The following is a 288,358-nucleotide window of genomic DNA, read 5'->3' as shown; positions in this document are numbered from 1 at the left end:
GTGCAGCATAGAAAAGAAACTTTTTAATAAAAGGATTTAAAACTAATTCAAGATATACATTATCTAAGGAATGTTATAAAAACTCAGATATGGAGAATATTTTTCATTTTCGTCCATTTTTGACCGTTTTGGAGCACTTTGAAGCACTGATGCAGCTTTGGGATGTTTATGGTTATTTTGATCAGAGATGCTCCTAATGTGTTTAAAATTCATGTGGGATGTATCCAAGACACTGCCATCACACCTATATAGTTTTTAAATGATTTTGATGTATTAAAATTTTGACCTCCATAAGGGGGGAAAGGTTGAACTTTTACCCCGCTCGGAGTTCCATGACTTTCGTGACCTTGTCCCCCTGAAATTTAAAATTGCATTTTCAAAGTAATGTGTACAACTATTCATTCTGTGTCATTCATTGTGTGTTTAGCATGCTATTGGGCCACTGTAGCACTTGTTTTTTTTCGTTTTTATGCATTTTTGACCGTTTTTGAACACTTTGATGCTCCAAATGGTCTTTGGACTTTTTGCTTCATGGAGATTTCAAAAGTGTTAGAAATTCATTTTGGAGGCACACAGAACAGTGCAAATGCAGTTACATAGCATTCAGGAGACTGCAATTACACCTATATAGTTTTTAAAAGATTTTGATGTAATAACATTTTTGACCTCCATGGGGAGGGCCCTTAAGCTGAACTTTTACCCAGCTCGGAGTTCCATGACCTTGTCCCCCTGAAATTGAAAATCGAATTTTCAAAGTGTTTAGTAAAACTGTTCATTCTGTGTCATTCATTATGTCTTTAGCCTGCTATTGGACCACTGCAGCACTATGTTTTGTTAATTTTAACCCAATGTTGACCTTTTTTGACCACTTTGATGCACCAGTGAAGTTTTTGGACTTAGTCATTTTTCACTTTATGGTGACTTCAAAAGTGTTAGAAATTCATTTTGTAAATACCTAGAACGGTGCAAATGCAGCCATATAGCATTCAGGGCACAACAATTACACCTATATAGTTTTTAAATGATTTTGATGCAATAACATTTTTGACCTCCATGGGGAGGGCACTCAAGCTAAACTTTTACCTAGCTCCGAGTTCCACGACCTCGGGTGGAAAAAGTGACTTTGCCCCCTTAAACCCAAAAACTTCAAAAAGTCACCCCTGGAGGCCAGAAATGGGTCTTAGACACTCTTGGTATGTCATCTGAGGTATACTATGGTGTTCTTGGGTCCAGAACTAGAAATGTGATGTGACTCTGATATCTAGGGCCTATAATGGAAAAAATGAATTTGACACCAAACACCTCAAAATGTCTGAAATAGGACTCAGACATGTACCTGGAGGCTGGAAATGAGCCCTAGACACTCTTGCTATATCACCTGAGATATAATATAGGGTCCTGGTGGCCACAGGGACCCAAAAACAGTCAGGTGGGTTGATACTGAAAATTAGCAAAAATCGTCCCAAAATTTTTTTTGACAAGATTTGCTAATTTTCCAAATAGCTCAGAATGGATATCAGAGACACTGTCTGAGTGCGCAAGATATGAATACACTTGTCAGAAAGGTCAGCTCTGATGCTTTCATGTGATATATATAACTTTGATATTATATAAAGTTTTTTTTCCGCTACCAACCAAGGGAAACACCTGATATCGTACCCGATTTTGAGAACATTGGGCTGGGTGGAAAAAGTCACTTTGCCCCCTTAAACCCAAAAACTTCAAAAGGTCACCCCTGGAGGCCAGAAATGGGTCTTAGACACTCTTGGTATGTCATCTGAGGTATACTATGGTCTTCTTGGGTCCAGAACTAGAAATCTGATGTGACTCTGATATCTAGGAGCTATAATGGAAAAAAATGAATTTGACACCAAACACCTCAAAATGTCACAAATAGGAGTCAGACATGTACCTGGAGGCTGGAAATGAGCCCTAGCCACTCTTGTTATATAATCTGAGATATATTATGGGGTCCTGGTGGCTACAGGGACCTGAAAACAGTCATGAGGGTTGATACCGAAAATTAGCAAAAATCGTCAAAAAAAGTTTTTTTGACAAGATTTGCTAATTTTCCAAATAGCTCAGAATGGATATCACAGTCACTTTGTGAGTACCCAGGACCTAAATATACTTGTTAGAAAGCTCAGATCTGATGCTTTCATTTGATCTATCTACCTTTGCTATTATCTGAAGTTTTTTTTTCAGCTTCCAGCCATGGGAAAAACCTGACATTGTACCCGATTTTGAGCACCTTAGGCTGGATGGAAGAAGTGACTTTGCCCCCTTAAACCCCAAAACTTCAAAAAGTCATCCCTGGAGGCCAGAAATGGGTCTTAGACACTCCTGGTATGTCATCTGAGGTATACTAAGGGGTCCTTAGGTCCAGAACTAGAAATTTGATGTGACTCTGAGCTCAATGTGATGTGACTCTGAGCTATATGGCCTATAATGGAAAAAATGAGTTTGACCCCAAACACCTCGAAATGTCACAAATAGGAGTCAGACATGTACCTGGAGGCTGGAAATGAGCCCTAGCCACTCTTGTTATATCATCTGAGATATATTATGGGGTCCTGGTGGCTACAGGGACCCGAAAACAGTCATGAGGGTTGATACCGAAAATTAGCAAAAATCGTCAAAAAAAGTTTTTGGGACAAGATTTGCTAATTTTCCAAATAGCTCAGAATGGATATCACAGTCACTTTGTGAGTACCCATGACCTAAATATACTTGTTAGAAAGCTCAGATCTGATGCTTTCATTTGATCTATCTACCTTTGCTATTATCTGAAGGTTTTTTTCAGCTTCCAGCCAAGGGAAGAACCTGACATCGTACCCGATTTTGAGCAACGTAGCCTGGATGGAAGAAGTGACTATGCCCCCTTAAACCCCAAAACTTCAAAAAGTCATCCCTGGAGGCCAGAAATGGGTCTTAGACACTCCTGGTATGTCATCTGAGGTATACTAAGGGGTCCTTAGGTCCAGAACTAGAAATTTGATGTGACTCTGAGCTCAATGTGATGTGACTCTGAGCTCTATGGCCTATATTGGGAAAAATGAGTTTGATCCCAAACACCTCGAAATGTCACAAATAGGAGTCAGACATGTACCTGGAGGCTGTAAATGAGCCCTAGCCACTCTTGTTATATCATCTGAGATATATTATGGGGTCCTGGTGGCTACAGGGACCTGAAAACAGTCATACAAAGCAATTTGAATCCATACGAGGCAATTTTTAATTTGCGGCCATCTGGTCACCCTTTGAAATGGATAGGATATACTACAGAGGATGTAGTGCACTCTATTTCTTGAAGCATATGATGTACTGACTTAATTTCAATTGCAGTATGTAGCTAAGACATTTACAATTCATAGTGGTAACTCTCATGGTTGTGGCTTATAGGGACAAGGTACAAATCAAGTGTAACCTTCAGGTAAGTTTTTATTTTTCACTTTCATGTGTGTTGTAGAACACTTTATACTTTTGGCTATAATTCATAGTCTGTACATTATAGAGACATAATTTAAACAGCACTTTGTTCCTAGTGATGTGCATCTTACCCATGTGAATTATTATGTGTGTGGCGTATTGTAAAGTTGTCAAAATTTGAGGTTGAATGTATGACGTTTTTCAATACCGTCGCATGTACGAAAAAGTATGCCTTACATTTTGTCCCATACTTCTAAAACCATACAATCTGGATCCATAATTGGAAGTGCAGCATTAAGCTAACATGATGCCACTGTCCTGTGTTCATTTTCATGCATGTGGAAAGCTTCAAAGTGGTGTGAATCTTTCAGCGATTAAACACATATTTTTAAAAAAATTCCTCCAGCTTTTGCAAAATGTGTCACGTATGTTATGTCATCAGTCAAGATCCATATTAGATAGAGCTTGATTTCCAACTGCAACACATTCTATAACATAGCCTACTACAGTGTGCCATTTTATATGCATGTGGCTCACACACAAGGTGCATACAAAGCAATTTGAATCCATACGAGGCGATTTTTAATTTGCGGCCATCTGGTCACCCATTGAAATGGATAGGATATATTACATAGTATGTGGTGCACTATAAATCTTGAACCATATGAGGTACTGACCTAATTTCAATCACAGTATGTAGCTAAGACATCTACACTTTATAGTGGTAACTCTCATATTTGTGGCTTATAGGGACAAGGTACAAATCAAGTGTAATCTTCAGGAAAAGTTTTTATTTTTCACTTTCATGTGTGTTGAAGAACACTTTATGCTTTTGGCTACAAAATGTGAAGTTGAATGTATGATGTTTTTCAATAACGTCACATGTGTGAAAAAATATGCCTTACGTTGTGGCCCATAATTCTAAAACCATACAATCTGGATCCATAATTGTAGGAAGGTGGCTACCTGACTATGGTTACCCCGGATTTTTTGCCTGTGTTTAGCTGGTTTTTGACTTAGTTGACCTGGTTCCCTGCTAATCAGGGCCCCAGGCCATCTGCTCTCTCTGTAAAATGGATTCCATGTACCCTAGGTACATACCACAAATTGGAAATGGACTCCTTGTCAGCCCCTGTATAATGCACTATAGGTGCCCAGGGCATAGGAGCCACTAAGGCCTACCAGGGGCTGCAGCATATCTTTTGCCACCCCTGGCTGGTTCTTAAATTGACACAACTGGCTGATCACTCAGCTGGGGTAAGGTGGTGTTCACACCCCTTGCTTAGATATAGTATACCTATGTCTAACCCTATATCTGGACACATGTAAACTGTGAGCCACTCCTATAGAAAGGCCTCATCAATCCTGGAGGCTGAGTGCGTGGTTTTATGTGAGATGGAGCTCTAGCATGAGCTGAGCCTGTCTGCAGCCCCCGGAACAAATCCCTAAGCTGTTTCAGGATAACGCCATACCATATACTATTAAGTGCCTTATAATCCTCGCGGTTATTTAGCAACTTTGGTTTGGCTTTATCAAAACATGTCGTGTAAGGTGTCATACGCTTTGGAATACCATCCCCTCGCCAGTTCTGGCGACGGGGATGGCATTCCACCCCTCTAGAGGGGTAAGACATGTTACTTTACTTTAATGCGGTTGATTTCTCCAAAGACCTTAAGATCCACAAAATGGATGCCTCTGCCACAGACAAATGTCTGGACCCCTGGAGCTGACCAAAACTCAGTCAAGGGGGTCCTGGACAAAGGGTTTCCTGTCACAGGAGGGTGTCACCGCCCTCCAGACAGGAGATAGTGGATTGTAGCAGGGAGGTTTGAAAGAAACCAGACATTGCCTGGGGAGCACAAGGCTTCCCCTTGCATAATCCGGTCAAACTGGTTCTGGGGCAGCCCAGCCCCAGCTCCAGTGAGACCTGGACAAAGGAAAGGGGGTGTAACCACCCCCCTTCCTGGTCCCACCCATAGGGAGGGACCTAGCAGGAGATCCACCCCTCAGATTGGAATAAGAGTGGGAGCAGTGCCCTAGCACAGCAGATCATCCTGAAATCACCTTTAAACTAAGAAGACGACTGGACTTCGACATTCTGATGAACAGAAGACTGAAGAGCATCTCCCTTGTGGCCTAGGAGAGGCCACCCTGTGAACACAGGCACTACCCAGCACCTCGACGTCTGCTTTGCCGCCGCCTCCCGCCGGAGCCCGAGTGCAGAGCCTGACAAGACCCAGCTTCTCAGACTTCTCCCAGCCCGATCCACAGTCCCTGCAAAGAAGGGACCCGTGGAGGCAACGAGAGACGTGGGAGCGGACATCTTGAAAGACCCCTGAGACGCTGACTGCGCAGCACCCGAGGCACCCTCGACTCTGTGCTTTGGGGTTTGAGAAGCCCCACAATCGAGCAGCATTTGCACCAAAGATCAGCCCTCCAGCATCTCCACGATCTGCGTGGGGCCCTTTTGCTTTGTGCCACTCGACTCGCCATCCCGGCCGCTTGTCACGTGGTCAGCGGCCATCTTGGCAACGAAACCTACAATTTACACTGTGGGTCTGGTTGCTCCAGACCTGCCCTCGCTCCTGTAGAAAGGAGTACCCGCTCTGACCTTGCTGGTCCGAGTAATAAGCCTTTTTCACTTTCCCCGTGGCTTGCATTAGCCAAGGCTTGTTTGCTTCAATCGAGTTGCCGACACCGCCATCAGCTAGAGCCTTCAAGGGACAGCTCGTGATCGACTCCTGGACGTCCTTGACCTCTTCGTGTCCACGTGGCTGCAGAGAGAAGCAACACCTCATCACCTGTTTGCACCCGACTTTGCCTGGTTCCAATCTGGTTCCACGGTGGTCACTGGCCAGTGACTTTGAACACTGTCCCCTCTGCTTTCAGGTCTTCACCACTTCAGATCCACCCTTGGATCCACCGGACACTTCTCCTTCACATCGCCTGCAGCGTCTTCAGCTTCAAGCGCCAAGAACCTGCGTGTCAAAACCCGACGCCACTTCGACCCTGTGCACCCGCTTCCTGTGGGTGAGGTAACTTTGCTCTGCCGGTGTTCCCACACTGGTACACATCCCTAGGGTCTGTGTCTTAAGTTTTGTTCCTCTAGGTTCAGCGGAAGTGTCCTTAAACTTTAACTTTACACTTTTTACGCACCATTGGTTAACATTGGTGCATGCGTGCGCTTTCCGCACATCTCCCGAATCCCGAGGGCCATTCCCGACTTCAGCATTGCTTGTCCTGACTGCTCCCAGCGATTCCCTAGGCCCTAGGCCTAACCACTGCTCGAGTGGCATCTCTTATACCACTTGTTTAGTATATGGTTTGAGTGGCCCCCTGCCCTCATCCATAATTGTGCAACTTTGTATGTTTAAACAGTGCTTTTGATTTAACGCTTGTGCCCCTTTATTCATAAAGAATACTGGGGATTGTTTTTAGTAATAAACACATATATTTTTATAATATATACTTGTGTGGTGTCCTTTCATTTGGTATTACAGGATTGTATGTGGTAAAACAGCTCGCTTAACACGACCTCTTAAGTTAAGCCTTTAGGCTGCTTAGTCCATGCTACCCCTAGGATAGCTTGTCTAATAAGGTTGACTTACAACCAGACACCATAAGGGATTGTTTGGTCAGGTAGTAGGTGGTTCCAGAATTGGAAACATCCCCTACCAGGCCAACTTCTCACAATAATTCTGAGTGCAGCATACAGTTACCATCATGCCACTGCCCTGTGGTCATTGTCATGCCTGTGCCATGCTTAGAAGTGGTGAGAATCATTCAGTGATTAAACGCATGTTTTATAAAATTTGCCTCCATTTTTTGCAAAATGAGTCACGTATATTGTGTCATCAGTCATGATCCATACTAGATAGAGCTTGATTTCCAACTGCAACACATTCTATAGCATACCCTACTACATTGTGTCATTTTAAATGCATGTGGCTTACACGTAAGGTACATACAACGCAATATGAATCCATACGACGCGATTTTCAATTTGCGGCCATCTGGTCGTCCCATTGAAATGGATAGGATATTATACATAGCAGAATGTGCCCTATAATTCTTGAAGCATATAAGTTAAAGACTTAATTTCAATTGCAGATTCTAGCTAAGATTCGTATGCATTATTGTACCAATTCTTATGCATGTGGCCCACATAGAAAGTGCACGAAATGGAAGTTGAATCCATAGGAGGCGATTTTCGATTTCCGGCCATCTGGTCACCCAAATCTCAAAGATTATTGTTAATAATTCAGTGTGTTTTTATGCTATTTAGCTAATAATGCATGAACCTGTTTATTAACATGTGCATAATGAGATACCAAAGAGAAAATAATGAAAATGTATTGGTAAACCGTATTTTGGTAGACTTTAAAAAACCCCATTGAAAAACACATGCATCACCAATGCTGCTTTTTGCTTGTGCCTAAAACGAAAATGTGTTATTAAAAAGTGAATATAACACATAGAGATGTTTTTTCTTTTGTTTATGGAGCCTAATGTGAAGGCAGGTCACACCTATGTTTTACTTTGAAAAAATCTCTTTTCTAAAATTTACGGCGTTACCTTGTTTTTTAATACAGCTAAAAAAACAATTGTTAAAGTCGCTTATAAAAAAGTGATCGTAAATGCTATTTTGTTTTTTTTTTCAGCTTGAGGTTCAGTTTAATATGAGTCTTAATTTGATGTATCACTTGCCCTAGTAAACAATCCCCAAAGTCTATTTTTTTTCAATTTTCCCAAGCTCAATGTTAAACACATGCATCACCAATGATGCAAAAAGTGAAGTCAGAAATTTCAAACAGCAATAAAAAAGTGAGAAAAACAGATATTTGAAAAATTCCTTTTGTTTATGCGGCCTTATGTCCAAAGCCATCCAACAAGAGCATTTTTTTTTTATTCGGTCGATTTAAAAAAAATCTGCGAACTATTTTATTTCTCTCAAAAAAGTGCCAAAAAGTGACTTTTTGTGCAAAAAAGTGCCCGTACAATATTTTTTCATCTAATAAACTTTTTATGACTCAGAATACACTTAGGCTTCAGGTCAATGTGTTTTCGTTTGGGGGAGGGGCCCAGGGAAAAAAACACCTTTTTTTCTCGGATTGGTCAAAGGTCTGCTTCGGCTGCACCAGTGCTGCTTCGGCTGCACTGGTGCAGCTTCTCAGACTTGAGGCGTTGCACCAGTGCAGCATAGAAAAGAAACTTTTTAATAAAAGGATTTAAAACTAATTCAAGATATACATTATCTAAGGAATGTTATAAAAACTCAGATATGGAGAATATTTTTCATTTTCGTCCATTTTTGACCGTTTTGGAGCACTTTGAAGCACTGATGCAGCTTTGGGATTTTTATGGTTATTTTGATCAGAGATGCTCCTAATGTGTTTAAAATTCATGTGGGATGTATCCAAGACACTGCCATCACACCTATATAGTTTTTAAATGATTTTGATGTATTAAAATTTTGACCTCCATAAGGGGGGAAAGGTTGAACTTTTACCCCGCTCGGAGTTCCATGACTTTCGTGACCTTGTCCCCCTGAAATTTAAAATTGCATTTTCAAAGTAATGTGTACAACTATTCATTCTGTGTCATTCATTGTGTGTTTAGCATGCTATTGGGCCACTGTAGCACTTGTTTTTTTTTCGTTTTTATGCATTTTTGACCGTTTTTGAACACTTTGATGCTCCAAATGGTCTTTGGACTTAGTCACTTTTTGCTTCATGGAGATTTCAAAAGTGTTAAAAAGTCACTTTGGAGGCACACAGGACAGTGCAAATGCACCTATATAGCAATCAGGACACTCCAATCACACCTATATGGTTTTTAAATGATTTTGATGAATTAAACATTTTGACCTCCATGAGGGGTGGAAAGTTTGAACTTTTACCCCGCTCGGAGTTCCATGACTTCTGTGACCTCGTCCCCCTGAAATTTAAAATAGCATTTTCCAAGTAATTTGTAAATATATTCATTCTGGGTCATTCATTGTGTGTTTAGCTTGCTATTGGGCCAGTGTAGCACTTTGTTTTTTTCATTTTTATGCATTTGTGACCGTTTTTAAACACTTTCATGCACCAATGATGTCTTTGTACTTCGTCATTTTTCACTTCATGGGGACTTCAAAAGTGTTAGAAATTCATTTTGGAGGCACACAGAACAGTGCAAATGCAGTTACATAGCATTCAGGAGACTGCAATTACACCTATATAGTTTTTAAAAGATTTTGATGTAATAACATTTTTGACCTCCATGGGGAGGGCCCTTAAGCTGAACTTTTACCCAGCTCGGAGTTCCATGACCTTGTCCCCCTGAAATTGAAAATCGAATTTTCAAAGTGTTTAGTAAAACTGTTCATTCTGTGTCATTCATTATGTCTTTAGCCTGCTATTGGACCACTGCAGCACTATGTTTTGTTAATTTTAACCCAATGTTGACCTTTTTTGACCACTTTGATGCACCAGTGAAGTTTTTGGACTTAGTCATTTTTCACTTCATGGAGACTTCAAAAGTGTTAGAAATTCATTTTGTAAATACCTAGAACGGTGCAAATGCAGCCATATAGCATTCAGGGCACTACAATTACACCTATATAGTTTTTAAATGATTTTGATGCAATAACATTTTTGACCTCCATGGGGAGGGCACTCAAGCTAAACTTTTACCCAGCTCCGAGTTCCACGACCTCGGGTGGAAAAAGTGACTTTGCCCCCTTAAACCCAAAAACTTCAAAAAGTCACCCCTGGAGGCCAGAAACGGGTCTTAGACACTCTTGGTATGTCATCTGAGGTATACTATGGTGTTCTTGGGTCCAGAACTAGAAATGTGATATGACTCTGATATCTAGGGCCTATAATGGAAAAAATGAATTTGACACCAAACACCTCAAAATGTCTGAAATAGGACTCAGACATGTACCTGGAGGCTGGAAATGAGCCCTAGACACTCTTGCTATATCACCTGAGATATAATATAGGGTCCTGGTGGCCACAGGGACCCAAAAACAGTCAGGTGGGTTGATACTGAAAATTAGCAAAAATCGTCCCAAAATTTTTTTTGACAAGATTTGCTAATTTTCCAAATAGCTCAGAATGGATATCAGAGACACTGTTTGAGTGCGCAAGATATGAATACACTTGTTAGAAAGGTCAGCTCTGATGCTTTCATGTGATATATATAACTTTGATATTATATAAAGTTTTTTTTCCGCTACCAACCAAGGGAAACACCTGATATCGTACCCGATTTTGAGAACATTGGGTTGGGTGGAAAAAGTCACTTTGCCCCCTTAAACCCAAAAACTTCAAAAAGTCACCCCTGGAGGCCAGAAATGGGTCTTAGACACTCTTGGTATGTCATCTGAGGTATACTATGGTCTTCTTGGGTCCAGAACTAGAAATCTGATGTGACTCTGATATCTAGGAGCTATAATGGAAAAAAATGAATTTGACACCAAACACCTCAAAATGTCACAAATAGGAGTCAGACATGTACCTGGAGGCTGGAAATGAGCCCTAGCCACTCTTGTTATATAATCTGAGATATATTATGGGGTCCTGGTGGCTACAGGGACCTGAAAACAGTCATGAGGGTTGATACCGAAAATTAGCAAAAATCGTCAAAAAAAGTTTTTTTGACAAGATTTGCTAATTTTCCAAATAGCTCAGAATGGATATCACAGTCACTTTGTGAGTACCCAGGACCTAAATATACTTGTTAGAAAGCTCAGATCTGATGCTTTCATTTGATCTATCTACCTTTGCTATTATCTGAAGTTTTTTTTTCAGCTTCCAGCCATGGGAAAAACCTGACATTGTACCCGATTTTGAGCACCTTAGGCTGGATGGAAGAAGTGACTTTGCCCCCTTAAACCCCAAAACTTCAAAAAGTCATCCCTGGAGGCCAGAAATGGGTCTTAGACACTCCTGGTATGTCATCTGAGGTATACTAAGGGGTCCTTAGGTCCAGAACTAGAAATTTGATGTGACTCTGAGCTCAATGTGATGTGACTCTGAGCTATATGGCCTATAATGGAAAAAATGAGTTTGACCCCAAACACCTCGAAATGTCACAAATAGGAGTCAGACATGTACCTGGAGGCTGGAAATGAGCCCTAGCCACTCTTGTTATATCATCTGAGATATATTATGGGGTCTTGGTGGCTACAGGGACCCGAAAACAGTCATGAGGGTTGATACCGAAAATTAGCAAAAATCGTCAAAAAAAGTTTTTTTGACAAGATTTGCTAATTTAACAAATAGCTCAGAATGGATATCACAGTCACTTCGTGAGTACCCATGACCTAAATATACTTGTTAGAAAGCTCAGATCTGATGCTTTCATTTGATCTATCTACCTTTGCTATTATCTGAAGTTGTTTTTTCAGCTTCCAGCCAAGGGAAGAACCTGACATCGTACCCGATTTTGAGCAACGTAGCCTGGATGGAAGAAGTGACTATGCCCCCTTAAACCCCAAAACTTCAAAAAGTCATCCCAGGAGGCCAGAAGTCATCCCTGGACTGCGGCCTTATGTCCAAAGCCATCCAACAAGAGCATTTTTTTTTAATTCGGTCGATTTAAAAAAAATCTGCGAACTATTTTATTTCTCTCAAAAAAGTGCCAAAAAGTGACTTTTTGTGCAAAAAAGTGCCCGTACAATATTTTTTCATCTAATAAACTTTTTATGACTCAGAATACACTTAGGCTTCAGGTCAATGTGTTTTCGTTTGGGGGAGGGGCCCAGGGAAAAAAACACCTTTTTTTTCTCGGATTGGTCAAACCTCGTTTTTACTACCTTTAAAAAATATCAAAACCATAAACCAGGAGCCCTAATTATATTCTTGATACTGAGCGGCAGGCAGGCAACTAGAGCTACATTTCAGGGGGGGGGCTAATTCTTCCAACCATAGACAGAGTGACTGAAAGAAGGGGCGAAAACACAACAAAAGCCTCATTTACAAGTAAATGGTCTTTTAAAGACCTGTTAAGTCCTCGGGTGCGGCTGCAACGAGATGGTCACCAGCCCCCGAAGCTGTCTCTGCCCGGGCTGACAGACACGACGGGGGGGCTGAAGCCCCGTGAGCCCAATGGATGTTGCATAGACCCTAAACCTTATCTGCAGATGAACAGTACCACTCAGTGAGGGGTCCCGTTCATCTGCAGATAAGGTTTAGGGTCTATGAAATACTGCTGTTGTCTTGCGTACATTCTGAGTTCCATTGCAGGGGCCTCATTTATGAGAAATGACGCAACGCTTCGTGAAAGCAGCGATGCGTCACTTTTCAGTGCGCACTCCTTGCGACATTCCTGATGCGTCATATTTAATGTATGATGCATCATGTCGCAAGGAGTTACAGATACGTCAGTATTTCTGACGTATCTGTAAGCGCAAAAGTGAAGCATTGCTAGAGTGTGTCACAAAAGTGACGCAACTCCAGCAATGCGTCCTTTCACATGGGGCAAACCCCATGTGAAAGGGCCTGCGTTAGTCTTACGCCTGCTGTGAGGCAGGCTCAAGAATTTGACGCAACGGTGTCCTAAAAGTGACGCAGTGAAATCTCATAATTTCACTGCGTCACTTTTACGACCCTTCCTTGCGTCAATACACCACCCTTGCATACATATACCTGGCGCAGGTATAATGTGGCGCAGGGGTTTACAAAAAAACGATTCTACCTAGATGCGTCTCTTTGTAAATATGACTCAACAAGGCGCATTTTTTATGCCACTGGTGCGTCACTGTAGGAAGGGGGAGTCTCTGGTTGGCGCAGTGCAACACTGGCGACAATCAGGGCCTCTCTCTTCCTCGTCAGGGCTGAGGGTTACCTTCAAGACAACCTCTGCTTACCCTCTAGGTAGTGTGGCTTAAGCAGTCTTAGGCTAATCTCTGGGGCATGTAAGGTTAAACATTTGCAATATTACACCGTCACAACCAACCCACCACACAATGACACCAAACTGTATTTGTAAAAATATATTCTCTTTATATAAATTTCAAGCAGGCTTGTAAATACAGTCTTGGTTATTTCAAATGCAGGTTCCAGTTACTCTTTAGGTTAAGTTGCCACAGTTCTTTCTCAGTAATAAGCAATCTTTGTTTAGTGTTATTCCCAAACAGTTCTTTCAGTGTTCTTTCCTTTCAAAGAGAAAGCCTCTCTCTGTTCTGGGGCTTTGGGACCCTCCCCGGCCTTCGGAGCGCCTTGCAGCGCCTCTCCTGCCTTCAAGGGTGAAACTGACTCGGCCCCTACCAACTCTCACGCATCTCGCGGTATGCTTGGAATGGAGACCAGAGAGGGCCTCGAAGAAACCCTGGGCCTTTTCCAGAGGTGGGGGCTGAGCTCGGAGCAGAGAAGCAAGCAGGCGATCAGAGGAGCCCCGGGCCTTTTCCAGAGGTGGGGGCTCCCGGCTGCAGTGAGGAGCAGGGAGGGGTGAGAGGAGCCTCTGGGGCCAAGGCACCTTCAGGAATGCTTTCTTTCAGGAATTGTCAGTGCAGAGGGGTCCCTTCTGACAGCGGAGGATCTCCGGGAGGCAAGGCACCCTTCACAGTGCGGTGCGGCCTCTCCTGGGGGGGCAGAGCAAGGCAGGGCAGCCGGTGCAATTAGATGCCCGGGCACAGGCTGCTCGAGTCCCCGGGATTCCGGCGGGAGGGGCTGAAGTCTCCTCAAGGGCTCCGTGAAGCAGGCAGGGGTAGAGGAGCGGCCGGCCTTAGCCCTGGGGCAGAGAGCGACTCCGGGTGGAGCGAGGCTCTCAAGGGCAAGAGGGCAGGCTGGCTCCCGAGTACCACGGCCCTAGGAGGGGGCGAGAGGGGGCAGACTTCACCTCCGGCGGGAGGAAATACTCGGCCTCAGGCAGGGGACGAGCCAAAGCACAGGAGAACCCACTGGTCCTGGGGTTCAGTTCAGGGGGCAAGCTCAATCAAGCCCTTGGAGATCTTTCAGCAGAGTTTGGCACAAGTTGAATAAAAGCAAAGTCTTTCCGTCTTTCTTCTCCTGCTCTCCTTCAGCAGCAAGGCACCCACCACAGGCCAGTCTCTTGGGGTCAGAGTCAGTACTTCTCCATGCAGCTTCCAGGGTCCTTCTCTTCAGGCAGAGCTTCTTCTTTGCGCAAACTGGATCTAATTTACAAGGAGCAGGGCTCCTTCTTTTATACCCAGTTTCTTTTGTTCTAGCAAGCCAGGGGGGCCTCTGCATAACTGCTCCAGTCTCTGAGTACTTGTTGTGGGTACTTCTGGCTTCTGTATTCAGTGTGAGGGCAGGCACATCAGCCGCTCCCCAGGGGGGCGGAGCCGGCATTGTGAGGACAGGAGTAGCCTGAGCACTTTGTTGACAAGCTTCGGTCCTTCCTGGGCCAGGTGCAGGCTGAGTCATCAGTCGCTCCCCAGGAGGGCGGAGCCAGCATTGTGGAGGCAGAGCACAGCCTGATGCATCATTCAGGGGAAACTCCCACCACCCACTAAGGTGTCATCTGGCTATTCACTACCTGTCAACTCCCAGCCCTGTCACTCACACACACCAGACAGTCAGATCCACATCCAAGCAGAGGCGGGCTGAAATGGTTAGGCAAGCAAATGCTAACTTTCTAAAAGTAGCATTTGCAAACACAGGATATTAAAATAAACTTTACTAAAAGAAGTATTTTATTATTCTGAGTTCAGGCATACTAAACATGAATTTCTACCATGTTCCCTGAGCCTGCTGGGATTATAGAGTGTAATAATTCCAGCAGCCCATCTGGCCTAGAAGGGAACAGGTAGCCTTACAATAGTGAAAAACGAATTTGGCAGTAATTCACTATTAGAACATGCCACACACATCAGGGCATGTTCTACCTTACACTTACAATGCACCCTGCCCTCAGGCCTACCATAGGGGTGACTAATATGAAGTTAAGGGAAGGTTTAGGGGCTGGCAAGTGTGTGCACTTGCCCAGCCAGGGTGACAGTACCAGACTGCACGCAGGTTCTGCAATGGCAGACCCTAGACACATTTTAAGGCTGCTTCTGTGGGTGGCGCAACCAGCGCTGCAGGCCCACTAGCAGTATTGGCATTCACAAGCCCTGGCACTCCTGGTGCACTTTACTAGGGACTAACAGTAAATCCAATGAACCAATCATGGACATCAATCACATGTACACTTTTCAACAGGGAGAGCATATGCACTTTAGCACTGGTCAGCAGTGGTAAAGTGCCCAGAGTCATTAAGCCAACAAAAACAGGTCAGAGAGAGTATTGGAGGAAGGCAAAAAGTTTAGGGATGACCCTGCTAAGAGGCCCAGGTCCAACACAACCCCCTTCCAGCCAAAACGCAGGGTAGACCAATCACCACTGTGATGGGCTTCCCTGCTTAGGGCGATAGAACATGGACCTGGCCCGCAACAGCAGGGGCACATTCCAGTTCTACGCCAAACTGAACCTATTTCAAATCCTCTGTCCATACTCTCAGGGTCCACCATGCTAATCCATGGGGCACCCTTCTCTTCCTCTGTGGACACCACCTGTGCAGCCTCTAACCTTAACTCGCTCCCAGGTGTGTCCCAACAGGCAGTCATCAAATCACAGTGGCCACTGACAGTAGTCAGGGCTGAGACCCAGGCCTCATGCCTCTCAGGGCTCTCAAACCTCTGTGGCATGAGAGAGTGGGGGGCAGTAGCCCCAGGTGCTTGGCACCCTTTGTCCACTCTCCCTCCTGTCAGGTCAGGTATGTCATCCTGGCACTGACCCACCAGCCCCAGGTCTGTACCAGGCGGCTGCACCAAAGACTGGGGTGGCCTTTCCCACACCCGGTCCTCCTCCTTGGGGCTCTGTACCCTCCCACCTGGAGTGGTACCCCCTTCCAGAATTGTCAGGGCACCTGTGGCAGGTGACCTGCACAATTCGCCCACCAGTTCAGGGGTGCTATCCTGCAACTGGGGCACCAGGTCAGGGGGGACACCCTGCACCTGGCCCTTAAACCTAGGGTCTAAACCCTCAAGTTGACCCGGGGTCAGAGGCGAGGACTCCCTCCCTCTGCACCCCTTTCCAGAGTACTGCCCACTCCCAACCGGAGTGGTACCCCTAGAAGCGACATGGGCCAGGACACTGATTACAGTGGTCCTGCCCTCCAGGTCAGACAACACCTGACCCTGGCTTCTCAACTCAGGGACCCAACCCTGCAGTTGAACACTTGCCTGGCGCACCCGGACTTTCCGGGGAGCACGCCTGCCCCCCCTGAGGGTGGCACATAGCTCATGTGTCGTGCGACAGTCTGCCCGGCGCAGATCTCCCAAACCCTGTCCCTCTGACAGTGTGGGAAGATCCCCCAGGACAGAAGTGGTGTCCCCCTGGTCATTCACTGGGGACGCAGCCCTGCTGGCTGGCCCCTGACCCACTGGTTCTTCCACTGGGGACTCTTTCCCCCTCTCGCCCCTCCTTCTGGACTTCTGCACCCTCCCAACTGGAGTGGTACTGCCAGTCACCAGAACTACTGGAGCTCTGTTTACAGAGCCTCCACGTTCTCTAGCCACTGGGGGATCCCCCTCAGAGGGTGACTCATCCGGACAGCCTAGGCTCCCCACCTGGTGCTCCCTTAAGGAACCATCCAGGCTCTGAGACTGAGGTTGGGCACTACCGGGACGAAACCCATTCTCACTCCTTCCCCTTAAGGACAGGACGTGAGTCCCTACACCCCTCTCACTACTACAGGACCTAGCTGGGCTACTCTGCGCCACTTCCACCACTCTGGGCTGGAAGATACCTGAGCCACTCCCCACAGGATCACACCCCAATGCCTCTCCAGACCCTCTGGAATCCACCACAAGGTCTGCCTCCAATGTGAGCTCCCTGGGGTCAGAGAACTCACTCTCAAACAGGTGTTGGCATAGCTCTGGAAAACTGGGACTTACAATATGCTCTCCCACAATTGGATTACACAGCCCCCTAGCAGGGTTAACCAAATTATCCTTCACCTCACCATCCAGCGCCTCACACACATACTCCACACCATTCTTCTGAGACTGGCCAGACAGTAGCGAACTGTCTCTGTCACACAACCCACACTCTTCTGGGCGGTCCTTACACTCACCCACCAGGACCTCAACCATGGGGGAAACCCTCCCGCCACTAGGACCATGAACTCCTACGCCAGCTACCCTATTCCCTTCAGGGACGCTGCGCACTACTGGAGCTACCTCATGCCCTTGAACCTCCTGGTGTAAGTTAACCCCCTCCAAGTCAGGTGCCATATCTCTAGGTGCGCGCGCTATGCTGTCTGCACTAGATACCTGAATGTTGCTGCCACCATCTGAGCTGGACTCCACCTCCAACTCAGCAAAGCTCAATCTCTGAGCTACACACATTTCCTGTTGCTGGGCTGAAGCCCTCCTGGCCTCAAGCGCCTCGAGCTCCAAGTCAAGTTTCCTCATTCTTAAGTCATGCGCAAGCTCCATTTTCATTACTTCCAGGGCTAACCTCCTAGATTCTAGCTCCAGTTGCCCATTTATTTCCAGCTCTGCCAACTTCAATTCATGATCTCGGGTTGCCTGTCTGTCCGCCAGCTCCTCTGGCGACAGACCTCGGCCAGAAACACTGCTACCCAATGGGGAGGTTGCACCCCTACACTCTGGAGTCAGGGGTCCCTCCAGCTGCTGTTCTGCATCCTCAAATTCAAAATCCTTTCCAGGGGCATTCCTTGCCTTGACCCAGGCCCTCAGCGCCTTTTGGAACTGCTCCCTTCTGGAGAGTCCGGTCATGGAAATGTTCAAATTTTTGCAGAAGCTCCTGAGCTGTTTCCCAGTGTAGTTTTCTAGTTTCTCCCAATCACAGTCAATAGAAGAAATGGATGCTGCCTTTTCCATTTTCACTGACACAGGCATGACTTCAAAAACACACGGAGATCTCTTCTCGCAAAACATAAAAAAAGTCTGTGGCTTAGTTACTGGACTGTCATCACTGTGCAATGGTCAATAGTTAAGGCATGAACACTGCAAATGTAAATTCGCTATCCTCACCGCTGCGACCAATGTATGAAGGGGGAGTCTCTGGTTGGCGCAGTGCAACACTGGCGACAATCAGGGCCTCTCTCTTCCTCGTCAGGGCTGAGGGTTACCTTCAAGACAACCTCTGCTTACCCTCTAGGTAGTGTGGCTTAAGCAGTCTTAGGCTAATCTCTGGGGCATGTAAGGTTAAACATTTGCAATATTACACCGTCACAACCAACCCACCACACAATGACACCAAACTGTATTTGTAAAAATATATTCTCTTTATATAAATTTCAAGCAGGCTTGTAAATACAGTCTTGGTTATTTCAAATGCAGGTTCCAGTTACTCTTTAGGTTAAGTTGCCACAGTTCTTTCTCAGTAATAAGCAATCTTTGTTTAGTGTTATTCCCAAACAGTTCTTTCAGTGTTCTTTCCTTTCAAAGAGAAAGCCTCTCTCTGTTCTGGGGCTTTGGGACCCTCCCCGGCCTTCGGAGCGCCTTGCAGCGCCTCTCCTGCCTTCAAGGGTGAAACTGACTCGGCCCCTACCAACTCTCACACATCTCGCGGTATGCTTGGAATGGAGACCAGAGAGGGCCTCGAAGAAACCCTGGGCCTTTTCCAGAGGTGGGGGCTGAGCTCGGAGCAGAGAAGCAAGCAGGCGATCAGAGGAGCCCCGGGCCTTTTCCAGAGGTGGGGGCTCCCGGCTGCAGTGAGGAGCAGGGAAGGGTGAGAGGAGCCTCTGGGGCCAAGGCACCTTCAGGAATGCTTTCTTTCAGGAATTGTCAGTGCAGAGGGGTCCCTTCTGACAGCGAAGGATCTCCGGGAGGCAAGGCACCCTTCACAGTGCGGTGCGGCCTCTCCTGGGGGGGCAGAGCAAGGCAGGGCAGCCGGGTGCAATCAGATGCACGGGGTCCAGGCTACAGGCTGCTCGAGTCCCCGGGATTCCGGCGGGAGGGGCTGAAGTCTCCTCAAGGGCTCCGTGAAGCAGGCAGGGGTAGAGGAGCGGCCGGCCTTAGCCCTGGGGCAGAGAGCGACTCCGGGTGGAGCGAGGCTCTCAAGGGCAAGAGGGCAGGCTGGCTCCCGAGTACCACGGCCCTAGGAGGGGGCGAGAGGGGGCAGACTTCACCTCCGGCGGGAGGAAATACTCGGCCTCAGGCAGGGGACGAGCCAAAGCACAGGAGAACCCACTGGTCCTGGGGTTCAGTTCAGGGGGCAAGCTCAATCAAGCCCTTGGAGATCTTTCAGCAGAGTTTGGCACAAGTTGAATAAAAGCAAAGTCTTTCCGTCTTTCTTCTCCTGCTCTCCTTCAGCAGCAAGGCACCCACCACAGGCCAGTCTCTTGGGGTCAGAGTCAGTACTTCTCCATGCAGCTTCCAGGGTCCTTCTCTTCAGGCAGAGCTTCTTCTTTGCGCAAACTGGATCTAATTTACAAGGAGCAGGGCTCCTTCTTTTATACCCAGTTTCTTTTGTTCTAGCAAGCCAGGGGGGCCTCTGCATAACTGCTCCAGTCTCTGAGTACTTGTTGTGGGTACTTCTGGCTTCTGTATTCAGTGTGAGGGCAGGCACATCAGCCGCTCCCCAGGGGGGCGGAGCCGGCATTGTGAGGACAGGAGTAGCCTGAGCACTTTGTTGACAAGCTTCGGTCCTTCCTGGGCCAGGTGCAGGCTGAGTCATCAGTCGCTCCCCAGGAGGGCGGAGCCAGCATTGTGGAGGCAGAGCACAGCCTGATGCATCATTCAGGGGAAACTCCCACCACCCACTAAGGTGTCATCTGGCTATTCACTACCTGTCAACTCCCAGCCCTGTCACTCACACACACCAGACAGTCAGATCCACATCCAAGCAGAGGCGGGCTGAAATGGTTAGGCAAGCAAATGCTAACTTTCTAAAAGTAGCATTTGCAAACACAGGATATTAAAATAAACTTTACTAAAAGAAGTATTTTATTATTCTGAGTTCAGGCATACTAAACATGAATTTCTACCATGTTCCCTGAGCCTGCTGGGATTATAGAGTGTAATAATTCCAGCAGCCCATCTGGCCTAGAAGGGAACAGGTAGCCTTACAATAGTGAAAAACGAATTTGGCAGTAATTCACTATTAGAACATGCCACACACATCAGGGCATGTTCTACCTTACACTTACAATGCACCCTGCCCTCAGGCCTACCATAGGGGTGACTAATATGAAGTTAAGGGAAGGTTTAGGGGCTGGCAAGTGTGTGCACTTGCCCAGCCAGGGTGACAGTACCAGACTGCACGCAGGTTCTGCAATGGCAGACCCTAGACACATTTTAAGGCTGCTTCTGTGGGTGGCGCAACCAGCGCTGCAGGCCCACTAGCAGTATTGGCATTCACAAGCCCTGGCACTCCTGGTGCACTTTACTAGGGACTAACAGTAAATCCAATGAACCAATCATGGACATCAATCACATGTACACTTTTCAACAGGGAGAGCATATGCACTTTAGCACTGGTCAGCAGTGGTAAAGTGCCCAGAGTCATTAAGCCAACAAAAACAGGTCAGAGAGAGTATTGGAGGAAGGCAAAAAGTTTAGGGATGACCCTGCTAAGAGGCCCAGGTCCAACAGTCACAAAAAGTGACGCATCGGTGGCGTAAAAGTGAGGCATAGCCTTATAAATGAGACCCCAAGTACTTGCCTTCTCGTGGAGTCAAGTGAGCTGAAACCTTTGGCCAGACCAATTTTAAGATCTTCGAGAACAGTACTTGCCAGGAGCATCTTTGAATAATAAAACAACTTCTTTGAAGTCAGCCTTCTCATCCAGATTACCACATACCCTTTTGAGCGAGGATCGCTAAGACTAAAACACAACACGACTGTGTGAAACATTACGCGTTCCTTATTATTTTGTATTAATATGTCTATATCACAAAAGACGGGGACTGCGTAGCTGTGCCCTCAGCTGATAAAGTGACAAACTTGAACACTGTTTTTTTCTAAGACTTCAACCACAGACATTCAAAAGCAAATTATACATACACAGTGCAAGTTTATAAAATATTACAATTGATTGCGTTAATTGACTCGTTCACAAATAATGTCTTATTCAATCAGGTGAGGAGTTCTGATGGAGGGAGTATCATGCAACCCTTTCCCTACCCCTTATCCGAAATCCCACGTGTGCAGTACTGTCCCTGTGTTTCACAGTCTCTCTGCCTGAAGAGGAAGCTTCCATCTTTCCTTATGTCATTAAAGCTTGCAGGTTTAATGACGTTAGACTTCGCAAAGTATAAACTTGTATGTTTGCTTTTGAGGAAGACTTAGACCATGCAACACAGGAACATATTTTACAAAAGTTTGGATTTAATTCCATTATATCCGTTGGCAAGATGTCTAAAATCCCAAAAAATATATTAATATATTTTTACATCCTTGACTTCCGGTGATCAGTTACATCTGCTGACCAGTTTAATCACCAATGCCCCCAAATAAAATCTTAGATATTCTCTCTGCTTTAGTCGCTTCTGGACAGGTTCATTGAACATATTATTTTGTCAAACATTCTAGCCTCTAACATGTGTTTGGCAAGACTGCTTTGCATATGTGTGGTCTCTGTCTGGAATGGCATAGTGTGTGAAAAACAATGACCTGGAATGCAGTCTAAGCAAAGGCAAGAAACTGGAATTAATAATATCATTCCCTTCATCGTATTGTCCCTTTGAAGGTTTGACCTGTGCGTGTTTTGTAAAGAAGTCTTCCCTTTAAAAACTTAGGCCCCCATTTCTGAAAGTCTGTGGTGTGCAGAACACTTCGTGCTGGAACAGTTACTGCTGGTGGTAGCAAACTCCACTTGGCTTGTGAAATACATTAGCATCGTTTTGCTTTTTGTGTAATAATGAAATGGAGCAAACATATTTTTTTGTTTCAGTCCATGCTACAGCAAGATTGTTGCACAATTGCAAAAATGAACAAGCTGGCTCCGTGGAGCCGACAGGGGGAGGGAACAGGAGATGTGCATGCGTACAGAGTGCACATCTCCTGTCCGTACACGTGCACATCTCCTGTCCGCGGAATTCAAGCTTTATTTCAGCAAGTAGGAAGAATCTTGCACAGGCCACCAGCCCCATGATTGTGGCCAGTCAGAGTGCGTCACAATGTGAAACTAATCTCATAAATATTAATGAGGTAGGCAGGATTGGGACCTACTCCAAATTAGCATTTTGTGAACTAACCTATTAGTATGTAAACAAGATGATATAAATCAACACTGGTATCAAACTGCAAGCAGTTTTTACTGCCAGTGTTACTGCATCGCTGGCCCGTAGTCACATACTCTGTAGCACCTCTTTTTCGGATGAGTCCCCCCACTTCTTTTTTTAGGACTTGAGCCCTGGTGAAGGGTCTCAAAATCCAGCAATAAAGGGAATGTGTGAAGCTAATTTAATAGTGACAAAAAGTAATCCTGCTGAAATAAACAAAACAAGCATTGGCATAGCCAATAGGTCTTGCCTTTGGGAACTAATAAGTGTTAAGGCAGAGATATTGAGTTTGTGTTTGTTTTTAAGCTGTGTTGTGCAGAAGTCTGCAGTATGCTGAAATGTTATAATAAAGAAGTGTGAGAAGCATTTTTGTTACTTATGATGTATAATGTACAACAAAATGACGATGATAAAAAACTATTAATTAGAAGTAATGATTTGTGTTTTTTTATGTTTGAATGCTGGCACCTTGTATCTGCCTGTTCTAATCGTTGCCTTTTTATGGTGTTTATTGTTAAAGGTGTGGTAAATAAATAATTAATTACCGGTTCTATTTTTCGGGATACTCATACAAACAGATAGCTCAATAAATAAGAGTCAAGATTCGAGGTAGCTAGAGTGTACAGGCTTTAATCAGGCATAAAAGGACAGGAACAGGACAGCCTGCATGGGAATGGGATGGCAGGGCCCGACAGCTGCCGGGGGCAGGATCTGGGAATGATGCCCATAACTTTTAATAACAGAACATTAGTATATATAGTTAAACAAAATACATTGCATTCAATACAGTAGGCGTAGCAGTAGGCGGAGTTTGTAGCAGTCGCGAAAGATAAGGGCAAAATGAGGTAACAAGAAGGCGTGTACAGGGCGTATACACAGACATGTGATGTAAACGTAACAGAATATGTCATAAACGGGGCGGAAACATGGAGGGGGCTACCTGAGCAGCTGGGACCTCTAACCTAGTGGTGCGCGCAAACTGACAATGACGTGTTACCAGGGAGAACTGGGGGGCTATGACTTCTGCGCTAGAAGAGGAGACTAAAGTCTGGAGTGTCAGAGCGACATGTACCCAGGCATATCTAGTATCTGGTGTTTAGAGTACATGTTGATAGAATCCAAAAGTTATCAGAGTAAAGGCTAACAGACATTAAGACTGGTGCATGCATAATTCTACATGTAGTGCGTGTGCGGGGAATATTCTATAAATATTAATACAGTATTTCTCTTACATGGAGACATAAAGGCTAGACCATGACGGAAACTATTGATGCGATTCAGTAGCTTAGGAATGCAGAGAAGGAGGGCTGGACTGATAACTAGAAACATAACATATTCTTGGCAGACTGGGAGGCAGAGCCAGGCCGAGCCGGGCACTGCGAGGCATGAAAGTAAGCTAAGAGTCAGGGATACAGGTGGGGGCTGTATCGCTCCTTGGAGAGGGTTCAGAAAACAGGAGCTGAATCTAAGTCCGGGCCCTTTTGAGGCCTAGAAACGGGGATAATTCAATGAATTAACGTGCACACTGTAAAACGTGGCAACGTAGCTTTACATAGGCCCGATATTCGTTGTATTCACGAAAACTGGAAACTGGCATACTAGAGATGGACACAACTATAATTGCGTCTTTAATCGATCATAGGGGAATACATGCATATCGATCATGCACATATAACATAACATAGGGAACACGTAGGCACATACAACATGGCAAAATTTACTTTTCCACATTCCCTCCTTGTGCCCTACGTTTCCATCAGGAAACATCTATATTCATGATACCATCTATCATTTCATACAGCATCATTTGCTCGTCTCGAATTGTCCTGGAACGGGACTTAGGACTAGGAATACAAGAGGTAGCACAAATGCCGCAAATCGCAGGGCCACATTGTATACAGAGGCAGCAACTGAATATGATCATTACTGCAATACCTAGGAATGACAATACTTTCCATCCCCAGGCAGATATGATACTCCAGAGCCAACCGGACCATGTCCAGGAGCCTGGATTCTGGTGTAACTGATGGGCACTTTTATGAAGTCTGGTTATAGCTGAATAAACAGACGGCGCGTTATTAGGAATGAAAATGCAGCAACTAGATCCGATGACTCTACATGCTCCTCCTCTATCGGCCAGTATGACGTCAAGAACGAGACGATTTTGGAGCACGACAAATCTCATAGCAGATTGCTCTTCGGTTAAGTTACCTAGAGCAGAAGTAGTCTCATTCACTACTGCTTCAAGGGTTCTGGTTAACCTACGGATTGACTTACTATTCTGGACAGGTCCTATAAAGAAAAAGAAACCTCTATTGAAATCTGTATACTGTTCTAGAGCAGTTTCAGTTTGATCGACAATTGGGGACTCAATCTCCCGTCTATTTCTGACGTGTACTAGATGTGTGTTTCTGTGATAATCAGATGGGGCTAGAAAAACTGGTGGCAGTAGGAAGGCAATATAACATGTTCCATCCCAATCGAGGGGCAGACGAACATATGCGGTCTGACCACAAACAAAATAAGAATGACGTGAAGCTTTGAAAATAGATTTCCCACTGTCACTATACTCGACAGTAGTAGTACAATCACTATGTCCTACATGTGCGGAACCATTCTTTCGGACACATAATTCGCCTTTGACTGGTAGTACTGAAATAGCAGGTAAGTCTGGAGTAGTATCAGACTGAACATTCAGGACCATAAAATTCGAAGAATAATTACCTAAATTGTAAACTTCATTTTCTAGATCTAACCCTGTTCTATGGGGGAGACCTTGCTTGTCTGGAAAACATGTTCTATTCAGAAGGGACACATCATTTGAAGATGACGTTAACATGGACCATGCTCCACACGAACCATTATGTGAAAACGGATAAGGAAAGAGTGGCAGAACTCCCTTCGGTGTCTGGAAAGGGGGGAGTCGGCCACACACCCAACAATTAGTAGCATTGCTGGTCTGGTGTGAATAGTGCAACATTCTTACAAATGTGTTATTTCTCATAGCAAGACGATAGGATAACTCGTGAGGAGGCAGATCACTAAATGTGTGCTCTACTGTAGCATTAGAAAACTTATTTACATGAGAAATTGGAAAACATAAATGCAATGCATAACTTGTGCAGGTAACCATCAAACTTAGAAACAATAGAAAACTTAGAAAAACGATACATCGGATAGAGTTTTGACTAACTCTCTCACTATGGGGGTCTATCTCATACATGTCAGATACCTGTCTAACCGTTTCACCCGAGAGGGACTTAGACAATTAAACTGGCTGACTTATTTTACTAGACCGGAGCTTTAACTTATACTCCTGTTGCGGAGTTTTCTCTAACAGAGGAACTTTCAGTTCAGGATTCAGATCAATGTCTGGTTTCAGGCAGTCTTTCAGACAGTCTTTAGAAATGTCCTTTAAAAATGTCTTTTTCCGGACTCCATGGAACTTCTTGATATGGGACAGATGGACCCAACCCTTGCGGCCCTCCAACTTCACGGCCGTACGGGTGGTCAGAAGGACAAGTCGTGGCTCCTTCCAACGAGGCTCCAGCGGACTTGAACGATCAAAATTCCTTACAAGGACGAGGTCGCCTGGAATGACCTCATGCGGTTTCACTTCAGTATTGTCTGGGAATGTAGCGGCAACCTGTGAACGACAAGAGTGTAGGGCAGACATCAAGGAAGCTAGGTAATCTGTCAACATATTACTGGAAACATCTGTAATACTGCGGGGTCTAGGTGTACCCCACATGTTTGGGGGGCGGACGAATACGACCTCATAAGGGGACAGACCTGATCTGGAGTGTGCGACCATTCGCATAAAGAATAAAGCAACTGGCAGGGCAACTAGCCAGTCTACACCTTTCTCTTTACATGTCTTGGCAATACGGATTTTCAGGGTCTGATTATGTCTCTCTACGAGACCGGCTGCTTCAGGATGGCGCACACAATGGAACTTCCACTGGTACCCTAACAAGAGGGAAACATGTTTCATTAACTCGGATGAGAATGGCTGGCCGTTATCAGAATACACGACCCTAGGGAGTCCATAACGGGGGAAGAATTCACGAACCAACTGCTTGGCAGTGGTCGCTGCTGTGTAATCTGGAACTGGATATGCTTCTGTCCACCTGGACAAAGCGCATACAACTACAAGGACATACTTGAAACCTCGACATCGCTCCATCTGAATATAATCCATCTGGAGGACTTCGAAAGGGTGGTCAGGAGGTTGGAATCCACCTTGTTCCACCGGGACACTTTTACCTGGATTGAATTGACAACATATCATACAAGTACGGACTTTCTGCTTGGCTGCAGCTCGTAAGTGCTTGTTAAACCAAAGGTTCTGAATACTGTCTAACATGGCTTTTTCTCCTAGGTGTGCTGGACTATGAGCGGTATTGATAATGACTTGAACCATAGAGTCGGGGAGAAACCATGTGGCTTTTCCCTTCGTCAACCATCCCTGATCTGTCTGGACCCCTCCTTGTTCGGACCATTTCTTGATTTCTTCAGGAGTAGCATGTAACTGTATGTCTATGACATCTTGTGTAGGGTCCTTAACTGTCATACAAGTAATCTGTTCTGGAGTGGATGTCTGTGTCTTGTTAACTGGAATGTCTGGTGTCTGAGCTGTAAGCTTGGCTGTTCGGTCTGCTAGATCATTACCTTGGGAAATGATGTCAGTAACTTTCGTATGTGCCTTGCACTTCATGATAGCGATAGCTGTCGGTAAATGTATTGCATCTAACAGAGCTTGAATGAGGAGACCATGCTGAATCTTGGTTCCATGAGAAGTCATGAAACCTCTCTCCTGCCAGAGCACTCCGAAGTCGTGTACAACTCCGAATGCGTAACGTGAATCTGTATATATGTTTACTTTCAGGTTCTTGGCACGTATGCAGGCTTGGGTCAGAGCAACTAGCTCTGCTGCTTGAGCAGACAGTGTGTCAATACGGTGTGTTTCAATAACTTCAGTGTCAGTAGTCACTGCATACGCGGCTACTAGTTCTCCTGTACTCGTTCTCATACATGAACCATCCACATAAAGTGTCAGGTCGGGATCAGGTAATGCAATGTCTGTCAGGTCTTGTCTTGGCTTAGTCATAGTGTTAATGACTTCCACACAGTCATGTGTGGCAGGATTTTAAGTAACTGACGGTAACAGAGTAGCAGGATTTAGAACGTTGCAGCGTCTGATTTCTATGTGTGGCTGGAACAGTGTCAGTTCATAACCTGTTAAACGTGCAATGGTCAAGTGCTGAGTCTGTGTTCGGTTTAAAAGAACTTCCACGGAGTGTGGAACTTGTACTGTCAGGGAGTGTCCTAATACTATGGAATCACTTTGTCTGATTGCTAGAGCTGTGGCTGCAACTGACTTGAGGCACGCAGGCAAAGTCTGGGCTACTGGATCTAATGTGCTCGAAAAAAAAGCACAAGGCTTGTACTGTCCGGCTTGATCTTGTGTGAGAACAGATAATGCAGTACCATCACGTTCTGTGACAAAAAGTGTAAAAGGCTTACTGTAGTTCGGTGTAGCTAGAACAGGTGCTTGGCATAAAGCTTTCTTTAACTCATTAAAACTAAGTGTATGTTCAGATGTCCAAGGGAGGACAGTCGATATGGCTGCCTCCTGTGTCGTTAACTGTATCAGTGGCTTTGCTAGAAATGCATACTGAGGAATCCATTGTCTGCAATAAGAAGTGAGGCCAATAAAAGCACGTACCTCCTTCTGTGTCTTGGGCTGTGGAAGACTCGCTATTAACTGGATACGGTCTGGTGTCAACTGCCTACCCCACTTGGACAGTAAGTGGCCTAAGTAGATCACTTGCTGGACACAGAATTGAAGCTTCGAAGGGGACACCTTGTGCCCCATCTCGGCTAGGAAATACAGAACTGTAAGTGACGCTCGCTCGCAGTCACGTTCAGAACGGGCTGTGATCAGTAGATCATCTACATACTGGAGCAGGGCAGTGTCAGTTGGCATGTGAATATTGTCTAGTTGTCTTTTAAGTGCTTGACTGTAAATACTAGGGCTTTCTGTGAAACCTTGAGGAGCTCGTGTGAATTTATAGCTCCTTCCATTTAAACAAAAACCGAAAAGGTACTGGCTGTCTGGATGAATCGGGACACTGAAAAATGCATTCTTGAGGTCTATAACAGTAAAAAATGTAGCTTCAGAATCAATAGCTGTCAATAGAGATGAAATATCTGGGACTACTGGATACTGGGGTATGATACATTTATTAAGTTCTCGAAGGTCAATCACTAATCGATATACTGGAGGTGCATTTGGATCAGTACGTTTCATGACTGGAATGATAGGATAATTACATACATTGGAGTCAGTTTCTACGACTACTCCTTGAGCAATGAGCTCGTCAATAATTTTGGATAAGGCTGCTACAGCCTCAGGTGGCAATCTGTACTGTCTGATCCGTGGCAAGACTATACCTTGCTTGAGGGTCACACGATGGGGTGTGATTCGCATAAAACCTACATCAGTTGGACCTTGCGCCCATAAATGCTGTGGAACATTGGACAATCTTGGATCAAAATCACGTAATACATAATGACCTTTAAAGTCTCTTAAAAACAATCATATTCCTTCTGGAGAGCAGCAAATAACTGCACCTAATTCTTTTAATGTTTTAATGCCTAACAAATTTTCTGGACATGACTTCGTAAGTAACAAATCAGTAGTTCGGGACAATGGACCAACTTCTAGAGTAACTGGCTTTGAAATCTCGTTAACAATAGGCTTTCCTGAAAATCCAAGGGAAACATTTCTAGAGCCTGAGAGCGGAGCCCCTGGAACCTCGTCATGACTGATAGTAGTCCTACTTGCCCCTGTATCAATCAAAAACTTTCTGTCTTTCCCCAATACTTGACTATGTACATAGGGACCCTCTTGATCTACAGGTATCTCGATGAGAGGCAAGCCTACCTCCCTCTCTAGGCTGTTTCATGAATACGGTTGATATTCTGGATACTCTGTCTGGGCATACTGGTACATCTGCTGTGTAACATGCTGTGTTGCAGCAATAGGCTGCGGTGCTGGAACTGTCTGTTGTGCATTCTGTGGTGTCTGGGAAGTCTGTGAAACTTGTTCTTGTCTAGGCGGACGTGGTCTTTCTTTAGTCTTACCAGTTGCTATGTTGTGTTTCAGAACTGCACACTCGTTTATAAAATGACCTGGTTGTTTACAATAATTGCATGTCCCTTTAACGGGAGCTGCAGGATGACTGGCTTGATTCGGACCCCTCTTCTGACTGTCTTGTGGAACAGATTGTGCAACTAGTACTTTCATTTTCGTGTCTTTCATACGTCTCCTTTCGTGTTCTTGCTCTTCCCTGATTCTATTCTGGTGATACTGGAGCATCTGTAACATTTGTGACGGGGTACTAGCTTGCCAGGTACTTTCGACTTTCAAAACTCGATTTTTAACTTGTGGGCTTGAATTCTCGACTAGTTTAGTAACAAAAAGATGAGGGTATGACTCGCTACCTGTCTTCAAACCACTGTTAATAATAAAACATTTTTCAAATCTAGAATAAAAATCACTAGTATCTTCATCCTGTTTCTGTTTACATGCTGAGATTGCATCCCAATCTTCCTTTTTCGTGGCTAATAACCTTGGCAAAACTTGTATCAATAACTCGGGCAATTCTTTACATTTGTCCCCAAGACCGGTACCTGGTACTCGTATTTTATCTTCAGCTTCTAGAGCTGTCCAATCAATCTTTTTCTCTCCCACCTCCCATTCCTTTTCCTTGAGTTTTTCATATACCCCTGCGGGCAACAGGACCTTTAACATTTTAATGATATCTGGATACGTGTATTCTCCCATACGGAGCATGTCTTTTAATTCTCGATGGAACCCTGCTGGATCTTTGTCGTGACAGGGAATTAATTTCTTCATCTCTAAGAGTTCCATCTATGTGATAGGGGTGTAAACAAATACTCGTTGCATTTCACCACCCGGTGTCCTAACTGGGTGTACTTCGCGTAACGGATGCTGTCTATCTATGTAAAATGGTTTACTTTCTGGAGGTGAGACGTGAACAAAATGCGGGTTCAGAAACGTTCTATATTTGTGGCGCTGTTCTAGAATGACACTACTTAAATCGGTACCTAAACCTTTCCATTTATACTGGAGTAACTCGTTCAGAATATCATGTAACGGATCTGGATCAGAATGTTGTCCTTCATATAGTGTAATGAGGTGCTGGATCATATACATACCCACCAGTCGTTGCTCGGCTGGGTGCAGTTTCAGAAACATTTGTGCCACTATTTCGTCTGGAAAAGTGGTAGAATCAGTGTGAGAAGTTGGCCTGGTAGGGGATGTTTCCAAGTCTGGAACCACCTACTACCTGACCAAACAATCCCCTTATGGTGTCTGGTTGTAAGTCAACCTTATTAGACAAGCTATCCTAGGGGTAGCATGGACTAAGCAGCCTAAAGGCTTAACTTAAGAGGTCGTGTTAAGCGAGCTGTTTTACCACATACAATCCTGTAATACCAAATGAAAGGACACCACACAAGTATATATTATAAAAATATATGTGTTTATTACTAAAAACAATCCCCAGTATTCTTTATGAATAAAGGGGCACAAGCGTTAAATCAAAAGCACTGTTTAAACATACAAAGTTGCACAATTATGGATGAGGGCAGGGGGCCACTCAAACCATATACTAAACAAGTGGTATAAGAGGGGCCACTCGAACAGTGGTTAGGCCTAGGGCCTAGGGAATCGCTGGGAGCAGTCAGGACAAGCAATGCTGAAGTCGGGAATGGCCCTCGGGATTCGGGAGATGTGCGGAAAGCGCACGCATGCACCAATGTTAACCAATGGTGCGTAAAAGTCAAATAGTTAAAGTTTAAGGACACTTCCGCTGAACCTAGAGGAGCAAAACTTAACACACAGACCCTAGAGGTGTGCACCAGTGTGGGAACACCGGCGGAGCAAAGTTACCTCACCCACAGGAAGTGGGTGCACAGGGTCGAAGTGGCGTCGGGTTTTGACACGCAGGCTCTTGGTGCTTGAAGCTGAAAGGGCTGCAGGCAGGGTGAAGACGAAGTGTCCGGTGGAGTCCAAGGGTGGACTCAAGTTGTAGAGTACCTGAAAGCAGAGGGGACAGAGTCTGGGTCACTCAGCAGTGACCAGGGTGGAACCAGGACGGAACCAGGCAATGTCGGGCGCAATCAGGTGGTCGTCGAGGCGCTTCTCTTCGCTGTCACGTGGGCTCTGGGGCATCTGCGACGTCCAGGAGCAGGTCACGATCTGTCCCACGCAGGCTCTCACCGTCGGTGCAGTCGGCTTCCGGTTTGGAGCAAACAAGCCTTGGTAAGAGCAATCCACGCGGGATTGGAAGATGGCGTCTCACTCGGACCAGGAAGGTCAGAGTCGGGGCTCCCTTTCAGGGGAGCTGGTGTGGATCTGGAGCAACCAGAATCACGAGTCTTCTTTTGCAGTTCGTCGGCACAGGGACCACAAGCCAGCTGGCAAGTGACCGGGCCAACGCGTTGAGCCAAATCGTGCCAAAGGGCCCCACGCAGCACTCGTCGAGTGTGGAGGGCTGAACTTCGGCTCAGGAGTAGCTCAGGGCGGGGGCTTCTCAAACCCCGGTGTACAGCTTCGAGGGTCACTCGTGGGCTGCACGGTCAGCGTCTCGTGGTCACTTCAAGATGGCGTGCCCCACGCTTCCGGTCGCCTCCACGGGTCTCAGCTTTGCAGGGACTGTGGATCGGGCTGTTATAAGCTGGGCAGGCTTGATCTCGTCGATCTCAGTCGCTCGAGTTCCGGCGGGAACTGCAACCAAGTAGACGTCGAGGGCTGGATGGTGCCTGCTGCTGCAGGGTGGTCACTCCTTGACCACAAGGGAGATTCTTCGGGCTTCCACGTTGAGATGGAGGGCGAAGGGTCCAGAATATCGTTTCAAATGTTTCTTCCAGGAAATCTGATGTGCATTGGCACTGCTCCCACTCTTATTCGAATCTGGTGGGCGTGATTACCTGCTAGGTCCCCTCCTATGGGTGGGACCCAGGAAGTGGGTGGATACACCCCCTTCCTTTGATCCAGGCCGCCCTGGCACGAGGGCTGGAGTGCCCCAGAACCGGTTTGGCCGGATTATGCAAGGGGCAGCCTTGTGCGCCCCAGGCAGTGTCTGGTTTCTTTCAAACCTCCCTGCTACAATACACTATCTCCTGTCTGGAGGGCGGTGACACCCTCCTGTGACAGGAAACCCTTTGTCCAGGACCCCCTTGACTGGGTTTCGGTCAACTCCAGGGGTCCAGACATTTGTCTGTGGCAGAGGCATCCATTTTGTGGATCTTAAGGCCTTTGGAGAAATCAACCGCATTAAAGTGAAGTAACATGTCTTACCCCTCTAGAGGGGTGGAATGCCATCCCCGTCGCCAGAACTGGCGAGGGGATGGTATTCCAAAGCGTATGACACCTTACACGACATGTTTTGATAAAGCCAAACCAGAGTTGCTAAATAACCGCGAGGATTATAAGGCACTTAATAGTATATGGTATGGCATTATCCTGAAACAGCTTAGGGATTTGTTCCCGACGGCTGCAGACAGGCTCAGCTCATGCTAGAGCTCCATCTCACATAAAAACCATGCACCCAGCCTCCAGGATTGGTGAGGCCTGTCTATAGGAGTGGCTCACAGGTTTACATGTGTCCAGATATAGGTTTAGACATAGGTATACTATATCTAAGCAAGGGGTGTGTACACCACCTTACCCCAGCTGAGTGATCAGCCAGTTGTGTCAATTTAAGAACCAGCCAGGGGTGGCAAAAGATATGCTGCAGCCCCTGGTAGGCCTTAGTGGCTCCTGTGCCCTGTGCACCTATAGTGCATTCTACAGGGGCTGACAAGGAGTCCATTTCCAATTGGTATGTACCTAGGGTACATGGAATCCATTTTACAGAGAGAGCAGATGGCCTGGGGCCCTGATTAGCAGGGAACCAGGTCAACTAAGTCAAAAAACCAGCTAAACACAGGCAAAAAATCTGGGGTAACCATAGTCAGGTAGCCACCTTCCTACATAACCCCCCCCCCAAACGAAAGGAGATAAGGCTATCCTTGGCCAGGTAAGCCTATATTGCCTGAGTGGCCATATAAGGAAGTACCTGCACTAGCATGGGTACCCCCTGTCTCATGGTCCACTAAGCAGTCCCTCACCCTTTGGGTATTAGAGGGTCTCCACCATAGGGAATCACTACCTTGGGTGTGTTTATGCAAAGTTAAAGGCTGGTTTGGATATGGAGTATTGAAGCGAGGCTCTACTAATTTAGGGCTTAGCTTCCTCCAATTATCTTCCACCATGTGTGCCTTTCTCTCTTTAACTGAGTTGCACTGTGCTCTCAGGGTCAACCTCTGGCTACCTAAAGCTGGAGGCTGGGTCCCTCTGTTTGGCTTGCTGGAGGGACAGTTCAGGTTTGGGCCCTTTGGGTCCCAGGTTTGGCTGTGCCCAACAGAATCCATCTGGGGGAGGTCCCTAACTGTTTTTAAGGGGGCTCCCTCAGGAGTTTTTAAAGTTTTCACCTTACTAGGGCTACTAGTTTTGGTGCACCTAATCTTTTGATGGGGGTGCTTTATTTGACAGGGGGCCCTCTGGGTCTCACTGTCCTTCTTGTCCTCTGCAGCCCTGGGCTGGCTAAGGCAAGGGAGAGAGGGGCAGGTTACCTGCTCCAGACTGGGTCCCACCTGAGAAGGGTCCACTGACATCAGAGGTTCTGTCAGGCTACGCCCAACCACCTCTGGGGCAGTTCCTTCATCAGGGGTAAGATCAGTTCCCTGAGGAGGCTGATCCTGTCCTAAAGTCTGGTGAGGGGGAGATTTCTCTTCCTCCTCCATGCTCTCAGTTTGTGTGGAGTTATCCATCATTTCAGGTTTCACAACACACGTGTCAGTTTGAGTTTGGGCTGTGGCCATCACAGCCCCACCAACCTTTTCAGGAGGAGACTCAGTTTGGGTTTCTGCTGTTATCATAACAGCTTTGCTATTCTGTTCAGGAAGAGCTTTTGCTAAAGATGGGGCAGGGAGTATCTCCGCCCTACCAACCTTTTCAGGAAGGACATCTTGAATTGGGGCTGTAGCCATTACAGCCCCACTAACCTTTCCATTGGAATTTACCATTCTAGAATGGATTTCCTGTTCAACCCCAGCCCAGGCTGAGATTTCTAAATCATTACCCAGTAGACAGTCTACAGGCAAGTTTGGGGACACTGCCACTCTCTTTGGGCCAGTGACACCTCCCCAGCTGAGACTTACTACTGCCATGGGATGATTTGTTTGGATGCCATCAATGTTTATTACCTGGTATGTGGCACCAGGTAAAAGTTGCTTAGAGGGGACTATGCCATCAGCCACCATGGTGATGCTAGCCCCTGTGTCTCTAAAAGCTTCAACTCTTAAACCATTGATGATGGGTTCTTGTCTATACTTGCTCAAAGTATTTGGGCAAGCAGAGAAGTTGGCAAACCCCATGCCAGCCTCATAAACAAGATCATTGGGTGATGGGGACCCGGATAGGCCAGGGTCCACCTGATTTCCAAAAGTAAACCCACCCAGATTCCTGGGTGTGCTTCCACTTCCTGGGGGATTACTGCTGACAGTAACAGGAGGTGTTGAAGCTGGCTTTGGAGGTATATTTTCTTTATTGTTATTCTTGGGACAACAGCTGTCTGTTTTGTAATGCCCCACCTGTTTACAGGGATAACAATAGGGTTTTTTCTCAGTCGAAGAAGTGTCTTGGGACCCACCCCCATCCTTGGAGTTTTGGGGCCCTGGGGAAGTCTTTTCTTTACTTTTATCCCCACCCTTATCTTGAGGCTTGGTAGACTCCTTCTTCTGGTTACTGTCCTGATTCTTAGGCCTAATCCTGGTTCTGACCCATTTGTCTGCCTTCTTTCCCAATTCTTGGGGAGAGGTCAGATCAGAGTCTACCAGGTGCTGGTGTAAGAGCTGGTTCTGACAATTACTTAGGATCTGCTCCCTCATAATCAAATTATACAATCCTGTAAAGTCATGTACTTTGCTGCCATGTAGCCAACCCTCCAGAGCCTTAGTAGCACAATCTACAAAATCAGTCCAGTCCTGAGTCTGTGTCTTCTGGGTGTCTCTGAACTTGAACCTGTACTGTTCAGTGGTTAAGCCAAACCCATCTATCAGAACACTCTTCAGGACTTTGTAATTGTTTGCATCCTCATGTCTGACAGTGAGGAGCTTGTCCCTCCCTTTCTCTGAAAAGGAGTACCATAAGATTGCTGCCCACTGTTCCTCAGGAACCTGCTGTACCATGCAGGCTCTCTCAAGAGCAGTCATCCATTTGTGGATGTCATCCCCTTCTTTGAAGGGGGGCACAATCTTTGTCAGGTTTCTACTATCATAGGACCTGGGTTTCTCTTTAGGAATATTGCTGCCACCAGTGGCATCTAAGCCACACAATTTCTGCTCTCTTGCCAAGGCAAGTTTAGCTTGAGCTAAGGTAAGCTTAGCTTGACTCAGGGCTACCTCCTCTCTCTCTATCTGGAGTCTGACAGCCCTCATTCTAGCCCTATGCTCAGCTTTCTGAGAAGCACTCATGCCTCTCTCTGATTCTCTGGAGGCACTAGAAAGATGAGAGTCCCCTGAGGGAGATCTCACTCTTCTGTTGCCTGGGAGAATCACATGTTGGGTTCTGGGGAGGTGCTGGCCCTCTCCATTCCCCAGTAGGTCCAAGTTGGCCTGGCTAAGCCTACCAACTGGAACCTGGCTACCCTGATCCTGTACTTCTAAGTCCTCAACCTCTGAGTCCTCATCCAAGTCATCATCATCCTCCTCTTCAGGGGGATCAACTGCAGGGGGGTTCCCTTCAGTTCCTGTATCTAGGGAAGCTGCTTTTGCCCTCTCTAAGTCATCCTGTTCTAGGAGTCCTATCAGGATTAGGCAGGTGGGGCTTCTGCCCCTTTTTAACCCTCTTGCTTTGCACAAGACAATCAAGTCTCTGCGGGTTAGTTTGTCATATCCAGAAGTTGCCTGGGTAGGGTCAACTGTCACAGGACTAGACCCTGAGGCCTTTCCTGTGTCGGACATGGTTACTAGTGAGGTGTAAGTGGTGCACTTACCTACACTAAGTGTTTTCCTACTGGACCTTGCTAGTGAGTTGTAGTCAGGGGTGTGCTACTCCCTTCAACCTACAACTACTAAGTTCAGTAGAACTTAATATGCTAAGCTTTTGATTTTATATGTACCTAGAGGTACTTGATGTGATCTTTCAATTTGATATAAAGATTGCAATGGTAAAACAACAGCAAGCTCAAATCCGCACCGCTGCTCACCAATGTGAGAAGTTGGCCTGGTAGGGGATGTTTCCAAGTCTGGAACCACCTACTACCTGACCAAACAATCCCCTTATGGTGTCTGGTTGTAAGTCAACCTTATTAGACAAGCTATCCTAGGGGTAGCATGGACTAAGCAGCCTAAAGGCTTAACTTAAGAGGTCGTGTTAAGCGAGCTGTTTTACCACATACAATCCTGTAATACCAAATGAAAGGACACCACACAAGTATATATTATAAAAATATATGTGTTTATTACTAAAAACAATCCCCAGTATTCTTTATGAATAAAGGGGCACAAGCGTTAAATCAAAAGCACTGTTTAAACATACAAAGTTGCACAATTATGGATGAGGGCAGGGGGCCACTCAAACCATATACTAAACAAGTGGTATAAGAGGGGCCACTCGAACAGTGGTTAGGCCTAGGGCCTAGGGAATCGCTGGGAGCAGTCAGGACAAGCAATGCTGAAGTCGGGAATGGCCCTCGGGATTCGGGAGATGTGCGGAAAGCGCACGCATGCACCAATGTTAACCAATGGTGCGTAAAAGTCAAATAGTTAAAGTTTAAGGACACTTCCGCTGAACCTAGAGGAGCAAAACTTAACACACAGACCCTAGAGGTGTGCACCAGTGTGGGAACACCGGCGGAGCAAAGTTACCTCACCCACAGGAAGTGGGTGCACAGGGTCGAAGTGGCGTCGGGTTTTGACACGCAGGCTCTTGGTGCTTGAAGCTGAAAGGGCTGCAGGCAGGGTGAAGACGAAGTGTCCGGTGGAGTCCAAGGGTGGACTCAAGTTGTAGAGTACCTGAAAGCAGAGGGGACAGAGTCTGGGTCACTCAGCAGTGACCAGGGTGGAACCAGGACGGAACCAGGCAATGTCGGGCGCAATCAGGTGGTCGTCGAGGCGCTTCTCTTCGCTGTCACGTGGGCTCTGGGGCATCTGCGACGTCCAGGAGCAGGTCACGATCTGTCCCACGCAGGCTCTCACCGTCGGTGCAGTCGGCTTCCGGTTTGGAGCAAACAAGCCTTGGTAAGAGCAATCCACGCGGGATTGGAAGATGGCGTCTCACTCGGACCAGGAAGGTCAGAGTCGGGGCTCCCTTTCAGGGGAGCTGGTGTGGATCTGGAGCAACCAGAATCACGAGTCTTCTTTTGCAGTTCGTCGGCACAGGGACCACAAGCCAGCTGGCAAGTGACCGGGCCAACGCGTTGAGCCAAATCGTGCCAAAGGGCCCCACGCAGCACTCGTCGAGTGTGGAGGGCTGAACTTCGGCTCAGGAGTAGCTCAGGGCGGGGGCTTCTCAAACCCCGGTGTACAGCTTCGAGGGTCACTCGTGGGCTGCACGGTCAGCGTCTCGTGGTCACTTCAAGATGGCGTGCCCCACGCTTCCGGTCGCCTCCACGGGTCTCAGCTTTGCAGGGACTGTGGATCGGGCTGTTAGAAGCTGGGCAGGCTTGATCTCGTCGATCTCAGTCGCTCGAGTTCCGGCGGGAACTGCAACCAAGTAGACGTCGAGGGCTGGATGGTGCCTGCTGCTGCAGGGTGGTCACTCCTTGACCACAAGGGAGATTCTTCGGGCTTCCACGTTGAGATGGAGGGCGAAGGGTCCAGAATATCGTTTCAAATGTTTCTTCCAGGAAATCTGATGTGCATTGGCACTGCTCCCACTCTTATTCGAATCTGGTGGGCGTGATTACCTGCTAGGTCCCCTCCTATGGGTGGGACCCAGGAAGTGGGTGGATACACCCCCTTCCTTTGATCCAGGCCGCCCTGGCACGAGGGCTGGAGTGCCCCAGAACCGGTTTGGCCGGATTATGCAAGGGGCAGCCTTGTGCGCCCCAGGCAGTGTCTGGTTTCTTTCAAACCTCCCTGCTACAATACACTATCTCCTGTCTGGAGGGCGGTGACACCCTCCTGTGACAGGAAACCCTTTGTCCAGGACCCCCTTGACTGGGTTTCGGTCAACTCCAGGGGTCCAGACATTTGTCTGTGGCAGAGGCATCCATTTTGTGGATCTTAAGGCCTTTGGAGAAATCAACCGCATTAAAGTGAAGTAACATGTCTTACCCCTCTAGAGGGGTGGAATGCCATCCCCGTCGCCAGAACTGGCGAGGGGATGGTATTCCAAAGCGTATGACACCTTACACGACATGTTTTGATAAAGCCAAACCAGAGTTGCTAAATAACCGCGAGGATTATAAGGCACTTAATAGTATATGGTATGGCATTATCCTGAAACAGCTTAGGGATTTGTTCCCGACGGCTGCAGACAGGCTCAGCTCATGCTAGAGCTCCATCTCACATAAAAACCATGCACCCAGCCTCCAGGATTGGTGAGGCCTGTCTATAGGAGTGGCTCACAGGTTTACATGTGTCCAGATATAGGTTTAGACATAGGTATACTATATCTAAGCAAGGGGTGTGTACACCACCTTACCCCAGCTGAGTGATCAGCCAGTTGTGTCAATTTAAGAACCAGCCAGGGGTGGCAAAAGATATGCTGCAGCCCCTGGTAGGCCTTAGTGGCTCCTGTGCCCTGTGCACCTATAGTGCATTCTACAGGGGCTGACAAGGAGTCCATTTCCAATTGGTATGTACCTAGGGTACATGGAATCCATTTTACAGAGAGAGCAGATGGCCTGGGGCCCTGATTAGCAGGGAACCAGGTCAACTAAGTCAAAAAACCAGCTAAACACAGGCAAAAAATCTGGGGTAACCATAGTCAGGTAGCCACCTTCCTACAATCAGTAATCCATCGGACTGCTGATCGGGCTAGTTCTTGTTCATGCATGGTACTAAGTTCACTATAACCGATTCGTGATTTCAGAATGTGATCGGTAGCTTGAAATACTTGTTCTAGAGAATATTGTTCTGGTGCTGGAAGATGAAAGACTTTCTTGTGTTCTAGGCGTGAATGTCGGTCTGGAAATCTAGATTTACCTACATACGCTATTCTGGCGGTATTCTCGTCTTCTACTTCTTCAGTATCAGAGTTATCTTCTTTCTCGCTTACTTGTGCTGTTTTGCGTTTCTCGTGTAACCTTATTATTTCCTTACGAATTTTCTTGTACATACTGTCTATACTACTGAGTGTCTTGTGTCTTCCCTCGGCTATATGATCACTCCACTTTGTCAGGACTTTCATTTCGATTGGATCTTTGTCTGGATAATCTTGTTCCCTTATTAAACAATTGATTAGAAACTTTAATAGCATGAGCTGAGTCTCAGCTTTCCTTAGAGACATGATTTCGCCAATACTTTCTGGATCTTCTCCTGTACGGATGAAACGATATATTCTGTCTAGATCTTCTTTCATATTCGGTAGGGTGTCCAAATACTCGGTCACCCGTCTTGCGCGCAATGAATATATAACCATATTATCATCGCCTGGGACTGGATCATAACGGCATTCGGTGAGAGCTCGCCTGATATCTGCAACGGACTGATGTTTGGGCGTATGCTGTAACGCACGTTCATGTAACTCGACTAACGTTATACGTTTGTGTGGCGGCGGGGTACCCGGAGGACCTCCTCCCGTGGCCCCTAAACTGGAATCGTCGACTGATACTCTTCGTGCTGGCAGAGTGACCGATGTAGCGGGAACTTGTACTATGGACTGGACCGGGGGTACCGTAACAGGTGCTGTAACAGGTGCCCCGGTGGCTGGAGGAACAGGAATTACATTATTTACCGGAGCTGGCGGAGCAGGATTCGCATATTCTGGGACTGTGTCGTCCAAATAGGACGAGAGAAAAATATCAGCTGCGGTCGGTTTGTGACGTAGCTTAATCGGAACTAATGGCGGCGGAAAATTACATGGTGCTTCCGGGGTTGCTTTTGGCAAACCCTCGGCAAGAAGAGGATACATACCCTTAATGAGGGCATTTCTCTGTCTGTCTGACTGTTCGGCTTTAACTCGTTCACCTACTTCAATTAATTCCCTTTCTTGGGCTCTTTCTGAGGATTCTCTACTTAATTCAGACTTTATGATTTCTTTTTCTGTTCTTTTATGAGATTCTTTGCGCCATAACTCGATGGCGTCTCTCTGGGACTGTCTGGCTTTCTTTTTCCATAATGCTTCTTCTACTCGCATGATGCACTCGGCATCCCACGTACCTGATACGGGCCATCTATACTTTTCCTCTAATTCCTTGGTGTACTCCACCCATAAATCTAGATATAATATGGCACTTATGCCATGCTTTTGATACATAAAATGACCTGGACTGTCCCTAGGCGGGACAGGAACTGCTTCCTCGAGCAGACCTTTTCTAGTTTTTAACTGACGTAACTTTGAGAACAGAGGCATAACTAGGCTGGAGTCTGGACACAATACAATACACGATAAACACAATAATAACTGAAAAACGAATCATTCATACCACGACATTGAAAACACATGAAATAACATTTTGGACAGAATATTACCTGAAATACTGAAAACAGAATACATGAATTTCTCAAAAACAGAACTTACTGGAACAGAAACTTACTAGAATGACTAGATGCACTGCTAAAACAGTACGAAACTTACCGGTCCCATAAAGAGACACGTCAGGACCCGCATCCACCTAAGTGGACACTTCGTGTTGGATCTGTGTACCCAAACCCACGGACCAGAGGCAAATCAATTGACCCTGTCTAGATACTACCCCAGCAATGGTACTCACCGGGCAGCAAGAACGGAAGGCCTCGGACTGGACTGGACTGCTACGACGACGGACGGACGAACCTCGGACTTTAGTTACAGGTGGGCCTCCGGATACCTCGGACCTTGGACTCTCGGCTTGGGCTCTGGTCGGGACTCGCCGCGTTCCTCCACCACCTCGTCTGGACGCTGGACCGCAACCTCCGTCTCCTCCGTGGGCCTGAGGGATACTTGAAGCAGAAATATCTGCACGTGCACGGTATGGTTCCGTCACGGCTGCAGAGGATCAGGGGGCCTGCGTGGCTTCTCCGGCGCGTGGGGAAAGGGCAAGTCCCTATTCGGGCGCCATTATGTGGTAAATAAATAATTAATTACCGGTTCTATTTTTCGGGATACTCATACAAACAGATAGCTCAATAAATAAGAGTCAAGATTCGAGGTAGCTAGAGTGTACAGGCTTTAATCAGGCATAAAAGGACAGGAACAGGACAGCCTGCATGGGAATGGGATGGCAGGGCCCGACAGCTGCCGGGGGCAGGATCTGGGAATGATGCGCATAACTTTTAATAACAGAACATTAGTATATATAGTTAAACAAAATACATTGCATTCAATACAGTAGGCGTAGCAGTAGGCGGAGTTTGTAGCAGTCGCGAAAGATAAGGGCAAAATGAGGTAACAAGAAGGCGTGTACAGGGCGTATACACAGACATGTGATGTAAACGTAACAGAATATGTCATAAACGGGGCGGAAACATGGAGGGGGCTATGTGAGAAGTTGGCCTGGTAGGGGATGTTTCCAATTCTGGAACCACCTACTACCTAACCAAACAATCCCTTATGGTGTCTGGTTGTAAGTCAACCTTATTAGACAAGCTATCCTAGGGGTAGCATGGACTAAGCAGCCTAAAGGCTTAACTTAAGAGGTCGTGTTAAGCGAGCTGTTTTACCACATACAATCCTGTAATACCAAATGAAAGGACACCACACAAGTATATATTATAAAAATATATGTGTTTATTACTAAAAACAATCCCCAGTATTCTTTATGAATAAAGGGGCACAAGCGTTAAATCAAAAGCACTGTTTAAACATACAAGTTGCACAATTATGGATGAGGGCGGGTGGCCACTCAAACCATATACTAAACAAGTGGTATAAGAGAGGCCACTCGAACAGTGGTTAGGCCTAGGGCCTAGGGAATCGCTGGGAGCAGTCAGGACAAGCAATGCTGAAGTCGGGAATGGCCCTCGGGATTCGGGAGATGTGCGGAAAGCGCACGCATGCACCAATGTTAACCAATGGTGCGTAAAAGTCAAATAGTTAAAGTTTAAGGACACTTCCGCTGAACCTAGAGATACAAAACTTAACACACAGACCCTAGAGGTGTGCACCAGTGTGGGAACACCGGCGGAGCAAAGTTACCTCACCCACAGGAAGTGGGTGCACAGGGTCGAAGTGACGTCGGGTTTTGACTCGCAGGCTCTTGGTGCTTGAAGCTGAAAGGGCTGCAGGCGGGTTGAAGATGAAGTGTCCGGTGGAGTCCAAGGGTGGACTCAAGTTGTAGAGTACCTGAAAGCAGAGGGGACAGAGTCTGGGTCACTCAGCAGTGACCAGGGTGGAACCAGGACGGAACCAGGCAATGTCGGGCGCAATCAGGTGGTCATCGAGGAGCTTCTCTCCGCTGTCACGTGGGCTCTGGGGCAACTGCGACGTCCAGGAGCAGGTCACGATCTGTCCCACGCAGGCTCTCACCGTCGGTGCAGTCGGCTTCCGGTTTGGAGCAAACAAGCCTTGGTAAGAGCAATCCACACGGGATCGGAAGATTGCTTCTCACTCAGACCAGGAAGGTCAGAGTCGGGGCTCCTTTTCAGGGGAGCTTGTGTGGATCTGGAGCAACCAGAATCACAAGTCTTCTTTGGTAGTTCGTCGGCACAGGGACCACGAGCCAGCTGGCAAGTGACCGGGCCAACGCGTTGAGCCAACTCGTGCCAAAGGGCCCCACGCAGCACTCGTCGAGTGTGGAGGGCTGAACTTCGGCTCAGGAGTAGCTCAGGGTGGGGGCTTCTCAAACCCCGGTGCACAGCTTCGAGGGTCACTCGTGGGCTGCACGGTCAGCGTCTCGTGGTCAATTCAAGATGGCGTGCCCCACGCTTCCGGTCGCCTCCACGGGTCTCAGCTTTGCAGGGACTGTGGATCGGGCTGTTAGAAGCTGGGCAGGCTTGATCTCGTCGATCTCAGTCGCTCGAGTTCCGGCGGGAACTGCAACTAAGTAGACGTCGAGGGCTGGATGGTGCCTGCTGCTGCAGGGTGGTCACTCCTTGGCCACAAGGGAGATTCTTCGGGCTTCCAAGTTGAAATGGGAGTCCAAGGGTCCAGAGTTTCGTTTCTAATGTTTCTTCCAGGAAATCTGATGTGCATTGGCACTGCTCCCACTCTTATTCGAATCTGGTGGGCGTGATTACCTGCTAGGTCCCCTCCTATGGGTGGGACCCAGGAAGTGGGTGGATACACCCCCTTCCTTTGATCCAGGCCGCCCTGGCATGAGGGCTGGAGTGCCCCAGAACCGGTTTGGCCGGATTATGCAAGGGGCAGCCTTGTGCGCCCCAAGCAGTGTCTGGTTTCTTTCAAACCTCCCTGCTACAATACACTATCTCCTGTCTGGAGGGCGGTGACACCCTCCTGTGACAGGAAACCCTTTGTCCAGGACCCCCTTGACTGAGTTTCGGTCAGCTCCAGGGGTCCAGACATTTGTCTGTGGCAGAGGCATCCATTTTGTGGATCTTAAGGTCTTTGGAGAAATCAACCGCATTAAAGCAAAGTAACATGTCTTACCCCTCTAGAGGGGTGGAATGCCATCCCCGTCGCCAGAACTGGCGAGGGGATGGTATTCCAAAGCGTATGACACCTTACACGACATGTTTTGATAAAGCCAAACCAAAGTTGCTAAATAACCGCGAGGATTATAAGGCACTTAATAGTATATGGTATGGCATTATCCTGAAACAGCTTAGGGATTTGTTCCCGACGGCTGCAGACAGGCTCAGCTCATGCTAGAGCTCCATCTCACATAAAACCACGCACTCAGCCTCCAGGATTGATGAGGCCTTTCTATAGGAGTGGCTCACAGGTTTACATGTGTCCAGATATAGGTTTAGACATAGGTATACTATATCTAAGCAAGGGGTGTGTACACCACCTTACCCCAGCTGAGTGATCAGCCAGTTGTGTCAATTTAAGAACCAGCCAGGGGTGGCAAAAGATATGCTGCAGCCCCTGGTAGGCCTTAGTGGCTCCTGTGCCCTGTGCACCTATAGTGCATTCTACAGGGGCTGACAAGGAGTCCATTTCCAATTGGTATGTACCTAGGGTACATGGAATCCATTTTACAGAGAGAGCAGATGGCCTGGGGCCCTGATTAGCAGGGAACCAGGTCAACTAAGTCAAAAAACCAGCTAAACACAGGCAAAAAATCTGGGGTAACCATAGTCAGGTAGCCACCTTCCTACATAACCCCCCCCCAAACGAAAGGAGATAAGGCTATCCTTGGCCAGGTAAGCCTATATTGCCTGAGTGGCCATATAAGGAAGTACCTGCACTAGCATGGGTACCCCCTGTCTCATGGTCCACTAAGCAGTCCCTCACCCTTTGGGTATTAGAGGGTCTCCACCATAGGGAATCACTACCTTGGGTGTGTTTATGCAAAGTTAAAGGCTGGTTTGGATATGGAGTATTGAAGCGAGGCTCTACTAATTTAGGGCTTAGCTTCCTCCAATTATCTTCCACCATGTGTGCCTTTCTCTCTTTAACTGAGTTGCACTGTGCTCTCAGGGTCAACCTCTGGCTACCTAAAGCTGGAGGCTGGGTCCCTCTGTTTGGCTGGCTGGAGGGACAGTTCAGGTTTGGGCCCCTTGGGTCCCAGGTTTGGCTGTGCCCAACAGAATCCATCTGTGGGAGGTCCCTAACTGTTTTTAAGGGGGCTCCCTCAGGAGTTTTTAAAGTTTTCACCTCACTAGGGCTACTAGTTTTGGTGCACCTAATCTTTTGATGGGGGTGCTTTACTTGACAGGGGGCCCTCTGGGTCTCACTGTCCTTCTTGTCCTCTGCAGCCCTGGGCTGGCTAAGGCAAGGTAGAGAGGGGCAGGTTACCTGCTCCAGACTGGGTCCCACCTGAGAAGGGTCCACTGACATCAGAGGTTCTGTCAGGCTAGGCCCAACCACCTCTGGGGCAGCTCCTTCATCAGGGGTAAGATCAGTTCCCTGAGGAGGCTGATCCTGTCCTAAAGTCTGGTGAGGGGGAGATTTCTCTTCCTCCTCCATGCTCTCAGTTTGTGTGGAGTTATCCATCATTTCAGGTTTCACAACACACATGTCAGTTTGAGTTTGGGCTGTGGCCATCACAGCCCCACCAACCTTTTCAGGAGGAGACTCAGTTTGGGTTTCTGCTGTTATCATAACAGCTTTGCTATTCTGTTCAGGAAGAGCTTTTACTAAAGATGGGGCAGAGAGTTTCTCAGCCCTACCAACCTTTTCAGGAAGGACACCTTGAATTGGGGCTGTAGCCATTACAGCCCCACTAACCTTTCCATTGGAATTCACCATTCTAGAATGGGTTTCCTGTTCAACCTCAGCCCAGGCTGAGATCTCCAAATCATTACCAAGTAGGCAGTCTACAGGCAAGTTTGGTGACACTGCCACTCTCTTTGGGCCAATGACACCTCCCCAGCTGAGACTTACTACTGCCATGGGATGATTGGTTTGGATTCCATCAATGTTTGTAACCTGGTATGTGGCACCAGGTAAAAGTTGCTTAGAGGGGACTATGCCATCAGCCACCATGGTGATGCTAGCCCCTGTGTCTCTAAAAGCCTCAACTTTCAAACCATTGATGATGGGTTCCTGTCTATACTTGCTCAAAGTATTTGGGCAAGCAGAGAAGTTGGCAAACCCCATGCCAGTCTCATAAACAAGATCATTGGGTGATGGGGACCTGGATAGGCCAGGGTCCACCTGAGCTCCAACAGTAAACCCACCCAGATTCCTGGGTGTGCTTCCACTTCCTGGGGGATTACTGCTGACAGTAACAGGAGGTGTGGAAGCTGGCTTGGGAGGTATATTTTCTTTATTGTTATTCTTGGGACAACAGCTGTCTGTTTTGTAATGCCCCACCTGTTTACAGGGATAACAATAAGGCTTTTTCTCAGTTGAAGAAGTGTCTTGGGACCCACCCCCATTCTTGGAGTTTTGGGGCCCTGGGGAAGTCTTTTCTTTATTTTTATCCCCACCCTTATCTTGAGGCTTGGTAGACTCCTTCTTCTGGTTACTGTCCTGATTCTTAGGCCTAATCCTGGTTCTGACCCATTTGTCTGCCTTCTTTCCCAATTCTTGGGGAGAGGTCAGATCAGAGTCCACCAGGTGCTGGTGTAAGAGCTGGTTTTGACAATTACTTAGGATCTGCTCCCTCATAATCAAATTATACAATCCTGTAAAGTCATGTACTTTGCTGCCATGTAGCCAACCCTCCAGAGCCTTAGTAGCACAATCTACAAAATCAGTCCAGTCCTGAGTCTGTGTCTTCTGGGTATCTCTGAACTTCAACCTGTACTGTTCAGTGGTTAAGCCAAACCCATCTATCAGAACACTCTTCAGGACTTTGTATTTGTTTGCATCCTCATGTCTAACAGTGAGGAGCTTATCTCTCCCTTTCTCAGAAAAGGAGTACCATAAGATTGCTGCCCACTGTTCCTCAGGAACCTGCTGTACCATGCAGGCTCTCTCAAGAGCAGTCATCCATTTGTGGATGTCATCCCCTTCTGTGAAGGGGTGCACAATCTTTGTCAGGTTTCTACTATCATAGGACCTGGGTTTCTCTTTTGGAATATTGCTGCCAACAGTGGCATCTAAGCCACACAATTTCTGCTCTCTTGCCAAGGCAAGTTTAGCTTGAGCTAAGGTGAGTCTAGCTTGACTCAGGGCTACCTCCTCTCTCTCTATCTGGAGTTTGACAGCCCTCATTCTAGCCCTATGCTCAGCTTTCTGAGAAGCAGTCATGCCTCTCTCTGATTCTCTGGAGGCACTAGAAATATGAGAGTCCCCTGAGGGGGATCTCATTCTTCTGTTGCCTGGGAGAATACCATGTGGGGTTCTGGGGAGGTGCTGGCCCTCTCCATTCCCCAGTAGGTCCAAGTTGGCCTGGCTAAGCCTACCAACTGGAACCTGGCTACCCTGATCCTGTACTTCTAAGTCCTCAACATCTGAGTCCTCATCTTCATCATCATCCTCCTCTTCAGGGGGATCAACTGCAGGGGGGTTCCCTCCAGTTCCTGTGTCTAGGGAAGCTGCTTTTGCCTTCTCTAAGTCATCCTGTTCTAGGATTTCTACCAGGATTAGGCAGGTGGGGCTTCTGCCCCTTTTTAACCCTCTTGCTTTGCACAAGGCAATCAAGTCTCTGCGGGTTAACTTGTCATATCCAAAAGTTGCCTGGGTAGGGTCAACTGTCACAGGACTAGACCCTGAGGCCTTTCCTGTGTCAGACATGGTTACTAGTGAGGTGTAAGTGGTGCACTTACCTACACTAAGTGTTTTCCTACTGGACCTTGCTAGTGAGTTGTAGTCAGGGGTGTGCTACTCCCTTCAACCTACAACTACTAAGTTCAGTAGAACTTAATATGCTAAGCTTTTGATTTTATATGTACCTAGAGGTACTTGATGTGATCTTTCAATTTGATATAAAGATTGCAATGGTAAAACAACAGCAAGCTCAAATCCGCACCGCTGCTCACCAATGTGAGAAGTTGGCCTGGTAGGGGATGTTTCCAATTCTGGAACCACCTACTACCTAACCAAACAATCCCTTATGGTGTCTGGTTGTAAGTCAACCTTATTAGACAAGCTATCCTAGGGGTAGCATGGACTAAGCAGCCTAAAGGCTTAACTTAAGAGGTCGTGTTAAGCGAGCTGTTTTACCACATACAGGGCCAGATGTAGGTAGGGTTTTACCGGTCGGTAACGGCCGAATTCGGCCGTTACCGACCGGTAAAAGGAATTTGAGATGTAGGGGGCAGAATCGGTAATTTTACCGTTCTGTAATTTACCGATCTGTAATTTTACAGAATCTGTAAATATACCGGTCGGTAAATTTACAGAACGGTAAAATTACAGATTCTGTAAAATCGATATGTAGGTGGGACTCTGATGAGTCCCACAAGGCCTAAGAAATCGGTATTTTACCATCAAATTCAATTTGATGGTGAAATACCGATTCAGGTGAGAATGCAAATGTGTGCATGCACACCTGTGCCATATGACAGGCAGACCTGCCCTTAGGGCAGGTATGCCTGCCATATGGCCCCCGAACCTTTTTTGGGGGTGCTAGAGGGTGTCATAGTGACACCCCCTGCACCCTTGCCAAAAATCTGTATTTACCGATCGGTAAATACCGACCTGTAATGCCCCATTCATTCCTATGGGCTTCAAAGCCCATAGGAATGAATGGAGCATTACAGGTCGGTATTTACCGAATCGGTAAATACCGACTTTTAAAGAATCGGTAAATCCACATCTGGATTTACCTACATCTCGGTACATCTATTTTACCGACTCTTAAATACCGAATCGGTAAAATTCGGTATTTAAGTGTCGGTAAAATAGATTTACCTACATCTGGCCCACAATCCTGTAATACCAAATGAAAGGACACCACACAAGTATATATTATAAAAATATATGTGTTTATTACTAAAAACAATCCCCAGTATTCTTTATGAATAAAGGGGCACAAGCGTTAAATCAAAAGCACTGTTTAAACATACAAGTTGCACAATTATGGATGAGGGCGGGTGGCCACTCAAACCATATACTAAACAAGTGGTATAAGAGAGGCCACTCGAACAGTGGTTAGGCCTAGGGCCTAGGGAATCGCTGGGAGCAGTCAGGACAAGCAATGCTGAAGTCGGGAATGGCCCTCGGGATTCGGGAGATGTGCGGAAAGCGCACGCATGCACCAATGTTAACCAATGGTGCGTAAAAGTCAAATAGTTAAAGTTTAAGGACACTTCCGCTGAACCTAGAGATACAAAACTTAACACACAGACCCTAGAGGTGTGCACCAGTGTGGGAACACCGGCGGAGCAAAGTTACCTCACCCACAGGAAGTGGGTGCACAGGGTCGAAGTGACGTCGGGTTTTGACTCGCAGGCTCTTGGTGCTTGAAGCTGAAAGGGCTGCAGGCGGGTTGAAGATGAAGTGTCCGGTGGAGTCCAAGGGTGGACTCAAGTTGTAGAGTACCTGAAAGCAGAGGGGACAGAGTCTGGGTCACTCAGCAGTGACCAGGGTGGAACCAGGACGGAACCAGGCAATGTCGGGCGCAATCAGGTGGTCGTCGAGGAGCTTCTCTCCGCTGTCACGTGGGCTCTGGGGCAACTGCGACGTCCAGGAGCAGGTCACGATCTGTCCCACGCAGGCTCTCACCGTCGGTGCAGTCGGCTTCCGGTTTGGAGCAAACAAGCCTTGGTAAGAGCAATCCACACGGGATCGGAAGATTGCTTCTCACTCAGACCAGGAAGGTCAGAGTCGGGGCTCCTTTTCAGGGGAGCTTGTGTGGATCTGGAGCAACCAGAATCACAAGTCTTCTTTGGTAGTTCGTCGGCACAGGGACCACGAGCCAGCTGGCAAGTGACCGGGCCAACGCGTTGAGCCAACTCGTGCCAAAGGGCCCCACGCAGCACTCAACGAGTGTGGAGGGCTGAACTTCGGCTCAGGAGTAGCTCAGGGTGGGGGCTTCTCAAACCCCGGTGCACAGCTTCGAGGGTCACTCGTGGGCTGCACGGTCAGCGTCTCGTGGTCAATTCAAGATGGCGTGCCCCACGCTTCCGGTCGCCTCCACGGGTCTCAGCTTTGCAGGGACTGTGGATCGGGCTGTTAGAAGCTGGGCAGGCTTGATCTCGTCGATCTCAGTCGCTCGAGTTCCGGCGGGAACTGCAACTAAGTAGACGTCGAGGGCTGGATGGTGCCTGCTGCTGCAGGGTGGTCACTCCTTGGCCACAAGGGAGATTCTTCGGGCTTCCAAGTTGAAATGGGAGTCCAAGGGTCCAGAGTTTCGTTTCTAATGTTTCTTCCAGGAAATCTGATGTGCATTGGCACTGCTCCCACTCTTATTCGAATCTGGTGGGCGTGATTACCTGCTAGGTCCCCTCCTATGGGTGGGACCCAGGAAGTGGGTGGATACACCCCCTTCCTTTGATCCAGGCCGCCCTGGCATGAGGGCTGGAGTGCCCCAGAACCGGTTTGGCCGGATTATGCAAGGGGCAGCCTTGTGCGCCCCAAGCAGTGTCTGGTTTCTTTCAAACCTCCCTGCTACAATACACTATCTCCTGTCTGGAGGGCGGTGACACCCTCCTGTGACAGGAAACCCTTTGTCCAGGACCCCCTTGACTGAGTTTCGGTCAGCTCCAGGGGTCCAGACATTTGTCTGTGGCAGAGGCATCCATTTTGTGGATCTTAAGGTCTTTGGAGAAATCAACCGCATTAAAGCAAAGTAACATGTCTTACCCCTCTAGAGGGGTGGAATGCCATCCCCGTCGCCAGAACTGGCGAGGGGATGGTATTCCAAAGCGTATGACACCTTACACGACATGTTTTGATAAAGCCAAACCAAAGTTGCTAAATAACCGCGAGGATTATAAGGCACTTAATAGTATATGGTATGGCATTATCCTGAAACAGCTTAGGGATTTGTTCCCGACGGCTGCAGACAGGCTCAGCTCATGCTAGAGCTCCATCTCACATAAAACCACGCACTCAGCCTCCAGGATTGATGAGGCCTTTCTATAGGAGTGGCTCACAGGTTTACATGTGTCCAGATATAGGTTTAGACATAGGTATACTATATCTAAGCAAGGGGTGTGTACACCACCTTACCCCAGCTGAGTGATCAGCCAGTTGTGTCAATTTAAGAACCAGCCAGGGGTGGCAAAAGATATGCTGCAGCCCCTGGTAGGCCTTAGTGGCTCCTGTGCCCTGTGCACCTATAGTGCATTCTACAGGGGCTGACAAGGAGTCCATTTCCAATTGGTATGTACCTAGGGTACATGGAATCCATTTTACAGAGAGAGCAGATGGCCTGGGGCCCTGATTAGCAGGGAACCAGGTCAACTAAGTCAAAAAACCAGCTAAACACAGGCAAAAAATCTGGGGTAACCATAGTCAGGTAGCCACCTTCCTACAGGCTACCTGAGCAGCTGGGACCTCTAACCTAGTGGTGCGCGCAAACTGACAATGACGTGTTACCAGGGAGAACTGGGGGGCTATGACTTCTGCGCTAGAAGAGGAGACTAAAGTCTGGAGTGTCAGAGCGACATGTACCCAGGCATATCTAGTATCTGGTGTTTAGAGTACATGTTGATAGAATCCAAAAGTTATCAGAGTAAAGGCTAACAGACATTAAGACTGGTGCATGCATAATTCTACATGTAGTGCGTGTGCGGGGAATATTCTATAAATATTAATACAGTATTTCTCTTACATGGAGACATAAAGGCTAGACCATGACGGAAACTATTGATGCGATTCAGTAGCTTAGGAATGCAGAGAAGGAGGGCTGGACTGATAACTAGAAACATAACATATTCTTGGCAGACTGGGAGGCAGAGCCAGGCCGAGCCGGGCACTGCGAGGCATGAAAGTAAGCTAAGAGTCAGGGATACAGGTGGGGGCTGTATCGCTCCTTGGAGAGGGTTCAGAAAACAGGCGCTGAATCTAAGTCCGGGCCCTTTTGAGGCCTAGAAACGGGGATAATTCAATGAATTAACGTGCACACTGTAAAACGTGGCAACGTAGCTTTACATAGGCCCGATATTCGTTGTATTCACGAAAACTGGAAACTGGCATACTAGAGATGGACACAACTATAATTGCGTCTTTAATCGATCATAGGGGAATACATGCATATCGATCATGCACATATAACATAACATAGGGAACACGTAGGCACATACAACATGGCAAAATTTACTTTTCCACAAAGGGGTGGGTATAAATAACAGGAGAGTGAAGGTTACTTACTTTGTTATTGAGAGTGATAGATTTAGTGAGTTAATTAGTGGGAGATAGTTAGTGAGAGATTGAGAGAGTTAGTAAGAGTGATGAAATTAGTGAGAGAGTTAGTGAGAGTGAGAGAGTTAGCGAGTGAGTTAGTTAGTGAGAGAGAGTTATTGAGTTAGTGAGAGTGAGTGAGATTTAGTTAGTGAGAGTGAGAGAGTTAGCGAGTGAGTTATTGAGAGTGAGTTAGTTATGATCACCAATTATAAGTGAAATGGGAATGTCAGAATTTCATTGCTCCGGTTTACTCCACCCAGGAGTAAAGAAAAAACAACAACTCCACTAACCCATGTCATACACTAACTACAGACAGCCAGTAAAGCTGTACCGGGGCCACACCGGCGTGACGGTGAAGCACCCTCTACAGGGACAGGCTACAGACGGTAAATTCTCTACTCTGTCCACCCAACGGCAAGGACAGGATACAGCATCCAAGGCCGAGTCTACTCAGGACAGAGGTGAGGGACCCGAAGGCATGCACAAAATACAGCAATTTGTTAACATGCTTTGTAAGGTCCACCCCGGAGCAACAGGAGCTCCCCTAGCAGGGGTGGATAGCAGACCCTGCTCTGGGAGGAGTAAAGTTTAATAGATGACTGACTTGGAAGAGGGGTGCAGAGAAGGATCTGCTTTATTCCAAGCCCCATCCAGCGAAGATGTAATGGCAAGAAGAGGAATTTGCCTTTCTGCCATTCAACAGACACCAGAGCTCAACGCCCTGGCAGTGGCGGGCAGGTAGGGGCAGTGCAAGGATTTCAGTGGTGCAGGCGCGTAGTGCAAACAGTATGCATGGGAGGGGGTGGGCCAGGTGGATAGAAGGGACACCAGCAGGTAGCTACAAGGCCTTCAACACCCACTCCACTCAAAAACAGCCGGTGTGGAAGGAAAAAGCAGGATGCACCGCACAGCACACACGGACTACAACTCCCACTCCACTCAAAAGCAGCCGGTGTGAAGGAAAAAGCAGGATGCACCGCACAGCACACACGGACTACAACTCCCACTCCACTCAAAAGCAGCCGGTGTGGAAGGAAAAAGCAGGATGCACTGCACAGTACACACGGACTACAACTCCCCCTCTACTCAAAAGCAGCCGGTGTGGAAGGAAAAAGCAGGATGCACTGCACAGCACACACGGACTACAACTCCCACTCCACTCAAAAACAGCCGGTGTGGAAGGAAAAAGCAGGATGCACTGCACAGCACACACGGACTACAACTCCCACTCCACTGAAAAGCAGCGGGTGTGGAAGGACAAAGCAGGATGCACCGTACAATACACACAGACTACAACTCCCAATCCACTCAAAAAGAGCCGGTGTGGAAGGAAAAAGCAGGATGCACTGCACAGCACACACGGCCTACAACTCCCACTCCACTCAAAACAGCCAGTGGGGAAGGAAAAAGCAGGATGCACCGCACAGCACACACGGCCTACAACTCCCACTCCACTCAAAAACAGCCGGTGGGGAAGGAAAAAGCAGGATGCACCGTACAGCACGCACGGCCTACAACTCCCACTCCTTTCAAAAACAGCCAGTGTGAAAGGAAAAAGCAGGATGCACCGCACAGCACACATGGACTACAACTCCCACTCCACTCAAAAACAGCCGGTGTGGAAGGAAAAAGCAGGATGCACCGCACAGCAAACACGGACTACAACTCCAACTCCACTCAAAAACAGCCGGTGTGGAAGGAAAAAGCAGGATGCACCGCACAGCACACACGGACTACAACTCCACTGTACATGTCGAAGTGACCGGTCACCTGTGGACTGCGGCAGCGCAAGCAAGCAGCATCTCGCCAACCTCTTAAGACACAGCAGAAGCCTTTCATGATCGTGGCCTCCACATAGCATGCACCTCACCCGATGAACAGCGCCTAGACGCCGGCGTAGCACTTCATAAAGGTTATTATTGTAGCAGACGAGACAGCTCTCGTGGTCTCACTTCACCAGATGGTGAATAGTGAGACTAGTACAATATAAGGCAAGGGAGACACTTCTAGGCATGGCTGGTCCCAAACAGATACTCTTGATGTTGAGGTTCAGTCTGCTGCCGGTGCTCGCCAGGTAGAGAGCGAGAGGTGCAGGACGAGACATTCGTGTCACAGGTTCATGCAATCGTGGTCAAGTGGGGAAGCCAAGGTTACGATCACACCCTTCAGACATCATCTCATCAACATCGCCTTTTACTGATCACCTTGAATGATGTACATTTAGGGGTCACCTGGGGTGGGGATTACCATCCACAGTGCCCCCTGAGAGCCCCCCCATGCAGGCCGAAGCAACAAACTCTGAGTTCCAGAAACAAAGTGGGGACTATAGGAAAAGCGCCACCTCGAGTCTGCATAAACATGCCACAGGCTGGCCAGCACAGACTTCATTGCACGTCTACAAATAACAAATCCCTCGATTCATGCCGCCCTTCGACGCTCTAGCTTGCTGCAGGAGTTCTTACCAACAGTAGCTAATAACAAGATCAAGCAAGCATTTGCAAAACCAATGGTGCTAGTGTAGAAACTAAGGTCGGGGACAATCGGTATTTGCCCGGCGGTATCGCCTCTTTAACCCACGAAACATTAATCAATGAAGAGGCAGGCGCTGGAGACTGGAAGGCAGGAAACAAGGTTTATTCTCTCCGGAGGAGAACACGACAAATCAGACAGCAGGTATCGTCATGAGGTGCTCTAACTTATTTCTGAGGCCTGGCCCCTTATATACAGGTTTTTGTGGCTTTATTACAGTTTACATATTCATGGCAATGCTTTGATGTACGGAAAGACATTCCCGGAATCTCCCCTTCGGGCCCGTTCCCACACACATTTACAGTAGAAGTCCCCACCCCGGTCACAACAGGTGATGGTTATCGCGCAGCTGGATATTCCGCCGATTCATGGAGTGTGGGGGGTTCGATCGGATCTCGTGGGGTGGGGGCTCTGATCAACTCGGGGGTCCTTTGATGAGGGAAGCTTTCAACTGTACGGGGAGGGGCAAGGAATAGTATCGGCAGAGCTAGGTGTCGGCCTGGAAACAAGGAAGACAAACGGGCACAGGAAAAGGGGTTTTTTTTGTATCAAAGGGCCGGGGACTATGAAAAGAATGAAGGGAGGGGTCGCGCTGGGAACAGGATGGGGCTTTGAGGCAGAACTGCGCTGAAGAGGGGTTTATGACTCAAAGCATGTGCGAGCGAGGGGGGGTTGGTCAGCGTGCAGGCTTGGTGAGGGCGAAGGGCTATGTTGGGGGCCAGTGGCGTGCAAAAGGGATGGTCCTGATCGAGGCACCTAAAAAAATGGCGGGCGCGCACGACAAAAGTGTGGCATCAGGGGAAAAGGCAAGATGGCGCAGATAATGTTTACCAAACCGTACTAATTTTCCACAGTCCTCCCTTTAACATATTCAAGACATCTTGCTGATCTATTTCCTATTCAAGTCTATTATGGTGGGCATAAGAAAAAGCAGTAGGACCCCAGGTGAAGGAGTCGTAAACACTACATTTAAGATCTCTAGTTTTAGGAGGCGGGCCTATTGATAAACTTTGATAAACTTGTTAGCAGGAAAGTCATAGTAAGGTAATACAAAAAATGATTCTGTAGCGAGCAGTCAGTACATTGCATACAGGTTATTATATACAGGCTCCGTATATATTTGGTTGGAGCATAATCAATACAATGGTGGCTGGGAGAGAAACGAGACGTAGCAGAAACGATGATTGAGGGTGTCAATGTTCGAAGTTACTGAGTTCTCAGTCCTTTGTTGGCGCTGTGGAGCACCGGCGGTGGAGCTAAGGGTCCAGCTCTATTCTAGGTCCCGTGTTGCAGGGCACGACCTTTTCCTCGCGTTTCTGGTCGAAAAGTTCTTTTTCGCCCTGTGTCTTTCGGAGTCGATAGTCAAAAAGTTCAGGTGGAAGAAGAGTGTACAAATAGTCCATAGGGTAGGTCGGAGAAAAAGGGGGGTGGAGCAATGGCCAGGTCGGGAACAAACTAGGGGAACGAGAGATTTCAGGTAGGCGGGCTTATGACCGAGTTTAGGGAGCGGGGACCTTTCGGCACACATTTGAACATTGGACAGGGGCATCAGGTCAGCCCTCTCCTCTTGTTTTGTCGGAAATAGTGCCTCGTCCTGCAGCTCCGTTCTGTCGCGGTCTCGCCTTGGCCCATGCCGCAGACGTTCCATAGTCTGTAGTCAGGCCACGTGCTCCCACATCCGGTCCTTCTTTCCTCCGACAGCTGTACCCTTGAAGGAGTTTGAAAAGACAGTCTTTAGAGAATGGGCAGAGGAAGGTAATCACACAAGTCTATTTCTCTCCCAGCTCCAGGTAAATGACAATAGAAACGTCCGTTATATTAGGGTTCACAACTGACATATAAATGATCGATGGTGGGCCTGCTGGATTTACTATGACTTTCCTTCACAACTGTTTACTATAGTCACGACAGTTCATCTGATGGAGACCCACCTTCGTAATACAAGCCTGACAAAGCTATACCGTTCTCTAGGGGTTTATATTTACAAAAGGGTGTTGTGAGCTATCAACATGGTACTAATAGGTATCTCGCTGAGGGACGAACATAGGCTAAACATCTTTCATTTTATCAATGCATCCTGCCTTTTAACTAAACATTTTCGCTTTCGACAAGGTTCATTGTAATGGTTTTCTTCGCTTCGGTCTAATCTTTAACTTTGTAAAACATCATTCTGGTTCCTATGCAGCCTCTCGCGGCCTGATTACTAAATTAGAAAAGACAGGGGTCTCATGGGAAAATAACTAGGGACATAGAAAACTGTGATGGGGGGGCATCATCTTACTTTGGGTTATAAGGGTACTATCGGCAGAAGGCCACAGTTCAGTTGGTGAGCGTTCAGTGGCATTTCTCGAATTCCAAACTGAAATTTGCCTATCGAAAAAATCATTTCTAGGGACCACAGCTGGCCTGCGTTAGTCGCAAGTCGACCCATCTCTTACGATCGGGGGGTGAAGGATAGTTAAAAACTCTTATCGGGGGCAACTGAACGCAATACTGGGTGCGTCCTGGGAAGATGGGGAGGTTTCGATTACCTTTACGGTTTGGGTATTGCGACAATTCGGAACGGGGAAGGTCGCGTCATCTGAGGCATTTTATCTCATAATAGGAGCCGCTGACATGTAGTTCCCTCATTACGGGTCAGATTAGGGAACCTCAGTCGTCTTACCTGTCCTTTCCCTTATGGCCAATTCTCGGTTTCGTCAATTTAGCAGAAAGGAGAGGTAGTGACACGGTCTCATGGTGATTTTATTAAAGACAAGTTTTGTGCAAATACTGGCGGTATTTGGAGCCAATTGGGTGGTGCGCTAGGGGTGGCAGTCTGCCAATTTCGGAGCTAATCGCTCGGAAGAGTGGGAGTGTGAAGGAGAGAGAGAGAGAGAGAGAGAGAGAGAGAGAGAGAGAGAGAGAGAGAGAGTGCAACAGCAGGCTAAATAGTACACGTGCGACATGGAGAGTGGCAGTGTATTTAAGAAAGGCTATTTAGTGCATTACACAGCAAAGGACATTTACGGGTCTGTGTTAGAATCTTGAAAGCATGCAGTTTGAGGTGGACGAGCATTAGACAGGGTAGAGGGGACATGCTTTGAGAAAAAGGAAAACGGGTACCACTGTGTCGCACTTTCTTGCATTCTTGGTCCTTCGACCAGTTGAGTCAACGCTTCAGTCACACACACACATTCTCTCATAGTTTCGAATCATACGTGACATGGGTTCATTCGTGCAGCATGGGTTAAGGGTGATCATTTTTCATCAGATCATACTAAATTTATGGGCTCGTTTGCTACGTGAGTAGTTTGTGGGCGTGCTTAGGCGCCACCTTGCAGCGTTGGTCCGCTTCGCGTATCAGACGGGGCAAGGCTTCAGATCTTCGCCATACCTCGGTTGCGGCCCCTGATGTAACCTGTAGAGGGAGGGAAAAGAGGGGAAGGGAGGGGGACAACATTCGCGCATATCAAATACATGGATTCGAGAGTCCTTTACTTACCTCATACTCGTCTTTCCTCCTCGGGGTAGAATCCCTGGGGTATGGTTTCTGGAGTCGGGGGGGGGCAGTGTGTCCTTATAGGTCGTGTGCAGGGAAACGTAAAAAGGAAACCAGAGGTACCTAGTGCGAGGTATCTAGTTAGTAGATGTATCTCACTATCGGGATCCTTAAATCTCCTTCAATGCTGTGACGTTCTAAGGTTCTTCAGTTCTTTGGTCAGCTCTGTTCCCTAATACCTTTGAGCGTCGTACTTTATAACATTTACATCGTTTTATTTTACCCTTCTTTTACATTCCATTATTTATACCGTTTCGTTTTACCCATCCTCAGAAGTCGAGGTCTTTTCTCCACGCGAGAGTTCATGAGTCAGTCGCGTACCTTGAAGGCAGAGTATCGTGTCGTAGATCCGATCCTTCCTCCGGGGCTGGGCAACCATCTTCTAATAACCTTAAAGAGAGAGCAGGGTAGGGTGCACAGAGAAGAACTCTCCCGCCGATCCCATATTTCAAATAAAGCATGCAATACCCGTTCATAATTTCGAAAACCTTTATTTTTGCAAAATCATAGTACGTGGATTTATGAGGGTGCAGTCGTATTTGGCCGGACACGGCAATGGCTAAAGTGCGTACAGTGGGGGGTGTTGTTTTGCAGCAATAAAAAACATTAGAAAGTTTTATCAATTCATTTGTAGCAAACTAAAACGTCTATCAACTGGCTGGGGGGGTTCGGGGGCATTTATTTCATAATTTAGAAGCATAGTCAGACTAGTTGCAATCAGATTTCCTATATGCATACCGTGTGCGTGCGTCATAAGCGAGGTTATACATCAGCTATATATATATAAAAAATATAATACATTGTACATTTGTAATCATCATTTTTAACGGGATCCTTTTTACATGTTCATCGAGTGAGCTCTCCTTTCTTCTTGTCAAGTGTACAAAGGATCATATACATGTCTCAGAACATCAAGTTTTTTTTTATTTAGCAAAAAGAAACACCACGAGGTGTTCGTAAGTTCCTATTGATACCGGCGCCATTTTGGGCGGGGCCGGGTCAGTCCGGAAGTAGCATCAGGAAAAAGTTTCCTACAACCGGCAGTTGGACCAGAGTCCTTTTCGGCAGTTCAAGAATTCATGCTAACAGAAGGAGTGGCAATGTCATGTTTATTTTGTTGGCGATCAAGGCAGTTGTCCCTTACCGGAAGCCTGCAGGGGCCGAGGGCTCCGCCGGGTACCTTTGCAGACTCTTCAAGGCTGTGGAGATGTTGTCGGAGGTGGGGGCTCGTGTCCCGGTGGGCAGGCGACCGAGTTACATTGCTGTTCAAAGTTACTCTAGCGGCCGAGACCCGCCTTCCAGCGGACCCAGACGCCATTTTGAGGCCCTGCAGCAGTCCCCTCTCATCGAGTCTGCAAGAGTGGAAGAGACCTTTCTGAGGACAAAATAGGGAGTGGAACTCTGTGTTGTGGAAGCGGGACATTCGGCTGGGGTGCGGCTGTGATGCCCCCGCCTGGGGGGGGCAAGGGAGACTCGTTCGCGCCGTCTCCTTCTCCCGGTGCACTCTAGGCCAATCTCTTTCATGGGCATGCACGATGGTCTCTCCACACCCTGTGCTCCACAAGGCCCATGCCCAGTGCTACGGAGGTATGGCCACCTGCGGCGCACGTTCGGTGCTGCGCAAGTATCGGTGCAGTCATTGCATATTCGGTGCTCCGAAAATATGGGCACCGTTGCACGTTCGGTGCTGCGCAAGTACTGGGGCACCACCATGGTATGTTCGATTTAAAAAAAATCTGCAAACTATTTTATTTCTCTCAAAAAAGTGCCAAAAAGTGACTTTTTGTGCAAAAAAGTGCCCGTACAATATTTTTTCATCTAATAAACTTTTTATGACTCAGAATACACTTAGGCTTCAGGTCAATGTGTTTTCGTTTGGGGGAGGGGCCCAGGGAAAAAAACACCTTTTTTTTTCTCGGATTGGTCAAAGGTCAGGCTACCAGCTTGACTCTTGTTGCACCAGTGCTCCTTCGGCTGCACCAGTGCTGCTTCGGCTGCACTGGTGCAGCTTCTCAGACTTGAGGCGTTGCACCAGTGCAGCATAGAAAAGAAACTTTTTAATAAAAGGATTTAAAACTAATTCAAGATATACATTATCTAAGGAATGTTATAAAAACTCAGATATGGAGAATATTTTTCATTTTCGTCCATTTTTGACCGTTTTGGAGCACTTTGAAGCACTGATGCAGCTTTGGGATTTTTATGGTTATTTTGATCAGAGATGCTCCTAATGTGTTTAAAATTCATGTGGGATGTATCCAAGACACTGCCATCACACCTATATAGTTTTTAAATGATTTTGATGTATTAAAATTTTGACCTCCATAAGGGGGGAAAGGTTGAACTTTTACCCCGCTCGGAGTTCCATGACTTTCGTGACCTTGTCCCCCTGAAATTTAAAATTGCATTTTCAAAGTAATGTGTACAACTATTCATTCTGTGTCATTCATTGTGTGTTTAGCATGCTATTGGGCCACTGTAGCACTTGTTTTTTTCGTTTTTATGCATTTTTGACCGTTTTTGAACACTTTGATGCTCCAAATGGTCTTTGGACTTAGTCACTTTTTGCTTCATGGAGATTTCAAAAGTGTTAGAAAGTCACTTTGGAGGCACACAGGACAGTGCAAATGCACCTATATAGCAATCAGGACACTCCAATCACACCTATATAGTTTTTAAATGATTTTGATGAATTAAACATTTTGACCTCCATGAGGGGTGGAAAGTTTGAACTTTTACCCCGCTCGGAGTTCCATGACTTCTGTGACCTCGTCCCCCTGAAATTTAAAATAGCATTTTCCAAGTAATTTGTAAATATATTCATTCTGGGTCATTCATTGTGTGTTTAGCTTGCTATTGGGCCAGTGTAGCACTTTGTTTTTTTCATTTTTATGCATTTGTGACCGTTTTTAAACACTTTCATGCACCAATGATGTCTTTGTACTTCGTCATTTTTCACTTCATGGGGACTTCAAAAGTGTTAGAAATTCATTTTGGAGGCACACAGAACAGTGCAAATGCAGTTACATAGCATTCAGGACACTGCAATTACACCTATATAGTTTTTAAAAGATTTTGATGTAATAACATTTTTGACCTCCATGGGGAGGGCCCTTAAGCTGAACTTTTACCCAGCTCGGAGTTCCATGACCTTGTCCCCCTGAAATTGAAAATCGAATTTTCAAAGTGTTTAGTAAAACTGTTCATTCTGTGTCATTCATTATGTCTTTAGCCTGCTATTGGACCACTGCAGCACTATGTTTTGTTAATTTTAACCCAATGTTGACCTTTTTTGACCACTTTGATGCACCAGTGAAGTTTTTGGACTTAGTCATTTTTCACTTTATGGTGACTTCAAAAGTGTTAGAAATTCATTTTGTAAATACCTAGAACGGTGCAAATGCAGCCATATAGCATTCAGGGCACAACAATTACACCTATATAGTTTTTAAATGATTTTGATGCAATAACATTTTTGACCTCCATGGGGAGGGCACTCAAGCTAAACTTTTACCTAGCTCCGAGTTCCACGACCTCGGGTGGAAAAAGTGACTTTGCCCCCTTAAACCCAAAAACTTCAAAAAGTCACCCCTGGAGGCCAGAAATGGGTCTTAGACACTCTTGGTATGTCATCTGAGGTATACTATGGTGTTCTTGGGTCCAGAACTAGAAATGTGATGTGACTCTGATATCTAGGGCCTATAATGGAAAAAATGAATTTGACACCAAACACCTCAAAATGTCTGAAATAGGACTCAGACATGTACCTGGAGGCTGGAAATGAGCCCTAGACACTCTTGCTATATCACCTGAGATATAATATAGGGTCCTGGTGGCCACAGGGACCCAAAAACAGTCAGGTGGGTTGATACTGAAAATTAGCAAAAATCGTCCCAAAATTTTTTTTGACAAGATTTGCTAATTTTCCAAATAGCTCAGAATGGATATCAGAGACACTGTCTGAGTGCGCAAGATATGAATACACTTGTCAGAAAGGTCAGCTCTGATGCTTTCATGTGATATATATAACTTTGATATTATATAAAGTTTTTTTTCCGCTACCAACCAAGGGAAACACCTGATATCGTACCCGATTTTGAGAACATTGGGCTGGGTGGAAAAAGTCACTTTGCCCCCTTAAACCCAAAAACTTCAAAAGGTCACCCCTGGAGGCCAGAAATGGGTCTTAGACACTCTTGGTATGTCATCTGAGGTATACTATGGTCTTCTTGGGTCCAGAACTAGAAATCTGATGTGACTCTGATATCTAGGAGCTATAATGGAAAAAAATGAATTTGACACCAAACACCTCAAAATGTCACAAATAGGAGTCAGACATGTACCTGGAGGCTGGAAATGAGCCCTAGCCACTCTTGTTATATAATCTGAGATATATTATGGGGTCCTGGTGGCTACAGGGACCTGAAAACAGTCATGAGGGTTGATACCGAAAATTAGCAAAAATCGTCAAAAAAAGTTTTTTTGACAAGATTTGCTAATTTTCCAAATAGCTCAGAATGGATATCACAGTCACTTTGTGAGTACCCAGGACCTAAATATACTTGTTAGAAAGCTCAGATCTGATGCTTTCATTTGATCTATCTACCTTTGCTATTATCTGAAGTTTTTTTTTCAGCTTCCAGCCATGGGAAAAACCTGACATTGTACCCGATTTTGAGCACCTTAGGCTGGATGGAAGAAGTGACTTTGCCCCCTTAAACCCCAAAACTTCAAAAAGTCATCCCTGGATGCCAGAAATGGGTCTTAGACACTCCTGGTATGTCATCTGAGGTATACTAAGGGGTCCTTAGGTCCAGAACTAGAAATTTGATGTGACTCTGAGCTCAATGTGATGTGACTCTGAGCTATATGGCCTATAATGGAAAAAATGAGTTTGACCCCAAACACCTCGAAATGTCACAAATAGGAGTCAGACATGTACCTGGAGGCTGGAAATGAGCCCTAGCCACTCTTGTTATATCATCTGAGATATATTATGGGGTCCTGGTGGCTACAGGGACCCGAAAACAGTCATGAGGGTTGATACCGAAAATTAGCAAAAATCGTCAAAAAAAGTTTTTTTGACAAGATTTGCTAATTTTCCAAATAGCTCAGAATGGATATCACAGTCACTTTGTGAGTACCCATGACCTAAATATACTTGTTAGAAAGCTCAGATCTGATGCTTTCATTTGATCTATCTACCTTTGCTATTATCTGAAGGTTTTTTTCCAGCTTCCAGCCAAGGGAAGAACCTGACATCGTACCCGATTTTGAGCAACGTAGCCTGGATGGAAGAAGTGACTATGCCCCCTTAAACCCCAAAACTTCAAAAAGTCATCCCTGGAGGCCAGAAATGGGTCTTAGACACTCCTGGTATGTCATCTGAGGTATACTAAGGGGTCCTTAGGTCCAGAACTAGAAATTTGATGTGACTCTGAGCTCAATGTGATGTGACTCTGAGCTCTATGGCCTATATTGGGAAAAATGAGTTTGATCCCAAACACCTCGAAATGTCACAAATAGGAGTCAGACATGTACCTGGAGGCTGGAAATGAGCCCTAGCCACTCTTGTTATATCATCTGAGATATATTATGGGGTCCTGGTGGCTACAGGGACCTGAAAACAGTCATACAAAGCAATTTGAATCCATACGAGGCAATTTTTAATTTGCGGCCATCTGGTCACCCTTTGAAATGGATAGGATATACTACAGAGGATGTAGTGCACTCTATTTCTTGAAGCATATGATGTACTGACTTAATTTCAATTGCAGTATGTAGCTAAGACATTTACAATTCATAGTGGTAACTCTCATGGTTGTGGCTTATAGGGACAAGGTACAAATCAAGTGTAACCTTCAGGTAAGTTTTTATTTTTCACTTTCATGTGTGTTGTAGAACACTTTATACTTTTGGCTATAATTCATAGTCTGTACATTATAGAGACATAATTTAAACAGCACTTTGTTCCTAGTGATGTGCATCTTACCCATGTGAATTATTATGTGTGTGGCGTATTGTAAAGTTGTCAAAATTTGAGGTTGAATGTATGACGTTTTTCAATACCGTCGCATGTACGAAAAAGTATGCCTTACATTTTGTCCCAAAAACCATACAATCTGGATCCATAATTGGAAGTGCAGCATTAAGCTAACATGATGCCACTGTCCTGTGTTCATTTTCATGCATGTGGAAAGCTTCAAAGTGGTGTGAATCTTTCAGCGATTAAACACATATTTTTTTAAAAATTCCTCCAGCTTTTGCAAAATGTGTCACGTATGTTATGTCATCAGTCAAGATCCATATTAGATAGAGCTTGATTTCCAACTGCAACACATTCTATAACATAGCCTACTACAGTGTGCCATTTTATATGCATGTGGCTCACACACAAGGTGCATACAAAGCAATTTGAATCCATACGAGGCGATTTTTAATTTGCGGCCATCTGGTCACCCATTGAAATGGATAGGATATATTACATAGTATGTGGTGCACTATAAATCTTGAACCATATGAGGTACTGACCTAATTTCAATCACAGTATGTAGCTAAGACATCTACACTTTATAGTGGTAACTCTCATATTTGTGGCTTATAGGGACAAGGTACAAATCAAGTGTAATCTTCAGGAAAAGTTTTTATTTTTCACTTTCATGTGTGTTGAAGAACACTTTATGCTTTTGGCTACAAAATGTGAAGTTGAATGTATGATGTTTTTCAATAACGTCACATGTGTGAAAAAATATGCCTTACGTTGTGGCCCATAATTCTAAAACCATACAATCTGGATCCATAATTCTGAGTGCAGCATACAGTTACCATCATGCCACTGCCCTGTGGTCATTGTCATGCCTGTGCCATGCTTAGAAGTGGTGAGAATCATTCAGTGATTAAACGCATGTTTTATAAAATTTGCCTCCATTTTTTGCAAAATGAGTCACGTATATTGTGTCATCAGTCATGATCCATACTAGATAGAGCTTGATTTCCAACTGCAACACATTCTATAGCATACCCTACTACATTGTGTCATTTTAAATGCATGTGGCTTACACGTAAGGTACATACAACGCAATATGAATCCATACGACGCGATTTTCAATTTGCGGCCATCTGGTCGTCCCATTGAAATGGATAGGATATTATACATAGCAGAATGTGCCCTATAATTCTTGAAGCATATAAGTTAAAGACTTAATTTCAATTGCAGATTCTAGCTAAGATTCGTATGCATTATTGTACCAATTCATATGCATGTGGCCCACATAGAAAGTGCACGAAATGGAAGTTGAATCCATACGAGGCGATTTTCGATTTCCGGCCATCTGGTCACCCAAATCTCAAAGATTATTGTTAATAATTCAGTGTGTTTTTATGCTATTTAGCTAATAATGCATGAACCTGTTTATTAACATGTGCATAATGAGATACCAAAGAGAAAATAATGAAAATGTATTGGTAAACCGTATTTTGGTAGACTTTAAAAAACCCCATTGAAAAACACATGCATCACCAATGCTGCTTTTTGCTTGTGCCTAAAACGAAAATGTGTTATTAAAAAGTGAATATAACACATAGAGATGTTTTTTCTTTTGTTTATGAAGCCTAATGTGAAGGCAGGTCACACCTATGTTTTACTTTGAAAAAATCTCTTTTCTAAAATTTACGGCGTTACCTTGTTTTTTAATACAGCTAAAAAAACAATTGTTAAAGTCGCTTATAAAAAAGTGATCGTAAATGCTATTTTGTTTTTTTTTTCAGCTTGAGGTTCAGTTTAATTTGAGTCTTAATTTGATGTATCACTTGCCCTAGTAAACAATCCCCAAAGTCTATTTTTTTTCAATTTTCCCAAGCTCAATGTTAAACACATGCATCACCAATGATGCAAAAAGTGAAGTCAGAAATTTCAAACAGCAATAAAAAAGTGAGAAAAACAGATATTTGAAAAATTCCTTTTGTTTATGCGGCCTTATGTCCAAAGCCATCCAACAAGAGCATTTTTTTTTTATTCGGTCGATTTAAAAAAAATCTGCGAACTATTTTATTTCTCTCAAAAAAGTGCCAAAAAGTGACTTTTTGTGCAAAAAAGTGCCCGTACAATATTTTTTCATCTAATAAACTTTTTATGACTCAGAATACACTTAGGCTTCAGGTCAATGTGTTTTCGTTTGGGGGAGGGGCCCAGGGAAAAAAACACCTTTTTTTCTCGGATTGGTCAAAGGTCTGCTTCGGCTTCACCAGTGCTGCTTCGGCTGCACTGGTGCAGCTTCTCAGACTTGAGGCGTTGCACCAGTGCAGCATAGAAAAGAAACTTTTTAATAAAAGGATTTAAAACTAATTCAAGATATACATTATCTAAGGAATGTTATAAAAACTCAGATATGGAGAATATTTTTCATTTTCGTCCATTTTTGACCGTTTTGGAGCACTTTGAAGCACTGATGCAGCTTTGGGATTTTTATGGTTATTTTAATCAGAGATGCTCCTAATGTGTTTAAAATTCATGTGGGATGTATCCAAGACACTGCCATCACACCTATATAGTTTTTAAATGATTTTGATGTATTAAAATTTTGACCTCCATAAGGGGGGAAAGGTTGAACTTTTACCCCGCTCGGAGTTCCATGACTTTCGTGACCTTGTCCCCCTGAAATTTAAAATTGCATTTTCAAAGTAATGTGTACAACTATTCATTCTGTGTCATTCATTGTGTGTTTAGCATGCTATTGGGCCACTGTAGCACTTGTTTTTTTTTTCGTTTTTATGCATTTTTGACCGTTTTTGAACACTTTGATGCTCCAAATGGTCTTTGGACTTAGTCACTTTTTGCTTCATGGAGATTTCAAAAGTGTTAAAAAGTCACTTTGGAGGCACACAGGACAGTGCAAATGCACCTATATAGCAATCAGGACACTCCAATCACACCTATATAGTTTTTAAATGATTTTGATGAATTAAACATTTTGAACTCCATGAGGGGTGGAAAGTTTGAACTTTTACCCCGCTCGGAGTTCCATGTCTTCTGTGACCTCGTCCCCCTGAAATTTAAAATAGCATTTTCCAAGTAATTTGTAAATATATTCATTCTGGGTCATTCATTGTGTGTTTAGCTTGCTAATGGGCCAGTGTAGCACTTTGTTTTTTTCATTTTTATGCATTTGTGACCGTTTTTAAACACTTTCATGCACCAATGATGTCTTTGTACTTCGTCATTTTTCACTTCATGGGGACTTCAAAAGTGTTAGAAATTCATTTTGGAGGCACACAGAACAGTGCAAATGCAGTTACATAGCATTCAGGAGACTGCAATTACACCTATATAGTTTTTAAAAGATTTTGATGTAATAACATTTTTGACCTCCATGGGGAGGGCCCTTAAGCTGAACTTTTACCCAGCTCGGAGTTCCATGACCTTGTCCCCCTGAAATTGAAAATCGAATTTTCAAAGTGTTTAGTAAAACTGTTCATTCTGTGTCATTCATTATGTCTTTAGCCTGCTATTGGACCACTGCAGCACTATGTTTTGTTAATTTTAACCCAATGTTGACCTTTTTTGACCACTTTGATGCACCAGTGAAGTTTTTGGACTTAGTCATTTTTCACTTCATGGAGACTTCAAAAGTGTTAGAAATTCATTTTGTAAATACCTAGAACGGTGCAAATGCAGCCATATAGCATTCAGGGCACTACAATTACACCTATATAGTTTTTAAATGATTTTGATGCAATAACATTTTTGACCTCCATGGGGAGGGCACTCAAGCTAAACTTTTACCCAGCTCCGAGTTCCACGACCTCGGGTGGAAAAAGTGACTTTGCCCCCTTAAACCCAAAAACTTCAAAAAGTCACCCCTGGAGGCCAGAAACGGGTCTTAGACACTCTTGGTATGTCATCTGAGGTATACTATGGTGTTCTTGGGTCCAGAACTAGAAATGTGATGTGACTCTGATATCTAGGGCCTATAATGGAAAAAATGAATTTGACACCAAACACCTCAAAATGTCTGAAATAGGACTCAGAAATGTACCTGGAGGCTGGAAATGAGCCCTAGACACTCTTGCTATATCACCTGAGATATAATATAGGGTCCTGGTGGCCACAGGGACCCAAAAACAGTCAGGTGGGTTGATACTGAAAATTAGCAAAAATCGTCCCAAAATTTTTTTTGACAAGATTTGCTAATTTTCCAAATAGCTCAGAATGGATATCAGAGACAATGTTTGAGTGCGCAAGATATGAATACACTTGTTAGAAAGGTCAGCTCTGATGCTTTCATGTGATATATATAACTTTGATATTATATAAAGTTTTTTTTCCGCTACCAACCAAGGGAAACACCTGATATCGAACCCGATTTTGAGAACATTGGGCTGGGTGGAAAAAGTCACTTTGCCCCCTTAAACCCAAAAACTTCAAAAAGTCACCCCTGGAGGCCAGAAATGGGTCTTAGACACTCTTGGTATGTCATCTGAGGTATACTATGGTCTTCTTGGGTCCAGAACTAGAAATCTGATGTGACTCTGATATCTAGGAGCTATAATGGAAAAAAATGAATTTGACACCAAACACCTCAAAATGTCACAAATAGGAGTCAGACATGTACCTGGAGGCTGGAAATGAGCCCTAGCCACTCTTGTTATATAATCTGAGATATATTATGGGGTCCTGGTGGCTACAGGGACCTGAAAACAGTCATGAGGGTTGATACCGAAAATTAGCAAAAATCGTCAAAAAAAGTTTTTTTGACAAGATTTGCTAATTTTCCAAATAGCTCAGAATGGATATCACAGTCACTTTGTGAGTACCCAGGACCTAAATATACTTGTTAGAAAGCTCAGATCTGATGCTTTCATTTGATCTATCTACCTTTGCTATTATCTGAAGTTTTTTTTTCAGCTTCCAGCCATGGGAAAAACCTGACATTGTACCCGATTTTGAGCACCTTAGGCTGGATGGAAGAAGTGACTTTGCCCCCTTAAACCCCAAAACTTCAAAAAGTCATCCCTGGATGCCAGAAATGGGTCTTAGACACTCCTGGTATGTCATCTGAGGTATACTAAGGGGTCCTTAGGTCCAGAACTAGAAATTTGATGTGACTCTGAGCTCAATGTGATGTGACTCTGAGCTATATGGCCTATAATGGAAAAAATGAGTTTGACCCCAAACACCTCGAAATGTCACAAATAGGAGTCAGACATGTACCTGGAGGCTGGAAATGAGCCCTAGCCACTCTTGTTATATCATCTGAGATATATTATGGGGTCCTGGTGGCTATAGGGACCCGAAAACAGCCATGAGGGTTGATACCGAAAATTAGCAAAAATCGTCAAAAAAAGTTTTTTTGACAAGATTTGCTAATTTAACAAATAGCTCAGAATGGATATCACAGTCACTTCGTGAGTACCCATGACCTAAATATACTTGTTAGAAAGCTCAGATCTGATGCTTTCATTTGATCTATCTACCTTTGCTATTATCTGAAGTTTTTTTTTCAGCTTCCAGCCAAGGGAAGAACCTGACATCGTACCCGATTTTGAGCAACGTAGCCTGGATGGAAGAAGTGACTATGCCCCCTTAAACCCCAAAACTTCAAAAAGTCATCCCAGGAGGCCAGAAGTCATCCCTGGACTGCGGCCTTATGTCCAAAGCCATCCAACAAGAGCATTTTTTTTTTAATTCGGTCGATTTAAAAAAAATCTGCGAACTATTTTATTTCTCTCAAAAAAGTGCCAAAAAGTGACTTTTTGTGCAAAAAAGTGCCCGTACAATATTTTTTCATCTAATAAACTTTTTATGACTCAGAATACACTTAGGCTTCAGGTCAATGTGTTTTCGTTTGGGGGAGGGGCCCAGGGAAAAAAACACCTTTTTTTTCTCGGATTGGTCAAACCTCGTTTTTACTACCTTTAAAAAATATCAAAACCATAAACCAGGAGCCCTAATTATATTCTTGATACTGAGCGGCAGGCAGGCAACTAGAGCTACATTTCAGGGGGGGGGCTAATTCTTCCAACCATAGACAGAGTGACTGAAAGAAGGGGCGAAAACACAACAAAAGCCTCATTTACAAGTAAATGGTCTTTTAAAGACCTGTTAAGTCCTCGGGTGCGGCTGCAACGAGATGGTCACCAGCCCCCGAAGCTGTCTCTGCCCGGGCTGACAGACACGACGGGGGGGGCTGAAGCCCCGTGAGCCCAATGGATGTTGCATAGACCCTAAACCTTATCTGCAGATGAACAGTACCACTCAGTGAGGGGTCCCGTTCATCTGCAGATAAGGTTTAGGGTCTATGAAATACTGCTGTTGTCTTGCGTACATTCTGAGTTCCATTGCAGGGGCCTCATTTATGAGAAATGACGCAACGCTGCGTGAAAGCAGCGATGCGTCACTTTTCAGTGCGCACTCCTTGCGACATTCCTGATGCGTCATATTTAATGTATGATGCATCATGTCGCAAGGAGTTACAGATACGTCAGTATTTCTGACGTATCTGTAAGCGCAAAAGTGAAGCATTGCTAGAGTGTGTCACAAAAGTGACGCAACTCCAGCAATGCGTCCTTTCACATGGGGCAAACCCCATGTGAAAGGGCCTGCGTCAGTCTTACGCCTGCTGTGAGGCAGGCTCAAGAATTTGACGCAACGGTGTCCTAAAAGTGACGCAGTGAAATCTCATAATTTCACTGCGTCACTTTTACGACCCTTCCTTGCGTCAATACACCACCCTTGCATACATATACCTGGCGCAGGTATAATGTGGCGCAGGGGTTTACAAAGAGACGATTCTACCTAGATGCGTCTCTTTGTAAATATGACTCAACAAGGCGCATTTTTTATGCCACTGGTGCGTCACAAAAAGTGACGCATCGGTGGCGTAAAAGTGAGGCATAGCCTTATAAATGAGACCCCAAGTACTTGCCTTCTCGTGGAGTCAAGTGAGCTGAAACCTTTGGCCAGACCAATTTTAAGATCTTCGAGAACAGTACTTGCCAGGAGCATCTTTGAATAATAAAACAACTTCTTTGAAGTCAGCCTTCTCATCCAGATTACCACATACCCTTTTGAGCGAGGATCGCTAAGACTAAAACACAACACGACTGTGTGAAACATTACGCGTTCCTTATTATTTTGTATTAATATGTCTATATCACAAAAGACGGGGACTGCGTAGCTGTGCCCTCAGCTGATAAAGTGACAAACTTGAACACTGTTTTTTTCTAAGACTTCAACCACAGACATTCAAAAGCAAATTATACATACACAGTGCAAGTTTATAAAATATTACAATTGATTGCGTTAATTGACTCGTTCACAAATAATGTCTTATTCAATCAGGTGAGGAGTTCTGATGGAGGGAGTATCATGCAACCCTTTCCCTACCCCTTATCCGAAATCCCACGTGTGCAGTACTGTCCCTGTGTTTCACAGTCTCTCTGCCTGAAGAGGAAGCTTCCATCTTTCCTTATGTCATTAAAGCTTGCAGGTTTAATGACGTTAGACTTCGCAAAGTATAAACTTGTATGTTTGCTTTTGAGGAAGACTTAGACCATGCAACACAGGAACATATTTTACAAAAGTTTGGATTGAATTCCATTATATCCGTTGGCAAGATGTCTAAAATCCCAAAAAATATATTAATATATTTTTACATCCTTGACTTCCGGTGATCAGTTACATCTGCTGACCAGTTTAATCACCAATGCCCCCAAATAAAATCTTAGATATTCTCTCTGCTTTAGTCGCTTCTGGACAGGTTCATTGAACATATTATTTTGTCAAACATTCTAGCCTCTAACATGTGTTTGGCAAGACTGATTTGCATATGTGTGGTCTCTGTCTGGAATGGCATAGTGTGTGAAAAACAATGACCTGGAATGCAGTCTAAGCAAAGGCAAGAAACTGGAATTAATAATATCATTCCCTTCATCGTATTGTCCCTTTGAAGGTTTGACCTGTGCGTGTTTTGTAAAGAAGTCTTCCCTTTAAAAACGTAGGCCCCCATTTCTGAAAGTCTGTGGTGTGCAGAACACTTCGTGCTGGAACAGTTACTGCTGGTGGTAGCAAACTCCACTTGGCTTGTGAAATACATTAGCATCGTTTTGCTTTTTGTGTAATAATGAAATGGAGCAAACATATTTTTTTGTTTCAGTCCATGCTACAGCAAGATTGTTGCACAATTGCAAAAATGAACAAGCTGGCTCCGTGGAGCCGACAGGGGGAGGGAACAGGAGATGTGCATGCGTACAGAGTGCACATCTCCTGTCCGTACATGTGCACATCTCCTGTCCGCGGAATTCAAGCTTTATTTCAGCAAGTAGGAAGAATCTTGCACAGGCCACCAGCCCCATGATTGTGGCCAGTCAGAGTGCGTCACAATGTGAAACTAATCTCATAAATATTAATGAGGTAGGCAGGATTGGGACCTACTCCAAATTAGCATTTTGTGAACTAACCTATTAGTATGTAAACAAGATGATATAAATCAACACTGGTATCAAACTGCAAGCAGTTTTTACTGCCAGTGTTACTGCATCGCTGGCCCGTAGTCACATACTCTGTAGCACCTCTTTTTCGGATGAGTCCCCCCACTTCTTTTTTTAGGACTTGAGCCCTGGTGAAGGGTCTCAAAATCCAGCAATAAAGGGAATTTGTGAAGCTAATTTAATAGTGACAAAAAGTAATCCTGGTGAAATAAACAAAACAAGCATTGGCATAGCCAATAGGTCTTGCCTTTGGGAACTAATAAGTGTTAAGGCAGAGATATTGAGTTTGTGTTTGTTTTTAAGCTGTGTTGTGCAGAAGTCTGCAGTATGCTGAAATGTTATAATAAAGAAGTGTGAGAAGCATTTTTGTTACTTATGATGTATAATGTACAACAAAATGACGATGATAAAAAACTATTAATTAGAAGTAATGATTTGTGTTTTTTTATGTTTGAATGCTGGCACCTTGTATCTGCCTGTTCTAATCGTTGCCTTTTTATGGTGTTTATTGTTAAAGGTGTGGTAAATAAATAATTAATTACCGGTTCTATTTTTCGGGATACTCATACAAACAGATAGCTCAATAAATAAGAGTCAAGATTCGAGGTAGCTAGAGTGTACAGGCTTTAATCAGGCATAAAAGGACAGGAACAGGACAGCCTGCATGGGAATGGGATGGCAGGGCCCGACAGCTGCCGGGGGCAGGATCTGGGAATGATGCGCATAACTTTTAATAACAGAACATTAGTATATATAGTTAAACAAAATACATTGCATTCAATACAGTAGGCGTAGCAGTAGGCGGAGTTTGTAGCAGTCGCGAAAGATAAGGGCAAAATGAGGTAACAAGAAGGCGTGTACAGGGCGTATACACAGACATGTGATGTAAACGTAACAGAATATGTCATAAACGGGGCGGAAACATGGAGGGGGCTACCTGAGCAGCTGGGACCTCTAACCTAGTGGTGCGCGCAAACTGACAATGACGTGTTACCAGGGAGAACTGGGGGGCTATGACTTCTGCGCTAGAAGAGGAGACTAAAGTCTGGAGTGTCAGAGCGACATGTACCCAGGCATATCTAGTATCTGGTGTTTAGAGTACATGTTGATAGAATCCAAAAGTTATCAGAGTAAAGGCTAACAGACATTAAGACTGGTGCATGCATAATTCTACATGTAGAGCGTGTGCGGGGAATATTCTATAAATATTAATACAGTATTTCTCTTACATGGAGACATAAAGGCTAGACCATGACGGAAACTATTGATGCGATTCAGTAGCTTAGGAATGCAGAGAAGGAGGGCTGGACTGATAACTAGAAACATAACATATTCTTGGCAGACTGGGAGGCAGAGCCAGGCCGAGCCGGGCACTGCGAGGCATGAAAGTAAGCTAAGAGTCAGGGATACAGGTGGGGGCTGTATCGCTCCTTGGAGAGGGTTCAGAAAACAGGAGCTGAATCTAAGTCCGGGCCCTTTTGAGGCCTAGAAACGGGGATAATTCAATGAATTAACGTGCACACTGTAAAACGTGGCAACGTAGCTTTACATAGGCCCGATATTCGTTGTATTCACGAAAACTGGAAACTGGCATACTAGAGATGGACACAACTATAATTGCGTCTTTAATCGATCATAGGGGAATACATGCATATCGATCATGCACATATAACATAACATAGGGAACACGTAGGCACATACAACATGGCAAAATTTACTTTTCCACATTCCCTCCTTGTGCCCTACGTTTCCATCAGGAAACATCTATATTCATGATACCATCTATCATTTCATACAGCATCATTTGCTCGTCTCGAATTGTCCTGGAACGGGACTTAGGACTAGGAATACAAGAGGTAGCACAAATGCCGCAAATCGCAGGGCCACATTGTATACAGAGGCAGCAACTGAATATGATCATTACTGCAATACCTAGGAATGACAATACTTTCCATCCCCAGGCAGATATGATACTCCAGAGCCAACCGGACCATGTCCAGGAGCCTGGATTCTGGTGTAACTGATGGGCACTTTTATGAAGTCTGGTTATAGCTGAATAAACAGACGGCGCGTTATTAGGAATGAAAATGCAGCAACTAGATCCGATGACTCTACATGCTCCTCCTCTATCGGCCAGTATGACGTCAAGAACGAGACGATTTTGGAGCACGACAAATCTCATAGCAGATTGCTCTTCGGTTAAGTTACCTAGAGCAGAAGTAGTCTCATTCACTACTGCTTCAAGGGTTCTGGTTAACCTACGGATTGACTTACTATTCTGGACAGGTCCTATAAAGAAAAAGAAACCTCTATTGAAATCTGTATACTGTTCTAGAGCAGTTTCAGTTTGATCGACAATTGGGGACTCAATCTCCCGTCTATTTCTGACGTGTACTAGATGTGTGTTTCTGTGATAATCAGATGGGGCTAGAAAAACTGGTGGCAGTAGGAAGGCAATATAACATGTTCCATCCCAATCGAGGGGCAGACGAACATATGCGGTCTGACCACAAACAAAATAAGAATGACGTGAAGCTTTGAAAATAGATTTCCCACTGTCACTATACTCGACAGTAGTAGTACAATCACTATGTCCTACATGTGCGGAACCATTCTTTCGGACACATAATTCGCCTTTGACTGGTAGTACTGAAATAGCAGGTAAGTCTGGAGTAGTATCAGACTGAACATTCAGGACCATAAAATTCGAAGAATAATTACCTAAATTGTAAACTTCATTTTCTAGATCTAACCCTGTTCTATGGGGGAGACCTTGCTTGTCTGGAAAACATGTTCTATTCAGAAGGGACACATCATTTGAAGATGACGTTAACATGGACCATGCTCCACACGAACCATTATGTGAAAACGGATAAGGAAAGAGTGGCAGAACTCCCTTCGGTGTCTGGAAAGGGGGGAGTCGGCCACACACCCAACAATTAGTAGCATTGCTGGTCTGGTGTGAATAGTGCAACATTCTTACAAATGTGTTATTTCTCATAGCAAGACGATAGGATAACTCGTGAGGAGGCAGATCACTAAATGTGTGCTCTACTGTAGCATTAGAAAACTTATTTACATGAGAAATTGGAAAACATAAATGCAATGCATAACTTGTGCAGGTAACCATCAAACTTAGAAACAATAGAAAACTTAGAAAAACGATACATCGGATAGAGTTTTGACTAACTCTCTCACTATGGGGGTCTATCTCATACATGTCAGATACCTGTCTAACCGTTTCACCCGAGAGGGACTTAGACAATTAAACTGGCTGACTTATTTTACTAGACCGGAGCTTTAACTTATACTCCTGTTGCGGAGTTTTCTCTAACAGAGGAACTTTCAGTTCAGGATTCAGATCAATGTCTGGTTTCAGGCAGTCTTTCAGACAGTCTTTAGAAATGTCCTTTAAAAATGTCTTTTTCCGGACTCCATGGAACTTCTTGATATGGGACAGATGGACCCAACCCTTGCGGCCCTCCAACTTCACGGCCGTACGGGTGGTCAGAAGGACAAGTCGTGGCTCCTTCCAACGAGGCTCCAGCGGACTTGAACGATCGAAATTCCTTACAAGGACGAGGTCGCCTGGAATGACCTCATGCGGTTTCACTTCAGTATTGTCTGGGAATGTAGCGGCAACCTGTGAACGACAAGAGTGTAGGGCAGACATCAAGGAAGCTAGGTAATCTGTCAACATATTACTGGAAACATCTGTAATACTGCGGGGTCTAGGTGTACCCCACATGTTTGGGGGGCGGCCGAATACGACCTCATAAGGGGACAGACCTGATCTGGAGTGTGCGACCATTCGCATAAAGAATAAAGCAACTGGCAGGGCAACTAGCCAGTCTACACCTTTCTCTTTACATGTCTTGGCAATACGGATTTTCAGGGTCTGATTATGTCTCTCTACGAGACCGGCTGCTTCAGGATGGCGCACACAATGGAACTTCCACTGGTACCCTAACAAGAGGGAAACATGTTTCATTAACTCGGATGAGAATGGCTGGCCGTTATCAGAATACACGACCCTAGGGAGTCCATAACGGGGGAAGAATTCACGAACCAACTGCTTGGCAGTGGTCGCTGCTGTGTAATCTGGAACTGGATATGCTTCTGTCCACCTGGACAAAGCGCATACAACTACAAGGACATACTTGAAACCTCGACATCGCTCCATCTGAATATAATCCATCTGGAGGACTTCGAAAGGGTGGTCAGGAGGTTGGAATCCACCTTGTTCCACCGGGACACTTTTACCTGGATTGAATTGACAACATATCATACAAGTACGGACTTTCTGCTTGGCTGCAGCTCGTAAGTGCTTGTTAAACCAAAGGTTCTGAATACTGTCTAACATGGCTTTTTCTCCTAGGTGTGCTGGACTATGTGCGGTATTGATAATGACTTGAACCATAGAGTCGGGGAGAAACCATGTGGCTTTTCCCTTCGTCAACCATCCCTGATCTGTCTGGACCCCTCCTTGTTCGGACCATTTCTTGATTTCTTCAGGAGTAGCATGTAACTGTATGTCTATGACATCTTGTGTAGGGTCCTTAACTGTCATACAAGTAATCTGTTCTGGAGTGGATGTCTGTGTCTTGTTAACTGGAATGTCTGGTGTCTGAGCTGTAAGCTTGGCTGTTCGGTCTGCTAGATCATTACCTTGGGAAATGATGTCAGTAACTTTCGTATGTGCCTTGCACTTCATGATAGCGATAGCTGTCGGTAAATGTATTGCATCTAACAGAGCTTGAATGAGGAGACCATGCTGAATCTTGGTTCCATGAGAAGTCATGAAACCTCTCTCCTGCCAGAGCACTCCGAAGTCGTGTACAACTCCGAATGCGTAACGTGAATCTGTATATATGTTTACTTTCAGGTTCTTGGCACGTATGCAGGCTTGGGTCAGAGCAACTAGCTCTGCTGCTTGAGCAGACAGTGTGTCAATACGGTGTGTTTCAATAACTTCAGTGTCAGTAGTCACTGCATACGCGGCTACTAGTTCTCCTGTACTCGTTCTCATACATGAACCATCCACATAAAGTGTCAGGTCGGGATCAGGTAATGCAATGTCTGTCAGGTCTTGTCTTGGCTTAGTCATAGTGTTAATGACTTCCACACAGTCATGTGTGGCAGGATTTTAAGTAACTGACGGTAACAGAGTAGCAGGATTTAGAACGTTGCAGCGTCTGATTTCTATGTGTGGCTGGAACAGTGTCAGTTCATAACCTGTTAAACGTGCAATGGTCAAGTGCTGAGTCTGTGTTCGGTTTAAAAGAACTTCCACGGAGTGTGGAACTTGTACTGTCAGGGAGTGTCCTAATACTATGGAATCACTTTGTCTGATTGCTAGAGCTGTGGCTGCAACTGACTTGAGGCACGCAGGCAAAGTCTGGGCTACTGGATCTAATGTGCTCGAAAAAAAAGCACAAGGCTTGTACTGTCCGGCTTGATCTTGTGTGAGAACAGATAATGCAGTACCATCACGTTCTGTGACAAAAAGTGTAAAAGGCTTACTGTAGTTCGGTGTAGCTAGAACAGGTGCTTGGCATAAAGCTTTCTTTAACTCATTAAAACTAAGTGTATGTTCAGATGTCCAAGGGAGGACAGTCGATATGGCTGCCTCCTGTGTCGTTAACTGTATCAGTGGCTTTGCTAGAAATGCATACTGAGGAATCCATTGTCTGCAATAAGAAGTGAGGCCAATAAAAGCACGTACCTCCTTCTGTGTCTTGGGCTGTGGAAGACTCGCTATTAACTGGATACGGTCTGGTGTCAACTGCCTACCCCACTTGGACAGTAAGTGGCCTAAGTAGATCACTTGCTGGACACAGAATTGAAGCTTCGAAGGGGACACCTTGTGCCCCATCTCGGCTAGGAAATACAGAACTGTAAGTGACGCTCGCTCGCAGTCACGTTCAGAACGGGCTGTGATCAGTAGATCATCTACATACTGGAGCAGGGCAGTGTCAGTTGGCATGTGAATATTGTCTAGTTGTCTTTTAAGTGCTTGACTGTAAATACTAGGGCTTTCTGTGAAACCTTGAGGAGCTCGTGTGAATTTATAGCTCCTTCCATTTAAACAAAAACCGAAAAGGTACTGGCTGTCTGGATGAATCGGGACACTGAAAAATGCATTCTTGAGGTCTATAACAGTAAAAAATGTAGCTTCAGAATCAATAGCTGTCAATAGAGATGAAATATCTGGGACTACTGGATACTGGGGTATGATACATTTATTAAGTTCTCGAAGGTCAATCACTAATCGATATACTGGAGGTGCATTTGGATCAGTACGTTTCATGACTGGAATGATAGGATAATTACATACATTGGAGTCAGTTTCTACGACTACTCCTTGAGCAATGAGCTCGTCAATAATTTTGGATAAGGCTGCTACAGCCTCAGGTGGCAATCTGTACTGTCTGATCCGTGGCAAGACTATACCTTGCTTGAGGGTCACACGATGGGGTGTGATTCGCATAAAACCTACATCAGTTGGACCTTGCGCCCATAAATGCTGTGGAACATTGGACAATCTTGGATCAAAATCACGTAATACATAATGACCTTTAAAGTCTCTTAAAAACAATCGTATTCCTTCTGGAGAGCAGCAAATAACTGCACCTAATTCTTTTAATGTTTTAATGCCTAACAAATTTTCTGGACATGACTTCGTAAGTAACAAATCAGTAGTTCGGGACAATGGACCAACTTCTAGAGTAACTGGCTTTGAAATCTCGTTAACAATAGGCTTTCCTGAAAATCCAAGGGAAACATTTCTAGAGCCTGAGAGCGGAGCCCCTGGAACCTCGTCATGACTGATAGTAGTCCTACTTGCCCCTGTATCAATCAAAAACTTTCTGTCTTTCCCCAATACTTGACTATGTACATAGGGACCCTCTTGATCTACAGGTATCTCGATGAGAGGCAAGCCTACCTCCCTCTCTAGGCTGTTTCATGAATACGGTTGATACTCTGGATACTCTGTCTGGGCATACTGGTACATCTGCTGTGTAACATGCTGTGTTGCAGCAATAGGCTGCGGTGCTGGAACTGTCTGTTGTGCATTCTGTGGTGTCTGGGAAGTCTGTGAAACTTGTTCTTGTCTAGGCGGACGTGGTCTTTCTTTAGTCTTACCAGTTGCTATGTTGTGTTTCAGAACTGCACACTCGTTTATAAAATGACCTGGTTGTTTACAATAATTGCATGTCCCTTTAACGGGAGCTGCAGGATGACTGGCTTGATTCGGACCCCTCTTCTGACTGTCTTGTGGAACAGATTGTGCAACTAGTACTTTCATTTTCGTGTCTTTCATACGTCTCCTTTCGTGTTCTTGCTCTTCCCTGATTCTATTCTGGTGATACTGGAGCATCTGTAACATTTGTGACGGGGTACTAGCTTGCCAGGTACTTTCGACTTTCAAAACTCGATTTTTAACTTGTGGGCTTGAATTCTCGACTAGTTTAGTAACAAAAAGATGAGGGTATGACTCGCTACCTGTCTTCAAACCACTGTTAATAATAAAACATTTTTCAAATCTAGAATAAAAATCACTAGTATCTTCATCCTGTTTCTGTTTACATGCTGAGATTGCATCCCAATCTTCCTTTTTCGTGGCTAATAACCTTGGCAAAACTTGTATCAATAACTCGGGCAATTCTTTACATTTGTCCCCAAGACCGGTACCTGGTACTCGTATTTTATCTTCAGCTTCTAGAGCTGTCCAATCAATCTTTTTCTCTCCCACCTCCCATTCCTTTTCCTTGAGTTTTTCATATACCCCTGCGGGCAACAGGACCTTTAACATTTTAATGATATCTGGATACGTGTATTCTCCCATACGGAGCATGTCTTTTAATTCTCGATGGAACCCTGCTGGATCTTTGTCGTGACAGGGAATTAATTTCTTCATCTCTAAGAGTTCCATCTATGTGATAGGGGTGTAAACAAATACTCGTTGCATTTCACCACCCGGTGTCCTAACTGGGTGTACTTCTCGTAACGGATGCTGTCTATCTATGTAAAATGGTTTACTTTCTGGAGGTGAGACGTGAACAAAATGCGGGTTCAGAAACGTTCTATATTTGTGGCGCTGTTCTAGAATGACACTACTTAAATCGGTACCTAAACCTTTCCATTTATACTGGAGTAACTCGTTCAGAATATCATGTAACGGATCTGGATCAGAATGTTGTCCTTCATATAGTGTAATGAGGTGCTGGATCATATACATACCCACCAGTCGTTGCTCGGCTGGGGGCAGTTTCAGAAACATTTGTGCCACTATTTCGTCTGGAAAAGTGGTAGAATCAGTAATCCATCGGACTGCTGATCGGGCTAGTTCTTGTTCATGCATGGTACTAAGTTCACTATAACCGATTCGTGATTTCAGAATGTGATCGGTAGCTTGAAATACTTGTTCTAGAGAATATTGTTCTGGTGCTGGAAGATGAAAGACTTTCTTGTGTTCTAGGCGTGAATGTCGGTCTGGAAATCTAGATTTACCTACATACGCTATTCTGGCGGTATTCTCGTCTTCTACTTCTTCAGTATCAGAGTTATCTTCTTTCTCGCTTACTTGTGCTGTTTTGCGTTTCTCGTGTAACCTTATTATTTCCTTACGAATTTTCTTGTACATACTGTCTATACTACTGAGTGTCTTGTGTCTTCCCTCGGCTATATGATCACTCCACTTTGTCAGGACTTTCATTTCGATTGGATCTTTGTCTGGATAATCTTGTTCCCTTATTAAACAATTGATTAGAAACTTTAATAGCATGAGCTGAGTCTCAGCTTTCCTTAGAGACATGATTTCGCCAATACTTTCTGGATCTTCTCCTGTACGGATGAAACGATATATTCTGTCTAGATCTTCTTTCATATTCGGTAGGGTGTCCAAATACTCGGTCACCCGTCTTGCGCGCAATGAATATATAACCATATTATCATCGCCTGGGACTGGATCATAACGGCATTCGGTGAGAGCTCGCCTGATATCTGCAACGGACTGATGTTTGGGCGTACGCTGTAACGCACGTTCATGTAACTCGACTAACGTTATACGTTTGTGTGGCGGCGGGGTACCCGGAGGACCTCCTCCCGCGGCCCCTAAACTGGAATCGTCGACTGATACTCTTCGTGCTGGCAGAGTGACCGATGTAGCGGGAACTTGTACTATGGACTGGACCGGGGGTACCGTAACAGGTGCTGTAACAGGTGCCCCGGTGGCTGGAGGAACAGGAATTACATTATTTACCGGAGCTGGCGGAGCAGGATTCGCATATTCTGGGACTGTGTCGTCCAAATAGGACGAGAGAAAAATATCAGCTGCGGTCGGTTTGTGACGTAGCTTAATCGGAACTAATGGCGGCGGAAAATTACATGGTGCTTCCGGGGTTGCTTTTGGCAAACCCTCGGCAAGAAGAGGATACATACCCTTAATGAGGGCATTTCTCTGTCTGTCTGACTGTTCGGCTTTAACTCGTTCACCTACTTCAATTAATTCCCTTTCTTGGGCTCTTTCTGAGGATTCTCTACTTAATTCAGACTTTATGATTTCTTTTTCTGTTCTTTTATGAGATTCTTTGCGCCATAACTCGATGGCGTCTCTCTGGGACTGTCTGGCTTTCTTTTTCCATAATGCTTCTTCTACTCGCATGATGCACTCGGCATCCCACGTACCTGATACGGGCCATCTATACTTTTCCTCTAATTCCTTGGTGTACTCCACCCATAAATCTAGATATAATATGGCACTTATGCCATGCTTTTGATACATAAAATGACCTGGACTGTCCCTAGGCGGGACAGGAACTGCTTCCTCGAGCAGACCTTTTCTAGTTTTTAACTGACGTAACTTTGAGAACAGAGGCATAACTAGGCTGGAGTCTGGACACAATACAATACACGATAAACACAATAATAACTGAAAAACGAATCATTCATACCACGACATTGAAAACACATGAAATAACATTTTGGACAGAATATTACCTGAAATACTGAAAACAGAATACATGAATTTCTCAAAAACAGAACTTACTGGAACAGAAACTTACTAGAATGACTAGATGCACTGCTAAAACAGTACAAAACTTACCGGTCCCATAAAGAGACACGTCAGGACCCGCATCCACCTAAGTGGACACTTCGTGGTGGATCTGTGTACCCAAACCCACGGACCAGAGACAAATCAATTGACCCTGTCTAGATACTACCCCAGCAATGGTACTCACCGGGCAGCAAGAACGGAAGGCCTCGGACTGGACTGGACTGCTACGACGACGGACGGACGAACCTCGGACTTTAGTTACAGGTGGGCCTCCGGATACCTCGGACCTTGGACTCTCGGCTTGGGCTCTGGTCGGGACTCGCCGCGTTCCTCCACCACCTCGTCTGGACGCTGGACCGCAACCTCCGTCTCCTCCGTGGGCCTGAGGGATACTTGAAGCAGAAATATCTGCACGTGCACGGTATGGTTCCGTCACGGCTGCAGAGGATCAGGGGGCCTGCGTGGCTTCTCCGGCGCGTGGGGAAAGGGCAAGTCCCTATTCGGGCGCCATTATGTGGTAAATAAATAATTAATTACCGGTTCTATTTTTCGGGATACTCATACAAACAGATAGCTCAATAAATAAGAGTCAAGATTCGAGGTAGCTAGAGTGTACAGGCTTTAATCAGGCATAAAAGGACAGGAACAGGACAGCCTGCATGGGAATGGGATGGCAGGGCCCGACAGCTGCCGGGGGCAGGATCTGGGAATGATGCGCATAACTTTTAATAACAGAACATTAGTATATATAGTTAAACAAAATACATTGCATTCAATACAGTAGGCGTAGCAGTAGGCGGAGTTTGTAGCAGTCGCGAAAGATAAGGGCAAAATGAGGTAACAAGAAGGCGTGTACAGGGCGTATACACAGACATGTGATGTAAACGTAACAGAATATGTCATAAACGGGGCGGAAACATGGAGGGGGCTACCTGAGCAGCTGGGACCTCTAACCTAGTGGTGCGCGCAAACTGACAATGACGTGTTACCAGGGAGAACTGGGGGGCTATGACTTCTGCGCTAGAAGAGGAGACTAAAGTCTGGAGTGTCAGAGCGACATGTACCCAGGCATATCTAGTATCTGGTGTTTAGAGTACATGTTGATAGAATCCAAAAGTTATCAGAGTAAAGGCTAACAGACATTAAGACTGGTGCATGCATAATTCTACATGTAGTGCGTGTGCGGGGAATATTCTATAAATATTAATACAGTATTTCTCTTACATGGAGACATAAAGGCTAGACCATGACGGAAACTATTGATGCGATTCAGTAGCTTAGGAATGCAGAGAAGGAGGGCTGGACTGATAACTAGAAACATAACATATTCTTGGCAGACTGGGAGGCAGAGCCAGGCCGAGCCGGGCACTGCGAGGCATGAAAGTAAGCTAAGAGTCAGGGATACAGGTGGGGGCTGTATCGCTCCTTGGAGAGGGTTCAGAAAACAGGCGCTGAATCTAAGTCCGGGCCCTTTTGAGGCCTAGAAACGGGGATAATTCAATGAATTAACGTGCACACTGTAAAACGTGGCAACGTAGCTTTACATAGGCCCGATATTCGTTGTATTCACGAAAACTGGAAACTGGCATACTAGAGATGGACACAACTATAATTGCGTCTTCAATCGATCATAGGGGAATACATGCATATCGATCATGCACATATAACATAACATAGGGAACACGTAGGCACATACAACATGGCAAAATTTACTTTTCCACAAAGGGGTGGGTATAAATAACAGGAGAGTGAAGGTTACTTACTTTGTTATTGAGAGTGATAGATTTAGTGAGTTAATTAGTGGGAGATAGTTAGTGAGAGATTGAGAGAGTTAGTAAGAGTGATGAAATTAGTGAGAGAGTTAGTGAGAGTGAGAGAGTTAGCGAGTGAGTTAGTTAGTGAGAGAGAGTTATTGAGTTAGTGAGAGTGAGTGAGATTTAGTTAGTGAGAGTGAGAGAGTTAGCGAGTGAGTTATTGAGAGTGAGTTAGTTATGATCACCAATTATAAGTGAAATGGGAATGTCAGAATTTCATTGCTCCGGTTTACTCCACCCAGGAGTAAAGAAAAAACAACAACTCCACTAACCCATGTCATACACTAACTACAGACAGCCAGTAAAGCTGTACCGGGGCCACACCGGCGTGACGGTGAAGCACCCTCTACAGGGACAGGCTACAGACGGTAAATTCTCTACTCTGTCCACCCAACGGCAAGGACAGGATACAGCATCCAAGGCCGAGTCTACTCAGGACAGAGGTGAGGGACCCGAAGGCATGCACAAAATACAGCAATTTGTTAACATGCTTTGTAAGGTCCACCCCGGAGCAACAGGAGCTCCCCTAGCAGGGGTGGATAGCAGACCCTGCTCTGGGAGGAGTAAAGTTTAATAGATGACTGACTTGGAAGAGGGGTGCAGAGAAGGATCTGCTTTATTCCAAGCCCCATCCAGCGAAGATGTAATGGCAAGAAGAGGAATTTGCCTTTCTGCCATTCAACAGACACCAGAGCTCAACGCCCTGGCAGTGGCGGGCAGGTAGGGGCAGTGCAAGGATTTCAGTGGTGCAGGCGCGTAGTGCAAACAGTATGCATGGGAGGGGGTGGGCCAGGTGGATAGAAGGGACACCAGCAGGTAGCTACAAGGCCTTCAACACCCACTCCACTCAAAAACAGCCGGTGTGGAAGGAAAAAGCAGGATGCACCGCACAGCACACACGGACTACAACTCCCACTCCACTCAAAAGCAGCCGGTGTGAAGGAAAAAGCAGGATGCACCGCACAGCACACACGGACTACAATGGAGTTCTGGACTTTTTAGTTCCGTCCAGAGGTGTCAGGGACAACACCCGAAGACCCCGGAGTTCAACCTGTCTTGGTACACAAACAAACAGAAACACGGGCTTCTCGATGGTGGCGTCAAAGACCAAAGGTTTATTACTGCAGGGACACAGAAGTCACAGAAACTACACATGGGCAGTATCTAGGAGCCTGTTCGATTTGTACAAAGAGGATTGCTCCTTATATACTAAATATTGGGCTTCAGGCAAATTCTTTACATGTTACCACAGTTCTAAACATTCGTGTCTTAAACAATAAATATTTGGCGTTGCACAGGAATCGTCAACAGTATCTGATGTCAAAACATTACGAATGAGGGGTTCCCACTAGTCCATCATAATCCCATGTCAATTCTTCATTCAAGACCCGGACCGCCTCATCGTAAATTTCGTTACCTCCCCCTAATAAAGGCCCAGAAGGAAAGGAGCAGAGCCAGGTGTAGAAGATAGAAAGACAGGATAAGAAATGTTTGTGGGTCGTAAATGGGCACGGTTACCAGTTTCGGCCGCCTAATCATGATCAGGCCAACGAACACAAGAACCAGTATAGCAGGACTGGCCTCAGGCTGGGGAGGCAGTTCTTGCCGAGTCATGCTGCTACAGCGTTGCTGGCCTAAGGTGCACGTGTCACTAGCAAGGTGAATTGCCGGTTAAAGCCTACGTGTCCTTTAATGGAAAGAGATCATTGCGTGTCCATTGACTATGTGAGGGCAAGGAATACAAAATGGCTTCCGTGTTCTAAAATGGATGCCACGGGTAGAACAGAAATGTGTTTGTAACTGGAGTGCTCTTGCTCGTAGCATAGCGAAAACACCAGGATATACTAAATGGATCATTTGCGGTTCACTGATACCAAAATTATGTATTTACGACAATGTTATAAACACGAGTAAAATCGTCACGGAACCTCAGACCCTCCTTTTGCCCTTACATAGGCAATTACTCAGTCTATATCAGAGTCAGAGTCTAATTCTATGCTCATTAGGTCAGTGACATGTTGTTGTATCATCATCCTGTCTCGTGTCTTTTCTCCTAATGTAGGTGGTTTTCTGAAACAGGTAGCAGCACAGAGGCTACACAGAGCGGGACCACATTGGATAATAAGACAGCACGAGAACAGACATACTAGGATGACACCAATGACCATCAGAACCTTCCATCCCCACTCTGATACCAGAGTCCAAAACCACTCCATGAAGGACCAGTTTCCCTTATCTACGTGTATAGAGTCGGAAATCTTATGTAGCTTAGAGATCGCTTCATAGACTGTTGGAGCATTATTTGGAATAAAGACACAGCAGCTCGATTGGATCATTCTGCATACCCCACCTCGATCTGCAAGTATTACGTCTAGAACCATACGGTTCTGCAACGTCATGAGACGATCCGCTTGAAGCTCAGCTGTTAAGTTACTAAGGGCACCAGCAGTTTCTGTAATAGTAGATTCAACTACTCGTGTTAGTTGACGTATACTTCTACTATTAGCCATAGGCCCCCAAAACGGAAGGAAACCTTTGAAAAAGTCTCCAGCTTCTTGACCAGCGGTATCTTCCTTGCTGAAGACACCTCTTGCTACTCTGGTTTTGTGATAATCTGAAGAAGCAGTGTATGTCGGAGGTAACAATCGAGCAATATAACATGAACCTGAAAAGTCAGCAGGCAGCCATGTATATGCTCTGTCCTGACAAATGAAGTAGGTACCCCTAGCAGTCAGAAAGGCAGGGGAGGAGTCAGACGGAAATACGTAAGTCTCAACGCACTCACTGCTCCCTAGCTGAGCTCTCGGATTTCTCCCATTTCCTTGCAAACAGACCTGACCTCGGTGAGGCACGACCCAAACTGAAGTGGAGCTTTTACGCTTGCTTTCTCCCAAACCAAGGCGATACTCTGTAGAGTTCCAACTCAAATACACCAGTAATTCATCTCTAGGATAAGATGGAGTATTATTGACGTCTTTGATCATATCAATAATTCCCTGGACTAAAGCTTTGTTGGCTGAGTTGTATTTAGTGGACCGTGGTGGACGCGGAGGATAGGTCTCAAGGGCATATGAAAAAATGGTCTGAAAAGCCTGAAATGATCCATTATAGCTGAAAGGCAAGACTAAATAGGGAATGCCTTTATCCATAGTGTGAGGTATCAAGCCACACACCCAGCAGTCTGTAGTATTAACTATCAGTTGGTGTTGATGCAAGAGCTGTACAAATGTATTGTTAATAAATTCTGAGCGTCGAGCTTGTTCGTGTTCAGGAAATGAGTGGAAAGAATGCATAGAAGAAACCGTAGAAGTAGTAGGATCAAGGGAAGGTACTGTAGTTACTGGCATAAAAATCAAATGTACACCAAAGACGATTCCACCCACCAACGTTATTAAAACGATTAAAAATGTAACTGCACATTGCATTAGAAAGCATTTGCTGTGTAGTATTCTGTTCAGTCTATTTCTGCGAACATAAATTACATTTTCTCGTTGTAGCTCAGGAAGCTCCATCTTCTACGACCGTTCGCGACCACTGATGATGTGTACGTAGATGAAAATGCCTCTATCAGCCCTGGGAGTTCCCAGAACTAACAGAAAGATCGACCTTGTGTCGGACCCCCGCAGATTCAACTAGGCACACAGCCACGACCCTACGGCTACCCAGACGGCAAGGCAATTTTAAAACAAAAAGAAACAATACATAGTATTAGCAAACTTCCTGGCTGGAGGCAATGTATAGCAAATTCAAATCTGAAAATAGGCAGTTTCCTGCTTTATTTGTCCATATTGCAAGAACGTAAGTTGTATCTCAGTTTTGCAGGAGCTGTCTGATCTGGGAACAATGTATTTTCAGCTGACGTTGCAATGTTCACGTTCGCAGATGACAAATGTTCTTTTGGTACAGATGACAAATGTTCAGGGTTCAAAAGAGCAGTTTCAGGAGGAGAGTCAGAATTTGGTGAATCCGTGATCAGTTCTGCATCGCTGAAAGGTATGAACCTGGGGATTTGTTCCGTTTCTGAGGCACCGATTCCTTTCTTTACCCAGTTGTCGTAAGGAAGTGGCAGAGGCACACGTTTAGCATGAGTCGTATGGATCCAATTTCTTCTTCCGGCCACACGAATAGCAGTTCTCGTTGCTAGCAGGACTTGGAACGGGCCAATAAATCTGGGCTGAAGATTTTTCGTTCTTGCAAAATTTCGGATGACCACCTGATCACCCGGTTTCAGCTGATGGCCTGGACTCTCCGATGGCTTTGGCAATGCGTCGAAAACCTGTTGGTGAATAAGACTCAATTTAGCAGTCAAGTCGAAAAGGTAATCAATTAACATTGGGTATTCCAGCTGCTTAAATTCTTTCGGTCTAGGTACCCCCCAAACATTTGCAGGACGACCGAAAACTATTTCGTAGGGACTAAGCCCTACTCTAGAATGTACAGTTGCTCTTGTTGATAGCAAAGCCAAAGGCAATGCGTCTGGCCAGGACAAACCCGTGGATGCTTGTATCTTAGCGAGTTTCAGTTTAAGGGTGCCATTGTAACCCTCGACTAAACCCGCGGACTGGGGATGATTCGCACTATGAAATTTCTGTCTAATCCCTAGGCCGGCACACACACTCTGCATAACTTTCCCTATGAACTCACTTCCGTTGTCTGACCATACAATCCGTGGCATTCCGTATCTGGGGAAGTATTCTTTAAGAAGAATTTTGGCAGTGGATAAGGCAGTATTGTCCTTCAGTGGGTATGCTTCGATCCATCTGGAGAAAGCACAAACTACCACTAGGACGTATTTCAGGTTATTACAACGATCCATGTGAATGAAGTCTAGCTGGATCACTTCAAAGGGGCAGGAAGGAGGGGCGAAGTGACCTGCAGGTGTGGGGATTCCCTTGCCAGGATTATGCATCAAGCATACCATACAATTCCTCACCACTCTCTCTGCACATCTACTAATCCCGTCATTCTTCCAGACCGGAGCCAACATCTTACAAATCCCTTTTGAACTGATGTGCGCTGTTCCATGTGCCATCGTCACTACTGCAAGCACATACGCATCAGGCAACATCCAACGCTGTTGTTCCGACAAGTCAATCCAACACCCACTCGAGTCCAATTTACCCGTGCTCTCTTTCCATGCAAGTTTTTCCTCCTCAGTCGCCTCTTTCTGAATTTCTTTCACGCTTTCCACTGTGTCTTCACACATTCCAGACTCAGAAATCCATCTTGCAGACGTTGCAACATACATTCTACTCATCATATTTCTGGCTGTCTGTTTTGCAGTCTCATCAGCAAAAGCATTCCCACGACCAACATCATCCGTGATTGCTTTATGAGCACTGCATTTCACAATCGCAACTTCAGTCGGTAAGGTTAGAGATTCCAACAAGTCATTAACTAGCTGACCATGTTGAATCTTAGTCCCATGGGACGTAATGAAACCTCTCTCTTTCCACAAACGGCCAAAACTATGGGCCACGCCGAACGCGTACTGACTATCTGTGAACACATTCACTCTCTTTCCCTTAGCTAAAACGCACGCTCTTGTTAGCGCGATCAATTCTGCAGCCTGGGCAGAATTCTGACTCACTCTTGCAGTCTCCACAATCGTACTCAAAGTCGTTACTGCATAAGCAGCAGTCACATCACCATTCTCCAATTTGAAGCAAGACCCGTCAACATACAACGTGCCATCTGGTTCTGACAACGGAGTGTCTTTTAAGTCGATTCGTCCTTTTGTTTCTTCCTCAGTTCTGAAACAACAGTCGTGTGGTTCGGAATCACTCGACTCTTCGCTAGTCGGCAATAATGTTGCTGGATTCAATACATTGCATCTTTTGATCTGAATATGACTAGCTAACAGTGTCAGTTCATAACCTGATAATCTAGCACTGGTAAGGTGTTGCGTCTTGGTTCGGTTCATGAGTGTATCCACAGCATGAGGAACCATGACTACTAGCATGTTGTTCATTACTAAACCAGCAGATTGTCGAATGGAAGCTGCAGCTGCGGCTGTAGCTCTCAAGCAACTAGGCAATGCTCTAGCTACTGGATCTAATGTTGATGAAAAATACGCACAAGGGCGTTGTTTATCACCAAATTTCTGCGTCAAAACACTCAATGCACAACCTTCTCTCTCGTGGACATAGAGCGTGAATGGCTTACTGTAGTCGGGTGTACCCAATACAGGTGCTGAACACAGTGCATTTCGTAACTCAGAAAAACTCTGCTGACATTCAGCAGACCATGGTACCGGACTCGGGACACCTTTCCCAGTCAAGGCTACCAATGGTTTTGCTAGAAGAGAAAAATTTGGGATCCATTGCCTACAATATGAGGTAATACCCAAGAAGGCACGTACTTCTCTCTGCGTGCTAGGAACGTTCATCTGTGTAATTGCTTTTATTCTCTCTGGGGTCAACTTCCTTCCCTCCTTTGACAAGAGATGACCTAGGTAGGTCACTTCTTGGCAGCAGTATTGCATTTTTGAAGGTGACACCTTGTGATTCAAATCTGACAAGTGATGCAATAAAGAAATCGTAGCTGTTTTGCAAGTTTCCTTGTCATCGGCAGCCACTAGAAGATCATCGACATACTGTACTAAAGCAGAACCACGAGGAAGTACGAAGGAATCTAACTGGCTTTTTAATGCTTGACTGTAAATGGATGGGCTTTCACAATAACCTTGTGGAGCGCGTTTAAATCTAAAACTTCGTCCTCCTAGAGAGAAACCGAAGATATCTCTGCTTTCCTCGGCTATCGGAATGCTGAAAAAGGCATTTTTCAAGTCGACAACCGAAAACCATGCTGCTGTAGCAGGAATCAACGTTAACAATGCAGTAATGTCTGGAACCACAGGAAACTGTGGGATCACAATTTTATTAACCTCTCTAAGATCAATTACGAACCTATATACTGGAGGCTTTGTAGGGTCAGTTCGTTTCAAAATAGGAAGTACAGGACTATTACAGACATTACTTCTAGTCTCTTCTACAACATCTTTCTTTATCATGTCTTGTACTATCAGTAGGAGCGCACGCTCACCTTCACTAGACATTCTGTATTGTGGAATTCGTGGAAGTTTGACATTTGCTTTCAAAGTTACTACATAGGGTGGAATTTCCAATAGACCTACATCATTAGGACCAGTCGCCCAAAGAGTATCAGGGAGTGAACGCAGCTCTGGTGGGAGCGCATCCATCGACAAGTACATCGGGGAGATTATTCTTTTACCCAACGTAAGCTGTACACCTGCTGGAGAACAGTACAATGTCGCGTACAGGCGTTTTAACAAGTCTAAACCAAGCAGATTTTCGTTACAACCTGTCGTCAAAATCAGGGGTGCCTTCAATTGACGGGGTCCAACAGAAATAGACAAAGGACCAGAAACAGGGTTGTGAACAGGGGCGCCCGAAAAACCTACTGAAACGTTTGTTGAGCCAGACAAAGGTGAGCCAGGGAGTTTCGCATGTATGATAGAACTTTTTGCTGCACCAGTATCCAACAGAAACGGTTCGACTATACCTGATGTTGCTACCGCGACATAAGGCCCACTCTGATCTACTGGTACTGATACTACTCCCTCTCTTTGTCCATGGCTGTCCTAGTATTCACTCTGCTGACCTTCCTCACTAGCTTCATAATAGTCTTCAACATGATACTGTGGAGACCTATTCTGTTGGGCAGATTGTCCATTACGCTGGTCGAAATAATTAGAGGGGCGATCACTTGTCTGTGGAGGCATAGCACCTCGTCCTCGACCTCTAGAGTTTTGCATAGAACTACCACGACCTCTCTGAGCGGCCGCATCATTATTTTGCGCCCGAACTGGACAATCACTTTTGTAATGACCTTCCTTTTTGCAATAAGCACATTGATTCCATTGGTATTGTGGCCTTTGAAAATTATAATCCGTTCTTTGATATGACCCTTGCTGCATATTAGTTTGATTCATGCGAGGCGGATAAGCTTGCTGTAAAAGTACTTTAGTTTTTAAATCTTTCGTCTTTTTATCTGATTTTTCCTTCTCTTCTTTATCCCTATTTTCGTAGTACTGAGCAGTCGCAAGTATTTGCGCAGTCGTAGAGACAGCCCACGCACTTTCAGAATTCTTTAATTTACCACTAAGTTCTGGCAACAGATTGTGCACAAATTTATCAACAAATAATCTCTGGCCCCCTTCTGTGCTCATATCCTGACCACTATGATCTACGAAAGTCTCTTCGAATCTTGTGAAAAAGTCGGAGACGCTTTCGTCTTTCTTTTGTTTGCATGCGGACAATTTATCCCAGTTAACGCGTAATGCAGGCATTAAGGTTTTCATTAAATCGATTATTCTACCAGGCAAGTTAGCAATTAAAGGTTCAGGTTTGGAACCACCTATTTGTTGACCATCCGCTGCAGTTATAGCTGCCCAGTCACCACCTAGGGCAACTGGATGATTCTCTTTACGAATTTTAGCCCAAATTGGTTGCGGTACTACGTTACCAAATAGCAGATCTATGTCAGCAAGATTCAATACACAAGCGTCAACTGTTTGAGCCAACTCTTTGTAGTACCCTGCAGGATTTTTACGCGGATCTGGCAAGGCCTGTTTTACTGCTAACACTTCAGCTCGTTTCCATGGAATATGTATCCAGACTCTCTGGAATTGGGCCGGAGCGGCTGCAATACCAAGCGGTGCATTAGCTTGCACAGCTTCGCGCCAAATTGGTGGAACCTCTCTCATTGGATATTGACGATTTCGTTTCGTACTACGTTTCTCTAACTCTCTCGGTGAAAGAAGGGATGAGTCGGATCTATAACTTAAAATTAGTTCCATCGCTTCTTTTATATTTTGACCAACTATCATACCTGTAGCAAACTCTTTCTGAACATTAATTAATTCTCCTAAATTTGATTCAGGGTCATCCTCTTCCAATTCCTCACGTAGAAGGAAACACATTTCATCGAACACATATCGTTGTGTCGGTTCGTTCCATTGCATAAATGTATCTAATACATTTTGTACATTATATCTTCCAACTTTCGAAACCCATCTAAGGGCAGTGGAATCTAGTATTCCTCTTTCTTCAGTACTGGGAAGCTGACTACGTCTCTGCACAGAGTCAGAGGTAGGAGTCTTAATCAGAGTTTTATAGAAGGGAGATAGAATATTAGAGACAGAATCAGTGATTCTTCGTCGAACAGAAAGCGGAGTCATAATACTTGCAGAGGCAGTGAATAGAGTAGTAGTTGGAATAGATAGATCAGGAATAGTAGGAGTAGCAGGCAAAATAGCTTGTGAAGTGGCAGGTGTGAGTGACACAGGCATAGGAAAAGAAGCCGGCAACCCTAGAAGAGGGGTTGTCGAAGGAACATTAATATTGACCACAGGAGGTACAGGAACTAGATTCAGGGGAGCGGGAACAGGGACACCAGGTTGTCCAGCAACCGGTAATTGAACATTCGGTATAGGTGGAGCCGTAGCACCCTGTGCATACGGTGGGGGTGATCGTAACAAGTAAGACAACAGGGGATCCTTTTCAGGGTCCTCTACTATCTTAGCCGTACTCGATGGCAAAGCAGGATAGCACTTGTCTATCGCTAAATTACGCTCTCTATCGGCCACCTCCATCGCTTTCTCAGACTCGTTGAGTTGCAGCTGCCTAGCAGACTGTTCTAAAGTCAACTCTTGCTCTTTCTGTTCTTTCTTCAACTTTTTAATTTCTCTCTGTTTAGATTCTTTTCGCCAATAACGGAAAGAATCAAACATTGCCGGCCGGGCTTTCTTCTTAAACAACCTTCTTTCTAAATTATCAAGAACTTCAGGTTCAAAACTACCATGTAGTGGCCAACTAAGGACACCGTCTTTCTCTGTGAAGCGGATCCATACCTCATTATAAGAGATAGGGCCCACACCAAATTTGCAATATAGATCATAAAGGGGAGTTCCAATCGGAGGAACCAAACACGAGTCCTCCAACCGGGAATCACTGTTGCAACTAAAACAAGACAACATACAATTTTTCCGACTTACCATTTTATAATCCGGAACACAAGACAAACAAGACACAAACAGAAAAGATGCGCACTCGAACCACGAACTTAGGCCTACCAGAACTGACAAATGTATCGATACCTGAACTGAACAGAATGATTATCGTAACCAGAATAACCAGTGATAATCTTACAGAACTGAACTGAACTGAGAACTAAAAGGATTATCCAAACAGGAGCAATCCTCACAAAATATTTAACTAGCAACCACTGAATACTTAACTGAGGCACTGAAGACGTCACCAAGGAGAAACCCGTCACGTTTCGCCGTACTGAGGACTGCACCTCGGGTCCAAGACAGGGCGACGGTCAAGGCAACGGAGCACTGCAGCCGTCTGAACGGGAACCCTCGTGGAAGAGGACGTCGGGGCCACTTTTGCGATATGCCGGGATCGATGAAGTGGGGCGCCTCCCTCTGAAATCTTCACACGAAGCTCCTCGAACTCTTCAGGCTTTTGGACCGGTACCGAATGACGTCGCCCCACGTTGGGCGCCAAATGGAGTTCTGGACTTTTTAGTTCCGTCCAGAGGTGTCAGGGACAACACCCGAAGACCCCGGAGTTCAACCTGTCTTGGTACACAAACAAACAGAAACACGGGCTTCTCGATGGTGGCGTCAAAGACCAAAGGTTTATTACTGCAGGGACACAGAAGTCACAGAAACTACACATGGGCAGTATCTAGGAGCCTGTTCGATTTGTACAAAGAGGATTGCTCCTTATATACTAAATATTGGGCTTCAGGCAAATTCTTTACATGTTACCACAGTTCTAAACATTCGTGTCTTAAACAATAAATATTTGGCGTTGCACAGGAATCGTCAACAGTATCTGATGTCAAAACATTACGAATGAGGGGTTCCCACTAGTCCATCATAATCCCATGTCAATTCTTCATTCAAGACCCGGACCGCCTCATCGTAAATTTCGTTACCTCCCCCTAATAAAGGCCCAGAAGGAAAGGAGCAGAGCCAGGTGTAGAAGATAGAAAGACAGGATAAGAAATGTTTGTGGGTCGTAAATGGGCACGGTTACCAGTTTCGGCCGCCTAATCATGATCAGGCCAACGAACACAAGAACCAGTATAGCAGGACTGGCCTCAGGCTGGGGAGGCAGTTCTTGCCGAGTCATGCTGCTACAGCGTTGCTGGCCTAAGGTGCACGTGTCACTAGCAAGGTGAATTGCCGGTTAAAGCCTACGTGTCCTTTAATGGAAAGAGATCATTGCGTGTCCATTGACTATGTGAGGGCAAGGAATACAAAATGGCTTCCGTGTTCTAAAATGGATGCCACGGGTAGAACAGAAATGTGTTTGTAACTGGAGTGCTCTTGCTCGTAGCATAGCGAAAACACCAGGATATACTAAATGGATCATTTGCGGTTCACTGATACCAAAATTATGTATTTACGACAATGTTATAAACACGAGTAAAATCGTCACGGAACCTCAACAACTCCCACTCCACTCAAAAGCAGCCGGTGTGGAAGGAAAAAGCAGGATGCACTGCACAGTACACACGGACTACAACTCCCCCTCTACTCAAAAGCAGCCGGTGTGGAAGGAAAAAGCAGGATGCACTGCACAGCACACACGGACTACAACTCCCACTCCACTCAAAAACAGCCGGTGTGGAAGGAAAAAGCAGGATGCACTGCACAGCACACACGGACTACAACTCCCACTCCACTGAAAAGCAGCGGGTGTGGAAGGACAAAGCAGGATGCACCGTACAATACACACAGACTACAACTCCCAATCCACTCAAAAAGAGCCGGTGTGGAAGGAAAAAGCAGGATGCACTGCACAGCACACACGGCCTACAACTCCCACTCCACTCAAAACAGCCAGTGGGGAAGGAAAAAGCAGGATGCACCGCATAGCACACACGGCCTACAACTCCCACTCCACTCAAAAACAGCCGGTGGGGAAGGAAAAAGCAGGATGCACCGTACAGCACGCACGGCCTACAACTCCCACTCCTTTCAAAAACAGCCAGTGTGAAAGGAAAAAGCAGGATGCACCGCACAGCACACATGGACTACAACTCCCACTCCACTCAAAAACAGCCGGTGTGGAAGGAAAAAGCAGGATGCACCGCACAGCAAACACGGACTACAACTCCAACTCCACTCAAAAACAGCCGGTGTGGAAGGAAAAAGCAGGATGCACCGCACAGCACACACGGACTACAACTCCACTGTACATGTCGAAGTGACCGGTCACCTGTGGACTGCGGCAGCGCAAGCAAGCAGCATCTCGCCAACCTCTTAAGACACAGCAGAAGCCTTTCATGATCGTGGCCTCCACATAGCATGCACCTCACCCGATGAACAGCGCCTAGACGCCGGCGTAGCACTTCATAAAGGTTATTATTGTAGCAGACGAGACAGCTCTCGTGGTCTCACTTCACCAGATGGTGAATAGTGAGACTAGTACAATATAAGGCAAGGGAGACACTTCTAGGCATGGCTGGTCCCAAACAGATACTCTTGATGTTGAGGTTCAGTCTGCTGCCGGTGCTCGCCAGGTAGAGAGCGAGAGGTGCAGGACGAGACATTCGTGTCACAGGTTCATGCAATCGTGGTCAAGTGGGGAAGCCAAGGTTACGATCACACCCTTCAGACATCATCTCATCAACATCGCCTTTTACTGATCACCTTGAATGATGTACATTTAGGGGTCACCTGGGGTGGGGATTACCATCCACAGTGCCCCCTGAGAGCCCCCCCATGCAGGCCGAAGCAACAAACTCTGAGTTCCAGAAACAAAGTGGGGACTATAGGAAAAGCGCCACCTCGAGTCTGCATAAACATGCCACAGGCTGGCCAGCACAGACTTCATTGCACGTCTACAAATAACAAATCCCTCGATTCATGCCGCCCTTCGAGGCTCTAGCTTGCTGCAGGAGTTCTTACCAACAGTAGCTAATAACAAGATCAAGCAAGCATTTGCAAAACCAATGGTGCTAGTGTAGAAACTAAGGTCGGGGACAATCGGTATTTGCCCGGCGGTATCGCCTCTTTAACCCACGAAACATTAATCAATGAAGAGGCAGGCGCTGGAGACTGGAAGGCAGGAAACAAGGTTTATTCTCTCCGGAGGAGAACACGACAAATCAGACAGCAGGTATCGTCATGAGGTGCTCTAACTTATTTCTGAGGCCTGGCCCCTTATATACAGGTTTTTGTGGCTTTATTACAGTTTACATATTCATGGCAATGCTTTGATGTACGGAAAGACATTCCCGGAATCTCCCCTTCGGGCCCGTTCCCACACACATTTACAGTAGAAGTCCCCACCCCGGTCACAACAGGTGATGGTTATCGCGCAGCTGGATATTCCGCCGATTCATGGAGTGTGGGGGGTTCGATCGGATCTCGTGGGGTGGGGGCTCTGATCAACTCGGGGGTCCTTTGATGAGGGAAGCTTTCAACTGTACGGGGAGGGGCAAGGAATAGTATCGGCAGAGCTAGGTGTCGGCCTGGGAACAAGGAAGACAAACGGGCACAGGAAAAGGGGTTTTTTTTGTATCAAAGGGCCGGGGACTATGAAAAGAATGAAGGGAGGGGTCGCGCTGGGAACAGGATGGGGCTTTGAAGCAGAACTGCGCTGAAGAGGGGTTTATGACTCAAAGCATGTGCGAGCGAGGGGGGGTTGGTCAGCGTGCAGGCTTGGCGAGGGCGAAGGGCTATGTTGGGGGCCAGTGGCGTGCAAAAGGGATGGTCCTGATCGAGGCACCTAAAAAAATGGCGGGCGCGCACGACAAAAGTGTGGCATCAGGGGAAAAGGCAAGATGGCGCAGATAATGTTTACCAAACCGTACTAATTTTCCACAGTCCTCCCTTTAACATATTCAAGACATCTTGCTGATCTATTTCCTATTCAAGTCTATTATGGTGGGCATAAGAAAAAGCAGTAGGACCCCAGGTGAAGGAGTCGTAAACACTACATTTAAGATCTCTAGTTTTAGGAGGCGGGCCTATTGAAAAACTTTGATAAACTTGTTAGCAGGAAAGTCATAGTAAGGTAATACAAAAAATGATTCTGTAGCGAGCAGTCAGTACATTGCATACAGGTTATTATATACAGGCTCCGTATATATTTGGTTGGAGCATAATCAATACAATGGTGGCTGGGAGAGAAACGAGACGTAGCAGAAACGATGATTGAGGGTGTCAATGTTCGAAGTTACTGAGTTCTCAGTCCTTTGTTGGCGCTGTGGAGCACCGGCGGTGGAGCTAAGGGTCCAGCTCTATTCTAGGTCCCGTGTTGCAGGGCACGACCTTTTCCTCGCGTTTCTGGTCGAAAAGGTCTTTTTCGCCCTGTGTCTTTCAGAGTCGATAGTCAAAAAGTTCAGGTGGAAGAAGAGTGTACAAATAGTCCATAGGGTAGGTCGGAGAAAAAGGGGGGTGGAGCAATGGCCAGGTCGGGAACAAACTAGGGGAACGAGAGATTTCAGGTAGGCGGGCTTATGACCGAGTTTAGGGAGCGGGGACCTTTCGGCACACATTTGAACATTGGACAGGGGCATCAGGTCAGCCCTCTCCTCTTGTTTTGTCGGAAATAGTGCCTCGTCCTGCAGCTCCGTTCTGTCGCGGTCTCGCCTTGGCCCATGCCGCAGACGTTCCATAGTCTGTAGTCAGGCCACGTGCTCCCACATCCGGTCCTTCTTTCCTCCGACAGCTGTACCCTTGAAGGAGTTTGAAAAGACAGTCTTTAGAGAATGGGCAGAGGAAGGTAATCACACAAGTCTATTTCTCTCCCAGCTCCAGGTAAATGACAATAGAAACGTCCGTTATATTAGGGTTCACAACTGACATATAAATGATCGATGGTGGGCCTGCTGGATTTACTATGACTTTCCTTCACAACTGTTTACTATAGTCACGACAGTTCATCTGATGGAGACCCACCTTCGTAATACAAGCCTGACAAAGCTATACCGTTCTCTAGGGGTTTATATTTACAAAAGGGTGTTGTGAGCTATCAACATGGTACTAATAGGTATCTCGCTGAGGGACGAACATAGGCTAAACATCTTTCATTTTATCAATGCATCCTGCCTTTTAACTAAACATTTTCGCTTTCGACAAGGTTCATTGTAATGGTTTTCTTCGCTTCGGTCTAATCTTTAACTTTGTAAAACATCATTCTGGTTCCTATGCAGCCTCTCGCGGCCTGATTACTAAATTAGAAAAGACAGGGGTCTCATGGGAAAATAACTAGGGACATAGAAAACTGTGATGGGGGGGCATCATCTTACTTTGGGTTATAAGGGTACTATCGGCAGAAGGCCACAGTTCAGTTGGTGAGCGTTCAGTGGCATTTCTCGAATTCCAAACTCTGAAATTTGCCTATCGAAAAAATCATTTCTAGGGACCACAGCTGGCCTGCGTTAGTCGCAAGTCGACCCATCTCTTACGATCGGGGGGTGAAGGATAGTTAAAAACTCTTATCGGGGGCAACTGAACGCAATACTGGGTGCGTCCTGGGAAGATGGGGAGGTTTCGATTACCTTTACGGTTTGGGTATTGCGACAATTCGGAACGGGGAAGGTCGCGTCATCTGAGGCATTTTATCTCATAATAGGAGCCGCTGACATGTAGTTCCCTCATTACGGGTCAGATTAGGGAACCTCAGTCGTCTTACCTGTCCTTTCCCTTATGGCCAATTCTCGGTTTCGTCAATTTAGCAGAAAGGAGAGGTAGTGACACGGTCTCATGGTGATTTTATTAAAGACAAGTTTTGTGCAAATACTGGCGGTATTTGGAGCCAATTGGGTGGTGCGCTAGGGGTGGCAGTCTGCCAATTTCGGAGCTAATCGCTCGGAAGAGTGGGAGTGTGAAGGAGAGAGAGAGAGAGAGAGAGAGTGCAACAGCAGGCTAAATAGTACACGTGCGACATGGAGAGTGGCAGTGTATTTAAGAAAGGCTATTTAGTGCATTACACAGCAAAGGACATTTACGGGTCTGCGTTAGAATCTTGAAAGCATGCAGTTTGAGGTAGACGAGCATTAGACAGGGTAGAGGGGACATGCTTTGAGAAAAAGGAAAACGGGTACCACTGTGTCGCACTTTCTTGCATTCTTGGTCCTTCGACCAGTTGAGTCAACGCTTCAGTCACACACACACATTCTCTCATAGTTTCGAATCATACGTGACATGGGTTCATTCGTGCAGCATGGGTTAAGGGTGATCATTTTTCATCAGATCATACTAAATTTATGGGCTCGTTTGCTACGTGAGTAGTTTGTGGGCGTGCTTAGGCGCCACCTTGCAGCGTTGGTCCGCTTCGCGTATCAGACGGGGCAAGGCTTCAGATCTTCGCCATACCTCGGTTGCGGCCCCTGATGTAACCTGTAGAGGGAGGGAAAAGAGGGGAAGGGAGGGGGACAACATTCGCGCATATCAAATACATGGATTCGAGAGTCCTTTACTTACCTCATACTCGTCTTTCCTCCTCGGGGTAGAATCCCTGGGGTATGGTTTCTGGAGTCGGGGGGGGGGGGCAGTGTGTCCTTATAGGTCGTGTGCAGGGAAACGTAAAAAGGAAACCAGAGGTACCTAGTGCGAGGTATCTAGTTAGTAGATGTATCTCACTATCGGGATCCTTAAATCTCCTTCAATGCTGTGACGTTCTAAGGTTCTTCAGTTCTTTGGTCAGCTCTGTTCCCTAATACCTTTGAGCGTCGTACTTTATAACATTTACATCGTTTTATTTTACCCTTCTTTTACATTCCATTATTTATACCGTTTCGTTTTACCCATCCTCAGAAGTCGAGGTCTTTTCTCCACGCGAGAGTTCATGAGTCAGTCGCGTACCTTGAAGGCAGAGTATCGTGTCGTAGATCCGATCCTTCCTCCGGGGCTGGGCAACCATCTTCTAATAACCTTAAAGAGAGAGCAGGGTAGGGTGCACAGAAAAGAACTCTCCCGCCGATCCCATATTTCAAATAAAGCATGCAATACCCGTTCATAATTTCGAAAACCTTTATTTTTGCAAAATCATAGTACGTGGATTTATGAGGGTGCAGTCGTATTTGGCCGGACACGGCAATGGCTAAAGTGCGTACAGTGGGGGGTGTTGTTTTGCAGCAATAAAAAACTGTGAGAAGTTGGCCTGGTAGGGGATGTTTCCAATTCTGGAACCACCTACTACCTGACCAAACAATCCCCTTATGGTGTCTGGTTGTAAGTCAACCTTATTAGACAAGCTATCCTAGTGGTAGCATGGACTAAGCAGCCTAAAGGCTTAACTTAAGAGGTCGTGTTAAGCGAGCTGTTTTACCACATACAATCCTGTAATACCAAATGAAAGGACACCACACAAGTATATATTATAAAAATATATGTGTTTATTACTAAAAACAATCCCCAGTATTCTTTATGAATAAAGGGGCACAAGCGTTAAATCAAAAGCACTGTTTAAACATACAAAGTTGCACAATTATGGATGAGGGCAGGGGGCCACTCAAACCATATACTAAACAAGTGGTATAAGAAAGGCCACTCGAGCAGTGGTTAGGCCTAGGGCCTAGGGAATCGCTGGGAGCAGTCAGGACAAGCAATGCTGAAGTCGGGAATGGCCCTCGGGATTCGGGAGATGTGCGGAAAGCGCACGCATGCACCAATGTTAACCAATGGTGCGTAAAAGTCAAATAGTTAAAGTTTAAGGACACTTCCGCTGAACCTAGAGGAACAAAACTTAACACACAGACCCTAGAGGTGTGCACCAGTGTGGGAACACCGGCGGAGCAAAGTTACCTCACCCACAGGAAGTGGGTGCACAGGGTCGAAGTGGCGTCGGGTTTTGACACGCAGGCTCTTGGTGCTTGAAGCTGAAAGGGCTGCAGGCAGGGTGAAGACGAAGTGTCCGGTGGAGTCCAAGGGTGGACTCAAGTTGTAGAGTACCTGAAAGCAGAGGGGACAGAGTCTGGGTCACTCAGCAGTGACCAGGGTGGAACCAGGACGGAACCAGGCAATGTCGGGCGCAATCAGGTGGTCGTCGAGGCGCTTCTCTTCGCTGTCACGTGGGCTCTGGGGCATCTGCGACGTCCAGGAGCAGGTCACGATCTGTCCCACGCAGGCTCTCACCGTCGGTGCAGTCGGCTTCCGGTTTGGAGCAAACAAGCCTTGGTAAGAGCAATCCACGCGGGATTGGAAGATGGCGTCTCACTCGGACCAGGAAGGTCAGAGTCGGGGCTCCCTTTCAGGGGAGCTGGTGTGGATCTGGAGCAACCAGAATCACGAGTCTTCTTTTGTAGTTCGTCGGCACAGGGACCACAAGCCAGCTGGCAAGTGACCGGGCCAACGCGTTGAGCCAAATCGTGCCAAAGGGCCCCACGCAGCACTCGTCGAGTGTGGAGGGCTGAACTTCGGCTCAGGAGTAGCTCAGGGTGGGGGCTTCTCAAACCCCGGTGTACAGCTTCGAGGGTCACTCGTGGGCTGCACGGTCAGCGTCTCGTGGTCACTTCAAGATGGCGTGCCCCACGCTTCCGGTCGCCTCCACGGGTCTCAGCTTTGCAGGGACTGTGGATCGGGCTGTTAGAAGCTGGGCAGGCTTGATCTCGTCGATCTCAGTCGCTCGAGTTCCGGCGGGAACTGCAACCAAGTAGACGTCGAGGGCTGGATGGTGCCTGCTGCTGCAGGGTGGTCACTCCTTGACCACAAGGGAGATTCTTCGGGCTTCCACGTTGAGATGGAGGGCGAAGGGTCCAGAATATCGTTTCAAATGTTTCTTCCAGGAAATCTGATGTGCATTGGCACTGCTCCCACTCTTATTCGAATCTGGTGGGCGTGATTACCTGCTAGGTCCCCTCCTATGGGTGGGACCCAGGAAGTGGGTGGGTACACCCCCTTCCTTTGATCCAGGCCGCCCTGGCACGAGGGCTGGAGTGCCCCAGAACCGGTTTGGCCGGATTATGCAAGGGGCAGCCTTGTGCGCCCCAGGCAGTGTCTGGTTTCTTTCAAACCTCCCTGCTACAATACACTATCTCCTGTCTGGAGGGCGGTGACACCCTCCTGTGACAGGAAACCCTTTGTCCAGGACCCCCTTGACTGGGTTTCGGTCAGCTCCAGGGGTCCAGACATTTGTCTGTGGCAGAGGCATCCATTTTGTGGATCTTAAGGCCTTTGGAGAAATCAACCGCATTAAAGTGAAGTAACATGTCTTACCCCTCTAGAGGGGTGGAATGCCATCCCCGTCGCCAGAACTGGCGAGGGGATGGTATTCCAAAGCGTATGACACCTTACACGACATGTTTTGATAAAGCCAAACCAGAGTTGCTGAATAACCGCGAGGATTATAAGGCACTTAATAGTATATGGTATGGCATTATCCTGAAACAGCTTAGGGATTTGTTCCCGACGGCTGCAGACAGGCTCAGCTCATGCTAGAGCTCCATCTCACATAAAAACCAAGCACCCAGCCTCCAGGATTGGTGAGGCCTGTCTATAGGAGTGGCTCACAGGTTTACATGTGTCCAGATATAGGTTTAGACATAGGTATACTATATCTAAGCAAGGGGTGTGTACACCACCTTACCCCAGCTGAGTGATCAGCCAGTTGTGTCAATTTAAGAACCAGCCAGGGGTGGCAAAAGATATGCTGCAGCCCCTGGTAGGCCTTAGTGGCTCCTGTGCCCTGTGCACCTATAGTGCATTCTACAGGGGCTGACAAGGAGTCCATTTCCAATTGGTATGTGCCTATAGCACATGTGTCATTAATTTAGTGAGAGAACAGCAGGCTGGGGGTCTGATCAGCAGGCCCACAGCCTCCGTAGTCGAAAACCAGTGAAGCAAAAAGCAAAAATTTGGGGTGACCATAGGATAGCAGACCCTACTCTCCTACACAACCCCCCCCCAAACGCAGGGACATTAAACTAACCTTGACCAGATAAGTCTTCATGTTCTAAGTGGAAGTACCTGGAGAGACCATCTGCATTACCATGGTCAGTCCCTGGGCGGTGCTCCACTGTAAAGTCCATCCCCTGTAGGGAAATGGACCACCTGAGCAGTTTGGGATTTTCACCCTTCATCTGATTAAGCCATAAGAGGGGCTTATGGTCTGTTTGCACCAGGAAGTGAGTTCCAAACAAGTAGGACCTCAACTTCTTTAATGCCCAAACCACAGCAAAGGCCTCCCTCTCAATGGCTGACCAACGTTTTTCTCTTGGGGTTAGCCTCCTGCTAATGAAAGCAATTGGCTGGTCTTGACCATCTTGATTAAGTTGTGAGAGTACAGCTCCCACCCCCAACTCAGAAGCATCTGTCTGAACAATGAACTGTTTGGAGTAGTCAGGACTCTTTAGGATAGGTGCAGAGCACATGGCCTTCTTCAGGTCTTCAAATGCCTTCTGACAGCTAACTGTCCACTGAACCTTTTTTGGCATCTTCTTGGATGTCAAGTCATTTAATGGTGTCACTATAGACCCATAGTTTTTCACAAACTTTCTGTAATACCCAGTCAGGCCCAAGAAGGCTCTGACTTGTGTCTGGGTAACTGGAGGAGCCCAGTCCTGTATGGCCTGGATTTTGCTTTCCAGTGGCTGAACCTGGCCTCCACCTACTAGGTGGCCCAGGTATACAACCTTACTCTGCCCTATCTGGCACTTTGTGGCCTTGATAGTTAGGCCTGCCTTTTGCAGGGCCTCCAAAACTTTCTTCAGGTGGATCAGGTGATCCTCCCAGGTGGAGCTAAAGACAGCAATATCATCCAGATAAGCTGCACAAAAGTCATCCAACCCAGTAAGGACTTGGTTCACCAACCTTTGAAAAGTGGCAGGTGCATTCTTCAAACCAAAGGGCATTACCACAAACTGATAATGTCCACTAGGGGTAGAGAATGCTGTTTTGGCTTTTGACTCCTCAGCTAGTCTGATTTGCCAGTAGCCAGCTGTCAGATCAAATGTGCTCAGAAACTTGGCAGAAGCCAATCTGTCAATGAGCTCATCTGCTCTTGGAATGGGGTGAGCATCTGTCCTAGTGACAGCATTGAGACCCCTGTAATCCACGCAAAACCTCATTTCTCTCTTACCATCTTGGGTATGAGGTTTTGGCACCAGGACTACTGGGCTGGCCCATGGGCTCTCTGATGGCTCAATCACTCCAAGCTCCAACATCTTTTGCACCTCAGCCTTGATGCAATCCCTGACATGATCAGGTTGCCTGTAGATCTTATTCTTGACAGGCAGACTGTCACCAGTGTCCACAACATGGGTACACCAGTCAGTTTGGCTGGGTGTGAGTGAAAACATTTGCCTGTGAGCCTGCAAAACTTGTCTGCAGTCCCTCTGTTGCTGGTCAGTGAGGCTGCCTGCCAAGGCTACTCCATCAACTGAACCATCATCAGGGTTCTGGGAAAGCAGGTCTGGGAGAGGGTCACTCTCTTCCTCCTGTTCCCCATCTGTGGCCATGAGCAAGCTCATGTCCTCCCTGTCTACAAATGCTTTCAAGCGATTCACATGGATTACCCTGTGAGGGCTCCTGGGTGTTCCAAAGTCTACCAAGTAGGTGACTTCCCCTTTCTTCTCAATAATAGGATAGGGTCCACTCCATTTGTCTTGGAGTGCTGCTGGAGCCACTGGCTCCAGTACCCATACCTTCTGTCCTGGTTGGAACTCTACCAGTACAGCCTTTTGGTCATGCCAAGCTTTCTGCAATTCTTGGCTGGCCTCCAGGTTTTTGGATGCTCTTTCCATGTACTCAGCCATCCTGGAGCGGAGACCAAGTACATAGTCCACTATGTCTAGTTTGGGCTTTTTGAGAGGTAACTCCCATCCTTCCTTCACCAAACACAATGGACCTCTCACAGGGTGGCCAAACAAAAGTTCAAAAGGGCTGTAGCCAACCCCCTTCTGTGGGACCTCTCTGTAAGCAAAGAGCAGGCAGGGTAAAAGAATGTCCCATTTCCGCCTGAGCTTCTCTGGTAATCCTTTTATCATGCCTTTAAGGGTCTTGTTAAATCTCTCCACAAGCCCATTGCATTGTGGATGATATGGGGTGGTAAACTTGTAGTTTACTCCACATTCCTTCCACATTGCTTTTAGATAGCTGGACATAAAATTTGTCCCTCTATCTGATAGTACCTCCTTAGGAAAGCCCACTCTTGAGAAAACTGCAATGAGGGCTTTTGCCACCACAGGTGCTGTGGTGGTCCTTAGGGGAATAGCCTCTGGGTACCTGGTGGCATGATCCACTACCACCAGTATGAATCTGTTCCCAGATGCTGTTTGGGGGTCCATTGGACCCACAATATCAATTCCAACTCTCTCAAAGGGGACCCCCACCACAGGTAGTGGTATTAGGGGGGCCTTTGTTGTGCCACCTGACTTACCACTGGCTTGGCAAGTGACACAGGAGCGACAAAACTCCTTGACATCCTCTGACATGTGAGGCCAGTGAAAGTGTGGAACAAGCCTGTCCCACGTCTTGTTCTGGCCTAAGTGTCCTGCAAGGGGAATATCATGGGCCAAGGTAAGGAGGAATCCCCTAAACTGCAGAGGTATCACCAACCTCCTGGTCATGCCAGGCTTGGGGGTTCTAGCCTCTGAGTAAAGGAGTCCCTCATCCCAATACACAGTATGGGTACCTTGGGCATCCCCAGCAGCCTCAGCAGCAGCCTGCTGTCTGAGGGGTTCAAGGGAAGGGCAATCTAATTGAGCCTGCCTCAGGTCTGCCCTTGAGGGTCCCCCTGTCCCCAGAAACTCAACCTGGTCAGGTTCAAGCTCCTCAGAGACAGTCTCCTCTTGGACTGCAGAATCAGTTTCCTCTGAAACCTGATCCTCAACCTGGGGCAAGGTGGAAGGCGAGGCCTTTCCTCTCTTGCTCCTTCTCTTGGGTTGTGGCTGGTCTATTGTCTCAAGATCCACCACTGGTTCAGGAAGGCACTTCTTAGCCTGAGCCCTTGTCATGGCAAGGACATGCTCTGAAATCCCTAGCATTTCTGCATGAGTCCTGTACTCCACTTCTGACCATGCTGAGCTTTCAAGGTCATTGCCTAACAGACAGTCTACTGGTAGGTCTGCACTCACCACAACTTTCTTTAGGCCATCAACCCCTCCCCAGGAGAAGTTCACAACTGCCACACTATGGGAGGTAGTGGAGTTGCTTGCATTGGTTACTAGGTAGCTCTCTCCTAGTACAATCTGTCCAGGGTCCACAAAGCCAGGGGTCACCATGGTGACACTAGCACATGTGTCCCTGTAAGCTTGAGCCAGTTTCTCATTTATTAAGGGAGTCTGCCTGTATTTGCCCAGGTTAGTGGGGCTTACTGCAGTGGGCAACTCAATGTCCACATCATACAGGAGAACTGCCTGTGTAGGGACTCTGACTAGGCCAGATCCTACTTCAATACCCAGGGTCAACCCAGCTACACCCTTGGACTGTGTTCCACCACTGCTTACTGTACTTGGGGTTGCAGTTGCTTTAGGAGCTGTAGTGGTGGGAACTGGATTTGCCTTGGTGCACTCACTGCCCCAGTGTGAAACTGATTTGCAGGTATTACACCAAGGTGTCTTTGGACCTTTGTTCTTCTTCTTCTTGTTACCATTTTGGGAACCACCCTCCTTACTATTAGTTTGGGGGCCTGAAGACTTCTGGTCTTTTTCTTTATCTTTCTGATTCTGATTACCACCCTTCTGGTCTGTTTTCTTCTGGTCACCACCTTGGTTCTGGGGTTTCTGCTTAATCCTTGTTCTGACCCATTTGTCTGCCTTCTTTCCCAATTCTTGGGGAGAGGTCAGATCAGAGTCAATAAGGTATTGATGCAACAGCTGGTTTGTACAGTTATTAAGGATCTGTTCTTTCATCATAAGATTGTACAATCCTGTATAGTCTGAAACTTTACTTCCCTGTAACCAACCCTCCAAAGCCTTAGTGGCACACTCCACAAAATCAGTCCAGTCTTGAGTCTGTGCTTTCTGGGTGTCTCTGAACAACAACCTGTATTGCTCAGTGGTTAGGCCATACCCTTCAATGAGAGCACTCTTCAAAACAGAGTAGTTTTTGGCATCCTCAGGTCTAACTGTGAGGAGCCTGTCTCTCCCTTTCTCAGAAAAGGAGTACCACAAAATTGCAGCCCACTGGTTCTCAGGAACCTGCTGTACCATGCAGGCTCTCTCAAGAGCAGTCATCCATTTGTGGATGTCATCCCCTTCTTTGAAGGGGGGCACAATCTTGGTCAGGTTTCTATTGTCATAGGCCCTGTCTTTTTCTCTTGGAAAATTGCTGCCACCAGTGACATCTAAGCCACTTAATTTCTGCTCTCTTGCCAAGGCAAGTCTAGCTTGAGCCAAGGCTACCTCCTCCCTCTCTATCTGGAGTTTGACAGCCCTCATTCTGGCCCTATGCTCTAACTTTTGAGAAGCATTCATGCCTCTCTGTGATTCCCTGGAGGCACTAGAAAGATGAGAGTCTCCTGAGGGAGATCTCACTCTTCTGTTGCCTGGGAGAATCACATGTTGGGTTCTGGGGAGGTGCTGGCCCTCTCCATTCCCCAGTAGGTCCAAGTTGGCCTGGCTAAGCCTACCAACTGGAACCTGGCTACCCTGATCCTGTACTTCTAAGTCCTCAACCTCTGAGTCCTCATCCAAGTCATCATCATCCTCCTCTTCAGGGGGATCAACTGCAGGGGGGTTCCCTCCAGTTCCTGTATCTAGGGAAGCTGCTTTTGCCCTCTCTAAGTCATCCTGTTCTAGGAGTCCTATCAGGATTAGGCAGGTGGGGCTTCTGCCCCTTTTTAACCCTCTTGCTTTGCACAAGACAATCAAGTCTCTGCGGGTTAGTTTGTCATATCCAGAAGTTGCCTGGGTAGGGTCAACTGTCACAGGACTAGACCCTGAGGCCTTTCCTGTGTCGGACATGGTTACTAGTGAGGTGTAAGTGGTGCACTTACCTACACTAAGTGTTTTCCTACTGGACCTTGCTAGTGAGTTGTAGTCAGGGGTGTGCTACTCCCTTCAACCTACAACTACTAAGTTCAGTAGAACTTAATATGCTAAGCTTTTGATTTTATATGTACCTAGAGGTACTTGATGTGATCTTTCAATTTGATATAAAGATTGCAATGGTAAAACAACAGCAAGCTCAAATCCGCACCGCTGCTCACCAATGTGAGAAGTTGGCCTGGTAGGGGATGTTTCCAATTCTGGAACCACCTACTACCTGACCAAACAATCCCCTTATGGTGTCTGGTTGTAAGTCAACCTTATTAGACAAGCTATCCTAGTGGTAGCATGGACTAAGCAGCCTAAAGGCTTAACTTAAGAGGTCGTGTTAAGCGAGCTGTTTTACCACATACAATCCTGTAATACCAAATGAAAGGACACCACACAAGTATATATTATAAAAATATATGTGTTTATTACTAAAAACAATCCCCAGTATTCTTTATGAATAAAGGGGCACAAGCGTTAAATCAAAAGCACTGTTTAAACATACAAAGTTGCACAATTATGGATGAGGGCAGGGGGCCACTCAAACCATATACTAAACAAGTGGTATAAGAAAGGCCACTCGAGCAGTGGTTAGGCCTAGGGCCTAGGGAATCGCTGGGAGCAGTCAGGACAAGCAATGCTGAAGTCGGGAATGGCCCTCGGGATTCGGGAGATGTGCGGAAAGCGCACGCATGCACCAATGTTAACCAATGGTGCGTAAAAGTCAAATAGTTAAAGTTTAAGGACACTTCCGCTGAACCTAGAGGAACAAAACTTAACACACAGACCCTAGAGGTGTGCACCAGTGTGGGAACACCGGCGGAGCAAAGTTACCTCACCCACAGGAAGTGGGTGCACAGGGTCGAAGTGGCGTCGGGTTTTGACACGCAGGCTCTTGGTGCTTGAAGCTGAAAGGGCTGCAGGCAGGGTGAAGACGAAGTGTCCGGTGGAGTCCAAGGGTGGACTCAAGTTGTAGAGTACCTGAAAGCAGAGGGGACAGAGTCTGGGTCACTCAGCAGTGACCAGGGTGGAACCAGGACGGAACCAGGCAATGTCGGGCGCAATCAGGTGGTCGTCGAGGCGCTTCTCTTCGCTGTCACGTGGGCTCTGGGGCATCTGCGACGTCCAGGAGCAGGTCACGATCTGTCCCACGCAGGCTCTCACCGTCGGTGCAGTCGGCTTCCGGTTTGGAGCAAACAAGCCTTGGTAAGAGCAATCCACGCGGGATTGGAAGATGGCGTCTCACTCGGACCAGGAAGGTCAGAGTCGGGGCTCCCTTTCAGGGGAGCTGGTGTGGATCTGGAGCAACCAGAATCACGAGTCTTCTTTTGTAGTTCGTCGGCACAGGGACCACAAGCCAGCTGGCAAGTGACCGGGCCAACGCGTTGAGCCAAATCGTGCCAAAGGGCCCCACGCAGCACTCGTCGAGTGTGGAGGGCTGAACTTCGGCTCAGGAGTAGCTCAGGGTGGGGGCTTCTCAAACCCCGGTGTACAGCTTCGAGGGTCACTCGTGGGCTGCACGGTCAGCGTCTCGTGGTCACTTCAAGATGGCGTGCCCCACGCTTCCGGTCGCCTCCACGGGTCTCAGCTTTGCAGGGACTGTGGATCGGGCTGTTAGAAGCTGGGCAGGCTTGATCTCGTCGATCTCAGTCGCTCGAGTTCCGGCGGGAACTGCAACCAAGTAGACGTCGAGGGCTGGATGGTGCCTGCTGCTGCAGGGTGGTCACTCCTTGACCACAAGGGAGATTCTTCGGGCTTCCACGTTGAGATGGAGGGCGAAGGGTCCAGAATATCGTTTCAAATGTTTCTTCCAGGAAATCTGATGTGCATTGGCACTGCTCCCACTCTTATTCGAATCTGGTGGGCGTGATTACCTGCTAGGTCCCCTCCTATGGGTGGGACCCAGGAAGTGGGTGGGTACACCCCCTTCCTTTGATCCAGGCCGCCCTGGCACGAGGGCTGGAGTGCCCCAGAACCGGTTTGGCCGGATTATGCAAGGGGCAGCCTTGTGCGCCCCAGGCAGTGTCTGGTTTCTTTCAAACCTCCCTGCTACAATACACTATCTCCTGTCTGGAGGGCGGTGACACCCTCCTGTGACAGGAAACCCTTTGTCCAGGACCCCCTTGACTGGGTTTCGGTCAGCTCCAGGGGTCCAGACATTTGTCTGTGGCAGAGGCATCCATTTTGTGGATCTTAAGGCCTTTGGAGAAATCAACCGCATTAAAGTGAAGTAACATGTCTTACCCCTCTAGAGGGGTGGAATGCCATCCCCGTCGCCAGAACTGGCGAGGGGATGGTATTCCAAAGCGTATGACACCTTACACGACATGTTTTGATAAAGCCAAACCAGAGTTGCTGAATAACCGCGAGGATTATAAGGCACTTAATAGTATATGGTATGGCATTATCCTGAAACAGCTTAGGGATTTGTTCCCGACGGCTGCAGACAGGCTCAGCTCATGCTAGAGCTCCATCTCACATAAAAACCAAGCACCCAGCCTCCAGGATTGGTGAGGCCTGTCTATAGGAGTGGCTCACAGGTTTACATGTGTCCAGATATAGGTTTAGACATAGGTATACTATATCTAAGCAAGGGGTGTGTACACCACCTTACCCCAGCTGAGTGATCAGCCAGTTGTGTCAATTTAAGAACCAGCCAGGGGTGGCAAAAGATATGCTGCAGCCCCTGGTAGGCCTTAGTGGCTCCTGTGCCCTGTGCACCTATAGTGCATTCTACAGGGGCTGACAAGGAGTCCATTTCCAATTGGTATGTGCCTATAGCACATGTGTCATTAATTTAGTGAGAGAACAGCAGGCTGGGGGTCTGATCAGCAGGCCCACAGCCTCAGTAGTCGAAAACCAGTGAAGCAAAAAGCAAAAATTTGGGGTGACCATAGGATAGCAGACCCTACTCTCCTACAAAAACATTAGAAAGTTTTATCAATTCATTTGTAGCAAACTAAAACGTCTATCAACTGGCTGGGGGGGTTCGGGGGCATTTATTTCATAATTTAGAAGCATAGTCAGACTAGTTGCAATCAGATTTCCTATATGCATACCGTGTGCGTGCGTCATAAGCGAGGTTATACATCAGCTATATATATATAAAAAATATAATACATTGTACATTTGTAATCATCATTTTTAACGGGATCCTTTTTACATGTTCGTCGAGTGAGCTCTCCTTTCTTCTTGTCAAGTGTACAAAGGATCATATACATGTCTCAGAACATCAAGTTTTTTTTTATTTAGCAAAAAGAAACACCACGAGGTGTTCGTAAGTTCCTATTGATACCGGCGCCATTTTGGGCGGGGCCGGGTCAGTCCGGAAGTAGCATCAGGAAAAAGTTTCCTACAACCGGCAGTTGGACCAGAGTCCTTTTCGGCAGTTCAAGAATTCATGCTAACAGAAGGAGTGGCAATGTCATGTTTATTTTGTTGGCGATCAAGGCAGTTGTCCCTTACCGGAAGCCTGCAGGGGCCGAGGGCTCCGCCGGGTACCTTTGCAGACTCTTCAAGGCTGTGGAGATGTTGTCGGAGGTGGGGGCTCGTGTCCCGGTGGGCAAGCGACCGAGTTACATTGCTGTTCAAAGTTACTCTAGCGGCCGAGACCCGCCTTCCAGCGGACCCAGACGCCATTTTGAGGCCCTGCAGCAGTCCCCTCTCATCGAGTCTGCAAGAGTGGAAGAGACCTTTCTGAGGACAAAATAGGGAGTGGAACTCTGTGTTGTGGAAGCGGGACATTCGGCTGGGGTGCGGCTGTGATGCCCCCGCCTGGGGGGGGCAAGGGAGACTCGTTCGCGCCGTCTCCTTCTCCCGGTGCACTCTAGGCCGTTCTCTTTCATGGGCATGCACGATAGTCTCTCCACACCCTGTGCTCCACAAGGCCCATGCCCAGTGCTACGGAGGTATGGCCACCTGCGGCGCACGTTCGGTGCTGCGCAAGTATCGGTGCAGTCATTGCATATTCGGTGCTCCGAAAATATGGGCACCGTTGCACGTTCGGTGCTGCGCAAGTACTGGGGCACCACCATGGTATGTTCGGTGCTACGAAAATATGGCACCACCGCCTGGCTGGGGGAGTTCGGCGTTGGGCCGGGGGCTGGGAGACCTCCTATCCGTGGAGGTGGGAGAGGCTCGTCCGCGTCGCCTCTCCCTCCCAGCCCAACTTGGACAAATTTCTGCAGAGGTATGGACAGGACATCCCGCCGCCCAGAGCTGCTGCGGCTGTCACGGAGGGGAAAAGGAAGAGGTGTCTCGTTCTTCTCTGGACCGGGCTTCCTTAGGTTATCGGCTGCAGCCGGCCTCAGTTGGCCCCCCGTCGGTCCCTGGCCATGGGTGGTCGGACCGGGTGGACATGTGGCGGGACTACCTGCAACTACCCAGGGCCGCTGCGGCTGGACTCCGCTGGCCCCTGCCTCTCCTCCGGCTCCCCCATATGTTAAGATTTCCTGACCAAGTGTTGGCAGCAGGGCCCGCCTTATATGGGTTGCCGCCAGTTGGGCGTAGCCGTAACCCTGCCCTACTTTGGAAGGTTCCAGAATGTGGGGGGGGGGGTGGGGGGGGGAGGAATGTTCTGTTGACTTTCATTTTCTACAGTTTACCGTTCTTGTTTCTAGCGTTATTGTTCCTTGCTTGTTATGTTAATTAAAAGTTTGTGTTCATCAGTGGCTTACTGATTTCGTTTCCCATTCCTTTCTTTCCAGGTTGTTTCAAGCTAAATTTTCTTTCCATACGACGCGATTTTCAATTTGCGGCCATCTGGTCGTCCCATTGAAATGGATAGGATATTATACATAGCAGAATGTGCCCTATAATTCTTGAAGCATATAAGTTAAAGACTTAATTTCAATTGCAGATTCTAGCTAAGATTCGTATGCATTATTGTACCAATTCTTATGCATGTGGCCCACATAGAAAGTGCACGAAATGGAAGTTGAATCCATACGAGGCGATTTTCGATTTCCGGCCATCTGGTCACCCGAATCTCAAAGATTATTGTTAATAATTCAGTGTGTTTTATGCTATTTAGCTAATAATGCATGAACCTGTTTATTAACATGTGCATAATGAGATACCAAAGAGAAAATAATGAAAATGTATTGGTAAACCGTATTTTGGTAGACTTTAAAAAACCCCATTGAAAAACACATGCATCACCAATGCTGCTTTTTGCTTGTGCCTAAAACGAAAATGTGTTATTAAAAAGTGAATATAACACATAGAGATGTTTTTTCTTTTGTTTATGAAGCCTAATGTGAAGGCAGGTCACACCTATGTTTTACTTTGAAAAAATCTCTTTTCTAAAATTTACGGCGTTACCTTGTTTTTTAATATAGCTAAAAAACAATTGTTAAAGTCGCTTATAAAAAAGTGATCGTAAATGCTATTTTGTTTTTTTTTTCAGCTTGAGGTTCAGTTTAATATGAGTCTTAATTTGATGTATCACTTGCCCTAGTAAACAATCCCCAAAGTCTATTTTTTTTTCAATTTTCCCAAGCTCAATGTTAAACACATGCATCACCAATGATGCAAAAAGTCAAGTCAGAAATTTCAAACAGCAATAAAAAAGTGAGAAAAACAGATATTTGAAAAATTCCTTTTGTTTATGCGGCCTTATGTCCAAAGCCATCCAACAAGAGCATTTTTTTTTAATTCGGTCGATTTAAAAAAAATCTGCGAACTATTTTATTTCTCTCAAAAAAGTGCCAAAAAGTGACTTTTTGTGCAAAAAAGTGCCTGTACAATATTTTTTCATCTAATAAACTTTTTATGACTCAGAATACACTTAGGCTTCAGGTCAATGTGTTTTCGTTTGGGGGAGGGGCCCAGGGAAAAAAACACCTTTTTTTTTCTCGGATTGGTCAAAGGTCAGGCTACCAGCTTGACTCTTGTTGCACCAGTGCTGCTTCGGCTGCACCAGTGCTGCTTCGGCTGCACTGGTGCAGCTTCTCAGACTTGAGGCGTTGCACCAGTGCAGCATAGAAAAGAAACTTTTTAATAAAAGGATTTAAAACTAATTCAAGATATACATTATCTAAGGAATGTTATAAAAACTCAGATATGGAGAATATTTTTCATTTTCGTCCATTTTTGACCGTTTTGGAGCACTTTGAAGCACTGATGCAGCTTTGGGATTTTTATGGTTATTTTGATCAGAGATGCTCCTAATGTGTTTAAAATTCATGTGGGATGTATCCAAGACACTGCAATCACACCTATATAGTTTTTAAATGATTTTGATGTATTAAAATTTTGACCTCCTTAAGGGGGGAAAGGTTGAACTTTTACCCCGCTCGGAGTTCCATGACTTTCGTGACCTTGTCCCCCTGAAATTTAAAATTGCATTTTCAAAGTAATGTGTACAACTATTCATTCTGTGTCATTCATTGTGTGTTTAGCATGCTATTGGGCCACTGTAGCACTTGTTTTTTTTCGTTTTTATGCATTTTTGACCGTTTTTGAACACTTTGATGCTCCAAATGGTCTTTGGACTTAGTCACTTTTTGCTTCATGGAGACTTCAAAAGTGTTAGAAAGTCACTTTGGAGGCACACAGGACAGTGCAAATGCACCTATATAGCAATCAGGACACTCCAATCACACCTATATAGTTTTTAAATGATTTTGATGGATTAAAAATTTTGACCTCCATGAGGGGTGGAAAGTTTGAACTTTTACCCCGCTCGGAGTTCCATGACTTCTGTGACCTCGTCCCCCTGAAATTTAAAATAGCATTTTCCAAGTAATTTGTAAATATATTCATTCTGGGTCATTCATTGTGTGTTTAGCTTGCTATTGGGCCAGTGTAGCACTTTGTTTTTTTCATTTTTATGCATTTGTGACCGTTTTTAAACACTTTCATGCACCAATGATGTCTTTGTACTTCATCATTTTTCACTTCATGGAGACTTCAAAAGTGTTAGAAATTCATTTTGGAGGCACACAGAACAGTGCAAATGCAGTTACATAGCATTCAGGACACTGCAATTACACCTATATAGTTTTTAAAAGATTTTGATGTAATAACATTTTTGACCTCCATGGGGAGGGCCCTTAAGCTGAACTTTTACCCAGCTCGGAGTTCCATGACTTCCATGACCTTGTCCCCCTGAAATTGAAAATCGAATTTTCAAAGTGTTTAGTAAAACTGTTCATTCTGTGTCATTCGTTATGTCTTTAGCCTGCTATTGGACCACTGCAGCACTATGTTTTGTTAATTTTAACCCAATGTTGACCTTTTTTGACCACTTTGATGCACCAGTGAAGTTTTAGGACTTGGTCATTTTTCACTTCATGGAGACTTCAAAAGTGTTAGAAATTCATTTTGTAAATACCTAGAACGGTGCAAATGCAGCCATATAGAATTCAGGGCACTACAATTACACCTATATAGTTTTTAAATGATTTTGATGCAATAACATTTTTGACCTCCATGGGGAGGGCACTCAAGCTAAACTTTTACCCAGCTCCGAGTTCCACGACCTCGGGTGGAAAAAGTGACTTTTCCCCCTTAAACCCAAAAACTTCAAAAAGTCACCCCTGGAGGCCAGAAATGGGTCTTAGACACTCTTGGTATGTCATCTGAGGTATACTATGGTGTTCTTGGGTCCAGAACTAGAAATGTGATGTGACTCTTATATCTAAGGCCTATAATGGAAAAAATGAATTTGACACCAAACACCTCAAAATGTCTGAAATAGGACTCAGACATGTACCTGGAGGCTGGAAATGAGCCCTAGACACTCTTGCTATATCACCTGAGATATAATATAGGGTCCTGGTGGCCACAGGGACCCAAAAACAGTCAGGTGGGTTGATACTGAAAATTAGCAAAAATCGTCCAAAACATTTTTTTGACAAGATTTGCTAATTTTCCAAATAGCTCAGAATGGATATCAGAGACACTGTTTGAGTGCGCAAGATTCGAATACACTTGTTAGAAAGGTCAGCTCTGATGCTTTCATGTGATATATATAACTTTGATATTATATCCCCATCCCAAAACAGACCGTGAAAAACCTGGGAGTATTATTTGATCAAACTCTGACATTTAAAGACCATGTCAACCAGGTTGCCGGCACGTGCTTTAGGGCCATTGGCCTGCTGCGAAGAGTGTTTCCCTACCTTACTGACAACCACAGGAAAACTCTAGTTCAGGCGGTAGTTATTAGTAGATTGGACTACTGCAATGGCCTTCTCTTATCCACCAATGAAGGCCAGCTAAAGAAATTGCAAGTAGTCCAAAACACGGCAGCAAGGCTAGTCCTCAATATGCCATCTAGGACCCCTTCCCGCCCACTTCTGGTGGAACTCCACTGGCTGCCCGTGCGGCAACGCACCCAGTTCAAAACGCTTTGCATAATTCACAAATGTCTGTCAGGAAATGGCCCAAAATACCTTACAAAAGCCTTCCTACCCTATGCCCCAGGCCGCTCATTGCGATCTAGTAGCTTGCAACTACTACAGGTTCCCAAAATAAAGAAATGCCGACAAGGAGGACGTGCTCTGGAGTATGCTGGGCCAGCTCTGTGGAACTCCCTCCCCCTCGCATTAAAACAAATAACTAATCACCTGTCCTTCCGTAAATCCCTCAAAACATACCTCTTTAACAGTACTTAAATCCCCCTCCATCTCCCAGCAATTTTTTTTCGTAACTGATTTGGCACATTACTTGCTTCCCTCTGTAAGGCAAAGCGCGGAGATACCCCTTTGGGGGTTTATTCATGCGCTATAGAAGCATATAAAATAAATAAAAATAAATAAATAAAGTTTTTTTTCCGCTACCAGCCAAGGGAAACACCTGATATCGTACCCGATTTTGAGAACATTGGGCTGGGTGGAAAAAGTCACTTTGCCCCCTTAAACCCAAAAACTTCAAAAAGTCACCCCTGGAGGCCAGAAATGGGTTTTAGACACTCTTGGTATGTCATCTGAGGTATACTATGGTCTTCTTGGGTCCAGAACTAGAAATCTGATGTGACTCTGATATCTAGAAGCTATAATGGAAAAAAAAGAATTTGACACCAAACACCTCAAAATGTCACAAATAGGAGTCAGACATGTACCTGGAGGCTGGAAATGAGCCCTAGCCACTCTTCTTATATAATCTGAGATATATTATGGGGTCCATTATTGAGCATGGAGGCTGTCAAGGTTAAATATGATGTTGGAGCTCATGCCTGGCTCTAGACCAGTCTTGCCCAGACAGCACGCAGGAAGGCCCAGCTCATCAGAAATGTCATAACTTCAATCGACGATACTGTAGTGTTTAAACATTCAACGTTGCAGAATATTGCACTGCTAGGCAATTACCTCTCAGCACGGGAGAATTATAGCTGATGTCCACCTTTCTGCCCAGATTTTGTTGGGTTTTTCCCAAGCACAGAGCTGTTTTCCATGGACAAGTTTCATAAGGTTTTACCTGACCAAATGTGTCCATGAGAAACCCACAAAGTGCAGTACTGTTACTCTTTTTGCAACACCCCTTAGATCAGAAACTCCAGTTTCTGCGCAAAATCGAATTTACAAACTTGTAATGAAGGTGTTTTTGGTGTCACAATGAAGGCATGATGTAATGTCAAGGCTTTCTGCTCAAATAACATTTGAGTTCTAAGATTGACAGTTCTATTTTGTAAAGGATGTTCTAAGTTTGGAATGAGAGTTCTAATTTAGAATTGAAAGAATTCCTTTAGAATGTAGATTGGAACACCGCTTCTAATTTGGAACGTTCGAACTATGTATGGAATGCAAATTCTACATTTGGAATGCCTCTTGCACAAAACCTACATGTTTTTTTAAGGTTGAAGCAGCCAGCAGCTATGTGTGATATCTTAATTTTGGGAGTAGGAAACAGTACATCCCAAGACTACATATTCCTTGGGCACCATGACCCCCCAGGGTACCCAGAACTACCTTCTATTGAATGGATGTGTGTGTGCAATGCTCTTGAAGCCGTGTGTAGTTACACAAGAAGGAGTCTATGGGAGGCCAGGCCAGCAGAAAGGCTAACACAGACGAAGACTCAGAGCCCAGCCATAAGACCGTTGCCAGGCTCTGCTAGTCTGTGCAGAAGACTGATGTAAGGTGTCTTCTAACCCTTAAATCCCACCCTGCCATTTGAATACCTGAATCACACCTGTGAAATGGGCAGAGCAGATAGGAAGAAACAGAATGACAAGCTGTGCATTCCTGTGCAGTACACTAGGCCCATCTCACCATCGCCTTTACAGATTCTGTTAACATGTATGCAATAAAGAGAAAACAGGAAACCTTAATAATACGATTATTGTAACTGACTTCCTTCGCTCAATCTTCTGCTTCCGTGATGTTATGCGACAGATGGACCTATATCTACCAACATAATGTATCACTGGTCCCCAAAGGCAGCCTTGAGTGTTATCAGCATTTCCCATCAATCGGTTGTGATGTCATCTCCTACACCACACCCCTGACCCTGGCAGGTTTGTGACATCATGTACTACATCACACCCCTGGGTCTGGCAGGCTTTATGACATCATTCACCTCTTTGGTATATATAGAGTTAATGAAGGTGTTTTTGGTGTCACAATGAAGGCATGATGTAATGTCCAGGCTTTTTGCTCAAATAACATTTGAGTTCTAAGATTGACAGTTCTATTTTGTAAAGGATGTTCTAAGTTTGGAATGAGAGTTCTAATTTGGAATTGAAAGAATTCCTTTAGAATGTAGATTGGAACAGCGCTTCTAATTTGGAACGTTCGAACTATGTATGGAATGCCTCTTGCACAAAACATTCATTTTTTTAAGGTTGAAGCAACCAGCAGCTTTGTGTGGTATCTTGATTTTGGGAGTAGAAAACAGTACATCCCAAGACTACATATTCCTTGTGCACCTTGACCCCCCAGGGTATCCAGAACTACCTTCTATTGAATGCATGTGTGTGTGCAATGCTCTTGAAGCCGTGCATAGTTACACAAGAAGGAGTCTATGGGAGGCCAGGCCAGCAGACAGGCTAACACAGACGAAGACTCAGAGCCCAGCCATAAGACCGCTGCCAGGCTCTGCTAGTCAGTGCAGAAGACTGATGTAAGGTGTCTTCTAACCCTTAGATGCCACCCTGCCATTTGAATACCTGAATCACACCTGTGAAATGGGCAGAGCAGATAGGAAGAAACAGAATGACAAGCTGTGCATTCCTATGCAGTACACTAGGCCCATCTCACCATCGATTTTACAGATTCTGTTAACATGTATGCAATAAAGAGAAAACAGGAAACCTTAATAATACGATTATTGTAACTGACTTCCTTCGCTCAATCTTCTGCTTCCGTGATGTTATGCGAAAGATGGACCTATATCTACCAACATAATGTATCACTGGTCCCCAAAGGCAGCCTTGAGTGTTATCAGCATTTCCCATCAATCGGTTGTGATGTCATCTCCTACACCACACCCCTGACCCTGGCAGGTTTGTGACATCATGTACTACATCACACCCCTGGGTCTCGCAGGCTTTATGACATCAATTACCTCTTTGCTATATATAGAGGCATAGTCGGGGATGCCTGCAGTGTGTGTGCAGTCTGTGGACTGGGCTATGAATGGTGTGAAAGAGGGGTGAATGGGGGACTTGGGGGCACCGAGCTAACATCAGACTCACAGGATGGCCGCGGCAGTTTTGCTTCTCGTGGCCTCTGCCATGTGTTGTTTGGTCGTTCAGTGGGAGAAAACAGGCAGCACCTCGCAGACCGCCAGAGAGATGCACTTTGAGGTGGGGGCGGAGCCTTCCATAAGGTGTGGTAAGGGCTTATGAGGTTCCTTGTCGTTGCAGTAAACAGCTTTTAATAGCAATTCCTGGGGTTCTCTTTGCAGGTGAATTGAATTTTGCCTTGAGCGCCAGGAACTTTGGCACCGCCCCTATCTGGAGCTGGGTGCGGAATGTCTGTGGGTCTAATGGGAAGCACGGTAGTATGAATGAAGGTGTGAATGGGGGACTTGGGGGCACTGAGCTAACATCAGACTCACAGAATGGCCGCGGCAGTTCTGCCTCTCAAGGCCTCTGCCATGTGTTGTTTGGTTGTTCAGTGGGAGAAAACAGGCAGCACCTCGCAGACCACCAGAGAGATGCACTTTGAGGTGGGGGGGGACGGAGCTTTCCATAAGGTGTGGGAAGGCCTTATGAGGTTCCGTGTAGTTGCAGTAAACAACTTTTAATAGCAATTCCTGGGGTTCTCTTTGCAGGCAAATTGAATTTTGCCTTTCGCTCCAAGAACTCTGGCACCGCCCCTATCTGGAGCGGGGTGCGGAATGTCTGTGAGTCTAATGGGAAGCACGGTAGTATGAATGAAGGTGTGAATGGGGGACTTGACCAGATCAGATGCAATTTGTTTCCCTGACATAATTTTAGATTGAGTACAAAGAAATCAAATATTTCCCAAAAAACAATCATCCATGTTGTGTTTCATTATTTCATGATCACCAGGACCTCCCAGGGGCAAGGCGACGGCGACAGAGACTCCGGTGGCAGAAGGTGAACAGGAGCAGTCCCTTGCAGGCTCTTCTGCTGGCCCCAGTAAGTTGTTCTATTGTTATATTAATACTTATACTTCCCTAACTTTTACAGCTCCTATTCATTACAAACTGGTTCCTAATAATTCTATGTTTTACAAAATAGTCTTTGATCTTCTTCTAATGTGGACTACTTTCTACATTCTTATCCTGCCTCTACCATCACTCTCTGTGCTACTACTATTTACAATTATGAGTCGGTCTGTGTAGGTAGCTAAGCTTGTCCATTCGGCAAACGGTGTGAAACAAAACTCTGATACAGCAATAGCTCTAGGCACTGAGTGCAGTCCTCTGGGTTGCCCTTGCTGTCTATTCCAGTCTTCTTAATGTAAGTGCTTTGACAATTTCCAACAACAAAATGTCATTGTTTACACCAAGTAAAAGGTAGCAGTTGCCTTTTTGATTTGAGAGGAGCACATCCCATACCGCTACTGTTTCAGGGACTATTCTTCACACAAAGAAGTATGAACAAGATAAATAGGACATTGTTGATGATAGGTGCAGTTCGACTTTCGACATACCTCAGTCCGAACAGAAGTTGAACCCCCATTCCCCTGACCGACTATCTAGAATGTCTGACCAATGATTTTACGACCCAGAAGAACAGAAGAAGAGAGACTACCTCCGAGTCCTGGCCTATCTGAGTTACTGAAACATGACTGCCAAGTGCAGTAGTTCAAACCATTCCGCTCACTCACTCGTGAACAAAAACCACACAGTGTTTGTTAGTTTTTAATTTTTATTTTCAATTGAGAAATGAAAACATTATTTCTTTTTTTTTAATAGCGTAGTATTCTTATGGATGAAGATGACGTTAAAGTTTACTTTAAACAACATTCCCATGAATGAAATTAGTATGACTCAAACTTAAAAATAGTTAACACTAACAGACACAGGAAATTTGTAGAATAACTGTGTGTGAGCCCCCACCTTCTTTAAAGTACTTAAGTACTGCTGGTGGTGACTCAGTAGTAGTTGGTGAATCGTCTGGCTGAAGGGCAATGGAATCTTCTTTCTGTAATGAGAAAAATGGTGCACGTTAAGCAAGCATTAATCAGTTGTCAAAAGAAGAAGTGTAGCATTTAATGGAATAAGCATCTAAAAGGTTAACACCCTCCCCAAAACCGTAACATTTTTTCAATCCCAGTAATACAAAATGTGTTATGTAACATTTCCTTCCATTACGAGACAAAATAGGGGGTTGTGTATGGCATCTGAAAATATGACATGTTTTTCCTAGACGTCACAACATCTGATGCGGCACAGATGACCATCCGTGCTGGGGCGAGCAGTGCGGAGGGGTCCACTCTGGATGCGGCGGTGCCAACAGGAGGAGCTGGGGGGGAAGGCTCAGCGGCGGCGGATGGTGGTAAGTTATTATACTACTTACTTATTATATTTTTTTTGAGTAGGCTCGTAAAGGAGTGTATGATGTACTGTACAGTAGTACACAGTACACTAGTATAAGTACACTGTACTGTCAAGAACATTTACTAATTTATAACTACTTTTTGGGCTATCACGGAGAAGACAGTCAACCTTGACTTGTAATAGCATTAGTGGCTGTACTTCTCTGGTAACCAATGGTCCCCTCTATTTCACTTGAACTCAGCTGGCCAATTTTTATTTTAAAGCCAAGTCATATCAGATCAGATGTAGTTTAGGGATGTGAAGAACGAAAAGCTAAAGAAGAGTGAAACGAAGGACGAGCGAGTCTTAATATTTATTTATGACTGTAAAAAATGGTTTTGTTGAATGCAATTCAACATAAGAAAGAATACAGCGGTTTCCAAAATATAATGAAAAGGGTGTAAGTTGGTTGTTAACAAAAAGAAATTTTGGTACATTTGAGACATTAAGAAGAATCATAGACGTACTTTGTAAGCCTGGATGTTATCTTCTTTATCCTCCTCGTCGATAGCAGAGGTGTATGATGTAGTAGCGCAGATGCTGAGTGGATGAAGTATGGCCAGTGGCAGTGCCACCCCTATAGAAAAGTAAGACATTCCTATTCCCACCTGCATGTACTGCTTAAAGTACTGCGAGTCTGCATCATCATGGCCTGTGTCTGTATTTCTTGGGTTAAAGCTGAGTGAGCTGCCATTATGGCGGCTACCACAAGTTCACGTACCAGTAATTTCTTTTGCAAAACAAGAGAAAAAAGTAAAAAGGCATTTTTTAGTACTATCTGACTATGTATGTACTAGTAGTGAGTCCACCTATAGTGCTGCTTGTGGAATTCCTGAAACTCACAGTGTCACAGGCTTACAAAGACGGCGGAAAGATACAGGCCAAAATGTTTTACTGTGTTTGCTACTTGCTGGTGTTACTGAGTGTCACAGGCTCTGTAGAAATGACTGTCCCCTTTTTGGAGCCTCGCTGGGCTCTGAATAAACAAATGGCCCCTGAGAATCTCTGGGCTCTCAAAGATAGTTGTGGCGCCTGAGCCCCTCGTGGGCTCTCAGTAAATCAAAATGCCCCCTTGAGCCTTTCAGGCTCATACACAAAATACGGCCGTTGGAGTCCCTCCGGGACTCAAGAGAACAAATGGCTCTGGGCGTTGGAGTCCCTCTTCGGGGGACTCGAAAGGAAATGATGCCACCCAGAGCCTCTCGCGGCCCTGAAGAAATGCCCCAGTAACGTAGGAGCCCGCCCAGGGCTCAAATCTGCAGGGAGGCCCCCCCGGGGCCTCTCAGGCTCTTTGACAACAAAGCCCTGGTACTGGAGGGGAGGGCGGGCGCCGGCAATGTGCCCCGACGCCCTCCTCCCTAGACGGGAACACCGAGCCCCACTTACCCGGTTTCTGGTGGGCGCTCCCAGGGTCTCCAGGCTCCTTCTCTTCCTCGGCAGCTGCGGGGCTCTCCCCACACCACGGTTGCCCCGCTGCTGGACAGAAGGCTTCTCTCTCTCCTGGGTGAGTGCACCGGATCCCAGGGTCGGCTCCCGGTAGCTTCCGGCTCCCTCCTTCCTGTCCCGGGCTGGCAGCCAATCAGAGCGCGGCCTGGGGAATGAGGTCACGGCCTGCCTGACTTCCTGTACGGCCGGGCGGCGACGGGGAAAACTTCACAGGGCAATGCCGGGTGGGCACCGGCCTTAAGCTCAATAAAGCGCTCCCAAAGCGCTCGTGACAGGGTAAAGCACAAGGTCCTTGGCAGGGTGGGCACCTGCCAGGGGACTGTCAAATCGGCAAAAAGTGGCGTGGGCAGCCACGAAAAGGGAAAGTAAAGCGCTCCCAGCGCTCAAAGACGATTCGCAGCGCTCTCAGCGCTAGGGGTGCAGGCACAGCGCTCCCAAGCGCTAGGGGCACAGCAAAGTTCCTTAAAGCAGGCAGGGGGCAAGGCTGGGCCCAGAGCCAGCTCACTGGGTCTCCAGGCAGGGAGATAATCCAAGTGGCGGTCTTCCTGGCCCCAGCAACAGCAGCAGCCCCCTCAGGCAGGATCCTGGCAGAGAACAGTTTGTGTGGCGACACAGCCCCATTTTTATGCACCACATTCCTTTGTCTGTAGGTGCAGAGTGGGGGAGAAAACAGTCACAGCTGGTTTTGGAGCACCCTTGATGTGCTCATCACCTCACTCTATTCACTGGCAGGGCTAGGGTCGTTAGACGCACCACAGGGGGCGGGGCCAGCATTGTGTGGGGAAAGCCCAGCCCCATCAGGAACCAGGTGCAGCCCTCCCCTCACATCAGCATGCTGATCTGAGCACTCACCACTGGGCAGACCCATCCAGACATCCTGGATCCTGGTATCCCAGCCAACTCCAGCCAATCACACACCAGCACCCTCACAGCCATCTACCACTTCGCCGCGCTGGCGCTGCTACTAGCGCTGCTACTAACGCCGAGTACTTTTTAAAACTTCCTGTTTTGCATTTGGGTTCGTTTTTCTGTTTCATTCTTCCCTGATTTTAGCCTGCCTGCTTGCTGCCAGCGCCCCCTTCTCCCCTTACCTGCACCTTAAAAACGGCATTTTCTGCCTGCCAAGCACCACCACTTTGGTGGGTCCGGGTCCTGGGGGTCATTTTGGGCGCCATCTTTGTTTGGGCTACTTCAGCCAGCGGCGGCCGCCATCTTGGAGCGGACTCGCACGCTCAGGCTTGATTGGAGCGCCTACTGAAGGCGGGCTCTAGCGTGGTGCTGGTTAGACCATCTACCACTTCGCCGCGCTCGCGCTGCTACTAGCGCCGAGTACTTTTTAAAACTTCCTGTTTTGCATTTGGGTTCGTTTTTCTGTTTCATTCTTCCCTGATTTTAGCCTGCCTGCTTGCTGCCAGCGCCCCCATCTCCCCTTACCTGCACCTTAAAAACGGCATTTTCTGCCTGCCAAGCACCACCACTTTGGTGGGTCCGGGTCCTGGGGGTCATTTTGGGCGCCATATTTGTTTGGGCTACTTCAGCCAGCGGCGGCCGCCATCTTGGAGCGGACTCGCACGCTCAGGCTTGATTGGAGCGCCTACTTAAGGCGGGCTCTAGCGTGGTGCTGGTTAGACCATCTACCACTTCGCCGCGCTCGCGCTGCTACTAGCGCCGAGTACTTTTTAAAACTTCCTGTTTTGCATTTGGGTTCGTTTTTCTGTTTCATTCTTCCCTGATTTTAGCCTGCCTGCTTGCTGCCAGCGCCCCCTTCTCCCCTTACCTGCACCTTAAAAACGGCATTTTCTGCCTGCCAAGCACCACCACTTTGGTGGGTCCGGGTCCTGGGGGTCATTTTGGGCGCCATCTTTGTTTGGGCTACTTCAGCCAGCGGCGGCCGCCATCTTGGAGCGGACTCGCACGCTCAGGCTTGATTGGAGCGCCTACTTAAGGCAGGCTCTAGCATGGTGCTGGTTAGACCATCTACCACTTCGCCGCGCTCGCGCTGCTACTAGCGCCGAGTACTTTTTAAAACATCCTGTTTTGCATTTGGGTTCGTTTTTCTGTTTCATTCTTCCCTGATTTTAGCCTGCCTGCTTGCTGCCAGCGCCCCCTTCTCCCCTTACCTGCACCTTAAAAACGGCATTTTCTGCCTGCCAAGCACCACCACTTTGGTGGGTCCGGGTCCTGGGGGTCATTTTGGGCGCCATCTTTGTTTGGGCTACTTCAGCCAGCGGCGGCCGCCATCTTGGAGCGGACTCGCACGCTCAGGCTTGATTGGAGCGCCTACTTAAAGTCGCTCCCTCACGCGCAGCGTGACGCGCAGGTGGACGCCCTCGCTTAGCCTGAGTCGTGCCGGAGTCCTGCCCGTCTGCGCCCGTCAGCGTCCCGGAGGCGTCGGGGCGGCGGGGGACCCCGGTCCGGCAATACTCTGGCTGAGATGATTTGCTATTCCTCTGCGTCATTGCGGGACATGCGGGGCCATTCTAGCTCTTGCCGCTCCATTTTCCCGGGGCGGTTTAGGGGCAAACGACGCTGTCCGGGCTGTGGTTGGACGCCTTCCTGGATTTGTGCTACGGTTCCTCACCCGGCAACAGCTGGCGTGAAGCATCTTTGCCTGCTGCTGAACACGAGGTCGGTAGGGCGCCACGCCCTGCACATTTACGATCTTCTGGTCAGGGAAAATCCCCTGTGCTTGCTACTGACCGAAACTTGGCTGGGAGAGGCTTCCAATCCGGACGTCTTCTCAGCCATTCCTCCTGCGTACAATATCTTCCGGCAGGACAGAGTTAAGGGCAGGGGAGGGGGAGTGGCGGTTGTGGTGAAAAAGAGCGTCTCCTGCTCGGTGCTTCCCCTGAACTCCATTGGGAATGCCGAGTCGCTCGCCTTCACGCTCAGACTGTCCCCAGGTCAGGCCTTGAAGGGGTTGTTGGTTTATAGACCACCAGGCCCGGTGGGTTCCTTTTTGGAGGATCTGCAGACAGCCGTCTCTGAGCTGGCGCTGACCACACAGCATTGTGTTGTGGCCGGTGATTTCAACTTCCACCTTGACACGGCGGACGACCCTGTTGCGGCCAAATTGCTGGATGTAGCCGTACGCTATATAAAAGCTACTTAACATAACAACATAACATAACATAACAGCACACGTACAGCCATGTCTAGAAGTGGTACTTCCCCACTAGACACTGTAGGAAGGTGGCTACCTGACTATGGTTACCCCAGATTTGTTGCCTGTGTTTAGCTGGTTTTTTGACTTAGTTGACCTGGTTCCCTGCTAATCAGGGCCCCGGGCCATCTGCTCTCTCTGTAAAATGGATTCCATGTACCCTAGGTACATACCACAATTGAAAATGGACTCCTTGTCAGCCCCTGTATAATGCACTATAGGTGCCCAGGGCATAGGAGCCACCAAGGGCTTCCAGGGGCTGCAGCATATCTTTTGCCACCCCTGGCTGGTTCTTAAATTTACACAACTGGCTGATCACTCAGCTGGGGTAAGGTGGTGTAATCACCCCTTACTTAGATATAGTATACCTATATCTAAACCTATATCTGGACACATATAAACCTGTGAGCCACTCCTATGGAAGGCCTCATCAATCCTGGAGGCAGAGTGCGTGGTTTAATGTGAGATGGAGCTCTAGCATGAGCTGAGCCTGTCTGCAGCTGTCGGGAACAACTCCCTAAGCTGTTTCAGGATAATGCCATACCATATACTCTTAAGTGCCTTATAATCCTCGCGGTTATATAGCAACTCTGGTTTGGCTTTATCAAAACATGTTGTGTAAGGTGTTCTGGCGACGGGGATAGCATTCCACCCCTCTAGAGGGGTAAGACATGTTACTTTACTTAAATGCGGTTAATTTCTAAAAGGACCTTAGATCCACAAAATGGATGCCTCTGCCACAGACAAGAGTCTGACCCCCTGCAGCTGACCGAAACTCAGCCAAATGGGGCCTGGACAAAGGGTTTCCTGTCGCAGGGGGGTGTTACCACCCTCCAGACAGGAGATAGTGGATTGTAGCAGGGAGGTTTGAAAGAAACCAGACACTGCTTGGGGCGCACAAGGCTGCCCCTTGCATAATCCGGTCAAACCAGTTCTGGGGCACTCCAGCCCTCGTGCCAGGGCGGCCTGGATCAAAGGAAGGGGGTGTATCCACCCACTTCCTGGGTCCCACCCATAGGAGGGGACCTAGCAGGTAATCCAGCCCCCCAAATTAGTATAAGACTGGGAGCAGTGCCAATGCACTTTAGATTTCCTGATGAAACATAAGAAACGAAACTCTGGACCCTTCGACATCCTACTCAACGTAGAAGACTGAAGAATCTCCCTTGTGGTCAAGGAGTGACCACCCTGTGCAAACAGGCACCATCCAGCCATCGACATCTGCTTTGTCGCAGTTCCCGCCGGAACCCGAGCAACAGAGATCGACGAGATTAATCTTGCCTGCCTTCCAACAGCCCGATCCACAGTCCCTGCAGAGCAGAGACCCGTGGAGGCGACCGGAAGCGTGGGGCACGCCATCTTTAATTGACCACGAGACGCTGACCGTGCAGCCCGTGAGTGACCCTCGAAGCTGTACACCGGGGTTTGAGAAGCCCCAACCCTGAGCCACTCTTGCACTGAAGTTCAGCCCTCCACACTCGACGAGTGCTGCGTGGGGCCCTTCTGCTCCATTTGGCTCAACGCGTTGGCCCGGTCACTTGCCAGCCGGCTAGTGGCCCCTGTACTGACGAACTTTGAAATTCGACCTGCAACTCTGGTTGCTCCAGATCTGCACCAGCTCCCCTGAAAAGGAGCCCCCACTCTGACCCTCCTGGTTCGAGTGAGAAGCAATCTCCCGGTTCCGCATGGATTGCTCTTGCCAAGTGTTGTTTGCTCCAAACTTGAAGCCGACTGCGCCGACGGTGAGAGCCCTTGTGGGACAGATCGTGACCCGCTCCTGGACGTCGCAGATGCCCCAGAGCCCACGTGACAGCGGAGAGAAGCTCCTCGACGACCACCTGATTGCGCCCGACATTGCCTGGTTCCGTCCTGGTTCCACCCTGGTCACTGCTGAGTGACCCAGACTCTGTCCCCTCTGCTTTCAGGTACTTTTTGACTCGAGTCCACCCTTGGACTCCACCGGACACTTCTCTTTCACCCCGCCTGCAGCCCTTTCAGCTCCAAGCACCAAGAGCCTGCGTGACGAAACCCGACTCAACTTCGAACCTGTGCACCCGCTTCCTGTGGGTGAGGTAACTTTGCTCCGCCGGTGTTCCCACACTGGTACACATCTCTAGGGTCTGTGTCTTAAGTTTTGTTCCTCTAGGTTCAGCGGAAGTGTCCTTAAACTTTAACTTTACAACTTTTACGCACCATTGGTTAACATTGGTGCACGCGTGCGCTTTCCGCACTGCTCCCGAATCCCGTGGGCCTCTCCCGACTTCAGCATTGCTTGTCTCGACTGCTCCCAGCGATTCCCTAGGCCCTAGGCCTAACCACTGTTCGATTGGTATCTCTTATACCACTTGTTTAGTATATGGTTAGAGTGGCCCCCCGCCCTCATCCATAATTGTGCAACTTTGTATGTTTAAACTGTGCTTTTGATTTAACGCTTGTGCCCCTTTATTCATAAAGAATACTGGGGATTGTTTTTAGTAATAAATACATATATTTTTATAATATATACTTGTGTGGTGTCCTTTCATTTGATATTACAGGATTGTATGTGGTAAAACAGCTCGCTTAACACGACCTCTTAAGTTAAGCCTTTAGGCTGCTTAGTCCATGCTACCCCTAGGATAGCTTGTCTAACAAGGTTGACTTACAACCAGACACCATAAGGGATTGTTTGGTCTGATAACCGGTGGTTCCAGAATTGGAAACATCACCTATCAGGCCAACTTCTCACATTGGTGGCAGCGGTGGGATTTGAGCTTGCTGTTGTTTTACCATTGCAATCTTTTATCAAATTGAAAGATCACATCAAGTACCTCAAGGTACATATAAATCAAAAGCTTAGCATATTTAAGTTCTACTGAACTTAGTAGTTGTAGATTAAAGGGATTAGCACACCCTGACTACAACTCACTAGCAAGGTACAGTAGGAAAACACTTAGTGTAGGTAAGTGCACCACTTACACCTCACTAGTAGTCATGTCTGACACAGGAAAAGCCTCAGGGTCTGCTCCTGTGACAGTTGACCTTACCAAGGCAACTTCCAGCTATGACAAATTAACCCGAAAGGACTTGATTGCCTTGTGCATATCAAGAGGGTTAAAAAGGGGCAGAAGTCCCACATGTCCTATCCTGATAGCCATTCTAGAACAGGATGACTTAGAGAAGGCGAATGAAGTTCCCTTAGAGTCAGGAGATGGAGTGAACCCCCCTGTAACTGATACCCCTCCAGAGGAAGGAGAAGAGGAGGAAGAAGAGGAGGAGGAGGACTCAGATGTAGAGGACCCAGAAGATCAGGATCAGAGGGGTAGCCAGGTCCTAGTTGCCAGGCTTAACCGGGCCAACTTAGACCTACTGGGAAATGGAGAGGGCCAGCACCTCCCCAGATCCCACCATATCATTCTCCCAGGCAACAGAAGAGTGAGATCTCCCTCAGGGGACTCTCATATTTCTAGTGCCTCAAGAGAATCTCAGAGAGGTATGACTGCCTCTCAGAAGATAGAGCATAGGTCCAGAATGAGGGCTGTCAAACTCCAAATAGAGAGGGAGGAGGTAGCCTTGGCTCAAGCTAGACTTGCCTTGGCAAGAGAGCAAAAATTGTGTGGCTTAGATGCCACTGGTGGCAGCAATATTCCTAAAGAGAAACCCAGGTCCTATGATAGTAGAAACCTGACAAAGATTGTGCCCCCCTACAAGGAAGGGGATGACATCCACAAGTGGATAACTGCTCTTGAGAGAGCCTGCATGGTACAGCAGGTTCCTGAGGAACAGTGGGCAGCAATCTTATGGTACTCCTTTTCAGAGAAAGGGAGAGATAAGCTCCTCACTGTTAGACATGAGGATGCAAACAATTACAAAGTCCTTGTAGGAAGGTGGCTACCTGACTATGGTTACCCCAGATTTTTTGCCTGTGTTTAGCTGGTTTTTTGACTTAGTTGACCTGGTTCCCTGCTAATCAGGGCCCCAGGCCATCTGCTCTCTCTGTAAAATGGATTCCATGTACCCTAGGTACATACCACAATTGGAAATGGACTCCTTGTCAGCCCCTGTATAATGCACTATAGGTGCCCAGGGCATAGGGGCCACCAAGGCCTACCAGGGGCTGCAGCATATATTTTGCCACCCCTGGCTGGTTCTTAAATTGACACAACTGGCTGATCACTCAGCTGGGGTAAGGTGGTGTAATCACCCCTTACTTAGATATAGTATACCTATATCTAAACCTATATCTGGACACATATAAACCTGTGAGCCACTCCTATGGAAGGCCTCATCAATCCTGGAGGCAGAGTGCGTGGTTTAATGTGAGATGGAGCTCTAGCATGAGCTGAGCCTGTCTGCAGCTGTCGGGAACAACTCCCTAAGCTGTTTCAGGATAATGCCATACCATATACTCTTAAGTGCATTATAATCCTTGCGGTTATATAGCAACTCTGGTTTGGCTTTATCAAAACATGTCGTGTAAGGTGTAATACGATTTGGAATACTATCCCCTCGCCAGTTCTGGCGATGGGGATAGCATTCCACCCCTCTAGAGGGGTAAGACATGTTACTTTACTTAAATGCGGTTAATTTCTAAAAGGACCTTAGATCCACAAAATGGATGCCTCTGCCACAGACAAGAGTCTGACCCCCTGAAGCTGACCGAAACTCAGCCAAATGGGGCCTGGACAAAGGGTTTCCTGTCGCAGGGGGGTGTTACCACCCTCCAGACAGGAGATAGTGGATTGTAGCAGGGAGGTCTGAAAGAAACCAGACACTGCCTGGGGCGCACAAGGCTGCCCCTTGTATAATCAGGCCAAACCGGTTCTGGGGCACTCCAGCCCTCATGCCAGGGCGGCCTGGATCAAAGGAAGGGGGTGTATCCACCCACTTCCTGGGTCCCACCCATAGGAGGGGACCTAGCAGGTAATCCAGCCCCCAAAATTAGTATAAGACTGGGAGCAGTGCCAATGCACTTCAGATTTCCTGATGAAACATAAGAAACGAAACTCTGGACCCTTCGACATCCTACTCAACGTAGAAGACTGAAGAATCTCCCTTGTGGTCAAGGAGTGACCACCCTGTGCAAACAGGCACCATCCAGCCATCGACGTCTGCTTTGTCGCAGTTCCTGCCGGAACTCAAGCGACAGAGATCGACGAGATCAAGCTTGCCTGCCTTCCAACAGCCCGATCCACAGTCCCTGCAGAGCTGAGACCCGTGGAGGCGACCAGAAGCGTGGGGCATGCCATCTTGAATTGACCACAAGACGCTGACCGTGCAGCCCACGAGTGACCCTCGAAGCTGTACACCGGAGTTTGAGAAGCCCAAACCCTGAGCCACTCTTGCACCGAAGTTCAGCCCTCCACACTTGACGAGTGCTGCGTGGGGCCCTTCTGCTCCATTTGGCTCAACACGTTGGCCCGGTCACTTGCCAGCCGGCTAGTGGCCCCTGTACCGACGAACTTTGAAATTCGACCTGCAACTCTGGTTGCTCCAGATCTGCACCAGCTCCCCTGAAAAGGAGCCCCCACTCTGACCCTCCTGGTTCGAGTGAGAAGCAATCTCCCGGTTCCGCGTGGATTGCTCTTGCCAAGTGTTGTTTGCTCCAAACTTGAAGCCGACTGCGCCGTCGGTGAGAGCCCTCGTGGGACAGATCATGACCCACTCCTGGACATCGCAGATGCCCCAGAGCCCACGTGACAGCGGAGAGAAGCTCCTCGACGACCACCTGATTGCGCCCGACATTGCCTGGTTCCGTCCTGGTTCCACCCTGGTCACTGCTGAGTGACCCAGACTCTGTCCCCTCTGCTTTCAGGTACTTTTCGACTCGAGTCCACCCTTGGACTCCACCGGACACTTCTCTTTCACCCCGCCTGCAGCCCTTTCAGCTTCAAGCACCAAGAGCCTGCGTGACGAAACCCGACTCAACTTCGACCCTGTGCACCCGCTTCCTGTGGGTGAGGTAACTTTGCTCCGCCGGTGTTCCCACACTGGTACACATCTCTAGGGTCTGTGTCTTAAGTTTTGTTCCTCTAGGTTCAGCGGAAGTGTCCTTAAACTTTAACTCTACAACTTTTACGCACCATTGGTTAACATTGGTGCATGCGTGCGCTTTCCGCACTGCACCCGAATCCCGCGGGCTTTTCCCGACTTCAGCACTGCTTGTCCCGACTGCTCCCAGCGATTCCCTAGGCCCTAGGCCTAACCACTGTTCGATTGGTATCTCTTATACCACTTGTTTAGTATATGGTTTGAGTGGCCCCCCGCCCTCATCCATAATTGTCAACTTTGTATGTTTAAACTGTGCTTTTGATTTAACGCTTGTGCCCCTTTATTCATAAAGAATACTGGGGATTGTTTTTAGTAATAAATACATATATTTTTATAATATATACTTGTGTGGTGTCCTTTCATTTGATATTACAGGATTGTATGTGGTAAAACAGCTCGCTTAACACGACCTCTTAAGTTAAGCCTTTAGGCTGCTTAGTCCATGCTACCCCTAGGATAGCTTGTCTAATAAGGTTGACTTGCAACCAGACACCATAAGGGATTGTTTGGTCTGATAACCGGTGGTTCCAGAATTGGAAACATCACCTATCAGGCCAACTTCTCACAGTCCTGAAGAGTGTCCTAATAGATGGGTTTGGCTTAACCACTGAACAGTACAGGTTGAAGTTCAGAGACACCCAGAAGACACAGACTCAGGACTGGACTGATTTTGTTGATTGTGCAACTAAGGCTCTGGAGGGTTGGCTACATGGCAGCAAAGAACATGACTTTACAGGATTGTATAATTTGATTATGAGGGAGCAGATCCTAAGTAATTGTCAGAACCAGCTCTTACACCAGCACCTGGTGGACTCTGATCTGACCTCTCCCCAAGAATTGGGAAAGAAGGCAGACAAGTGGGTCAGAACCAGGATTAGGCATAAGAATCAGGACAGTAACCAGAAGAAGGAGTCTACCAAGCCTCAAGATAAGGGTGGGGATAAAAATAAAGAAAAGACTTCCACAGGGCCCCAAAACTCCAAGAATGGGGGTGGGTCCCAAGACACTTCTTCAACAGAGAAAAAGCCTTATTGTCATGTCTGTAAACAGGTTCAACAAGTTCAAAAGGGCTGTAGCCAACCCCCTTCTGTGGGACCTCTCTGTAAGCAAAGACCAGGCAGGGTAAAAGAATGTCCCATTTCCGCCTGAGCTTCTCTGGTAATCCTTTTATCATGCCTTTTAGGGTCTTGTTAAATCTCTCCACAAGCCCATTGCATTGTGGATGATATGGGGTGGTAAACTTATAGTTTACTCCACATTCCTTCCACATTGCTTTCAGATAGCTAGACATAAAATTCGTGCCTCTATCTGATAGTACCTCCTTAGGAAAGCCCACTCTTGAGAAAACTGCAATGAGGGCCTTTGCCACCACAGGGGCTGTGGTGGTCCTTAGGGGAATAGCCTCTGGATACCTGGTGGCATGATCCACTACCACCAGTATGAATCTGTTCCCAGATGCTGTTTGGGGGTCCATTGGACCCACAATATCAATTCCAACTCTTTCAAAGGGAACTCCCACCACAGGTAGTGGTATTAGGGGGGCCTTTGTTGTGCCACCTGACTTACCACTGGCTTGGCAAGTGACACAGGAGCGATGTGAGAAGTTGGCCTGGTAGGGGATGTTTCCAATTCTGGAACCACCTACTACCTGACCAAACAATCCCTTATGGTGTCTGGTTGTAAGTCAACCTTATTAGACAAGCTATCCTAGGGGTAGCATGGACTAAGCAGCCTAAAGGCTTAACTTAAGAGGTCGTGTTAAGCGAGCTGTTTTACCACATACAATCCTGTAATACCAAATGAAAGGACACCACACAAGTATATATTATAAAAATATATGTGTTTATTACTAAAAACAATCCCCAGTATTCTTTATGAATAAAGGGGCACAAGCGTTAAATCAAAAGCACTGTTTAAACATACAAAGTTGCACAATTATGGATGAGGGCAGGGGGCCACTCAAACCATATACTAAACAAGTGGTATAAGAGAGGCCACTCGAACAGTGGTTAGGCCTAGGGCCTAGGGAATCGCTGGGAGCAGTCAGGACAAGCAATGCTGAAGTCGGGAATGGCCCTCGGGATTCGGGAGATGTGCGGAAAGCGCACGCATGCACCAATGTTAACCAATGGTGCGTAAAAGTCAAATAGTTAAAGTTTAAGGACACTTCCGCTGAACCTAGAGGAACAAAACTTAACACACAGACCCTAGAGGTGTGCACCAGTGTGGGAACACCGGCGGAGCAAAGTTACCTCACCCACAGGAAGTGGGTGCACAGGGTCGAAGTGGCGTCGGGTTTTGACACGCAGGCTCTTGGTGCTTGAAGCTGAAAGGGCTGCAGGCAGGGTGAAGACGAAGTGTCCGGTGGAGTCCAAGGGTGGACTCAAGTTGTAGAGTACCTGAAAGCAGAGGGGACAGAGTCTGGGTCACTCAGCAGTGACCAGGGTGGAACCAGGACGGAACCAGGCGATGTCGGGCGCAATCAGGTGGTCGTCGAGGCGCTTCTCTTCGCTGTCACGTGGGCTCTGGGGCATCTGCGACGTCCAGGAGCAGGTCACGATCTGTCCCACGCAGGCTCTCACCGTCGGTGCAGTCGGCTTCCGGTTTGGAGCAAACAAGCCTTGGTAAGAGCAATCCACGCGGGATTGGAAGATGGCGTCTCACTCGGACCAGGAAGGTCAGAGTCGGGGCTCCCTTTCAGGGGAGCTGGTGTGGATCTGGAGCAACCAGAATCACGAGTCTTCTTTTGTAGTTCGTCGGCACAGGGACCACAAGCCAGCTGGCAAGTGACCGGGCCAACGCGTTGAGCCAAATCGTGCCAAAGGGCCCCACGCAGCACTCGTCGAGTGTGGAGGGCTGAACTTCGGCTCAGGAGTAGCTCAGGGTGGGGGCTTCTCAAACCCCGGTGTACAGCTTCGAGGGTCACTCGTGGGCTGCACGGTCAGCGTCTCGTGGTCACTTCAAGATGGCGTGCCCCACGCTTCCGGTCGCCTCCACGGGTCTCAGCTTTGCAGGGACTGTGGATCGGGCTGTTAGAAGCTGGGCAGGCTTGATCTCGTCGATCTCAGTCGCTCGAGTTCCGGCGGGAACTGCAACCAAGTAGACGTCGAGGGCTGGATGGTGCCTGCTGCTGCAGGGTGGTCACTCCTTGACCACAAGGGAGATTCTTCGGGCTTCCACGTTGAGATGGAGGGCGAAGGGTCCAGAATATCGTTTCAAATGTTTCTTCCAGGAAATCTGATGTGCATTGGCACTGCTCCCACTCTTATTCGAATCTGGTGGGCGTGATTACCTGCTAGGTCCCCTCCTATGGGTGGGACCCAGGAAGTGGGTGGATACACCCCCTTCCTTTGATCCAGGCCGCCCTGGCACGAGGGCTGGAGTGCCCCAGAACCGGTTTGGCCGGATTATGCAAGGGGCAGCCTTGTGCGCCCCAGGCAGTGTCTGGTTTCTTTCAAACCTCCCTGCTACAATACACTATCTCCTGTCTGGAGGGCGGTGACACCCTCCTGTGACAGGAAACCCTTTGTCCAGGACCCCCTTGACTGGGTTTCGGTCAGCTCCAGGGGTCCAGACATTTGTCTGTGGCAGAGGCATCCATTTTGTGGATCTTAAGGCCTTTGGAGAAATCAACCGCATTAAAGTGAAGTAACATGTCTTACCCCTCTAGAGGGGTGGAATGCCATCCCCGTCGCCAGAACTGGCGAGGGGATGGTATTCCAAAGCGTATGACACCTTACACGACATGTTTTGATAAAGCCAAACCAGAGTTGCTAAATAACCGCGAGGATTATAAGGCACTTAATAGTATATGGTATGGCATTATCCTGAAACAGCTTAGGGATTTGTTCCCGACGGCTGCAGACAGGCTCAGCTCATGCTAGAGCTCCATCTCACATAAAAACCAAGCACCCAGCCTCCAGGATTGGTGAGGCCTGTCTATAGGAGTGGCTCACAGGTTTACATGTGTCCAGATATAGGTTTAGACATAGGTATACTATATCTAAGCAAGGGGTGTGTACACCACCTTACCCCAGCTGAGTGATCAGCCAGTTGTGTCAATTTAAGAACCAGCCAGGGGTGGCAAAAGATATGCTGCAGCCCCTGGTAGGCCTTAGTGGCTCCTGTGCCCTGTGCACCTATAGTGCATTCTACAGGGGCTGACAAGGAGTCCATTTCCAATTGGTATGTGCCTATAGCACATGTGTCATTAATTTAGTGAGAGAACAGCAGGCTGGGGGTCTGATCAGCAGGCCCACAGCCTCAGTAGTCGAAAACCAGTGAAGCAAAAAGCAAAAATTTGGGGTGACCATAGGATAGCAGACCCTACTCTCCTACACTTGTTTGCTCCAAACTTGAAGCCGACTGCACCGACGGTGAGAGCCTGCGTGGGACAGATCGTGACCTGCTCCTGGACGTCGCAGATGCCCCAGAGCCCACGTGACAGCGGAGAGAAGCTCCTCGACGACCACCTGATTGCGCCCGACATTGCCTGGTTCCGTCCTGGTTCCACCCTGGTCACTGCTGAGTGACCCAGACTCTGTCCCCTCTGCTTTCAGGTACTCTACAACTTGAGTCCACCCTTGGACTCCACCGGACACTTCATCTTTAACCCGCCTGCAGCCCTTTCAGCTTCAAGCACCAAGAGCCTGCGAGTCAAAACCCGACGCCACTTCGACCCTGTGCACCCACTTCTTGTGGGTGAGGTAACTTTGCTCCGCCGGTGTTCCCACACTGGTGCACACCTCTAGGGTCTGTGTGTTAAGTTTTGTTCCTCTAGGTTCAGCGGAAGTGTCCTTTAACTTTAACTTTACAACTTTTACGCACCATTGGTTAACATTGGTGGTATACACCCGTTTCAACGCATCTTTTACTCCGCACTACCATTACAACGCGACTTTTACTCCGCATACCATTACAACGCATTGCGCTGGGGGGCGCTCTAGGATAGGGAATAAGTATAATTTACTATCCAACACCTTCCCTAGGGTCCACGGGGACTGGAGTTAGAATAGTAAATTATACTTACCACTATCCAGCGCCCCAAAGCGCTATGCGTTGTAACGGTATGCGGAGTAAAAGTCGCGTTGTAATGGTCTGCGGAGTAAAAGTATGCGTTGTAACGTCATACATCCACATTGGTGCATGCGTGCGCTTTCCGCACATCTCCCGAATCCCGAGGGCCATTCCCGACTTCAGCATTGCTTGTCCTGACTGCTCCCAGCGATTCCCTAGGCCCTAGGCCTAACCACTGTTCGAGTGGCCTCTCTTATACCACTTGTTTAGTATATGGTTCGAGTGGCCCCCTGCCCTCATCCATAATTGTGCAACTTTGTATGTTTAAACAGTGCTTTTGATTTAACGCTTGTGCCCCTTTATTCATAAAGAATACTGGGGATTGTTTTTAGAAATAAACACATATATTTTTATAATATATACTTGTGTGGTGTCCTTTCATTTGGTATTACAGGATTGTATGTGGTAAAACAGCTCGCTTAACACGACCTCTTAAGTTAAGCCTTTAGGCTGCTTAGTCCATGCTACCCCTAGGATAGCTTGTCTAATAAGGTTGACTTACAACCAGACACCATAAGGGATTGTTTGGTCAGGTAGTAGGTGGTTCCAGAATTGGAAACATCCCCTACCAGGCCAACTTCTCACATTGGTGAGCAGCGGTGCGGATTTGAGCTTGCTGTTGTTTTACCATTGCAATCTTTATATCAAATTGAAAGATCACATAAAGTACCTCTAGGTACATATAAAATCAAAAGCTTAGCATATTAAGTTCTACTGAACTTAGTAGTTGTAGGTTGAAGGGAGTAGCACACCCCTGACTACAACTCACTAGCAAGGTCCAGTAGGAAAACACTTAGTGTAGGTAAGTGCACCACTTACACCTCACTAGTAACCATGTCTGACACAGGAAAGGCCTCAGGGTCTAGTCCTGCGACAGTTGACCTTACCCAGGCAACTTTTGGATATGACAAGTTAACCCGCAGAGACTTGATTGCCTTGTGCAAAGCAAGAGGGTTAAAAAGGGGCAGAAGCCCCACCTGCCTAATCCTGGTAGAAATCCTAGAACAGGATGACTTAGAGAAGGCAAAAGCAGCTTCCCTAGACACAGGAACTGGAGGGAACCCCCCAGTAACTGATCCCCCTGAAGAGGAGGATGATGATGACTTAGATGAGGACTCAGATGTTGAGGACTTAGAAGTACAGGATCAGGGTAGCCAGGTTCCAGTTGGTAGGCTTAGCCAGGCCAACTTGGACCTACTGGGGAATGGAGAGGGCCAGCACCTCCCCAGAACCCAACATGTGATTCTCCCAGGCAACAGAAGAGTGAGATCTCCCTCAGGGGACTCTCATATTTCTAGTGCCTCCAGAGAATCAGAGAGAGGCATGAGTGCTTCTCAGAAAGCTGAGCATAGGGCCAGAATGAGGGCTGTCAGACTCCAAATAGAGAGAGAGGAGGTAGCCCTGAGTCAAGCTAAGCTTACCTTAGCTCAAGCTAAACGTGCCTTGGCAAGAGAGCAAAAATTGTGTGGCTTAGATGCCACTGGTGGCAGCAATATTCCTAAAGAGAAACCCAGGTCCTATGATAGTAGAAACCTGACAAAGATTGTGCCCCCCTACAAGGAAGGGGATGACATCCACAAATGGATGACTGCTCTTGAGAGAGCCTGCATGGTACAGCAGGTTCCTGAGGAACAGTGGGCAGCAATCTTATGGTACTCCTTTTCAGAGAAAGGGAGAGATAAGCTCCTCACTGTCAGACATGAGGATGCAAACAATTACAAAGTCCTGAAGAGTGTTCTGATAGATGGGTTTGGCTTAACCACTGAACAGTACAGGTTGAAGTTCAGAGATACCCAGAAGACACAGACTCAGGACTGGACTGATTTTGTAGATTGTGCTACTAAGGCTCTGGAGGGTTGGCTACATGGCAGCAAAGTACATGACTTTACAGGATTGTATAATTTGATTATGAGGGAGCAGATCCTAAGTAATTGTCAGAACCAGCTCTTACACCAGCACCTGGTAGACTCTGATCTGACCTCTCCCCAAGAATAGGGAAAGAAGGCGGACAAATGGGTCAGAACCAGGATTAGGCCTAAGAATCAGGACAGTAACCAGAAGAAGGAGTCTACCAAGCCTCAAGATAAGGGTGGGGATAAAAATAAAGAAAAGACTTCCCCAGGGCCCCAAAACTCCAAGGATGGGGGTGGGTCCCAAGACACTTCTTCAACTGAGAAAAAGCCTTATTGTTATGCCTGTAAACAGGTGGGGCATTACAAAACAGACAACTGTTGTCCCAAGAATAACAATAAAGAAAATATACCTCCAAAGCCAGCTTCAACACCTCCTGTTACTGTCAGCAGTAATCCCCCAGGAAGTGGAAGCACACCCAGGAATCTGGGTGGGTTTACTGTGGGAGCTCAGGTGGACCCTGGCCTATCCAGGTCCCCATCACCCAATGATCTTGTTTATGAAACTGGCATGGGGTTTGCCAACTACTCTGCTTGCCCAAATACTTTGAGCAAGTATAGACAAGAACCCATCATCAATGGTTTGAAAGTTGAGGCTTTTAGAGACACAGGGGCTAGCATCACCATGGTGGCTGATGGCATAGTCCCCTCTAAGCAACTTTTACCTGGTGCCACATACCAGGTTACAAACATTGATGGAATCCAAACCAATCATCCCATGGCAGTAGTAAGTCTCAGCTGGGGAGGTGTCATTGGCCCAAAGAGAGTGGCAGTGTCACCAAACTTGCCTGTAGACTGCCTACTTGGTAATGATTTGGAGATCTCAGCCTGGGCTGAGGTTGAACAGGAAACCCATTCTAGAATGGTGAATTCCAATGGAAAGGTTAGTGGGGCTGTAATGGCTACAGCCCCAATTCAAGATGTCCTTCCTGAAAAGGTTGGTAGGGCTGAGAAACTCTCTGCCCCATCTTTAGCAAAAGCTCTTCCTGAACAGAATAGCAAAGCTGTTATGATAACAGCAGAAACCCAAACTGAGTCCCCTCCTGAAAAGGTTGGTGGGGCTGTGATGGCCACAGCCCAAACTCAAACTGACACGTGTGTTGTGAAACCTGAAATGATGGATAACTCCACACAAACTGAGAGCATGGAGGAGGAAGAGAAATCTCCCCCTCACCAGACTTTAGGACAGGATCAGCCTCCTCAGGGAACTGATCTTACCCCTGATGAAGGAACTGCCCCAGAGGTGGTTGGGCCTAGCCTGACAGAACCTCTGATGTCAGTGGACCCTTCTCAAGTGGGACCCAGTCTGGAGCAGGTAACCTGCCCCTCTCTACCTTGCCTTAGCCAGCCCAGGGCTGCAGAGGACAAGAAGGACAGTGAGACCCAGAGGGCCCCCTGTCAAATAAAGCACCCCCATCAAAAGATTAGGTGCACCAAAACTAGTAGCCCTAGTAAGGTGAAAACTTTAAAAACTCCTGAGGGAGCCCCCTTAAAAACAGTTAGGGACCTCCCACAGATGGATTCTGTTGGGCACAGCCAAACCTGGGACCCAAGGGGCCCAAACCTGAACTGTCCCTCCAGCAAGCCAAACAGAGGGACCCAGCCTCCAGCTTTAGGTAGCCAGAGGTTGACCCTGAGAGCACAGTGCAACTCAGTTAAAGAGAGAAAGGCACACATGGTGGAAGATAATTGGAGGAAGCTAAGCCCTAAATTAGTAGAGCCTCGCTTCAATACTCCATATCCAAACCAGCCTTTAACTTTGCATAAACACACCCAAGGTAGTGATTCCCTATGGTGGAGACCCTCTAATACCCAAAGGGTGAGGGACTGCTTAGTGGACCATGAGACAGGGGGTACCCATGCTAGTGCAGGTACTTCCTTATATGGCCACTCAGGCAATATAGGCTTACCTGGCCAAGGATAGCCTTATCTCCTTTCGTTTGGGGGGGGGTTATGTAGGAAGGTGGCTACCTGACTATGATTACCCCAGATTTTTTGCCTGTGTTTAGCTGGTTTTTTGACTTAGTTGACCTGGTTCCCTGCTAATCAGGGCCCCAGGCCATCTGCTCTCTCTGTAACATGGATTCCATGTACCCTAGGTACATACCAATTGGAAATGGACTCCTTGTCAGCCCCTGTAGAATGCACTATAGGTGCACAGGGCACAGGAGCCACTAAGGCCTACCAGGGGCTGCAGCATATCTTTTGCCACCCCTGGCTGGTTCTTAAATTGACACAACTGGCTGATCACTCAGCTGGGGTAAGGTGGTGTACACACCCCTTGCTTAGATATAGTATACCTATGTCTAAACCTATATCTGGACACATGTAAACCTGTGAGCCACTCCTATAGTCAGGCCTCATCAATCCTGGAGGCTGAGTGTGTGGTTTTATGTGAGATGGAGCTCTAGCATGAGCTGAGCCTGTCTGCAGCCGTCGGGAACAAATCCCTAAGCTGTTTCAGGATAATGCCATACCATATACTATTAAGTGCCTTATAATCCTCGCGGTTATTTAGCAACTCTGGTTTGGCTTTATCAAAACATGTCGTGTAAGGTGTCATACGCTTTGGAATACCATCCCCTCGCCAGTTCTGGCGACGGGGATGGCATTCCACCCCTCTAGAGGGGTAAGACATGTTACTTTACTTTAATGCGGTTGATTTCTCCAAAGGCCTTAAGATCCACAAAATGGATGCCTCTGCCACAGACAAATGTCTGGACCCCTGCAGTCGACCGAAACTCGACCAAATGGGTCCTGGACAAAGGGTTTCCTGTCACAGGAGGGTGTCACCGCCCTCCAGACAGGAGATAGTGTATTGTAGCAGGGAGGTTTGAAAGAAACCAGACACTGCTTGGGTAGCACAAGGCTGCCCCTTGCATAATCCGGCCAAACCGGTTCTGGGGCACTCCAGCCCTCGTGCCAGGGCGGCCTGGATCAAAGGAAAGGGGTGTATCCACCCACTTCCTGGGTCCCACCCATAGGAGGGGACCTAGCAGGTAATCACGCCCACCAGATTCGAATAAGAGTGGGAGCAGTGCCAATGCACATCAGATTTCCTGGAAGAAACATTTGAAATGATATTCTGGACCCTTCGCCTCCATTTCAACGTGGAAGCCCGAAGAATCTCCCTTGTGGTCAAGGAGTGACCACCCTGCAGCAGCAGGCACCATCCAGCCCTCGACGTCTACTTAGTTGCAGTTCCCGCCGGAACTCGAGCGACTGAGATCGACGAGATCAAGCCTGCCCAGCTTCTAACAGCCCGATCCACAGTCCCTGCAAAGCTGAGACCCGTGGAGGCGACCGGAAGCGTGGGGCACGCCATCTTGAATTGACCACGAGACGCTGACCGTGCAGCCCAAGAGTGACACTCGAAGCTGTGCACCGGGGTTTGAGAAGCCCCCACCCTGAGCTACTCCTGAGCCGAAGTTCAGCCCTCCACACTCGACGAGTGCTGCGTGGGGCCCTGTGGCACAATTTGGCTCAACGCGTTGGCCCGGTCACTTGCCAGCTGGCTTGTGGTCCCTGTGCCGACGAACTACCTAAGAAGACTCGTGAATCTGGTTGCTCCAGATCCACACCAGCTCCCCTGAAAAGGAGCCCCGACTCTGACCTTCCTGGTCCGAGTGAGAAGCAATCTTCCGATCCCGCGTGGATTGCTCTTGCCAAGGCTTGTTTGCTCCAAACTTGAAGCCGACTGCACCGACCGTGAGAGCCTGCGTGGGACAGATCGTGACCTGCTCCTGGACGTCGCAGATGCCCCAGAGCCCACGTGACAGCGGAGAGAAGCTCCTCGACGACCACCTGATTGCGCCCGACATTGCCTGGTTCCGTCCTGGTTCCACCCTGGTCACTGCTGAGTGACCCAGACTCTGTCCCCTATGCTTTCAGGTACTCTACAACTTGAGTCCACCCTTGGACTCCACCGGACACTTCATCTTTAACCCGCCTGCAGCCCTTTCAGCTTCAAGCACCAAGAGCCTGCGAGTCAAAACCCGACGCCACTTCGACCCTGTGCACCCACTTCCTGTGGGTGAGGTAACTTTGCTCCGCCGGTGTTCCCACACTGGTGCACACCTCTAGGGTCTGTGTGTTAAGTTTTGTTCCTCTAGGTTCAGCGGAAGTGTCCTTTAACTTTAACTTTACAACTTTTACGCACCATTGGTTAACATTGGTGCATGCGTGCGCTTTCCGCACATCTCCCGAATCCCGAGGGCCATTCCCGACTTCAGCATTGCTTGTCCTGACTGCTCCCAGCGATTCCCTAGGCCCTAGGCCTAACCACTGTTCGAGTGGCCTCTCTTATACCACTTGTTTAGTATATGGTTCGAGTGGCCCCCTGCCCTCATCCATAATTGTGCAACTTTGTATGTTTAAACAGTGCTTTTGATTTAACGCTTGTGCCCCTTTATTCATAAAGAATACTGGGGATTGTTTTTAGAAATAAACACATATATTTTTATAATATATACTTGTGTGGTGTCCTTTCATTTGGTATTACAGGATTGTATGTGGTAAAACAGCTCGCTTAACACGACCTCTTAAGTTAAGCCTTTAGGCTGCTTAGTCCATGCTACCCCTAGGATAGCTTGTCTAATAAGGTTGACTTACAACCAGACACCATAAGGGATTGTTTGGTCAGGTAGTAGGTGGTTCCAGAATTGGAAACATCCCCTACCAGGCCAACTTCTCACACAGGGACTGTGGATCGGGCTGTTAGAAGGCAGGCAGGCTTGATCTCGTCAATCTCAGTCGCTCGAGTTCCGGCGGGAACTGCAACTAAGTAGACGTCGAGGGCTGGATGGTGCCTGCTGCTGCAGGGTGGTCACTCCTTGACCACAAGGGAGATTCTTCGGGCTTCCACTTTGAGATGGAGGGCGAAGGGTCCAGAATTTCGTTTCAAATGTTTCTTCCAGGAAATCTGATGTGCATTGGCACTGCTCCCACTCTTATTCGAATCTGGGGGGTGTGATTACCTGCTAGGTCCCCTCCTATGGGTGGGACCCAGGAAGTGGGTGGATACACCCCCTTCCTTTGATCCAGGCCGCCCTGGCACGAGGGCTGGAGTGCCCCAGAACCGGTTTGGCCGGATTATGCAAGGGGCAGCCTTGTGCGCCCCAAGCAGTGTCTGGTTTCTTTCAAACCTCCCTGCTACAATCCACTATCTCCTGTCTGGAGGGCGGTGACACCCTCCTGTGACAGGAAACCCTTTGTCCAGGACCCATTTGGTTGAGTTTCGGTCAACTGCAGGGGTCCAGACATTTGTCTGTGGCAGAGGCATCCATTTTATGGATCTTAAGGTCTTTGGAGAAATTAACCGCATTTAAGTGAAGTAACATGTCTTACCCCTCTAGAGGGGTGGAATGCCATCCCCGTCGCCAGAACTGGCGAGGGGATGGTATTCCAAATCGTATGACACCTTACACGACATGTTTTGATAAAGCCAAACCAAAGTTGCTATTTAACCGCGAGGATTATAAGGCACTTAAGAGTATATGGTATGGCATTATCCTGAAACAGCTTAGGGAGTTGTTCCCGACAGCTGCAGACAGGCTCAGCTCATGCTAGAGCTCCATCTCACATAAAACCACGCACTCTGCCTCCAGGATTGATGAGGCCTTCCATAGGAGTGGCTCACAGGTTTACATGTGTCCAGATATAGGTTTAGACATAGGTATACTATATCTAAGCAAGGGGTGTGTACACCACCTTACCCCAGCTGAGTGATCAGCCAGTTGTGTCAATTTAAGAACCAGCCAGGGGTGGCAAAAGATAGGCTGCAGCCCCTGGTAGGCCTTGGTGGCCCCTATGCCCTGGGCACCTATAGTGCATTATACAGGGGCTGACAAGGAGTCCATTTCCAATTGGTATGTGCCTATAGCACATGTGTCAGTAATTTAGTGAGAGAACAGCAGGCTGGGGGTCTGATCAGCAGGCCCACAGCCTCAGTAGTCGAAAACCAGTGAAGCAAAAAGCAAAAATTTGGGGTGACCATAGGATAGCAGACCCTACTCTCCTACACCTGCCTTCTGCAGGGCCTCCAAAACTTTCTTCAGGTGGATCAGGTGATCCTCCCAGGTGGAGCTAAAGACAGCAATATCATCTAGATAAGCTGCACAAAAGTCATCCAACCCAGTAAGGACTTGGTTCACCAACCTTTGGAAAGTGGCAGGTGCATTCTTCAAACCAAAGGGCATTACCACAAACTGATAATGACCACTAGGGGTAGAGAATGCTGTTTTGGCTTTTGACTCCTCAGCTAGTCTGATTTGCCAGTAGCCAGCTGTCAGATCGAATGTGCTCAGAAACTTGGCAGAAGCCAATCTGTCAATGAGCTCATCTGCTCTTGGAATGGGGTGAGCATCTGTCCTAGTGACAGCATTGAGACCCCTGTAATCCACGCAAAACCTCATTTCTCTCTTTCCATCTTGGGTATGAGGTTTTGGCACCAGGACTACTGGGCTGGCCCATGGGCTCTCTGATGGCTCAATCACTCCAAGCTCCAACATCTTTTGCACCTCAGCCTTGATGCAATCCCTGACATGGTCAGGTTGCCTGTAGATCTTATTCTTGACAGGCAGACTGTCACCAGTGTCCACTACATGGGTACACCAGTCAGTCTGGCTGGGTGTGAGTGAAAACAAATGCCTGTGGGCCTGCAAAACTTGTCTGCAGTCCATCTGTTGCTGGTCAGTGAGGCTGCCTGCCAAGGCTACTCCATCCACTGAACCATCATCAGGGATCTGAGAAAGCAGGTCTGGGAGAGGGTCACTCTCTTCCTCCTGTTCCCCATCTGTGGCCATGAGCAAGCTCATGTCCTCCCTGTCCACAAATGCTTTCAAGCGATTCACATGGATTACCCTGTGAGGGCTCCTGGGTGTTGCAAAGTCCACCAAGTAGGTGACTTCCCCCTTCTTCTCAATAATAGGATAGGGTCCACTCCATTTGTCTTGGAGTGCTGCTGGAGCCACTGGCTCCAGTACCCACACCTTCTGTCCTGGTTGGAACTCTACCAGCACAGCCTTTTGGTCATGCCAAGCTTTCTGTAATTCTTGGCTGGCCTCCAGGTTTTTGGATGCTCTTTCCATGTACTCAGCCATCCTGGAGCGGAGACCAAGTACATAGTCCACTATGTCTAGTTTGGGCTTGTAGGAAGGTGGCTACCTGACTATGGTTACCCCAGATTTTTTGCCTGTGTTTAGCTGGTTTTTTGACTTAGTTGACCTGGTTCCCTGCTAATCAGGGCCCCAGGCCATCTGCTCTCTCTGTAAAATGGATTCCATGTACCCTAGGTACATACCACAATTGGAAATGGACTCCTTGTCAGCCCCTGTATAATGCACTATAGGTGCCCAGGGCATAGGAGCCACCAAGGCCTACCAGGGGCTGCAGCATATCTTTTGCCACCCCTGGCTGGTTCTTAAATTGACACAACTGGCTGTTCACTCAGCTGGGGTAAGGTGGTGTAAACACCCCTTGCTTAGGTATAGTATATCTATATCTAAACCTATATCTGGACACATGTAAACCTGTGAGCCACTCCTATAGTAGGCCTCATCAATCCTGGAGGCTGAGTGCGTGGTTTTATGTGAGATGGAGCTCTAGCATGAGCTGAGCCTGTCTGCAGCCGTCGGGAACAAGTCCCTAAGCTGTTTCAGGATAATGCCATACCATATACTATTAAGTGCCTTATAATCCTCACGGTTATTTAGCAACTTTGGTTTGGCTTTATCAAAACATGTCGTGTAAGGTGTCATACGATTTGGAATACCATCCCCTCGCCAGTTCTGGCGACGGGGATGGCATTCCACCCCTCTAGAGGGGTAAGACATGTTACTTTGCTTTAATGCGGTTGATTTCTCCAAAGACCTTAAGATCCACAAAATGGATGCCTCTGCCACAGACAAATGTCTGGACCCCTGGAGCTGACCGAAACTCAGCCAAAGGGGTCCTGGACAAAGGGTTTCCTGTCACAGGAGGGTGTCACCGCCCTCCAGACAGGAGATAGTGTATTGTAGCAGGGAGGTTTGAAAGAAACCAGACAGTGCCTGGGGAGCACAAGGCTTCCCCTTGCATAATCCGGTCAAACCGGTTCTGGGGCAGCCCAGCCCCAGCTCCAGTGAGACCTGGACAAAGGAAAGGGGGTGTAACCACCCCCCTTCCTGGTCCCACCCATAGGGAGGGACCTAGCAGGAGATCCACCCCTCAGATTGGAATAAGAGTGGGAGCAGTGCCCTAGCACAGCAGATCATCCTGAAATCACCTTTAAACTAAGAAGACGACTGGACTTCGACATTCTGATGAACAGAAGACTGAAGAGCATCTCCCTTGTGGCCTAGGAGGGGCCACCCGGTGAACACAGGCACCACCCAGCACCTCGACGTCTGCTTTGCCGCCGCCTCCCGCCGGAGCCCGAGTGCAGAGCCTGACAAGACCCAGCTTCCCAGACTTCTCCCAGCCCGATCCACAGTCCCTGCAAAGAAGGGACCCGTGGAGGCACCGAGAGACGTGGGAGCGGACATCTTGAAAGACCCCCGAGACGCTGACTGCGCAGCACCCGAGGCACCCTCGACTCTGTGCTTTGGGGTTTGAGAAGCCCCACAATCGAGCAGCATTTGCACCAAAGATCAGCCCTCCAGCATCTCCACGATCTGCGTGGGGCCCTTTTGCTTTGTGCCACTCGACTCGCCATCCCGGCCATTTGTCACGTGGTTAGCGGCCATCTTGGCGACGAAACCTACAATTTACACTGTGCGTCTGGTTGCTCCGGACCTGCCCTCGCTCCTGTAGAAAGGAGTACCCGCTCTGACCTTGCTGGTCCGAGTAATAAGCCTTTTTCACTTTCCCCGTGGCTTGCATTAACCAAGGCTTGTTTGCTTCAATCGAGTTGCCGACACCGCCATCAGCTAGAGCTTTCGAGGGACAGCTCGTGATCGACTCCTGGACGTCCTTGACCTCTTCGTGTCCACGTGGCTGCAGAGAGAAGCAACCCCTCATCACCTGTTTGCACCCGACTTTGCCTGGTTCCAATCTGGTTCCACGGTGGCCACTGGCCAGTGACTTTGAACACTGTCCCCTCTGCTTTCAGGTCTTCACCACTTCAGATCCACCCTTGGATCCACCGGACACTTCTCCTTCACATCGCCTGCAGCGTCTTCAGCTTCAAGCGCCAAGAACCTGCGTGTCAAAACCTGACGCCACTTCGACCCTGTGCACCCACTTCCTGTGGGTGAGGTAACTTTGCTCCGCCGGTGTTCCCACACTGGTGCACACCTCTAGGGTCTGTGTGTTAAGTTTTGTTCCTCTAGGTTCAGCGGAAGTGTCCTTAAACTTTAACTCTTTGACTTTTACGCACCATTGGTTAACATTGGTACATGCGTGCGCTTTCCGCACATCTCCCGAATCCCGAGGGCCATTCCCGACTTCAGCATTGCTTGTCCTGACTGCTCCCAGCGATTCCCTAGGCCCTAGGCCTAACCACTGCTCGAGTGGCATCTCTTATACCACTTGTTTAGTATATGGTTTGAGTGGCCACCCGCCCTCATCCATAATTGTGCAACTTGTATGTTTAAACAGTGCTTTTGATTTAACGCTTGTGCCCCTTTATTCATAAAGAATACTGGGGATTGTTTTTAGTAATAAACACATATATTTTTATAATATATACTTGTGTGGTGTCCTTTCATTTGGTATTACAGGATTGTATGTGGTAAAACAGCTCGCTTAACACGACCTCTTAAGTTAAGCCTTTAGGCTGCTTAGTCCATGCTACCCCTAGGATAGCTTGTCTAATAAGGTTGACTTACAACCAGACACCATAAGGGGATTGTTTGGTCAGGTAGTAGGTGGTTCCAGAATTGGAAACATCCCCTACCAGGCCAACTTCTCACATTGGTGGCAGCGGTGGGATTTGAGCTTGCTGTTGTTTTACCATTGCAATCTTTATATCAAATTGAAAGATCACATCAAGTACCTCTAGGTACATATAAAATCAAAAGCTTAGCATATTAAGTTCTACTGAACTTAGTAGTTGTAGGTTGAAGGGAGTAGCACACCCCTGACTACAACTCACTAGCAAGGTCCAGTAGGAAAACACTTAGTGTAGGTAAGTGCACCACTTACACCTCACTAGTAACCATGTCTGACACAGGAAAGGCCTCAGGGTCTAGTCCTGTGACAGTTGACCCTACCCAGGCAACTTTTGGATATGACAAACTAACCCGCAGAGACTTGATTGCCTTGTGCAAAGCAAGAGGGTTAAAAAGGGGCAGAAGCCCCACCTGCCTAATCCTAGTAGAAATCCTAGAACAGGATGACTTAGAGAAGGCAAAAGCAGCTTCCCTAGATACAGGAACTGGAGGGAACCCCCCTGCAGTTGATCCCCTTGAAGAGGAGGATGATGATGACTTGGATGAGGACTCAGATGTTGAGGACTTAGGAGTACAGGATCAGGGTAGCCAGGTTCCAGTTGGTAGGCTTAGCCAGGCCAACTTGGACCTACTGGGGAATGGAGAGGGCCAGCACCTCCCCAGAACCCAACATATGATTCTCCCAGGCAACAGAAGAGTGAGATCTCCCTCAGGGGACTCTCATCTTTCTAGTGCCTCCAGAGAATCACAGAGAGGCATGAATGCTTCTCAAAAGTTAGAGCATAGGGCCAGAATGAGGGCTGTCAAACTCCAGATAGAGAGGGAGGAGGTAGCCTTGGCTCAAGCTAAACTTGCCTTGGCAAGAGAGCAAAAATTGTGTGGCTTAGATGCCACTGGTGGCAGCAATATTCCTAAAGAGAAACCCAGGTCCTATGATAGTAGAAACCTGACAAAGATTGTGCCCCCCTACAAGGAAGGGGATGACATCCACAAGTGGATAACTGCTCTTGAGAGAGCCTGCATGGTACAGCAGGTTCCTGAGGAACAGTGGGCAGCAATCTTATGGTACTCCTTTTCAGAGAAAGGGAGAGATAAGCTCCTCACTGTTAGACATGAGGATGCAAACAATTACAAAGTCCTGAAGAGTGTTCTGATAGATGGGTTTGGCTTAACCACTGAACAGTACAGGTTGAAGTTCAGAGACACCCAGAAGACACAGACTCAGGACTGGACTGATTTTGTTGATTGTGCAACTAAGGCTCTGGAGGGTTGGCTACATGGCAGCAACGTACATGACTTTACAGGATTGTATAATTTGATTATGAGGGAGCAGATCCTAAGTAATTGTCAGAACCAGCTCTTACACCAGCACCTGGTGGACTCTGATCTGACCTCTCCCCAAGAATTGGGAAAGAAGGCAGACAAGTGGGTCAGAACCAGGATTAGGCCTAAGAATCAGGACAGTAACCAGAAGAAGGAGTCTACCAAGCCTCAAGATAAGGGTGGGGATAAAAATAAAGAAAAGACTTCCCCAGGGCCCCAAAACTCCAAGGATGGGGGTGGGTCCCAAGACACTTCTTCAACTGAGAAAAAGCCTTATTGTTATGCCTGTAAACAGGTGGGGCATTACAAAACAGACAACTGTTGTCCCAAGAATAACAATAAAGAAAATATACCTCCCAAGCCAGCTTCCACACCTCCTGTTACTGTCAGCAGTAATCCCCCAGGAAGTGGAAGCACACCCAGGAATCTGGGTGGGTTTACTGTTGGAGCTCAGGTGGACCCTGGCCTATCCAGGTCCCCATCACCCAATGATCTTGTTTATGAGACTGGCATGGGGTTTGCCAACTTCTCTGCTTGCCCAAATACTTTGAGCAAGTATAGACAAGAACCCATCATCAATGGTTTAAGAGTTGAAGCTTTTAGAGACACAGGGGCTAGCATCACCATGGTGGCTGATGGCATAGTCCCCTCTAAGCAACTTTTACCTGGTGCCACATACCAGGTAATAAACATTGATGGCATCCAAACAAATCATCCCATGGCAGTAGTGAGTCTCAGCTGGGGAGGTGTCACTGGCCCTGTGAGAAGTTGGCCTGGTAGGGGATGTTTCCAATTCTGGAACCACCTACTACCTGACCAAACAATCCCTTATGGTGTCTGGTTGTAAGTCAACCTTATTAGACAAGCTATCCTAGGGGTAGCATGGACTAAGCAGCCTAAAGGCTTAACTTAAGAGGTCGTGTTAAGCGAGCTGTTTTACCACATACAATCCTGTAATACCAAATGAAAGGACACCACACAAGTATATATTATAAAAATATATGTGTTTATTACTAAAAACAATCCCCAGTATTCTTTATGAATAAAGGGGCACAAGCGTTAAATCAAAAGCACTGTTTAAACATACAAAGTTGCACAATTATGGATGAGGGCAGGGGGCCACTCAAACCATATACTAAACAAGTGGTATAAGAGAGGCCACTCGAACAGTGGTTAGGCCTAGGGCCTAGGGAATCGCTGGGAGCAGTCAGGACAAGCAATGCTGAAGTCGGGAATGGCCCTCGGGATTCGGGAGATGTGCGGAAAGCGCACGCATGCACCAATGTTAACCAATGGTGCGTAAAAGTCAAATAGTTAAAGTTTAAGGACACTTCCGCTGAACCTAGAGGAACAAAACTTAACACACAGACCCTAGAGGTGTGCACCAGTGTGGGAACACCGGCGGAGCAAAGTTACCTCACCCACAGGAAGTGGGTGCACAGGGTCGAAGTGGCGTCGGGTTTTGACACGCAGGCTCTTGGTGCTTGAAGCTGAAAGGGCTGCAGGCAGGGTGAAGACGAAGTGTCCGGTGGAGTCCAAGGGTGGACTCAAGTTGTAGAGTACCTGAAAGCAGAGGGGACAGAGTCTGGGTCACTCAGCAGTGACCAGGGTGGAACCAGGACGGAACCAGGCAATGTCGGGCGCAATCAGGTGGTCGTCGAGGCGCTTCTCTTCGCTGTCACGTGGGCTCTGGGGCATCTGCGACGTCCAGGAGCAGGTCACGATCTGTCCCACGCAGGCTCTCACCGTCGGTGCAGTCGGCTTCCGGTTTGGAGCAAACAAGCCTTGGTAAGAGCAATCCACGCGGGATTGGAAGATGGCGTCTCACTCGGACCAGGAAGGTCAGAGTCGGGGCTCCCTTTCAGGGGAGCTGGTGTGGATCTGGAGCAACCAGAATCACGAGTCTTCTTTTGTAGTTCGTCGGCACAGGGACCACAAGCCAGCTGGCAAGTGACCGGGCCAACGCGTTGAGCCAAATCGGGCCAAAGGGCCCCACGCAGCACTCGTCGAGTGTGGAGGGCTGAACTTCGGCTCAGGAGTAGCTCAGGGTGGGGGCTTCTCAAACCCCGGTGTACAGCTTCGAGGGTCACTCGTGGGCTGCACGGTCAGCGTCTCGTGGTCACTTCAAGATGGCGTGCCCCACGCTTCCGGTCGCCTCCACGGGTCTCAGCTTTGCATGGACTGTGGATCGGGCTGTTAGAAGCTGGGCAGGCTTGATCTCGTCGATCTCAGTCGCTCGAGTTCCGGCGGGAACTGCAACTAAGTAGACGTCGAGGGCTGGATGGTGCCTGCTGCTGCAGGGTGGTCACTCCTTGACCACAAGGGAGATTCTTCGGGCTTCCACGTTGAGATGGAGGGCGAAGGGTCCAGAATATCGTTTCAAATGTTTCTTCCAGGAAAATCTGATGTGCATTGGCACTGCTCCCACTCTTATTCGAATCTGGTGGGCGTGATTACCTGCTAGGTCCCCTCCTATGGGTGGGACCCAGGAAGTGGGTGGATACACCCCCTTCCTTTGATCCAGGCCGCCCTGGCACGAGGGCTGGAGTGCCCCAGAACCGGTTTGGCCGGATTATGCAAGGGGCAGCCTTGTGCGCCCCAGGCAGTGTCTGGTTTCTTTCAAACCTCCCTGCTACAATACACTATCTCCTGTCTGGAGGGCGGTGACACCCTCCTGTGACAGGAAACCCTTTGTCCAGGACCCCCTTGACTGGGTTTCGGTCAGCTCCAGGGGTCCAGACATTTGTCTGTGGCAGAGGCATCCATTTTGTGGATCTTAAGGCCTTTGGAGAAATCAACCGCATTAAAGTGAAGTAACATGTCTTACCCCTCTAGAGGGGTGGAATGCCATCCCCGTCGCCAGAACTGGCGAGGGGATGGTATTCCAAAGCGTATGACACCTTACCCGACATGTTTTGATAAAGCCAAACCAGAGTTGCTAAATAACCGCGAGGATTATAAGGCACTTAATAGTATATGGTATGGCATTATCCTGAAACAGCTTAGGGATTTGTTCCCGACGGCTGCAGACAGGCTCAGCTCATGCTAGAGCTCCATCTCACATAAAAACCAAGCACCCAGCCTCCAGGATTGGTGAGGCCTGTCTATAGGAGTGGCTCACAGGTTTACATGTGTCCAGATATAGGTTTAGACATAGGTATACTATATCTAAGCAAGGGGTGTGTACACCACCTTACCCCAGCTGAGTGATCAGCCAGTTGTGTCAATTTAAGAACCAGCCAGGGGTGGCAAAAGATATGCTGCAGCCCCTGGTAGGCCTTAGTGGCTCCTGTGCCCTGTGCACCTATAGTGCATTCTACAGGGGCTGACAAGGAGTCCATTTCCAATTGGTATGTGCCTATAGCACATGGAATCCATTTTACAGAGAGAGCAGATGGCCTGGGGCCCTGATTAGCAGGGAACCAGGTCAACTAAGTCAAAAAACCAGCTAAACACAGGCAAAAAATCTGGGGTAACCATAGTCAGGTAGCCACCTTCCTACATAACCCCCCCCCAAACGAAAGGAGATAAGGCTATCCTTGGCCAGGTAAGCCTATATTGCCTGAGTGGCCATATAAGGAAGTACCTGCACTAGCATGGGTACCCCCTGTCTCATGGTCCACTAAGCAGTCCCTCACCCTTTGGGTATTAGAGGGTCTCCACCATAGGGAATCACTACCTTGGGTGTGTTTATGCAAAGTTAAAGGCTGGTTTGGATATGGAGTATTGAAGTGAGGCTCTACTAATTTAGGGCTTAGCTTCCTCCAATTATCTTCCACCATGTGTGCCTTTCTTTCTTTAACTGAGTTGCACTGTGCTCTCAGGGTCAACCTCTGGCTACCTAAAGCTGGAGGCTGGGTCCCTCTGTTTGGCTTGCTGGAGGGACAGTTCAGGTTTGGGCCCTTTGGGTCCCAGGTTTGGCTGTGCCCAACAGAATCCATCTGGGGGAGGTCCCTAACTGTTTTTAAGGGGGCTCCCTCAGGAGTTTTTAAAGTTTTCACCTTACTAGGGCTACTAGTTTTGGTGCACCTAATCTTTTGATGGGGGTGCTTTATTTGACAGGGGGCCCTCTGGGTCTCACTGTCCTTCTTGTCCTCTGCAGCCCTGGGCTGGCTAAGGCAAGGTAGAGAGGGGCAGGTTACCTGCTCCAGACTGGGTTCCACCTGAGAAGGGTCCCCCGCCATCAGAGGCTCTGTCAGGCCAGGCCTAACAACCTCTGGGGCAGTTCCTTCATCAGGGGTAAGATCAGTTCCCTGAGGAGGCTGATCCTGTCCTAAAGTCTGGTGAGGGGGAGATTTCTCTTCCTCCTCCATGCTCTCAGTTTGTGTGGAGTTATCCATCATTTCAGGTTTCACAACACACATATCAGTTTGAGTTTGGGCTGTGGCCATCACAGCCCCACCAACCTTTTCAGGAGGAGACTCAGTTTGGGTTTCTGCTGTTACCATAACAGCTTTGCTATTCTGTTCAGGAAGAGCTTTTGCTAAAGATGGGGCAGAGAGTTTCTCAGCCCTACCAACCTTTTCAGGAAGGACATCTTGAATTGGGGCTGTAGCCAGTACAGCCTCACTAACCTTTCCATGGGAATTCACCATTCTAGAATGGGTTTCCTGTTCAACCTCAGCCCAGGCTGAGATTTCTAAATCATTCCCCAGTAGACAGTCTACAGGCAAGTTTGGGGACACTGCCACTCTCTTTGGGCCAGTGACACCTCCCCAGCTGAGACTTACTACTGCCATGGGATGATTTGTTTGGATGCCATCAATGTTTATTACCTGGTATGTGGCACCAGGTAAAAGTTGCTTAGAGGGGACTATGCCATCAGCCACCATGGTGATGCTAGCCCCTGTGTCTCTAAAAGCTTCAACTCTTAAACCATTGATGATGGGTTCTTGTCTATACTTGCTCAAAGTATTTGGGCAAGCAGAGAAGTTGGCAAACCCCATGCCAGCCTCATAAACAAGATCATTGGGTGATGGGGACCTGGATAGGCCAGGGTCCACCTGATTTCCAAAAGTAAACCCACCCAGATTCCTGGGTGTGCTTCCACTTCCTGGGGGATTACTGCTGACAGTAACAGGAGGTGTTGAAGCTGGCTTTGGAGGTATATTTTCTTTATTGTTATTCTTGGGACAACAGCTGTCTGTTTTGTAATGCCCCACCTGTTTACAGGGATAACAATAGGGTTTTTTCTCAGTTGAAGAAGTGTCTTGGGACCCACCCCCATCCTTGGAGTTTTGGGGCCCTGGGGAAGTCTTTTCTTTACTTTTATCCCCACCCTTATCTTGAGGCTTGGTAGACTCCTTCTTCTGGTTATTGTCCTGATTCTTAGGCCTAATCCTGGTTCTGACCCATTTGTCTGCCTTCTTTCCCAATTCTTGGGGAGAGGTCAGATCAGAGTCTACCAGGTGCTGGTGTAAGAGCTGGTTCTGACAATTACTTAGGATCTGCTCCCTCATAATCAAATTATACAATCCTGTAAAGTCATGTACTTTGCTGCCATGTAGCCAACCCTCCAGAGCCTTAGTAGCACAATCTACAAAATCAGTCCAGTCCTGAGTCTGTGTCTTCTGGGTGTCTCTGAACTTCAACCTGTACTGTTCAGTGGTTAAGCCAAACCCATCTATCAGAACACTCTTCAGGACTTTGTAATTGTTTGCATCCTCATGTCTAACAGTGAGGAGCTTATCTCTCCCTTTCTCTGAAAAGGAGTACCATAAGATTGCTGCCCACTGTTCCTCAGGAACCTGCTGTACCATGCAGGCTCTCTCAAGAGCAGTCATCCATTTGTGGATGTCATCCCCTTCCTTGTAGGGGGGCACAATCTTTGTCAGGTTTCTACTATCATAGGACCTGGGTTTCTCTTTAGGAATATTGCTGCCACCAGTGGCATCTAAGCCACACAATTTCTGCTCTCTTGCCAAGGCAAGTTTAGCTTGAGCTAAGGTAAGCTTAGCTTGACTCAGGGCTACCTCCTCTCTCTCTATCTGGAGTCTGACAGCCCTCATTCTAGCCCTATGCTCAGCTTTCTGAGAAGCACTCATGCCTCTCTCTGATTCTCTGGAGGCACTAGAAAGATGAGAGTCCCCTGAGGGAGATCTCACTCTTCTGTTGCCTGGGAGAATCATCTGTTGGGTTCTGGGGAGGTGCTGGCCCTCTCCATTCCCCAGTAGGTCCAAGTTGGCCTGGCTAAGCCTACCAACTGGAACCTGGCTACCCTGATCCTGTACTTCTAAGTCCTCAACCTCTGAGTCCTCATCCAAGTCACCATCATCCTCCTCTTCAGGGGGATCAACTGCAGGGGGGTTCCCTCCAGTTCCTGTATCTAGGGAAGCTGCTTTTGCCTTCTCTAAGTCATCCTGTTCTAGGAGTTCTACCAGGATTAGGCAGGTGGGGCTTCTGCCCCTTTTTAACCCTCTTGCTTTGCACAAGACAATCAAGTCTCTGCGGGTTAGTTTGTCATATCCAGAAGTTGCCTGGGTAGGGTCAACTGTCACAGGACTAGACCCTGAGGCCTTTCCTGTGTCAGACATGGTTACTAGTGAGGTGTAAGTGGTGCACTTACCTACACTAAGTGTTTTCCTACTGGACCTTGCTAGTGAGTTGTAGTCAGGGGTGTGCTACTCCCTTCAACCTACAACTACTAAGTTCAGTAGAACTTAATATGCTAAGCTTTTGATTTTATATGTACCTAGAGGTACTTGATGTGATCTTTCAATTTGATATAAAGATTGCAATGGTAAAACAACAGCAAGCTCAAATCCGCACCGCTGCTCACCAATGTGAGAAGTTGGCCTGGTAGGGGATGTTTCCAATTCTGGAACCACCTACTACCTGACCAAACAATCCCTTATGGTGTCTGGTTGTAAGTCAACCTTATTAGACAAGCTATCCTAGGGGTAGCATGGACTAAGCAGCCTAAAGGCTTAACTTAAGAGGTCGTGTTAAGCGAGCTGTTTTACCACATACAATCCTGTAATACCAAATGAAAGGACACCACACAAGTATATATTATAAAAATATATGTGTTTATTACTAAAAACAATCCCCAGTATTCTTTATGAATAAAGGGGCACAAGCGTTAAATCAAAAGCACTGTTTAAACATACAAAGTTGCACAATTATGGATGAGGGCAGGGGGCCACTCAAACCATATACTAAACAAGTGGTATAAGAGAGGCCACTCGAACAGTGGTTAGGCCTAGGGCCTAGGGAATCGCTGGGAGCAGTCAGGACAAGCAATGCTGAAGTCGGGAATGGCCCTCGGGATTCGGGAGATGTGCGGAAAGCGCACGCATGCACCAATGTTAACCAATGGTGCGTAAAAGTCAAATAGTTAAAGTTTAAGGACACTTCCGCTGAACCTAGAGGAACAAAACTTAACACACAGACCCTAGAGGTGTGCACCAGTGTGGGAACACCGGCGGAGCAAAGTTACCTCACCCACAGGAAGTGGGTGCACAGGGTCGAAGTGGCGTCGGGTTTTGACACGCAGGCTCTTGGTGCTTGAAGCTGAAAGGGCTGCAGGCAGGGTGAAGACGAAGTGTCCGGTGGAGTCCAAGGGTGGACTCAAGTTGTAGAGTACCTGAAAGCAGAGGGGACAGAGTCTGGGTCACTCAGCAGTGACCAGGGTGGAACCAGGACGGAACCAGGCAATGTCGGGCGCAATCAGGTGGTCGTCGAGGCGCTTCTCTTCGCTGTCACGTGGGCTCTGGGGCATCTGCGACGTCCAGGAGCAGGTCACGATCTGTCCCACGCAGGCTCTCACCGTCGGTGCAGTCGGCTTCCGGTTTGGAGCAAACAAGCCTTGGTAAGAGCAATCCACGCGGGATTGGAAGATGGCGTCTCACTCGGACCAGGAAGGTCAGAGTCGGGGCTCCCTTTCAGGGGAGCTGGTGTGGATCTGGAGCAACCAGAATCACGAGTCTTCTTTTGTAGTTCGTCGGCACAGGGACCACAAGCCAGCTGGCAAGTGACCGGGCCAACGCGTTGAGCCAAATCGGGCCAAAGGGCCCCACGCAGCACTCGTCGAGTGTGGAGGGCTGAACTTCGGCTCAGGAGTAGCTCAGGGTGGGGGCTTCTCAAACCCCGGTGTACAGCTTCGAGGGTCACTCGTGGGCTGCACGGTCAGCGTCTCGTGGTCACTTCAAGATGGCGTGCCCCACGCTTCCGGTCGCCTCCACGGGTCTCAGCTTTGCATGGACTGTGGATCGGGCTGTTAGAAGCTGGGCAGGCTTGATCTCGTCGATCTCAGTCGCTCGAGTTCCGGCGGGAACTGCAACTAAGTAGACGTCGAGGGCTGGATGGTGCCTGCTGCTGCAGGGTGGTCACTCCTTGACCACAAGGGAGATTCTTCGGGCTTCCACGTTGAGATGGAGGGCGAAGGGTCCAGAATATCGTTTCAAATGTTTCTTCCAGGAAAATCTGATGTGCATTGGCACTGCTCCCACTCTTATTCGAATCTGGTGGGCGTGATTACCTGCTAGGTCCCCTCCTATGGGTGGGACCCAGGAAGTGGGTGGATACACCCCCTTCCTTTGATCCAGGCCGCCCTGGCACGAGGGCTGGAGTGCCCCAGAACCGGTTTGGCCGGATTATGCAAGGGGCAGCCTTGTGCGCCCCAGGCAGTGTCTGGTTTCTTTCAAACCTCCCTGCTACAATACACTATCTCCTGTCTGGAGGGCGGTGACACCCTCCTGTGACAGGAAACCCTTTGTCCAGGACCCCCTTGACTGGGTTTCGGTCAGCTCCAGGGGTCCAGACATTTGTCTGTGGCAGAGGCATCCATTTTGTGGATCTTAAGGCCTTTGGAGAAATCAACCGCATTAAAGTGAAGTAACATGTCTTACCCCTCTAGAGGGGTGGAATGCCATCCCCGTCGCCAGAACTGGCGAGGGGATGGTATTCCAAAGCGTATGACACCTTACCCGACATGTTTTGATAAAGCCAAACCAGAGTTGCTAAATAACCGCGAGGATTATAAGGCACTTAATAGTATATGGTATGGCATTATCCTGAAACAGCTTAGGGATTTGTTCCCGACGGCTGCAGACAGGCTCAGCTCATGCTAGAGCTCCATCTCACATAAAAACCAAGCACCCAGCCTCCAGGATTGGTGAGGCCTGTCTATAGGAGTGGCTCACAGGTTTACATGTGTCCAGATATAGGTTTAGACATAGGTATACTATATCTAAGCAAGGGGTGTGTACACCACCTTACCCCAGCTGAGTGATCAGCCAGTTGTGTCAATTTAAGAACCAGCCAGGGGTGGCAAAAGATATGCTGCAGCCCCTGGTAGGCCTTAGTGGCTCCTGTGCCCTGTGCACCTATAGTGCATTCTACAGGGGCTGACAAGGAGTCCATTTCCAATTGGTATGTGCCTATAGCACATGGAATCCATTTTACAGAGAGAGCAGATGGCCTGGGGCCCTGATTAGCAGGGAACCAGGTCAACTAAGTCAAAAAACCAGCTAAACACAGGCAAAAAATCTGGGGTAACCATAGTCAGGTAGCCACCTTCCTACAGGCCCAAAGAGAGTGGCAGTGTCACCAAACTTGCCTGTGGACTGTCTATTGGGTAATGATTTAGAAATCTCAGCCTGGGCTGAGGTTGAACAGGAAACCCATTCTAGAATGGTGAATTCCCATGGAAAGGTTAGTGAGGCTGTGCTGGCTACAGCCCCAATCCAAGATGTCCTTCCTGAAAAGGTTGGTAGGGCTGGGAAACTCTCTGCCCCATCTTTAGTAAAAGCTCTTCCTGAACAGAATAGCAAAGCTGTTATGATAACAGCAGAAACCCAAACTGAGTCTCCTCCTGAAAAGGTTGGTGGGGCTGTGATGGCCACAGCCCAAACTCAAACTGACATGTGTGTTGTGAAACCTGAAATGATGGATAACTCCACACAAACTGAGAGCATGGAGGAGGAAGAGAAATCTCCCCCTCACCAGACTTTAGGACAGGATCAGCCTCCTCAGGGAACTGATCTTACCCCTGATGAAGGAGCTGCCCCAGAGGTGGTTGGGCCTAGCCTGACAGAACCTCTGATGTCAGTGGACCCTTCTCAGGTGGGACCCAGTCTGGTGCAGGTAACCTGCCCCTCTCTACCTTGCCTTAGCCAGCCCAGGGCTGCAGAGGACAAGAAGGACAGTGAGACCCAGAGGGCCCCCTGTCAAATAAAGCACCCCCATCAAAAGATTAGGTGCACCAAAACTAGTAGCCCTAGTAAGGTGAAAACTTTAAAAACTCCTGAGGGAGCCCCCTTAAAAACAGTTAGGGACCTCCCACAGATGGATTCTGTTGGGCACAGCCAAACCTGGGACCCAAGGGGCCCAAACCTGAACTGTCCCTCCAGCAAGCCAAACAGAGGGACCCAGCCTCCAGCTTTAGGTAGCCAGAGGTTGACCCTGAGAGCACAGTGCAACTCAGTTAAAGAGAGAAAGGCACACATGGTGGAAGATAATTGGAGGAAGCTAAGCCCTAAATTAGTAGAGCCTCGCTTCAATACTCCATATCCAAACCAGCCTTTAACTTTGCATAAACACACCCAAGGTAGTGATTCCCTATGGTGGAGACCCTCTAATACCCAAAGGGTGAGGGACTGCTTAGTGGACCATGAGACAGGGGGTACCCATGCTAGTGCAGGTACTTCCTTATATGGCCACTCAGGCAATATAGGCTTACCTGGCCAAGGATAGCCTTATCTCCTTTCGTTTGGGGGGGGTGTGAGAAGTTGGCCTGGTAGGGGATGTTTCCAATTCTGGAACCACCTACTACCTGACCAAACAATCCCCTTATGGTGTCTGGTTGTAAGTCAACCTTATTAGACAAGCTATCCTAGGGGTAGCATGGACTAAGCAGCCTAAAGGCTTAACTTAAGAGGTCGTGTTAAGCGAGCTGTTTTACCACATACAATCCTGTAATACCAAATGAAAGGACACCACACAAGTATATATTATAAAAATATATGTGTTTATTACTAAAAACAATCCCCAGTATTCTTTATGAATAAAGGGGCACAAGCGTTAAATCAAAAGCACTGTTTAAACATACAAAGTTGCACAATTATGGATGAGGGCAGGGGGCCACTCAAACCATATACTAAACAAGTGGTATAAGAGAGGCCACTCGAACAGTGGTTAGGCCTAGGGCCTAGGGAATCGCTGGGAGCAGTCAGGACAAGCAATGCTGAAGTCGGGAATGGCCCTCGGGATTCGGGAGATGTGCGGAAAGCGCACGCATGCACCAATGTTAACCAATGGTGCGTAAAAGTCAAATAGTTAAAGTTTAAGGACACTTCCGCTGAACCTAGAGGAACAAAACTTAACACACAGACCCTAGAGGTGTGCACCAGTGTGGGAACACCGGCGGAGCAAAGTTACCTCACCCACAGGAAGTGGGTGCACAGGGTCGAAGTGGCGTCGGGTTTTGACACGCAGGCTCTTGGTGCTTGGAGCTGAAAGGGCTGCAGGCAGGGTGAAGACGAAGTGTCCGGTGGAGTCCAAGGGTGGACTCAAGTTGTAGAGTACCTGAAAGCAGAGGGGACAGAGTCTGGGTCACTCAGCAGTGACCAGGGTGGAACCAGGACGGAACCAGGCAATGTCGGGCGCAATCAGGTGGTCGTCGAGGCGCTTCTCTTCGCTGTCACGTGGGCTCTGGGGCATCTGCGACGTCCAGGAGCAGGTCACGATCTGTCCCACGCAGGCTCTCACCGTCGGTGCAGTCGGCTTCCGGTTTGGAGCAAACAAGCCTTGGTAAGAGCAATCCACGCGGGATTGGAAGATGGCGTCTTACTCGGACCAGGAAGGTCAGAGTCGGGGCTCCCTTTCAGGGGAGCTGGTGTGGATCTGGAGCAACCAGAATCACGAGTCTTCTTTTGTAGTTCGTCGGCACAGGGACCACAAGCCAGCTGGCAAGTGACCGGGCCAACGCGTTGAGCCAAATCGTGCCAAAGGGCCCCACGCAGCACTCGTCGAGTGTGGAGGGCTGAACTTCGGCTCAGGAGTAGCTCAGGGTGGGGGCTTCTCAAACCCCGGTGTACAGCTTCGAGGGTCACTCGTGGGCTGCACGGTCAGCGTCTCGTGGTCACTTCAAGATGGCGTGCCCCACGCTTCCGGTCGCCTCCACGGGTCTCAGCTTTGCAGGGACTGTGGATCGGGCTGTTAGAAGCTGGGCAGGCTTGATCTCGTCGATCTCAGTTGCTCGAGTTCCGGCGGGAACTGCAACCAAGTAGACGTCGAGGGCTGGATGGTGCCTGCTGCTGCAGGGTGGTCACTCCTTGACCACAAGGGAGATTCTTCGGGCTTCCACGTTGAGATGGAGGGCGAAGGGTCCAGAATATCGTTTCAAATGTTTCTTCCAGGAAATCTGATGTGCATTGGCACTGCTCCCACTCTTATTCGAATCTGGTGGGCGTGATTACCTGCTAGGTCCCCTCCTATGGGTGGGACCCAGGAAGTGGGTGGATACACCCCCTTCCTTTGATCCAGGCCGCCCTGGCACGAGGGCTGGAGTGCCCCAGAACCGGTTTGGCCGGATTATGCAAGGGGCAGCCTTGTGCGCCCCAGGCAGTGTCTGGTTTCTTTCAAACCTCCCTGCTACAATACACTATCTCCTGTCTGGAGGGCGGTGACACCCTCCTGTGACAGGAAACCCTTTGTCCAGGACCCCCTTGACTGGGTTTCGGTCAGCTCCAGGGGTCCAGACATTTGTCTGTGGCAGAGGCATCCATTTTGTGGATCTTAAGGCCTTTGGAGAAATCAACCGCATTAAAGTGAAGTAACATGTCTTACCCCTCTAGAGGGGTGGAATGCCATCCCCGTCGCCAGAACTGGCGAGGGGATGGTATTCCAAAGCGTATGACACCTTACACGACATGTTTTGATAAAGCCAAACCAAAGTTGCTAAATAACCGCGAGGCTTATAAGGCACTTAATAGTATATGGTATGGCATTATCCTGAAACAGCTTAGGGATTTGTTCCCGACGGCTGCAGACAGGCTCAGCTCATGCTAGAGCTCCATCTCACATAAAAACCCTGCACCCAGCCTCCAGGATTGGTGAGGCCTGTCTATAGGAGTGGCTCACAGGTTTACATGTGTCCAGATATAGGTTTAGACATAGGTATACTATATCTAAGCAAGGGGTGTGTACACCACCTTACCCCAGCTGAGTGATCAGCCAGTTGTGTCAATTTAAGAACCAGCCAGGGGTGGCAAAAGATATGCTGCAGCCCCTGGTAGGCCTTAGTGGCTCCTGTGCCCTGTGCACCTATAGTGCATTCTACAGGGGCTGACAAGGAGTCCATTTCCAATTGGTATGTACCTAGGGTACATGGAATCCATTTTACAGAGAGAGCAGATGGCCTGGGGCCCTGATTAGCAGGGAACCAGGTCAACTAAGTCAAAAAACCAGCTAAACACAGGCAAAAAATCTGGGGTAACCATAGTCAGGTAGCCACCTTCCTACAGGGGGGTTATGTAGGAAGGTGGCTACCTGACTATGGTTACCCCAGATTTGTTGCCTGTGTTTAGCTGGTTTTTTGACTTAGTTGACCTGGTTCCCTGCTAATCAGGGCCCCAGGCCATCTGCTCTCTCTGTAAAATGGATTCCATGTACCCTAGGTACATACCACAATTGGAAATGGACTCCTTGTCAGCCCCTGTATAATGCACTATAGGTGCCCAGGGCATAGGAGCCACCAAGGCCTACCAGGGGCTGCAGCATATCTTTTGCCACCCCTGGCTGGTTCTTAAATTGACACAACTGGCTGTTCACTCAGCTGGGGTAAGGTGGTGTAAACACCCCTTGCTTAGGTATAGTATATCTATATCTAAACCTATATCTGGACACATGTAAACCTGTGAGCCACTCCTATAGTAGGCCTCATCAATCCTGGAGGCTGAGTGCGTGGTTGTGAGAAGTTGGCCTGGTAGGGGATGTTTCCAATTCTGGAACCACCTACTACCTGACCAAACAATCCCCTTATGGTGTCTGGTTGTAAGTCAACCTTATTAGACAAGCTATCCTAGGGGTAGCATGGACTAAGCAGCCTAAAGGCTTAACTTAAGAGGTCGTGTTAAGCGAGCTGTTTTACCACATACAATCCTGTAATACCAAATGAAAGGACACCACACAAGTATATATTATAAAAATATATGTGTTTATTACTAAAAACAATCCCCAGTATTCTTTATGAATAAAGGGGCACAAGCGTTAAATCAAAAGCACTGTTTAAACATACAATTATGGATGAGGGCGGGGGGCCACTCAAACCATATACTAAACAAGTGGTATAAGAGAGGCCACTCGAACAGTGGTTAGGCCTAGGGCCTAGGGAATCGCTGGGAGCAGTCAGGACAAGCAATGCTGAAGTCGGGAATGGCCCTCGGGATTCGGGAGATGTGCGGAAAGCGCACGCATGCACCAATGTTAACCAATGGTGCGTAAAAGTCAAATAGTTAGAGTTTAAGGACACTTCCGCTGAACCTAGAGGAACAAAACTTAACACACAGACCCTAGAGGTGTGCACCAGTGTGGGAACACCGGCGGAGCAAAGTTACCTCACCCACAGGAAGTGGGTGCACAGGGTCGAAGTGGCGTCGGGTTTTGACACGCAGGCTCTTGGTGCTTGAAGCTGAAAGGGCTGCAGGCAGGGTGAAGACGAAGTGTCCGGTGGAGTCCAAGGGTGGACTCAAGTTGTAGAGTACCTGAAAGCAGAGGGGACAGAGTCTGGGTCACTCAGCAGTGACCAGGGTGGAACCAGGACGGAACCAGGCAATGTCGGGCGCAATCAGGTGGTCGTCGAGGAGCTTCTCTCCGCTGTCACGTGGGCTCTGGGGCATCTGCGACGTCCAGGAGCAGGTCACGATCTGTCCCACGCAGGCTCTCACCGTCGGTGCAGTCGGCTTCAGGTTTGGAGCAAACAAGCCTTGGTAAGAGCAATCCACGCAGGATCGGAAGATTGCTTCTCACTCGGACCAGGAAGGTCAGAGTCGGGGCTCCTTTTCAGGGGAGCTGGTGTGGATCTGGAGCAACCAGATTCACGAGTCTTCTTCGGTAGTTCGTCGGCACAGGGACCACAAGCCAGCTGGCAAGTGACCGGGCCAACGCGTTGAGCCAAATCGTGCCAAAGGGCCCCACGCAGCACTCGTCGAGTGTGGAGGGCTGAACTTCGGCTCAGGAGTAGCTCAGGGTGGGGGCTTCTCAAACCCCGGTGTACAGCTTCGAGGGTCACTCGTGGGCTGCACGGTCAGCGTCTCGTGGTCACTTCAAGATGGCGTGCCCCACGCTTCCGGTCGCCTCCACGGGTCTCAGCTTTGCAGGGACTGTGGATCGGGCTGTTAGAAGCTGGGCAGGCTTGATCTCGTCGATCTCAGTCGCTCGAGTTCCGGCGGGAACTGCAACTAAGTAGACGTCGAGGGCTGGATGGTGCCTGCTGCTGCAGGGTGGTCACTCCTTGACCACAAGGGAGATTCTTCGGGCTTCCACGTTGAGATGGAGGGCGAAGGGTCCAGAATATCGTTTCAAATGTTTCTTCCAGGAAATCTGATGTGCATTGGCACTGCTCCCACTCTTATTCCAATCTGGGGGGCGTGATTACCTGCTAGGTCCCCTCCTATGGGTGGGACCCAGGAAGTGGGTGGATACACCCCCTTCCTTTGATCCAGGCCGCCCTGGCACGAGGGCTGGAGTGCCCCAGAACCGGTTTGGCCGGATTATGCAAGGGGCAGCCTTGTGCGCCCCAGGCAGTGTCTGGTTTCTTTCAAACCTCCCTGCTACAATACACTATCTCCTGTCTGGAGGGCGGTGACACCCTCCTGTGACAGGAAACCCTTTGTCCAGGACCCCCTTGACTGGGTTTCGGTCAGCTCCAGGGGTCCAGACATTTGTCTGTGGCAGAGGCATCCATTTTGTGGATCTTAAGGCCTTTGGAGAAATCAACCGCATTAAAGTGAAGTAACATGTCTTACCCCTCTAGAGGGGTGGAATGCCATCCCCGTCGCCAGAACTGGCGAGGGGATGGTATTCCAAAGCGTATGACACCTTACACGACATGTTTTGATAAAGCCAAACCAGAGTTGCTAAATAACCGCGAGGATTATAAGGCACTTAATAGTATATGGTATGGCATTATCCTGAAACAGCTTAGGGATTTGTTCCCGACGGCTGCAGACAGGCTCAGCTCATGCTAGAGCTCCATCTCACATAAAAACCATGCACCCAGCCTCCAGGATTGGTGAGGCCTGTCTATAGGAGTGGCTCACAGGTTTACATGTGTCCAGATATAGGTTTAGACATAGGTATACTATATCTAAGCAAGGGGTGTGTACACCACCTTACCCCAGCTGAGTGATCAGCCAGTTGTGTCAATTTAAGAACCAGCCAGGGGTGGCAAAAGGTATGCTGCAGCCCCTGGTAGGCCTTAGTGGCTCCTGTGCCCTGTGCACCTATAGTGCATTCTACAGGGGCTGACAAGGAGTCCATTTCCAATTGGTATGTGCCTATAGCACATGTGTCATTAATTTAGTGAGAGAACAGCAGGCTGGGGGTCTGATCAGCAGGCCCACAGCCTCAGTAGTCGAAAACCAGTGAAGCAAAAAGCAAAAATTTGGGGTGACCATAGGATAGCAGACCCTACTCTCCTACACAACCCCCCCCCAAACGCAGGGACATTAAACTAACCTTGACCAGATAAGTCTTCATGTTCTAAGTGGAAGTACCTGGAGAGACCATCTGCATTACCATGGTCAGTCCCTGGGCGGTGCTCCACTGTAAAGTCCATCCCCTGTAGGGAAATGGACCACCTGAGCAGTTTGGGATTTTCACCCTTCATCTGATTAAGCCATAAGAGGGGCTTATGGTCGGTTTGCACCAGGAAGTGAGTTCCAAACAAGTAGGACCTCAACTTCTTTAATGCCCAAACCACAGCAAAGGCCTCCCTCTCAATGGCTGACCAACGTTTTTTTCTTGGGGTTAGCCTCCTGCTAATGAAAGCAATTGGCTGGTCTTGACCATCTTGATTAAGTTGTGAGAGTACAGCTCCCACCCCCAACTCAGAAGCATCTGTCTGAACAATGAACTGTTTGGAGTAGTCAGGACTCTTTAGGATAGGTGCAGAGCACATGGCCTTCTTCAGGTCTTCAAATGCCTTCTGACAGCTAACTGTCCACTGAACCTTTTTTGGCATCTTCTTGGATGTCAAGTCATTTAATGGTGTCACTATAGACCCATAGTTTTTCACAAACTTTCTGTAATACCCAGTCAGGCCCAAGAAGGCTCTGACTTGTGTCTGGGTAACTGGAGGAGCCCAGTCCTGTATGGCCTGGATTTTGCTTTCCAGTGGCTGAACCTGGCCTCCACCTACTAGGTGGCCCAGGTATACAACCTTACTCTGCCCTATCTGGCACTTTGTGGCCTTGATAGTTAGGCCTGCCTTTTGCAGGGCCTCCAAAACTTTCTTCAGGTGGATCAGGTGATCCTCCCAGGTGGAGCTAAAGACAGCAATATCATCCAGATAAGCTGCACAAAAGTCATCCAACCCAGTAAGGACTTGGTTCACCAACCTTTGGAAAGTGGCAGGTGCATTCTTCAAACCAAAGGGCATTACCACAAACTGATAATGCCCACTAGGGGTAGAGAATGCTGTCTTGGCCTTTGACTCCTCAGCTAGTCTGATTTGCCAGTAGCCAGCTGTCAGATCAAATGTGCTCAGAAACTTGGCAGAAGCCAATCTGTCAATGAGCTCATCTGCTCTTGGAATGGGGTGAGCATCTGTCCTAGTGACAGCATTGAGACCCCTGTAATCCACGCAAAACCTCATTTCTCTCTTACCATCTTGGGTATGAGGTTTTGGCACCAGGACTACTGGGCTGGCCCATGGGCTCTCTGATGGCTCAATCACTCCAAGCTCCAACATCTTTTGCACCTCAGCCTTGATGCAATCCCTGACATGATCAGGTTGCCTGTAGATCTTATTCTTGACAGGCAGACTGTCACCAGTGTCCACAACATGGGTACACCAGTCAGTTTGGCTGGGTGTGAGTGAAAACATTTGCCTGTGAGCCTGCAAAACTTGTCTGCAGTCCCTCTGTTGCTGGTCAGTGAGGCTGCCTGCCAAGGCTACTCCATCAACTGAACCATCATCAGGGTTCTGGGAAAGCAGGTCTGGGAGAGGGTCACTCTCTTCCTCCTGTTCCCCATCTGTGGCCATGAGCAAGCTCATGTCCTCCCTGTCTACAAATGCTTTCAAGCGATTCACATGGATTACCCTGTGAGGGCTCCTGGGTGTTCCAAAGTCTACCAAGTAGGTGACTTCCCCTTTCTTCTCAATAATAGGATAGGGTCCACTCCATTTGTCTTGGAGTGCTGCTGGAGCCACTGGCTCCAGTACCCATACCTTCTGTCCTGGTTGGAACTCTACCAGTACAGCCTTTTGGTCATGCCAAGCTTTCTGCAATTCTTGGCTGGCCTCCAGGTTTTTGGATGCTCTTTCCATGTACTCAGCCATCCTGGAGCGGAGACCAAGTACATAGTCCACTATGTCTAGTTTGGGCTTTTTGAGAGGTAACTCCCATCCTTCCTTCACCAAACACAATGGACCTCTCACAGGGTGGCCAAACAAAAGTTCAAAAGGGCTGTAGCCAACCCCCTTCTGTGGGACCTCTCTGTAAGCAAAGAGCAGGCAGGGTAAAAGAATGTCCCATTTCCGCCTGAGCTTCTCTGGTAATCCTTTTATCATGCCTTTAAGGGTCTTGTTAAATCTCTCCACAAGCCCATTGCATTGTGGATGATATGGGGTGGTAAACTTATAGTTTACTCCACATTCCTTCCACATTGCTTTTAGATAGCTGGACATAAAATTTGTCCCTCTATCTGATAGTACCTCCTTAGGAAAGCCCACTCTTGAGAAAACTGCAATGAGGGCTTTTGCCACCACAGGTGCTGTGGTGGTCCTTAGGGGAATAGCCTCTGGGTACCTGGTGGCATGATCCACTACCACCAGTATGAATCTGTTCCCAGATGATGTTTGGGGGTCCATTGGACCCACAATATCAATTCCAACTCTCTCAAAGGGGACCCCCACCACAGGTAGTGGTATTAGGGGGGCCTTTTTTGTGCCACCTGACTTACCACTGGCTTGGCAAGTGACACAGGAGCGACAAAACTCCTTGACATCCTCTGACATGTGAGGCCAGTGAAAGTGTGGAACAAGCCTGTCCCACGTCTTGTTCTGGCCTAAGTGTCCTGCAAGGGGAATATCATGGGCCAAGGTAAGGAGGAATCCCCTAAACTGCAGAGGTATCACCAACCTCCTGGTCATGCCAGGCTTGGGGGCTCTAGCCTCTGAGTAAAGGAGTCCCTCATCCCAATACACAGTATGGGTACCTTGGGCATCCCCAGCAGCCTCAGCAGCAGCCTGCTGTCTGAGGGGTTCAAGGGAAGGGCAATCTAATTGAGCCTGCCTCAGGTCTGCCCTTGAGGGTCCCCCTGTCCCCAGAAACTCAACCTGGTCAGGTTCAAGCTCCTCAGAGACAGTCTCCTCTTGGGCTGCAGAATCAGTTTCCTCTGAAAGCTGATCCTCAACCTGGGGCAAGGTGGAAGGCGAGGCCTTTCCTCTCTTGCTCCTTCTCTTGGGTTGTGGCTGGTCTATTGTCTCAAGATCCACCACTGGTTCAGGAAGGCACTTCTTAGCCTGAGCCCTTGTCATGGCAAGGACATGCTCTGAAATCCCTAGCATTTCTGCATGAGTCCTGTACTCCACTTCTGACCATGCTGAGCTTTCAAGGTCATTGCCTAACAGACAGTCTACTGGTAGGTCTGCACTCACCACAACTTTCTTTAGGCCATCAACCCCTCCCCAGGAGAAGTTCACAACTGCCACACTATGGGAGGTAGTGGAGTTGCTTGCATTGGTTACTAGGTAGCTCTCTCCTAGTACAATCTGTCCAGGGTCCACAAAGCCAGGGGTCACCATGGTGACACTAGCACATGTGTCCCTGTAAGCTTGAGCCAGTTTCTGATTTATTAAGGGAGTCTGCCTGTATTTGCCCAGGTTAGTGGGGCTTACTGCAGTGGGCAACTCAATGTCCACATCATACAGGAGAACTGCCTGTGTAGGGACTCTGACTAGGCCAGATCCTACTTCAATACCCAGGGTCAACCCAGCTACACCCTTGGACTGTGTTCCACCACTGCTTACTGTACTTGGGGTTGCAGTTGCTTTAGGAGCTGTAGTGGTGGGAACTGGATTTGCCTTGGTGCACTCACTGCCCCAGTGTGAAACTGATTTGCAGGTATTGCACCAAGGTGTCTTTGGACCTTTGTTCTTCTTCTTCTTGTTACCAGTTTGGGAACCAACCTCCTTACTATTAGTTTGGGGGCCTGAAGACTTCTGGTCTTTTTCTTTATCTTTCTGATTCTGATTACCACCCTTCTGGTCTGTTTTCTTCTGGTCACCACCTTGGTTCTGGGGTTTCTGCTTAATCCTTGTTCTGACCCATTTGTCTGCCTTCTTTCCCAATTCTTGGGGAGAGGTCAGATCAGAGTCAATAAGGTATTGATGCAACAGCTGGTTTGTACAGTTATTAAGGATCTGTTCTCTCATCATAAGATTGTACAATCCTGTATAGTCTGAAACTTTACTTCCCTGTAACCAACCCTCCAAAGCCTTAGTGGCACACTCCACAAAATCAGTCCAGTCTTGAGTCTGTGCTTTCTGGGTGTCTCTGAACAACAACCTGTATTGCTCAGTGGTTAGGCCATACCCTTCAATGAGAGCACTCTTCAAAACAGAGTAGTTTTTGGCATCCTCAGGTCTAACTGTGAGGAGCCTGTCCCTCCCTTTCTCAGAAAAGGAGTACCACAAAATTGCAGCCCACTGATTCTCAGGAACCTGCTGTACCATGCAGGCTCTCTCAAGAGCAGTCATCCATTTGTGGATGTCATCCCCTTCTTTAAAGGGGGGCACAATCTTGGTCAGGTTTCTATTGTCATAGGCCCTGTCTTTTTCTCTTGGAAAATTGCTGCCACCAGTGACATCTAAGCCACTTAATTTCTGCTCTCTTGCCAAGGCAAGTTTAGCTTGAGCTAAGGTAAGCTTAGCTTGACTCAGGGCTACCTCCTCTCTCTCTATCTGGAGTCTGACAGCCCTCATTCTAGCCCTATGCTCAGCTTTCTGAGAAGCACTCATGCCTCTCTCTGATTCTCTGGAGGCACTAGAAAGATGAGAGTCCCCTGAGGGAGATCTCACTCTTCTGTTGCCTGGGAGAATCATATGTTGGGTTCCGGGGAGGTGCTGGCCCTCTCCATTCCCCAGTAGGTCCAAGTTGGCCTGGCTAAGCCTACCAACTGGAACCTGGCTACCCTGATCTTGTACTCCTAAGTCCTCAACATCTGAGTCCTCATCCAAGTCATCATCATCCTCCTCTTCAAGGGGATCAACTGCAGGGGGGTTCCCTCCAGTTCCTGTATCTAGGGAAGCTGCTTTTGCCTTCTCTAAGTCATCCTGTTCTAGGATTTCTACCAGGATTAGGCAGGTGGGGCTTCTGCCCCTTTTTAACCCTCTTGCTTTGCACAAGGCAATCAAGTCTCTGCGGGTTAGTTTGTCATATCCAAAAGTTGCCTGGGTAGGGTCAACTGTCACAGGACTAGACCCTGAGGCCTTTCCTGTGTCAGACATGGTTACTAGTGAGGTGTAAGTGGTGCACTTACCTACACTAAGTGTTTTCCTACTGGACCTTGCTAGTGAGTTGTAGTCAGGGGTGTGCTACTCCCTTCAACCTACAACTACTAAGTTCAGTAGAACTTAATATGCTAAGCTTTTGATTTTATATGTACCTAGAGGTACTTGATGTGATCTTTCAATTTGATATAAAGATTGCAATGGTAAAACAACAGCAAGCTCAAATCCGCACCGCTGCTCACCAATGTGAGAAGTTGGCCTGGTAGGGGATGTTTCCAATTCTGGAACCACCTACTACCTGACCAAACAATCCCCTTATGGTGTCTGGTTGTAAGTCAACCTTATTAGACAAGCTATCCTAGGGGTAGCATGGACTAAGCAGCCTAAAGGCTTAACTTAAGAGGTCGTGTTAAGCGAGCTGTTTTACCACATACAATCCTGTAATACCAAATGAAAGGACACCACACAAGTATATATTATAAAAATATATGTGTTTATTACTAAAAACAATCCCCAGTATTCTTTATGAATAAAGGGGCACAAGCGTTAAATCAAAAGCACTGTTTAAACATACAAGTTGCACAATTATGGATGAGGGCGGGGGGCCACTCAAACCATATACTAAACAAGTGGTATAAGAGAGGCCACTCGAACAGTGGTTAGGCCTAGGGCCTAGGGAATCGCTGGGAGCAGTCAGGACAAGCAATGCTGAAGTCGGGAATGGCCCTCGGGATTCGGGAGATGTGCGGAAAGCGCACGCATGCACCAATGTTAACCAATGGTGCGTAAAAGTCAAATAGTTAGAGTTTAAGGACACTTCCGCTGAACCTAGAGGAACAAAACTTAACACACAGACCCTAGAGGTGTGCACCAGTGTGGGAACACCGGCGGAGCAAAGTTACCTCACCCACAGGAAGTGGGTGCACAGGGTCGAAGTGGCGTCGGGTTTTGACACGCAGGCTCTTGGTGCTTGAAGCTGAAAGGGCTGCAGGCAGGGTGAAGACGAAGTGTCCGGTGGAGTCCAAGGGTGGACTCAAGTTGTAGAGTACCTGAAAGCAGAGGGGACAGAGTCTGGGTCACTCAGCAGTGACCAGGGTGGAACCAGGACGGAACCAGGCAATGTCGGGCGCAATAAGGTGGTCGTCGAGGAGCTTCTCTCCGCTGTCACGTGGGCTCTGGGGCATCTGCGACGTCCAGGAGCAGGTCACGATCTGTCCCACGCAGGCTCTCACTGTCGGTGCAGTCGGCTTCAGGTTTGGAGCAAACAAGCCTTGGTAAGAGCAATCCACGCAGGATCGGAAGATTGCTTCTCACTCGGACCAGGAAGGTCAGAGTCGGGGCTCCTTTTCAGGGGAGCTGGTGTGGATCTGGAGCAACCAGATTCACGAGTCTTCTTCGGTAGTTCGTCGGCACAGGGACCACAAGCCAGCTGGCAAGTGACCGGGCCAACCCGTTGAGCCAAATCGTGCCAAAGGGCCCCACGCAGCACTCGTCGAGTGTGGAGGGCTGAACTTCGGCTCAGGAGTAGCTCAGGGTGGGGGCTTCTCAAACCCCGGTGTACAGCTTCGAGGGTCACTCGTGGGCTGCACGGTCAGCGTCTCGTGGTCACTTCAAGATGGCGTGCCCCACGCTTCCGGTCGCCTCCACGGGTCTCAGCTTTGCAGGGACTGTGGATCGGGCTGTTAGAAGCTGGGCAGGCTTGATCTCGTTGATCTCAGTCGCTCGAGTTCCGGCGGGAACTGCAACTAAGTAGACGTCGAGGGCTGGATGGTGCCTGCTGCTGCAGGGTGGTCACTCCTTGACCACAAGGGAGATTCTTCGGGCTTCCACGTTGAGATGGAGGGCGAAGGGTCCAGAATATCGTTTCAAATGTTTCTTCCAGGAAATCTGATGTGCATTGGCACTGCTCCCACTCTTATTCCAATCTGGGGGGCGTGATTACCTGCTAGGTCCCCTCCTATGGGTGGGACCCAGGAAGTGGGTGGATACACCCCCTTCCTTTGATCCAGGCCGCCCTGGCACGAGGGCTGGAGTGCCCCAGAACCGGTTTGGCCGGATTATGCAAGGGGCAGCCTTGTGCGCCCCAGGCAGTGTCTGGTTTCTTTCAAACCTCCCTGCTACAATACACTATCTCCTGTCTGGAGGGCGGTGACACCCTCCTGTGACAGGAAACCCTTTGTCCAGGACCCCCTTGACTGGGTTTCGGTCAGCTCCAGGGGTCCAGACATTTGTCTGTGGCAGAGGCATCCATTTTGTGGATCTTAAGGCCTTTGGAGAAATCAACCGCATTAAAGTGAAGTAACATGTCTTACCCCTCTAGAGGGGTGGAATGCCATCCCCGTCGCCAGAACTGGCGAGGGGATGGTATTCCAAAGCGTATGACACCTTACACGACATGTTTTGATAAAGCCAAACCAGAGTTGCTAAATAACCGCGAGGATTATAAGGCACTTAATAGTATATGGTATGGCATTATCCTGAAACAGCTTAGGGATTTGTTCCCGACGGCTGCAGACAGGCTCAGCTCATGCTAGAGCTCCATCTCACATAAAAACCATGCACCCAGCCTCCAGGATTGGTGAGGCCTGTCTATAGGAGTGGCTCACAGGTTTACATGTGTCCAGATATAGGTTTAGACATAGGTATACTATATCTAAGCAAGGGGTGTGTACACCACCTTACCCCAGCTGAGTGATCAGCCAGTTGTGTCAATTTAAGAACCAGCCAGGGGTGGCAAAAGGTATGCTGCAGCCCCTGGTAGGCCTTAGTGGCTCCTGTGCCCTGTGCACCTATAGTGCATTCTACAGGGGCTGACAAGGAGTCCATTTCCAATTGGTATGTGCCTATAGCACATGTGTCATTAATTTAGTGAGAGAACAGCAGGCTGGGGGTCTGATCAGCAGGCCCACAGCCTCAGTAGTCGAAAACCAGTGAAGCAAAAAGCAAAAATTTGGGGTGACCATAGGATAGCAGACCCTACTCTCCTACAGTGGTTTTATGTGAGATGGAGCTCTAGCATGAGCTGAGCCTGTCTGCAGCCGTCGGGAACAAGTCCCTAAGCTGTTTCAGGATAATGCCATACCATATACTATTAAGTGCCTTATAATCCTCGCGGTTATTTAGCAACTTTGGTTTGGCTTTATCAAAACATGTCGTGTAAGGTGTCATACGATTTGGAATACCATCCCCTCGCCAGTTCTGGCGACGGGGATGGCATTCCACCCCTCTAGAGGGGTAAGACATGTTACTTTGCTTTAATGCGGTTGATTTCTCCAAAGACCTTACGATCCACAAAATGGATGCCTCTGCCACAGACAAATGTCTGGACCCCTGGAGCTGACCGAAACTCAGCCAAAGGGGTCCTGGACAAAGGGTTTCCTGTCACAGGAGGGTGTCACCGCCCTCCAGACAGGAGATAGTGTATTGTAGCAGGGAGGTTTGAAAGAAACCAGACAGTGCCTGGGGAGCACAAGGCTTCCCCTTGCATAATCCGGTCAAACCGGTTCTGGGGCAGCCCAGCCCCAGCTCCAGTGAGACCTGGACAAAGGAAAGGGGGTGTAACCACCCCCCTTCCTGGTCCCACCCATAGGGAGGGACCTAGCAGGAGATCCACCCCTCAGATTGGAATAAGAGTGGGAGCAGTGCCCTAGCACAGCAGATCATCCTGAAATCACCTTTAAACTAAGAAGACGACTGGACTTCGACATTCTGATGAACAGAAGACTGAAGAGCATCTCCCTTGTGGCCTAGGAGGGGCCACCCTGTGAACACAGGCACCACCCAGCACCTCGACGTCTGCTTTGCCGCCGCCTCCCGCCGGAGCCCGAGTGCAGAGCCTGACAAGACGCAGCTTCTCAGACTTTCCCAGCCCGATCCACAGTCCCTGCAAAGAAGGGACCCGTGGAGGCACCGAGAGACGTGGGAGCGGACATCTTGAAAGACCCCCGAGACGCTGACTGCGCAGCACCCGAGGCACCCTCGACTCTGTGCTTTGGGGTTTGAGAAGCCCCACAATCGAGCAGCATTTGCACCAAAGATCAGCCCTCCAGCAACTCCACGATCTGCGTGGGGCCCTTTTGCTTTGTGCCACTCGACTCGCCATCCCGGCCGCTTGTCACGTGGTCAGCGGCCATCTTGGCGACGAAACCTACAATTTACACTGTGGGTCTGGTTGCTCCGGACCTGCCCTCGCTCCTGTAGAAAGGAGTACCCGCTCTGACCTTGCTGGTCCGAGTAATAAGCCTTTTTCACTTTCCCCGTGGCTTGCATTAACCAAGGCTTGTTTGCTTCAATCGAGTTGCCGACACTGCCATCAGCTAGAGCCTTTGAGGATCAGCTGGTGATCGACTCCTGGACGTCCTTGACCTCTTCGTGTCCACGTGGCTGCAGAGAGAAGCAACCCCTCATCACCTGTTTGCACCCGACTTTGCCTGGTTCCAATCTGGTTCCACGGTGGTCACTGGCCAGTGACTTTGAACACTGTCCCCTCTGCTTTCAGGTCTTCACCACTTCAGATCCACCCTTGGATCCACCGGACACTTCTCCTTCACATCGCCTGCAGCGTCTTCAGCTTCAAGCGCCAAGAACCTGCGTGTCAAAACCCGACGCCACTTCGACCCTGTGCACCCACTTCCTGTGGGTGAGGTAACTTTGCTCCGCCGGTGTTCCCACACTGGTGCACACCTCTAGGGTCTGTGTGTTAAGTTTTGTTCCTCTAGGTTCAGCGGAAGTGTCCTTAAACTTTAACTCTTTGACTTTTACGCACCATTGGTTAACATTGGTACATGCGTGCGCTTTCCGCACATCTCCCGAATCCCGAGGGCCATTCCCGACTTCAGCATTGCTTGTCCTGACTGCTCCCAGCGATTCCCTAGGCCCTAGGCCTAACCACTGCTCGAGTGGCATCTCTTATACCACTTGTTTAGTATATGGTTTGAGTGGCCACCCGCCCTCATCCATAATTGTGCAACTTGTATGTTTAAACAGTGCTTTTGATTTAACGCTTGTGCCCCTTTATTCATAAAGAATACTGGGGATTGTTTTTAGTAATAAACACATATATTTTTATAATATATACTTGTGTGGTGTCCTTTCATTTGGTATTACAGGATTGTATGTGGTAAAACAGCTCGCTTAACACGACCTCTTAAGTTAAGCCTTTAGGCTGCTTAGTCCATGCTACCCCTAGGATAGCTTGTCTAATAAGGTTGACTTACAACCAGACACCATAAGGGGATTGTTTGGTCAGGTAGTAGGTGGTTCCAGAATTGGAAACATCCCCTACCAGGCCAACTTCTCACAGGGCTTTTTGAGAGGTAACTCCCATCCTTCCTTCACCAAACACAATGGACCCCTCACAGGGTGGCCAAACAAAAGTTCAAAAGGGCTGTAGCCAACCCCCTTCTGTGGGACCTCTCTGTAAGCAAAGAGCAGGCAGGGAAAAAGAATGTCCCATTTCCGCCTGAGCTTCTCTGGTAATCCTTTTATCATGCCTTTTAGGGTCTTGTTAAATCTCTCCACAAGCCCATTGCATTGGGGATGATATGGGGTGGTAAACTTATAGTTTACTCCACATTCCTTCCACATTGCTTTCAGATAGCTAGACATAAAATTCGTGCCTCTATCTGATAGTACCTCCTTAGGAAAGCCCACTCTTGAGAAAACTGCAATGAGGGCCTTTGCCACCACAGGGGCTGTGGTGGTCCTTAGGGGAATAGCCTCTGGATACCTGGTGGCATGATCCACTACCACCAGTATGAATCTGTTCCCAGATGCTGTTTGGGGGTCCATTGGACCCACAATATCAATTCCAACTCTTTCAAAGGGAACTCCCACCACAGGTAGTGGTATTAGGGGGGCCTTTGTTGTGCCACCTGACTTACCACTGGCTTGGCAAGTGACACAGGAGCGACAAAACTCCTTGACATCCTCTGACATGTGAGGCCAGTGAAAGTGTGAAACAAGCCTGTCCCACGTCTTGTTCTGGCCTAAGTGTCCTGCAAGGGGAATATCATGGGCCAAGGTAAGGAGGAACCCCCTAAACTGCAGAGGTATAACCAACCTCCTGGTCATTCCAGGCTTGGGGGCTCTAGCCTCTGAGTAAAGGAGTCCATCATCCCAATACACAGTATGGGTACCTTGGGCATCCCCAGCAGCCTCAGCAGCAGCCTGCTGTCTGAGGGGTTCAAGGGAAGGGCAATCTAATTGAGCCTGCCTCAGGTCTGCCCTTGAGGGTCCCTCTGTCCCCAGAAACTCAACCTGGTCAGGTTCAAGCTCCTCAGAGACAGTCTCCTCTTGGACTGCAGAATCAGTTTCCTCTGAAACCTGATCCTCAACCTGGGGCAAGGTGGAAGGCTGAGCCTTTCCTCTCTTGCTCCTTCTCTTGGGTTGTGGCTGGTCTATTGTTTCAAGATCCACCACTGGTTCAGGAAGGCACTTCTTAGCCTGAGCCCTTGTCATGGCAAGGACATGCTCTGAAATCCCTAGCATTTCTGCATGAGTCCTGTACTCCACTTCTGACCATGCTGAGCTTTCAAGGTCATTGCCTAACAGACAGTCTACTGGTAGGTCTGCACTCACCATAACCTTCTTTAGGCCATCAACCCCTCCCCAGGAGAAGTTCACAACTGCCACACTATGGGAAGTAGTGGAGTTGCTTGCATTGGTTACTAGGTAGCTCTCACCTAGTACAATCTGTCCAGGGTCCACAAAGTCAGGTGTCACCATTGTGACACTGGCACATGTGTCCCTGTAAGCTTGAGCCAGTTTCTCATTAATTAAGGGAGTCTGTCTGTATTTGCCCAGGTTACTGGGGCTTACTGCAGTGGGCAACTCAATGTCCACATCATACAGGAGAACTGCCTGTGTAGCATTGCTTGTCCTGACTGCTCCCAGCGATTCCCTAGGCCCTAGGCCTAACCACTGCTCGAGTGGCATCTCTTATACCACTTGTTTAGTATATGGTTTGAGTGGCCACCCGCCCTCATCCATAATTGTGCAACTTGTATGTTTAAACAGTGCTTTTGATTTAACGCTTGTGCCCCTTTATTCATAAAGAATACTGGGGATTGTTTTTAGTAATAAACACATATATTTTTATAATATATACTTGTGTGGTGTCCTTTCATTTGATATTACAGGATTGTATGTGGTAAAACAGCTCGCTTAACACGACCTCTTAAGTTAAGCCTTTAGGCTGCTTAGTCCATGCTACCCCTAGGATAGCTTGTCTAATAAGGTTGACTTACAACCAGACACCATAAGGGATTGTTTGGTCTGATAATAGGTGGTTCCAGAATTGGAAACATCACCTATCAGGCCAACTTCTCACACACAGCCTGGGGGACCAAGAGCAACCAGGGGGACCAAGCACAGCCTGGGGGACCAAGCACAGCCTGGTGGACCAAGAGCAACCAGGGGGACCAAGCACAGCCAGGGGTACCATGCACAGCCAGGGGGACCAAGAGCAACCAGGGGGACCAAGCACAGCCTGGGGGACCAAGCACAGCCCGGGGGACCAAGCACAGCCTGGGGGACCAAGCACAGCCTGAGGGACCAAGAGCAACCAGGGGGACCAAGCAGAGCCTGGGGGACCAAGCAGAGCCTGGGGGACCAAGCACAGCCTGGGGTACCAAGCACAGCCTGGGGGACCAAGAGCAACCAGGGGGACCAAGCACAGCCTGGGGGACCAAGCACAGCCGGGGGTACCAAGAGCAACCAGGGGGACCAAGCACAGCCAGGGGTACCAAGCACAGCCAGGGGGACCAAGAGCAACCAGGGGGACCAAGCACAGCCTGGGGGACCAAGAGCAACCAGGGGGACCAAGCACAGCCTGGGGGACCAAGCACAGCCTGGGGGACCAAGCACAGCCTGGGGGACCAAGCACAGCCTGGGGGACCAAGAGCAACTGGAGGGACCAAGCACAGCCTGGGGGACCAAGCACAGCCTGGGGGACCAAGCACAGCCTGGGGGACCAAGAACAGCCTGGGGGACCAAGCACAGCCTGGGGGACCAAGAGCAACCAGGAGGACCAAGCACAGCCTGGGGTACCAAGCACAGCCTGGGGGACCAATGTAGGAAGGTGGCTACCTGACTATGGTTACCCCAGATTTTTTGCCTGTGTTTAGCTGGTTTTTTGACTTAGTTGACCTGGTTCCCTGCTAATCAGGGCCCCAGGCCATCTGCTCTCTCTGTAAAATGGATTCCATGTACCCTAGGTACATACCACAATTGGAAATGGACTCCTTGTCAGCCCCTGTAGAATGCACTATAGGTGCACAGGGCATAGGAGCCACTAAGGCCTACCAGGGGCTGCAGCATATCTTTTGCCAACCCTGGCTAGTTCTTAAATTGACACAACTGGCTGCTCACTCAGCTGGGGTAAGGTGGTGTACACACCCCTTGCTTAGATATAGTATACCTATGTCTAAACCTATATCTGGACACATGTAAACCTGTGAGCCACTCCTATAGTCAGGCCTCATCAATCCTGGAGGCTGAGTGCGTGGTTTTATGTGAGATGGAGCTTTAGCATGAGCTGAGCCTGTCTGCAGCCATCGGGAACAAATCCCTAAGCTGTTTCAGGATAATGCCATACCATATACTATTAAGTGCCTTATAATCCTCGCGGTTATTTAGCAACTTTGGTTTGGCTTTATCAAAACATGTCGTGTAAGGTGTCATACGCTTTGGAATACCATCCCCTCGCCAGTTCTGGCGACGGGGATGGCATTCCACCCCTCTAGAGGGGTAAGACATGTTACTTTGCTTTAATGCGGTTGATTTCTCCAAAGACATTAAGATCCACAAAATGGATGCCTCTGCCACAGACAAATGTCTGGACCCCTGCAGTTGACTGAAACTCGACCAAATGGGTCCTGGACAAAGGGTTTCCTGTCACAGGAGGGTGTCACCGCCCTCCAGACAGGAGATAGTGTATTGTAGCAGGGAGGTTTGAAAGAAACCAGACAGTGCCTGGGGAGCACAAGGCTTCCCCTTGCATAATCCGGTCAAACCGGTTCTGGGGCAGCCCAGCCCCAGCTCCAGTGAGACCTGGACAAAGGAAAGGGGGTTTAACCACCCCCCTTCCTGGTCCCACCCATAGGGAGGGACCTAGCAGGAGATCCACCCCTCAGATTGGAATAAGAGTGGGAGCAGTGCCCTAGCACAGCAGATCATCCTGAAATCACCTTTAAACTAAGAAGACGACTGGACTTCGACATTCTGATGATAGAAGACTGAAGAGAATCTCCCTTGTGGCCTAGGAGGGGCCACCCTGTGAACACAGGCACCACCCAGCACCTCGACGTCTGCTTTGCTGCCGCCTCCCGCCGGAGCCCGAGTGCAGAGCCTGACGAGACCCAGCTTCCCAGACTTTTCCCAGCCCGATCCACAGTCCCTACAAAGAAGGGACCCGTGGAGGCCCCGAGAGACGTGGGAGCGGACATCTTGAAAGACCCCCGAGACGCTGACTGCGCAGCACCCGAGGCACCCTCGACTCTGTGCTTTAGGGTTTGAAAAGCCCCACAATCGAGCAGCATTTGCACCAAAGATCAGCCCTCCAGCATCTCCACGATCTGCGTGGGGCCCTTTTGCTTTGTGCCACTCGACTTGCCATCCCGGCCGCTTGTCACGTGGTCAGCGGCCATCTTGGCGACGAAACCTACAATTTACACTGTGAATCTGGTTGCTCCAGACCTGCCCTCGCTCCTGTAGAAAGGAGTACCCGCTCTGACCTTGCTGGTCCGAGTAATAAGCCTTTTTCACTTTCCCCGTGGCTTGCATTAGCCAAGGCTTGTTTGCTTCAATCGAGTTGCCGATACCGCCATCAGCTAGAGCCTTTGAGTAACAGCTCGTGATCGACTCCTGGACGTCCTTGACCTCTTCGTGTCCACGTGGCTGCAGAGAGAAGCAACACCTCATCACCTGTTTGCACCCGACTTTGCCTGGTTCCAATCTGGTTCCACGGTGGTCACTGGCCAGTGACTTTGAACACTGTCCCCTCTGCTTTCAGGTCTTCACCACTTCAGATCCACCCTTGGATCCACCGGACACTTCTCCTTCACATCGCCTGCAGCGTCTTCAGCTTCAAGCGCCAAGAACCTGCGTGTCAAAACCCGACGCCACTTCGACCCTGTGCACCCGCTTCCTGTGGGTGAGGTAACTTTGCTCCGCCGGTGTTCCCACACTGGTGCACATCTCTAGGGTCTGTGTGTTAAGTTTTGTTCCTCTAGGTTCAGCGGAAGTGTCCTTTAACTTTAACTTTACAACTTTTACGCACCATTGGTTAACATTGGTGCGTGCGTGCGCTTTCCGCACATCTCCCGAATCCCGAGGGCCATTCCCGACTTCAGCATTGCTTGTCCTGACTGCTCCCAGCGATTCCCTAGGCCCTAGGCCTAACCACTGCTCGAGTGGCCTTTCTTATACCACTTGTTTAGTATATGGTTTGAGTGGCCCCCTGCCCTCATCCATAATTGTGCAACTTTGTATGTTTAAACAGTGCTTTTGATTTAACGCTTGTGCCCCTTTATTCATAAAGAATACTGGGGATTGTTTTTAGTAATAAACACATATATTTTTATAATATATACTTGTGTGGTGTCCTTTCATTTGGTATTACAGGATTGTATGTGGTAAAACAGCTCGCTTAACACGACCTCTTAAGTTAAGCCTTTAGGCTGCTTAGTCCATGCTACCCCTAGGATAGCTTGTCTAATAAGGTTGACTTACAACCAGACACCATAAGGGATTGTTTGGTCAGGTAGTAGGTGGTTCCAGAATTGGAAACATCCCCTACCAGGCCAACTTCTCACAACCAAGCACAGCCTGGGGGGCCAAGAGCAACCAGGGGGACCAAGCACAGCCTGGGGGACCAAGCACAGCATGGGGGACCAAGCACAGCCTGGGGGACCAAAAGCAACCAGGGGGACCAAGCACAGCCTGGGGGACCAAGCACAGCCAGGGGGACCAAGCACAGCCTGGGGGACCAAGAGCAACCAGGGGGACCAAGCACAGCCTGGGGGACCAAGCACAGCCTGGGGGACCAAGAGCAACCAGGGGGACCAAGCACAGCCTGGGGGACCAAGCACAGCCTGAAGGACCAAGAGCAACCAGGGGGACCAAGCAGAGCCTGGGGGACCAAGCAGAGCCTGGGGGTCCAAGCACAGCCTGGGGGACCTAGCACAGCCTGGGGGACCAAGAGCAACCAGGGGGACCAAGCACAGCCTGGGGGACCAAGCACAGCCTGGGGGACCAAGAGCAACCAGGGGGACCAAGCACAGCCAGGGGGACCAAGAGCAACCAGGGGGACCAAGCACAGCCTGGGGGACCAAGCACAGGCTGGGGGACCAAGAGCAACCAGGGGGACCAAGCACTGCCGGGGTACCAAGCACAGCCTGGGGGACCAAGAGCAACCAGTGGGACCAAGCACAGCCTGGGGGACCAAGCACAGCCTGGGGGACCAAGCACAGCCTGGGGGACCAAGAGCAACCAGGGGGACCAAGCACAGCCTGGGGGACCAAGCACAGCCTGGGGGACCAAGAGCAACCAGGGGGACCAAGCACAGCCAGGGGTATCACGCACAGCCAGGGGGACCAAGAGCGACCAGGGGGACCAAGCACAGCCTGGGGGACCAAGCACAGCCTGGGGGACCAAGAGCAACAAGGGGGACCAAGCACAGCCTGGGGGACCAAGCACAGTCTGGGGGACCAAGCACAGCCTGGGGGACCAAGAGCAACCAGGGGGACCAAGCAGCGCCTGGGGGACCAAGCACAGCCTGGGGTACCAAGCACAGCCTGGGGGACTAAGAGCAACTAGGGGGACCAAGCACAGCCTGGGGGACCAAGCACAGCCTGGGGGACCAAGAGCAACCAGGGGGACCAAGCACAGCCAGGGGTACCAAGCACAGCCAGGGGGACCAAGAGCAACCAGGGGGACCAAGCACAGCCTGGGGACCAAGCACAGCCTGGGGGACCAAGCACAGCCTGGGGGACAAAGCACAGCCTGGGGGACCAAGAGCAACCAGGGGGACCAAGCACAGCCTGGGGGACCAAGCACAGCCTGGGGGACCAAGAGCAACCGGAGGGACCAAGCACAGCCTGGGGGACCAAGCACAGCCTGGGGGACCAAGCACAGCCTGGGGGACCAAGAACAGCCTGGGGGACCAAGCACAGCCTGGGGGACCAAGAGCAACCAGGAGGACCAAGCACAGCCTGGGGTACCAAGCACAGCCTGGGGGACCAAGCACAGCCTGGGGGACCAAGAGCAACCAGGGGGACCAAGCACAGCCTGGGGGACCAAGCACAGCCTGGGGGACCAAGCACAGCATGGGGGACCAAGCACAGCCTGGGGGACCAAGAGCAACCAGGGGGACCAAGCACAGCCTGGGTGACCAAGCACAGCCTGGGGGACCAAGCACAGCCTGGGGGACCAAGATCAACCAGGGGGACCAAGCACAGCCTGGGGGACAAAGCACAGCCTGGGGGACCAAGAGCAACCAGGGGGACCAAGCAGAGCCTGGGGGACCAAGCACAGCCTGAAGGACCAAGAGCAACCAGGGGGACCAAGCAGAGCCTGGGGGACCAAGCAGAGCCTGGGGGACCAAGCACAGCCTGGGGGACCAAGCACAGCCTGGGGGACCAAGCACAGCCTGGGGGACCAAGAGCAACCAGGGGGACCAAGCACAGCCAGGGGGACCAAGAGCAACCAGGGGGACCAAGCACAGCCTGGGGGACCAAGCACAGCCTGGGGGACCAAGAGCAACCAGGGGGACCAAGCACAGCCTGGGGGACCAAGCACAGCCTGGGGGACCAAGAGCAACCAGGGGGACCAAGCACAGCCAGGGGTATCACGCACAGCCAGGGGGACCAAGAGCAACCAGGGGGACCAAGCACAGCCTGGGGGACCAAGCACAGCCTGGGGGACCAAGAGCAACCAGGGGGACCAAGCACAGCCTGGGGGACCAAGTACAGTCTGGGGGACCAAGCACAGTCTGGGGGACCAAGAGCAACCAGGGGGACCAAGCAGAGCCTGGGGGACCAAGCACAGCCTGGGGTACCAAGCACAGCCTGGGGGACTAAGAGCAACTAGGGGGACCAAGCACAGCCTGGGGGACCAAGCACAGCCTTGGGGACCAAAAGCAACCAGGGGGGCCAAGCACAGCCAGGGGTACCAAGCACAGCCAGGGGGACCAAGAGCAACCAGGGGGACCAAGCACAGCCTGGGGACCAAGCACAGCCTGGGGGACCAAGCACAGCCTTGGGGACCAAGAGCAACCAGGGGGACCAAGCACAGCCTGGGGGACCAAGCACAGCCTGGGGGACCAAGAGCAACCAGGGGGACCAAGCACAGCCTGGGGGACCAAGCACAGCCTGGGGGACCAAGCACAGCCTGGGGGACCAAGAGCAACCAGGGGGACCAAGCACAGCCTGGGGGACCAAGCACAGCCTGGGGGACCAAGAGCAACCAGGGGGACCAAGCACAGCCTGGGGGACCAAGCACAGCCTGGGGGACCAAGAGCAACCAGGGGGACCAAGCACAGCCAGGGGGACCAAGCACAGCCAGGGGGACCAGGAGCAACCAGGGGGACCAAGCACATCCTGGGGGACCAAGCACAGCCTGGGGGACCAAGCACAGCCTGGGGGGACCAAGAGCAACCAGGGAGTCCAAGCACAGCCTGGGGGACCAAGCACAGCCTGGGGGACCAAGAGCAACCAGGGGGACCAAGCACAGCCTGGGGGACCAAGCACAGCCTGGGGGACCAAGCACAGCCTGGGGGACCAAGAGCAACCAGGGGGGCCAAGCACAGCCTGGGGGACTGTGGAAAAGTAAATTTTGCCATGTTCTGTGTCCCTACGCCTCATCCATCATATGTTATGTGTGCATGACCAATATGCATATGTTATTCCCCATGTCCGATTAATGACGCAATTACAGTTGTGTCCACCTCTGGTATGTCATTTTCCAGTCCTCGTGAATACTACGAATATCAGGCCTATGTAAAGTTATGTTGCCACGTTTCTCAGTGTGCACGTTATTCCATTATAAAGTCCCCGTTTCCAGGCCTCAAAAGGGCCCGGACCCTAGATTCAGCTCCTGTCTCCTGAAAGCCTCGCTGAGGAGCGATACAGCCCCCACCTGTATCCTCGACCCTTCACTTACTTCCTGCCTCGCAGTGCCCGGTGTAGCTTGGCTCTGCCTCTGAGTCTGCCAAAAGTATGTTATAGTTCCAGTTATCAGTTCAGTCCTCCTTCTGCATTCCTAAGCTACTGAACTGCATCAATAGTTTCCGTCATTGTCTAGCCTTCTCGTCTCCATGTTAGAGAAATACTGTATTAATGGTCATTTAATATTCTTCATCACGCATTTCATGTAGAATAATGCATGGTCCAGTCTTAGAATCAAGTTAGCTTTTCCCCTCATGACTTCTAGTTTATATCAACATGTTCCCTAAACATTAGATACCAGATAGGGTTTAGGTACATGTCGCTCCGACCCTCCAGACTTTAGTCTCTGCTCCTAACACAGAGTTCGTAGCCCCCAGCTTCTCCTAGTAATACGTCATTGCTAGTTTTCGCGCACCATTAGGTTAGAGGTCCCGGCTCCTTAGGTAGCCCCCTCCTATGTTTCCGCCCATTCATGACATATTCTGTTACGTTTGTATCACATGTCTATGTATACTCCCAGTTACACCTCTTTTTACTCTTATCTTTCGCGACTGCTACGCGTCACGCCTTCTGCTCCACCCACTGCTACGCCTACTGCAATGTAATGCTATGTGTTTGCGCTATGTATATAAGTCAATGTTTTGTTATTGAATGTTAGCGCGCTCATCCCAGACCTAGCCCCAGCAGCTGCTGGGCCTCTTTTCCCCTGTTGGGCCCCAGTTGTCCTGCTGGGCCCTGTCGCTCTGTTCCTATGCAGGTTGTCCTGATCCTGTCCTTATGCTGTAATAAACCTGCAGAAACTCCTACTACCTCGAATCTTGACTCTTATTTATTGAGCTATCTGTTATGCTATAAGCCTAGTCAAAAATAGGGTATTATTTATTTATTTACCACATAATGGCGCCCGAACAGGGACTTGCCCTTTCCCCACGCGTCGGTGAAGCCACGCCGACCCCCTGACCCTCTGCAGTCGTGACGGAACTCTTCTGCGCAGTGGCAGATATTTCTGCTCAAGTATCCCTCAGGCCCACGGAGGAGACGGAGGAGGCGGTCCAGCATCCGAACGAGACGGTGGAGGAACGCGGCGAGTCCCGACCAGAGCCCAAGCCGAGAGTCCAAGGTCCGAGGTATCCGGAGGCCCACCTGTAATTAAAGTTCGAAGTCCGAAGTTCGTCGTCCGTCGTCCAGTCCAGTCCGAGGCCTTCCGTTCCGTGCTGCCCGGTGAGTACCATTGCTGGGGTAGTATCTAGACAGGACCAATTTAAATTGACTCCTGGTCCGTGGGTTGGTGGTGCCCAGACTCACAAACGAAGTGTTCACCTAGGTGGATACGGGTCCTGATGCGTCCCTTTATGGGACCGGTATGTTCCGTACTGTTACAGCAGTGCATCCAGTAACTCTAGTCTGTTCCGTTCTCGAGAAAATCTGTTCTATTTCTGTTCTCAGTATTCCAGGTAATATTCTGTTCGAACTGTTATTTATAAATGTTCTTCATGTATTTTACTATCGTGGTATGAGTGCGATGTGATTTCGTGTTTTTATTGTGTATTGTATTGTGTCCAGATTACAGTTCAGTCATGCCTATATTTTCCAAGTTACGTCAGTTAAAAACTAGAAAAGGTTTATTAGAGGAAGCAGTTCCTGTCCCGCCTAGGGACAGTCCAGGTCACTTTATGTATCAGAAACATGGCATAAGCGCCATATTGTATCTAGATTTATGGGTAGAGTATACCAAACAGTTAGAAGAGAAGTATAGATGGCCCGTATCGGGTACATGGGATGCCGAATGTATCATGCGAGTAGAAGAAGCATTATGGAAAAAGAAAGCCAGACAGTCACAGAAAGATGCCATCGAGTTATGGCGTAAAGAAGCGCATAGAAGAACGGAAAAGGAAGTCAGAAAGTCAGAGTTGAATAGAGAATCCCAAGAACGAGCCCAAGAAAGAGAATTAATCGAGATAGGTGAACAAGTCAAAACCGAACAGTCAGACAGACAGAGGCATGCCCTCATTAAGGGTATGTATCCTCTCCTTGCCGAAGGTTTGCCAAAAGCGACCCCAGAGGCATCCAGTAATTTCCCGCCACCATTAGTTCCGACCAAGCTACGTCACAAACCGACCGCAGCTGATATTTTTATTTCGTCCTATCTGGACGACACAGTCCCAGAATATGCAAATCCTGTTCGCGCTCCGCCAGTCCCTGTAAATCAGGCACTTCCCGCTCCTCCAGACACCGGAGTACCTGTTACGGTACCCCCGGTCCAGCTTACAGTTCCATTTCCCACTCTGCCAGGACGTAGAGCCTCAGTAGACGACTCCAGTTTAGGGGCCGCAGGAGGAGCTACTCCTCAAACCCCGCCGCCACACAAGCGTTTATCAGCACTCGAATTACATGCTCAAGCATCACAGCGTACTCCTAAAAGTAATAAGTCTGTTACAGAAATCAGGCAAGCCCTTAACGAATGTGTCTATGATCCAGTTCCAGGCGAATATACTATGGTTTTATATTCCTTACGTGTAAGGAGAGTGACCGAGTATCTAGTCACCTTGCCGAATATGAAAGAAGATCTAGACAGAATATATCGTTTTATCCGTACAGGGGATGATCCAGAAAGTATTGGCGAGATTATGTCTCAAAGGAAAGCCGAAATTCAGCTCATGATATTAAAGTTCCTGATCAATTGTCTAATAAGAGAACAAGATTACCCGTCTAAAGATCCCGCCGAAATGAGAATCCTGACAAGGTGGAGTGATAATATAGCCGAGGGTAAGCACAAGACCGTCAGTGCCATGGAGAGTATGTACAAGAAAATTCGTAAAGAAATAATAAGGTTACACGACCAGCGTAAAGCAGCACAAGTAAGCGAGAAAGAAAGTATCTCTGATCCTGAAGAGGAAGACGAGAATTCCGCCAGAATAGCGTATGTAGGAAAATCTAGATTTCCAGATCGCCATTTACGTCTAGAACCCAAGTCTATTTTTCATCTAGCACCAGAACAAGGTTCTCTAGAACAAGTATTTCAAGCTACCGATCACATTCTGAAATCACGAGTCGGTTATAGTGAGTTAAGTACTATGCATGAACAAGAACTAGCCCGATCAGCAGTCCGATGGATTACTGATTCTACCACTTTTCCAGACGAAATAGTGGCACAAATGTTTCTGAAACTGCCCCCAGCCGAGCAACGACTGGTGGGTATGTATATGATCCAGTACCTCATTACTCTGTATGAGGGTCAACACTCTGATCCAGGTCCGTTACATGATATCCTGAACGAGTTACTCCAGTATAGGTGGAGAGGTCTAGGTACCGATTTAATTAGTGTCATTCTAGAACAGCGCCACAAATATAGAACGTTTTTGAACCCGCATTTTGTTCATGTCTCACCCCCAGAAAGTAAATCGTTTTACATAGACAGACAGAATCCGTTACGAGAAGTCCACCCAGTCCAAGGGGCGGGTGGCGTAATGCAACGAGTGTTTGTATACACTCCGATTTCAAAGATGGAACTTCTTGAAATGAAGAAATTAATTCCCTGTCATGACAAAGATCCAGCAGGGTTCCATAGAGAATTAAAAGACATGCTCCGTATGGGAGAATACACTTACCCAGATATTATTAAAATGTTAAAGGTCCTGTTACCCGCAGGGGTGTATGAAAAGTTAAAGGAAAAAGAATGGGAGGTGGGAGAGAAAAAGATCGATTGGACAGCTCTAGAAGCTGAAGACAAGGCACGAGTACCAGGTACCGGTCTTGGAGATAAATGTAAAGAATTACCAGAATTATTGATTCAAGTTTTACCCAGATTATTGACAACTAGGAAAGAAGACTGGGATGCAATCTCAGCCTGTAAACAGAAACAAGATGAAGATATTAGTGATTTTTATTCTAGATTTGAGAAATGTTTCAGTATCAACAGTGGTCTCAAGACAAGTAGTGAGTCATACCCTCTTCTTTTTGTTACTAAATTAGTCGAGAATTCAAGCCCACAAATTAAAAATCGAGTTTTGAAAGTCGAAAGCACCTGGCAAGCAAATACTCCGTCCCAGATGCTCCAGATGCTCCAGTACCACCAGAATAGAATCAGAGAAGAGCAAGAACACGAGAGAAAACGTATGAAAGACACGAAAATGAAAGTGCTAGTTGCACAATCTGTTCCTCAAGACAGTCAGAAGAGGGGTCCAAATCAAGCCAATCAAGCCAGTCATCCTGCAGCTCCCGTAAGAGGGAACTGCAATTATTGTAAACAGCCAGGTCATTTTATAAACGAGTGTGCAGTTCTGAAACATAACATAGCTACTGGTAAGACTAAAGAAAGACCACGTCCGCCTAGACAAGAACAGGTTTCACAGATTCCTCAGCTACAGAATGCACAACAGACAGTTTCCGCACCGCAGCCTATAGCTGCAACACAGCATGTCACATCACAGATGTACCAGTATGCACAGTCTGAGTATCCAGAGTATCAGCCATATTCATGAAACAGCCTAGAGAGGGAGGTAGGCTTGCCTCTCATCGAGATACCTGTAGATCAAGAAGGTCCTTATGTTCACAGTCAAGTATTAGGGAAAGACAGAAAATTTTTGATCGATACAGGGGCAAGTAGGACCACAATTAGTCATGCCGAAGTTCCAGGGGCTCCGCTCTCAGGCTCAAGAAATGTTTCCCTTGGATTTTCAGGAAAACCCATCGTTAACGAGATATCAAAGCCAGTCACTCTAGAAGTAGGTCCATTGTCCCGTACTACTGATCTGTTACTTACTAAGTCATGTCCAGAAAACCTATTAGGTATCAAGACACTGAAAGAATTAGGTGCAGTTATTTGCTGTTCCCCAGAGGGAATACGTCTGTTCCTACGTGACTTTAAGGGTCACTATTGTAGGAGAGTAGGGTCTGCTATCCTATGGTCACCCCAAATTTTTGCTTTTTGCTTCACTGGTTTTCGACTACTGAGGCTGTGGGCCTGCTGATCAGACCCCCAGCCTGCTGTTCTCTCACTAAATTAATGACACATGTGCTATAGGCACATACCAATTGGAAATGGACTCCTTGTCAGCCCCTGTAGAATGCACTATAGGTGCACAGGGCACAGGAGCCACTAAGGCCTACCAGGGGCTGCAGCATATCTTTTGCCACCCCTGGCTGGTTCTTAAATTGACACAACTGGCTGATCACTCAGCTGGGGTAAGGTGGTGTACACACCCCTTGCTTAGATATAGTATACCTATGTCTAAACCTATATCTGGACACATGCAAACCTGTGAGCCACTCCTATAGACAGGCCTCACCAATCCTGGAGGCTGGGTGCATGGTTTTTATGTGAGATGGAGCTCTAGCATGAGCTGAGCCTGTCTGCAGCCGTCGGGAACAAATCCCTAAGCTGTTTCAGGATAATGCCATACCATATACTATTAAGTGCCTTATAATCCTCGCGGTTATTTAGCAACTCTGGTTTGGCTTTATCAAAACATGTCGTGTAAGGTGTCATACGCTTTGGAATACCATCCCCTCGCCAGTTCTGGCGACGGGGATGGCATTCCACCCCTCTAGAGGGGTAAGACATGTTACTTCACTTTAATGCGGTTGATTTCTCCAAAGACCTTAAGATCCACAAAATGGATGCCTCTGCCACAGACAAATGTCTGGACCCCTGGAGCTGACCGAAACCCAGTCAAGGGGGTCCTGGACAAAGGGTTTCCTGTCACAGGAGGGTGTCACCGCCCTCCAGACAGGAGATAGTGTATTGTAGCAGGGAGGTTTGAAAGAAACCAGACACTGCCTGGGGCGCACAAGGCTGCCCCTTGCATAATCCGGCCAAACCGGTTCTGGGGCACTCCAGCCCTCGTGCCAGGGCGGCCTGGATCAAAGGAAGGGGGTGTATCCACCCACTTCCTGGGTCCCACCCATAGGAGGGGACCTAGCAGGTAATCACGCCCACCAGATTCGAATAAGAGTGGGAGCAGTGCCAATGCACATCAGATTTCCTGGAAGAAACATTTGAAACGATATTCTGGACCCTTCGCCCTCCATCTCAACGTGGAAGCCCGAAGAATCTCCCTTGTGGTCAAGGAGTGACCACCCTGCAGCAGCAGGCACCATCCAGCCCTCGACGTCTACTTAGTTGCAGTTCCCGCCGGAACTCGAGCGACTGAGATCGACGAGATCAAGCCTGCCCAGCTTCTAACAGCCCGATCCACAGTCCCTGCAAAGCTGAGACCCGTGGAGGCGACCGGAAGCGTGGGGCACGCCATCTTGAAGTGACCACGAGACGCTGACCGTGCAGCCCACGAGTGACCCTCGAAGCTGCACACCGGGGTTTGAGAAGCCCCCACCCTGAGCTACTCCTGAGCCGAAGTTCAGCCCTCCACACTCGACGAGTGCTGCGTGGGGCCCTTTGGCACGATTTGGCTCAACGCGTTGGCCCGGTCACTTGCCAGCTGGCTTGTGGTCCCTGTGCCGACGAACTACAAAAGAAGACTCGTGATTCTGGTTGCTCCAGATCCACACCAGCTCCCCTGAAAGGGAGCCCCGACTCTGACCTTCCTGGTCCGAGTGAGACGCCATCTTCCAATCCCGCGTGGATTGCTCTTACCAAGGCTTGTTTGCTCCAAACCGGAAGCCGACTGCACCGACGGTGAGAGCCTGCGTGGGACAGACCGTGACCTGCTCCTGGACGTCGCAGATGCCCCAGAGCCCACGTGACAGCGAAGAGAAGCGCCTTGACGACCACCTGATTGCGCCCGACATTGCCTGGTTCCGTCCTGGTTCCACCCTGGTCACTGCTGAGTGACCCAGACTCTGTCCCCTCTGCTTTCAGGTACTCTACAACTTGAGTCCACCCTTGGACTCCACCGGACACTTCGTCTTCACCCTGCCTGCAGCCCTTTCAGCTTCAAGCACCAAGAGCCTGCGTGTCAAAACCCGACGCCACTTCGACCCTGTGCACCCACTTCCTGTGGGTGAGGTAACTTTGCTCCGCCGGTGTTCCCACACTGGTGCACACCTCTAGGGTCTGTGTGTTAAGTTTTGTTCCTCTAGGTTCAGCGGAAGTGTCCTTAAACTTTAACTATTTGACTTTTACGCACCATTGGTTAACATTGGTGCATGCGTGCGCTTTCCGCACATCTCCCGAATCCCGAGGGCCATTCCCGACTTCAGCATTGCTTGTCCTGACTGCTCCCAGCGATTCCCTAGGCCCTAGGCCTAACCACTGTTCGAGTGGCCTCTCTTATACCACTTGTTTAGTATATGGTTTGAGTGGCCCCCTGCCCTCATCCATAATTGTGCAACTTGTATGTTTAAACAGTGCTTTTGATTTAACGCTTGTGCCCCTTTATTCATAAAGAATACTGGGGATTGTTTTTAGTAATAAACACATATATTTTTATAATATATACTTGTGTGGTGTCCTTTCATTTGGTATTACAGGATTGTATGTGGTAAAACAGCTCGCTTAACACGACCTCTTAAGTTAAGCCTTTAGGCTGCTTAGTCCATGCTACCCCTAGGATAGCTTGTCTAATAAGGTTGACTTACAACCAGACACCATAAGGGGATTGTTTGGTCAGGTAGTAGGTGGTTCCAGAATTGGAAACATCCCCTACCAGGCCAACTTCTCACATTGGTGAGCAGCGGTGCGGATTTGAGCTTGCTGTTGTTTTACCATTGCAATCTTTATATCAAATTGAAAGATCACATCAAGTACCTCTAGGTACATATAAAATCAAAAGCTTAGCATATTAAGTTCTACTGAACTTAGTAGTTGTAGGTTGAAGGGAGTAGCACACCCCTGACTACAACTCACTAGCAAGGTCCAGTAGGAAAACACTTAGTGTAGGTAAGTGCACCACTTACACCTCACTAGTAACCATGTCTGACACAGGAAAGGCCTCAGGGTCTAGTCCTGTGACAGTTGACCCTACCCAGGCAACTTTTGGATATGACAAACTAACCCGCAGAGACTTGATTGCCTTGTGCAAAGCAAGAGGGTTAAAAAGGGGCAGAAGCCCCACCTGCCTAATCCTGGTAGAAATCCTAGAACAGGATGACTTAGAGAAGGCAAAAGCAGCTTCCCTAGATACAGGAACTGGAGGGAACCCCCCTGTAGTTGATCCCCCTGAAGAGGAGGATGATGATGACTTGGATGAGGACTCAGATGGTGGGGACTCACAAGTACAGGATCAGGGTAGCCAGGTTCCAGTTGGTAGGCTTAGCCAGGCCAACTTGGACCTACTGGGGAATGGAGAGGGCCAGCACCTCCCCAGAACCCAACATGTGATTCTCCCAGGCAACAGAAGAGTGAGATCTCCCTCAGGGGACTCTCATCTTTCTAGTGCCTCCAGAGAATCAGAGAGAGGCATGAGTGCTTCTCAGAAAGCTGAGCATAGGGCTAGAATGAGGGCTGTCAGACTCCAGATAGAGAGAGAGGAGGTAGCCCTGAGTCAAGCTAAGCTTACCTTAGCTCAAGCTAAACTTGCCTTGGCAAGAGAGCAGAAATTAAGTGGCTTAGATGTCACTGGTGGCAGCAATTTTCCAAGAGAAAAAGACAGGGCCTATGATAATAGAAACCTGACCAAAATTGTGCCCCCCTTTAAAGAAGGGGATGACATCCACAAATGGATGACTGCTCTTGAGAGAGCCTGCATGGTACAGCAGGTTCCTGAGAATCAGTGGGCTGCAATTTTGTGGTACTCCTTTTCTGAGAAAGGGAGGGACAGGCTCCTCACAGTTAGACCTGAGGATGCCAAAAACTACTCTGTTTTGAAGAGTGCTCTCATTGAAGGGTATGGCCTAACCACTGAGCAATACAGGTTGTTGTTCAGAGACACCCAGAAAGCACAGACTCAAGACTGGACTGATTTTGTGGAGTGTGCCACTAAGGCTTTGGAGGGTTGGTTACAGGGAAGTAAAGTTTCAGACTATACAGGATTGTACAATCTTATGATGAGAGAACAGATCCTTAATAACTGTACAAACCAGCTGTTGCATCAATACCTTATTGACTCTGATCTGACCTCTCCCCAAGAATTGGGAAAGAAGGCAGACAAATGGGTCAGAACAAGGATTAAGCAGAAACCCCAGAACCAAGGTGGTGACCAGAAGAAAACAGACCAGAAGGGTGGTAATCAGAATCAGAAAGATAAAGAAAAAGACCAGAAGTCTTCAGGCCCCCAAACTAATAGTAAGGAGGGTGGTTCCCAAAATGGTAACAAGAAGAAGAAGAACAAAGGTCCAAAGACACCTTGGTGTAATACCTGCAAATCAGTTTCACACTGGGGCAGTGAGTGCACCAAGGCAAATCCAGTTCCCACCACTACAGCTCCTAAAGCAACTGCAACCCCAAGTACAGTAAGCAGTGGTGGAACACAGTCCAAGGGTGTAGCTGGGTTGACCCTGGGTATTGAAGTAGGATCTGGCCTAGTCAGAGTCCCTACACAGGCAGTTCTCCTGTATGATGTGGACCTTGAGTTGCCCACTGCAGTAAGCCCCACTAACCTGGGCAAATACAGGCAGACTCCCTTAATAAATGAGAAACTGGCTCAAGCTTACAGGGACACATGTGCTAGTGTCACCATGGTGACCCCTGGCTTTGTGGACCCTGGACAGATTGTACTAGGAGAGAGCTACCTAGTAACCAATGCAAGCAACTCCACTACCTCCCATAGTGTGGCAGTTGTGAACTTCTCCTGGGGAGGGGTTGATGGCCTAAAGAAAGTTGTGGTGAGTGCAGACCTACCAGTAGACTGTCTGTTAGGCAATGACCTTGAAAGCTCAGCATGGTCAGAAGTGGAGTACAGGACTCATGCAGAAATGCTAGGGATTTCAGAGCATGTCCTTGCCATGACAAGGGCTCAGGCTAAGAAGTGCCTTCCTGAACCAGTGGTGGATCTTGAGACAATAGACCAGCCACAACCCAAGAGAAGGAGCAAGAGAGGAAAGGCCTCGCCTTCCACCTTGCCCCAGGTTGAGGATCAGGTTTCAGAGGAAACTGATTCTGCAGTCCAAGAGGAGACTGTCTCTGAGGAGCTTGAACCTGACCAGGTTGAGTTTCTGGGGACAGGGGGACCCTCAAGGGCAGACCTGAGGCAGGCTCAATTAGATTGCCCTTCCCTTGAACCCCTCAGACAGCAGGCTGCTGCTGAGGCTGCTGGGGATGCCCAAGGTACCCATACTGTGTATTGGGAAGAGGGACTCCTTTACTCAGAGGCTAGAGCCCCCAAGCCTGGCATGACCAGGAGGTTGGTGATACCTCTGCAGTTTAGGGGATTCCTCCTTACCTTGGCCCATGATATTCCCCTTGCAGGACACTTAGGCCAGAACAAGACGTGGGACAGGCTTGTTCCACACTTTCACTGGCCTCACATGTCAGAGGATGTCAAGGAGTTTTGTCGCTCCTGTGTCACTTGCCAAGCCAGTGGTAAGTCAGGTGGCACAACAAAGGCCCCCCTAATACCACTACCTGTGGTGGGGGTCCCCTTTGAGAGAGTTGGAATTGATATTGTGGGTCCAATGGACCCCCAAACAGCATCTGGGAACAGATTCATACTGGTGGTAGTGGATCATGCCACCAGGTACCCAGAGGCTATTCCCCTAAGGACCACCACAGCACCTGTGGTGGCAAAAGCCCTCATTGCAGTTTTCTCAAGAGTGGGCTTTCCTAAGGAGGTACTATCAGATAGAGGGACAAATTTTATGTCCAGCTATCTAAAAGCAATGTGGAAGGAATGTGGAGTAAACTATAAGTTTACCACCCCATATCATCCACAATGCAATGGGCTTGTGGAGAGATTTAACAAGACCCTTAAAGGCATGATAAAAGGATTACCAGAGAAGCTCAGGCGGAAATGGGACATTCTTTTACCCTGCCTGCTCTTTGCTTACAGAGAGGTCCCACAGAAGGGGGTTGGCTACAGCCCTTTTGAACTTTTGTTTGGCCACCCTGTGAGAGGTCCATTGTGTTTGGTGAAGGAAGGATGGGAGTTACCTCTCAAAAAGCCCAAACTAGACATAGTGGACTATGTACTTGGTCTCCGCTCCAGGATGGCTGAGTACATGGAAAGAGCATCCAAAAACCTGGAGGCCAGCCAAGAATTGCAGAAAGCTTGGCATGACCAAAAGGCTGTGCTGGTAGAGTTCCAACCAGGACAGAAGGTATGGGTACTGGAGCCAGTGGCTCCAGCAGCACTCCAAGACAAATGGAGTGGACCCTATCCTATTATTGAGAAGAAAGGGGAAGTCACCTACTTGGTAGACTTTGGAACACCCAGGAGCCCTCACAGGGTAATCCATGTGAATCGCTTGAAAGCATTTGTAGACAGGGAGGACATGAGCTTGCTCATGGCCACAGATGGGGAACAGGAGGAAGAGAGTGACCCTCTCCCAGACCTGCTTTCCCAGAACCCTGATGATGGTTCAGTTGATGGAGTAGCTTTGGCAGGCAGCCTCACTGACCAGCAACAGAGGGACTGCAGACAAGTTTTGCAGGCTCACAGGCAAATGTTTTCACTCACACCCAGCCAAACTGACTGGTGTACCCATGTTGTGGACACTGGTGACAGTCTGCCTGTCAAGAATAAGATCTACAGGCAACCTGATCATGTCAGGGATTGCATCAAGGCTGAGGTGCAAAAGATGTTGGAGCTTGGAGTGATTGAGCCATCAGAGAGCCCATGGGCCAGCCCAGTAGTCCTGGTGCCAAAACCTCATACCCAAGATGGTAAGAGAGAAATGAGGTTTTGCGTGGATTACAGGGGCCTCAATGCTGTCACTAGGACAGATGTTCACCCCATTCCAAGAGCAGATGAGCTCATTGACAGATTGGCTTCTGCCAAGTTTCTGAGCACATTTGATCTGACAGCTGGCTACTGGCAAATCAGACTAGCTGAGGAGTCAAAAGCCAAAACAGCATTCTCTACCCCTAGTGGACATTATCAGTTTGTGGTAATGCCCTTTGGTTTGAAGAATGCACCTGCCACTTTCCAAAGGTTGGTGAACCAAGTCCTTACTGGGTTGGATGACTTTTGTGCAGCTTATCTGGATGATATTGCTGTCTTTAGCTCCACCTGGGAGGATCACCTGATCCACCTGAAGAAAGTTTTGGAAGCCCTGCAAAAGGCAGGCCTAACTATCAAGGCCACAAAGTGCCAGATAGGGCAGAGTAAGGTTGTATACCTGGGCCACCTAGTAGGTGGAGGCCAGGTTCAGCCACTGGAAAGCAAAATCCAGGCCATACAGGACTGGGCTCCTCCAGTTACCCAGACACAAGTCAGAGCCTTCTTGGGCCTGACTGGGTATTACAGAAAGTTTGTGAAAAACTATGGGTCTATAGTGACACCATTAAATGACTTGACATCCAAGAAGATGCCAAAAAAGGTTCAGTGGACAGTTAGCTGTCAGAAGGCATTTGAAGACCTGAAGAAGGCCATGTGCTCTGCACCTATCCTAAAGAGTCCTGACTACTCCAAACAGTTCATTGTTCAGACAGATGCTTCTGAGTTGGGGGTGGGAGCTGTACTCTCACAACTTAATCAAGATGGTCAAGACCAGCCAATTGCTTTCATTAGCAGGAGGCTAACCCCAAGAGAAAAACGTTGGTCAGCCATTGAGAGGGAGGCCTTTGCTGTGGTTTGGGCATTAAAGAAGTTGAGGTCCTACTTGTTTGGAACTCACTTCCTGGTGCAAACAGACCATAAGCCCCTCTTATGGCTTAATCAGATGAAGGGTGAAAATCCCAAACTGCTCAGGTGGTCCATTTCCCTACAGGGGATGGACTTTACAGTGGAGCACCGCCCAGGGACTGACCATGGTAATGCAGATGGTCTCTCCAGGTACTTCCACTTAGAACATGAAGACTTATCTGGTCAAGGTTAGTTTAATGTCCCTGCGTTTGGGGGGGGGGTTGTGTAGGAGAGTAGGGTCTGCTATCCTATGGTCACCCCAAATTTTTGCTTTTTGCTTCACTGGTTTTCGACTACTGAGGCTGTGGGCCTGCTGATCAGACCCCCAGCCTGCTGTTCTCTCACTAAATTAATGACACATGTGCTATAGGCACATACCAATTGGAAATGGACTCCTTGTCAGCCCCTGTAGAATGCACTATAGGTGCACAGGGCACAGGAGCCACTAAGGCCTACCAGGGGCTGCAGCATATCTTTTGCCACCCCTGGCTGGTTCTTAAATTGACACAACTGGCTGATCACTCAGCTGGGGTAAGGTGGTGTACACACCCCTTGCTTAGATATAGTATACCTATGTCTAAACCTATATCTGGACACATGCAAACCTGTGAGCCACTCCTATAGACAGGCCTCACCAATCCTGGAGGCTGGGTGCATGGTTTTTATGTGAGATGGAGCTCTAGCATGAGCTGAGCCTGTCTGCAGCCGTCGGGAACAAATCCCTAAGCTGTTTCAGGATAATGCCATACCATATACTATTAAGTGCCTTATAATCCTCGCGGTTATTTAGCAACTCTGGTTTGGCTTTATCAAAACATGTCGTGTAAGGTGTCATACGCTTTGGAATACCATCCCCTCGCCAGTTCTGGCGACGGGGATGGCATTCCACCCCTCTAGAGGGGTAAGACATGTTACTTCACTTTAATGCGGTTGATTTCTCCAAAGACCTTAAGATCCACAAAATGGATGCCTCTGCCACAGACAAATGTCTGGACCCCTGGAGCTGACCGAAACCCAGTCAAGGGGGTCCTGGACAAAGGGTTTCCTGTCACAGGAGGGTGTCACCGCCCTCCAGACAGGAGATAGTGTATTGTAGCAGGGAGGTTTGAAAGAAACCAGACACTGCCTGGGGCGCACAAGGCTGCCCCTTGCATAATCCGGCCAAACCGGTTCTGGGGCACTCCAGCCCTCGTGCCAGGGCGGCCTGGATCAAAGGAAGGGGGTGTATCCACCCACTTCCTGGGTCCCACCCATAGGAGGGGACCTAGCAGGTAATCACGCCCACCAGATTCGAATAAGAGTGGGAGCAGTGCCAATGCACATCAGATTTCCTGGAAGAAACATTTGAAACGATATTCTGGACCCTTCGCCCTCCATCTCAACGTGGAAGCCCGAAGAATCTCCCTTGTGGTCAAGGAGTGACCACCCTGCAGCAGCAGGCACCATCCAGCCCTCGACGTCTACTTAGTTGCAGTTCCCGCCGGAACTCGAGCGACTGAGATCGACGAGATCAAGCCTGCCCAGCTTCTAACAGCCCGATCCACAGTCCCTGCAAAGCTGAGACCCGTGGAGGCGACCGGAAGCGTGGGGCACGCCATCTTGAAGTGACCACGAGACGCTGACCGTGCAGCCCACGAGTGACCCTCGAAGCTGCACACCGGGGTTTGAGAAGCCCCCACCCTGAGCTACTCCTGAGCCGAAGTTCAGCCCTCCACACTCGACGAGTGCTGCGTGGGGCCCTTTGGCACGATTTGGCTCAACGCGTTGGCCCGGTCACTTGCCAGCTGGCTTGTGGTCCCTGTGCCGACGAACTACAAAAGAAGACTCGTGATTCTGGTTGCTCCAGATCCACACCAGCTCCCCTGAAAGGGAGCCCCGACTCTGACCTTCCTGGTCCGAGTGAGACGCCATCTTCCAATCCCGCGTGGATTGCTCTTACCAAGGCTTGTTTGCTCCAAACCGGAAGCCGACTGCACCGACGGTGAGAGCCTGCGTGGGACAGACCGTGACCTGCTCCTGGACGTCGCAGATGCCCCAGAGCCCACGTGACAGCGAAGAGAAGCGCCTCGACGACCACCTGATTGCGCCCGACATTGCCTGGTTCCGTCCTGGTTCCACCCTGGTCACTGCTGAGTGACCCAGACTCTGTCCCCTCTGCTTTCAGGTACTCTACAACTTGAGTCCACCCTTGGACTCCACCGGACACTTCGTCTTCACCCTGCCTGCAGCCCTTTCAGCTTCAAGCACCAAGAGCCTGCGTGTCAAAACCCGACGCCACTTCGACCCTGTGCACCCACTTCCTGTGGGTGAGGTAACTTTGCTCCGCCGGTGTTCCCACACTGGTGCACACCTCTAGGGTCTGTGTGTTAAGTTTTGTTCCTCTAGGTTCAGCGGAAGTGTCCTTAAACTTTAACTATTTGACTTTTACGCACCATTGGTTAACATTGGTGCATGCGTGCGCTTTCCGCACATCTCCCGAATCCCGAGGGCCATTCCCGACTTCAGCATTGCTTGTCCTGACTGCTCCCAGCGATTCCCTAGGCCCTAGGCCTAACCACTGTTCGAGTGGCCTCTCTTATACCACTTGTTTAGTATATGGTTTGAGTGGCCCCCTGCCCTCATCCATAATTGTGCAACTTGTATGTTTAAACAGTGCTTTTGATTTAACGCTTGTGCCCCTTTATTCATAAAGAATACTGGGGATTGTTTTTAGTAATAAACACATATATTTTTATAATATATACTTGTGTGGTGTCCTTTCATTTGGTATTACAGGATTGTATGTGGTAAAACAGCTCGCTTAACACGACCTCTTAAGTTAAGCCTTTAGGCTGCTTAGTCCATGCTACCCCTAGGATAGCTTGTCTAATAAGGTTGACTTACAACCAGACACCATAAGGGGATTGTTTGGTCAGGTAGTAGGTGGTTCCAGAATTGGAAACATCCCCTACCAGGCCAACTTCTCACAACTATGTATTACAAGATTTTGATTCCAGATTGTCTAATGTTCCGCAGCATTTATGGGCGCAAGGTCCAACTGATGTAGGTTACATGCAAATCACACCCCATCGTGTGACTCTCAAACCAGGTGTAGTGTTACCCCGAATCAGACAGTACAGATTGCCACCTGAGGCTGTAGCAGCCTTATCCAAAATTATTGACGAGCTCATGGCTCAAGGAGTAGTTGTAGAAACTGACTCCAATGTATGCAATTCCCCGATCATTCCAGTCATGAAACGTACTGATCCGAATGCACCCCCAGTATATCGATTAGTGATTGATTTACGAGAGCTTAACAAATGTATTATTCCTCAGTACCCAGTTGTTCCAGACATCTCTTCCCTGTTAACAGCCATTGATTCCGAAGCCATGTTTTTCACTGTCATAGACCTCAAGAATGCATTTTTTAGTGTTCCAATTCATCCAGACAGCCAGTTTCTTTTCGGATTTTGTTTAAATGGAAGGAGCTATATGTTTACACGCGCTCCTCAAGGTTTCACAGAAAGCCCTAGTGTAGGAAGGTGGCTACCTGACTATGGTTACCCCAGATTTTTTGCCTGTGTTTAGCTGGTTTTTTGACTTAGTTGACCTGGTTCCCTGCTAATCAGGGCCCCAGGCCATCTGCTCTCTCTGTAAAATGGATTCCATGTACCCTAGGTACATACCAATTGGAAATGGACTCCTTGTCAGCCCCTGTAGAATGCACTATAGGTGCACAGGGCACAGGAGCCACTAAGGCCTACCAGGGGCTGCAGCATATCTTTTGCCACCCCTGGCTGGTTCTTAAATTGACACAACTGGCTGATCACTCAGCTGGGGTAAGGTGGTGTACACACCCCTTGCTTAGATATAGTATACCTATGTCTAAAACCTATATCTGGACACATGTAAACCTGTGAGCCACTCCTATAGACAGGCCTCACCAATCCTGGAGGCTGGGTGCTTGGTTTTTATGTGAGATGGAGCTCTAGCATGAGCTGAGCCTGTCTGCAGCCGTCGGGAACAAATCCCTAAGCTGTTTCAGGATAATGCCATACCATATACTATTAAGTGCCTTATAATCCTCGCGGTTATTTAGCAACTCTGGTTTGGCTTTATCAAAACATGTCGTGTAAGGTGTCATACGCTTTGGAATACCATCCCCTCGCCAGTTCTGGCGACGGGGATGGCATTCCACCCCTCTAGAGGGGTAAGACATGTTACTTCACTTTAATGCGGTTGATTTCTCCAAAGGCCTTAAGATCCCCAAAATGGATGCCTCTGCCACAGACAAATGTCTGGACCCCTGGAGCTGACCGAAACCCAGTCAAGGGGGTCCTGGACAAAGGGTTTCCTGTCACAGGAGGGTGTCACCGCCCTCCAGACAGGAGATAGTGTATTGTAGCAGGGAGGTTTGAAAGAAACCAGACACTGCCTGGGGCGCACAAGGCTGCCCCTTGCATAATCCGGCCAAACCGGTTCTGGGGCACTCCAGCCCTCGTGCCAGGGCGGCCTGGATCAAAGGAAGGGGGTGTATCCACCCACTTCCTGGGTCCCACCCATAGGAGGGGACCTAGCAGGTAATCACGCCCACCAGATTCGAATAAGAGTGGGAGCAGTGCCAATGCACATCAGATTTCCTGGAAGAAACATTTTGAAACGATATTCTGGACCCTTCGCCCTCCATCTCAACGTGGAAGCCCGAAGAATCTCCCTTGTGGTCAAGGAGTGACCACCCTGCAGCAGCAGGCACCATCCAGCCCTCGACGTCTACTTAGTTGCAGTTCCCGCCGGAACTCGAGCGACTGAGATCGACGAGATCAAGCCTGCCCAGCTTCTAACAGCCCGATCCACAGTCCCTGCAAAGCTGAGACCCGTGGAGGCGACCGGAAGCGTGGGGCACGCCATCTTGAAGTGACCACGAGACGCTGACCGTGCAGCCCACGAGTGACCCTCGAAGCTGTACACCGGGGTTTGAGAAGCCCCCACCCTGAGCTACTCCTGAGCCGAAGTTCAGCCCTCCACACTCGACGAGTGCTGCGTGGGGCCCTTTGGCACGATTTGGCTCAACGCGTTGGCCCGGTCACTTGCCAGCTGGCTTGTGGTCCCTGTGCCGACGAACTACAAAGAAAGACTCGTGATTCTGGTTGCTCCAGATCCACACCCGCTCCCCTGAAAGGGAGCCCCGACTCTGACCTTCCTGGTCCGAGTGAGACGCCATCTTCCAATCCCGCGTGGATTGCTCTTACCAAGGCTTGTTTGCTCCAAACCGGAAGCCGACTGCACCGACGGTGAGAGCCTGCGTGGGACAGATCGTGACCTGCTCCTGGACGTCGCAGATGCCCCAGAGCCCACGTGACAGCGAAGAGAAGCGCCTCGACGACCACCTGATTGCGCCCGACATTGCCTGGTTCCGTCCTGGTTCCACCCTGGTCACTGCTGAGTGACCCAAACTCTGTCCCCTCTGCTTTCAGGTACTCTACAACTTGAGTCCACCCTTGGACTCCACCGGACACTTCGTCTTCACCCTGCCTGCAGCCCTTTCAGCTTCAAGCACCAAGAGCCTGCGTGTCAAAACCCGACGCCACTTCGACCCTGTGCACCCACTTCCTGTGGGTGAGGTAACTTTGCTCCGCCGGTGTTCCCACACTGGTGCACACCTCTAGGGTCTGTGTGTTAAGTTTTGTTCCTCTAGGTTCAGCGGAAGTGTCCTTAAACTTTAACTATTTGACTTTTACGCACCATTGGTTAACATTGGTGCATGCGTGCGCTTTCCGCACATCTCCCGAATCCCGAGGGCCATTCCCGACTTCAGCATTGCTTGTCCTGACTGCTCCCAGCGATTCCCTAGGCCCTAGGCCTAACCACTGCTCGAGTGGCCTTTCTTATACCACTTGTTTAGTATATGGTTTGAGTGGCCCCCTGCCCTCATCCATAATTGTGCAACTTTGTATGTTTAAACAGTGCTTTTGATTTAACGCTTGTGCCCCTTTATTCATAAAGAATACTGGGGATTGTTTTTAGTAATAAACACATATATTTTTATAATATATACTTGTGTGGTGTCCTTTCATTTGGTATTACAGGATTGTATGTGGTAAAACAGCTCGCTTAACACGACCTCTTAAGTTAAGCCTTTAGGCTGCTTAGTCCATGCTACCACTAGGATAGCTTGTCTAATAAGGTTGACTTACAACCAGACACCATAAGGGGATTGTTTGGTCAGGTAGTAGGTGGTTCCAGAATTGGAAACATCCCCTACCAGGCCAACTTCTCACATTGGTGAGCAGCGGTGCGGATTTGAGCTTGCTGTTGTTTTACCATTGCAATCTTTATATCAAATTGAAAGATCACATCAAGTACCTCTAGGTACATATAAAATCAAAAGCTTAGCATATTAAGTTCTACTGAACTTAGTAGTTGTAGGTTGAAGGGAGTAGCACACCCCTGACTACAACTCACTAGCAAGGTCCAGTAGGAAAACACTTAGTGTAGGTAAGTGCACCACTTACACCTCACTAGTAACCATGTCCGACACAGGAAAGGCCTCAGGGTCTAGTCCTGTGACAGTTGACCCTACCCAGGCAACTTCTGGATATGACAAACTAACCCGCAGAGACTTGATTGTCTTGTGCAAAGCAAGAGGGTTAAAAAGGGGCAGAAGCCCCACCTGCCTAATTCTGGTAGAACTCCTAGAACAGGATGACTTAGAGAAGGCAAAAGCAGCTTCCCTAGATACAGGAACTGGAGGGAACCCCCCTGCAGTTGATCCCCCTGAAGAGGAGGATGATGATGACTTGGATGAGGACTCAGATGCTGGGGACTTAGAAGTACAGGATCAGGGTAGCCAGGTTCCAGTTGGTAGGCTTAGCCAGGCCAACTTGGACCTACTGGGAAATGGAGAGGGCCAGCACCTCCCCAGATCCCAACAAATGATTCTCCCAGGCAACAGAAGAGTGAGATCTCCCTCAGGGGACTCTCATCTTTCTAGTGCCTCCAGAGAATCAGAGAGAGGCATGAGTGCTTCTCAGAAAGCTGAGCATAGGGCTAGAATGAGGGCTGTCAGACTCCAGATAGAGAGAGAGGAGGTAGCCCTGAGTCAAGCTAAGCTTACCTTAGCTCAAGCTAAACTTGCCTTGGCAAGAGAGCAGAAATTGTGTGGCTTAGATGCCACTGGTGGCAGCAATATTCCTAAAGAGAAACCCAGGTCCTATGATAGTAGAAACCTGACAAAGATTGTGCCCCCCTTCAAAGAAGGGGATGACATCCACAAATGGATGACTGCTCTTGAGAGAGCCTGCATGGTACAGCAGGTTCCTGAGGAACAGTGGGCAGCAATCTTATGGTACTCCTTTTCAGAGAAAGGGAGGGACAAGCTCCTCACTGTCAGACATGAGGATGCAAACAATTACAAAGTCCTGAAGAGTGTTCTGATAGATGGGTTTGGCTTAACCACTGAACAGTACAGGTTCAAGTTCAGAGACACCCAGAAGACACAGACTCAGGACTGGACTGATTTTGTAGATTGTGCTACTAAGGCTCTGGAGGGTTGGCTACATGGCAGCAAAGTACATGACTTTACAGGGTTGTATAATTTGATTATGAGGGAGCAGATCCTAAGTAATTGTCAGAACCAGCTCTTACACCAGCACCTGGTCGACTCTGATCTGACCTCTCCCCAAGAATTGGGAAAGAAGGCAGACAAATGGGTCAGAACCAGGATTAGGCCTAAGAATCAGGACAGTAACCAGAAGAAGGAGTCTACCAAGCCTCAAGATAAGGGTGGGGATAAAAGTAAAGAAAAGACTTCCCCAGGGCCCCAAAACTCCAAGGATGGGGGTGGGTCCCAAGACACTTCTTCAACTGAGAAAAAACCCTATTGTTATCCCTGTAAACAGGTGGGGCATTACAAAACAGACAGCTGTTGTCCCAAGAATAACAATAAAGAAAATATACCTCCAAAGCCAGCTTCAACACCTCCTGTTACTGTCAGCAGTAATCCCCCAGGAAGTGGAAGCACACCCAGGAATCTGGGTGGGTTTACTTTTGGAAATCAGGTGGACCCTGGCCTATCCAGGTCCCCATCACCCAATGATCTTGTTTATGAGGCTGGCATGGGGTTTGCCAACTTCTCTGCTTGCCCAAATACTTTGAGCAAGTATAGACAAGAACCCGTCATCAATGGTTTAAGAGTTGAAGCTTTTAGAGACACAGGGGCTAGCATCACCATGGTGGCTGATGGCATAGTCCCCTCTAAGCAACTTTTACCTGGTGCCACATACCAGGTAATAAACATTGATGGCATCCAAACGAATCATCCCATGGCAGTAGTAAGTCTCAGCTGGGGAGGTGTCACTGGCCCAAAGAGAGTGGCAGTGTCCCCAAACTTGCCTGTAGACTGTCTACTGGGTAATGATTTAGAAATCTCAGCCTGGGCTGGGGTTGAACAGGAAATCCATTCTAGAATGGTAAATTCCAATGGAAAGGTTAGTGGGGCTGTAATGGCTACAGCCCCAATTCAAGATGTCCTTCCTGAAAAGGTTGGTAGGGCGGAGATACTCCCTGCCCCATCTTTAGCAAAAGCTCTTCCTGAACAGAATAGCAAAGCTGTTATGATAACAGCAGAAACCCAAACTGAGTCTCCTCCTGAAAAGGTTGGTGGGGCTGTGATGGCCACAGCCCAAACTCAAACTGACACGTGTGTTGTGAAACCTGAAATGATGGATAACTCCACACAAACTGAGAGCATGGAGGAGGAAGAGAAATCTCCCCCTCACCAGACTTTAGGACAGGATCAGCCTCCTCAGGGAACTGATCTTACCCCTGATGAAGGAACTGCCCCAGAGGTGGTTGGGCCTAGCCTGACAGAACCTCTGATGTCAGTGGACCCTTCTCAGGTGGGACCCAGTCTGGAGCAGGTAACCTGCCCCTCTCTCCCTTGCCTTAGCCAGCCCAGGGCTGCAGAGGTCAAGAAGGACAGTGAGACCCAGAGGGCCCCCTGTCAAATAAAGCACCCCCATCAAAAGATTAGGTGCACCAAAACTAGTAGCCCTAGTAAGGTGAAAACTTTAAAAACTCCTGAGGGAGCCCCCTTAAAAACAGTTAGGGACCTCCCACAGATGGATTCTGTTGGGCACAGCCAAACCTGGGACCCAAGGGGCCCAAACCTGAACTGTCCCTCCAGCAAGCCAAACAGAGGGACCCAGCCTCCAGCTTTAGGTAGCCAGAGGTTGACCCTGAGAGCACAGTGCAACTCAGTTAAAGAAAGAAAGGCACACCTGGTGGAAGATAATTGGAGGAAGCCAAGCCCTAACTTAGTGGAGCCTAACTTCAATACTCCATATCCAAACCAGCCTTTAACTTTGCATAAACACACCCAAGGTAGTGATTCCCTATGGTGGAGACCCTCTAATACCCAAAGGGTGAGGGACTGCTTAGTGGACCATGAGACAGGGGGTACCCATGCTAGTGCAGGTACTTCCTTATATGGCCACTCAGGCAATATAGGCTTACCTGGCCAAGGATAGCCTTATCTCCTTTCGTTTGGGGGGGGGTTATGTAGGAAGGTGGCTACCTGACTATGGTTACCCCAGATTTTTTGCCTGTGTTTAGCTGGTTTTTTGACTTAGTTGACCTGGTTCCCTGCTAATCAGGGCCCCAGGCCATCTGCTCTCTCTGTAAAATGGATTCCATGTACCCTAGGTACATACCAATTGGAAATGGACTCCTTGTCAGCCCCTGTAGAATGCACTATAGGTGCACAGGGCACAGGAGCCACTAAGGCCTACCAGGGGCTGCAGCATATCTTTTGCCACCCCTGGCTGGTTCTTAAATTGACACAACTGGCTGATCACTCAGCTGGGGTAAGGTGGTGTACACACCCCTTGCTTAGATATAGTATACCTATGTCTAAAACCTATATCTGGACACATGTAAACCTGTGAGCCACTCCTATAGACAGGCCTCACCAATCCTGGAGGCTGGGTGCTTGGTTTTTATGTGAGATGGAGCTCTAGCATGAGCTGAGCCTGTCTGCAGCCGTCGGGAACAAATCCCTAAGCTGTTTCAGGATAATGCCATACCATATACTATTAAGTGCCTTATAATCCTCGCGGTTATTTAGCAACTCTGGTTTGGCTTTATCAAAACATGTCGTGTAAGGTGTCATACGCTTTGGAATACCATCCCCTCGCCAGTTCTGGCGACGGGGATGGCATTCCACCCCTCTAGAGGGGTAAGACATGTTACTTCACTTTAATGCGGTTGATTTCTCCAAAGGCCTTAAGATCCCCAAAATGGATGCCTCTGCCACAGACAAATGTCTGGACCCCTGGAGCTGACCGAAACCCAGTCAAGGGGGTCCTGGACAAAGGGTTTCCTGTCACAGGAGGGTGTCACCGCCCTCCAGACAGGAGATAGTGTATTGTAGCAGGGAGGTTTGAAAGAAACCAGACACTGCCTGGGGCGCACAAGGCTGCCCCTTGCATAATCCGGCCAAACCGGTTCTGGGGCACTCCAGCCCTCGTGCCAGGGCGGCCTGGATCAAAGGAAGGGGGTGTATCCACCCACTTCCTGGGTCCCACCCATAGGAGGGGACCTAGCAGGTAATCACGCCCACCAGATTCGAATAAGAGTGGGAGCAGTGCCAATGCACATCAGATTTCCTGGAAGAAACATTTTGAAACGATATTCTGGACCCTTCGCCCTCCATCTCAACGTGGAAGCCCGAAGAATCTCCCTTGTGGTCAAGGAGTGACCACCCTGCAGCAGCAGGCACCATCCAGCCCTCGACGTCTACTTAGTTGCAGTTCCCGCCGGAACTCGAGCGACTGAGATCGACGAGATCAAGCCTGCCCAGCTTCTAACAGCCCGATCCACAGTCCCTGCAAAGCTGAGACCCGTGGAGGCGACCGGAAGCGTGGGGCACGCCATCTTGAAGTGACCACGAGACGCTGACCGTGCAGCCCACGAGTGACCCTCGAAGCTGTACACCGGGGTTTGAGAAGCCCCCACCCTGAGCTACTCCTGAGCCGAAGTTCAGCCCTCCACACTCGACGAGTGCTGCGTGGGGCCCTTTGGCACGATTTGGCTCAACGCGTTGGCCCGGTCACTTGCCAGCTGGCTTGTGGTCCCTGTGCCGACGAACTACAAAGAAAGACTCGTGATTCTGGTTGCTCCAGATCCACACCCGCTCCCCTGAAAGGGAGCCCCGACTCTGACCTTCCTGGTCCGAGTGAGACGCCATCTTCCAATCCCGCGTGGATTGCTCTTACCAAGGCTTGTTTGCTCCAAACCGGAAGCCGACTGCACCGACGGTGAGAGCCTGCGTGGGACAGATCGTGACCTGCTCCTGGACGTCGCAGATGCCCCAGAGCCCACGTGACAGCGAAGAGAAGCGCCTCGACGACCACCTGATTGCGCCCGACATTGCCTGGTTCCGTCCTGGTTCCACCCTGGTCACTGCTGAGTGACCCAAACTCTGTCCCCTCTGCTTTCAGGTACTCTACAACTTGAGTCCACCCTTGGACTCCACCGGACACTTCGTCTTCACCCTGCCTGCAGCCCTTTCAGCTTCAAGCACCAAGAGCCTGCGTGTCAAAACCCGACGCCACTTCGACCCTGTGCACCCACTTCCTGTGGGTGAGGTAACTTTGCTCCGCCGGTGTTCCCACACTGGTGCACACCTCTAGGGTCTGTGTGTTAAGTTTTGTTCCTCTAGGTTCAGCGGAAGTGTCCTTAAACTTTAACTATTTGACTTTTACGCACCATTGGTTAACATTGGTGCATGCGTGCGCTTTCCGCACATCTCCCGAATCCCGAGGGCCATTCCCGACTTCAGCATTGCTTGTCCTGACTGCTCCCAGCGATTCCCTAGGCCCTAGGCCTAACCACTGCTCGAGTGGCCTTTCTTATACCACTTGTTTAGTATATGGTTTGAGTGGCCCCCTGCCCTCATCCATAATTGTGCAACTTTGTATGTTTAAACAGTGCTTTTGATTTAACGCTTGTGCCCCTTTATTCATAAAGAATACTGGGGATTGTTTTTAGTAATAAACACATATATTTTTATAATATATACTTGTGTGGTGTCCTTTCATTTGGTATTACAGGATTGTATGTGGTAAAACAGCTCGCTTAACACGACCTCTTAAGTTAAGCCTTTAGGCTGCTTAGTCCATGCTACCACTAGGATAGCTTGTCTAATAAGGTTGACTTACAACCAGACACCATAAGGGGATTGTTTGGTCAGGTAGTAGGTGGTTCCAGAATTGGAAACATCCCCTACCAGGCCAACTTCTCACACCTAGTATTTATAGTCAAGCACTTAAGAGACAACTAGACAATATTCACATGCCAACTGACACTGCCCTGCTCCAGTATGTCGATGATCTACTGATCACTGCCCGTTCTGAACGTGCTTGCGAGCGAGCATCCCTTACAGTTCTGTATTTTCTTGCCGAGATGGGGCACAAGGTGTCACCTTCGAAGCTTCAATTCTGTGTCCAGCAAGTGGTATACTTAGGACACTTGCTGTCCAAGAGGGGTAGGCAGTTGACACCCGACCGTATCCAGTTAATAGCGAGTCTTCCCCAGCCCAGAACCCAGAAGGAGGTACGTGCTTTTATCGGCCTTACTTCTTATTGTAGACAATGGATTCCCCAGTATGCATTTCTAGCCAAGCCACTGATACAGTTAACGACACAGGAGGCAGCCGTATCGACTGTCCTCCCTTGGACATCTGAACATACACTTAGTTTTAACGAGTTAAAGAAAGCCCTATGTCAAGCTCCAGTTCTAGCTACACCGAACTACAGTAAGCCTTTTACGCTTTTTGTTACTGAACGCGAAGGTACAGCATTATCTGTTCTCACACAAGATCAAGCAGGACAATACAAGCCCTGTGCTTATTTTTCGAGCACATTAGATCCAGTCGCCCAGGCGTTGCCTGCGTGCCTCAAGTCAGTTGCAGCCACAGCACTAGCTATCAGACAAAGTGATTCCATAGTTTTAGGACATTCTCTGACAGTACAAGTTCCACATTCCGTGGAAGTTCTTTTAAACCGAACACAAACTCAGCACTTGACAATTGCACGTTTAACAGGTTATGAATTGACACTGTTCCAGCCACACATAGAAATCAGACGCTGCAACGTTCTGAATCCTGCTACACTGTTACCATCAGTTAATTCAAATCCAGACCCACATGATTGTGTGGAAGTAGTTAACATTACGACAAAGCCAAGACAAGACCTGACAGACATTCCGTTATCAGATCCCGACCTGACACTTTATGTAGATGGTTCATGTATGAGAACTAGTACAGGAGAACTAGTCGCCGCGTATGCAGTGACTACTGACACTGAAGTTATTGAAACACACCGTATTGACACCCTGTCCGCTCAAGCAGCAGAGCTAGTCGCTCTGACACAAGCCTGTATACATGCCAAGAACCTGAAAGTTAATGTTTACACAGATTCACGTTACGCATTCGGAGTTGTACACGACTTCGGAGTGCTCTGGCAGGAGAGAGGTTTCATGACTTCTCATGGAACCAAGATTCAGCATGGTCTCCTTATTCAAGCCCTGTTAGATGCCATACATTTACCGACATCCATTGCTATCATGAAATGCAAAGCACATACGAAAGTTACTGACATTATTTCCCAAGGTAATGATCTAGCAGACCGTACAGCCAAGCTTACAGCACAGACTCCAGACATTCCAGTAAACATGACACATACTCCAGATCCGATTACATGCATGACAGTTAAGGACCCTACACAAGACGTCATAGATATTCAGTTACATGCTACTCCCGATGAAATCAAGAAATGGTCTGAACAAGGAGGGGTCCAGACAGATCAAGGATGGTTAACGAAGGGTAGAGCCACATGGTTTCTCCCCGACTCTATGGTTCAAGTCATTATCAACACCGCACATAGTCCAGCCCATTTAGGAGAAAAAGCTATGTTAGACAGTATCCAGAACATTTGGTTCAATAAGCATTTACGAGCTGCAGCCAAGCAGAAAGTCCGTACCTGTATGATATGTTGTCAGTTTAACCCAGGTAAAAGTGTCCCGGTGGAACAAGGTGGTTTCCAGCCCCCTGACCACCCTTTTGAGGTCCTCCAGATGGATTATATTCAGATGGAGCGATGTCGAGGTTTCAAGTATGTCCTTGTAGTTGTATGCGCTTTGTCCAGGTGGACAGAAGCATATCCAGTCCCAGATTACACAGCCGCGACCACTGCCAAGCAGTTGGTTCGTGAATTTTTCCCTAGATATGGACTCCCTAGAGTCGTATATTCTGATAACGGTCAGCCATTCTCATCCGAACTCATGAAGCACGTTTCCCTTTTGTTAGGGTACCAGTGGAAGTTTCATTGTGTACGCCATCCTGAAGCAGCCGGTCTCGTAGAGAGACATAATCAGACTCTGAAAATCCGCATTGCAAAAGTCTGTAAGGACAAAGGTGTGGACTGGTTAATCGCTCTGCCAGTCGCTTTATTTTATATGCGCATGGTCGCACATTCCAGATCAGGTCTGTCCCCGTATGAGGTCGTATTCGGCCGCCCCCCTAACATGTGGGGTACTCCTAGACCCCGAAGTATTACCGATGTTTCATGTAATATGCTGACAGATTACCTAGCTTCCTTGATGTCTGCCCTCAACTCATGTCGTTCACAGGTTGCCGCCGCATTTCCAGACAATACCGAGGTGGCACCGCACGAGATCGTTCCAGGCTCCCTTGTGATGGTCCGGAATTTCGACAGATCAAGTCCGCTGGAACCACGTTGGAAGGAGCCACGTCAGGTCCTCTTGGCCACCCGCACTGCCGTCAAGTTGGAAGGCAGAAAGGGGTGGATCCACCTTTCTCATGTAAAACTTTTCAAAGGATTGAAACCAGTTTCTAAAAACATTTCCAAGGATTTCCAGGATTCGAAGGACTGCCAAAACATTGTCTTAAAGGACTGTCCCGCACAAGACATTATTACAACCCCTCCCTTGTTAGAGAAAACTCCGCAACAGGAGTATAAGTTAAAGCTCAGGTCTAGTAAAATAAGTCAGTCAGTTTGATTGTATAAGTCCTCCCCTAGGTGAAACGGTTAGATTGTTTCTGACATGTATAAAATAGACCCCCATAGTGAGAGAGTCAGTCGAAGTTCACTTCAATGTATCGTTTTTCTGAGTTTCATATTATTTCTCAGCATAATGATTTCCTGCACTAGTTACGCACTTTTCCTGTATTTTCCAGTTCCTCATGTAAATATGTCTGCTAATGCTACAGTAGAGCACACGTTTAGTGATCTGCCTCCTCACGAATATTCATACCGCCTCGCTATGCGCAACAACACATTTATCCGTATGTTACATTATTCACACCAGACCAGCAATGCCACTGATTGTTGGGTGTGTGGTATACTCCCCCCTTTCCAGACACCGAAGGGAGTTCTGCCACTTTTCCCTTATCCATTCTCACATAATGGTTCGTGTGGAGCATGGTCCACGTTAACGTCATCCTCAACAGATATGTCTTTTCTTAACAGTACATGTTTTCCAGACAAGCAAGGTTTTCCCCACAGAACAGGTTTAGATCTAGAAAATGAAGTATATAATTTAGGTAATTATTCGTCGAATTTCATGGTCCTGAATGTTCAGTCTGATACTACTCCAGACTTACCTGCTATTTCAGTACTACCAGTCAAAGGCGAATTATGTGTCCGTAATTATGGTTCTGTGCATGTAGGTCATAGTGAATGTACTACTGTTATCCAGTATAGTGACAGTGGGAAATCTGTTTTCAAAGCTTCACGTCATTCTTGTTTTATTTGTGGTCAAACTGCATATGTCCGTCTGCCCCTCGATTGGGAGGGAACCTGTTACATTGCCTTCCTACTGCCACCTGTTTTCCTAGCCCCATCTGATTATCACAGAAACACACATCTAGTACACATTAGACATAGAAGGGAGTCCCCAATTGTCGATTATACTGAAACTACTCTAGAACAGTATACAGATTTCAATAAAGGTTTCTTCTTCTTCGTAGGACCTGTCCAGAATAGTAAACTGATCCGTAGGTTAACAAGAACCCTTGAAGCTGTAGTAAATGAGACTGCCTCTGCTCTAGGTAACCTAACCGAAGAACAATCTGCTATGAGATTTGTCGTTTTGCAAAATCGTCTCGTCCTTGACGTCATACTGGCCGATAGGGGCGGGGCCTGTAGAGTCATCGGATCTAGTTGCTGCATTTTCATTCCAAATAACGCGCCGTCTGTCTATTCAGCTATAACCAGACTCCATAAAATTGCCCATCTGTTACATCAAGATCCAGGCACCTGGACATGGTCCGGTTGGTTCTGGAATATAATTTCCGCCTGGGGATGGAAAGTTCTGTCCTTTCTAGGTATTGCAGTAGCGATCATATTTAGCTGCTGCCTCTGTATACAATGTGGCCCTGCGATTTGCAGCATGTGTGCTACCTCTTGTATTCCTAGTCCCAAGCCCCGTTCTAAATCCCGTTCCCAGACAATTCGAGACGAGCAAATGGTACTGTATGAAATGATAGATGGTATCATGAATATTGATGTTTCCTGATGGAAACGTAGTGACAAGGAGGGAATGTGGAAAAGTAAATTTTGCCATGTTCTGTGTCCCTACGCCTCATCCATCATATGTTATGTGTGCATGACCAATATGCATATGTTATTCCCCATGTCCGATTAATGACGCAATTACAGTTGTGTCCACCTCTGGTATGTCATTTTCCAGTCCTCGTGAATACTACGAATATCAGGCCTATGTAAAGTTATGTTGCCACGTTTCTCAGTGTGCACGTTATTCCATTATAAAGTCCCCGTTTCCAGGCCTCAAAAGGGCCCGGACCCTAGATTCAGCTCCTGTCTCCTGAAAGCCTCGCTGAGGAGCGATACAGCCCCCACCTGTATCCTCGACCCTTCACTTACTTCCTGCCTCGCAGTGCCCGGTGTAGCTTGGCTCTGCCTCTGAGTCTGCCAAAAGTATGTTATAGTTCCAGTTATCAGTTCAGTCCTCCTTCTGCATTCCTAAGCTACTGAACTGCATCAATAGTTTCCGTCATTGTCTAGCCTTCTCGTCTCCATGTTAGAGAAATACTGTATTAATGGTCATTTAATATTCTTCATCACGCATTTCATGTAGAATAATGCATGGTCCAGTCTTAGAATCAAGTTAGCTTTTCCCCTCATGACTTCTAGTTTATATCAACATGTTCCCTAAACATTAGATACCAGATAGGGTTTAGGTACATGTCGCTCCGACCCTCCAGACTTTAGTCTCTGCTCCTAACACAGAGTTCGTAGCCCCCAGCTTCTCCTAGTAATACGTCATTGCTAGTTTTCGCGCACCATTAGGTTAGAGGTCCCGGCTCCTTAGGTAGCCCCCTCCTATGTTTCCGCCCATTCATGACATATTCTGTTACGTTTGTATCACATGTCTATGTATACTCCCAGTTACACCTCTTTTTACTCTTATCTTTCGCGACTGCTACGCGTCACGCCTTCTGCTCCACCCACTGCTACGCCTACTGCAATGTAATGCTATGTGTTTGCGCTATGTATATAAGTCAATGTTTTGTTATTGAATGTTAGCGCGCTCATCCCAGACCTAGCCCCAGCAGCTGCTGGGCCTCTTTTCCCCTGTTGGGCCCCAGTTGTCCTGCTGGGCCCTGTCGCTCTGTTCCTATGCAGGTTGTCCTGATCCTGTCCTTATGCTGTAATAAACCTGCAGAAACTCCTACTACCTCGAATCTTGACTCTTATTTATTGAGCTATCTGTTATGCTATAAGCCTAGTCAAAAATAGGGTATTATTTATTTATTTACCACAGGACCAAGCACAGCCTGGGGGACCAAGAGCAACCAGGGGGAACAAGCACAGCCTGGGGGACCAAGCACAGCCTGGGGGACCAAGAGCAACCAGAGGGACCAAGCACAGCCTGGGGGACCAAGAGCAACCAGGGGGACCAAGCACAGCCAGGGGTACCAAGCACAGCCAGGGGGACCAAGAGCAACCAGGGGGACCAAGCACAGCCTGGGGGACCAAGCACAGCCTGGAGGACCAAGAGCAACCAGGGGGTCCAAGCACAGCCTGGGGGACCAAGCACAGCCTGGGGGACCAAGAGCAACCAGGGGGACCAAGCACAGCCTGGGGGACCAAGCACAGCCTGGGGGACCAAGAGCAACCAGGGGGACCAAGCACAGCCTGGGGGACCAAGCACAGCCTGGGGGACCAAGAGCAACCAGGGGGACCAAGCACAGCCAGGGGGACCAAGAGCAACCAGGGGGACCAAGCACAGCCAGGGGGACCAAGAGCACCAGGGGGACCAAGCACAGCCTGGGGGACCAAGAGCAACCAGGGGGACCAAGCACAGCCTGGGGGACCAAGCACAGCCTGGGGACCAAGCACAGCCAGGTGTACCAAGCACAGCCAGGGGGACCAAGAGCAACCAGGGAGACCAAGCACAGCCTGGGGGACCAAGCACAGCCAGGGGGACCAAGAGGAACCAGGGAGACCAAGCATAGCCAGGGGGACCAAGAGCATCCAGGGGGACCAAGCACAGCCTGGGGGACCAAGCACAGCCTGGGGGACCAAGAGCAACCAGGGGGACCAAGCACAGCCAGGGGTACCAAGCACAGCCTGGGGGACCAAGAGCAACCAGGTGGACCAAGCACAGCCTGGGGGACCAAGCACAGCCTGGGGGACCAAGAGCAACCAGGGGGACCAAGCACAGCCTGGGGGACCAAGCACAGCCTGGGGGACCAAACACAGCCTGGGGGACCAAGAGCAACCAGGGGGAGCAAGCACAGCCTGGGGGACCAAGCACAGCTTGGGGACCAAGAGCAACCAGGGGGACCAAGCACAGCCTGGGGGACCAAGCAGCCTGGGGGACCAAGCACAGCCAGGGGTACCAAGCACAGCCAGGGGGACCAAGAGCAACCAGGGGGACCAAGCACAGCCTGGGGGACCAAGCACAGCCTGGGGGACCAAGAGCAACCAGGGGGACCAAGCACAGCCTGGGGGACCAAGCACAGCCTGGGGGACTGTAGGAAGGTGGCTACCTGACTATGGTTACCCCAGATTGTTTGCCTGTGTTTAGCTGGTTTTTTGACTTAGTTGACCTGGTTCCCTGCTAATCAGGGCCCCAGGCCATCTGCTCTCTCTGTAAAATGGATTCCATGTACCCTAGGTACATACCACAATTGGAAATGGACTCCTTGTCAGCCCCTGTATAATGCACTATAGGTGCCAAGGGCATAGGAGCCACCAAGGCCTACCAGGGGCTGCAGCATATCTTTTGCCACCCCTGGCTGGTTCTTAAATTGACACAACTGGCTGATCACTCAGCTGGGGTGTGAGAAGTTGGCCTGGTAGGGGATGTTTCCAATTCTGGAACCACCTACTACCTGACCAAACAATCCCCTTATGGTGTCTGGTTGTAAGTCAACCTTATTAGACAAGCTATCCTAGGGGTAGCATGGACTAAGCAGCCTAAAGGCTTAACTTAAGAGGTCGTGTTAAGCGAGCTGTTTTACCACATACAATCCTGTAATACCAAATGAAAGGACACCACACAAGTATATATTATAAAAATATATGTGTTTATTACTAAAAACAATCCCCAGTATTCTTTATGAATAAAGGGGCACAAGCGTTAAATCAAAAGCACTGTTTAAACATACAAGTTGCACAATTATGGATGAGGGCGGGGGGCCACTCAAACCATATACTAAACAAGTGGTATAAGAGAGGCCACTCGAACAGTGGTTAGGCCTAGGGCCTAGGGAATCGCTGGGAGCAGTCAGGACAAGCAATGCTGAAGTCGGGAATGGCCCTCGGGATTCGGGAGATGTGCGGAAAGCGCACGCATGCACCAATGTTAACCAATGGTGCGTAAAAGTCAAATAGTTAAAGTTTAAGGACACTTCCGCTGAACCTAGAGGAACAAAACTTAACACACAGACCCTAGAGGTGTGCACCAGTGTGGGAACACCGGCGGAGCAAAGTTACCTCACCCACAGGAAGTGGGTGCACAGGGTCGAAGTGGCGTCGGGTTTTGACACGCAGGCTCTTGGTGCTTGAAGCTGAAAGGGCTGCAGGCAGGGTGAAGACGAAGTGTCCGGTGGAGTCCAAGGGTGGACTCAAGTTGTAGAGTACCTGAAAGCAGAGGGGACAGAGTCTGGGTCACTCAGCAGTGACCAGGGTGGAACCAGGACGGAACCAGGCAATGTCGGGCGCAATCAGGTGGTCGTCGAGGCGCTTCTCTTCGCTGTCACGTGGGCTCTGGGGCATCTGCGACGTCCAGGAGCAGGTCACGATCTGTCCCACGCAGGCTCTCACCGTCGGTGCAGTCGGCTTCCGGTTTGGAGCAAACAAGCCTTGGTAAGAGCAATCCACGCGGGATTGGAAGATGGCGTCTCACTCGGACCAGGAAGGTCAGAGTCGGGGCTCCCTTTCAGGGGAGCTGGTGTGGATCTGGAGCAACCAGAATCACGAGTCTTCTTTTGTAGTTCGTCGGCACAGGGACCACAAGCCAGCTGGCAAGTGACCGGGCCAACGCGTTGAGCCAAATCGTGCCAAAGGGCCCCACGCAGCACTCGTCGAGTGTGGAGGGCTGAACTTCGGCTCAGGAGTAGCTCAGGGTGGGGGCTTCTCAAACCCCGGTGTGCAGCTTCGAGGGTCACTCGTGGGCTGCACGGTCAGCGTCTCGTGGTCACTTCAAGATGGCGTGCCCCACGCTTCCGGTCGCCTCCACGGGTCTCAGCTTTGCAGGGACTGTGGATCGGGCTGTTAGAAGCTGGGCAGGCTTGATCTCGTCGATCTCAGTCGCTCGAGTTCCGGCGGGAACTGCAACTAAGTAGACGTCGAGGGCTGGATGGTGCCTGCTGCTGCAGGGTGGTCACTCCTTGACCACAAGGGAGATTCTTCGGGCTTCCACGTTGAGATGGAGGGCGAAGGGTCCAGAATATCGTTTCAAATGTTTCTTCCAGGAAATCTGATGTGCATTGGCACTGCTCCCACTCTTATTCGAATCTGGTGGGCGTGATTACCTGCTAGGTCCCCTCCTATGGGTGGGACCCAGGAAGTGGGTGGATACACCCCCTTCCTTTGATCCAGGCCGCCCTGGCACGAGGGCTGGAGTGCCCCAGAACCGGTTTGGCCGGATTATGCAAGGGGCAGCCTTGTGCGCCCCAGGCAGTGTCTGGTTTCTTTCAAACCTCCCTGCTACAATACACTATCTCCTGTCTGGAGGGCGGTGACACCCTCCTGTGACAGGAAACCCTTTGTCCAGGACCCCCTTGACTGGGTTTCGGTCAGCTCCAGTGTGGAAAAGTAAATTTTGCCATGTTCTGTGTCCCTACGCCCCATCCATCATATGTTATGTGTGCATGATCAATATGCATATGTTATTCCCCATGTCTGATTAATGACGCAATTACAGTTGTGTCCACCTCTAATATGTTAGTTTTCAGTCCTCGTGAATACTACGAATATCAGGCCTATGTAAGTAATGTTGCCACGTTTCCCAGTGTGCACGTTATTCAATTATAAAGTCTCCGTTTCCAGGCCTCAAAAGGGCCCGGACCACAGATTCAGCTCCTGTCTCCTGAAAGCCTCGCTGAGGAGCGATACAGCCCCCACCTGTATCCTCGACCCTTCACTTACTTCCTGCCTTGCAGTGCCCGGTGCACCCCGGCTCTGCCTCTGAGTCTGCCAAAAGTATGTTATAGTTCCTGCTATCAGTTCAGTCCTCCTCCTCTGCATTCCTAAGCTACTGAACTGCATCAATAGTTTCCGTCATTGTCTAGCCTTCTCGTCTCCATGTTAGAGAAATACTGTATTTAATGGTCATTTAATATTCTTCACGCACTACATGTAGAATAATGCATGGTCCAGTCTTAGAATCAAGTTAGCTTTTCCCCTCATGACTTCTAGTTTATATCAGCATGTTCCCTAAACATTAGATACCAGATAGGGTTTAGGTACATGTCGCTCCGACCCTCCAGACTCTAGTCTCTGCTCCTAGCACAGAGTTCGTAGCCCCCAGCTTCTCCTAGTAACACGTCATTGCTAGTTTTCGCGCACCATTAGGTTAGAGGTCCCGGCTCCTTAGGTAGCCCCCTCCAATGTTTCCGCCCATTCATGACATATTCTGTTACGTTTTGCATCACATGTCTAAGTAAACTCCCAGTTACACCTCTTTTTACTGTTATCTCTCGCGACTGCTACGCGTCACGCCTTCTACTCCACCCACTGTTACGCCTACTGCAATGTAATGCTATGTGTTTGCGCTATGTATATAAGTCGATGTTATGTTATTAAATGTTAGCGCGCTCATCCCAGACCCAGCCCCAGCAGCTGCTGGGATCCTTTTGTTCTGCTGGGATCCTTTTCCCCTGCTGGGATCCTTTTGTTCTGCTGGGATCCTTTTCCCCTGCTGGGATCCTTTTGTTCTGCTGGGCCCTCTTTTTCCCTGCTGGGCCTCGTTGTCCTGCTGGGCCCTGTCATTCTGTTCCTATGCAGGTTGTCCTGATCCTGTCCTTATGCTGTAATAAACCTGCAGAAACTCCTACTACCTCGAATCTTGACTCTTATTTATTGAGCTATCTGTTATGCTATAAGTCTAGTCAAAAATAGGGTATTATTTATTTATTTACCACACCAGGGGTCCAGACATTTGTCTGTGGCAGAGGCATCCATTTTGTGGATCTTAAGGCCTTTGGAGAAATCAACCGCATTAAAGTGAAGTAACATGTCTTACCCCTCTAGAGGGGTGGAATGCCATCCCCGTCGCCAGAACTGGCGAGGGGATGGTATTCCAAAGCGTATGACACCTTACACGACATGTTTTGATAAAGCCAAACCAGAGTTGCTAAATAACCGCGAGGATTATAAGGCACTTAATAGTATATGGTATGGCATTATCCTGAAACAGCTTAGGGATTTGTTCCCGACGGCTGCAGACAGGCTCAGCTCATGCTAGAGCTCCATCTCACATAAAAACCATGCACCCAGCCTCCAGGATTGGTGAGGCCTGTCTATAGGAGTGGCTCACAGGTTTACATGTGTCCAGATATAGGTTTAGACATAGGTATACTATATCTAAGCAAGGGGTGTGTACACCACCTTACCCCAGCTGAGTGATCAGCCAGTTGTGTCAATTTAAGAACTAGCCAGGGGTGGCAAAAGATATGCTGCAGCCCCTGGTAGGCCTTAGTGGCTCCTGTGCCCTGTGCACCTATAGTGCATTCTACAGGGGCTGACAAGGAGTCCATTTCCAATTGGTATGTGCCTATAGCACATGTGTCATTAATTTAGTGAGAGAACAGCAGGCTGGGGGTCTGATCAGCAGGCCCACAGCCTCAGTAGTCGAAAACCAGTGAAGCAAAAAGCAAAAATTTGGGGTGACCATAGGATAGCAGACCCTACTCTCCTACACAACCCCCCCCCAAACGCAGGGACATTAAACTAACCTTGACCAGATAAGTCTTCATGTTCTAAGTGGAAGTACCTGGAGAGACCATCTGCATTACCATGGTCAGTCCCTGGGCGGTGCTCCACTGTAAAGTCCATCCCCTGTAGGGAAATGGACCACCTGAGCAGTTTGGGATTTTCACCCTTCATCTGATTAAGCCATAGGAGGGGCTTATGGTCTGTTTGCACCAGGAAGTGAGTTCCAAACAAGTAGGACCTCAACTTCTTTAATGCCCAAACCACAGCAAAGGCCTCCCTCTCAATGGCTGACCAACGTTTTTCTCTTGGGGTTAGCCTCCTGCTAATGAAAGCAATTGGCTGGTCTTGACCATCTTGATTAAGTTGTGAGAGTACAGCTCCCACCCCCAACTCAGAAGCATCTGTCTGAACAATGAACTGTTTGGAGTAGTCAGGACTCTTTAGGATAGGTGCAGAGCACATGGCCTTCTTCAGGTCTTCAAATGCCTTCTGACAGCTAACTGTCCACTGAACCTTTTTTGGCATCTTCTTGGATGTCAAGTCATTTAATGGTGTCACTATAGACCCATAGTTTTTCACAAACTTTCTGTAATACCCAGTCAGGCCCAAGAAGGCTCTGACTTGTGTCTGGGTAACTGGAGGAGCCCAGTCCTGTATGGCCTGGATTTTGCTTTCCAGTGGCTGAACCTGGCCTCCACCTACTAGGTGGCCCAGGTATACAACCTTACTCTGCCCTATCTGGCACTTTGTGGCCTTGATAGTTAGGCCTGCCTTTTGCAGGGCCTCCAAAACTTTCTTCAGGTGGATCAGGTGATCCTCCCAGGTGGAGCTAAAGACAGCAATATCATCCAGATAAGCTGCACAAAAGTCATCCAACCCAGTAAGGACTTGGTTCACCAACCTTTGAAAAGTGGCAGGTGCATTCTTCAAACCAAAGGGCATTACCACAAACTGATAATGCCCACTAGGGGTAGAGAATGCTGTCTTGGCCTTTGACTCCTCAGCTAGTCTGATTTGCCAGTAGCCAGCTGTCAGATCAAATGTGCTCAGAAACTTGGCAGAAGCCAATCTGTCAATGAGCTCATCTGCTCTTGGAATGGGGTGAGCATCTGTCCTAGTGACAGCATTGAGACCCCTGTAATCCACGCAAAACCTCATTTCTCTCTTACCATCTTGGGTATGAGGTTTTGGCACCAGGACTACTGGGCTGGCCCATGGGCTCTCTGATGGCTCAATCACTCCAAGCTCCAACATCTTTTGCACCTCAGCCTTGATGCAATCCCTGACATGATCAGGTTGCCTGTAGATCTTATTCTTGACAGGCAGACTGTCACCAGTGTCCACAACATGGGTACACCAGTCAGTTTGGCTGGGTGTGAGTGAAAACATTTGCCTGTGAGCCTGCAAAACTTGTCTGCAGTCCCTCTGTTGCTGGTCAGTGAGGCTGCCTGCCAAGGCTACTCCATCAACTGAACCATCATCAGGGTTCTGGGAAAGCAGGTCTGGGAGAGGGTCACTCTCTTCCTCCTGTTCCCCATCTGTGGCCATGAGCAAGCTCATGTCCTCCCTGTCTACAAATGCTTTCAAGCGATTCACATGGATTACCCTGTGAGGGCTCCTGGGTGTTCCAAAGTCTACCAGGTAGGTGACTTCCCCTTTCTTCTCAATAATAGGATAGGGTCCACTCCATTTGTCTTGGAGTGCTGCTGGAGCCACTGGCTCCAGTACCCATACCTTCTGTCCTGGTTGGAACTCTACCAGTACAGCCTTTTGGTCATGCCAAGCTTTCTGCAATTCTTGGCTGGCCTCCAGGTTTTTGGATGCTCTTTCCATGTACTCAGCCATCCTGGAGCGGAGACCAAGTACATAGTCCACTATGTCTAGTTTGGGCTTTTTGAGAGGTAACTCCCATCCTTCCTTCACCAAACACAATGGACCTCTCACAGGGTGGCCAAACAAAAGTTCAAAAGGGCTGTAGCCAACCCCCTTCTGTGGGACCTCTCTGTAAGCAAAGAGCAGGCAGGGTAAAAGAATGTCCCATTTCCGCCTGAGCTTCTCTGGTAATCCTTTTATCATGCCTTTAAGGGTCTTGTTAAATCTCTCCACAAGCCCATTGCATTGTGGATGATATGGGGTGGTAAACTTATAGTTTACTCCACATTCCTTCCACATTGCTTTTAGATAGCTGGACATAAAATTTGTCCCTCTATCTGATAGTACCTCCTTAGGAAAGCCCACTCTTGAGAAAACTGCAATGAGGGCTTTTGCCACCACAGGTGCTGTGGTGGTCCTTAGGGGAATAGCCTCTGGGTACCTGGTGGCATGATCCACTACCACCAGTATGAATCTGTTCCCAGATGCTGTTTGGGGGTCCATTGGACCCACAATATCAATTCCAACTCTCTCAAAGGGGACCCCCACCACAGGTAGTGGTATTAGGGGGGCCTTTGTTGTGCCACCTGACTTACCACTGGCTTGGCAAGTGACACAGGAGCGACAAAACTCCTTGACATCCTCTGACATGTGAGGCCAGTGAAAGTGTGGAACAAGCCTGTCCCACGTCTTGTTCTGGCCTAAGTGTCCTGCAAGGGGAATATCATGGGCCAAGGTAAGGAGGAATCCCCTAAACTGCAGAGGTATCACCAACCTCCTGGTCATGCCAGGCTTGGGGGCTCTAGCCTCTGAGTAAAGGAGTCCCTCTTCCCAATACACAGTATGGGTACCTTGGGCATCCCCAGCAGCCTCAGCAGCAGCCTGCTGTCTGAGGGGTTCAAGGGAAGGGCAATCTAATTGAGCCTGCCTCAGGTCTGCCCTTGAGGGTCCCCCTGTCCCCAGAAACTCAACCTGGTCAGGTTCAAGCTCCTCAGAGACAGTCTCCTCTTGGACTGCAGAATCAGTTTCCTCTGAAACCTGATCCTCAACCTGGGGCAAGGTGGAAGGCGAGGCCTTTCCTCTCTTGCTCCTTCTCTTGGGTTGTGGCTGGTCTATTGTCTCAAGATCCACCACTGGTTCAGGAAGGCACTTCTTAGCCTGAGCCCTTGTCATGGCAAGGACATGTTCTGAAATCCCTAGCATTTCTGCATGAGTCCTGTACTCCACTTCTGACCATGCTGAGCTTTCAAGGTCATTGCCTAACAGACAGTCTACTGGTAGGTCTGCACTCACCACAACCTTCTTTAGGCCATCAACCCCTCCCCAGGAGAAGTTCACAACTGCCACACTATGGGAGGTAGTGGAGTTGCTTGCATTGGTTACTAGGTAGCTCTCTCCTAGTACAATCTGTCCAGGGTCCACAAAGCCAGGGGTCACCATGGTGACACTAGCACATGTGTCCCTGTAAGCTTGAGCCAGTTTCTCATTTATTAAGGGAGTCTGCCTGTATTTGCCCAGGTTAGTGGGGCTTACTGCAGTGGGCAACTCAATGTCCACATCATACAGGAGAACTGCCTGTGTAGGGACTCTGACTAGGCCAGATCCTACTTCAATACCCAGGGTCAACCCAGCTACACCCTTGGACTGTGTTCCACCACTGCTTACTGTACTTGGGGTTGCAGTTGCTTTAGGAGCTGTAGTGGTGGGAACTGGATTTGCCTTGGTGCACTCACTGCCCCAGTGTGAAACTGATTTGCAGGTATTACACCAAGGTGTCTTTGGACCTTTGTTCTTCTTCTTCTTGTTACCATTTTGGGAACCACCCTCCTTACTATTAGTTTGGGGGCCTGAAGACTTCTGGTCTTTTTCTTTATCTTTCTGATTCTGATTACCACCCTTCTGGTCTGTTTTCTTCTGGTCACCACCTTGGTTCTGGGGTTTCTGCTTAATCCTTGTTCTGACCCATTTGTCTGCCTTCTTTCCCAATTCTTGGGGAGAGGTCAGATCAGAGTCAATAAGGTATTGATGCAACAGCTGGTTTGTACAGTTATTAAGGATCTGTTCTCTCATCATAAGATTGTACAATCCTGTATAGTCTGAAACTTTACTTCCCTGTAACCAACCCTCCAAAGCCTTAGTGGCACACTCCACAAAATCAGTCCAGTCTTGAGTCTGTGCTTTCTGGGTGTCTCTGAACAACAACCTGTATTGCTCAGTGGTTAGGCCATACCCTTCAATGAGAGCACTCTTCAAAACAGAGTAGTTTTTGGCATCCTCAGGTCTAACTGTGAGGAGCCTGTCCCTCCCTTTCTCAGAAAAGGAGTACCACAAAATTGCAGCCCACTGATTCTCAGGAACCTGCTGTACCATGCAGGCTCTCTCAAGAGCAGTCATCCATTTGTGGATGTCATCCCCTTCTTTAAAGGGGGGCACAATTTTGGTCAGGTTTCTATTATCATAGGCCCTGTCTTTTTCTCTTGGAAAATTGCTGCCACCAGTGACATCTAAGCCACTTAATTTCTGCTCTCTTGCCAAGGCAAGTTTAGCTTGAGCTAAGGTAAGCTTAGCTTGACTCAGGGCTACCTCCTCTCTCTCTATCTGGAGTCTGACAGCCCTCATTCTAGCCCTATGCTCAGCTTTCTGAGAAGCACTCATGCCTCTCTCTGATTCTCTGGAGGCACTAGAAAGATGAGAGTCCCCTGAGGGAGATCTCACTCTTCTGTTGCCTGGGAGAATCACATGTTGGGTTCTGGGGAGGTGCTGGCCCTCTCCATTCCCCAGTAGGTCCAAGTTGGCCTGGCTAAGCCTACCAACTGGAACCTGGCTACCCTGATCCTGTACTTCTAAGTCCCCAGCATCTGAGTCCTCATCCAAGTCATCATCATCCTCCTCTTCAGGGGGATCAACTACAGGGGGGTTCTCTCCATTTCCTGTGTCTAGGGAAGCTGTTTTAGCCTTCTCTAAGTCATCCTGTTCTAGGATTTCTACCAGGGTTAGGCAGGTGGGGCTTCTGCCCCTTTTTAACCCTCTTGCTTTGCACAAGGCAATCAAGTCTCTGCGGGTTAACTTGTCATATCCAAAAGTTGCCTGGGTAGGGTCAACTGTCACAGGACTAGACCCTGAGGCCTTTCCTGTGTCAGACATGGTTACTAGTGAGGTGTAAGTGGTGCACTTACCTACACTAAGTGTTTTCCTACTGGACCTTGCTAGTGAGTTGTAGTCAGGGGTGTGCTACTCCCTTCAACCTACAACTACTAAGTTCAGTAGAACTTAATATGCTAAGCTTTTGATTTTATATGTACCTAGAGGTACTTGATGTGATCTTTCAATTTGATATAAAGATTGCAATGGTAAACCAACAGCAAGCTCAAATCCGCACCGCTGCTCACCAATGTGAGAAGTTGGCCTGGTAGGGGATGTTTCCAATTCTGGAACCACCTACTACCTGACCAAACAATCCCCTTATGGTGTCTGGTTGTAAGTCAACCTTATTAGACAAGCTATCCTAGGGGTAGCATGGACTAAGCAGCCTAAAGGCTTAACTTAAGAGGTCGTGTTAAGCGAGCTGTTTTACCACATACAATCCTGTAATACCAAATGAAAGGACACCACACAAGTATATATTATAAAAATATATGTGTTTATTACTAAAAACAATCCCCAGTATTCTTTATGAATAAAGGGGCACAAGCGTTAAATCAAAAGCACTGTTTAAACATACAAGTTGCACAATTATGGATGAGGGCGGGGGGCCACTCAAACCATATACTAAACAAGTGGTATAAGAGAGGCCACTCGAACAGTGGTTAGGCCTAGGGCCTAGGGAATCGCTGGGAGCAGTCAGGACAAGCAATGCTGAAGTCGGGAATGGCCCTCGGGATTCGGGAGATGTGCGGAAAGCGCACGCATGCACCAATGTTAACCAATGGTGCGTAAAAGTCAAATAGTTAAAGTTTAAGGACACTTCCACTGAACCTAGAGGAACAAAACTTAACACACAGACCCTAGAGGTGTGCACCAGTGTGGGAACACCGGCGGAGCAAAGTTACCTCACCCACAGGAAGTGGGTGCACAGGGTCGAAGTGGCGTCGGGTTTTGACACGCAGGCTCTTGGTGCTTGAAGCTGAAAGGGCTGCAGGCAGGGTGAAGACGAAGTGTCCGGTGGAGTCCAAGGGTGGACTCAAGTTGTAGAGTACCTGAAAGCAGAGGGGACAGAGTCTGGGTCACTCAGCAGTGACCAGGGTGGAACCAGGACGGAACCAGGCAATGTCGGGCGCAATCAGGTGGTCGTCGAGGCGCTTCTCTTCGCTGTCACGTGGGCTCTGGGGCATCTGCGACGTCCAGGAGCAGGTCACGATCTGTCCCACGCAGGCTCTCACCGTCGGTGCAGTCGGCTTCCGGTTTGGAGCAAACAAGCCTTGGTAAGAGCAATCCACGCGGGATTGGAAGATGGCGTCTCACTCGGACCAGGAAGGTCAGAGTCGGGGCTCCCTTTCAGGGGAGCTGGTGTGGATCTGGAGCAACCAGAATCACGAGTCTTCTTTTGTAGTTCGTCGGCACAGGGACCACAAGCCAGCTGGCAAGTGACCGGGCCAACGCGTTGAGCCAAATCGTGCCAAAGGGCCCCACGCAGCACTCGTCGAGTGTGGAGGGCTGAACTTCGGCTCAGGAGTAGCTCAGGGTGGGGGCTTCTCAAACCCCGGTGTACAGCTTCGAGGGTCACTCGTGGGCTGCACGGTCAGCGTCTCGTGGTCACTTCAAGATGGCGTGCCCCACGCTTCCGGTCGCCTCCACGGGTCTCAGCTTTGCAGGGACTGTGGATCGGGCTGTTAGAAGCTGGGCAGGCTTGATCTCGTCGATCTCAGTCGCTCGAGTTCCGGCGGGAACTGCAACTAAGTAGACGTCGAGGGCTGGATGGTGCCTGCTGCTGCAGGGTGGTCACTCCTTGACCACAAGGGAGATTCTTCGGGCTTCCACGTTGAGACGGAGGGCGAAGGGTCCAGAATATCGTTTCAAATGTTTCTTCCAGGAAATCTGATGTGCATTGGCACTGCTCCCACTCTTATTCGAATCTGGTGGGCGTGATTACCTGCTAGGTCCCCTCCTATGGGTGGGACCCAGGAAGTGGGTGGATACACCCCCTTCCTTTGATCCAGGCCGCCCTGGCACGAGGGCTGGAGTGCCCCAGAACCGGTTTGGCCGGATTATGCAAGGGGCAGCCTTGTGCGCCCCAGGCAGTGTCTGGTTTCTTTCAAACCTCCCTGCTACAATACACTATCTCCTGTCTGGAGGGCGGTGACACCCTCCTGTGACAGGAAACCCTTTGTCCAGGACCCCCTTGACTGGGTTTCGGTCAGCTCCAGGGGTCCAGACATTTGTCTGTGGCAGAGGCATCCATTTTGTGGATCTTAAGGCCTTTGGAGAAATCAACCGCATTAAAGTGAAGTAACATGTCTTACCCCTCTAGAGGGGTGGAATGCCATCCCCGTCGCCAGAACTGGCGAGGGGATGGTATTCCAAAGCGTATGACACCTTACACGACATGTTTTGATAAAGCCAAACCAGAGTTGCTAAATAACCGCGAGGATTATAAGGCACTTAATAGTATATGGTATGGCATTATCCTGAAACAGCTTAGGGATTTGTTCCCGACGGCTGCAGACAGGCTCAGCTCATGCTAGAGCTCCATCTCACATAAAAACCATGCACCCAGCCTCCAGGATTGGTGAGGCCTGTCTATAGGAGTGGCTCACAGGTTTACATGTGTCCAGATATAGGTTTAGACATAGGTATACTATATCTAAGCAAGGGGTGTGTACACCACCTTACCCCAGCTGAGTGATCAGCCAGTTGTGTCAATTTAAGAACTAGCCAGGGGTGGCAAAAGATATGCTGCAGCCCCTGGTAGGCCTTAGTGGCTCCTGTGCCCTGTGCACCTATAGTGCATTCTACAGGGGCTGACAAGGAGTCCATTTCCAATTGGTATGTGCCTATAGCACATGTGTCATTAATTTAGTGAGAGAACAGCAGGCTGGGGGTCTGATCAGCAGGCCCACAGCCTCAGTAGTCGAAAACCAGTGAAGCAAAAAGCAAAAATTTGGGGTGACCATAGGATAGCAGACCCTACTCTCCTACATGGGGTAAGGTGGTGTAACCACCCCTTACTTAGATATAGTATACCTATATCTAAACCTATATCTGGACACATATCAACCTGTGAGCCACTCCTATGGAAGGCCTAATGTGAGAAGTTGGCCTGATAGGTGATGTTTCCAATTCTGGAACCACCTATTATCAGACCAAACAATCCCTTATGGTGTCTGGTTGTAAGTCAACCTTATTAGACAAGCTATCCTAGGGGTAGCATGGACTAAGCAGCCTAAAGGCTTAACTTAAGAGGTCGTGTTAAGCGAGCTGTTTTACCACATACAATCCTGTAATATCAAATGAAAGGACACCACACAAGTATATATTATAAAAATATATGTGTTTATTACTAAAGACAATCCCCAGTATTCTTTATGAATAAAGGGGCACAAACGTTAAATCAAAAGCACTGTTTAAACATACAAGTTGCACAATTATGGATGAGGGCGGGTGGCCACTCAAACCATATACTAAACAAGTGGTATAAGAGATGCCACTCGAGCAGTGGTTAGGCCTAGGGCCTAGGGAATCGCTGGGAGCAGTCAGGACAAGCAATGCTGAAGTCGGGAATGGCCCTCGGGCTTCGGCTGCACCAGTGCTGCTTCGGCTGCACTGGTGCAGCTTCTCAGACTTGAGGCGTTGCACCAGTGCAGCATAGAAAAGAAACTTTTTAATAAAAGGATTTAAAACTAATTCAAGATATACATTATCTAAGGAATGTTATAAAAACTCAGATATGGAGAATATTTTTCATTTTCGTCCATTTTTGACCGTTTTGGAGCACTTTGAAGCACTGATGCAGCTTTGGGATTTTTATGGTTATTTTGATCAGAGATGCTCCTAATGTGTTTAAAATTCATGTGGGATGTATCCAAGACACTGCCATCACACCTATATAGTTTTTAAATGATTTTGATGTATTACAATTTTGACCTCCATAAGGGGGGAAAGGTTGAACTTTTACCCCGCTCGGAGTTCCATGACTTTCGTGACCTTGTCCCCCTGAAATTTAAAATTGCATTTTCAAAGTAATGTGTACAACTATTCATTCTGTGTCATTCATTGTGTGTTTAGCATGCTATTGGGCCACTGTAGCACTTGTTTTTTTTCGTTTTTATGCATTTTTGACCGTTTTTGAACACTTTGATGCTCCAAATGGTCTTTGGAGTTAGTCACTTTTTGCTTCATGGAGATTTCAAAAGTGTTAGAAAGTCACTTTGGAGGCACACAGGACAGTGTAAATGCACCTATATAGCAATCAGGACACTCCAATCACACCTATATAGTTTTTAAATGATTTTGATGAATTAAACATTTTGACCTCCATGAGGGGTGGAAAGTTTGAACTTTTACCCCGCTCGGAGTTCCATGACTTCTGTGACCTCGTCCCCCTGAAATTTAAAATAGCATTTTCCAAGTAATTTGTAAATATATTCATTCTGGGTCATTCATTGTGTGTTTAGCATGCTATTGGGCCAGTGTAGCACTTTGTTTTTTTCATTTTTATGCATTTGTGACCGTTTTTAAACACTTTCATGCACCAATGATGTCTTTGTACTTCGTCATTTTTCACTTCATGGGGACTTCAAAAGTGTTAGAAATTCATTTTGGAGGCACACAGAACAGTGCAAATGCAGTTACATAGCATTCAGGAGACTGCAATTACACCTATATAGTTTTTAAAAGATTTTGATGTAATAACATTTTTGACCTCCATGGGGAGGGCCCTTAAGCTGAACTTTTACCCAGCTCGGAGTTCCATGACCTTGTCCCCTTGAAATTGAAAATCGAATTTTCAAAGTGTTTAGTAAAACTGTTCATTCTGTGTCATTCATTATGTCTTTAGCCTGCTATCGGACCACTGCAGCACTATGTTTTGTTAATTTTAACCCAACGTTGACCTTTTTTGACCACTTTGATGCACCAGTGAAGTTTTTGGACTTAGTCATTTTTCACTTCATGGAGACTTCAAAAGTGTTAGAAATTCATTTTGTAAATACCTAGAACGGTGCAAATGCAGCCATATAGCATTCAGGGCACATCAATTACACCTATATAGTTTTTAAATGATTTTGATGCAATAACATTTTTGACCTCCATGGGGAGGGCACTCAAGCTAAACTTTTACCTAGCTCCGAGTTCCACGACCTCGGGTGGAAAAAGTGACTTTGCCCCCTTAAACCCAAAAACTTCAAAAAGTCACCCCTGGAGGCCAGAAATGGGTCTTAGACACTCTTGGTATGTCATCTGAGGTATACTATGGTGTTCTTGGGTCCAGAACTAGAAATGTGATGTGACTCTGATATCTAGGGCCTATAATGGAAAAAATGAATTTGACACCAAACACCTCAAAATGTCTGAAATAGGACTCAGACATGTACCTGGAGGCTGGAAATGAGCCCTAGACACTCTTGCTATATCACCTGAGATATAATATAGGGTCCTGGTGGCCACAGGGACCCAAAAACAGTCAGGTGGGTTGATACTGAAAATTAGCAAAAATCGTCCCAAAAATTTTTTGGACAAGATTTGCTAATTTTCCAAATAGCTCAGAATGGATATCAGAGACACTGTCTGAGTGCGCAAGATATGAATACACTTGTCAGAAAGGTCAGCTCTGATGCTTTCATGTGATATATATAACTTTGATATTATATAAAGTTTTTTTTCCGCTACCAACCAAGGGAAACACCTGATATCGTACCCGATTTTGAGAACATTGGGCTGGGTGGAAAAAGTCACTTTACCCCCTTAAACCCAAAAACTTCAAAAGGTCACCCCTGGAGGCCAGAAATGGGTCTTAGACACTCTTGGTATGTCATCTGAGGTATACTATGGTCTTCTTGGGTCCAGAACTAGAAATCTGATGTGACTCTGATATCTAGGAGCTATAATGGAAAAAAATGAATTTGACACCAAACACCTCAAAATGTCACAAATAGGAGTCAGACATGTACCTGGAGGCTGGAAATGAGCCCTAGCCACTCTTGTTATATAATCTGAGATATATTATGGGGTCCTGGTGGCTACAGGGACCTGAAAACAGTCATGAGGGTTGATACCGAAAATTAGCAAAAATCGTCAAAAAAAGTTTTTTTGACAAGATTTGCTAATTTTCCAAATAGCTCAGAATGGATATCACAGTCACTTTGTGAGTACCCAGGACCTAAATATACTTGTTAGAAAGCTCAGATCTGATGCTTTCATTTGATCTATCTACCTTTGCTATTATCTGAAGTTTTTTTTTCAGCTTCCAGCCATGGGAAAAACCTGACATTGTACCCGATTTTGAGCACCTTAGGCTGGATGGAAGAAGTGACTTTGCCCCCTTAAACCCCAAAACTTCAAAAAGTCATCCCTGGAGGCCAGAAATGGGTCTTAGACACTCCTGGTATGTCATCTGAGGTATACTAAGGGGTCCTTAGGTCCAGAACTAGAAATTTGATGTGACTCTGAGCTCAATGTGATGTGACTCTGAGCTATATGGCCTATAATGGAAAAAATGAGTTTGACCCCAAACACCTCGAAATGTCACAAATAGGAGTCAGACATGTACCTGGAGGCTGGAAATGAGCCCTAGTGTAGGAGAGTAGGGTCTGCTATCCTATGGTCACCCCAAATTTTTGCTTTTTGCTTCACTGGTTTTCGACTACTGAGGCTGTGGGCCTGCTGATCAGACCCCCAGCCTGCTGTTCTCTCACTAAATTAATGACACATGTGCTATAGGCACATACCAATTGGAAATGGACTCCTTGTCAGCCCCTGTAGAATGCACTATAGGTGCACAGGGCACAGGAGCCACTAAGGCCTACCAGGGGCTGCAGCATATCTTTTGCCACCCCTGGCTGGTTCTTAAATTGACACAACTGGCTGATCACTCAGCTGGGGTAAGGTGGTGTACACACCCCTTGCTTAGATATAGTATACCTATGTCTAAACCTATATCTGGACACATGTAAACCTGTGAGCCACTCCTATAGGCAGGCCTCCCCAATCCTGGAGGCTGGGTGCATGGTTTTTATGTGAGATGGAGCTCTAGCATGAGCTGAGCCTGTCTGCAGCCGTCGGGAACAAATCCCTAAGCTGTTTCAGGATAAGGCCATACCATATACTATTAAGTGCCTTATAATCCTCGCGGTTATTTAGCAACTTTGGTTTGGCTTTATCAAAACATGTCGTGTAAGGTGTCATACGCTTTGGAATACCATCCCCTCGCCAGTTCTGGCGACGGGGATGGCATTCCACCCCTCTAGAGGGGTAAGACATGTTACTTTACTTTAATGCGGTTGATTTCTCCAAAGACCTTAAGATCCACAAAATGGATGCCTCTGCCACAGACAAATGTCTGGACCCCTGGAGCTGACCGAAACTCAGTCAAGGGGGTCCTGGACAAAGGGTTTCCTGTCACAGGAGGGTGTCACCGCCCTCCAGACAGGAGATAGTGTATTGTAGCAGGGAGGTTTGAAAGAAACCAGACACTGCTTGGGGCGCACAAGGCTGCCCCTTGCATAATCCGGCCAAACCGGTTCTGGGGCACTCCAGCCCTCGTGCCAGGGCGGCCTGGATCAAAGGAAGGGGGTGTATCCACCCACTTCCTGGGTCCCACCCATAGGAGGGGACCTAGCAGGTAATCACGCCCACCAGATTCGAATAAGAGTGGGAGCAGTGCCAATGCACATCAGATTTCCTGGAAGAAACATTTGAAACGATATTCTGGACCCTTCGCCCTCCATCTCAACGTGGAAGCCCGAAGAATCTCCCTTGTGGTCAAGGAGTGACCACCCTGCAGCAGCTGGCACCATCCAGCCCTCGACGTCTACTTAGTTGCAGTTCCCGCCGGAACTCGAGCGACTGAGATCGACGAGATCAAGCCTGCCCAGCTTCTAACAGCCCGATCCACAGTCCCTGCAAAGCTGAGACCCGTGGAGGCGACCGGAAGCGTGGGGCACGCCATCTTGAAGTGACCACGAGACGCTGACCGTGCAGCCCACGAGTGACCCTCGAAGCTGTGCACCGGGGTTTGAGAAGCCCCCACCCTGAGCTACTCCTGAGCCGAAGTTCAGCCCTCCACACTCGACGAGTGCTGCGTGGGGCCCTTTGGCACGATTTGGCTCAACGCGTTGGCCCGGTCACTTGCCAGCTGGCTTGTGGTCCCTGTGCCGACGAACTACCTAAGAAGACTCGTGAATCTGGTTGCTCCAGATCCACACCAGCTCCCCTGAAAAGGAGCCCCGATTCTGACCTTCCTGGTCCGAGTGAGAAGCAATCTTCCGATCCTGCGTGGATTGCTCTTACCAAGGCTTGTTTGCTCCAAACTTGAAGCCGACTGCACCGACGGTGAGAGCCTGCGTGGGACAGATCGTGACCTGCTCCTGGACGTCGCAGATGCCCCAGAGCCCACGTGACAGCGGAGAGAAGCTCCTCGACGACCACCTGATTGCGCCCGACATTGCCTGGTTCCGTCCTGGTTCCACCCTGGTCACTGCTGAGTGACCCAGACTCTGTCCCCTCTGCTTTCAGGTACTCTACAACTTGAGTCCACCCTTGGACTCCACCGGACACTTCGTCTTCACCCTGCCTGCAGCCCTTTCAGCTTCAAGCACCAAGAGCCTGCGTGTCAAAACCCGACGCCACTTCGACCCTGTGCACCCACTTCCTGTGGGTGAGGTAACTTTGCTCCGCCGGTGTTCCCACCCTGGTGCACACCTCTAGGGTCTGTGTGTTAAGTTTTGTTCCTCTAGGTTCAGCGGAAGTGTCCTTAAACTTTAACTCTTTGACTTTTACGCACCATTGGTTAACATTGGTGCATGCGTGCGCTTTCCGCACATCTCCCGAATCCCGAGGGCCATTCCCGACTTCAGCATTGCTTGTCCTGACTGCTCCCAGCGATTCCCTAGGCCCTAGGCCTAACCACTGCTCGAGTGGCCTTTCTTATACCACTTGTTTAGTATATGGTTTGAGTGGCCACCCGCCCTCATCCATAATTGTGCAACTTGTATGTTTAAACAGTGCTTTTTGATTTAACGCTTGTGCCCCTTTATTCATAAAGAATACTGGGGATTGTTTTTAGTAATAAACACATATATTTTTATAATATATACTTGTGTGGTGTCCTTTCATTTGGTATTACAGGATTGTATGTGGTAAAACAGCTCGCTTAACACGACCTCTTAAGTTAAGCCTTTAGGCTGCTTAGTCCATGCTACCCCTAGGATAGCTTGTCTAATAAGGTTGACTTACAACCAGACACCATAAGGGATTGTTTGGTCAGGAAGTAGGTGGTTCCAGAATTGGAAACATCCCCTACCAGGCCAACTTCTCACATTGGTGAGCAGCGGTGCGGATTTGAGCTTGCTGTTGTTTTACCATTGCAATCTTTATATCAAATTGAAAGATCACATCAAGTACCTCTAGGTACATATAAAATCAAAAGCTTAGCATATTAAGTTCTACTGAACTTAGTAGTTGTAGGTTGAAGGGAGTAGCACACCCCTGACTACAACTCACTAGCAAGGTCCAGTAGGAAAACACTTAGTGTAGGTAAGTGCACCACTTACACCTCACTAGTAACCATGTCTGACACAGAAAAAGCCTCAGGGTCTGCTCCTGTGACAGTTGACCCTACCCAGGCAACTTTTGGATATGACAAACTAACCCGCAGAGACTTGATTGCCTTGTGCAAAGCAAGAGGGTTAAAAAGGGGCAGAAGCCCCACCTGCCAAATCCTGGTAGAAATCCTAGAACAGGATGACTTAGAGAAGGCAAAGGAAGCTTCCCTAGAAACAGGAAATGGAGAGAACCCCCCTGTAGTTGATCCCCTTGAAGAGGAGGATGATGATGACTTGGATGAGGACTCAGAGGTTGAGGACTTAGGAGTACAGGATCAGGGTAGCCAGGTTCCAGTTGGTAGGCTTAGCCAGGCCAACTTGGACCTACTGGGGAATGGAGAGGGCCAGCACCTCCCCAGAACCCAACATGTGATTCTCCCAGGCAACAGAAGAGTGAGATCTCCCTCAGGGGACTCTCATCTTTCTAGTGCCTCCAGAGAATCAGAGAGAGGCATGAGTGCTTCTCAGAAAGCTGAGCATAGGGCTAGAATGAGGGCTGTCAGACTCCAGATAGAGAGAGAGGAGGTAGCCCTGAGTCAAGCTAAGCTTACCTTAGCTCAAGCTAAACTTGCCTTGGCAAGAGAGCAGAAATTAAGTGGCTTAGATGTCACTGGTGGCAGCAATTTTCCAAGAGAAAAAGACAGGGCCTATGATAATAGAAACCTGACCAAGATTGTGCCCCCCTTTAAAGACGGGGATGACATCCACAAATGGATGACTGCTCTTGAGAGAGCCTGCATGGTACAGCAGGTTCCTGAGAATCAGTGGGCTGCAATTTTGTGGTACTCCTTTTCTGAGAAAGGGAGGGACAGGCTCCTCACAGTTAGACCTGAGGATGCCAAAAACTACTCTGTTTTGAAGAGTGCTCTCATTGAAGGGTATGGCCTAACCACTGAGCAATACAGGTTGTTGTTCAGAGACACCCAGAAAGCACAGACTCAAGACTGGACTGATTTTGTGGAGTGTGCCACTAAGGCTTTGGAGGGTTGGTTACAGGGAAGTAAAGTTTCAGACTATACAGGATTGTACAATCTTATGATGAGAGAACAGATCCTTAATAACTGTACAAACCAGCTGTTGCATCAATACCTTATTGACTCTGATCTGACCTCTCCCCAAGAATTGGGAAAGAAGGCAGACAAATGGGTCAGAACAAGGATTAAGCAGAAACCCCAGAACCAAGGTGGTGACCAGAAGAAAACAGACCAGAAGGGTGGTAATCAGAATCAGAAAGATAAAGAAAAAGACCAGAAGTCTTCAGGCCCCCAAACTAATAGTAAGGAGGGTGGTTCCCAAACTGGTAACAAGAAGAAGAAGAACAAAGGTCCAAAGACACCTTGGTGTAATACCTGCAAATCAGTTTCACACTGGGGCAGTGAGTGCACCAAGGCAAATCCAGTTCCCACCACTACAGCTCCTAAAGCAACTGCAACCCCAAGTACAGTAAGCAGTGGTGGAACACAGTCCAAGGGTGTAGCTGGGTTGACCCTGGGTATTGAAGTAGGATCTGGCCTAGTCAGAGTCCCTACACAGGCAGTTCTCCTGTATGATGTGGACATTGAGTTGCCCACTGCAGTAAGCCCCACTAACCTGGGCAAATACAGGCAGACTCCCTTAATAAATGAGAAACTGGCTCAAGCTTACAGGGACACATGTGCTAGTGTCACCATGGTGACCCCTGGCTTTGTGGACCCTGGACAGATTGTACTAGGAGAGAGCTACCTAGTAACCAATGCAAGCAACTCCACTACCTCCCATAGTGTGGCAGTTGTGAACTTCTCCTGGGGAGGGGTTGATGGCCTAAAGAAAGTTGTGGTGAGTGCAGACCTACCAGTAGACTGTCTGTTAGGCAATGACCTTGAAAGCTCAGCATGGTCAGAAGTGGAGTACAGGACTCATGCAGAAATGCTAGGGATTTCAGAGCATGTCCTTGCCATGACAAGGGCTCAGGCTAAGAAGTGCCTTCCTGAACCAGTGGTGGATCTTGAGACAATAGACCAGCCACAACCCAAGAGAAGGAGCAAGAGAGGAAAGGCCTCGCCTTCCACCTTGCCCCAGGTTGAGGATCAGCTTTCAGAGGAAACTGATTCTGCAGTCCAAGAGGAGACTGTCTCTGAGGAGCTTGAACCTGACCAGGTTGAGTTCCTAGGGACAGGGGGACCCTCAAGGGCAGACCTGAGGCAGGCTCAATTAGATTGCCCTTCCCTTGAACCCCTCAGACAGCAGGCTGCTGCTGAGGCTGCTGGGGATGCTAAAGGTACCCATACTGTGTATTGGGATGAGGGACTCCTTTACTCAGAGGCTAGAGACCCCAAGCCTGGCATGACCAGGAGGTTGGTCATACCTCTGCAGTTTAGGGGGTTCCTTCTTACCTTGGCCCATGATATTCCCCTTGCAGGACACTTAGGCCAGAACAAGACGTGGGACAGGCTTGTTCCACACTTTCACTGGCCTCACATGTCAGAGGATGTCAAGGAGTTTTGTCGCTCCTGTGTCACTTGCCAAGCCAGTGGTAAGTCAGGTGGCACAACAAAGGCCCCCCTAATACCACTACCTGTGGTGGGGGTCCCCTTTGAGAGAGTTGGAATTGATATTGTGGGTCCAATGGACCCCCAAACAGCATCTGGGAACAGATTCATACTGGTGGTAGTGGATCATGCCACCAGGTACCCAGAGGCTATTCCCCTAAGGACCACCACAGCACCTGTGGTGGCAAAAGCCCTCATTGCAGTTTTCTCAAGAGTGGGCTTTCCTAAGGAGGTACTATCAGATAGAGGGACAAATTTTATGTCCAGCTATCTAAAAGCAATGTGGAAGGAATGTGGAGTAAACTATAAGTTTACCACCCCATATCATCCACAATGCAATGGGCTTGTGGAGAGATTTAACAAGACCCTTAAAGGCATGATAAAAGGATTACCAGAGAAGCTCAGGCGGAAATGGGACATTCTTTTACCCTGCCTGCTCTTTGCTTACAGAGAGGTCCCACAGAAGGGGGTTGGCTACAGCCCTTTTGAACTTTTGTTTGGCCACCCTGTGAGAGGTCCATTGTGTTTGGTGAAGGAAGGATGGGAGTTACCTCTCAAAAAGCCCAAACTAGACATAGTGGACTATGTACTTGGTCTCCGCTCCAGGATGGCTGAGTACATGGAAAGAGCATCCAAAAACCTGGAGGCCAGCCAAGAATTGCAGAAAGCTTGGCATGACCAAAAGGCTGTACTGGTAGAGTTCCAACCAGGACAGAAGGTATGGGTACTGGAGCCAGTGGCTCCAGCAGCACTCCAAGACAAATGGAGTGGACCCTATCCTATTATTGAGAAGAAAGGGGAAGTCACCTACTTGGTAGACTTTGGAACACCCAGGAGCCCTCACAGGGTAATCCATGTGAATCGCTTGAAAGCGTTTGTAGACAGGGAGGACATGAGCTTGCTCATGGCCACAGATGGGGAACAGGAGGAAGAGAGTGACTCTCTCCCAGACCTGCTTTCTCAGAACCCTGATGATGGTTCAGTTGATGGAGTAGCCTTGGCAGGCAGCCTCACTGACCAGCAACAGAGGGACTGCAGACAAGTTTTGCAGGCTCACAGGCAAATGTTTTCACTCACACCCAGCCAAACTGACTGGTGTACCCATGTTGTGGACACTGGTGACAGTCTGCCTGTCAAGAATAAGATCTACAGGCAACCTGATCATGTCAGGGATTGCATCAAGGCTGAGGTGCAAAAGATGTTGGAGCTTGGAGTGATTGAGCCATCAGAGAGCCCATGGGCCAGCCCAGTAGTCCTGGTGCCAAAACCTCATACCCAAGATGGTAAGAGAGAAATGAGGTTTTGCGTGGATTACAGGGGTCTCAATGCTGTCACTAGGACAGATGCTCACCCCATTCCAAGAGCAGATGAGCTCATTGACAGATTGGCTTCTGCCAAGTTTCTGAGCACATTTGATCTGACAGCTGGCTACTGGCAAATCAGACTAGCTGAGGAGTCAAAAGCCAAAACAGCATTCTCTACCCCTAGTGGACATTATCAGTTTGTGGTAATGCCCTTTGGGTTGAAGAATGCACCTGCCACTTTCCAAAGGTTGGTGAACCAAGTCCTTACTGGGTTGGATGACTTTTGTGCAGCTTATCTAGATGATATTGCTGTCTTTAGCTCCACCTGGGAGGATCACCTGATCCACCTGAAGAAAGTTTTGGAGGCCCTGCAAAAGGCAGGCCTAACTATCAAGGCCACAAAGTGCCAGATAGGGCAGAGTAAGGTTGTATACCTGGGCCACCTAGTAGGTGGAGGCCAGGTTCAGCCACTGGAAAGCAAAATCCAGGCCATACAGGACTGGGCTCCTCCAGTTACCCAGACACAAGTCAGAGCCTTCTTGGGCCTGACTGGGTATTACAGAAAGTTTGTGAAAAACTATGGGTCTATAGTGACACCATTAAATGACTTGACATCCAAGAAGATGCCAAAAAAGGTTCAGTGGACAGTTAGCTGTCAGAAGGCATTTGAAGACCTGAAGAAGGCCATGTGCTCTGCACCTATCCTAAAGAGTCCTGACTACTCCAAACAGTTCATTGTTCAGACAGATGCTTCTGAGTTGGGGGTGGGAGCTGTACTCTCACAACTTAATCAAGATGGTCAAGACCAGCCAATTGCTTTCATTAGCAGGAGGCTAACCCCAAGAGAAAAACGTTGGTCAGCCATTGAGAGGGAGGCCTTTGCTGTGGTTTGGGCATTAAAGAAGTTGAGGTCCTACTTGTTTGGAACTCACTTCCTGGTGCAAACAGACCATAAGCCCCTCTTATGGCTTAATCAGATGAAGGGTGAAAATCCCAAACTGCTCAGGTGGTCCATTTCCCTACAGGGGATGGACTTTACAGTGGAGCACCGCCCAGGGACTGACCATGGTAATGCAGATGGTCTCTCCAGGTACTTCCACTTAGAACATGAAGACTTATCTGGTCAAGGTTAGTTTAATGTCCCTGCGTTTGGGGGGGGGTTGTGTAGGAGAGTAGGGTCTGCTATCCTATGGTCACCCCAAATTTTTGCTTTTTGCTTCACTGGTTTTCGACTACTGAGGCTGTGGGCCTGCTGATCAGACCCCCAGCCTGCTGTTCTCTCACTAAATTAATGACACATGTGCTATAGGCACATACCAATTGGAAATGGACTCCTTGTCAGCCCCTGTAGAATGCACTATAGGTGCACAGGGCACAGGAGCCACTAAGGCCTACCAGGGGCTGCAGCATATCTTTTGCCACCCCTGGCTGGTTCTTAAATTGACACAACTGGCTGATCACTCAGCTGGGGTAAGGTGGTGTACACACCCCTTGCTTAGATATAGTATACCTATGTCTAAACCTATATCTGGACACATGTAAACCTGTGAGCCACTCCTATAGGCAGGCCTCCCCAATCCTGGAGGCTGGGTGCATGGTTTTTATGTGAGATGGAGCTCTAGCATGAGCTGAGCCTGTCTGCAGCCGTCGGGAACAAATCCCTAAGCTGTTTCAGGATAAGGCCATACCATATACTATTAAGTGCCTTATAATCCTCGCGGTTATTTAGCAACTTTGGTTTGGCTTTATCAAAACATGTCGTGTAAGGTGTCATACGCTTTGGAATACCATCCCCTCGCCAGTTCTGGCGACGGGGATGGCATTCCACCCCTCTAGAGGGGTAAGACATGTTACTTTACTTTAATGCGGTTGATTTCTCCAAGGACCTTAAGATCCACAAAATGGATGCCTCTGCCACAGACAAATGTCTGGACCCCTGGAGCTGACCGAAACTCAGTCAAGGGGGTCCTGGACAAAGGGTTTCCTGTCACAGGAGGGTGTCACCGCCCTCCAGACAGGAGATAGTGTATTGTAGCAGGGAGGTTTGAAAGAAACCAGACACTGCTTGGGGCGCACAAGGCTGCCCCTTGCATAATCCGGCCAAACCGGTTCTGGGGCACTCCAGCCCTCGTGCCAGGGTGGCCTGGATCAAAGGAAGGGGGTGTATCCACCCACTTCCTGGGTCCCACCCATAGGAGGGGACCTAGCAGGTAATCACGCCCACCAGATTCGAATAAGAGTGGGAGCAGTGCCAATGCACATCAGATTTCCTGGAAGAAACATTTGAAATGATATTCTGGACCCTTCGCCCTCCATCTCAACGTGGAAGCCCGAAGAATCTCCCTTGTGGTCAAGGAGTGACCACCCTGCAGCAGCAGGCACCATCCAGCCCTCGACGTCTACTTAGTTGCAGTTCCCGCCGGAACTCGAGCGACTGAGATCGACGAGATCAAGCCTGCCCAGCTTCTAACAGCCCGATCCACAGTCCCTGCAAAGCTGAGACCCGTGGAGGCGACCGGAAGCGTGGGGCACGCCATCTTGAAGTGACCACGAGACGCTGACCGTGCAGCCCACGAGTGACCCTCGAAGCTGTGCACCGGGGTTTGAGAAGCCCCCACCCTGAGCTACTCCTGAGCCGAAGTTCAGCCCTCCACACTCGACGAGTGCTGCGTGGGGCCCTTTGGCACGATTTGGCTCAACACGTTGGCCCGGTCACTTGCCAGCTGGCTTGTGGTCCCTGTGTCGACGAACTACCTAAGAAGACTCGTGAATCTGGTTGCTCCAGATCCACACCAGCTCCCCTGAAAAGGAGCCCCGACTCTGACCTTCCTGGTCCGAGTGAGAAGCAATCTTCCGATCCTGCGTGGATTGCTCTTACCAAGGCTTGTTTGCTCCAAACTTGAAGCCGACTGCACCGACGGTGAGAGCCTGCGTGGGACAGATCGTGACCTGCTCCTGGACGTCGCAGATGCCCCAGAGCCCACGTGACAGCGGAGAGAAGCTCCTCGACGACCACCTGATTGCGCCCGACATTGCCTGGTTCCGTCCTGGTTCCACCCTGGTCACTGCTGAGTGACCCAGACTCTGTCCCCTCTGCTTTCAGGTACTCTACAACTTGAGTCCACCCTTGGACTCCACCGGACACTTCGTCTTCACCCTGCCTGCAGCCCTTTCAGCTTCAAGCACCAAGAGCCTGCGTGTCAAAACCCGACGCCACTTCGACCCTGTGCACCCACTTCCTGTGGGTGAGGTAACTTTGCTCCGCCGGTGTTCCCACCCTGGTGCACACCTCTAGGGTCTGTGTGTTAAGTTTTGTTCCTCTAGGTTCAGCGGAAGTGTCCTTAAACTTTAACTCTTTGACTTTTACGCACCATTGGTTAACATTGGTGCATGCGTGCGCTTTCCGCACATCTCCCGAATCCCGAGGGCCATTCCCGACTTCAGCATTGCTTGTCCTGACTGCTCCCAGCGATTCCCTAGGCCCTAGCCCTAACCACTGCTCGAGTGGCCTTTCTTATACCACTTGTTTAGTATATGGTTTGAGTGGCCACCCGCCCTCATCCATAATTGTGCAACTTGTATGTTTAAACAGTGCTTTTTGATTTAACGCTTGTGCCCCTTTATTCATAAAGAATACTGGGGATTGTTTTTAGTAATAAACACATATATTTTTATAATATATACTTGTGTGGTGTCCTTTCATTTGGTATTACAGGATTGTATGTGGTAAAACAGCTCGCTTAACACGACCTCTTAAGTTAAGCCTTTAGGCTGCTTAGTCCATGCTACCCCTAGGATAGCTTGTCTAATAAGGTTGACTTACAACCAGACACCATAAGGGATTGTTTGGTCAGGAAGTAGGTGGTTCCAGAATTGGAAACATCCCCTACCAGGCCAACTTCTCACACCTAGCCACTCTTGTTATATCATCTGAGATATATTATGGGGTCCTGGTGGCTACAGGGACCCGAAAACAGTCATGAGGGTTGATACCGAAAATTAGCAAAAATCGTCAAAAAAAGTTTTTTTGACAAGATTTGCTAATTTTCCAAATAGCTCAGAATGGATATCACAGTCACTTTGTGAGTACCCATGACCTAAATATACTTGTTAGAAAGCTCAGATCTGATGCTTTCATTTGATCTATCTACCTTTGCTATTATCTGAAGGTTTTTTTTCAGCTTCCAGCCAAGGGAAGAACCTGACATCGTACCCGATTTTGAGCAACGTAGCCTGGATGGAAGAAGTGACTATGCCCCCTTAAACCCCAAAACTTCAAAAAGTCATCCCTGGAGGCCAGAAATGGGTCTTAGACACTCCTGGTATGTCATCTGAGGTATACTAAGGGGTCCTTAGGTCCAGAACTAGAAATTTGATGTGACTCTGAGCTCAATGTGATGTGACTCTGAGCTCTATGGCCTATATTGGGAAAAATGAGTTTGATCCCAACCACCTCGAAATGTCACAAATAGGAGTCAGACATGTACCTGGAGGCTGGAAATGAGCCCTAGCCACTCTTGTTATATCATCTGAGATATATTATGGGGTCCTGGTGGCTACAGGGACCTGAAAACAGTCATACAAAGCAATTTGAATCCATACGAGGCAATTTTTAATTTGCGGCCATCTGGTCACCCTTTGAAATGGATAGGATATACTACAGAGGATGTAGTGCACTCTATTTCTTGAAGCATATGATGTACTGACTTAATTTCAATTGCAGTATGTAGCTAAGACATTTACAATTCATAGTGGTAACTCTCATGGTTGTGGCTTATAGGGACAAGGTACAAATCAAGTGTAACCTTCAGGTAAGTTTTTATTTTTCACTTTCATGTGTGTTGTAGAACACTTTATACTTTTGGCTATAATTCATAGTCTGTACATTATAGAGACATAATTTAAACAGCACTTTGTTCCTAGTGATGTGCATCTTACCCATGTGAATTATTATGTGTGTGGCGTATTGTAAAGTTGTCAAAATTTGAGGTTGAATGTATGACGTTTTTCAATACCGTCGCATGTACGAAAAAGTATGCCTTACATTTTGTCCCATACTTCTAAAACCATACAATCTGGATCCATAATTGGAAGTGCAGCATTAAGCTAACATGATGCCACTGTCCTGTGTTCATTTTCATGCATGTGGAAAGCTTCAAAGTGGTGTGAATCTTTCAGCGATTAAACACATATTTTTTAAAAAATTCCTCCAGCTTTTGCAAAATGTGTCACGTATGTTATGTCATCAGTCAAGATCCATATTAGATAGAGCTTGATTTCCAACTGCAACACATTCTATAACATAGCCTACTACAGTGTGCCATTTTATATGCATGTGGCTCACACACAAGGTGCATACAAAGCAATTTGAATCCATACGAGGCGATTTTTAATTTGCGGCCATCTGGTCACCCATTGAAATGGATAGGATATATTACATAGTATGTGGTGCACTATAAATCTTGAACCATATGAGGTACTGACCTAATTTCAATCACAGTATGTAGCTAAGACATCTACACTTTATAGTGGTAACTCTCATATTTGTGGCTTATAGGGACAAGGTACAAATCAAGTGTAATCTTCAGGAAAAGTTTTTATTTTTCACTTTCATGTGTGTTGAAGAACACTTTATGCTTTTGGCTACAAAATGTGAAGTTGAATGTATGATGTTTTTCAATAACGTCACATGTGTGAAAAAATATGCCTTACGTTGTGGCCCATAATTCTAAAACCATACAATCTGGATCCATAATTCTGAGTGCAGCATACAGTTACCATCATGCCACTGCCCTGTGGTCATTGTCATGCCTGTGCCATGCTTAGAAGTGGTGAGAATCATTCAGTGATTAAACGCATGTTTTATAAAATTTGCCTCCATTTTTTGCAAAATGAGTCACGTATATTGTGTCATCAGTCATGATCCATACTAGATAGAGCTTGATTTCCAACTGCAACACATTCTATAGCATACCCTACTACATTGTGTCATTTTAAATGCATGTGGCTTACACGTAAGGTACATACAACGCAATATGAATCCATACGACGCGATTTTCAATTTGCGGCCATCTGGTCGTCCCATTGAAATGGATAGGATATTATACATAGCAGAATGTGCCCTATAATTCTTGAAGCATATAAGTTAAAGACTTAATTTCAATTGCAGATTCTAGCTAAGATTCGTATGCATTATTGTACCAATTCTTATGCATGTGGCCCACATAGAAAGTGCACGAAATGGAAGTTGAATCCATACGAGGCGATTTTCGATTTCCGGCCATCTGGTCACCCAAATCTCAAAGATTATTGTTAATAATTCAGTGTGTTTTTATGCTATTTAGCTAATAATGCATGAACCTGTTTATTAACATGTGCATAATGAGATACCAAAGAGAAAATAATGAAAATGTATTGGTAAACCGTATTTTGGTAGACTTTAAAAAACCCAATTGAAAAACACATGCATCACCAATGCTGCTTTTTGCTTGTGCCTAAAACGAAAATGTGTTATTAAAAAGTGAATATAACACATAGAGATGTTTTTTCTTTTGTTTATGAAGCCTAATGTGAAGGCAGGTCACACCTATGTTTTACTTTGAAAAAATCTCTTTTCTAAAATTTACGGCGTTACCTTGTTTTTTAATACAGCTAAAAAAACAATTGTTAAAGTCGCTTATAAAAAAGTGATCGTAAATGCTATTTTGTTTTTTTTTTCAGCTTGAGGTTCAGTTTAATATGAGTCTTAATTTGATGTATCACTTGCCCTAGTAAACAATCCCCAAAGTCTATTTTTTTTCAATTTTCCCAAGCTCAATGTTAAACACATGCATCACCAATGATGCAAAAAGTGAAGTCAGAAATTTCAAACAGCAATAAAAAAGTGAGAAAAACAGATATTTGAAAAATTCCTTTTGTTTATGCGGCCTTATGTCCAAACCCATCCAACAAGAGCATTTTTTTTTTATTCGGTCGATTTAAAAAAAATCTGCGAACTATTTTATTTCTCTCAAAAAAGTGCCAAAAAGTGACTTTTTGTGCAAATAAGTGCCCGTACAATATTTTTTCATCTAATAAACTTGTTATGACTCAGAATACACTTAGGCTTCAGGTCAATGTGTTTTCGTTTGGGGGAGGGGCCCAGGGAAAAAAACACCTTTTTTTCTCGGATTGGTCAAAGGTCTGCTTCGGCTGCACCAGTGCTGCTTCGGCTGCACTGGTGCAGCTTCTCAGACTTGAGGCGTTGCACCAGTGCAGCATAGAAAAGAAACTTTTTAATAAAAGGATTTAAAACTAATTCAAGATATACATTATCTAAGGAATGTTATAAAAACTCAGATATGGAGAATATTTTTCATTTTCGTCCATTTTTGACCGTTTTGGAGCACTTTGAAGCACTGATGCAGCTTTGGGATTTTTATGGTTATTTTGATCAGAGATGCTCCTAATGTGTTTAAAATTCATGTGGGATGTATCCAAGACACTGCCATCACACCTATATAGTTTTTAAATGATTTTGATGTATTAAAATTTTGACCTCCATAAGGGGGGAAAGGTTGAACTTTTACCCCGCTCGGAGTTCCATGACTTTCGTGACCTTGTCCCCCTGAAATTTAAAATTGCATTTTCAAAGTAATGTGTACAACTAATCATTCTGTGTCATTCATTGTGTGTTTAGCATGCTATTGGGCCACTGTAGCACTTGTTTTTTTTTCGTTTTTATGCATTTTTGACCGTTTTTGAACACTTTGATGCTCCAAATGGTCTTTGGACTTAGTCACTTTTTGCTTCATGGAGATTTCAAAAGTGTTAAAAAGTCACTTTGGAGGCACACAGGACAGTGCAAATGCACCTATATAGCAATCAGGACACTCCAATCACACCTATATAATTTTTAAATGATTTTGATGAATTAAACATTTTGACCTCCATGACGGGTGGAAAGTTTGAACTTTTACCCCGCTCGGAGTTCCATGACTTCTGTGACCTCGTCCCCCTGAAATTTAAAATAGCATTTTCCAAGTAATTTGTAAATATATTCATTCTGGGTCATTCATTGTGTGTTTAGCTTGCTATTGGGCCAGTGTAGCACTTTGTTTTTTTCATTTTTATGCATTTGTGACCGTTTTTAAACACTTTCATGCACCAATGATGTCTTTGTACTTCGTCATTTTTCACTTCATGGGGACTTCAAAAGTGTTAGAAATTCATTTTGGAGGCACACAGAACAGTGCAAATGCAGTTACATAGCATTCAGGAGACTGCAATTACACCTATATAGTTTTTAAAAGATTTTGATGTAATAACATTTTTGACCTCCATGGGGAGGGCCCTTAAGCTGAACTTTTACCCAGCTCGGAGTTCCATGACCTTGTCCCCCTGAAATTGAAAATCGAATTTTCAAAGTGTTTAGTAAAACTGTTCATTCTGTGTCATTCATTATGTCTTTAGCCTGCTATTGGACCACTGCAGCACTATGTTTTGTTAATTTTAACCCAATGTTGACCTTTTTTGACCACTTTGATGCACCAGTGAAGTTTTTGGACGTAGTCATTTTTCACTTCATGGAGACTTCAAAAGTGTTAGAAATTCATTTTGTAAATACCTAGAACGGTGCAAATGCAGCCATATAGCATTCAGGGCACTACAATTACACCTATATAGTTTTTAAATGATTTTGATGCAATAACATTTTTGACCTCCATGGGGAGGGCACTCAAGCTAAACTTTTACCCAGCTCCGAGTTCCACGACCTCGGGTGGAAAAAGTGACTTTGCCCCCTTAAACCCAAAAACTTCAAAAAGTCACCCCTGGAGGCCAGAAACGGGTCTTAGACACTCTTGGTATGTCATCTGAGGTATACTATGGTGTTCTTGGGTCCAGAACTAGAAATGTGATGTGACTCTGATATCTAGGGCCTATAATGGAAAAAATGAATTTGACACCAAACACCTCAAAATGTCTGAAATAGGACTCAGACATGTACCTGGAGGCTGGAAATGAGCCCTAGACACTCTTGCTATATCACCTGAGATATAATATAGGGTCCTGGTGGCCACAGGGACCCAAAAACAGTCAGGTGGGTTGATACTGAAAATTAGCAAAAATCGTCCCAAAAATTTTTTTGACAAGATTTGCTAATTTTCCAAATAGCTCAGAATGGATATCAGAGACACTGTTTGAGTGCGCAAGATATGAATACACTTGTTAGAAAGGTCAGCTCTGATGCTTTCATGTGATATATATAACTTTGATATTATATAAAGTGTTTTTTCCGCTACCAACCAAGGGAAACACCTGATATCGTACCCGATTTTGAGAACATTGGGCTGGGTGGAAAAAGTCACTTTGCCCCCTTAAACCCAAAAACTTCAAAAAGTCACCCCTGGAGGCCAGAAATGGGTCTTAGACACTCTTGGTATGTCATCTGAGGTATACTATGGTCTTCTTGGGTCCAGAACTAGAAATCTGATGTGACTCTGATATCTAGGAGCTATAATGGAAAAAAATGAATTTGACACCAAACACCTCAAAATGTCACAAATAGGAGTCAGACATGTACCTGGAGGCTGGAAATGAGCCCTAGCCACTCTTGTTATATCATCTGAGATATATTATGGGGTCCTGGTGGCTACAGGGACCCGAAAACAGTCATGAGGGTTGATACCGAAAATTAGCAAAAATCGTCAAAAAAAGTTTTTTTGACAAGATTTGCTAATTTAACAAATAGCTCAGAATGGATATCACAGTCACTTCGTGAGTACCCATGACCTAAATATACTTGTTAGAAAGCTCAGATCTGATGCTTTCATTTGATCTATCTACCTTTGCTATTATCTGAAGTTTTTTTTTCAGCTTCCAGCCAAGGGAAGAACCTGACATCGTACCCGATTTTGAGCAACGTAGCCTGGATGGAAGAAGTGACTATGCCCCCTTAAACCCCAAAACTTCAAAAAGTCATCCCAGGAGGCCAGAAGTCATCCCTGGACTGCGGCCTTATGTCCAAAGCCATCCAACAAGAGCATTTTTTTTTTTATTCGGTCGATTTAAAAACAATCTGCGAACTATTTTATTTCTCTCAAAAAAGTGCCAAAAAGTGACTTTTTGTGCAAAAAAGTGCCCGTACAATATTTTTTCATCTAATAAACTTTTTATGACTCAGAATACACTTAGGCTTCAGGTCAATGTGTTTTCGTTTGGGGGAGGGGCCCAGGGAAAAAAACACCTTTTTTTTCTCGGATTGGTCAAACCTCGTTTTTACTACCTTTAAAAAATATCAAAACCATAAACCAGGAGCCCTGTGAGAAGTTGGCCTGGTAGGGGATGTTTCCAATTCTGGAACCACCTACTACCTGACCAAACAATCCCCTTATGGTGTCTGGTTGTAAGTCAACCTTATTAGACAAGCTATCCTAGGGGTAGCATGGACTAAGCAGCCTAAAGGCTTAACTTAAGAGGTCGTGTTAAGCGAGCTGTTTTACCACATACAATCCTGTAATACCAAATGAAAGGACACCACACAAGTATATATTATAAAAATATATGTGTTTATTACTAAAAACAATCCCCAGTATTCTTTATGAATAAAGGGGCACAAGCGTTAAATCAAAAGCACTGTTTAAACATACAAGTTGCACAATTATGGATGAGGGCGGGTGGCCACTCAAACCATATACTAAACAAGTGGTATAAGAAAGGCCACTCGAGCAGTGGTTAGGCCTAGGGCCTAGGGAATCGCTGGGAGCAGTCAGGACAAGCAATGCTGAAGTCGGGAATGGCCCTCGGGATTCGGGAGATGTGCGGAAAGCGCACGCATGCACCAATGTTAACCAATGGTGCGTAAAAGTCAAAGAGTTAAAGTTTAAGGACACTTCCGCTGAACCTAGAGGAACAAAACTTAACACACAGACCCTAGAGGTGTGCACCAGTGTGGGAACACCGGCGGAGCAAAGTTACCTCACCCACAGGAAGTGGGTGCACAGGGTCGAAGTGGCGTCGGGTTTTGACACGCAGGCTCTTGGTGCTTGGAGCTGAAAGGGCTGCAGGCAGGGTGAAGACGAAGTGTCCGGTGGAGTCCAAGGGTGGACTCAAGTTGTAGAGTACCTGAAAGCAGAGGGGACAGAGTCTGGGTCACTCAGCAGTGACCAGGATGGAACCAGGACGGAACCAGGCAATGTCGGGCGCAATCAGGTGGTCGTCGAGGAGCTTCTCTCCGCTGTCACGTGGGCTCTGGGGCATCTGCGACGTCCAGGAGCAGGTCACGATCTGTCCCACGCAGGCTCTCACCGTCGGTGCAGTCGGCTTCAAGTTTGGAGCAAACAAGCCTTGGTAAGAGCAATCCACGCAGGATCGGAAGCTTGCTTCTCACTCGGACCAGGAAGGTCAGAGTCGGGGCTCCTTTTCAGGGGAGCTGGTGTGAATCTGGAGCAACCAGATTCACGAGTCTTCTTAGGTAGTTCGTCGGCACAGGGACCACAAGCCAGCTGGCAAGTGACCGGGCCAACGCGTTGAGCCAAATCGTGCCAAAGGGCCCCACGCAGCACTCGTCGAGTGTGGAGGGCTGAACTTCGGCTCAGGAGTAGCTCAGGGTGGGGGCTTCTCAAACCCCGGTGTACAGCCTCGAGGGTCACTCGTGGGCTGCACGGTCAGCGTCTCATGGTCACTTCAAGATGGCGTGCCCCACGCTTCCGGTCGCTTCCACGGGTCTCAGCTTTGCAGGGACTGTGGATCGGGCTGTTAGAAGCTGGGCAGGCTTGATCTCGTTGATCTCAGTCGCTCGAGTTCCGGCGGGAACTGCAACTAAGTAGACGTCGAGGGCTGGATGGTGCCTGCTGCTGCAGGGTGGTCACTCCTTGACCACAAGGGAGATTCTTCGGGCTTCCACGTTGAGATGGAGGGCGAAGGGTCCAGAATATCGTTTCAAATGTTTCTTCCAGGAAATCTGATGTGCATTGGCACTGCTCCCACTCTTATTCGAATCTGGTGGGCGTGATTACCTGCTAGGTCCCCTCCTATGGGTGGGACCCAGGAAGTGGGTGGATACACCCCCTTCCTTTGATCCAGGCCGCCCTGGCACGAGGGCTGGAGTGCCCCAGAACCGGTTTGGCCGGATTATGCAAGGGGCAGCCTTGTGCGCCCCAGGCAGTGTCTGGTTTCTTTCAAACCTCCCTGCTACAATACACTATCTCCTGTCTGGGGGGCGGTGACACCCTCCTGTGACAGGAAACCCTTTGTCCAGGACCCCCTTGACTGGGTTTCGGTCAGCTCCAGGGGTCCAGACATTTGTCTGTGGCAGAGGCATCCATTTTGTGGATCCTAAGGTCTTTGGAGAAATCAACCGCATTAAAGCAAAGTAACATGTCTTACCCCTCTAGAGGGGTGGAATGCCATCCCCGTCGCCAGAACTGGCGAGGGGATGGTATTCCAAAGCGTATGACACCTTACACGACATGTTTTGATAAAGCCAAACCAAAGTTGCTAAATAACCGCGAGGATTATAAGGCACTTAATAGTATATGGTATGGCATTATCCTGAAACAGCTTAGGGATTTGTTCCCGACAGCTGCAGACAGGCTCAGCTCATGCTAGAGCTCCATCTCACATGAAACCACGCACTCTGCCTCCAGGATTGATGAGGCCTTCCATAGGAGTGGCTCACAGGCTAATATGTGTCCAGATATAGGTTTAGATATAGGTATACTATATCTAAGCAAGGGGTGTTTACACCACCTTACCCCAGCTGAGTGATCAGCCAGTTGTGTCAATTTAAGAACCAGCCAGGGGTGGCAAAAGATATGCTGCAGCCCCTGGTAGGCCTTGGTGGCTCCTATGCCCTGGGCACCTATAGTGCATTATACAGGGGCTGACAAGGAGTCCATTTCCAATTTGTGGTATGTACCTAGGGTACATGGAATCCATTTTACAGAGAGAGCAGATGGCCTGGGGCCCTGATTAGCAGGGAACCAGGTCAACTAAGTCAAAAACCAGCTAAACACAGGCAAAAAATCCGGGGTAACCATAGTCAGGTAGCCACCTTCCTACAAGCCCTAATTATATTCTTGATACTGAGCGGCAGGCAGGCAACTAGAGCTACATTTCAGGGGGGGGGCTAATTCTTCCAACCATAGACAGAGTGACTGAAAGAAGGGGCGAAAACACAACAAAAGCCTCATTTACAAGTAAATGGTCTTTTAAAGACCTGTTAAGTCCTCGGGTGCGGCTGCAACGAGATGGTCACCAGCCCCCGAAGCTGTCTCTGCCCGGGCTGACAGACACGACGGGGGGGGCTGAAGCCCCGTGAGCCCAATGGATGTTGCATAGACCCTAAACCTTATCTGCAGATGAACAGTACCACTCAGTGAGGGGTCCCGTTCATCTGCAGATAAGGTTTAGGGTCTATGAAATACTGCTGTTGTCTTGCGTACATTCTGAGTTCCATTGCAGGGGCCTCATTTATGAGAAATGACGCAACGCTGCGTGAAAGCAGCGATGCGTCACTTTTCAGTGCGCACTCCTTGCGACATTCCTGATGCGTCATATTTAATGTATGATGCATCATGTCGCAAGGAGTTACAGATACGTCAGTATTTCTGACGTATCTGTAAGCGCAAAAGTGAAGCATTGCTAGAGTGTGTCACAAAAGTGACGCAACTCCAGCAATGCGTCCTTTCACATGGGGCAAACCCCATGTGAAAGGGCCTGCGTCAGTCTTACGCCTGCTGTGAGGCAGGCTCAAGAATTTGACGCAACGGTGTCCTAAAAGTGACGCAGTGAAATCTCATAATTTCACTGCGTCACTTTTACGACCCTTCCTTGCGTCAATACACCACCCTTGCATACATATACCTGGCGCAGGTATAATGTGGCGCAGGGGTTTACAAAGAGACGATTCTACCTAGATGCGTCTCTTTGTAAATATGACTCAACAAGGCGCATTTTTTATGCCACTGGTGCGTCACAAAAAGTGACGCATCGGTGGCGTAAAAGTGAGGCATAGCCTTATAAATGAGACCCCAAGTACTTGCCTTCTCGTGGAGTCAAGTGAGCTGAAACCTTTGGCCAGACCAATTTTAAGATCTTCGAGAACAGTACTTGCCAGGAGCATCTTTGAATAATAAAACAACTTCTTTGAAGTCAGCCTTCTCATCCAGATTACCACATACCCTTTTGAGCGAGGATCGCTAAGACTAAAACACAACACGACTGTGTGAAACATTACGCGTTCCTTATTATTTTGTATTAATATGTCTATATCACAAAAGACGGGGACTGCGTAGCTGTGCCCTCAGCTGATAAAGTGACAAACTTGAACACTGTTTTTTTCTAAGACTTCAACCACAGACATTCAAAAGCAAATTATACATACACAGTGCAAGTTTATAAAATATTACAATTGATTGCGTTAATTGACTCGTTCACAAATAATGTCTTATTCAATCAGGTGAGGAGTTCTGATGGAGGGAGTATCATGCAACCCTTTCCCTACCCCTTATCCGAAATCCCACGTGTGCAGTACTGTCCCTGTGTTTCACAGTCTCTCTGCCTGAAGAGGAAGCTTCCATCTTTCCTTATGTCATTAAAGCTTGCAGGTTTAATGACGTTAGACTTCGCAAAGTATAAACTTGTATGTTTGCTTTTGAGGAAGACTTAGACCATGCAACACAGGAACATATTTTACAAAAGTTTGGATTGAATTCCATTATATCCGTTGGCAAGATGTCTAAAATCCCAAAAAATATATTAATATATTTTTACATCCTTGACTTCCGGTGATCAGTTACATCTGCTGACCAGTTTAATCACCAATGCCCCCAAATAAAATCTTAGATATTCTCTCTGCTTTAGTCGCTTCTGGACAGGTTCATTGAACATATTATTTTGTCAAACATTCTAGCCTCTAACATGTGTTTGGCAAGACTGCTTTGCATATGTGTGGTCTCTGTCTGGAATGGCATAGTGTGTGAAAAACAATGACCTGGAATGCAGTCTAAGCAAAGGCAAGAAACTGGAATTAATAATATCATTCCCTTCATCGTATTGTCCCTTTGAAGGTTTGACCTGTGCGTGTTTTGTAAAGAAGTCTTCCCTTTAAAAACTTAGGCCCCCATTTCTGAAAGTCTGTGGTGTGCAGAACACTTCGTGCTGGAACAGTTACTGCTGGTGGTAGCAAACTCCACTTGGCTTGTGAAATACATTAGCATCGTTTTGCTTTTTGTGTAATAATGAAATGGAGCAAACATATTTTTTTGTTTCAGTCCATGCTACAGCAAGATTGTTGCACAATTGCAAAAATGAACAAGCTGGCTCCGTGGAGCCGACAGGGGGAGGGAACAGGAGATGTGCATGCGTACAGAGTGCACATCTCCTGTCCGTACACGTGCACATCTCCTGTCCGCGGAATTCAAGCTTTATTTCAGCAAGTAGGAAGAATCTTGCACAGGCCACCAGCCCCATGATTGTGGCCAGTCAGAGTGCGTCACAATGTGAAACTAATCTCATAAATATTAATGAGGTAGGCAGGATTGGGACCTACTCCAAATTAGCATTTTGTGAACTAACCTATTAGTATGTAAACAAGATGATATAAATCAACACTGGTATCAAACTGCAAGCAGTTTTTACTGCCAGTGTTACTGCATCGCTGGCCCGTAGTCACATACTCTGTAGCACCTCTTTTTCGGATGAGTCCCCCCACTTCTTTTTTTAGGACTTGAGCCCTGGTGAAGGGTCTCAAAATCCAGCAATAAAGGGAATGTGTGAAGCTAATTTAATAGTGACAAAAAGTAATCCTGCTGAAATAAACAAAACAAGCATTGGCATAGCCAATAGGTCTTGCCTTTGGGAACTAATAAGTGTTAAGGCAGAGATATTGAGTTTGTGTTTGTTTTTAAGCTGTGTTGTGCAGAAGTCTGCAGTATGCTGAAATGTTATAATAAAGAAGTGTGAGAAGCATTTTTGTTACTTATGATGTATAATGTACAACAAAATGACGATGATAAAAAACTATTAATTAGAAGTAATGATTTGTGTTTTTTTATGTTTGAATGCTGGCACCTTGTATCTGCCTGTTCTAATCGTTGCCTTTTTATGGTGTTTATTGTTAAAGGTGTGGTAAATAAATAATTAATTACCGGTTCTATTTTTCGGGATACTCATACAAACAGATAGCTCAATAAATAAGAGTCAAGATTCGAGGTAGCTAGAGTGTACAGGCTTTAATCAGGCATAAAAGGACAGGAACAGGACAGCCTGCATGGGAATGGGATGGCAGGGCCCGACAGCTGCCGGGGGCAGGATCTGGGAATGATGCGCATAACTTTTAATAACAGAACATTAGTATATATAGTTAAACAAAATACATTGCATTCAATACAGTAGGCGTAGCAGTAGGCGGAGTTTGTAGCAGTCGCGAAAGATAAGGGCAAAATGAGGTAACAAGAAGGCGTGTACAGGGCGTATACACAGACATGTGATGTAAACGTAACAGAATATGTCATAAACGGGGCGGAAACATGGAGGGGGCTACCTGAGCAGCTGGGACCTCTAACCTAGTGGTGCGCGCAAACTGACAATGACGTGTTACCAGGGAGAACTGGGGGGCTATGACTTCTGCGCTAGAAGAGGAGACTAAAGTCTGGAGTGTCAGAGCGACATGTACCCAGGCATATCTAGTATCTGGTGTTTAGAGTACATGTTGATAGAATCCAAAAGTTATCAGAGTAAAGGCTAACAGACATTAAGACTGGTGCATGCATAATTCTACATGTAGTGCGTGTGCGGGGAATATTCTATAAATATTAATACAGTATTTCTCTTACATGGAGACATAAAGGCTAGACCATGACGGAAACTATTGATGCGATTCAGTAGCTTAGGAATGCAGAGAAGGAGGGCTGGACTGATAACTAGAAACATAACATATTCTTGGCAGACTGGGAGGCAGAGCCAGGCCGAGCCGGGCACTGCGAGGCATGAAAGTAAGCTAAGAGTCAGGGATACAGGTGGGGGCTGTATCGCTCCTTGGAGAGGGTTCAGAAAACAGGAGCTGAATCTAAGTCCGGGCCCTTTTGAGGCCTAGAAACGGGGATAATTCAATGAATTAACGTGCACACTGTAAAACGTGGCAACGTAGCTTTACATAGGCCCGATATTCGTTGTATTCACGAAAACTGGAAACTGGCATACTAGAGATGGACACAACTATAATTGCGTCTTTAATCGATCATAGGGGAATACATGCATATCGATCATGCACATATAACATAACATAGGGAACACGTAGGCACATACAACATGGCAAAATTTACTTTTCCACATTCCCTCCTTGTGCCCTACGTTTCCATCAGGAAACATCTATATTCATGATACCATCTATCATTTCATACAGCATCATTTGCTCGTCTCGAATTGTCCTGGAACGGGACTTAGGACTAGGAATACAAGAGGTAGCACAAATGCCGCAAATCGCAGGGCCACATTGTATACAGAGGCAGCAACTGAATATGATCATTACTGCAATACCTAGGAATGACAATACTTTCCATCCCCAGGCAGATATGATACTCCAGAGCCAACCGGACCATGTCCAGGAGCCTGGATTCTGGTGTAACTGATGGGCACTTTTATGAAGTCTGGTTATAGCTGAATAAACAGACGGCGCGTTATTAGGAATGAAAATGCAGCAACTAGATCCGATGACTCTACATGCTCCTCCTCTATCGGCCAGTATGACGTCAAGAACGAGACGATTTTGGAGCACGACAAATCTCATAGCAGATTGCTCTTCGGTTAAGTTACCTAGAGCAGAAGTAGTCTCATTCACTACTGCTTCAAGGGTTCTGGTTAACCTACGGATTGACTTACTATTCTGGACAGGTCCTATAAAGAAAAAGAAACCTCTATTGAAATCTGTATACTGTTCTAGAGCAGTTTCAGTTTGATCGACAATTGGGGACTCAATCTCCCGTCTATTTCTGACGTGTACTAGATGTGTGTTTCTGTGATAATCAGATGGGGCTAGAAAAACTGGTGGCAGTAGGAAGGCAATATAACATGTTCCATCCCAATCGAGGGGCAGACGAACATATGCGGTCTGACCACAAACAAAATAAGAATGACGTGAAGCTTTGAAAATAGATTTCCCACTGTCACTATACTCGACAGTAGTAGTACAATCACTATGTCCTACATGTGCGGAACCATTCTTTCGGACACATAATTCGCCTTTGACTGGTAGTACTGAAATAGCAGGTAAGTCTGGAGTAGTATCAGACTGAACATTCAGGACCATAAAATTCGAAGAATAATTACCTAAATTGTAAACTTCATTTTCTAGATCTAACCCTGTTCTATGGGGGAGACCTTGCTTGTCTGGAAAACATGTTCTATTCAGAAGGGACACATCATTTGAAGATGACGTTAACATGGACCATGCTCCACACGAACCATTATGTGAAAACGGATAAGGAAAGAGTGGCAGAACTCCCTTCGGTGTCTGGAAAGGGGGGAGTCGACCACACACCCAACAATTAGTAGCATTGCTGGTCTGGTGTGAATAGTGCAACATTCTTACAAATGTGTTATTTCTCATAGCAAGACGATAGGATAACTCGTGAGGAGGCAGATCACTAAATGTGTGCTCTACTGTAGCATTAGAAAACTTATTTACATGAGAAATTGGAAAACATAAATGCAATGCATAACTTGTGCAGGTAACCATCAAACTTAGAAACAATAGAAAACTTAGAAAAACGATACATCGGATAGAGTTTTGACTAACTCTCTCACTATGGGGGTCTATCTCATACATGTCAGATACCTGTCTAACCGTTTCACCCGAGAGGGACTTAGACAATTAAACTGGCTGACTTATTTTACTAGACCGGAGCTTTAACTTATACTCCTGTTGTGGAGTTTTCTCTAACAGAGGAACTTTCAGTTCAGGATTCAGATCAATGTCTGGTTTCAGGCAGTCTTTCAGACAGTCTTTAGAAATGTCCTTTAAAAATGTCTTTTTCCGGACTCCATGGAACTTCTTGATATGGGACAGATGGACCCAACCCTTGCGGCCCTCCAACTTCACGGCCGTACGGGTGGTCAGAAGGACAAGTCGTGGCTCCTTCCAACGAGGCTCCAGCGGACTTGAACGATCAAAATTCCTTACAAGGACGAGGTCGCCTGGAATGACCTCATGCGGTTTCACTTCAGTATTGTCTGGGAATGTAGCGGCAACCTGTGAACGACAAGAGTGTAGGGCAGACATCAAGGAAGCTAGGTAATCTGTCAACATATTACTGGAAACATCTGTAATACTGCGGGGTCTAGGTGTACCCCACATGTTTGGGGGGCGGCCGAATACGACCTCATAAGGGGACAGACCTGATCTGGAGTGTGCGACCATTCGCATAAAGAATAAAGCAACTGGCAGGGCAACTAGCCAGTCTACACCTTTCTCTTTACATGTCTTGGCAATACGGATTTTCAGGGTCTGATTATGTCTCTCTACGAGACCGGCTGCTTCAGGATGGCGCACACAATGGAACTTCCACTGGTACCCTAACAAGAGGGAAACATGTTTCATTAACTCGGATGAGAATGGCTGGCCGTTATCAGAATACACGACCCTAGGGAGTCCATAACGGGGGAAGAATTCACGAACCAACTGCTTGGCAGTGGTCGCTGCTGTGTAATCTGGAACTGGATATGCTTCTGTCCACCTGGACAAAGCGCATACAACTACAAGGACATACTTGAAACCTCGACATCGCTCCATCTGAATATAATCCATCTGGAGGACTTCGAAAGGGTGGTCAGGAGGTTGGAATCCACCTTGTTCCACCGGGACACTTTTACCTGGATTGAATTGACAACATATCATACAAGTACGGACTTTCTGCTTGGCTGCAGCTCGTAAGTGCTTGTTAAACCAAAGGTTCTGAATACTGTCTAACATGGCTTTTTCTCCTAGGTGTGCTGGACTATGTGCGGTATTGATAATGACTTGAACCATAGAGTCGGGGAGAAACCATGTGGCTTTTCCCTTCGTCAACCATCCCTGATCTGTCTGGACCCCTCCTTGTTCGGACCATTTCTTGATTTCTTCAGGAGTAGCATGTAACTGTATGTCTATGACATCTTGTGTAGGGTCCTTAACTGTCATACAAGTAATCTGTTCTGGAGTGGATGTCTGTGTCTTGTTAACTGGAATGTCTGGTGTCTGAGCTGTAAGCTTGGCTGTTCGGTCTGCTAGATCATTACCTTGGGAAATGATGTCAGTAACTTTCGTATGTGCCTTGCACTTCATGATAGCGATAGCTGTCGGTAAATGTATTGCATCTAACAGAGCTTGAATGAGGAGACCATGCTGAATCTTGGTTCCATGAGAAGTCATGAAACCTCTCTCCTGCCAGAGCACTCCGAAGTCGTGTACAACTCCGAATGCGTAACGTGAATCTGTATATATGTTTACTTTCAGGTTCTTGGCACGTATGCAGGCTTGGGTCAGAGCAACTAGCTCTGCTGCTTGAGCAGACAGTGTGTCAATACGGTGTGTTTCAATAACTTCAGTGTCAGTAGTCACTGCATACGCGGCTACTAGTTCTCCTGTACTCGTTCGCATACATGAACCATCCACATAAAGTGTCAGGTCGGGATCAGGTAATGCAATGTCTGTCAGGTCTTGTCTTGGCTTAGTCATAGTGTTAATGACTTCCACACAGTCATGTGTGGCAGGATTTTAAGTAACTGACGGTAACAGAGTAGCAGGATTTAGAATGTTGCAGCGTCTGATTTCTATGTGTGGCTGGAACAGTGTCAGTTCATAACCTGTTAAACGTGCAATGGTCAAGTGCTGAGTCTGTGTTCGGTTTAAAAGAACTTCCACGGAGTGTGGAACTTGTACTGTCAGGGAGTGTCCTAATACTATGGAATCACTTTGTCTGATTGCTAGAGCTGTGGCTGCAACTGACTTGAGGCACGCAGGCAAAGTCTGGGCTACTGGATCTAATGTGCTCGAAAAAAAAGCACAAGGCTTGTACTGTCCGGCTTGATCTTGTGTGAGAACAGATAATGCAGTACCATCACGTTCTGTGACAAAAAGTGTAAAAGGCTTACTGTAGTTCGGTGTAGCTAGAACAGGTGCTTGGCATAAAGCTTTCTTTAACTCATTAAAACTAAGTGTATGTTCAGATGTCCAAGGGAGGACAGTCGATATGGCTGCCTCCTGTGTCGTTAACTGTATCAGTGGCTTTGCTAGAAATGCATACTGAGGAATCCATTGTCTGCAATAAGAAGTGAGGCCAATAAAAGCACGTACCTCCTTCTGTGTCTTGGGCTGTGGAAGACTCGCTATTAACTGGATACGGTCTGGTGTCAACTGCCTACCCCACTTGGACAGTAAGTGGCCTAAGTAGATCACTTGCTGGACACAGAATTGAAGCTTCGAAGGGGACACCTTGTGCCCCATCTCGGCTAGGAAATACAGAACTGTAAGTGACGCTCGCTCGCAGTCACGTTCAGAACGGGCTGTGATCAGTAGATCATCTACATACTGGAGCAGGGCAGTGTCAGTTGGCATGTGAATATTGTCTAGTTGTCTTTTAAGTGCTTGACTGTAAATACTAGGGCTTTCTGTGAAACCTTGAGGAGCTCGTGTGAATTTATAGCTCCTTCCATTTAAACAAAAACCGAAAAGGTACTGGCTGTCTGGATGAATCGGGACACTGAAAAATGCATTCTTGAGGTCTATAACAGTAAAAAATGTAGCTTCAGAATCAATAGCTGTCAATAGAGATGAAATATCTGGGACTACTGGATACTGGGGTATGATACATTTATTAAGTTCTCGAAGGTCAATCACTAATCGATATACTGGAGGTGCATTTGGATCAGTACGTTTCATGACTGGAATGATAGGATAATTACATACATTGGAGTCAGTTTCTACGACTACTCCTTGAGCAATGAGCTTGTCAATAATTTTGGATAAGGCTGCTACAGCCTCAGGTGGCAATCTGTACTGTCTGATCCGTGGCAAGACTATACCTTGCTTGAGGGTCACACGATGGGGTGTGATTCGCATAAAACCTACATCAGTTGGACCTTGAGCCCATAAATGCTGTGGAACATTGGACAATCTTGGATCAAAATCACGTAATACATAATGACCTTTAAAGTCTCTTAAAAACAATCGTATTCCTTCTGGAGAGCAGCAAATAACTGCACCTAATTCTTTTAATGTTTTAATGCCTAACAAATTTTCTGGACATGACTTCGTAAGTAACAAATCAGTAGTTCGGGACAATGGACCAACTTCTAGAGTAACTGGCTTTGAAATCTCGTTAACAATAGGCTTTCCTGAAAATCCAAGGGAAACATTTCTAGAGCCTGAGAGCGGAGCCCCTGGAACCTCGTCATGACTGATAGTAGTCCTACTTGCCCCTGTATCAATCAAAAACTTTCTGTCTTTCCCCAATACTTGACTATGTACATAGGGACCCTCTTGATCTACAGGTATCTCGATGAGAGGCAAGCCTACCTCCCTCTCTAGGCTGTTTCATGAATACGGTTGATACTCTGGATACTCTGTCTGGGCATACTGGTACATCTGCTGTGTAACATGCTGTGTTGCAGCAATAGGCTGCGGTGCTGGAACTGTCTGTTGTGCATTCTGTGGTGTCTGGGAAGTCTGTGAAACTTGTTCTTGTCTAGGCGGACGTGGTCTTTCTTTAGTCTTACCAGTTGCTATGTTGTGTTTCAGAACTGCACACTCGTTTATAAAATGACCTGGTTGTTTACAATAATTGCATGTCCCTTTAACGGGAGCTGCAGGATGACTGGCTTGATTCGGACCCCTCTTCTGACTGTCTTGTGGAACAGATTGTGCAACTAGTACTTTCATTTTCGTGTCTTTCATACGTCTCCTTTCGTGTTCTTGCTCTTCCCTGATTCTATTCTGGTGATACTGGAGCATCTGTAACATTTGTGACGGGGTACTAGCTTGCCAGGTACTTTCGACTTTCAAAACTCGATTTTTAACTTGTGGGCTTGAATTCTCGACTAGTTTAGTAACAAAAAGATGAGGGTATGACTCGCTACCTGTCTTCAAACCACTGTTAATAATAAAACATTTTTCAAATCTAGAATAAAAATCACTAGTATCTTCATCCTGTTTCTGTTTACATGCTGAGATTGCATCCCAATCTTCCTTTTTCGTGGCTAATAACCTTGGCAAAACTTGTATCAATAACTCGGGCAATTCTTTACATTTGTCCCCAAGACCGGTACCTGGTACTCGTATTTTATCTTCAGCTTCTAGAGCTGTCCAATCAATCTTTTTCTCTCCCACCTCCCATTCCTTTTCCTTGAGTTTTTCATATACCCCTGCGGGCAACAGGACCTTTAACATTTTAATGATATCTGGATACGTGTATTCTCCCATACGGAGCATGTCTTTTAATTCTCGATGGAACCCTGCTGGATCTTTGTCGTGACAGGGAATTAATTTCTTCATCTCTAAGAGTTCCATCTATGTGATAGGGGTGTAAACAAATACTCGTTGCATTTCACCACCCGGTGTCCTAACTGGGTGTACTTCTCGTAACGGATGCTGTCTATCTATGTAAAATGGTTTACTTTCTGGAGGTGAGACGTGAACAAAATGCGGGTTCAGAAACGTTCTATATTTGTGGCGCTGTTCTAGAATGACACTACTTAAATCGGTACCTAAACCTTTCCATTTATACTGGAGTAACTCGTTCAGAATATCATGTAACGGATCTGGATCAGAATGTTGTCCTTCATATAGTGTAATGAGGTGCTGGATCATATACATACCCACCAGTCGTTGCTCGGCTGGGGGCAGTTTCAGAAACATTTGTGCCACTATTTCGTCTGGAAAAGTGGTAGAATCAGTAATCCATCGGACTGCTGATCGGGCTAGTTCTTGTTCATGCATGGTACTAAGTTCACTATAACCGATTCGTGATTTCAGAATGTGATCGGTAGCTTGAAATACTTGTTCTAGAGAATATTGTTCTGGTGCTGGAAGATGAAAAACTTTCTTGTGTTCTAGGCGTGAATGTCGGTCTGGAAATCAAGATTTACCTACATACGCTATTCTGGCGGTATTCTCGTCTTCTACTTCTTCAGTATCAGAGTTATCTTCTTTCTCGCTTACTTGTGCTGTTTTGCGTTTCTCGTGTAACCTTATTATTTCCTTACGAATTTTCTTGTACATACTGTCTATACTACTGAGTGTCTTGTGTCTTCCCTCGGCTATATGATCACTCCACTTTGTCAGGACTTTCATTTCGATTGGATCTTTGTCTGGATAATCTTGTTCCCTTATTAAACAATTGATTAGAAACTTTAATAGCATGAGCTGAGTCTCAGCTTTCCTTAGAGACATGATTTCGCCAATACTTTCTGGATCTTCTCCTGTACGGATGAAACGATATATTCTGTCTAGATCTTCTTTCATATTCGGTAGGGTGTCCAAATACTCGGTCACCCGTCTTGCGCGCAATGAATATATAACCATATTATCATCGCCTGGGACTGGATCATAACGGCATTCGGTGAGAGCTCGCCTGATATCTGCAACGGACTGATGTTTGGGCGTACGCTGTAACGCACGTTCATGTAACTCGACTAACGTTATACGTTTGTGTGGCGGCGGGGTACCCGGAGGACCTCCTCCCGCGGCCCCTAAACTGGAATCGTCGACTGATACTCTTCGTGCTGGCAGAGTGACCGATGTAGCGGGAACTTGTACTATGGACTGGACCGGGGGTACCGTAACAGGTGCTGTAACAGGTGCCCCGGTGGCTGGAGGAACAGGAATTACATTATTTACCGGAGCTGGCGGAGCAGGATTCGCATATTCTGGGACTGTGTCGTCCAAATAGGACGAGAGAAAAATATCAGCTGCGGTCGGTTTGTGACGTAGCTTAATCGGAACTAATGGCGGCGGAAAATTACATGGTGCTTCCGGGGTTGCTTTTGGCAAACCCTCGGCAAGAAGAGGATACATACCCTTAATGAGGGCATTTCTCTGTCTGTCTGACTGTTCGGCTTTAACTCGTTCACCTACTTCAATTAATTCCCTTTCTTGGGCTCTTTCTGAGGATTCTCTACTTAATTCAGACTTTATGATTTCTTTTTCTGTTCTTTTATGAGATTCTTTGCGCCATAACTCGATGGCGTCTCTCTGGGACTGTCTGGCTTTCTTTTTCCATAATGCTTCTTCTACTCGCATGATGCACTCGGCATCCCACGTACCTGATACGGGCCATCTATACTTTTCCTCTAATTCCTTGGTGTACTCCACCCATAAATCTAGATATAATATGGCACTTATGCCATGCTTTTGATACATAAAATGACCTGGACTGTCCCTAGGCGGGACAGGAACTGCTTCCTCGAGCAGACCTTTTCTAGTTTTTAACTGACGTAACTTTGAGAACAGAGGCATAACTAGGCTGGAGTCTGGACACAATACAATACACGATAAACACAATAATAACTGAAAAACGAATCATTCATACCACGACATTGAAAACACATGAAATAACATTTTGGACAGAATATTACCTGAAATACTGAAAACAGAATACATGAATTTCTCAAAAACAGAACTTACTGGAACATAAACTTACTAGAATGACTAGATGCACTGCTAAAACAGTACGAAACTTACCGGTCCCATAAAGAGACACGTCAGGACCCGCATCCACCTAAGTGGACACTTCGTGTTGGATCTGTGTACCCAAACCCACGGACCAGAGACAAATCAATTGACCCTGTCTAGATACTACCCCAGCAATGGTACTCACCGGGCAGCAAGAACGGAAGGCCTCGGACTGGACTGGACTGCTACGACGACGGACGGACGAACCTCGGACTTTAGTTACAGGTGGGCCTCCGGATACCTCGGACCTTGGACTCTCGGCTTGGGCTCTGGTCGGGACTCGCCGCGTTCCTCCACCACCTCGTCTGGACGCTGGACCGCAACCTCCGTCTCCTCCGTGGGCCTGAGGGATACTTGAAGCAGAAATATCTGCACGTGCACGGTATGGTTCCGTCACGGCTGCAGAGGATCAGGGGGCCTGCGTGGCTTCTCCGGCGCGTGGGGAAAGGGCAAGTCCCTATTCGGGCGCCATTATGTGGTAAATAAATAATTAATTACCGGTTCTATTTTTCGGGATACTCATACAAACAGATAGCTCAATAAATAAGAGTCAAGATTCGAGGTAGCTAGAGTGTACAGGCTTTAATCAGGCATAAAAGGACAGGAACAGGACAGCCTGCATGGGAATGGGATGGCAGGGCCCGACAGCTGCCGGGGGCAGGATCTGGGAATGATGCGCATAACTTTTAATAACAGAACATTAGTATATATAGTTAAACAAAATACATTGCATTCAATACAGTAGGCGTAGCAGTAGGCGGAGTTTGTAGCAGTCGCGAAAGATAAGGGCAAAATGAGGTAACAAGAAGGCGTGTACAGGGCGTATACACAGACATGTGATGTAAACGTAACAGAATATGTCATAAACGGGGCGGAAACATGGAGGGGGCTACCTGAGCAGCTGGGACCTCTAACCTAGTGGTGCGCGCAAACTGACAATGACGTGTTACCAGGGAGAACTGGGGGGCTATGACTTCTGCGCTAGAAGAGGAGACTAAAGTCTGGAGTGTCAGAGCGACATGTACCCAGGCATATCTAGTATCTGGTGTTTAGAGTACATGTTGATAGAATCCAAAAGTTATCAGAGTAAAGGCTAACAGACATTAAGACTGGTGCATGCATAATTCTACATGTAGTGCGTGTGCGGGGAATATTCTATAAATATTAATACAGTATTTCTCTTACATGGAGACATAAAGGCTAGACCATGACGGAAACTATTGATGCGATTCAGTAGCTTAGGAATGCAGAGAAGGAGGGCTGGACTGATAACTAGAAACATAACATATTCTTGGCAGACTGGGAGGCAGAGCCAGGCCGAGCCGGGCACTGCGAGGCATGAAAGTAAGCTAAGAGTCAGGGATACAGGTGGGGGCTGTATCGCTCCTTGGAGAGGGTTCAGAAAACAGGCGCTGAATCTAAGTCCGGGCCCTTTTGAGGCCTAGAAACGGGGATAATTCAATGAATTAACGTGCACACTGTAAAACGTGGCAACGTAGCTTTACATAGGCCCGATATTCGTTGTATTCACGAAAACTGGAAACTGGCATACTAGAGATGGACACAACTATAATTGCGTCTTTAATCGATCATAGGGGAATACATGCATATCGATCATGTACATATAACATAACATAGGGAACACGTAGGCACATACAACATGGCAAAATTTACTTTTTCACAAAGGGGTGGGTATAAATAACAGGAGAGTGAAGGTTACTTACTTTGTTATTGAGAGTGATAGATTTAGTGAGTTAATTAGTGGGAGATAGTTAGTGAGAGATTGAGAGAGTTAGTAAGAGTGATGAAATTAGTGAGAGAGTTAGTGAGAGTGAGAGAGTTAGCGAGTGAGTTAGTTAGTGAGAGAGAGTTATTGAGTTAGTGAGAGTGAGTGAGATTTAGTTAGTGAGAGTGAGAGAGTTAGCGAGTGAGTTATTGAGAGTGAGTTAGTTATGATCACCAATTATAAGTGAAATGGGAATGTCAGAATTTCATTGCTCCGGTTTACTCCACCCAGGAGTAAAGAAAAAACAACAACTCCACTAACCCATGTCATACACTAACTACAGACAGCCAGTAAAGCTGTACCGGGGCCACACCGGCGTGACGGTGAAGCACCCTCTACAGGGACAGGCTACAGACGGTAAATTCTCTACTCTGTCCACCCAACGGCAAGGACAGGATACAGCATCCAAGGCCGAGTCTACTCAGGACAGAGGTGAGGGACCCGAAGGCATGCACAAAATACAGCAATTTGTTAACATGCTTTGTAAGGTCCACCCCGGAGCAACAGGAGCTCCCCTAGCAGGGGTGGATAGCAGACCCTGCTCTGGGAGGAGTAAAGTTTAATAGATGACTGACTTGGAAGAGGGGTGCAGAGAAGGATCTGCTTTATTCCAAGCCCCATCCAGCGAAGATGTAATGGCAAGAAGAGGAATTTGCCTTTCTGCCATTCAACAGACACCAGAGCTCAACGCCCTGGCAGTGGCGGGCAGGTAGGGGCAGTGCAAGGATTTCAGTGGTGCAGGCGCGTAGTGCAAACAGTATGCATGGGAGGGGGTGGGCCAGGTGGATAGAAGGGACACCAGCAGGTAGCTACAAGGCCTTCAACACCCACTCCACTCAAAAACAGCCGGTGTGGAAGGAAAAAGCAGGATGCACCGCACAGCACACACGGACTACAACTCCCACTCCACTCAAAAGCAGCCGGTGTGAAGGAAAAAGCAGGATGCACCGCACAGCACACACGGACTACAACTCCCACTCCACTCAAAAGCAGCCGGTGTGGAAGGAAAAAGCAGGATGCACTGCACAGTACACACGGACTACAACTCCCCCTCTACTCAAAAGCAGCCGGTGTGGAAGGAAAAAGCAGGATGCACTGCACAGCACACACGGACTACAACTCCCACTCCACTCAAAAACAGCCGGTGTGGAAGGAAAAAGCAGGATGCACTGCACAGCACACACGGACTACAACTCCCACTCCACTGAAAAGCAGCGGGTGTGGAAGGACAAAGCAGGATGCACCGTACAATACACACAGACTACAACTCCCAATCCACTCAAAAAGAGCCGGTGTGGAAGGAAAAAGCAGGATGCACTGCACAGCACACACGGCCTACAACTCCCACTCCACTCAAAACAGCCAGTGGGGAAGGAAAAAGCAGGATGCACCGCACAGCACACACGGCCTACAACTCCCACTCCACTCAAAAACAGCCGGTGGGGAAGGAAAAAGCAGGATGCACCGTACAGCACGCACGGCCTACAACTCCCACTCCTTTCAAAAACAGCCAGTGTGAAAGGAAAAAGCAGGATGCACCGCACAGCACACATGGACTACAACTCCCACTCCACTGAAAAACAGCCGGTGTGGAAGGAAAAAGCAGGATGCACCGCACAGCAAACACGGACTACAACTCCAACTCCACTCAAAAACAGCCGGTGTGGAAGGAAAAAGCAGGATGCACCGCACAGCACACACGGACTACAACTCCACTGTACATGTCGAAGTGACCGGTCACCTGTGGACTGCGGCAGCGCAAGCAAGCAGCATCTCGCCAACCTCTTAAGACACAGCAGAAGCCTTTCATGATCGTGGCCTCCACATAGCATGCACCTCACCCGATGAACAGCGCCTAGACGCCGGCGTAGCACTTCATAAAGGTTATTATTGTAGCAGACGAGACAGCTCTCGTGGTCTCACTTCACCAGATGGTGAATAGTGAGACTAGTACAATATAAGGCAAGGGAGACACTTCTAGGCATGGCTGGTCCCAAACAGATACTCTTGATGTTGAGGTTCAGTCTGCTGCCGGTGCTCGCCAGGTAGAGAGCGAGAGGTGCAGGACGAGACATTCGTGTCACAGGTTCATGCAATCGTGGTCAAGTGGGGAAGCCAAGGTTACGATCACACCCTTCAGACATCATCTCATCAACATCGCCTTTTACTGATCACCTTGAATGATGTACATTTAGGGGTCACCTGGGGTGGGGATTACCATCCACAGTGCCCCCTGAGAGCCCCCCCATGCAGGCCGAAGCAACAAACTCTGAGTTCCAGAAACAAAGTGGGGACTATAGGAAAAGCGCCACCTCGAGTCTGCATAAACATGCCACAGGCTGGCCAGCACAGACTTCATTGCACGTCTACAAATAACAAATCCCTCGATTCATGCCGCCCTTCGAGGCTCTAGCTTGCTGCAGGAGTTCTTACCAACAGTAGCTAATAACAAGATCAAGCAAGCATTTGCAAAACCAATGGTGCTAGTGTAGAAACTAAGGTCGGGGACAATCGGTATTTGCCCGGCGGTATCGCCTCTTTAACCCACGAAACATTAATCAATGAAGAGGCAGGCGCTGGAGACTGGAAGGCAGGAAACAAGGTTTATTCTCTCCGGAGGAGAACACGACAAATCAGACAGCAGGTATCGTCATGAGGTGCTCTAACTTATTTCTGAGGCCTGGCCCCTTATATACAGGTTTTTGTGGCTTTATTACAGTTTACATATTCATGGCAATGCTTTGATGTACGGAAAGACATTCCCGGAATCTCCCCTTCGGGCCCGTTCCCACACACATTTACAGTAGAAGTCCCCACCCCGGTCACAACAGGTGATGGTTATCGCGCAGCTGGATATTCCGCCGATTCATGGAGTGTGGGGGGTTCGATCGGATCTCGTGGGGTGGGGGCTCTGATCAACTCGGGGGTCCTTTGATGAGGGAAGCTTTCAACTGTACGGGGAGGGGCAAGGAATAGTATCGGCAGAGCTAGGTGTCGGCCTGGGAACAAGGAAGACAAACGGGCACAGGAAAAGGGTTTTTTTTTGTATCAAAGGGCCGGGGACTATGAAAAGAATGAAGGGAGGGGTCGCGCTGGGAACAGGATGGGGCTTTGAGGCAGAACTGCGCTGAAGAGGGGTTTATGACTCAAAGCATGTGCGAGCGAGGGGGGGTTGGTCAGCGTGCAGGCTTGGCGAGGGCGAAGGGCTATGTTGGGGGCCAGTGGCGTGCAAAAGGGATGGTCCTGATCGAGGCACCTAAAAAAATGGCGGGCGCGCACGACAAAAGTGTGGCATCAGGGGAAAAGGCAAGATGGCGCAGATAATGTTTACCAAACCGTACTAATTTTCCACAGTCCTCCCTTTAACATATTCAAGACATCTTGCTGATCTATTTCCTATTCAAGTCTATTATGGTGGGCATAAGAAAAAGCAGTAGGACCCCAGGTGAAGGAGTCGTAAACACTACATTTAAGATCTCTAGTTTTAGGAGGCGGGCCTATTGATAAACTTTGATAAACTTGTTAGCAGGAAAGTCATAGTAAGGTAATACAAAAAATGATTCTGTAGCGAGCAGTCAGTACATTGCATACAGGTTATTATATACAGGCTCCGTATATATTTGGTTGGAGCATAATCAATACAATGGTGGCTGGGAGAGAAACGAGACGTAGCAGAAACGATGATTGAGGGTGTCAATGTTCGAAGTTACTGAGTTCTCAGTCCTTTGTTGGCGCTGTGGAGCACCGGCGGTGGAGCTAAGGGTCCAGCTCTATTCTAGGTCCCGTGTTGCAGGGCACGACCTTTTCCTCGCGTTTCTGGTCGAAAAGGTCTTTTTCGCCCTGTGTCTTTCGGAGTCGATAGTCAAAAAGTTCAGGTGGAAGAAGAGTGTACAAATAGTCCATAGGGTAGGTCGGAGAAAAAGGGGGGTGGAGCAATGGCCAGGTCGGGAACAAACTAGGGGAACGAGAGATTTCAGGTAGGCGGGCTTATGACCGAGTTTAGGGAGCGGGGACCTTTCGGCACACATTTGAACATTGGACAGGGGCATCAGGTCAGCCCTCTCCTCTTGTTTTGTCGGAAATAGTGCCTCGTCCTGCAGCTCCGTTCTGTCGCGGTCTCGCCTTGGCCCATGCCGCAGACGTTCCATAGTCTGTAGTCAGGCCACGTGCTCCCACATCCGGTCCTTCTTTCCTCCGACAGCTGTACCCTTGAAGGAGTTTGAAAAGACAGTCTTTAGAGAATGGGCAGAGGAAGGTAATCACACAAGTCTATTTCTCTCCCAGCTCCAGGTAAATGACAATAGAAACGTCCGTTATATTAGGGTTCACAACTGACATATAAATGATCGATGGTGGGCCTGCTGGATTTACTATGACTTTCCTTCACAACTGTTTACTATAGTCACGACAGTTCATCTGATGGAGACCCACCTTCGTAATACAAGCCTGACAAAGCTATACCGTTCTCTAGGGGTTTATATTTACAAAAGGGTGTTGTGAGCTATCAACATGGTACTAATAGGTATCTCGCTGAGGGACGAACATAGGCTAAACATCTTTCATTTTATCAATGCATCCTGCCTTTTAACTAAACATTTTCGCTTTCGACAAGGTTCATTGTAATGGTTTTCTTCGCTTCGGTCTAATCTTTAACTTTGTAAAACATCATTCTCGTTCCTATGCAGCCTCTCGCGGCCTGATTACTAAATTAGAAAAGACAGGGGTCTCATGGGAAAATAACTAGGGACATAGAAAACTGTGATGGGGGGGCATCATCTTACTTTGGGTTATAAGGGTACTATCGGCAGAAGGCCACAGTTCAGTTGGTGAGCGTTCAGTGGCATTTCTCGAATTCCAAACTCTGAAATTTGCCTATCGAAAAAATCATTTCTAGGGACCACAGCTGGCCTGCGTTAGTCGCAAGTCGACCCATCTCTTACGATCGGGGGGTGAAGGATAGTTAAAAACTCTTATCGGGGGCAACTGAACGCAATACTGGGTGCGTCCTGGGAAGATGGGGAGGTTTCGATTACCTTTACGGTTTGGGTATTGCAACAATTCGGAACGGGGAAGGTCGCGTCATCTGAGGCATTTTATCTCATAATAGGAGCCGCTGACATGTAGTTCCCTCATTACGGGTCAGATTAGGGAACCTCAGTCGTCTTACCTGTCCTTTCCCTTATGGCCAATTCTCGGTTTCGTCAATTTAGCAGAAAGGAGAGGTAGTGACACGGTCTCATGGTGATTTTATTAAAGACAAGTTTTGTGCAAATACTGGCGGTATTTGGAGCCAATTGGGTGGTGCGCTAGGGGTGGCAGTCTGCCAATTTCGGAGCTAATCGCTCGGAAGAGTGGGAGTGTGAAGGAGAGAGAGAGAGAGAGAGAGAGAGAGAGAGAGAGAGAGAGAGAGAGAGAGAGAGAGAGAGAGAGAGAGAGAGAGAGAGAGAGTGCAACAGCAGGCTAAATAGTACACGTGCGACATGGAGAGTGGCAGTGTATTTAAGAAAGGCTATTTAGTGCATTACACAGCAAAGGACATTTACGGGTCTGCGTTAGAATCTTGAAAGCATGCAGTTTGAGGTGGACGAGCATTAGACAGGGTAGAGGGGACATGCTTTGAGAAAAAGGAAAACGGGTACCACTGTGTCGCACTTTCTTGCATTCTTGGTCCTTCGACCAGTTGAGTCAACGCTTCAGTCACACACACACATTCTCTCATAGTTTCGAATCATACGTGACATGGGTTCATCCGTGCAGCATGGGTTAAGGGTGATCATTTTTCATCAGATCATACTAAATTTATGGGCTCGTTTGCTACGTGAGTAGTTTGTGGGCGTGCTTAGGCGCCACCTTGCAGCGTTGGTCCGCTTCGCGTATCAGACGGGGCAAGGCTTCAGATCTTCGCCATACCTCGGTTGCGGCCCCTGATGTAACCTGTAGAGGGAGGGAAAAGAGGGGAAGGGAGGGGGACAACATTCGCGCATATCAAATACATGGATTCGAGAGTCCTTTACTTACCTCATACTCGTCTTTCCTCCTCGGGGTAGAATCCCTGGGGTATGGTTTCTGGAGTCGGGGGGGGCAGTGTGTCCTTATAGGTCGTGTGCAGGGAAACGTAAAAAGGAAACCAGAGGTACCTAGTGCGAGGTATCTAGTTAGTAGATGTATCTCACTATCGGGATCCTTAAATCTCCTTCAATGCTGTGACGTTCTAAGGTTCTTCAGTTCTTTGGTCAGCTCTGTTCCCTAATACCTTTGAGCGTCGTACTTTATAACAATTACATCGTTTTATTTTACCCTTCTTTTACATTCCATTATTTATACCGTTTCGTTTTACCCATCCTCAGAAGTCGAGGTCTTTTCTCCACGCGAGAGTTCATGAGTCAGTCGCGTACCTTGAAGGCAGAGTATCGTGTCGTAGATCCGATCCTTCCTCCGGGGCTGGGCAACCATCTTCTAATAACCTTAAAGAGAGAGCAGGGTAGGGTGCACAGAAAAGAACTCTCCCGCCGATCCCATATTTCAAATAAAGCATGCAATACCCGTTCATAATTTCGAAAACCTTTATTTTTGCAAAATCATAGTACGTGGATTTATGAGGGTGCAGTCGTATTTGGCCGGACACGGCAATGGCTAAAGTGCGTACAGTGGGGGGTGTTGTTTTGCAGCAATAAAAAACATTAGAAAGTTTTATCAATTCATTTGTAGCAAACTAAAACGTCTATCAACTGGCTGGGGGGGTTCGGGGGCATTTATTTCATAATTTAGAAGCATAGTCAGACTAGTTGCAATCAGATTTCCTATATGCATACCGTGTGCGTGCGTCATAAGCGAGGTTATACATCAGCTATATATATATAAAAAATATAATACATTGTACATTTGTAATCATCATTTTTAACGGGATCCTTTTTACATGTTCGTCGAGTGAGCTCTCCTTTCTTCTTGTCAAGTGTACAAAGGATCATATACATGTCTCAGAACATCAAGTTTTTTTTTATTTAGCAAAAAGAAACACCACGAGGTGTTCGTAAGTTCCTATTGATACCGGCGCCATTTTGGGCGGGGCCGGGTCAGTACGGAAGTAGCATCAGGAAAAAGTTTCCTACAACCGGCAGTTGGACCAGAGTCCTTTTCGGCAGTTCAAGAATTCATGCTAACAGAAGGAGTGGCAATGTCATGTTTATTTTGTTGGCGATCAAGGCAGTTGTCCCTTACCGGAAGCCTGCAGGGGCCGAGGGCTCCGCCGGGTACCTTTGCAGACTCTTCAAGGCTGTGGAGATGTTGTCGGAGGTGGGGGCTCGTGTCCCGGTGGGCAAGCGACCGAGTTACATTGCTGTTCAAAGTTACTCTAGCGGCCGAGACCCGCCTTCCAGCGGACCCAGACGCCATTTTGAGGCCCTGCAGCAGTCCCCTCTCATCGAGTCTGCAAGAGTGGAAGAGACCTTTCTGAGGACAAAATAGGGAGTGGAACTCTGTGTTGTGGAAGCGGGACATTCGGCTGGGGTGCGGCTGTGATGCCCCCGCCTGGGGGGGGCAAGGGAGACTCGTTCGCGCCGTCTCCTTCTCCCGGTGCACTCTAGGCCGTTCTCTTTCATGGGCATGCACGATGGTCTCTCCACACCCTGTGCTCCACAAGGCCCATGCCCAGTGCTACGGAGGTATGGCCACCTGCGGCGCACGTTCGGTGCTGCGCAAGTATCGGTGCAGTCATTGCATATTCGGTGCTCCGAAAATATGGGCACCGTTGCACGTTCGGTGCTGCGCAAGTACTGGGGCACCACCATGGTATGTTCGGTGCTACGAAAATATGGCACCACCGCCTGGCTGGGGGAGTTCGGCGTTGGGCCGGGGGCTGGGAGACCTCCTATCCGTGGAGGTGGGAGAGGCTCGTCCGCGTCGCCTCTCCCTCCCAGCCCAACTTGGACAAATTTCTGCAGAGGTATGGACAGGACATCCCGCCGCCCAGAGCTGCTGCGGCTGTCACGGAGGGGAAAAGGAAGAGGTGTCTCGTTCTTCTCTGGACCGGGCTTCCTTAGGTTATCGGCTGCAGCCGGCCTCAGTTGGCCCCCCGTCGGTCCCTGGCCATGGGTGGTCGGACCGGGTGGACATGTGGCGGGACTACCTGCAACTACCCAGGGCCGCTGCGGCTGGACTCCGCTGGCCCCTGCCTCTCCTCCGGCTCCCCCATATGTTAAGATTTCCTGACCAAGTGTTGGCAGCAGGGCCCGCCTTATATGGGTTGCCGCCAGTTGGGCGTAGCCGTAACCCTGCCCTACTTTGGAAGGTTCCAGAATGTGGGGGGGGGGGGTGTGGGGGGGGGGGAGGAATGTTCTGTTGACTTTCATTTTCTACAGTTTACCGTTCTTGTTTCTAGCGTTATTGTTCCTTGCTTGTTATGTTAATTAAAAGTTTGTGTTCATCAGTGGCTTACTGATTTCGTTTCCCATTCCTTTCTTTCCAGGTTGTTTCAAGCTAAATTTTCTTTCCATACGACGCGATTTTCAATTTGCGGCTGTGAGAAGTTGGCCTGGTAGGGGATGTTTCCAATTCTGGAACCACCTACTACCTGACCAAACAATCCCCTTATGGTGTCTGGTTGTAAGTCAACCTTATTAGACAAGCTATCCTAGGGGTAGCATGGACTAAGCAGCCTAAAGGCTTAACTTAAGAGGTCGTGTTAAGCGAGCTGTTTTACCACATACAATCCTGTAATACCAAATGAAAGGACACCACACAAGTATATATTATAAAAATATATGTGTTTATTACTAAAACAATCCCCAGTATTCTTTATGAATAAAGGGGCACAAGCGTTAAATCAAAAGCACTGTTTAAACATACAAGTTGCACAATTATGGATGAGGGCGGGTGGCCACTCAAACCATATACTAAACAAGTGGTATAAGAAAGGCCACTCGAGCAGTGGTTAGGCCTAGGGCCTAGGGAATCGCTGGGAGCAGTCAGGACAAGCAATGCTGAAGTCGGGAATGGCCCTCGGGATTCGGGAGATGTGCGGAAAGCGCACGCATGCACCAATGTTAACCAATGGTGCGTAAAAGTCAAAGAGTTAAAGTTTAAGGACACTTCCGCTGAACCTAGAGGAACAAAACTTAACACACAGACCCTAGAGGTGTGCACCAGTGTGGGAACACCGGCGGAGCAAAGTTACCTCACCCACAGGAAGTGGGTGCACAGGGTCGAAGTGGCGTCGGGTTTTGACACGCAGGCTCTTGGTGCTTGGAGCTGAAAGGGCTGCAGGCAGGGTGAAGACGAAGTGTCCGGTGGAGTCCAAGGGTGGACTCAAGTTGTAGAGTACCTGAAAGCAGAGGGGACAGAGTCTGGGTCACTCAGCAGTGACCAGGGTGGAACCAGGACGGAACCAGGCAATGTTGGGCGCAATCAGGTGGTCGTCGAGGAGCTTCTCTCCGCTGTCACGTGGGCTCTGGGGCATCTGCGACGTCCAGGAGCAGGTCACGATCTGTCACACGCAGGCTCTCACCGTCGGTGCAGTCGGCTTCAGGTTTGGAGCAAACAAGCCTTGGTAAGAGCAATCCACGCAGGATCGGAAGATTGCTTCTCACTCGGACCAGGAAGGTCAGAGTCGGGGCTCCTTTTCAGGGGAGCTGGTGTGGATCTGGAGCAACCAGATTCACGAGTCTTCTTAGGTAGTTCGTCGGCACAGGGACCACAAGCCAGCTGGCAAGTGACCGGGCCAACGCGTTGAGCCAAATCGTGCCAAAGGGCCCCACGCAGCACTCGTCGAGTGTGGAGGGCTGAACTTCGGCTCAGGAGTAGCTCAGGGTAGGGGCTTCTCAAACCCCGGTGCACAGCTTCGAGGGTCACTCGTGGGCTGCACGGTCAGCGTCTCGTGGTCACTTCAAGATGGCGTGCCCCACGCTTCCGGTCGCCTCCACGGGTCTCAGCTTTGCAGGGACTGTGGATCGGGCTGTTAGAAGCTGGGCAGGCTTAATCTCGTCGATCTCAGTCGCTCGAGTTCCGGCGGGAACTGCAACTAAGTAGACATCGAGGGCTGGATGGTGCCTGCTGCTGCAGGGTGGTCACTCCTTGACCACAAGGGAGATTCTTCGGGCTTCCACGTTGAGATGGAGGGCGAAGGGTCCAGAATATCGTTTCAAATGTTTCTTCCAGGAAATCTGCTGTGCATTGGCACTGCTCCCACTCTTATTCGAATCTGGTGGGCGTGATTACCTGCTAGGTCCCCTCCTATGGGTGGGACCCAGGAAGTGGGTGGATACACCCCCTTCCTTTGATCCAGGCCGCCCTGGCACGAGGGCTGGAGTGCCCCAGAACCGGTTTGGCCGGATTATGCAAGGGGCAGCCTTGTGCGCCCCAGGCAGTGTCTGGTTTCTTTCAAACCTCCCTGCTACAATACACTATCTCTTGTCTGGAGGGCGGTGACACCCTCCTGTGACAGGAAACCCTTTGTCCAGGACCCCCTTGACTGGGTTTCGGTCAGCTCCAGGGGTCCAGACATTTGTCTGTGGCAGAGGCATCCATTTTGTGGATCTTAAGGCCTTTGGAGAAATCAACCGCATTAAAGTGAAGTAACATGTCTTACCCCTCTAGAGGGGTGGAATGCCATCCCCGTCGCCAGAACTGGCGAGGGGATGGTATTCCAAAGCGTATGACACCTTACACGACATGTTTTGATAAAGCCAAACCAGAGTTGCTAAATAACCGCGAGGATTATAAGGCACTTAATAGTATATGGTATGGCATTATCCTGAAACAGCTTAGGGATTTGTTCCCGACGGCTGCAGACAGGCTCAGCTCATGCTAGAGCTCCATCTCACATAAAAACCATGCACCCAGCCTCCAGGATTGGTGAGGCCTGTCTATAGGAGTGGCTCACAGGTTTACATGTGTCCAGATATAGGTTTAGACATAGGTATACTATATCTAAGCAAGGGGTGTGTACACCACCTTACCCCAGCTGAGTGATCAGCCAGTTGTGTCAATTTAAGAACCAGCCAGGGGTGGCAAAAGATATGCTGCAGCCCCTGGTAGGCCTTAGTGGCTCCTGTGCCCTGTGCACCTATAGTGCATTCTACAGGGGCTGACAAGGAGTCCATTTCCAATTGGTATGTGCCTATAGCACATGTGTCATTAATTTAGTGAGAGAACAGCAGGCTGGGGGTCTGATCAGCAGGCCCACAGCCTCAGTAGTCGAAAACCAGTGAAGCAAAAAGCAAAAATTTGGGGTGACCATAGGATAGCAGACCCTACTCTCCTACACAACCCCCCCCCAAACGCAGGGACATTAAACTAACCTTGACCAGATAAGTCTTCATGTTCTAAGTGGAAGTACCTGGAGAGACCATCTGCATTACCATGGTCAGTCCCTGGGCGGTGCTCCACTGTAAAGTCCATCCCCTGTAGGGAAATGGACCACCTGAGCAGTTTGGGATTTTCACCCTTCATCTGATTAAGCCATAAGAGGGGCTTATGGTCTGTTTGCACCAGGAAGTGAGTTCCAAACAAGTAGGACCTCAACTTCTTTAATGCCCAAACCACAGCAAAGGCCTCCCTCTCAATGGCTGACCAACGTTTTTCTCTTGGGGTTAGCCTCCTGCTAATGAAAGCAATTGGCTGGTCTTGACCATCTTGATTAAGTTGTGAGAGTACAGCTCCCACCCCCAACTCAGAAGCATCTGTCTGAACAATGAACTGTTTGGAGTAGTCAGGACTCTTTAGGATAGGTGCAGAGCACATGGCCTTTTTCAGGTCTTCAAATGCCTTCTGACAGCTAACTGTCCACTGAACCTTTTTTGGCATCTTCTTGGATGTCAAGTCATTTAATGGTGTCACTATAGACCCATAGTTTTTCACAAACTTTCTGTAATACCCAGTCAGGCCCAAGAAGGCTCTGACTTGTGTCTGGGTAACTGGAGGAGCCCAGTCCTGTATGGCCTGGATTTTGCTTTCCAGTGGCTGAACCTGGCCTCCACCTACTAGGTGGCCCAGGTATACAACCTTACTCTGCCCTATCTGGCACTTTGTGGCCTTGATAGTTAGGCCTGCCTTTTGCAGGGCCTCCAAAACTTTCTTCAGGTGGATCAGGTGATCCTCCCAGGTGGAGCTAAAGACAGCAATATCATCCAGATAAGCTGCACAAAAGTCATCCAACCCAGTAAGGACTTGGTTCACCAACCTTTGGAAAGTGGCAGGTGCATTCTTCAAACCAAAGGGCATTACCACAAACTGATAATGTCCACTAGGGGTAGAGAATGCTGTTTTGGCTTTTGACTCCTCAGCTAGTCTGATTTGCCAGTAGCCAGCTGTCAGATCAAATGTGCTCAGAAACTTGGCAGAAGCCAATCTGTCAATGAGCTCATCTGCTCTTGGAATGGGGTGAGCATCTGTCCTAGTGACAGCATTGAGACCCCTGTAATCCACGCAAAACCTCATTTCTCTCTTACCATCTTGGGTATGAGGTTTTGGCACCAGGACTACTGGGCTGGCCCATGGGCTCTCTGATGGCTCAATCACTCCAAGCTCCAACATCTTTTGCACCTCAGCCTTGATGCAATCCCTGACATGATCAGGTTGCCTGTAGATCTTATTCTTGACAGGCAGACTGTCACCAGTGTCCACAACATGGGTACACCAGTCAGTTTGGCTGGGTGTGAGTGAAAACATTTGCCTGTGAGCCTGCAAAACTTGTCTGCAGTCCCTCTGTTGCTGGTCAGTGAGGCTGCCTGCCAAGGCTACTCCATCAACTGAACCATCATCAGGGTTCTGGGAAAGCAGGTCTGGGAGAGGGTCACTCTCTTCCTCCTGTTCCCCATCTGTGGCCATGAGCAAGCTCATGTCCTCCCTGTCTACAAATGCTTTCAAGCGATTCACATGGATTACCCTGTGAGGGCTCCTGGGTGTTCCAAAGTCTACCAAGTAGGTGACTTCCCCTTTCTTCTCAATAATAGGATAGGGTCCACTCCATTTGTCTTGGAGTGCTGCTGGAGCCACTGGCTCCAGTACCCATACCTTCTGTCCTGGTTGGAACTCTACCAGCACAGCCTTTTGGTCATGCCAAGCTTTCTGCAATTCTTGGCTGGCCTCCAGGTTTTTGGATGCTCTTTCCATGTACTCAGCCATCCTGGAGCGGAGACCAAGTACATAGTCCACTATGTCTAGTTTGGGCTTTTTGAGAGGTAACTCCCATCCTTCCTTCACCAAACACAATGGACCTCTCACAGGGTGGCCAAACAAAAGTTCAAAAGGGCTGTAGCCAACCCCCTTCTGTGGGACCTCTCTGTAAGCAAAGAGCAGGCAGGGTAAAAGAATGTCCCATTTCCGCCTGAGCTTCTCTGGTAATCCTTTTATCATGCCTTTAAGGGTCTTGTTAAATCTCTCCACAAGCCCATTGCATTGTGGATGATATGGGGTGGTAAACTTATAGTTTACTCCACATTCCTTCCACATTGCTTTTAGATAGCTGGACATAAAATTTGTCCCTCTATCTGATAGTACCTCCTTAGGAAAGCCCACTCTTGAGAAAACTGCAATGAGGGCTTTTGCCACCACAGGTGCTGTGGTGGTCCTTAGGGGAATAGCCTCTGGGTACCTGGTGGCATGATCCACTACCACCAGTATGAATCTGTTCCCAGATGCTGTTTGGGGGTCCATTGGACCCACAATATCAATTCCAACTCTCTCAAAGGGGACCCCCACCACAGGTAGTGGTATTAGGGGGGCCTTTGTTGTGCCACCTGACTTACCACTGGCTTGGCAAGTGACACAGGAGCGACAAAACTCCTTGACATCCTCTGACATGTGAGGCCAGTGAAAGTGTGGAACAAGCCTGTCCCACGTCTTGTTCTGGCCTAAGTGTCCTGCAAGGGGAATATCATGGGCCAAGGTAAGGAGGAATCCCCTAAACTGCAGAGGTATCACCAACCTCCTGGTCATGCCAGGCTTGGGGGCTCTAGCCTCTGAGTAAAGGAGTCCCTCATCCCAATACACAGTATGGGTACCTTGGGCATCCCCAGCAGCCTCAGCAGCAGCCTGCTGTCTGAGGAGTTCAAGGGAAGGGCAATCTAATTGAGCCTGCCTCAGGTCTGCCCTTGAGGGTCCCCCTGTCCCCAGAAACTCAACCTGGTCAGGTTAAAGCTCCTCAGAGACAGTCTCCTCTTGGACTGCAGAATCAGTTTCCTCTGAAACCTGATCCTCAACCTGGGGCAAGGTGGAAGGCGAGGCCTTTCCTCTCTTGCTCCTTCTCTTGGGTTGTGGCTGGTCTATTGTCTCAAGATCCACCACTGGTTCAGGAAGGCACTTCTTAGCCTGAGCCCTTGTCATGGCAAGGACATGCTCTGAAATCCCTAGCATTTCTGCATGAGTCCTGTACTCCACTTCTGACCATGCTGAGCTTTCAAGGTCATTGCCTAACAGACAGTCTACTGGTAGGTCTGCACTCACCACAACTTTCTTTAGGCCATCAACCCCTCCCCAGGAGAAGTTCACAACTGCCACACTATGGGAGGTAGTGGAGTTGCTTGCATTGGTTACTAGGTAGCTCTCTCCTAGTACAATCTGTCCAGGGTCCACAAAGCCAGGGGTCACCATGGTGACACTAGCACATGTGTCCCTGTAAGCTTGAGCCAGTTTCTCATTTATTAAGGGAGTCTGCCTGTATTTGCCCAGGTTAGTGGGGCTTACTGCAGTGGGCAACTCAATGTCCACATCATACAGGAGAACTGCCTGTTTAGGGACTCTGACTAGGCCAGATCCTACTTCAATACCCAGGGTCAACCCAGCTACACCCTTGGACTGTGTTCCACCACTGCTTACTGTACTTGGGGTTGCAGTTGCTTTAGGAGCTGTAGTGGTGGGAACTGGATTTGCCTTGGTGCACTCACTGCCCCAGTGTGAAACTGATTTGCAGGTATTGCACCAAGGTGTCTTTGGACCTTTGTTCTTCTTCTTCTTGTTACCGGTTTGGGAACCACCCTCCTTACTATTAGTTTGGGGGCCTGAAGACTTCTGGTCTTTTTCTTTATCTTTCTGATTCTGATTACCACCCTTCTGGTATGTTTTCTTCTGGTCACCACCTTGGTTCTGGGGTTTCTGCTTAATCCTTGTTCTGACCCATTTGTCTGCCTTCTTTCCCAATTCTTGGGGAGAGGTCAGATCAGAGTCAATAAGGTATTGATGCAACAGCTGGTTTGTACAGTTATTAAGGATCTGTTCTCTCATCATAAGATTGTACAATCCTGTATAGTCTGAAACTTTACTTCCCTGTAACCAACCCTCCAAAGCCTTAGTGGCACACTCCACAAAATCAGTCCAGTCTTGAGTCTGTGCTTTCTGGGTGTCTCTGAACAACAACCTGTATTGCTCAGTGGTTAGGCCATACCCTTCAATGAGAGCACTCTTCAAAACAGAGTAGTTTTTGGCATCCTCAGGTCTAACTGTGAGGAGCCTGTCCCTCCCTTTCTCAGAAAAGGAGTACCACAAAATTGCAGCCCACTGATTCTCAGGAACCTGCTGTACCATGCAGGCTCTCTCAAGAGCAGTCATCCATTTGTGGATGTCATCCCCTTCTTTAAAGGGGGGCACAATCTTGGTCAGGTTTCTATTGTCATAGGCCCTGTCTTTTTCTCTTGGAAAATTGCTGCCACCAATGACATCTAAGCCACTTAATTTCTGCTCTCTTGCCAAGGCAAGTCTAGCTTGAGCCAAGGCTACCTCCTCCCTCTCTATCTGGAGTTTGACAGCCCTCATTCTGGCCCTATGCTCTAACTTTTGAGAAGCATTCATGCCTCTCTGTGATTCTCTGGAGGCACTAGAAAGATGAGAGTCCCCTGAGGGAGATCTCACTCTTCTGTTGCCTGGGGGAATCATATGTTGGGTTCTGGGGAGGTGCTGGCCCTCTCCATTCCCCAGTAGGTCCAAGTTGGCCTGGCTAAGCCTATCAACTGGAACCTGGCTACCCTGATCCTGTACTCCTAAGTCCTCAACATCTGAGTCCTCATCCAAGTCATCATCATCCTCCTCTTCAAGGGGATCGACTGCAGGGGGGTTCCCTCCAGTTCCTGTATCTAGGGAAGCTGCTTTTGCCTTCTCTAAGTCATCCTGTTCTAGGATTTCTACCAGGATTAGGCAGGTGGGGCTTCTGCCCCTTTTTAACCCTCTTGCTTTGCACAAGGCAATCAAGTCTCTGCGGGTTAGTTTGTCATATCCAAAAGTTGCCTGGGTAGGGTCAACTGTCACAGGACTAGACCCTGAGGCCTTTCCTGTGTCAGACATGGTTACTAGTGAGGTGTAAGTGGTGCACTTACCTACACTAAGTGTTTTCCTACTGGACCTTGCTAGTGAGTTGTAGTCAGGGGTGTGCTACTCCCTTCAACCTACAACTACTAAGTTCAGTAGAACTTAATATGCTAAGCTTTTGATTTTATATGTACCTAGAGGTACTTGATGTGATCTTTCAATTTGATATAAAGATTGCAATGGTAAAACAACAGCAAGCTCAAATCCGCACCGCTGCTCACCAATGTGAGAAGTTGGCCTGGTAGGGGATGTTTCCAATTCTGGAACCACCTACTACCTGACCAAACAATCCCCTTATGGTGTCTGGTTGTAAGTCAACCTTATTAGACAAGCTATCCTAGGGGTAGCATGGACTAAGCAGCCTAAAGGCTTAACTTAAGAGGTCGTGTTAAGCGAGCTGTTTTACCACATACAATCCTGTAATACCAAATGAAAGGACACCACACAAGTATATATTATAAAAATATATGTGTTTATTACTAAAACAATCCCCAGTATTCTTTATGAATAAAGGGGCACAAGCGTTAAATCAAAAGCACTGTTTAAACATACAAGTTGCACAATTATGGATGAGGGCGGGTGGCCACTCAAACCATATACTAAACAAGTGGTATAAGAAAGGCCACTCGAGCAGTGGTTAGGCCTAGGGCCTAGGGAATCGCTGGGAGCAGTCAGGACAAGCAATGCTGAAGTCGGGAATGGCCCTCGGGATTCGGGAGATGTGCGGAAAGCGCACGCATGCACCAATGTTAACCAATGGTGCGTAAAAGTCAAAGAGTTAAAGTTTAAGGACACTTCCGCTGAACCTAGAGGAACAAAACTTAACACACAGACCCTAGAGGTGTGCACCAGTGTGGGAACACCGGCGGAGCAAAGTTACCTCACCCACAGGAAGTGGGTGCACAGGGTCGAAGTGGCGTCGGGTTTTGACACGCAGGCTCTTGGTGCTTGGAGCTGAAAGGGCTGCAGGCAGGGTGAAGACGAAGTGTCCGGTGGAGTCCAAGGGTGGACTCAAGTTGTAGAGTACCTGAAAGCAGAGGGGACAGAGTCTGGGTCACTCAGCAGTGACCAGGGTGGAACCAGGACGGAACCAGGCAATGTCGGGCGCAATAAGGTGGTCGTCGAGGAGCTTCTCTCCGCTGTCACGTGGGCTCTGGGGCATCTGCGACGTCCAGGAGCAGGTCACGATCTGTCACACGCAGGCTCTCACCGTCGGTGCAGTCGGCTTCAGGTTTGGAGCAAACAAGCCTTGGTAAGAGC

Source organism: Lissotriton helveticus, chromosome 1_2, assembly GCF_964261635.1.
Source record: "Lissotriton helveticus chromosome 1_2, aLisHel1.1, whole genome shotgun sequence".
Lineage (NCBI taxonomy): Eukaryota > Metazoa > Chordata > Amphibia > Caudata > Salamandridae > Lissotriton > Lissotriton helveticus.
Note: the sequence above shows the minus strand (reverse complement) of the source record.